The sequence below is a fragment of the Oryctolagus cuniculus genome, chromosome 13, assembly GCF_051225735.1.
Source record: "Oryctolagus cuniculus isolate XC-2025 breed Fujian yellow rabbit chromosome 13, ASM5122573v1, whole genome shotgun sequence".
In the NCBI taxonomy this organism is placed as follows: Eukaryota; Metazoa; Chordata; class Mammalia; order Lagomorpha; family Leporidae; genus Oryctolagus; species Oryctolagus cuniculus.
This window is the reverse complement of record NC_142879.1, coordinates 26,391,215-26,650,207: the sequence shown is the minus strand read 5'-3', so window position 1 is coordinate 26,650,207 and position 258,993 is coordinate 26,391,215. Positions and strand designations below refer to the sequence as shown.

The following is a 258,993-nucleotide window of genomic DNA, read 5'->3' as shown; positions in this document are numbered from 1 at the left end:
AGACTGAGTGCAGTCCTGGAAGCACGGACTCCACGGGCCCAGGACTGCCTGCGGTTTTGGAGCCCCGGCTGTGGCACCAGGCGGAGGTGGAAGCCGGCAGGGAATAAGCTGACGGCGCCTGGCTTTTGTTAGCTTTTGCACTTTCTCCAAGGGCTGTGTGCATGTGGGACACTCCTGAGTGTGAGTTTGGGGTGGCTTTTTAAAAAAAGAGATTTTTGCAATGCAGATTTTAAAAATATACACAAAATATGTTGGTTTCTGGGCCTTGTCCTTGGAAATTCTGTTGTGGTGAGTCTGAGGCGCCCTCAGAGGGCCATCTTTTGAAAGCTATCCCCGTGGCTCTAATGTGTATGTAGGAATTATAGGAAATGTGGCCTTCAAGCCCTGGGGTGGGGCAGACACTTGTCTTGAGATGCTTGAGTCCCTGGCATCGGCTCTGATACTGAGCTTGCCTCCACTCCTCTCTTGCCTACCTGGATGACTCCTGTGACTTGACTTCCTTCTCTGCCCAGTACAGGCAGACCCACAGGGCTGCTGTGAGGATCAAGTGAGCCAATGAGTGAAGAGTGCTGAGCATAGTGCTGGCACTTAGTAATCACTCAATAAAAATCTATTGTTAGCCTTATTATCTCAAGTTAAAATTATGTGATAAACTGGCATTGTCTGACTCCTTGGTCCATGCGATGGAGTAGGCCAGTCTTCTGTCACCACTAATCCTGGCGGCTCTTCTCCCCACCAAGCTGCTTGTTTGGCCCTCTTTGGTGCCACTCCGACTTTCTGGGATTTGCTGTCTGTTGTTCTGGCTGGATCCAGAGCAGGTGTAATCTCCTTTGTGTTTGTTTAGAAACACTCTTGACCAGCTGAGAGGAGTCGGGCCTTCCACTCATCGTGTTTTGGTGGTTTGCTTCCATTCCTTCATGGTTGTGTTTATGATTGTGGTTCAAGTACTTGGAACTGAAATGTAGTTTCTCTGGAGACAGGGTATTCTGTAGACACAGTGAAATTCCTCGGACTTGGAGGGTCCCCAGAATGTAATACAATCCCTTTACTGGGTTGAAAACAACGCTGAGTGGAGAGGTTTCCTGTTATAGCTGGAACTAGGGTAAGTGCTGGGTTTGCATACGCATTCAGCCTGTATCCACAAGCGTGTCTAACGCACCAGCTCTATACTAATCCTGGAGGGAATAAAACAGCCCCGAACATTGCGGCCCAGGTTTTCTCTGAGTGATCTGCGGTTCGTCTAGCACAGCACTGCCAGGTTAACCTTCACTCGTGGCTACTCGGTTATTGAACACTTCACCATGTGCTAGGTTACGAAGTTAGTGGGCTGGAGCCTGCGTCTCTCAGGGATTCAGTGTTTGGTAGTTAAGCAAGAGAGATCACCAAGCTGTCTTATGAGTGCTTCAAGTCCTATTTGGAAGGGGTGAAATACATTTCACTTAGCAAGGGCTCAGTACTAAAATAGAGCTGTAATTGAAATGAGTGCAGAGTACAAGAGCATAAGAATTAAATTTACTCCAAAGGAGTGATTCATTTAACAAACATTCACTGAGTGCCTACTACAAGTACACGCCTTGTCTTGGGCTTGGCAACACAGAAAAACTGCTTTAACTTTTTTTTTTTTTTTTTCCATTTGAAAGGCAGCGAGACAGAGACAGAGACAGATGGACAGATATCTTCCATCTGCTGGTTCATTTCTCAAATGCCCACAACAGCCAGGGACCAGGACTCAATCCAGATCTCCCATGTGGGAGGCATTGTCCAGGAGCCACTGGTAGAGCTGAATGCATTCTCACCACGGGAAACAACGTAGGCACCGAGGGCAAAGTACAGGAAGCTGCCTTTGGGAGAGCCTACTCCTCCTCTCCCACACGCACCCAAAGCACCATTCAATTCACCTCCCACTCACACACAGCTTCTTGAACCCACCTGGCCTTGGCCCTGGCCCTGACCCCTTTCTTGCTGGCCATGAAGCCACTTCCTTGTCGGCCTGCTGCCGACCTCCTGCCCCACACGGCTCACCAGACCCAGAGTCCCCTGGCTGCCTGGGGTCACACAGGAGCCATCCTGCTGCCTGCCCTCTGCCTCTCTCACCCTGACCCGTTGTCCCACGGTCATTGCTCTCTGCTCTTGTGCCCCAGGTGCAAGTCTGCTGCACCCTGACCCACTCAGTATACACCACCGAGTTCTGAGTGTGCCAGGCTCTGCACTAGGGTGCACGTGGCTGGATGGTGTGGTCCCTGCTCTGGAGGACCCTAACCACCGCCCCTGGGTTCAACGTCCTCAGGCTAAAAATGGTGTTGGCAGGAAAGGAGGTTACAGCTGGCGAGAGGACCGGATGGAGGAGGATGCCCTTGCCATTGCCACCATGACATTTTCTTGCCCACTTTATTTATTTTTTAAAGATTTATTTATTTGAATGGCAGAGTTACAGAGAGAGAGAGACAGAGAGACAGAGAGACAGAGATCCTCCATCTGCTGATTCCTCCCCACATAGCCACATTGCCCACAGCAGGGTCAGGCTCTTCATCCTGGTCTCCCATGTGACCCACAGGGGGCCCAAGTACTTGGGCCAGCTTCTGCTGCTCTCCCAGGAGCCTGAGCAGGAAGCTAGACAGGAAGTGGGGCACCTGGGACTCCAACTGGCAGCCATACGGGATGCCGGTGTTGCAAGTGGTGGCTTAGCCTGCTGCACCCCAACACCAGGCCCCTGGGCTAGTCCTCTTTACCTGACCTACAAGAATTTCACAGGCAAGAAGCCATTGACAGACAGTTAGCACCCATCAGGTTTCAGGGCCAGGGTACAATAGCAACAATGTATACTTTACTGTCTGGGTCCACAGTAGGTGGAGCTATGGCTCCCTTGTGTCTGTATCCTTATTCCTGGCTGCTGTGAATATGCAACCCAGCATGGCAGAAGGGAATTAAGGTTGCAGATACAAAGGAATGATATGAGAAAGTGATACGAGAGATTCGGTCAGCCACTGCTGGCTTTAAAGATGAAGGGACCAGGACTCAAAGATGCACGTAGACTCTGCAACCTGCGAGAGGCAAGAAGCAGATTGTCCCCTGTGAGCCTCTGGACACCTCAATTTTAGCCCAGGTTTGTACCCTGCAGAGCTGTAAAATCACAAGTGGAGGCTGTTTTCAGCCAGTATGTTTGTGGTTAGAGCAGCAGCAGGAAACTCACAGAGTCCAGCTGTGAAGATAAGTTCAAGAGGGGACTGCAGGCACTGGGGCGTGTGCAGCGATGCGAGAAGCAGCCAGGACTGGGGGCGGGGGTCCCCAGGAGGCACCCTGCCGCCAACCGGAGTGCGCTGTGGGCATGGAAGTCAGGCAGTGACTTCAAGAGGAAGAGGGCTTGGTACCCTCAAGAGAAGGGGCTGGGCAAGCACCTGCTATGTGAGGGGGCAGTAACTCGGTCCATCCAAGGTCCAGTGCAGAGGGCTGGGAGGGTGGGGCCTGCAGACAGCTCCCCAGCGGGCTCCTCCTTCTGCAGCCCCTCCATCTTGGAGAAGGGTTTGCTAGACTTCCAAATGTCAAAGGTGGACAAATAAGTATGACAGAGTCATACAATGGGACATTGGACCTCAACTAGAAAGTAAATAAGAAGGTTATTGTATAGGAGAAAAATGTAAAAGGCACGAACCCTTGACCCAGCAGTTTTCACGGCAAGGAATTTATCTCCACTTGTGCTTAGGGAGTTCAAAGATGAATGCAAGAGGAGCCTCCCCACTGAGCTGTTTCTGTTAGTTAAAGACCAGCCGTAACTTAAGAGCCTGCAGACAGGGGATTAGTTATGTTTGAGGTATCCATGGTGTGACATTCCATGATCCATTTTGCTTGATAAGTACAGGGATCTCCAAGGCCCTGTGAGAGTGTGAGTAGCTTCTGTGGGTGGCTATTCTGGGATGAAGGCTGAGACTCAGGACCGTCCCAGGAAATATGTAGGATCCTAGCCCCGACACAGTACGTCTCTAAAGATGACTCGTAGGTGAAAAAAGCAAGATGTATAACAATATGCGTGGTGTGATTTCAGATTTCTTTTTTCTTAAGAAAGGGTATGTTCTCATCATCACAGATACATGAGTATTTTTGTTGAAGATTGTGGAAGAAGCTGCTGTTTACTATATCATATCTGGGGAGGAAAAAAACTCCACAGCAGGAACTTACACATATTTTACACTCTGCACTGGGGACTGACATTGTCTTGATAATAAAATATGTATGAGTCAGCTCATTATACAACACTGCAGACTGGGTGGCTTAGGCAGTACTTTTTTCCTCGTAGTTTGGAGGTTGGAAATCTGAGAACATGGTGCCAGCATGGTTGATTTTTGGTGAGGGCTCTCTGGGGCACAGACAGCTACCTTTTTGCAATCTCTTCACATAGGAGAGAGAGATGGGAGGTGGGGCGGGGGGGAGAAAATGAATCAGTCTTCCTTGTTTTGTTAGGATCCTACCGTAATTACTTCATTTAACATTAATTACCTCCTAAAAGCTCTATCTGCAAATATCGACCCACTGGGAGTTAGAGCTTCAACACATGGAGTTGAGGTGGGGCAGGGTGCGGGATGGTGCACAGTGCTGCCCGAGCGTTTGCCCTAAGGAGGCCAATGGTGAAATTCCAATCCAAAGCTTGGCAGGCTCCAGACCCAAGAGCAGCTGGCCAGCGCCACGGCTCACTAGGCTAATCCTCCGCCTGCTGTGCTGGCACCCCAGGTTCTAGTCCCAGTTGGGGCGCCGATTCTGTCCCGGTTGCTCCTCTTCCAGTCCAGCTCTCTGCTGTGGCCAGGGAGGGCAGTGGAGGATGGCCCAAGTGCTTGGGCCCTGCACCCGCGTGGGAGACCAGGAGGAAGCACCTGGCTCCTGGCTTTGGATCAGCACAGCATGCTGGCCATAGCAGCCATTTGGGGGTGAACCAACAGAAGGAAGACCTTTCTCTCTCTCTCTCTCTCTCTCACTGTCTAACTCTGCCTGTCAAAAAAAAAAAAAAAAAAGAAAGAAAAAAGAGAGAGAGACAGAGAGAGAGCAGCTGATACTTCAGTTCAAGTCCAAAAGCAGGAAAAGACTGATGTCTCAGAGCAGGGAGACAAGAGGCATTCCCTCCAACTTGCAAGGTCGGGCTTTTTGTTCTGTTCAGGTCTTTACTTGATTGATAAGATCCATCTCTATAGGGAGGGCAGTCTGTTTTACTGAGTCTAGCAAGCCAGATGCTAATCTCATTCAGAAGCACCTTCACAAACAAACCCTGAATAGTGTCTGACCAAATACCTGGGCATCTCATGGCCCAGTCAAGTTGACACAGAAAATTAACCATCACAAGACACCAATTTTACCAGGTGCATATATTTCTTCTATGATAAAAATGCAAATTTAAATAAAGTCATGGGAAGCCAGTTGCATTTAGGAGTTTGTTCCTAATATCCTGCTATTGCAAAGTCAGCTCCCTTGCCAATCTTTTCTGTTAATCCCAGCCTCATCTCCTCACACACTACCAAGTCTGAATCTCAACAGTCACAACAGGAGGTGATGAGAAACAAAAAAGTAGGTCAACAGTGCATAAGAAAAATACTCCAGGTCCCCAACTGAGACAATGATAGAAGCAGAGGCCAAATTTTCCAGTGAAAAGCACCATTAAAGCTGCAAACCCTTCACTCAGATTGGAGGGGACATGTGCCCTTTTATAGAAAACAGTTTTTCTCTAGATTCTGAAAATTACTCAAGGCAGTCAATTTCCCCTCCTCCTTCTTTTTCATTCTGTGATGGCAAGGAGCACTTTGTAAAGTTTTCCTCTGTTAGCTGATAAGCTCCTTCCAAGAAGGGAAGGCTTAGACTTTTGGTCATTGGTTCCCCTGCTTCCTGAGAAGTTCTTGTTCTGGCCCCGCCTAGAGCAAAGTAGGGAGTGATGGGGCGTGGGGGTGGCAACTGTTGTTCTGCTTAGGGACTTGGATAGATCGCATTTGCAAGGTCTAGGCAGGCCTTGCGGCTCAGCAGGTTGAGCTGCCTCTTGCCACGTTGGAGTCCTTGCTGCTCTGCTTCCAATCCAGCTTCTTGCTAATATGCCTGGAGGGCAGTGGGAAATGGCCCACGTGCTTGAGCCCCGGTCATCTAGATGGGAGACTGGGGTGGAGCTCCTGGCTCCCGGCTTTCTGTAATGTGTCTGTTGTGGCCATTTGAGGAGTGAACCAGTGGATGGAAAATCTCTCTTTCTCCCTCCCTGCCACTCTTCCTTTCAAATAAATAGACAAATATTTTTTTAAAAAAAGGGAAAAAAGATAAATGGGTCAAATTTGTTGAAAGACTTGGTTGATCTTCATGGCTTTTTTTTTTTTGCCCTGATATTTCTATCTCTGGGAAAAGGAGAGGATAGAACCATGCATTTCAAAAGATTGAGAGGGAGGAAGTAGTTTGATTATTTTTAATCTGTATTTATTTTGTAAGGTTTGAAGAGCAAGACAAAGCTGAGACAGAACACGGACTCACAGCCAGAACAGGTTTGTTTGGAGAAAACCCAAGAGGGGCTCACTACCGGCGTGCACGCAGGGCAAATGCGTGGCAGAGAGCCTGGCTGTCTACAGCCTGAGGTTTATATAGTTAAGGCAGCTGGGGGTCGTGAGTGTGCAGGTGTTAGGCAGCACTCAGTGGGTTTGTCTGGGATTTTCAAACCTGATGGGCACAGGCTAATGGCTACTTTAAGGAAGAATGCAGGGCCTGAGAAGTCCTTTGGGGGTGGGGTCTGCTCTGTTATGCGGGCAAGAAGCTAAAGTTGGATCTTCTGTCCTTGCTGCATTTTATTTATTTATGTGAGATACAGACAGACATATAGAGCCCCTGGTTCATTCCCTGAGATGCCTACAAGAGCCAGGGCTGGGACAGGCTGAGGTGAGCAGCCAGGAAGCCAATCCAGCTTCCCATATGGGTGACAGAGACCAAGTGCTTGCCCCCCCCCCCCCCAGGGTGCACATTAGCAGGAATAGGATGTGGCAGGACTTGAACCTGGGCTCTGATATGGCCCAACACCTGCCCCTGGATAACTTTGTAAAGGGAAGAAGCCCTGTTGGACTCATCCTGTGCTTGGCCTTTCCCTACCCCTCGGGACCACTTAGCCTCTCTGGGGGAACAAGAACACTGGAGAGCAGCTGGCCAGGCTTTGAGAGGCCTGGGCACAGCTGACCTATCCCCAGTTCACCCCCTCTTCTCCTGATGGGAACTCAGTGCCCCCACCCGCAGGGCTTCATTCAGCCCCCAGGGACTCTCATTCCTCCCTCTGCACCCTGCCCCCTTCCAGATACCATCCGTCTCTCAAGGTCACTTTCCAGTCCTGTTTCTTTCATGAATACTCCCCAGAGAACCAATGCTATTTTGAAAAGACAGTGGACTTTAAAAATAATGCACCACACATTGCTGATAATAAAATAATTGACTTTGGCTGTGGCACACACAAGCTTCTGGCTGAGCAGGTGGCAGCCCACGGTGGAGACACTGGGTTCTCCCAGCTGCTTTGCTAAACTGTGACCCACAACAGCAGCAGGTGGGGGCTGGGAGCCTGGTGGGCCAAGGAGTTGTCACTCAAGGGGAAAGCTCAGCCAGCCAGAACCAGTCTGATAGCAGGAGGGACAGAGAGACAACAGGCCACAGTGTGCACAGCAAATCCTGAGCTGTTTTGCCACAAATACATCGGAGTCACTTCTAAAAGGAAGTCAGCTCCCCGCTCCCAGTGCCACGAGGACAACCCTGGTCTCTTTCTGAGAGTACAGCAGGGACCATGCGGTCTGAGGACAGAACCTGCACTGTTCTTTCCATCAGGGCGGGGTGTCCGGCGCTTGCCAGCCAGACCCAGAGGTTCTCACTTCCAGCTGCATCAGTAGAAAGAATCTGGGCACATCATCATGGAGTGTCATGAGGCAGAAGGCAGGCAGGGAGAAACCCAGCGCCTCCTGATGAGACGAGCAAGGCCCCGGAAGAGCTCAGGAGGGGCTGCCCGATGCCAGTCTTGACTTCTGACAGTCTTCTGAAAACAAGGCCAACATAGTGAGTTCTTAAAAATCAGTTCAATTCATCTAATAAGAAAGATGTGCCCTTTCTCCGATCCTGTGCTCTTGCTTTGAGTAGTATGAAGCCCTGGAACCTGCACTGTGCTGTAGTGGGTAAAGCTGCTGCCTGTGACACTGGCATCCCATATGGGCGCCGGTTCTAGTCTCCACTGTTCCACTTCCGATCCAGCTCTCTGCTATGGCCTGGGAAAGCAGTAGAAGACGGCCCAAGTGCTTAGGCTGCTACCTATGTGGGAGACCTGGAAGAAGCTCCCAACTCCCAACTTCAGCCCAGCCCATGCCCGGCTGTTGTCATCATCTGGGGAGTGCACCAGCAGATGGAAGCTCTGTCTTCCGCTCTGTAACTTTCAAATAAATAAATAAGTCTTCTTAAAAAACAACCCCGCTTTGTGAAGTGGTGTCAATAGCAGCAGGCAGTTGCGCGTCACTGCTCACTTCTAAGAGCTCCTGACTGCACATGAAATCCGAAGCGTGGCTAACTACAGGCTTAGCCGACTCCCTGAAGGCTCCCACACCAGTCAGGGGAATTCCTGTTACCAGACGTCGTCCTCATCTTCTTCACAGATTTATTTGTTAATATAAAGGCGGAATGACAGAGAGGGAGAGACAAGGGGAAAGAGAGATCTTTGATCTGCTGGTTCATTTCCCAAATGGCTACATTGGCTCTGGCTGGGTCAGGCAGAAGCCAGGAGCCTGGAACTCTGTCTGGCTCGCCCAGATGCATGGCAGGGGCCCAACCTCCTGGGCCATCTTTCTCCTCCTTCCCAGGCACTTCGACAGGGAGTTGGATCAGAAGCAGAGCAGCCGGGCCTCAAACTGGTGTCCATATGGGATGCCAGTGTTCCAGGCAGTGGCTTAGCCCCCTGCGCCATGATGCCAGCCCCTAGATGTTCTCTTTTAAGCCACAGAAGACATAAAGGTGTGACTTGGGGTAGGCGATTCTGCATCCCGAGCTTCAGATTTTCCATTTGTACAATGAAGAGTAAGAAACTCTGCCCTGTGTCACCCAGTCATCACGGGGCTTGAACGAGATCATGGAGAACATGGACGCGGGCTGCGTTCACCGTGCAGAGGGCGTGCTGTGACTGTTACACGCCAGACAACTGACTTTTGAGGTTCCCATGTGTGTGGACATTTTGCTCTGAAGACCATCTGTTTCCTAGATTCCCTGAACTAAATAGCACAAATCAGGTGGCTTAACCCATCAGAGACCTACTGTCTCTGGAGAGCGAGTGTACACAGGGCCACAGTTCTTTGAAACCTCGAGAAGAGGATTTTTCTCGCCACCCCAGCCTCGGGTGGCCCCAGGCCTCCCTCATTCTGATCTCTGCCTCTGTCTTCATATGGTCAGCTTCTCCCAGCGTGTCTGACTGTTCCCCTTGTAAGGACACCAGGCATATTGATCGGATGTCCAGCCCTACTCTAGGGTGACTGCATTTGACCAGATTTCACCCACAATGACCCTATTTCCCGACAAGGTCATGTTCTGAGGTCCTGGGGGGTGAGGGTTTCGGCATATGTGGCAGTGGAGGGGACACAATGGACTCATAACAAAGACAACCTAGGTAAGTTTTAAATTCGCGCTTGAAGATAAACAAAAGCAAATTTTTGTCTATCCTTCTTAGAAAGGGGAGTAAGGGTAGCACCCCGGAGGAAAACCAAAGCAGCCGCTTGATGAATAAACTGAAGTCCTCGGGTCCTGAGAGATGGAGGCTTGGAACCCGAGCGGCCAACCAGTAGTGACGGAATCCTGAAAGTCAACTCAGGCTGCGCGAGTTCCTTGGAGAGCTCTTAGCAGGAGTGGCGCTCCCCCGGGAGCAGCCTGCAAGGACGGGAAGCGTAGCAGCCACAGTTTCTAAAGTCAACACACTTGAGCCTGAAGCAGTACGCCATATCTATCCGTCGAGGGGCTGAGCGACTTCCGCTCTGCAGGAGCCCACACACTGGCGGCGAGGACAGTGCCGTGCAGGCCTTCCTGGCCAGGTGAACCGACCCCAGCACCCTTCCTTCCTGCCTGTCAGCCTCTCGCTGAGATCTTTGTTTTCATCCTGACTCAAAGGTTTAAGGCAGTCGCGTTCATAAGCACTGCAGGAATTCTACTCCGATCTTGGGGAAAACCCACTGTCCAGGCAGTTTGTGGACCCTGAAACCTATTCCTGGAGGAAAGTAGGGCTGCGAACGACTTCTAGCAGCCTTGCCTTTGTGGCTCCTGCCTCCTTTAAAAAATATTAAAAATTATACTTGATATAATTGGTACAAAGAGGCATATAATCTATGCTGGATTTATTATTACATATGCAATATTAGACTCTTTGTTTTGTCCTGAGTTAGAAAAATGAAAATGAAAACATTTTTGTTGGCCCCTAAAATATCAGGGACCCTCAACACTGTGCCTGCTTGCTAATGGGCTTATGAAGAAGCTGCCCCAGAAGAAAGTCAGAAAGAGAGAGCAAAGCAGATCTATGGGATAATGTAAAACTAACCCAGTGCAGTCACAATGAAATGATCAAGAGGACCTTTTGAGACCCATTTGGTTGAAAGAATAAGGTTGCAGGTACCAAGCTCTTTCCTTCCCAGCTACTGGTGGCCTTTTGTCCTATAGACCCAGACGTACAAGGACGTCCACATGAGAAGTGTGTTTGCCTCGTTGGTGGTTCCCTGTTGCCCCGCTGCAGTGTCAGGGTGCAACTGTAGGTGGGGGAGTGCCAACAGGGTGATGAATAGGGCACACAGACAGCTGTCGGGAGTCACCGGCACCACGGATCTTAGCAGAGCCCAACCTGCCACCACTGCTCGTCAATGCGTCCTTCCTTGCAGGGGGGCCCACAGCACATTTGGGAACCACAACTGCTCAGTTTTTAGCATCTTCCACCCAACCGTGCACTCATCTACTCCTTCACCAGGAAGATGGAATCAGTTCTGCCGAACCTGGGAGGCAGTCACTGGGTCACGTTAAACTAACCTAAGGGTTGACGCACCTTTGTTATAAAAGGCCAAATAGTGCATATTTTAGACTTTGCAGGTATTGTGGTGCAATTACTCAACTCTTCTGTTATAGTAGAAAAGCAGCCACACGCTATAAGCAAACAAATGGCTGCAGCTGTATTCCTATAAAACTTTATTTTAAAAACCAGAAGGAGAGCCCGATTTGGCTCATCATTTGTCCTTTGTTGATCACTGAACCAAATTTTCACTTTTTTTAAGCAGAAAGGATGGATTTGGCTTTTTATTATTATTATTATCTATATTTGAAAGGCAGAGAGAGGGGGAGGAGGGAGAGAGATCGTCTATTTACTGAATCATTCCCCAAATGCCCACAACAGCTAAGAACAGGCCAGCCCAGAGCCAGGAGCCCAGAACACAGTGCTGATCTCCCACGTGAGTCAAGGACACAGGTACTCAAGCTGCCATCTGCTGTCGCCCTGGTACGCACCAGCAGGAAGCCGTATGGGAAGCAGAGCAGCTGCGGTGTAAACCAGGCACGCGGGCACCACATGAAGGCAGACTCCCACGCAGACAACCGCTGCGCCACACGCCTGGCCCCTTTCAGTTTCTGATCCCAATCTCTCCCTTCTTCTCAGAGCACATTTTGAGTGTCTGTTGTGTGCTACGCATTACGTTAAGAATATCACCAGGCCTTGAGGTATTTCCGTTTTCCTTTATTTATTTCCGATTTCTTCAATGGCCTCCATGGCTCTGTTTATTTCCATATCCTCCATGAAGTGAACATAACATTGAACTGAGCATGCTCTGGTTTCTTAGGACATTTAGTTCTTCTGGTCTCTCTTTAAAGATTTATTTATTGAGGCCGGCGCCGCGGCTCACTAGGCTAATTCTCTGCCTAGCGGCGCCGGCATACCAGGTTCTAGTCCCGGTCGGGGCGCCGGATTCTGTCCCGGTTGCCCCTCTTCCAGGCCAGCCCTCTGCTGTGGCCAGGGAGTGCAGTGGAGGATGGCCCAGGTGCTTGGGCCCTGCACCCCATGGGAGACCAGGAAAAGCACCTGGCTCCTGGCTCCTGCCATCGGATCAGCGTGGTGCGCCGGCCGCAGCGCGCCGGCCATGGCGGCCATTGGAGGGTGAACCAACGGCAAAAGGAAGACCTTTCTCTCTGTCTCTCTCTCTCACTGTCCACTCTGCCTGTCAAAAAAATAAAAAATAAAAGAAAAATAAAAAAATTAAAAAAAAAAGATTTATTTATTGGGGAAAAAAAAAGATTTATTTACTGGGGCCGGTGCTGTGGCACAGTGGGTTAGAACCCTAGTCTGCAGTGCTGGCATCCCATATGGGCACTGGTTTGGGTCCCGGCTGCTCCACTTCTGATCCAGCTCTCTGCTAATGCACCTGGGAAAGCAGTAGAAGATGGTCTAAGTGCTTGGGCCCCTGCACCCATGTGGGAGACCTGGAAAAAGCTTCTGGCTTTGGATCGGCGCAGCTCCAGCCGTTGTGGCCACTTGGGGAGTGAACCAGTGGCTGGAAGACCTCTCTCTCTGTCTCTACCTCTGTCTGTAATGCTGCCTCTTAAATAAATAAATAAAGCTTTGAAAGACAGAGTCACAGAGAAAGATTGAGACAGAGAGGTCTTCCATCTGCTGCTTAACTCCGCAAATAGCCGCAGAAGCCAGGAGTTTCTTCCAGGTCTCCCACGCAGGTGCAGGGGCCCAAGCACTTGGGCCATCCTCCACTGCCTTCCCGGGTCACACCAGAGAGCTGGATCGGAAGAGGAGCAACCGAGTCACAAACCAGCGCCCCTATGGGATGCCAGTGCTGCAGGTGGAGGCTTAGCACACCAGGCCACAGTGCTGGCCCCAGTTCTTCTGGTCTTGAAGTTAGTGGGGAGGACCTTCAATTCACTAAAATCCCCCCAATTTTGGGTGTTCAACCACCTTTCCTCTCAGGCCTCTGCTTTCCTCAGGGAGCGACCTTCAGTTCTTGCCTACAAGATCGCTGTGCTCCGGCTGCCTCTCCTCACCACTGTCAGTCAACAAATACTTATCGAGTACCCACCGATATACTGTGGCAATGCCAATAACTGCGACTTTCAGAAACGTAGGCAGGGCAGTCTCTACACTGTGGTAAACACTGCTGTCCCACGGTAAACCCTATCTCCCGCTGGTCATAATTTTCTCGGGTCCCTTCCTATCCTGGCTCCGGGGTTTGTTAGGGGATAGTAACAGACATAAGGGGACTAGGTCAGTGCTTGCACATTGGGGCTCAACTTTTAAGATTTATTTTATTTATTTGAAAGAGATTTTCCACCTGCTGGTTCTCTCCCCAGTTGGCTGCAACAGCCAGGGCTGGGCCAGGCTGAAACCAGGAACTTCATCTAAGTCTCCCAGGTGGGTGCAGGGGTTCAAGGACTTGAGCCATCCTCTGCTGCTTTCCCAGGTACCTTAGCAGGGAGTTAGATCAGAAGTGGAGCAGCCAGGACTCAAACCCGTGCCCACGTGGGTTGCCGGCCCTCAGGTAGAGACCTAACCTGCTACACCACTGTGCCAGCCTGGGGACTCTACTCTCCTGGAATTCAGCTACCACGCTGGAAGGAAGTCCAGGCTAACATAATGGAGGGAGCAGCCACGCGGAGAGGCCCCAGAGGGCGAGACCCCAGATGCTGAGAGGGATTAACCAGTCCCTAGCTGCTCTATCCTCTTCTGCTGTGGTATCAGTGAAGCCTTCTTGCATCCTCTCATCCCAGCTGAGACCCCAGATCAAGTCCACTGGCAGAAGAACCACCCAACTGATCTTGGCTCATTCATGAGCCAACACACAGTTGTTTTAAGTCACTAAGGATGGTTTGTTATACAATAGATTATTGATAGACAAGCTAGAAAGACACACACACACACACACACACACACACACACAGAATCCAACCAAGAAGCCACACAGGTCCTAGCTGCAGCATCCACTGCTTTTACCAGCTATAACAAACCCAAAGAGTAGGTCCGAGCAGGCTGGAAGAAAACCGCGGAGGAGCTCTGGGCCCTGAATGGCGGCTGGGATTTAAATATGAGGAAAAGATCTAGTTAACCAGGATACAGCCAGAGCAAAACCTCCTCCCTCGGGACCAGGAGCCTGTAAATGGGGGTGCCTGCGGCCAAGAGAGTCCCCGCGGCATTTTCCTAGGTGGCTGCGCATGCCCTCTCTTCTTGGATTCCACTCACTCACGAGGCCAGCCCCCAGAAAGTTTCAAGACAAGTGCTAGGACTACCCCCTCAGGACCGTAGCAGGGGCTTCTTTCCCAGGACTAGCCAGGACCAGCTAGGTTTATCCCTCCGACCGAGACAGTGGCCAAATGCCAGGTCTCAGGCTCCCACCTTTGTCTATGCTTTGGTTTCCTGTTAGCTGCTCTTTGAAGGTGAATGGCTCCTCCTCCCACCTGGCGCCTTGGCTCCCTGAGGGCAAGGTCAGGAGCTGTGGGTACAGAGCTGGGCCGCACCTCACTTTATTGTATTTGCTGTGTAGCTCCCTTCAGACTCTTGAGGTTCCACACTTACAGAGCAGCCAGCCCACAGTAAGTGTTCCAGATATGTGTAAGGAGTGATTGGATTATGAAGGCACCCAGAACAAAGCACCACAGAACCTGGCAAAACTGGAGTGCAAGGCACAGTGGGTATCTGACATCATCACCCTGTACGGGTGCACTCTAAAGTTCCAGATTCTGCGATAAGTGCTTGGTCTCTCTGTTGGTTTAGCAAGGTTTGAGTTACATTTGGAGAGGTTAAGTTACTTATATAGAGATCCAAAGCCCCACAAGGCCCTTCTCTTCCCAAATCCATGGGGTGCATTTCAGGTCTCCTCCTGGATCCCGAGTGCTGCCCAAGGGCGCCTATGTAAGAGGTCTTGGAATATGGACAGGAGATGGAGGGGATATTGGCTGGGAAACCTTAGGGAATTTGCAAAGTTGTGCTTGGGCCTCAGGGAAGAACTTGACTCTGAGCTTGGGGGGGGGGGGGAGGGCGGCGGGATTAGGATGCAGAGAGAAGAGGCCCCTGGGGTGGATGCAGACCCTTTCACTGGCACAAGGAGGGAGGCCTTGGCACCCAGCCTGTGGTGGGAATAATAAGGACGAGTCTTTCCCAGGCTGCTTTTTTCTCCTTGGAACCGAGTTCCTGCTCTCTGGAAGGACCCACAGGCAGGAGGAGGAGGGCGGCTAGACCTGCCTGCTCATAGGGCGTGGCGTTACCAGTTAACCCCATTTCCCCAGAGTTTCGTGATTAAGACCTGGAGCTAGGGATTGGGCAGGGGCTTGGCACTGGGGACGAGGAAGACAGGGGGACGTGGGGCTCACCCAGGGCAGGGAGGAGCTGGGGTGACTCAGCAGGGAAGGACCCAGTGTGGGGCCGTCTTGGCAGGCAGGAGCAGGTCTGGGGCAAACGCTTAACGCACAGGGGTGCCTGCGACTCTGCAGGGCCCACACAGCGGTGCAGGCCAGCAATGCGCTCTGCCGGCCAAGGCTCAACTCTCAGCAGGGCCATTCCTGTCTCTGTGACCTGGCAAATTCATCTCCATTTCCCTGTTCACTACACGGGACCGGAAAGCTGGGTTAGGGGTGACGACTGAACGCCAGTCTCCCTCCAGCGTCCTGCCCCGACTGGCCGCACGGTCACTTTCCTGGATCCCTTTAGACTTCCTGGTTTGTTTTCTCCATTAAAAAAAAAAAAATAAAAGTACTAAAAAATTATGTTCTATGACTACATTCATATAAAGGTGAATAGAACCCAAGCTGGATTTATTATCAAGTATTTGTTATTATTATATTCATTTTTCTCCTGAGGCTAAAAGAAACTAAATGAACACATTTTTATGGGCCTGTAAAAGCACTGAGCTCTCAGTGCTAAGCCTGCTCAGGGTGGGCTGTGTGGGCTCAGAGTGCTGGGCCTCTGCTTGGGGCCTCCTATTGGAATACCTGGTTCCAGTCCTGGCTCTGCTCCCAATTCCAGATTCTCACTGATATACAACCTAGGAGGCATCCGGTGATGGCTCAACCACCTGTGTTAGGGACAGGGATGGAATTCCAGATTCTTGGCTTTTGCAGGCATTTGGGGGCTGAACCAGTGGGTAGGAATTCTGTGTCTCTTTGACTTTGAAATAAATACAGCTATGATTTTTTTTTTTCAAAATCTGCTCAGGTATCAGGACATGAACAATACCCACAGGCTCAGGTCTCACCCTCATTTCTGCATCTGGGTCCCATTGCAAGCAAGATGCTAAAGGAGAGTGAATTCACAGGTGAGGAGGTTTTGTTCCCCTGCGGGTTCAGGGTGTGGGGCCATTGCACATGGCTCTGGCGGTGCTGGGTTTCCTTCTCTATCTCTGGCTGTGTCTGCAATTGTCTCTGGAGGTAGCTCTTTTGGACTGTAGGAGGGAGGAATGAACGCCTATAGTATAAAGACCCTGGGAATTACATGCTTATTCATTTTTTTTGTTATAGATTGTGTATTTATCTATTTGAGAGGTAGAGTTACACAGAGAGAGAAGGAGAGACAAAGAGAAAAGTCTTCCATCTACTGGTTCACTCCCCAAAGGCCACAATGGCTGGAGCTAGGCTGATCTGAAGCCAGGAGCCAGGAGCTTCCTCCAGGTCTTCCATGCAGGTGCAGGGCCCAAGTACTTGGGCCATCCTCCACTGCCTTCCCAGGCCACAGCAGAGAGCTGGACTGGAAGAGGAACAACCAGGACCAGAACTGGTGCTCATTCAGGCACTGCAGGCGGAAGCTCAGCCTATTCCGCCACACCACCGGCTCCTCATTCAGCTGTTGTTGTTGTTACTATTATTATTCAGTATCTACTACATGCCAAACACTCATACGGGAACTGGAGATAAAGTGCGGGTCCCTGTCCTCAGGCAGCTTACAGTGGAGAGGGACAGACAACAAACCAAAAAACTGGGGCAGGTCTAAGTGCCACAGCAGAGCAAGTAGGGTGGAGACAATGGTGGGGATTGGATCAGAGTAGAATTTGCTCTCATAGAGGAGATGTTTGGGAAAAAGCTTTTGATAAGATACTATTTGTATAGAGCCCCAAGGAAAGTGAGGGCTGGAGCTGTGTGGCTTTCCAGGCAGAAAGGCAAGCAAGTGCAAAGATCCTGTGGCAGGAGCCAGCTTGGTACACAGGAGAAGCAGCACATAGGCCAGGGGCTGGAGCAGGAGCAGGGGGGCAAGGAATGGCCTGGGATGAGGTCAGACAGAGGCCCTGGACCGGATCATGGAGGGCCCTGTAGGGCTCTGTGAAGACTTCTGCTTTTGTCTGAGTGTGATGAGAAGCCACGGGAGGAACTTGGCCAAAGATTGCCCTGATTATACTTAATAGGATCGTTCCAGCTTCCTGCTGGGAGTAAGTTGGAGGGGGCAACTGTAGAAGCAGTGAGCATGTAGGCATTTGGGGTAGCGAGTAAGATACTGCCTTGGGCACCTGCGTTCACTAGCCAGAGTGCCTGGTTCAAGTCCCGGCCTTCCTCGGATAAACCAGCTTCCTGCTGGTGCACATCCTGGGAGGCAGCAGATGGTGGCTGAAGCACTTCGGTCCCTGGCACCCACGTATGGGACCTGGATTGAGTCCCCAGTTCTTAGCATCAGCCTAGCCCACCCTGGCTTTGTAGGCATTTGGGGGAGTGAACCAGCAGATGGAAGATTTCTATTTTTCTCTCTGTCTCTGGGTCTTTCAAATAAAATTTAAAAATTTTAGGGGCTGGCACTATGGTATAATGGGTTAAGACACCATCTATAATGCAGGCATCCATATGGGTGCTGGTTCGAGTCCCAGCTGCTCCACTTCTAATCCAGCTCCCTGCTAATGTGCCTGGGAAAGCAGCAGAGGATGGCCCAGGACTTGGCTTGGGTCCCTGCCACCCACATGGGAAACCTAGAAGATGATCCTGGCTCCTGGCTTCAGCTGGCCCAGCTCCAGCTGTTATGGTCATTTGGGGCAGAAACCAGCAGGTGGAAGATATGTTTTTCTGTCTCTCTCCCTCTCTCTATAATTCTGCATTTAAAATAAAATATTTTTAAAAATTTACAATTTTAAAAGAGGAGAGAGGGGCCACTTGGGAGGCGACACATTCTGTTCCAGGTGGGACTTTAAAGGGATTTGGGCCAGAGGGTGAGCAGGGGTGGGGCTGAGAAGTAGTCACATTGTAGATATGGAAGTCGAGTCAAAAAGACTTCCTGGTGTATTAGATGTGGGCACCAGATAATGGGGGGTGGGGAGGGGGGTTCAGAGGAGGCCAAGGTTTGGACTGGACCCCTGGAGGAATGGAACTGGCATTCACTAAAATGAGTTTAGGCTTAAAGAGGGCCTCAGTCTGGCTGTGAACAGGTCAACTCTGAGATAATTCTTAGATTGTCCCAAATGGAGGCCCTGGCCAGGCCGTTGGAGCCAGCCCCACAGAGACCAGTGTTTGGACGTGGGCTGCCCTTTGTGAGAGGTTTTAAGATTGTGCCAAGGAAGCAGCACCCAGGGAGGGACTCTGCTGTGAGCCGTTGATAACCACTGTTCCAGGGAGGTGAGAAAATGCGCATCTTCCTGCTGAATGGTGGCCTGGGTGGCCCACCAGCGTTCACTACAAACCACAATGCTCCCCCTACACCTTTCAGATCCACGGCTAAGTTCACTCTACCCAGAGCAGCTTCTTCAGGATTCTGCAACCAGAACCTGTTTTCTCAGGAGACTTAGACTGCTGTGGGGGCCTGCACTGTGGCGTAGCAGGTAAAGCCACTGCTTGCAGTGCCGGCATCCCTGTGGGCACTGGATCGAGTCCTGGCTGCTTTACTTCCCATCCAGCTCTCTGCTATGGCCTGGGAAAGCAGTAGAAGATGGCCCAAGTCCTTGGGTCCCTGCGCTCAAGTGGGAGACCACGAAGAAGCTCCTGGCTCCTGAGTTCGGATTGACTCATCTCTGGCTGTTGTGGCCAACTGGGGAGTGAACCAGCGGATGGAAGACCTCTCTCTCTGCCTCTGCCTCTCTGTAACTCTGCCTTTCAAATAAATAAATAAATCTTAAAAAAAAAAAAAAAAAAGATGGTTGGTGGGATGAACTAGGCCCTTCCCTTTGTCCCCACCATTGCTACTAGCCTCGAAGCCACGTCAGCACTCATCGCCTCCTGCTCTACCGCCCACTCTGCAGTCCTCTCCCCATTAGTCTGCACTTCTGTTCCAAATGCCTGACCTGATGCTCATGACCTAGACCTTCATCCCCCAGGGGGGCCGAGACATGAGTCACCACACACTTTTGAGATCAGAGCTGCTACCCTCTTCTGTTTGCTTTATAATTGCAAGGGTGAGTGTCACAGACGGCTTAGTTTGCTCTGCGAGCTCCAAGCATGCTCTTTCCTGCCTCCACAGTGCATCACCTCGAGATGATCAGGGCCCCTTCCCCAGCCTGGGCAGCAGCTCCCTTCCTTGTCTGCTGGTCTCTTAGCAAGAGGAGCTTCATGAACAAGTGACCAGGCAGTAGCCATAGTTTAAAATTTAGTGGAACTGCCAGCGCCGCGGCTTACTAGGCTAATCTTCCACCTAGCGGCGCCGGCACACCGGGTTCTAGTCCCGGTTGGGGCGCCGGATTCTGTCCCGGTTGCCCCTCTTCCAGGCAAGCTCTCTGCTGTGGCCAGGGAGTGCAGTGGAGGATGACCCAGGTGCTTGGGCCCTGCACCCCAAGGGAGACCAGGATAAGTACCTGGCTCCTGCCATTGGATCAGCGCGGTGCGCCGGCTGCAGCGCACCAGCCGTGGCGGCCATTGGAGAGTGAACCAACGGCAAAGGAAGACCTTTCTCTCTGTCTCTCTCTCTCACCGTCCACTCTGCCTGTCAAAAAAAAAAAAAAAATTGGTGGAACTGCTATACCTCCTGCTGGTGGACGCATTACCCTTTGGGGAACCAGAACTTCCAGGGCCACAGAGCCCACAGTTGCAGGGAAGGGAAGCACAAATTCCTCAAGGAGGTCACGGGAGCCGCGGTAAGTGAGCGCACTCCTTGGCGTCCAGACCCATCTATCTTGTCAGCCGAGGACACAGCGCCATGTAGAGGTTGTTGACTTGGGATGGTACCACATCCTGGAGGACAGCACCTCCACTCCGCAGGACATCAGTTCCAGGTTGGCTCCAAGGCTGCGTCTTTAAGCAGCCACTCCACCATCCCATCAGGCCAGCAGCTTTTAAATGATAGAGTCCGTGAGTGCCACGGTCACGTGCCCTGTTCTGCTCCTGCTTTGCTGAGAAGTCCGACTCCTGGTTCGGGACAAGGTCGTGCTTGCTCTCGTGTCAGTGGAGCGAGTGCTCTGCAACCCTTGGACGCTCGTGCTGTCTGAGGTTCTCCTGGCAAGAATGGCAGATCCAAATCTGGAACATCAACCCAGAATATGTTGTTTTTACATTAAACTTCTGCTGTTGCAGTAACTATAAAGGCATACACAATTGTATGAAATAATTCAGGATCACTTCCAAAAGTTAATAGAAAATGGAATTAGAAGATAAGTGTATTTGGGGGCAAATTTTTCTTTTTAAATCCATGCATGGGGGCAGCATTGTGGTATAGCAGATAAAGTCACTACCTGCATCCCAGGTGGACACCAGCTTGCATCTCGGGTGTTCTACTTCTAATCTGACTCTTTGCTGATGGTCTGGGAAAAGAAGCAGAGGACTATCCAAGTGCTTGGGGCCCTGCACCCTCGTGGGAGACCCAGAAGAAATTCCTGGCTGCTGGCTTCCACCTGGCCCATGCCAGGCTGTTGCAGCCATCTGGGGAGTGAACCAGCAGATGGAAGACCTCTCTGTCTCTATTTCTCTCTCCTCCTTCCTTCTCTCCCTCTCTAACTGTGACTTTTAAATAAATACATCAATGATATTGATCATCCCGTCCTATGCTTATCTGTTATTTACTCTTCAGCGAAATGCCTGCTGACATATTTTTCCCTTTTTCTTTATTAAAAATTTTTAAAATTTTTCTTAGAGAGCTCCCATCTACTAAATGCTCACAACAGCCAGGGGACTAAAGATGGGATCCAGGGACTCAATCCAGGTCTCCCATGTGGGTCAGCCAGGCCCCAACCACTTGAACCGTCACCTGAATTAGCAGGAAACTGGGATCAGGAGCTAGAACAGGAGTTCAAAAGCAGGCATCCTGATTGCAGTGTGGGTACCCTAACCAAGGTCTTCTGTACCAGGCCAAACTCCTGGTTCTGGGTTGTTTTTTTGTTTGTTCTTTGTTTTTGACTACTGACTTTTAAGAGTTCTTTGTATTTTTTAGTTAGTGTCTTTTGTCACGTTGTGTGAGCATGTTTTAAAATTTATTTATTTTAAAGACAGAGGTAGAGAAAGAGAGAGATCTATCCACTGGTCCTTTCTCCCCAAACAAATGCAACAGCCAGGGCTGGGCCATGCTGAAGCCAGGAACCTAGAACTCCCTCTGGGTCTCCCACATGGGTACAGGGGCCCAAGCACTTTGCCCATCTTCTGCTGCTTTTCCAAGTGCATTAGCAGGAAGCTGGATGGAAAGTGGAGCAGCCAAGACTTAAACCAGTGCTCATATGGGATACTAGTATTGCAGGCAGCAGCTTGACCTGCTGTGCCACAATGGGAGCCCCCAGCTGAGGGTTTACAGACATTTTTCTCCTGGTGGTAGCTCATCTTTTCACCCTTTACACAGATCAAGTATTTAATTTTGATGAAGTCAAACATCAAAATTTCCTTTTATGAATCATGTTTTTGGTGTCAAATCTAAGGACTCATCGTCTAGCCCTAAAATCAAAGACTTTCTCTTTGTTTTCTAAAAGTCTTACAACTTTTATATTTTACATGCAAGTCCATGATCCACTTTGGGCTCCTGGAACATGTTTTAATCTCAGTCAAGATGAAGTGGAATTTATCCCAGGGACGCAGAGATGGTTCAGTACATGCAAATCAATGATTGAACACATCACATCAAGAAAACAAAGGATAAAAATCGTTTGATAATCTCAATAGATGCAGAGAAAGCATTTGATAAAATACAACATGCATACATGATTAAAAAAAATCTTGTACAAATTAGATACAGATGGGATATACCTCAACCTAATACAGACTATATGTGACAAGTCCACAGTCAACATCATATTAAATGAGGAGAAGTGGTTGTACTTCCACTAAGATCAGGAACTAGACAAGGATGTCTCTCTCTCTCTCTCTCTCTCTCTCTCTCTCTTTTTTTTTTTAGATTTCTTTATTTGAAAGGCACAGAGAAGGAGAGGCACAGAGAGAGAGAGAGCGGAGAGAATCTTCCGCCTGCTGGTTCACTCCCCAAGTGGCCACAATGGTCAGGGCTGGGCCAGGCTGAAACCAGGAACCAGGAGATCCATCCAGGTCTCCCACATGGGTGTGAGGGCCCAAGCACTTGGGCCAGCTTTGGCTGCTTTGCCAGGCGCATTAGCAGTGAGCTGCATGGAAAGTGGAGCAGCTGGGACGCAAACTGGTGCCCTATGGGATGCCAGTGCTGCAGGAGGTGGCTTTACCTGCTATGCTGCAGCGCCAACCCCAAGGATCTCTACTCTTGCCACTGCTATTCGATATAGTTCCAGAAGTTTTAGCCAGAGTCATCAGACAAGAGAAATAACTAAGAGCATGCAAATAAAAAAGGAAGAAGTCAAATTATCTCTGTTTGGGGCCAATGCTGTGGCGTAGAAGGTTAAGAAATCCTCCACCTCCAAGTACCTGGGCCCCTCCACCCACGTGGGAGAGTGGGAAGCAGCTCCCGGCTCCTGGCTTCGGATCTGTTGTGGCCACTTGGAGTGAACCAGCAGATGGAAGACCTTTCTTTTTCCCTCTCTGTCTGTAACTCTACCTCTCAAATAAATAAATCTTAAAAAAAAAAAAAGGCAAAAACACCCATATAACTCAAAGCTATAGATGATTCAACATAATACCCTCAAAATACCAATGACACAGAATTAGAAAAAAATATTCCAATACTCGCATGGAAACACAAAAGATCCTGGTTAGCCAAACCAATCTTGAATGATGAAAGTAAAGCCAGAGGCATCACAATACCAGATTTCAAGAGATATTACAGGGCTATTATAAACAAAACAGCATGATACCAGCAAAAACACACACAGTCTAGCGGGGTTGGGGAATGTCCAGGGTACGGGCTGTATGTGGACTACCAAATCATTCTATCTGGCCCTGCCAAGCAACCACAGGCAGGGCTTGAAGTTCAAGAAATCTAGAGCAGGCTGATTTTTATGTTGATAATTTCGTATGGTCTGCAAATGATGCTATCAATATCCTAACGGCCCTTGGCAGAACAAGTCTCCCTATCCCTGTATGGAGCACGATAGAAACCCGAGAAACAAATCCATGCATCTCCAACCAACTGATATTTGACAAAGGTACTAAAAACACTCCCTAAAGAAAGAACAGTTTTGGGGCCGGCACTGTGGCATTGAAGGTAAAGACGCTGTCTGCAGTGCCAGCATCCCATATGGGCACTGGTTCTAGTTCCAGCTGCTCTACTTTAAATCCAGCTCTCTGCTATGGCCTGGGAAAGCAGTAGAGGATGGCCCAGATTCTTGAGCCCCCAGACCTGTGTGGGAGACCTGGAAGAAGCCCCTGGCTCCTGGCTTTGGATCTGCCTAGCTCTGGCTGTTGTGGCCATTTTGGGAGTGAACCAGCAGATGGAAGCTCGCTCGCTGGCTCTCTCTCTCTCTGCCTTTGCCTCTCTGAAACTCTGCCTTTCAAATAAATAAATAAATATTAAAAAGAAAGAAAGAACAGTTTATTCAATAAATAATTTTGAGAACATTGGCTTTCTAAATGCAGAAGTTTGAAACAAGACTCCTGTGTCACACCCTATACAAAAGCCAGCTCAAAATGAAACAAAGATCTAACTGTAAGACTAGAAACTATGAAACTGCTAGAGAAAAACAAAAAGAAAACACTCAAAGACATTGGCATAGGCAATGATTTTTTGGATAAGACCTCAAAAGCACAAGTAGTAATAGCAAAAATAAACAAATGGAATCATATCAAACTGAGAAGCTCTGCGCAGCAAAGGAAACAACCGACAGTGAAAATGCAGCTGACGACATGGGGGAAATACTTGCAAAGTACGCATTTGGAAAAGGGTTAGTATTGAGACTGTATAAGGAGCTCAAGTTTTCAACAGGGCCGGCGCTGTGTGTAGCGGGTGAAGCCGCTGCCTGTGGTGCTGGCTTCCCATATGGGTGCCGGTTCAAGTTCTGGCTGCTCTACTTCTGATCCAGCTCTCTGCTATGGCCTGGGAAAGCAGTGGAAAATGGCCCAAGTCCTCAGGCCCCTGCACCGGCATGGGAGACCTAGAAGAAGCTCCTGGCTCTTGGTTTCAGATCAGATCAGTTCAGCTCCGGCCATGAACCAGCAGATAGAAGACTCTCTCTGCCTCTGTGTAACTTTGCCTTTCAAATAAATAAATCTTTAAAAAATTCAACAATAATCCAGTTAAGAGATTGTCAAAGGATATGAATAGACACTTTTCAAAAGAAGAAAAACAAATGGCCAATAAACACGTTGAAAAAAAAAAAAGGCTCAGGATCCTAGCCATCAGAGAAATGCAAATTAAAACCACATGCTGTACAATGTCACTCCAGTTAGAATGGCTATTATCTGAAAACCAAAAAATAACAAATGCTGGTGAGGATGTGGAGGAAGTGGGATTGCAAATTAGGACAGTCATTATGGAAAACAGTTTGGAGAATCCTCAAGAAACTGAAAATAGATCTACCACCTGACCCAGCCATCTCTCTTCTGGGAATATATCTAAAGGAAACGAAGCCAGCACAGGAATGAGACGCCTGCACTCCCACGGCTCTACGGCACTGTTCACCATAGCAAATATATGGAATCAATCTAGATGTCCATCAGCAGATAAATAAATACATTTGTGGTACACATATAATGGAATATTAGCCACAGAAAAAGAATGCAATCATGACATTTGCATCAAAATGAATGAAATCGGAGACATTATTCTAAGTGAAATAAACCAGACATAAAGATAATTTATTGTCTCTTATATGTGTCAGAGGATGCAAAAATGTGTGGATGCCATATTATTTGGCGTATAAATATTTGTGAAAGTTGTCATCACTGAATTATAAAACTTTCACAATAGACTCTTCTTTCCTCATCTTATGATCATTGTCACAAATCCTACATCATGTGATATTATATGCACCCTTACTTTATTTTTTTTTATTTTTTATTTTTTTGACAGGCAGAGTGGACAGTGAGAGAGAGAGACAGAGAGAAAGGTCTTCCTTTGCCGTTGGTTCACCCTCCAATGGCCGCCGCTGCAGCCGGCGCACCGCGCTGATCCGATGGCAGGAGCCAGGAGCCAGGTGCTTTTCCTGGTCTCCCATGGGGTGCAGGGCCCAAGCACCTGGGCCATCCTCCACTGCACTCCCTGGCCATAGCAGAGAGCTGGCCTGGAAGAGGGGCAACCGGGACAGAATCCGGCGCCCCGACCGGGACTAGAACCCGGTGTGCCGGCGCCGCAAGGTGGAGGATTAGCCTATTGAGCCACGGCGCCGGCCCACCCTTACTTTAAAAAATAGTATGTATACATACATATTTACATGACACAAATAAGCTAAAATATTAAAAACTGTTAAATGTATGCATGCTTATAAACTCTTACATATACTTTTCTGTGTTGTTTGAAATATTTTAAAAATAAAGACAAAATATGTTAGGAAAAATAAATGGTTACTATGATCCCTGTCAAAAAAAAAAAAAAAAGAAACATTTCAGTCCAGGTAAACTATTATCTCTTCCAGGGTGAAAAAGGCCCAGTGTGATCAACTCGCCACCAAGGGGCTCGCTCCTCTCCTCAAAGGATGGTGCTACCTTGGGGCTGAGTAAAACAGTTTCTGTTTCTGGCAGGTTGGACACTGGCAGCAGCAACAGCCATCCCAGTGTTTGTGAGCGGGAGCCAGCGCTCAAGTGGCCAGTGACAGAGGCCATCTGATGTCAACCGGCTGAGTCATTCTGTCTGCTGGGCTGTTCTACAGCAGACACCTTCCTGTGGGCATTACCATGTGGCACAAAGCTCTTCATACTTCCCGTGTGTGTGTGCGCACACTTACACACACACACACACACACACACACACACACCTATCTCTCTTTTGGGCCTCCTTGTTCCTGATCTTCTAATCTCTCCCCTCCCAGCTTCCTGCCATCAATCAAGCCATTCATCACTGCCTTGGAATCCATTTCTTTTTCACCTCATGGGATTCTCTTTCTTCCACAATGAACGACAGATGCACAGAAGCTCTGTCTATTGGGAAGGTCTTCCCTCACTGCTTTCTGAGCTGCCCTGAAATGGGCCATAATGCAGCACCCATCCATTTGTGGCTCTACCCATCCATGAACTAAGCCTGTCTTCCTCTTCTACCCATATGACCGCAGGTATGAGTTGAACAAGACATAGTAGATGCTAAGGGTGTCTGGAAGCCTCATCGCCTTCTCCACTCTTATCCGCAAAGCCCACAAAGCATCCCTGCTGTATTTGGCTGTTAGATGCCGTCATGGGCCTTCCTAGATTAAAGGAGTGGAATCAGACCGCACCTCTTGAAGTGGGAATAGCAATGCCACAATGCAGTGGAGTACATTGGATCACACCTTCAAAGATGGCTCAGGAGCTCCTACCTGTCACCAGGCTCTCCACTCTGGCTTGCTGGAACTGGAATAATTCCCAGCCCTCCGTGAGTTCTAAGAATTTTATGGCTTCTAGCTCCTCAGTAACTGATCTTTCCCCAGCAGCTGTTCTTCACCTGGCCTCACAGAGTGTCACCCTGTGCTTGTACAGTCGGTGTTGCGAGACTCAACTTTATTCATGGAGCTCTTTCTCCAACTCGCTCTCTGGTCCTCGACATTTTATCTAGCTAACTCTAGTTCACTTGGCTTCCCCGAACTCTAGCCTGTCTCCTCAGTTCAGCCAGACAACTGGATTCCTGTCCTCCTTTCTGGCACTGCCACCTGAAAATGGCCACACACCTAGCGGCCAACCCCATTTGTTTCCTCCCCTGATGATCTCGGTCCCACACTGTCTCTTGTCCACTGTCTGCAAATGGTTGTTTCAAATATTTGATTCAATGTTTCAGTTGTTTATGGTAAATCCTATATCAGCTCCTCCTCTGTGGCTGGAAGCAGAGCCTGAGCATATTTTGAAGATGGAGTCAATAGGATTTGCTCATGAGTGGGATGTAGGTTGTGAGAAAAAGAGAGGTGTCAGGGAACACTGAGTTTACGAACTGAAACTTGGAGGGTAACATTGCCTGGGATGAGATTAGAATTGGGGGCAGAAGGCATTGGGGGGCAAGGTAAAATTTGGAGCTTAAACATGCTAAATTTATGCCTGTTAGAAATCCAAGTGCATATGCCAACATTTCTGTTGGATACCCAACCCAGGAGTTGAGGTTGGAAGTCAGGCTAGAAATATCATATCATGAATTGTTTGGGGGTAGGTGGTGTTTGAAGCCATGAGTCCAGACGAGACCACTAAGGAAGTGAGTATGGATAGGAAAGAGAGGAGCAAGGACTGGATCCCGGAGGACCCCAGTATTCGTTGCTCAGAGAGGTGCCATCTCCCTCCACTTAACTCTTCCTCCCGTGATGCACCCCATCTGTCTGCTTGGCTAGCCTGCCCTTGCCCCTTTTCTCGTGCTGAGCTGTTTTGACTGCGACCATCCAGGCCCAGGCTTGGTGGATCAGGTCAGGACTTGTCTTGGGCTTTGGAAATGCATCCAGCCAACCTGAGTCTTGGGAGTCTTTCGCCCTCACTCTATCAGGACTGACTCTCCTGACAGAGTAGAGAGTGGGAATAAGGCACATGGCCTGTGTGACTCCCAGAGTGAGCAGTGTCTGGGCCAGGACCCCTTGCCACTCTGTGCTGGCGTCTCCCATGCTGAGGACTCAGAGGAACACAGAGCATCAGCTACGTCACCCTACACCCAATGAGGGGTCCCTTTGCCTCCATTTTCCCTGGATGGTGTTGCCGTACAGTTGCTTAGTAGTTATACTCACGTTATCGATCTAAGAAGATGAAATGCACAATCCAAACATCCCCAGATTCCCTATAGTAAATCACTATTAACCAGATACTAGTAATTAATATCTGTATCATTCCATCAGCCACATATAGGAAGGATTGTATAAGGATGGTCATCATAGTACTATTTATAAAAGTAAAAATATTAGAAATATTCTAGTTAGAATGGCAAAAATATTAGAAACTAGTTACATGACAAACAGTAGAGGATCAGATAAATAAGTTACGCTACATTCACAAGAAAAATCCCTTCATATGCAGTCCTGGGGAAATGTTTGTAGTATAATGTTGACTTAAACACTTACTAGGGTAGAACAGCCTGGTATTTCAGGGGAATTCAGCATAAACAGACTTGAAAATTCCATGCCTCAAACTTTCACGGTTAATAAGTAAGTAAAGCAAGATAAACCGACAAGGAAACTGAACAAGTGTGGTCAGATAGAGAGGAATTAAACAAGAAGAAATGTTATTATCATAGAAAACAAGGGACCTTTTTTGTTCTTGTGTTTTTAAAGAAAGAGGGAATGGTCAATCCATCATCCAACAGTGCCAAATGCCAAGGTGCCAAGGTGAGAACTGGAAGGTGACCTTTGTATGAAAAAACACAGATATCACTGCAGACCAGTGCAAGAACTGTTTTGGTAGAGTAATGAGAGCCAAAGTCAGGTTGGAGTGGGCTGGGGTGGGAGGTGGATGAGAGTTGAGGAAGTGGAGCTAGGGAGCATAAACATACTTGGAGGGTTTCAAGTGTGTAGAGGGAGAAAGAAGGTGCTAGACAGTGGAACGTGTTTGCTCAAGGAGTCTTTTTTAAATTAGAGGTTATTAGCTTGCTTAATAAGCATAGGATGGACCCATTACAGAGGGAGTGAAAGAATATACAGGAGAGATTCTATAGAGACAAGGTTTATGAAAAAGTGGGAGATGGGATGGATTTTCCACTCCTACTATTAGAAACTACTAGAAAATCATAACTTCAGTTGTAACAAGAAGCAAGAAAGAAGGGTACAGGTGTGAGTAAGCTTAAACTCTTGGTCACACAAAGGAAGAACTCAAAGGTGATGGGATCTGTGGAGAGTGATGGGGGAGCGGGTCAGAGGTCTCAGGAGAGTGGAGAAGCTTTGAAAGAGTTGTTGACAGTTGGTGTGTGCAGTGGATTGGATGTGGTTTGAGTGAATCTCTTAGTAGTTCTTATGCTGGACGCGTGGTCCCCAGAGTAGCACCTTTATGACGGGAGTAGGGCTGGGAGGAAGAAATTAACACCCTCTCCCTTTCTCTAGCTCTGGTCTCACCACATGCTTTCTCTCACACGTGCACTCCTGCTATGATGCCAACCACCATGATGGGATGCAGCTTGGTGCCCTCACCAGAGCTCCTGCTATGCCTTTTGGACCTTCAGCTTCTGAAACTCTGAGCTAAATAAACCTCTTTTTGTTTTAAGATTTATTTTATTCATTTGGAAGGCAGAGTTATGGGGGTGGGGAGAGGAGAGAGCAAAAGCGGGGAGAGGTCTCATCCTCTGATTCACTCCCCAAATGGCCACAATGGCCAGAGCTGAGCTGATCCAAAGCAGGAGCCACGAGCTTTTTCTAGGTCTCCCATGTGGGTGCAGGTGCCCAAACACTTGGGCCATCCTCCACTGCTTTCCCAGGCACATTAGTAGAGAGCTGAATCGGAAGTGGAGCAGCTGGGACTCGAACCAGCACCCAAATGGGCAAGCAGCAGCTTTACCCACTATGCCATAGTGCCAGCCCCACCTCTTTTCTTTATAAAGTAGCCTATCTCAGACATTTCATTACAGTAACAGAGAACGGATCAGTACTGAGCATCGGCTGACAGGAGCCTCAGTCATGTTTTCAGCACCCTTTGGTCACACGTGGAGTTGGTGACCCCAAGGTACTTCATGGAGGAACCCATCTGTCTGATGGAGATACTTTCTCCAGAAGTGTTTGGTTGCCCGAGTGCAGGCGAGAGGGCAATAGACAGTGTATTTCATCTTGGGGGTGGAACTGAGCCAGACAAGAGGAACTTCTCCCCGCTGCTTGGAGGCCTGGGTAGACGGGAATGGGCCAGCTGCTTGCTCCTCTGTGGAGGCACAGACACAGGGCAGTGGGAGGAGAATGGTTGCTCTGGCCCCACTGAATAATTTTCCCTGCAGTCCACCTTCTAAACTTCCTGTCCCTGGGAGAGCGAGCCCTTTGTTAGCCCGGCAGCCTCATGTAGCACTCAGTGCCCATTGCTGTCTGCTGTTTCTGTAGCTTTCTCAGGAACCACCCTTCCCAGCCTACAGAGAGGTCTTTACTTTTTATGCGCTGCCTCTTGATCCCTACTGTGCTTGGAGTGCATGAGAGGGACAGGGGCTGACCGCCTGGGCAAGGTCACTTTCAAGGTCTGCGGAGGTCAAAATAGCCCCCTCCCGCGCCAATGCTGCCTGCAAAAAGCAGCTGGCCCTTGACTTCTGTGGGAAGCAAAATAGAATGACGACACTTCCCCAGGCTCGGCTCAGAGCCTCCTACCCCAGGAGGAGAAACAGGGCAGCCAAGTCATCATTTGTACACGTATGACACTCTTAAGCTAAAAAGGGAAGGGCAGGTGGAGGAGGATGGATGAGTGTGCCCTCAGCTGGGGCTGCCACCGCTCGGGGGACAGACGGAGGAGGCTGAACGCAGGGGCGAGTAGCTGACAGCTCTGATGAAGAGTGGACCCCGTGCCCTGAGCAGGCTGGCCTTGGTGACGGAGCCATTGCCCTGCTCCCACCCTGACTTACACACCCCAACCAAGGGAAGGGGGTCCACACTTCCTACACATCTCTGCTACCAGCTGACAAGGACTGGGCGGTGGCTTGCTGCCTCTGGCCTGGGAGTGGAACAGGAGGATTCCTAAGGCTCCCTCTGATAATCATTCTACGAGTGATCTAAAATACCACCAGATTTCCCTGGTTTCCCAACCACTGGACCCTGTGGTCCTCCTGCATGTTGGATGATACACAGAGTTCCACCACCGGTTTCAGACTGTGAGAGGAGGAAATATAGGGAGGGCTTGACCTTGATGGCTCCGAATCTACTTTCTTTTTTTTTTTATTTTTTTTTTATTTTTAATTTTTGCATTTATTAACAAACAGTAATTACACATATTTATGGGGTACAATATTTCAATACATGCATGAATTTTAATGATCATATTAGAATAATTAGTATCCATCGCTTCATATATTGAAAGTTTCTTTGTAGTGTAAACATTCAGAAATCTTTCTTACAGCTATTTAGAAAAAAAATACAGTATATTATGGTTAACTTTTATTACCCAGCTGTGCAATTGAACACCAACAGGATTTTTTTTAATAATTCTAATTCTTTTTTTTTTTAAATGCAAGTCTTTACTTTTTTTTGACAGGCAGAGTGGACAGTGTGAGAGAGAGACAGAGAGAAAGGTCTTTCTTTTCTATTGGTTCACCCCCCAGTGGCCACTGCGGCTGGCACACTGCGCTGATCCGAAGCCGGGAGCCAGGTGCTTCTCCTGGTCTCCCATGTGGGTGCAGGGCCCAAGCACTTAGGCCATCCTCCACTGCCTTCCTGAGCCACAGCAGAGAGCTGGACTGGAAGAGGAGCAACCGGGACAGAGTCTGGCACCCTGACTGGGACTAGAACCTGGTGTGCCAGCGCTGCACTTGGAGGATTAGCCTATTAAGCCACGCGCTGGCTTGTTTTTTACAGTAAGGAAACAAAGTACTTTTTATTCAATAAAAGTAAACCTTTCTGAGTTTTGATCTATCTATTTTTTTTTTTGAGTGTTAACTTTAGAGGTGAACCCAAGAATGGTGGGTCTTTTCCAGCACTTAGACATCTTATGAGACATAGATAATATCCTCCACTTAATACATTAAAACGAGGTAAATCTTTGCCATCAACTTTTAATATTAACTCTCATAATCCAACTCTTTGAGGACAGAGGTCCTGCATGGGAAGTTAGTGCACAGTGACTCCTGTTGTTAATTTAACAATTAACACTCTTATGTATGACATCAGTAATCACCGAGGCTCTTGACATGAGCTGCCTAGGCTATGGAAGCCTTTTGAATCCACTGACTCCTTCAGTATTTAGACAAGGCCATGAGCAAAGTGGAAGTTCTTTCCTCCCTTCAGAGTACATCCTTCTTCAATGACCACTTCTTTCTGTTGACAGGCAGAGTGGACAGTGAGAGAGAGAGACAGAGAGAAAGGTCTTCCTTTTGCCGTTGGTTCACCCTCCAATGGCCGCCGCGGCTGGCACGCTGCGGCCGGCGCACCGCGCTGATCCGATGGCAGGAGCCAGGAGCCAGGAGCCAGGTGCTTTTCCTGGTCTCCCATGGGGTGCAGGGCCCAAGCACCTGGGCCATCCTCCACTGCACTCCCTGGCCACAGCAGAGAGCTGGCCTGGAAGAGGGGCAACCGGGACAGAATCTGGCGCCCCGACCGGGACTAGAACCTGGTGTGCCGGCGCCGCTAGGCGGAGGATTAGCCTAGTGAGCCGCGGCGCCAGCGGTTCTGGTTTTCTACGTCCCAGTGGATGAACACTCACTGATCTAGTTGCCTGCCATGTGTGGAGTCAGTTCTTTAATGGAACATGGTCTCTGCTCTCATGGAGCGCACAATGGAGTTTTTAAAACAGTAACAAGCCACATCCACAGGAAAAAAATTGTAAAGCATTTACTACCACACTTGGCCACTTGGCCAATACACACACCACAGGGTCTCTCTCTGGGCAGGTCGCACAACGGAGGAAAACACGCAGGGGCCATGACTCGGGCTTATGCGCCCCAATGCCCCCTGCTACCTTGGCCCTCAGAAGGGGCACAATGAGGGCAGACTGCCCGGGTTCCACTCTGGCTTCACGGCTTGCAAGCTTTGGACAAGTTCAACCTCTTTTAAGCTCCAGTTTCTGCTCTTTAAGATGAAGTAATAGAAGCCTCTCTTTGTAGCATTATTGGAAAGATTAAATGAGATTATCCAGGGAAAGTGTTTAGCATAGTCCCCAACACTTGGAGCCCATAATGGTTCCTTTTCTGCCCCAGTCCCTAAGGAAGCCCAGCTGTGGGAACAAGACAAGTAAGGACTCAAAATAGCTGGCCTGGTCTGACATGAGCCTGGCTTAGTGTGAAATCCCAATTGTAAGCTGGTAAGTTCATGTTCAGGAACCCGTAGCCACAGGGTATGGCCTCCTGGTCTAAAGATGATCCCTCTTCACCCAGCAAGACTCGGGTGCAAGTGGACTTCCATCTGAACAAGAGAATGGCTACATGCACATCTCAGGATGTCAGGGGTCACGGGCAAGGACAGGAGAGAGAAGGTAGGGTGCACAGGCCTGGAGCTTGACCTGGGCACATGAGAAAATTATTTAGTGTGGGATCCAGGCTTCCTTGCCGAGTTTACTTGTTTAGTCCTAGTATTTATCCCAACTTCTAGAGTTGTCATATTCCAGAGACATGCCAACCCAAAATGAGTGTGGAATTGAACCAGTCATGGGCATTACAGGACCTTAAAATTGTCTTCCTCCAACTTAATTCATGACATGAAGAGAACTTGAGGCCATGGTCAGTGGGATCCCGGAATGTGGAAAGCCTATGAATTGATACACGTGTGTAAGGAAAGAAATATACAATGCCCTAAAGGGGATGCTGGAACCAAATTGTGTGTTAGTTGTTATGGCAACTAGTACCTTAGCACAGTACCTGGCACTTTGTGCATATTAAATGTTTTTGAATAAATGAATACGTAAACAAATGTGATAAGTAATCAATAAATATCGGCTGCCTATCTGGTTTTTTAAATGAGGATATGATAATCATGCACTTTCCCCTCTATATTAAGTTGATATTCCTGATTCACCATTAAAAACCATTCATTGGTGGGAGTTGTGGCATAGTGGTTAAGCTGCTGCCTTCACTTCCCATCCAACTTCCTGTTAATGTGCATCCTGGGGAGTAGCTGATGATGACTCAAGTATTTGGGTTCCTGGCATCCATGTGGGAGACCCAGGTGGAGTTCTAGGCTCCTGGCTTCAACCTGGGCCAGTCCTGGCTGTTATGAACATTTGGGGACTAAAACAGCATATAGACAATTCTCTGTCAGTCTTTCAAATAAATAAAAATTAACAAGTTTAAAAATAAATAAAGGACCACCCGCTTTGTATTATGTGATCTGACCTGGGGTGACCAGTCCTGGCCCTGCCACTAATCCCCCTTGTGGCTGACCTCATGTGAGTGACCGATTTCCCCTGTGCTGCTGCTTCTCTGATCTGTAAAAGGAAGAGACTGAACCAAGCACATGCTGAACCTCTTTCCAGACCTGAACTTTCGAGATTACGCTGTGGTTCTGAGATAAGTGCTCCTGTGTGCAAAGTTAAAGTCCCAGGAACCAAGCCCAGGACTCCAGCTCCACTGGCATTGTGCTCAAGCGGAACTGGCCCAGAGTGGCTTGGGGCCTCCTATAAGCAATGTTTTGTGACTGAGTGTCTTCTGAATTTTTCTGGGGTGTGTGTCTCTAGATTTCAGACTAAATAATGTGAGTTAACTCCCAAATAGTAAAAAAAAAAAAAAAAATCCTTGAGCTTTTCAGAGGACAAGCATAGAGCCCTATGCTTCCAACACTATAGCATTTAATCTGATAAATGAGTGAATTCAAGTCACAGCAAAAGAAAACTGCTGAAATTGAGAATAAGGGTTTGAGCATTTCTATGAATTAATGATGCAGAGATGTCCAACTATGGCAGAGGAGGGGTTCTTGCCTATAGCCATCAATGCATTGGGTCTTAGCCTGGCACAAATCAGAGGCAAGCAGCTAGGGGGTGGGCCAACTGCCAGAAGGCGGGACTCTGCTGGATTCTAATCACTGCTGGGCTGTGGAGTTCTTGGGACAGCTTAGTGTGAACCGCTCAGCACTGCGGGGTCCTGATTCCTTTATCTCATAGTCAATATGGGCCTGGCACAGTGGTGTAGTAAGCTAAGCCTCTGCCAGCTGCACTGGCATCTCATATGGGTGCTGGTTCATGTCCTGCCTTTTCTTCTTCTGATCCAGCTCTATACTATGGCCTGGGAAAGCGGTAAAGGATGGCCCAAGTCCTTGGGCCCCTGCACCCACGTGGGGGACTTGGAGGAAACGCCTGGTTCCTGTCTTTGGATCTGCCCAGCTCTGGCCATTGCAGCCGCTTAGGGAGTGAACAAATGGATGAAAGATCCCTTTCTGGGGCCGGCGCCGTGGCTCACTTGGTTAATCCTCCGCCTGCGGCACCGGCATCCCATATGAGCAGCTGGTTCTAGTCCCGGCTGTTCCTCTTCTAGTGGCCCGGGAGGCTCTGCTGTAGCCCGGGAGGGCAGTGGAGGATAGCCCAAGTGCTTGGGTGCCTGCACCCGTGTGGGAGACCAGGAAGAAGCACCTGGCTCCTGGCTTTGGATAGGTGTAGTTCTGGCCATGGCAGCCATTTTGGGAGGGTGAACCAACGGAAGAAAGACCTTTCTCTGTCTCTCTCACTGTCTAGCTCTATCTGTCAAAAAAAAAAAAAAAAAAATCCCTTCCTCTCTCACTCTGTCTATAACTATACCACTGAAATACATAAATAATATCTTAAAAAAATAGTAATGAGAAAGACATGTTGGTTTTCCAGAATGTCATATTCTCTAGGAATTATTAGAAGTTACTTTTAAAGAAACAGTGGAGGTGGGGGTACAAAGGAAGATATTAATGGGGCCTCACACAGAGTCCAAATTTGGGGGATCTTAATGGGTCTAAGGAGGACCAAAAGTGTAAGATAGTGTGACTGGGGCTGGTGCTGTGGTGCAGTTGGTTAAAGTCTCCATCTGCAGTGCTGGCATCCCCATGGACGCAAGTTTGAGTCCTGGCTGCTCCACTTCCCATCCAGCTCTCTGCTAATGTGCCTAGGAAAGCAGTGGAGGCTGACCCAAGACTTTGGGCCCCAGCACCCTTGTGGGAGACATGGAAGAAGCTCCTGGCTCTTGATTTCAGCCTGACCCAGCCCCAGTCATTGTGGACATTTGGGGAGTGAACAGTGGATAGAAGACCTCTGTCTCTCCTTCTCTCTCTGCAACTCTGCCTTTCAAAAATAAATAAAAGACAGCATGACCTACTCTCCAGGAGCCACAAGGATCCCACTCAGATCTCTCCATTCAGCAGAAATTCACCCTGAGGCTTGTCCCACGGGTTCTCAGAGTCAGTTAGCTTGAGTTTCCAAGCACTGTGCTCATGGGGGACACAGGTGTGACTTTGTGTGAATGTGACGACTGGTACCCCTGTTTAGATGAAGGCCTAGCACCAGCCAGCAGTCATACAAGTGCATCAGCAGGGACACTCAGGGGTGCGTGGCGTCCCTGCCTTGGGAAGTCTACCTTGACTCTGCAGCTTCCAATGTATTCCTCGTGTGTTCCCCATTTCATGGTAATTTTGAAGGAACACAGGAGCAGGGGCCGAAAGCCAGGCTTACTCCCCAGGTACTTCAGGCTGAGGCACCAGCCCAGCTGGGACGAGCACCTGGACAGGGTGAGGCTCCTTCAGTCCCTTGTGCTGGGGAAGCCACAAAGCTCCTGTTTGTCACAGGGGCTCCCTGGGAGCCCCAGCCAGAGCCTGCTCATCCGAGCTCATGGCGGGAGCTACTTCTCAGCGTCAGGACAGGAGGGCAGGGCCTTTGCTGACAGCTCCCAAAATAAAGTGCCAAGCCCTACTTCTCGTGTTCCCTTGCCCGCTGAACCACTGGCACTGCCTTTGGGGCCATCACTCAGCAGCCCGAGCGTGCAGAAGGTGCCCGCTGCACGGACTTGGGAGGCCTGGCTCTTTCCTCCTGCCGGGGCTGTCTGGGGACACGCGGGGCCTCCCACTCCCACGTGCTGGCGGGCCCAGAACCCTGCTGGCAGGATGGAGCTTCCCAGTGAGCCATCGCGGGGCTTGGCAGGAGCCTGCACCCAGGGCTTACAGTACCAGCTGTCAGGGGCACACCTCCTCCACTCTCTAACACAAGCTGCTTCCACCTCTTGCCCCACAGGAAAGCCTGGCCTGCCTTGCTCTCTCGACCTCCCCACGTCCTCGGGGCAGAGCAGGCTGGCATTGTCCGACCTGCTGCTGCTGCCCCAGGCCCCAGCGCCCCCATTCTTGTTGGGCAATCAGCCCCCTGTTGCGGCCCGCTCTGTCCTTTCACATGTCTGTTGGTCTCCAGGACACCCTCTCGCACTCCTCATCCACCTCCAGGACTGCCACCTGTCACCTGTTTTTGACCCTTCTGATACCCTAGTTATACTATTACTTCGTGAAAACTACAAATGACCTTAAATTCTAGCCAAGCTGTCCCTCCTTGCAACAAATACAGTCTGGACATGGACATCAGAATAGCCCCTGCGATCTCAGACGCTCACGCCCCCTCTCTAACTACAACCTACTCAACGCTTCCCTACCTGTGCACCTCAGGCATTTGTTGTTCACGTGCTCACCCTTCCCAGAGTCCCTTGCTGCCTCCACATCCAGCCTGGATCCCAGGCCCGCAATTTCTAAGGTGCCTGTGGGTCCCGCATGTCCTCCCTCCTCCCCGGGTCCTTCCTGGCTGATGGCCCACCTTGAGGGCTCTCTCCTACTCTTTACTTCAACTCTGCTTTCAGTTCGCAAGCTCTGTTGGAAATACGCATGCTCTGCAGGGTCTGCACCCTTGGCAACCCAGTCCGTCAAGTCCACGTGTGTCTGACCCTCTTCCTCACTGGTGACTCAAGGTGATGACTTCAGCACCCCAGAGCAATTACAAAGCGTTAACACTTAGTGCACGCCTGGCACCCGTTCATGCACTTTATGTATTGTTCTTCATGTAGTCCTCCGAAGAAATTGCTGTTACCACCTTTCCCATTTTTCCCATGAGGATTCTGGGACTCAGAGAGAGCCAAGAAGGCACATAAAGTCCCAGAACCTGCAGAAGGTGGAGCCAAGATTGTGGGAGTCACCTGGGACCTGTGGCGGCCTGGGCCCTTGGTCCTGGCTAACAGAAGTGGACTTCCTAGCTCTACCCAGAAAGGCAAATTAACTGACTGGGGAAACCTAGTGGGCCGAGCTATGCGGCTGCCCATCACACACAAACCTCTCAGATGGCAGCGCCTGCCCAGCAGTGTCTCGCTGTCCTGCCCGTGTATTTAATACGCCTAACCCTGCTCGCTCTGTCCAGCGGCTCCCGTGAATTCTCACTTCCTGTGGTGCTGGCTCCAACGGTCACTTCCCGTGACAGAGATTAGAGCATCAGGCGAGACCCTGTACTATGCCTCATCATAAGAGCGCCATGGGAGGTTTGTGGACTCGATCAGAGCTCCTGCTGCAGTTCCGCCATCTTTTAAATCAGCCCAGTTCAATTCTGATTATTATTTCTGGTCAGTTCAGACCAGAGAGCATCACTTCAGACGTGCCCCAGAAAGGGGGGGGGGGGGTATCGTGGCGCAGTGGATTAAGCTGCTTCTTGTGATGCCAGCATCCCATAGCGGAGTGCTGGTTCGAGGCCTGGCTGTTCTACTTCTGACCCATTTCCCTACTAATGTGCCCAGGTGGTGGCTGGTTGGGGTCTCGATCACCCACATGGGAGACCCAGATAGAGTTACTAACTCCTGGCTTTGACCTGACCCAGCCCCAGCCCCATTCAGGGAGAGAATCAGTGGATGGAAAATCCAGCCCCGCCCCATGCCCTGCCTTTCAAATGGAGGAGGGGTGAGGGAGAGGGGGAAGAGTCATGGTCCTGGTGGGCATCTGGATTCTCGGGGCTCCTTCCTCATGTCCTCAGGACCCTGCACCCCACAGCCCCAGATCCTCCAACTGCTTAGCTGGGCTGCAGTATCCCACTCCCCGTTTTCTAGGGTCAGGAGAAGACATTGTGGTTCTCAGGATGGTTATTCAATGTCATTTCCACATGAGCAGGCTTTGGAGGCTGGGATGTAAATCCATCCTTGACCACTTTCATGGGCAAATGATTTCAACTCCAAGAGGTTTAGTTTCTTTATCTGTAAAATGAGAACAAGAATCCCCGTGATAGAGTTGTATTTGTTAAAGAGCCAGAACAGAGCCTGGTACATCAGGTGTTTGGCCCCTTAACTATTGCTCCCTTCTCTTGTCCCAACACCCATCCCTGTCTCTTCATTCGCTGCAGATAACTTTCAAGGCCTTTTTCTTGGGTGAATTTCTTCAACTTTCCCTAGAGATGTCATTTATAGTACAGCTTTCTAAAAAAAAAAAAAATTAGTTGATACCTTTAGGGTAACAGTGTTCGTCAGGCCTCTTGTAGTAATTCCACTTCTAGGAATCTCCTAGGAAGTAGTTGGAAATGTGTGTATCCTATGTGTAATATTCTATAACACAATTATATGTTATATTTTTAAGTATATTCCTGGCGATGGTGTTATGGTGCAGTGGGTTAAAGACCTAGCCTGCAGCACCAGCACATAGGCACCAGTTCGAGATCTGGATGTTCCGATTCCAGTCCAGTTCCCTGCTAATGTGCCTGGGAAGGCAGTGAAGACAGCCCAAGTCCCGGGGCCCCTGTATGCATGTAGGGGACCCAGAAACTCCTGGCTCCTGGCTTCAGATCAGCTCAGTTCTGGCTGTTGTGGCCATTTGGGGGAGTGAACCACTGGATGGAAGACTTCTCTCTCTCTGCCTCTCTAACTCCTTCAAATAAATAAAATAAATCTTTAAAAAATTAATTCCCTGTGAGATAGTTGTATATTCTCCCTGTAAGGTGAAATATTCTCTATAATACAAATTAACATGTAGAGGGAATATATTCTCTATATTCTGTGTTTTTATACACACACTAAGATGTTTGCTGTGAAATTCTCCATCCTAGAATATAAAGATTTTTTGTCTCTTTGCCTTTCAAATAAATAAATTAAAAAAAAAAAAGAGCAGAGTTACAGAGAGGCAGAGGCAGAGAGAGAGGTCTTCCATCTGCTGGTTTACTCTCTACAACGGCTGGAGCTGAGCCCATCCAAAGTCAGGAGCTTCTTCCAGGTCTCCCATGTGGGTGCAGGTGCCCAAGGAATTGGGCCACCTTCTGCTGCTTCCCCAGGCCATAGCAGAGAGCTGGTGTGGAAGTGGAGCAGTCGGACTTGAACCGGCGCCCATATGGGATGCGGCACTGCAGGCGGCGGCTTTACCCGCTACGCCACAGTACCAGCCCCTTGCTCATTATTTCTTCCTTCTCTCCTGCTTTTGAGACGTAAATAACCCCTTATCGACTAAAACTCTTATGGATAGAAACCTTTTAAAAAATTAGAGAACTAATATATGCTCCTGATAGAGCACCTGGAAACACACAGACAAAAGAAAAAAGACACTTTCGATTCCTACTGACTACTACAGCACATCTCAATATACCTATTTGTCATCTGTATCTTTTAAAACAAAATTGGATGTTATGTCTGTTATCTTGTAACTTACACTGTTCTCTCCCTTTCAGATCATTACGGTAGTGTCATTTCTTGTACTAAATTTTAATTTACTTCAATATCCTGTGAATGAACATTGCAAACATGTGAGCTGTTTCTGCGTTTCCAAGGTTACACGCTGCACTGTGACGACCGCTGCCACCACATCACTGGGCACTTCCTGAATTATTTCCTCCCCATCTCTGCTCCTGCTGCCTGGCCTCCCGGCCTCCACTGCTGGGCCCCTAGCCACTGCTTCTCCAGCTCTCCCAGAGCACGGGCCCTGCCTCTGCCCAGGCTTCCTCTCTCGGCCTACAGTTATTAGCCTGCCTGCTCCAGGCATACACCTCCTACTCCTGCCCTTCCCCTCCTCGTCCTGCTTCTGCCTCCCACCCTCTCCTGCTCTGTATGCGCACTCCTTCCTGTCCCCAAGTCCTTTTCCCACGAGTGCCCTCCCCATGCCCCTCCGTGTCTACCCTTCCCCACTGCCCCTCTCTGGAAGGGCAAGCTGCACTTACCTCGGCCCGGCCCGTTGTCTCCCCAGTGTTGCCTCTGGCTCCTGTCTTAGGTCTAAAGTGCCGAACGCACACGTGACTCTGTTCTTCACCCTGTCTGACTTCACTCAAGTTCACTGCCCCCCCAACCCCCACCCCCCCGGGAAACTCTTTGTCCTGGACTTTCCCTTCCTAAACTGCCTCTTTTTCAGTCACTTCTGCCACCTCCTCTTTCTCCAGTCGCCCTAAAGCTGGCCTTGCTCAGTACCAAGAGTTCTGAAAATGTGCTTCCTAGACCAAGCAGGGCCTGGAGACTCGGGAGCAATGCAAATTCTCAGGCCTGACTCGTGAATGGGAACTGGGGGCTGCTTGCCCACGTTGGAGCCGCCATGCTCCTTCTTCTCCCCAGGCAGTGAGATCTCCCCTGGAAATTCCACAAAACCCTTCTGTTCACACCTCATGCTCCTAAAATTCTTTCTACTCTACACCACCCTCCTGAGCACCAACCCTACACGCAGGACCAAACAGGCCTTTCCCTGCTTCTCCCCGGGTCTGTGTGGGAAGACCCTCTCCCCCCTCAATACTGATGCTTCTGCTATATTCCACTTCCTCTCCCCAAGAGGACACTGGTCTGCTGCTCTAGGACTCCCTCACCACGCTGTGTGCACCAGGCCCATTTCCCCACTGCCCATCCAGCTCCCTGCTAATGCATCTAGGAAAGCAGCGGTGCATGGTCCAAGTGTTTGAGCCCCTGTACCCACATGGGAGACCCAGAAGAAGCTCCTGGCTCCAGATTGGCCCAGCTCTGGCCATTGCAGTCATTTGGGAGAGCAAACCACGGATGGAAGACCTCTCTGTTTCTCCACTCCTCTCTGTAACTCTGCCGGAGAGAGGAGAGCGGAGAGCGGAGAGGGGAAGAAAGAATGGACAGTGAGAGAGAGAGAGACAGAGAAAAAGGTCTTCCTTTTCTGTTGGTTCACCCCCCAATGGCCGCTGTGGCCGGCACACTGCAGCCGGCGCACCGTGCTGATCTGAAGCCAGGAGCCAGGTGCTTCTCCTGGTCTCTCATGGGGGTGCGGGGCACAAGGACTTGGGCCATCCTCCACTGCACTCCCGGGCCATAGCAGAGAGCTGGACTGGAAGAGGGGCAACCAGGACAGAATCCGGTGCCCCGACCGGGACTAGAACCCGGTGTGCCAGTGCCGCAAGACGGAGGATTAGCCTAGTGAGCCGCGGCGCCGGCCTGTAACTCTTTCAAACAAATAAAACAAATATTTTTTAAAAATGCCATCATCTCACATAGAGTGCTTGGGTTTAATTCTCAGCTCTTGTTTTTTTGAAGATTTATTTATTTGAAAAATCAGAGTTACACAGAGAGAAAGAGAATGAGAGAGAGAGGTCTTCCATCCACTGGTTCACGCCCCAGTTGGCCACAATGGCCAGAGCTGCTGCACTGATCCGAAATCAGGAGACAGGAGCTTCTTCTGGGTCTCCCACATGGATGCAGAGGCCCAAGGACTTGGGTCATCTTTTGCTTTCCCAGGCCACAGCAGAGATTGGAAGTGGAGCAGCCAGGACTCAAACTGACGCCCATATGGGATGCTGGAACTGCAGGCAGTGGCTTTACCTGATATGCCACAATGCCGGCCCCTCAGCTCCTGTTTCTGATTCTAGCTTCCAGCCAGTGCAGATCCTGGGAGGCAGTGGCAATAACTGAATTGATTGAGTATCTGTGACCCACATAGGAGATCAAGGTCATTTTCACAGTTCCTGGTCCTGGCCCCAGCCCAGCCCCAGATGTTATGGGCATTTGGAGAATGAGCCAGAAGATGGGAGTTCACTCTAATAGATTAAAACTGCCCGCTTTTTCATCCAGGAGTTACTAAACTGGATGTGGCAGCAATGTACCAGACCCCTGCTGGCCTCATCTGCTGTTCAGATTCTTTATGCTACAGTGGTGGCCCAGAGGAGGGAATCAAATTACTCAAAGTTCCCTGGACAGGCCACTCTTTCTCAGACCCTCAAACCTTTGTTCATGTTATTTTGCCATTTTCTTGGCTAGGATAAACCTTCACTTACCCATCTAGAAAACCTGTTCTTTTCTAGGGCTCAGTTCAGAGTCACTTCTGCAAGGAAAGTCCCCAGATGCCCAAATTCCCTGTGTTCTCCCACAGCCCCCAGGGCCTGTCTTCCGCAGAGCCCTCACCAGTGTGTTGGGTTCTCATGGCTGTCTGCCCTGTGGGTCTGGATGCAACCCGAGGATGGGGTCCATAAAAGGGGCCTTCAAAAGTTCCTGGAAAGTGTGCGGGGTGGGGCTGACCCTGTGGCACAGGGGGCTGAGCGGCCGCTGTGGATGCCCACGGCCCCATCAGAGTTGGAGTTCCTGCTACTCCCCTTCTGATGCTGCTCCCCAGCGATGTGCCTTGGGAGGAGCAGATGATGGCTTTTAGCTCCTGCCACCCAAGTGGGAGGCCTGGATGGAGTGCCTGGCTCCTGGCTTCGACCTGGCCCAGCCCTGGCTGTTGTGGGCGTTTGGGGAGTAAACCAGCAGAAGGGAGATCTCTGTGTCTCTCTACCTTTTAAATAAATTTTAAAAAGATAAGAATGTGCATGGATTAAGACTTTTTGCAGCAAACATCTTTTAATCCTATTTTTTCCATGAACTTTTGAAGTATGCTCATGTTTGTTTATTTTTAAAGATTCATTTATTTGAAAGTCAGAGTTACAGAGAGAGAGAGAGGGAGGGAGAGAGTAAGGGACAAATGTTCCATCTGCTGGTTCACTCCCCAGATGGCTGCAACAGCCAGGGCTGGGCCAGGCTGAAGCCAGGAGCCACAAGCTTCATCTGGGTCTCCTGCCTAGGTGGCAGGGGCCCAAGGACTTGGATCATCTTCCACTGCTTTTCTAGGGCATTAGCAGGGAGCTGGATAGGAAGTAGGGCAGCCGGGACTCGAACCAGCGACCATATGGGATGTCGACATTGCCCCTCTGCCTCTCTGTAATGCTGCCTTTCAAATAAATAAAACCATTAAAATTATTTATTAGAAAGGCAGAGCAAAAAAGGGAGGGAAAGAGTGCTCCCATTTTTGGGTTGATTTCCCAAATGCCTACAAGAGCAAGCACTAGCCAGGGAATCAGGAACTCAATCTAGGTCTTCCATGTGCGTGGCAGGGACTCAACTACTTGAGCCATCACCTGGTACCTCCCAGAATGGGCACCCTAAGGAAACAGGAATGAGCAGAACCAGGACTTGAACCCAGGTGCTCTGACTTGGGACGTGGAAGTCCCAATCAGCGTCTTAACTGCTGTGCCAAAAGCCCAGCTGAGGCTATTAACTTTTTAACCAACTCACAGCATTCTTGAATACAGAGCAGTTGGCCATCAGGAATATGAGCCAGCTCTGGCGCAACACTGGAGATGCAGAGAAGAATAAGACCTGTCTGATAGCAAGGAGTACGATCTAGTGGAGGGAAATGCAATAATTCTGAGACAAATGGGGCAAGCACCATTACAGTGTTTTAACAAGACACTATGGGGCTAAGGGGAAGGAATGCCGAATTAGGAAAAAAGTCTGTGAATGCTTCCCATAGGTAGGAGGGGAAGAGTTGAACTGATCTTAAAATTGAGGACTTCAAAGGCAGGCATAAGATAGCAAAATTATTCCTGGCAGAGCAAACACATTAAACAAAGGCAGGATAGTGAAGGTTTTAGGAGGAAGGCTAACAGATCAGAACTGGAATGCAAACAATGTGGGATACCAGAACAGATTCTACCAATAGCCATTTTGTGACCCCCAATAAAATCAGTTAATGTTCCCAAGTCACTTACTGCATCTTTAAGATAAGAATTTAGGGGTTGGTATTGTAGCATAGTGGATAAAGCCTCCACCTGTGATGCCAGCATCCCACATGCGTACCAGTGCCATGTTCTGGCTGCTCCACTTCTGATCCAGCTCTCTGCTGATAGCTTGGGAAAAGCAGTGGAAGACGGCTCAAGTGTTTGGGTCCCTGCCACCCATGTGAGAGACCTGGATGGAACTCCTGGCCTCAGCCTGACCCAGCCCTAGCCATTGTAGCCATTTGGGGAGTAAACCAGCAGATGGAAGATCTGTTTCTTTCTGTAGCTCTTTCATAAATAAATCTTAAAAAAAATTTGATTTTTATGGCCCAATTCTGCCTTCAGTTGATGGCTGGCCTTTTTTTTTTTTTTTTTAAAGATTTGTTTATTTGAAAGTCAGAGTTACACAGAAAGGAGAGGTAGAGAGAAAGGTCTTCCATCTGCTGGTTCACTCCCAATTGGCCACAACGGACAGAGTGGTGCCAATCCGAAGCCAGGAGCTTCTTCCAGGTCTCTCACGCAGGTGCATGGACCCAAGGACTTGGGCCATCTTCTACTGCTTTCCCAGGTCATAGCAGAGAGCCGGATTGGAAGTGGAGCAGCTGGGTCTTGGATTAGTGCCCATAAGGGATGCCGGCACTGCAGGCAGCAGCTTTACCTGCTATGCCGCGGCGCTGGTGCTGATGGTTGGCTTTGTAAAGAGAAACTAGAGCACAAAGGTGAAGAGAAGAAACACACAGGCCATGGAGCTTTGCAAGGCCCCCTGATGCTGCAGGTCCTCCCTGAGGACTTCCGGCTTAGTCCATTAGGAAAAATCCAAACCCCCTGTGCGAGTCACAGCAGGGTCTGCTGGAGGCATAGATCTTTCAACAGTGTGAACACGCAGAATTCTGACGGTGAATACAAAGCATCGTCCTGTCTTGAGGGAACAGAAGATCCTCCATCCTCCCGAGAAAGCGTCAAAGGCCCACAGGTTTATTCCCTTCGAATGACCGTAATAACTGAGTCTATGTAGAACTCCTCTCCACGCTCATCTCTTGCCAACCTATCTTCATTCCTTAAAAAACAAACAAACAAAAAACACAAAACCACAAACCTCTTCAAGCACCATGAAACATAAAGCTTATACAGAAAAATCCACAAAACGTGACAGCAAGATAGACTTACAGAGCAAACACTTCTGCAGTCACCAACCAGAGCATGAGACAGGGCCTTACCAGGACCCAGGAAGGGCTCCAGGTGCAAGTTCACAGGCACAACTCTCAAGACAGAACCACTGTTTTGCTTCAATGTAATAATCAAGTCTTTTTTTTTTTTTTTTTTTTTTTTTTTGCCTTTTACCACCTATGTACGTGTCCCTCAATCCTAGTCTAGCTTTGCCAGTCTCCTGACAACACTTAACCTGGATGACATCATACTGTATATATTCTCGGTTCTGCAAAATGTTCTAACATTCATTCACATTGTGGTGTGTAGCTGGTTCAGTCTTCTTTCCTCTCTGCTCTACACTGTCCTAAACTCACAGCTTATCCATTGCACTGAGTAGACAGGTGGGTTGTTAGACTGATGCTATGAAGACTCTGACTTGTATGTCCCATTGCGCATGAGCAAATGCTTGGGTCACAGGACATGTGCGGCTTCATCCTCATTCTCTGCCGTCATGTTTGTGGGGAAGCCTCGCTCTCCTTTTTCTTTCCTAAAGGAATTTGACTTCTGTGCTTCTGTTCTTTTTTCTTGCCTTCACTTGTCAGCCTTACATTCCTGTTATACGCTATCAGTACCGGCTTCCAGCCCTGCACACACTTTCTTCTGCACTCAAGGCTCCCTCTCCCGAGGGGTACTACCCCCCCCCCCATGTATTACTCAAGTAGGAAGTGCATTTGGAATATGCTGAGAGTTATTTTGAACATACACAAAACAAAGTACGAATTTGAGAGACAGGGCAGGAGCAGGCCTCTTTCTGGAAGGTGATACAGGATGAGAATTAGGATTATGGTTTTCTAAGCTACCACCTGCTGCACTTTGTCTTAGTTCCCTTATCTGTATGGAGCAGGGATAATAATTATACCCACTTACAGTGTTTCTGTGCGCTTTACATGAAACAATGTGTTACTTTGATTATAACAGGTTTATAAATTAGGGCTTCAGACAGGAAGAGGAAATAGGCAGCATTCAGAATGCCTTCAGGTTGCACAGAGGAAAATACACCATAATATGCACCCAATGTTTACACTGAGCTCAAACACTGTCTGCCCCACTCCTCCTGGTGGGGTGGTTGGATAGGGTAGTTATGTGGCCACAGAATACACAAAGTGAAATGTATTGGTCCATTTGGAAATCAAACCCACAACCCTGGCTTCATGCTCTACTCACCTGAGTTCAGTGGCCAAAACCACCATGGAGGAGGAGGAAGTAAATGGGCAGCAAGAGGACACCAGAGGCGAACTCTAACGAACAAGCTGCTCTGAATGGCATTCTCTCTCTGTACAATCTCACTGTACAGGAGAGCTGGCTGGAACAGAAATCGTTCCTAGTCAAAGAAACCACATCCTAATTTTCCTTATCCTATAGGCTCTCCACATGCAACTCCACACTTTGTCACTTAGTTGCTGGGTTTGAAGAGAGTTGTCCAAAGACAGATCCGTAAGTACAGGTGCAGCGTTTCAGGCACACCTCGTTACCTAGTTAGGGAGCTGAGAGCTTACAAGACAACTTCTCTAGAAAACCACTTATGAAGGCAGGCTTGTTTTGGCTCATGGTTTTGGCGGTTCTCAGCGCAGTCCTGGGCAGCCCCACTGCTCCAGCATCTGGCAGTTGAGTTCTCACTGGCCGAGTCCTTAGGTGGTATTCAGCGTCACACGGCAGTGTCCGTGGCCCTCCTTATAGGGCCACCATGATCCAGTCAGGAGCCCCACCCAATCTGATCACTTAAAGGTCCCAGCCCTGAGCACCGTAATTGGGTAGTCCCCCCCCACCCCGCCCCCTTCTTACCACCGTTAGCAGAAGACTTCAGGGAGCGAGCTTTTACCACACGGGCCTTTGAGGGAAAACCAAACTAAAATTCAAGCCACAGCAGAAGTGTTTATCATAATGGCTCTCAAGTTGGTAATGTTCGTTTCAACCTGTCTTCTAATCAACCTTTCTATGAAGATACTGACTTTGGACTCTTAAGTCTCTTACTCCCATACAAAGCTATTTAAATCCAAGAAGACTTTCGAGGAGGCAGCCTTTCCAATATGAAATTTATAGTTAGCCTGAATGTTGACCCTTTAAAGAGTTAATGACTCCTGGATTTTATTTTTTCAGTTCCGAGCCACTAAGTCACTTCACAGTTGAACAAATCCTCCTATTATGCTTCTCTTCAAATAATTCTTGGAAAATGGAGTTTGAGCATATTGTAGGGGATGGGAAAAGGTGGAAGGGAAATTAAGAGTGGTGCTGAACGATTACTGAGTGATGTGGAATGACAATATTTGCCAACTCCTTGTCAACATGGCAAGGCCAGATGGTTTCCTTACAATTTTTTTGTTTCACTAACATCTATCACCTGGCAATATATTGCTACAGGATTGGGCTGATCAATATAATTACTTTGAGACCCTGACTTTTTAAAAGTGAGCAAGGTTGTTCACAAGAAGAAACAATTCAGTCCTATCATTTTCATTTGAATCAGCAGGGTTGGCACAAACCTGGGTAGGGGATTGAAGGGGGCAGGAATGTTTGCAGAGGAGCTAGGTGCCGGCTCCTAGTAAGACGGCACATTCTGTAAGCTCCTGTAGACTGGGAATCATAGTCCCAAATAGCATCAATGGCAGTGAAGAGGAAATTAGGCTGGGACCAGAGATGAGAGAAAAATAAAGATCCCTAAGGAGTGCAGGTGTCCTAATCTTGGTTTTCTGTAAACCCTTGTTCAAGTTCCCTGTAAATGTGGTCTCAGGTTCCTCATGGGTGGTCCTGAATCAAACAGGCTGCAATCAAAACCCACCAATGTTTTAATGGTTAAGGCTTGATGCTGATGAAGTTATAGTCTAAGAAACCTACCCAGATTGGATATCAGTCTGGGGAAGCAATTCTCCTGGGCCTGTCGACGTTAATAAACTTCTGTCCCTCCACACAGCCTCTGACACCTGTTTGAACTAAGGGAACTTCCGCAATCCAGCTTGTGTAACTACAGCATAAATTTGCTGCTCAGAAGCCAACTGGAGCCCTCAAGTTGGGTTTGTCCACCACAATACCAGACATTGTTCTGGCTGGTAATTTTGGTACTGATGTGACAATGACAAGTGTTCTTGGTATCAAATAGAGAAGCCCAGGGAAGAATCTCAAGTGAGAGCAAACAACCTGGTACACAGAGCACTCCTTACCAAATGATCCAATCTTTTGTGGTCTACAGAATCAGCTTCATACAAGCAATGTGGCCTGTTTTGAGATTTACTTCCTATTTGTCTGTTCTCTGGACAGGGAGCCTAATAGTCTGAAAAGTGATTAAGAGTTGGCTCTGAAGACCAACAGCAGCTGCAGCTTCCTCTCCAAAGGTGATCACATCTTAATGTAGCAGAGCTGGGGGCAGCAGTCAGGAAATGGGAGGGAGGGCTTTGTCTGAGGCAAAGGCTTTGGCTTGCTCAGAGTCGCGGATACAGGCTTGCAAATTATAGCTTCTTTCAAACAGTGGCTGTAGGCCACAAATGAAATAATCTGTTAAGACTCATGTGCACCTGGTGGGACAGTCATGAATCTCAAACACCTGGGAGACAGGAGCTTTCTCCCCCCCTGCCACAGCTCTACCTACTCCTTTTGAAAAGTACTGGGATTGGAAGGCCCAGGAACATTTGGATTTAAAAACAAAACCTCCCCATGTGATCGTGATTTGGCTCCCATACCTTTTCAGACTCCAGTAGTGGAAAGAGAACAGGAATGAGTTATTTAAACCTTCAATGTCTACTTACCAAATACTTTCTACTTTATAATGGCTAAGGGGAATGCCAGGCCTCGCCCCAAGAGCTTTCTATGATTCTTACATAATCCCACTCCTCAGACAGGGAAGACTGATTCACAAAAAGTTAAGCAACTTGTCCAGCGACACACAACTAGGGCTTGGGTTTAAAGCTAGGTTCTTTGGCTCTAAAGTTCGTGTTTCCTACCATTATTTATAACACTGTAAAAGAAAGCAACATGTATTTTGAAATATTAAAGGTGCTCTAAGTAGCAACTGGGTTACACTCCTAGAGGGAAAAGTCCGCACCTATGTACTATTTACTATTCACAAACAACTTCACTAAAGGGGACTTAAAAATGGCTACAACTGCTAGGCCTGGTCTGGGCCAGTCTGAGGCCAGGAATCCGAAACTCCATCTGGGTCTCCCACGTGGCTACAGTGGCCCAACTATTTGGGCCATCTTCCGCTACTTTCCCAGGTGCATTAGCAGGGCGCTGGACTGGAGTAGAGCAGCCAGGACTCAAACTAGCACACATATGGGATAGCTGGTGTTACAAGAGGTGGCTTAACCCGTTGTATACAATGCCTGCACCAAAGTGACATTTTTGATGACCTGAAGAATTCTTTGCAGACCAGGTGCCTCACTCAGGCCTTGGCACCCAAGTGATGAACAAATAAATGTTGATTGAATCAAACACCTTGAAATCAAGTGCATTTTGAAATGTGCTAGTCATATTCCACAAAATGGCTTACATGAGTTTAGAATGTCAGAACAGAGAGTGGCTGGGTCAGGGAATGAAAAGAAATTTTGAATAGAACATTAAAACTTTGAGATGAGAACTAGTTATATATTCTTGAAATCCTCTTAGTTTAGCAGAGAAATGGGAGGAATGGCTATTCTTTAATATGCTCAGGTGGGGGTGGGTGTTATCGCAGATTAGGCCACACCTTGGGACACCTACATCCATTATGAGAGTTGCACCTGACACTGAGTACCACCTCCACCTCTGCTTTCAACTCAGCTTCCTGCTAATGTGCTTGGGAGGCAGCTCAAGTGCTGAGCCCTGCCACTCCTGTATTGAGACCAGTCCCAGCTGTTGTGGGCATCTGGGGAATGAGCCAGTGGATGAAACAACTCTAAGTGTCTCTCCCTCTGTCACTCTGCCTCCAAAATAAAAATGAATAAATGTTAAAACATTATGCTCAGGTGAATTTTTGAAAGACCAAATTTCCATTATTCCTTAACAACCCTTCAACCTGTTAGTGTGCAATCAAGAATGGCTCAGAAATAAGTTTTCCTGTTACCTTAGATAAAAGTTACTGTTATGACAAGTTAGTTTGTCTTCCTGGATTCAGATCTAGTAAAGCATTAAACTCACCTAAATTCAACAAAATGTTGGCTCAGCCTGCCTTTAACTTTCAACCAATATCTAAAGAGCTGATACACAATGAAGATTTCCCATGATCCCAAATAATTTAATGAGTAACTCGGTACTTAGGAACAAACATTTTGTTTAGTGCACAAGTAGAAGGTATTACTACTATTTTTTTTTGTAGACTGTTTCTAGATTAATGTAAAATGCTCAGAAAAGGACATCAAATAAGGTAAAAGACTTTATTATTATTCAGGATCAGCTCAAAGTCTGACACTGACACAAGCAGGGATAGTTATTATCTCATTACATTTGACCTTTGGCACCCATTTAAGTACTAGTTTTCCAAGTGGGACATGCTGCACCCACTAGACCCTGGGCACAGTTTCTGACAGTCACGTTTACCCCAATTTCACTCAGTAGTGCTCTTGGATACGCAGGGACAAAACCAACATCATCTATTTATATTGATCGTTTTCTTTTTCATGACATTTTTTTCCTTACTGGCTTTAAAAACAACAAAGTAGCATTATTGGCAGGTATCGATCACAAATAATACCTTCCCATAGCCCAACACTCAAAAACCAAACATCAAATGTAAGTTGAATTCCTAAATATTCAGTTAAGGCCACGGTGCACTTAGTTTTGAACACTGTAATTCTAAAACCTCTCTTTGTTTTCCCTCTTTGGATAAAGCCAGGGAAAATCTATGTTTAATTGACCTATGTGGCCCTGGTTGTTACAAGCTTTAATTTATAAGATCAAAGGAATTAAAGAGCTTCCATAAAAAAACAGGTTTTCAAATCATGACGAAATAGGAATAAAGTCTACACAGCCCTCAGAAATACGGATAAAATGAATCAAATGTTATGATTGCAAGTGGACCCCCTTCCAAGCACAGAGTACATGGAAAGTTCATAAGGCTTCTTTCTATGAAGTTACAAAAGGAAAAAAACCATAAAACAAGGGTTCATTTTGAGATGGTCAATAATACATAATTGTTGTTTAAGATGTCTTGCCCATTAGTTAATTTAGATTTAGTCTCTATATACTCTCTATTAAATATCTAGGGAAAGCACAATGCCTTTTTGTCTCAGGGCTATTCTAAAAGGCTACTGCTTTTTACGTACATGAAGAGAAAGCCAAGATTTATTTTTCAGGTGTGAATATTTAGTTCAGAGCCATCATCTTTTACAAAAAATACCAACAGGAAATCATTACTTTTCTTAAAGTCTGATGTCTTATTTTAAAACAAGTTGTAGTTCCTAGAGAACTGAAGAGTTCTCCAAAAGTCAAATTCCAGCTTCAGTGTGTATGACTGCTGATTTACAAAACCTTTCTCCAGTAAATGGCAAAATCATAACCTCCCATGCAAAAGCTTGTTAAGAAATACGAGAACCTTAAATCTCATATGGAAGGTACTCTGGGAGAAAGATGGATATAGCTTTCTATTGTTGTTCTCCTCATTTCTCCAAAGAGCTGACATTTATCACTGCATTTAAAATAAAGACTTTTAACTCAAGAGATTGTATTTTAACACTAAACCAATATAAATGTACTTATCTGAACATCACATTTTTATATACGCTTTACAAAGAAAACACAAAAGCATAGTGAAAAGATTATATATTTCAAATAAAATTATGCTTGTCTGAGGCAGAACCGATCTAGGGGTCTCCAGCAGATGCCTCAGGGAGGCCTTGCGCTGTGTCTTGCAGACATTTCCCTCTGTGTACAGTTTCATGGTAACAACACTCAGTTTCTTGCCTGCATAAGCTGAGGTGTCAATATTGTAAAGAAGTTGCATAATTTAAAAAGTGAAAATTATTCACTCAAAATGCTACAAAATGACAACTTTATGAAATTTAAACCCAGCATTCACTCTGAAAAACAAACACTGTGTATAACACAACCAGTAGAAAAACCAGATCAGGTGCATTTCAGAGTTGGAAAGATTTTATCTAAAAATGAAAAGATGGCAGCTTTCTTAAAAACCAGAGTTACAGAGTCACTCTGCTGCTGCTGTCATCTTGTTTTGGTGGACCAGGATTCTGTTGACTCACTCAGACTAGAACCTATAGCTCTGTTGAGTGCTCAGGACTACAGAAGTCATCTTGGGATTTTCTATGGAAGTATGTACAGATTTTCCTCATGGAGTTGGGAGTAATGGTGACCTGGAAGAACAAAGTTGAGATTTCAGAGATTTCCCAAGATAAAAATTTAGCTATTACCTCAACAATTAAAATTAAGGGGAACCTTAATTTAGGATGCCTAGAAATTTATTTTGTCAACCAGTTTTCAGTTGCAAATACTTCTGACGGCAGGGTCTCTTTTGGCTGATCTGCACAGGATATATAGTAAAAATTTTGTAGATGGTGTGCAAGGAAAGAAGGCTTAGGACTTTTAATGTAAACAGTTAAGTCTACCAATAAGAAACAAAGAGGTTACAATTATTATCCTCTTTTAAATAAATAAGTAAATCAGCTTCTCCAATTTATAAATAAGGTAGCTATTTAAGTGGTAGCAGTTACCTTTTTCTGAAGGTCTGCATTTTCATCACATAAAGAAACTTTAGCTTTAAAGAAACCATATGAATAGCACATTATTGTTTAAAGACTCTTTGATTTACGTATTAGTGAAAACAAGTCACTGAAATTAGTTATACTCCACATTGGTGAGATCAGTTCCCCTGAAAAAACAGGATTACTCATAATTTTGAGGAAGAAAAACTTTCTCTAAGCCCCTCCCCCCATTTTCTGTAGGAAAAGTCTTGGTTGGAGACTGCATACTAAGAAGCCTTTGAAATATTTCTCAATTATCTTCCCTGAAATTATAGGATGCATTTGATGAAAGCAGGTGGAGAACGTGAACCAAGCCTATGCTTATCCAGCTTCTGCCCTTAGAAAGAAAGATGTGTTCATCTTGCCTCCTGGATTAGATTTCAACCAGCCTATGGACTTCTCCTTAACACAGAACAAAGGCTACTACGAATTACAGTGGAAACTTCCTTGACCCACCTCTCCATAACCTGCAAACAAATGAGCAGAAGCATTCTATTCCCTCTGCTGCCCACAGGTCCCTCATGGCTACTTCTGTGACCATCATTATGCTTTTCAGGGTTCAAAAATCCATTTCTGCCAGTAATATCTATTATTGTTATTATATAACTTAAATGTCATATAAGCCAATGAAATAAGAAATCTACAGAAATAAGAGGAACTATGCTATTTTGTTATACTAAAAACATTGGTATGAGCAAGAGGACTAAAAATCAGGGAGAAGTCGTAAAAATCTAGAAGAATTCTGCACTTAAAATGCTTTGTAAGTATCCGAGTTTCACTGTATTTTAACTAATCACAAACTGCAATTACAAACTGGAAACCTACTTATGGATGTTGGCAACTTTTCCATGAACAACAGCTTTATCTATAAAAAGGATGGCATACTGTCTGACAGGAGAGGAGAGGTATTTTTGAACTGATATCCTGGAGCATGAGAAAGGCTTTAGGGAATCAGGCAACAGGGCTGAGGAGAATGGGCCTTGACGAGGGGATTTTAATGGGCGTAAACAGGGTTGCCAGATAAAATACAGCACACCCACTTACATCTGAATTTCAGACAACAATTTTTTTTACTATAAATGTTCCATGCAAAATTTATCCTGTATTTTTATGTGCTAAATTTGGCAACTCTAGGAATAAATATTTTCTTTTCTTGAGCATTCTGCCTCAAGAAGAGATCTGTGTCTGTCCTCCCTCAAGCCAGGAGATGTGCCTTCCTACCACGGTTGCCTTACCGGGCCTGGTGACGTCTTTCCACTTTGCCGTCTGGAATTGGGTGTCTGGGACGATGGACTTCGTGGGGATGAATTCTCCGCTTTCCGTTTGGCTGCCATGGCCAACAACCAGTTTTTATTTTCTGGGGAGCTATTCTCTTTGCCTACCACTTCAGACCCTTCTCCACAAGGTCTCAAAGGAAGAGGTAGTGTTCCACAGCTTTCTGAAACGTAAGGACTGACAGGAGAAGGAGGCTCTGAGATACTTGTGCTAGCTCCTTCAATCTTGCTTGATTTGGTAGGACCCAGAGTGTCTTTACTTAGGTCTTCCTGGTTACCAGCAAGGCAGCACAGATCCAAATGAAGATTTTCAACTTGGCCATCAAGCTCAGTCACACAGTTGCAACTCTTCACACACTTCTGTTTCACACTCTCTAGACAGCTCGAGTCTAGCCTCCGCTTTACTCTATTTCTAGATTCAGAACAAGTCTCTGCCTGGGATGACTTCTGGCTCACAGGAATCAGGGCCTTTCTTGGAGACATGATCTTGGTCTCAGAAGCAGGCGGAGTGATGGGAGGTGATGAGGAAGGTGTTCGAGTCACCCAGTTTCTAATAGACATCTTGAACGACGAAAGTGGCTTGGGAGAGACGGAGGAGACGGAGCCTCTTCTGTTGATGGGAGACCGGGCCTTGGCAGGTGGGGTTTTAATAGAGAATGTGGGAGTATTTGAAGGAAGAGGGAGGTCTCCAGCACAGCTTGGAGCACAAGCTGCAGATGATGGAGAGGAAACGGACGGACTGCTCTTCACCCTGGGAGCTTTGGCAGGAGTACTCTGGCTACTTGTTACTGTTGCTGAAAAAGAGAGGATCATGAAAACCAGAAATGAAAGCCATACAGAGTCCCTAAATTCTCATCAAGGAAAATGACAGCTGATCCAATCATCCAAAGGTTGGTTTACCAGTAAGTAGGTTATATATATGTGATTCCTGCCACATTGATTTTCTTTTCCCTAACTGCCAGCTTCCCAACATCTTATTGCAAAACAGACACCTATAAAAATCTAGAAAATACAGAAAAATTTCAGAGCACCCAGGTAAACCACTGTTAGTATTTTCCTGTATTTGTGCATATAATATATTATACATTTCACATTCATCAAACAAAGTATAATGTATATGCTATTTGGTAATCTTTTATCTGAGAAATTTATTTTTTAAGTTGTATCTACAGGGTGCAATGTGATGTCCTGATATATGAAAACAACGTGGATGACTATATCAAGCTAATTAACATGCCCATCCCCTCACATACTCATTCTTATGTGACAAAAACTTTACTATTATCTGCATTCACTGGGCTGTATCATAGACTCCAGAATTTATTCCACATATACAAACACTTATATGTTGACATAAGTGAAATTTTGTACCTTTTACCAGTATCTCTCCAGTTGCTCCCCTTGATATCAGCCCCCGGTAATCACTGCTTAGTTTCTATTTCTATGCATTGGACTTTTTTAGATTCTACATATAAGTGGGATCAGGTCATATTTGTCTTTCTGTGCCTGGTTTATTTCTCTTAACATAGCATCCTCCAGGTTACATGCATGCTGATGACAAGACTCCCACCGTTTTAGGCTGGAGAGTAGTCTACTATGTATACATATCATAGTTTCTTTATCCATTAGCCAACTGATGGACACTTACGCTGATTCTGTATCTTGACTCACAGTGAAAAATGCTAGAGTGAATGTGAGCATGCAGATTATCTCTTCCACATACTGCTATCACTTCTCGGGATACATATCCAGAAGTGGAACTGTGTGATCACATGGTAATTCTATTTTCAGTTTTTTGAGAAACCTCCATACTGATTTTACCAATACTCATTACCTTTTGTCTTTTTGATAAAAGCCATTCTAGCAGGTATGACGTGGTATCTCATTTTGGCTTTAATTTGCATTTCCCTGATGATTTTCTTGTACTTGTTGGCCTATGTTATGTATTCTTTTGAGAAGGTCCTACGTCCATTTTTATCCATCAACAAAGGATTCCAACAGTAAAGCTGTTAGGTTGTTGATGCTGGGCAAAGAAGCACTAACTGCACAAGGATTCTCAGAGAAGCACAGGTCTAAAACCTGGCGCATTCACTTACTATGTGACTTACGCCCAATTCTGCATCTCCTTGGACTGTTAACACATTCAGTGGAGATAGATTTTAACTAGATAAGGTGACTAGCCCTCATGTGGCTTCTCACCTTAGTTTACAAATGACTACTGGGGCTGGCATGGCGGTGTAGTGGGTAAAGCAGCTGCCTGTGATGTTGGCAACCTAACTGGGCACCAGTTTGAGTCCTGACTGCTCCACTTCTGGTACAGCTCTGCTCATGTGCTTAGGAAAGCAGTGAAAATGCCCCAAGTACTTGGGCCCCTGTACCCATGTGGGATACCTGGAAGAAGCTTCAGACTGGTCCAGCTCCAGCGGTTGCAGCTATTTGGGGAGTGAACCAACAGATGAAAATCTCTATGTAACTCTGCCTTTCAAATAAATAAAATTAAAAAAAAATTTTTTTATTTATTTGAGAGGTAGAGCTATAGACAGCGAGAGGGAGAGACAGAGAAAAAGTCTTCCATCTGCTGGTTCATTCCACAAATGGTTACAACGCTCAGAGCTGGGCCGATCCGAAGCCAGGAGCCAGGAGCTTCTTCTGGGTCTCCCACATGGGTGGAGGGGGCCAGGATGCTTGGGCCATCTTCCACTGCTTTCCCAGGTCACAGCAGAGAGCTGGATCAGAAGAGGAGCAGCTGGGACTAGAACTGGCACCCATATGGGATGGCAGCATCGCAAGTGGAGAATTAATCTACTGCACCACAGCATCAGCCCCAATAAGATAAAATCTTACACAACACAAGATCATATCCTACCCCTATGGAAAGGACTTAGTAAAGGATCCTGTCCACAGAGCTGCTCCTCCATGTTTCACAGCTTGACTGCTGTCATTACTTCAGAAGGAAAGAAGAGCTTTCATTTGCTGCACTCTCAAGAACAGTCACTGCACTGCTACCACAGACATTTGTTCCACTTAAGTGGGCTCAAGTGTACACTCAGGGTAGAAAGTTCTACTGTATATGCTGAGTCTAAGGCCAGGTCAAGAGGAGAAGGAAGAGCTGGGCTAGGGACAAACCAGGCACCAAAGTTTCTGATACTGCCATGGCACGGGTGGGAGGTATTTTTGAAAGGTCAGCAGGAAACAGATGTATCTGAAAGTTGGGGTATGTCCTCTTCCTTCTGGATGTTATGATGGTGGGGGTTAAAGCCAAGATTTTTGCTAACTTTGAAGATTAGAAAAACTCAGTCAAATTTCATTTACTTTCATTTTTCATTTATTTGAAAGTCAGAGAAACTGGTTCACTCCCCATATGTCTGCTAAAAGCTGTGGCTGGGATAGTCTGATGCCAGGGGCTGGAAACTCAATCTGGGTCTCCCACATGGGTGGTAAGGATTCACATACTTGAGCCATTATTTGTGGCCTCCCAGGAAGGTGTGTATTAACAAGATGCTAAATAGGAAGGGGAGCTGGGATTGAGCCTAGACACTCTGAAAAACGATGTGGATGTCCCAGACGGCAACTTAATGGGTTGTGCCCCTAATTTTTTTAAAATCAGTAACTAGGTAATAAAGTAATAAAAGTTCATTGTGAAGAAATTCAAGCAATACAAGGGGAAGAGGGTGAAAAGTAAAAACTCTTTATAACCCTTCATTTCACTCAGATTCTTGTGCATTTCACAATTTTCTGTGTTTATTACCACATACAAAAAGTATATGTTTATCGTACCTTAAAAAGGAAAGCAAAACTAACAGATTACCCTATTCCAATGTATTCGCAATGTTTTGCGATTTTGCTCTTTTATCTTTTTCTCTGTAAATCTTAACATGGGTGTATAGCATTCTTTTTAACAGCTGCAAAGTATGTCACTACACTGGCTTAAAATTTGACATGCCATTTTCTAGTTTACATACTTAGATCAATTCCTTATTGCCCTAAAGTAGTATATAAGATCTGATGACACCACAGCATAGACTGGGTTACTGTCCTAAAGGCTTCCTGACAGTCAGCTCCTTTCAGGAATTAGAGCTTCCTAATAATCCATTCGCAGCTTCTTTCTCTATGAAGGTTTGCCACCTGGCCTTTCACTCATCATGTGCACGCTCTGCTGCTTTAGGGTCTTGTTACAGGAGATACTTTCTGCTTCCTAAACACGCTGTGTACAGTCACATTTCTGTTTTTGTTCATGTGGTTTTCTTGCCAAGTCTTTCCCTTCTTTGTCAGGCAAAAGCTCTTCTCATGTTTCAAGGCTCTAGTGACAATGTTAACTGTACTGTGACACATTCCCAAACTTCTTTCCTCTTTTCCCATGGAGTTCCCAGAGCTCTTTGTTTATAGAGCAAGGAGAAATGTTTAAAATGTACCATAGTTTTTGCATCTGCCTTCTAGACTGTGAGTCTGGAGGGCAGGTGAGGCTGATTTACTCATCTGCAGATCTAGTGCAGATCTAGTGTCCCCCATAGTGCCTTGAAAGGAATTACTAAACACAGTTAAACTTGATGACTGTTAAAAGGGTGAAGTTCCAGGAAACAGAAAACTGACTGTAAATATCCTGCTGACTGTGAGACTGAAGCAGGCATCTGAGATGGAAGAGGTAAGACTTCTTTCTCTTTAAAGTAAGAATAATGATCTCTGTCATTCAATAATGCCTACACTAGAGGTTCTCTATCCTTGCTATACAACTTCCCTGGAACTTTATAAAAACACAGGTACTGGCCGGCGCCGTGGCTCACTAGGCTAATCCTCTGCCTTGCGGCGCTGGCACACCGGGTTCTAGTTCCGGTTGGGGCGCCGGATTCTGTCCTGGTTGCCCCTCTTCCAGGCCAGCTCTCTGCTGTGGCCAGGGAGTGCAGTGGAGGATGACCCAGGTGCTTGGGCCCTGCACCCCATGGGAGACCAGGATAAGTACCTGGCTCCTGCCATCGGATCAGCGTAGTGCGCCAGCCGCAGTGGCCATTGGAGGGTGAACCAACGGCAAAGGAAGACCTTTCTCTTTCTCTCTCTGTCCACTCTGTCAAAAACAAAAACAAAACAACAACAACAAAAAAAAACCACACAGGTACTTACTTTCAGAGGTATTGAATCAATCACTGGGGACACACCAACTTTAAAAAAGTTCCACAAGTGTTTGTGATGCAAAGCCAAAGAATAGTACTAGTGATAGAGCAGATGCTGGCTGGGAAAAGTAGGGCAGAGGGGAAAGAGGCTGTGCCTTGGCACATCAAGTCTTTCAGTTCTTTGTTAAAAAGGCCAGAAGAGAAGAAATGAAACCCAGGAGAGCAACGAAGGCTTGCAGAAGCAATCAGAAGCTTGGAAAAGCATAGATACATAATTCTCAAAATGGCAATAGGGATAGCAGCAGCCAATCTGTTGCTAGAAGTTTCCTAAGAGGGTCAAATGACCCAGGTATCAGCCTTTGGCACCTGAGTCAAGTTGTAGTGCTCTTCAGAGAATCCCTAGCATCATCCAGGAATGGAGGAATCAAGGCATAATTTGAACTTTAAATTTCAGTTTAGGTGTTAATGTGAACTTTGTTTTGTTGTGTTAAATTCAGGGAAAAAAACAACTTTTAGCAAAATATTGGAAATAAAACATGTAATGAATAGATTAGCTAGGTAAACTGTGGAACATTTACTCAATGACATATTTTAAATACTGTTGTAAAAAAGATAACTTATAGTGTTTCTAAAGACGTCATGTTCAGTAAAAAAATCCCCAAAAATCAAAATGTATATATAACCTAATTATGGTTATGTTAAAAAGGAATCTCTCACACAAAGGCGGAAAAAAAAAATCTCAAAAAGTAATTGAAATGTTAGTTAAAATTATGTGTAAACGACAGGAAGACTGATGGCCCTTTCCTCGTGACTCTTTCATTTCAGAGCATCTAAAATGAGGGAGAAAAATACAAGCGAAGATGGCAGAGGAAAAACCACCCAAGTTCACGGATCAAAAAACTTAAACTTAAGATGGCAATACGTCCAAAACTGATCTAGAGTCAATGCAATTCCTATCAAAATCCCAAGTGGCTGGGGTCGGTGTTGTGGCACAGTGGGTAAAGCTGCCACCTGCAGTGCTGGCATCCCATATGGGCATGGGTTCATGTCCTGGATACTCTACCTCCAATCCAGCTCCCTGTTAAAGGCCTGGAAAAAGCAGCAGATGGCCCAAGTGTTTGGGTCCCTGCCACCCACATGTGAGAGTAGAATGAAACTCCTGGCTCCTGGCTTTGGCCTGGCCCAGCCCTGGCCATTGCAGCTATCTAGGGAGTGAACCAGTGGATAGAGGATCTGTCTCTGTATCTCCCCCTTTCTCTGTAACTTTGACTTTCAAATAAAAAACAAAAACAGCTGGCTAATTTGCAGAAATTGAAACGCTCATCCTACAGCTTGTAAAAAAAAGATCCAGAATAGTCAAAACAGTCTTAAAAAAAAAAAAAAAAAACTATAAAGGACACAATTTCCAGATTTCAAAACCCACTGCAAAGCTACAGTAACCAGGCTAATGTGGTTCCAACATAAGCATATAAAAGGGTACTTTAAAAAGTCTGTAGAAAAATGAAATTAAAAAACAAATTGTTTTTGATGCAAAAAATTTTGAAAGCCACATTGGTCTTTCACAATATATGAGTTTCCATGAACATTTCAGACTCCTCTTATGCACTGATTTCAATTTTTTTGCATCAAAACAAACATGTCCTTTAATTCAATGGGATAAACAATAATCTTCTTAGAAAACGATGCCATCCACATGCAACAACATCTAATCAAACACAAAATAAATTGAAAATGGATCATCATAGACCATAAACCAAACATCCCCTACAAGAAAACTCAAGTTAGTCTTTGTGACCTTGGGATAGGCAATGGTTTCTTTGATATAACATTGAAAGCACAGGTGACAAAAGAAAAACATACATTGTAGTTAACCAAATTAGGTTTTCTTATTTGAAAGGCAGAGAAGGACATGATGGATAGTCACAGAAATCCTCCAACTGCTGTTTTTACTCTCCAAATGCTCACAATAGCTGAGGCTGGGCGAGGCTGAAGCCAGCAGTTTGGGACTCATTCTGGTTTCCTATGTGGGAGGCAGGAACACAACTATTTGAGCTATCACTTGCTGTCACCCAAGTGTACATTAGTGGGAAGCTGGACTTAGAAGCAAAAGCTATGACTTGAACTCAGACCCTTGATATGGGAAAACACTGAAAAGAGAAGGCCGAAAATTGCTAAAAATAAATAGAAACACACAATATTATTTAAATAGACACAGAAATCAAAAAATCAACTGAGAAATTTGAAAATATATACTACCTCTGGGAAAGGGAAACTATGGGGGGCAAAAGATCTGGTCTGGGGACTGTTCTTTGTCTTATTTATCCTGTAGAATTATGATTTATTAAATTGCTAACACTAATACAATTTCAAAAATTAAGACAGTAAAAAAACATAAATAAGACAGCATCAAAGACTTCTTAGAAATTAAATTTAGGGCAATGCAACCCCTCCTAAAGTCTAGTTGCAGCTCATAAAGTGAAAGAATAAATCCTTAAAGAAAATGAGTCTATATACTGCTGTCTCACCTTCTACTCCAACAATCCTTCCTCTTCAGGAGCCCTCAATCCATTGATAACACCTTTTTTACACCGTTCCCGACCACATCCTCACCACCCTCTGTAGCCAGATTAAATCTCAGCATCAGTCACTGTAATCATTCTCTTGCATTCATCTTTAACCTCTATGTTCTTCCTCAAAACCTGACTTGCTGAACCACATTGAGTACTCACTTTCAATGAATAGACTGCTGGCCTCAAGCTGACTCTTCATGCCCAATAATGCTAATTTCCTGGTCTATTTACTCTTCTATTCTGTCAGTGATCATTTTAGACTCTTGTGCCTTCTCAAATCCCCCAAATCTTTATTCTCCCCCCTAATCCTTATTCTTAGTTGATCATTTTGATTTGTATTTCACTGACAAAATAAAGCCATCAGATCAGAAGAAAGCTTTCATAAGTTTTGACCATCCTATCTCTCCACTTACTTCCATTGTGCCCACATACTTCTGTTCTGCCTTCTCTCTGGTTATCCACATTCCTTGCAATGGCATACTCTTCTACTTCTGTGTTACAGTATACTCTCATGTTTCCTCGAGGACATTGCTCCAGCACATTTCCTTGCATCAGTACTCCTCCTCCATATGAGATCTTTCCAATCACATAAAAAAATGCTAGTTTTTCTTTCTTAATACTAGAATAAAACACCCACCAAACTTCAACTCCTCCAGCTACCCATTCTAGCAAATTTCTTTGAAAGAGCTGTCTATGCTTGCAATCGCCAAGTTTTTTTCTCCCTTCATCCTGAAAGACACCCATCGGCCACTACCGCTTCACATTCTCATCAAGGTTTCCAAACCCTCCACCAATGCCAGACCTAAAGGTCAGATTTTAGGCTTCTGCTTTTTTCCCCCCTAATTTATTTGAAAGGCAGTGTTACAGAAAGAGGAGGGACACAGAGAGAGATTAATCTTCCATCCACTGGTTAACTTCCCAAATGGCCATGATGGCTGGGGCTGGATCAGATCGAAGCCAGAGCCAGCAGCTTCCTCCGGATCTTGTGGGTGCAGCAGCCACCCTCTGCTGCTTTCCCAGGTGTGTTAGTAGGGAGCTACACTGGGAAGTGCAGCAGGCCAGTCTTAAACTGGCACTCATATGGGATGTCAGTATCCTAGGCAGAGGCTTTAATCTGCCACACCAGAATGCCAGCCCTGTTCTTCCTTTCTTGTTTTCTTTTTCTAAGCAATTACTTTGATTTGACACAGTACATTTTTATTCTTTATCTTGCTTATCCCCTCTCATGCTATTTACATCTTTGAGATTTTTGATTCTTCTGTTCATTGTTGAATCCTTAGCCACTAAGAATGATGCCCAGCAGATAGCAGGTATCCAATAAATATTTGTTGAATAAATCTACTACTGTATTCCAGCGCTTTGTGTAGATGATAAACCTAGTAGTGCTCATAAAACATTTACTGAAAACAATGCTAAGAAAATAGTACTTTTCTTTAAAAACACAACAAAACAAGATCAAATCTAGCTTACCACTAGTCAAACCATAAAAAAACAGAAAATTCATGATATCCTTACCTAGTCCAGCTCTTGTCTCTTTTTTCTTCTGAGAGGCCCAACCTACTATGGAAAGTTTATCCCCTCCTGGTTTCTCCTCTAAGCCTCTATTTAAGCGCCAAATTTTGAGTGTATTGTCATCAGAGCAGGTAGCAATCTAAAAAGGAGAACCAGGAAGAAAGTTTAAAACTTGCGATCAAATATTCACAACAAAGTAAGAAACAGATGTATCCTAAGGACTCATGACTGGAAAATTATTTTGTCTGATATATACAGTGATATCTGAAAGATCATATAAATTCATTCCTTGTTTACAGGAATCTTCCCAAATTTCCAAAGAAGTTGATATTCTCTAGTTTTTGTCTTTATAAACATTCTGCCACTATGTTGTTTGTTACCAGTTATTTCTTACTTAACTTAAAGCTCTACTATAAAACCAGACTCATTTCATTTTGTTCTCTCAAGGAGCTGGGCAAGTCTTTATCATTCTATGTAAGAATGAAATATCAAGTTATATCCTTTTTATTCTTTCTGCTAAATGGTAAATTAATGTGTATTACCAATATTCTGTTTCTGCATCTTCTGATTGCTGCATGTTCTGATTTACTGTTAAAGTAATAGGATCATTTCCAAGATTGTACTTAGCTCATGACTTCAGTAAGCCATGACAAGTAGAATCAAACTGTTCCTTTGAGATTCTTTTTCAGATAGGTAAAGGAGCAATCTTGGAAAACAAGTTCACTAGGCTGAAAGAAGTTAAAAATAACCTTTGCCCCTTTAAAAAGATCTGGCTATTCCTGATCTTGGTCCCAAGCCTTTTATGGCAGAGAAAGTCCAGCTTGACGAGCTTGTGGCAAATGGCCACTGGTACCAGAGTTGTTCCCCAGCATTTGTTTATATAGTTTCTCTATTTCAGTCACTAAAGAGAGAGAAAAAAAGAACACACATTCTCTTAAGTCTTGGTCCCCAAGAGACTGGCAGCTTTTTCCTTTCCTTACTGGGAGGCCAAAGGAAGATACACATATTAACTGCTAAGCAAGAAACGCTTGGAATCTCAGAGTCACTAGATAGTCTATTAACAGTAGTTACTAACAGAGCACCTGTACTGCATCTGGCAGTTCCTATTTTTTCTACTATTTTATTCCTACAATATCAAATAATCTCATTTGGAAACCAGGAACAAAGTTATTTGCTCAAAGTCACCACAATTAAGTGGCAGAGCTAGAATTCAAACCTTAGTTTCTCTTATTCCAAAAGTCAAAACATTTTTTAAAAAAATAAACAAACCAACCAACCATGCTCTACCTCCCTAATCCTAGGCTTAGGACAAAATTATTTACAAAGGACTTAGATTAGTGTGGGTAAACAGCTCTGCCATTTACTTTGAGTTTTTTTTTTTCATAGAAAATGGGGTAATACCTGAGGACTGAAAAAAGTCAACAGTGAATATTCAAAAACCATTCATCTTAGAAAGTTCCATGAAGATGCAATATTCTACCTTAAAAGCAGAAATTTCACTGGAAGTTACATGGAATCTCAGTGGGATAATGCCGTTAGGATGTAATTATAGATGATTAAGGTAATAATTAAAAAAAAAAAAAAAAAAGGGAAGGTCTGCCATGAGGCTCACCACAGAAATGGTAACAGGGGTATGAAAATAAAGAGGAGCTGGTGCTGTGGCCAAGTGGGTGAAGCTGCTGCCTGCAATGCTGCTATCCCATATGGGCGCTGGTTCATGTTCCAGCTGCTCCTTTTCCAATCCAGCTCTCTGCTCCGGCCTGGGAAAGCAGAAGATGGCCCAAGTACTTGGGCCCTTGCACCCACATGGGGGACCTGGAAGAAGCTGCCGGCTCCTGCCTTTGGATGGGTGCAGCTCTGGTGTGGCGGCTAACTGGGGAGTGAACCTGTGAAGTCCTTCCTCTCTCTGCCTCTGCCTCTCTGTAACTCTGTCTTTCAAATAAATAAATAAATAAATAAGTAAATAAATAAATAAATAAAAAGAAAAGAAAAGAAAGAGAAATCCATAGTAGTACTGGAAAGCTAGCAGGGATACCATGAATAGTTTCTACAGGATAATAACAAATAAATAAGAAACAGATGGGAACAATAGATAACAAATCTCAAAACATTGTGCATGAAAGGGAGACCTCCACAGAAGTGAGATTTCTTGTAAAAAAGAACAACCCAAAGATTTGAGGCAATGGGGATTGGGACACCAGTTAGAACTTGGGCTACTATTATATGAAATCCTATATATACACAGAGTTGTTTGCTTCTGGCCTTTCAATATTGTAAGTTTTTCTGTTTCTTTTTCTATTTTCACTATTTAAAAATTTAAAAGTGGGCATATTTTCTTTATCTAGAATGTCTAAAACATTCCAGACCTACTTCTTTTTACAGTTTGGCTACAGATAACCCAACATATAAAAGACTTCTGGGCCAGTGCTGTGCTGCACCGGGATAAGCCGCTGCTTAAGACGCCAGCATTCCATACTGGAGCATCAGTTTAAGTCCCAGATGCTCTGCTTCTGATTCAGGTGCCTGGTAATGTGCCTGGGAGACAGTGGAAGATGGCAAGTACTTGGGCCCCAGGCCATTCATGTGGGAAACCTGTTGGAGCCTCAGCCATTGCAGTCGTCTTGGCAGTGAAGCAGGACAGATCTCTCTATCTGCCTTTAAAATAAACAAAATATAAACCTTAAAAAAAAAAAAATACAAAACCAGGGCCAGCACCGTGGCTCACTTGGTTAATCCTCCACCTGCAGCGCCACCATCCATATGGGCGCTGGGTTCTAGTCCCGATTGTTCCTCTTCCAGTCCAGCTCTCTGCTGTGGCTCAGGAAGGCAGTGGAGGATGGCCCAAGTGCTTGGGCCCTGCACCCACATGGGAGACCAGGAGGAAGCACCTGGCTCCTGGCTTTAGATCGGCATAGCTCTGGCTGTGGCGGCCATTTAAGGGGGGTGAACCAACGGAAGGAAGATCTTTCTGTCTCTCTCTCACTGTCTAACTCTATCTGTCAAAAACAAAACAAAACAAAACAAAAAAAGAAACAACACTTCACAATAATCATTATTTGTGAAAACCCAAACTGGACTGTGAAGAACAGCTAAGATGTTATTTATAACATCTCATTTTGGATAGTATGTAGAAAGTGAAAGACTAGGGGGCTGGAGCTGTGGTGAATAGGTAAAACCACACCTATAAGTGCCGGCGTCCCTTATGGGTGCCAGTTCAAGTCCTGGCTGCTCCACTTCTGATTCAGTTCTCAGCTACGGCCTGGGAAAGCAGTAGAAGATGGCCCAAGAGTTTGGGCCCCTGCACCTGCACTGGACACCTGGAGGAAGCTCCTGGCTTCGGATCAGCCCAGCTCTGGCCATTGCAGCCATCTGGGGAGTGAACCAGCAGGTGGAAGATCTTTCTCTCTCTCCCTACCTCTGCTTCTCTATAACTCTGCCTTTAAAATAATAAATCTTAAAAAAAAAAAAAAAAAGAATGTGAAAGACTAGTTCTCATCTTAGATTTTAAGATGAAATTTTAGTTAAGTAAAAAATGTAACTCTATACTTAAGAAAGCAACAACCCCAGTGAACCAGGAACTCATCCTTATTCCTCAGTTGATAAGCTCCTCAACAGGTACAGAAAAGCAGACTATATGAGTAATGTTGATATGGTTTCTGGATGACCTCTAGACCTTTCACATTTCCATTTAAATATTAAAATCTATCACCCTCTAGGCAAATGTGAGGAAAATCTGCAAATTGGTGATCTACTTTTAAAAAAAGATTTATTTTTATTTGTTTGAAAGGCTCAGGGAGGGAGAAAGAGATCTTCCAATCTCTGGTTCACTTTCCAAATGGCCACAACAGCTAGGGCTAGGTCTGACAGAAGCCAGGAACCATAAGCTTCCTGTGGATCTCCCATGTGAGTGCCGGGGACGAGGGATTTGGGCCATCCTTTGCTGCTTTCCCAGGCACATTAGCAGGGAGCTGGATGGGCAGTGAAGCACCTGGGACTCAAATGGGATGGGCATCAAATGGGATGCCAGTGTTGCAGGCTGGCTCCAGTGATCTATTTTTTAGTGACACAGACATGTTTACACACCTTTGTGAAGTCGGATGGACACCAGCATACAGATGTGACCTCTTGAAAATGACCTAGGAGTACAGTAGGAGGATGCCATGGCGTGGAGACCTAGCCCAAACAAAAAGAAACAAATCAGCATAGCAGTGTAAGGTCTCCCAGATATAGGCTTTGAATCTCCCTAATATGCCTTAGAGAGCTTCAAGGTTGTTACCTAAGGCCCTTACCACCTGTGGTTACAGTTCAGAAAAAAGAATTTCCAATGGATAATGAAGAATTTCTGTTAACAAAACTGAGACAACAATTAAAATAGACAAGATATGTTCTTAATATGAACTTAGATACCAGGAAAGTTTTTATTTCAAATCAAGACTACTTAGTTATATCTCTACTAAAATTCAAGACTGTTATTTTTCCCTTAGCCCTTAGCTGGTAACTTTCCTTCTGGAAGGATGAATCTCAATTGCTAGGTAGTATACTTCAAGTGGACAATTTAGTCCTGTTTTTATATATTTTTATATAGCCTACACATTTTCAGATCTTCTCATCAATCACTTTCAGAAATACTTAACTGTGAATGCTGAAGGTACCCGAAACATGTTACCTGCTCATTTAGGACAAGACACTTAAGACACTTTGAGCTGGACAATCTTCATTTTGAAGGGGCAAACACTTCATTTTACCAGGTACTTCACTGGTGTGTATGTATATATGTATACATACATATATATATATATATATATATATTTTTTTTTTTTTACAGGCAGCGTGGTCAGTGAGAGAGACAGAGAGAAAGGTCTTCCTTTCTGTTGGTTCACCCTCTCAATGGCTGCCGTGCTGCGGCCAGCACACCGCGCTGATCCAAAGGCAGGAGCCAGTTACTTATCCTGGTCTCCCATGGGGTGAAGGGCCCAAGCACTTGGGGCCATTCTCCACTGCCTTCCCTGGCCACAGCAGAGAGCTGGCCTGGAAGGGGGCAACCGGGACAGAATCCGGTGTGATGGCGCCACAGGCAGAGGATTAGCCTAGTGAGCCGTGGCGCCAGCTCAATATTTTGTGGAACATTTTTTTAAATTAATTTGCTTAAAAATTTTTAATTTTCAAGTTAAGTCTTACGATATTTTAATACAGTTTAATTCATAAAGAAGGGTCACATCATGCTGTCCTGTACATATGACTAAGAATGTGCCTTTCCCATCACCACATGACACCAGTAAAATGCATTTCACAGCGTTGTACAGCTGAGTCACCCTAGAGATGTCAATCCCCTTTGCAGGAATCAGCACAGTAAGAAGTACAACCTCAGCCAGCGCCGCAGCTCACTAGGCTAATCCTCCACCTTGCGGCGCCGGCACACCGGGTTCTAGTCCCAGTCGGGGTGCTGGATTCTGTCCCGGTTGCCCCTCTTCCAGGCCAGCTCTCTGCTGTAGCCAGGGAAGGCAGTGGAGGATGGCCCAAGTCCTTGGGCCCTGCACCCCATGGGAGACCAGGATAAATACCTGGCTCCTGCCATCGGATCAGCGCGGTGCACCGGCTGCATCGCGCCGACCAAGGCGGCCATTGGAGGGTGAACCAACGGCAAAGGAAGACCTTTCTCTCTGTCCCTCTCTCTCACTGTCCACTCTGCCTGTCAAAAAAAAAAAAAAAAGAAAAAAAAGAAAAAAGAAAGAAGTACAAGAAGTACTACCTCCCAAAACGATTAAGCTCCCTGCTTATGCTCTAGGGAAAGTAGTAGAAAATGGCCCAAGTCCTGGGCCACTGTACCAATGTGGGAGACCCAGAAGAAGCTCCTGGTTCCTGGGTTTGGACTTGCCCAGCTCTGGCTGTTGTGGCCGTTTGGGGAGTAAACCAGTGGGTAGACAATCTCTGTCTCTCCCTCCTTCTCTCTCTCTGTAACTCTGCTTTTCAAATACATTTAAAAATAAATAAATAAAATGTTTCAAGAAAAATCATATGTCCATCAACACAATCTATGAACAATTAATCCATAGGGATTTTAGAGAAAAAAGAAACACTTGGAAAATTTTTTTATAATTTGATAAGTTATTAATAATAATAATGAAAGCCAATTGTTGATTGAATATTACCAGCTGGGCAATTTACTCAGCCTTAAAAGTGACAGAGAAGGCTCCTAAAAAAGTTACACAGAATTAATTACTATACAGCCTAGCAATAGTACTGTTAGCTATATGTCCCCACGAAAACTGAAAACATGTCCATACAAAAAACTTATATACAAATGCTCACAGCACTTTTATTTATCAATTCAAAAAGTGGAAACAATTAAAATGTCCACCAACTGATGAACAGATACATAAAATGTGACCCATCTACACAATGGAATATTATTCAACCATAAAAAAGGAATGAAGTACTGATAACTCTGTAACATGGGTAAAACTTGGTAACATTATGCTAAGCAAAAGAGGTCAGAGACAAAATGCCACATATTTTATGATTCCATTTATATGAAATGTCTGCAACAGGCAAGATCAGAGATAGAATGTAGGTTAGCAGTTGTTGAGGGCAAGAGAATGGAGAGTCACTGTTAAAGGGAACGAGGTTTTTTTCTTGTGTGATAAATGTTGGAATCAGAGTGGTGATTGCTGCACTTGATGATTATACTTGATTATACTAAAAACGTCTGAATTGTCTGTTTTAAAATGAGTAGGCTGGCGAATCTGATGTTACATGAATTCTATATCAATAAGAAAAAAGTGGGGGAAGAACATTGTAGGTTGGCATGAAAAACCTATCTAGTAAGTTTTTATGAATTTTACTCATGGGCACTTTGATAGTTTAGGACTAACCTATGGTATAGCACTTCACGACTCCTTCAAAGATTAATTTCCTCTAATAAAAATCAGGTGGACTTTAAATCTTTTGTTTTCATTTGTTAAGTTTTCATTTACTGCCACTTTGTTATTATACATGATTTCATCTTTAAAGCCCGCCTTTCCTTAAGACGGAAGGAGACTATGAAGTCCCAGGAACTGACATCCATGTACTAGGAGGATGGAGAGGAAAAACTGTCCTTTTTTCACATATTCTACTTTTTATAGAACAAAAACCTCATGGCATAAGAAATCCCAAAGTTACAGCTATGAAGGTAGCTCTAGAGGTAAATGACTCTTAATGTACAGACCTCAAAAAAAAAAAAGACTTAAACATGTAGAAACGATCAGCACTTTTCCTCACAAAACCTCTTACTGTGCCCAGTTGGAAACCAAATCTAATCTTTATTTTTGCCATGAGATCATTTACACTTCCTAAAGTGTCAGGCTCAGTGTTTCGCCAGTCAGCGGTAGAATGACTGTGCCAAATCAGTTTATTTATAGCCACTTCAGTACTATTCATTGGCTACATTAGAAACAAACCAGGGAAAAGGGGGTGGGGTGTGGGACAATGGGTAGGAAATTAAAAAGCATATTAAATCTTTGTATTTTTAATATTGGGCCTTGGCACCTGAGAATGTAAATTTATTACATCTCCCCCTAGTGAAGTTGTAATAAGAATTAAAAGGCCATTCTTTCCTGTCCTAAGATACACGCCTTCCTTCTTTCACTTGTTTTCTTATGCCCATGGACTTGGTAGCACAGAAAAAATTCTAATGCTTAAAAGAATTTTAATTTCTTGAACATGCAGCAAAGTTGTAAGACAATCTAACAGCAAGGATCATCAGTTTGTATCAAATTGCTTATAATTTAAAACTCCTCTCCTCCCCCCTTTTAGCATGGAAAAGAAAAACTGAGCAACCTCACTAGGCAAATTCAATTTTAGGAGCAGTAAGCTTGCCAGGATCTCAAATATCAGGGCCTGTACACTGAGTTATGTGTGGACAGGCAGGAGAACATCATGTCTAACCACGTCATTCAGCTGTGACATGTGACCCAGCCTAGGAATTCAAACGGTCACTCATGTATATGGTGGCCACTGACTAAATGTTTGAATATGGGTTAGAAACAACAGCCAAATATCTTTTGTGAGTGTCTTCAAAGGGAAGAAGTATAGCTTCAACCCTCATTCCCTGAAACAAAATTTTAAAAAGGTTTTTATGCTAGAGAAATTTTAAGAATTGGGAAGAAAACTATACATATATGTATGTATTTATAATACACAACATATATATGAGGGTACTTTAAGAAGTTTGTGGAAAAATGGAATTAAAAGATAATGTGCATTTTCCATGAACATTCTGAACTACCCTTGTGTGTGCACAAAATATATATGTAATTATGTATATGTACAATTTTAAAAACTGATGTAACTTGATTTTATAGAATTACCAGTACATATGTATTTTCTACACAATCCCCTATTATGCTTTTTGGTATGTCTGAAATTCAAATTGTTTCAAAGAACAAGAAATTTCAAAAGATAAAGACTTGTAATAGGAATAAAATTCTCTAGTTAAGTTGGAAGCTAAAGTAAAGAATGGAATGTAGGTATGATAATGAGGGAAAGATAAAGGAAAAGCGAAAAATTAGCAAAATAAGAAGCATAAGACCAATTTGAAATTCAAAATTTAGTATAGAACTCAGAAGCATTAGTGCTAGTGACAAGCACTGTTAACAGGCAGGCCCAACATAAAAGCATCTAGGCTAGAACAATATCTCCACCTTGTGATCATTTAGGATATTGTCACTGAAAGAAAGCTTTTAATAAGGTCATGTTGCATTTTTGCAACTCTACGTATATAGAAACCACTTTCGTTTTTTTAAATATTTCCCCCAGGACATTTTCTCCCTAGGGCTTCAAACTGAAAGCTTTATATTTCTTAGTTCAGAGTTGTCACTTTAAGAGTTACAATTATTTTCCTGGTAACATGTAGAACAGAGAATATGGATTATCAATTTGGGATACACCTTGGCCATGAAAATGAAAGTATCATACAGTCTCTGAGAGAGTGACGTTTCAGCTATCAAGTAGCAATCCCTACATCTGATGTGGAAGAAGCTAATAGTACATATTTTACATTAAAAGTACCTTGTATCAGACAGCAGAAATGTTTCCAAGAACACTTCAGTTTTGCATTTGTAGGGGGAGTCTGGCAACTTACCTTCCAGATGTAGGCAGCTTCATCACTGGAGCCACTGAGTAGAAACTGGTCATCTGGACTGAGACTGGATTTTACATAAAAGGTAGAGTTTTGGTGTCCATTGAAAACAGCCACTGCAAGAGGATAAAAAAGTTATCTGGTTCTTTTATTCCTAGTGTTCAAACAAGTACATTATTTATAGTATATATATTCTAAAAAGTTTTATCACTATATTAACCATTGAAGCAGATGGTCAAATTTTACTCAACAAGGGAAATAAATGGATACTGGCAAAAATAATAGAAAGCAGCTTTATATTATACCCAGTGTTATAAACTCAACCTACATGCTTGATATGACTATACTAAGTGATGAAAAAATACTTAAAGAAAAAGAATGCACGCACTGTTCAATCTGTTTATAAAACAAAAATTAAACCCTTTCTTGCTACCCTAGGTAGGTATTTTCTATTGGACTGATATATTAAATTTGTTTCCCTTCAGATTTCAAGCTTCCTAAGTGTAAATTTCACATCTTGTTCTTTCCTCACTAGACCTATGGTGCTCTGAACACAGTAAATCCTCAAACGTTTGTTCCATTTGAGTAAGAGTTACAGTAGCTTTACTAAAATGGAGGGCTCTTATATCCAGCACTTAATGTAGACTGTATGATAGAATAGCTAGTTAAATAAATTATAAAACACAATGTTAGGTTAGCTTCAGGTTTAGACTTCCCACTCTCCATGGCAAAAGGGCAAGTAATAATAATCTATATAAAAATCTAGCACAATGCACTCCTGACAGGTTTTTCTATCCTAAGAAGTCAAAACCTGAGGCCTCTGCCTCAGGAAACATAAGAGAAAAATCTGTTATTGGAGAATTTAAGGATTTATTCAGGCAGGAAAAAAAAGTCACTCCAACTTTTAACAAGGAGAATGAATTGCTAAGGTTCTCTGCTTTCCATAAGTCCACAGACACCTTCCTTTTTCTAAAATAAAACTGAAAATTTTTGTATTTATAGCTTTCAAAGAAAATGCCTGCCTATTACATACTTTCCATATCAGACATTTTTACTATAAAAGTAAAGCAGCGTATGAATCAACAGACATACATAATATATATCTGCCATCATAAAAAATCCTCTGCAAAATAAGCAGTCTTCTTTATTTGGAACATTGTCCCAAAACTGCAATTGTTCATCTTCCTCAACACTAAACTATGAGTGGAACATTATAGACTGCATTTCTCACTAAACCTCTAAGTATTTATTGCCCTCTACTGGTCTAAGAAAGATTGGTATGAAGTACATCACACTTGGAAATGTTTCAAATCCTGGTAAAGAAATCCTCTTATGAACATCATTTACTGTAAAACGGTGAATAAGAAGTATCACATCCGGGACCTTTTCTGAAGTTTTGAAAAAGACAAGTAATTACTAGATGTTTTAGACATATAACCCCTCCACTCCATGCCCCGTCATTAAATTTCTAAAGAACAAATCTGTGTCTACCTATTCACCCACCTACTGCCAATCTGTGAGAGCAAATCAAATTGTTTTAGGAGCATAGAAAAGGTTACTAAAGTGTTAGGAATGTTTATTTCCATAGGGACAAACTAAACTCAAGGCCCCTTTAATGCCACACTGTAAGGAAAATTATATAGAAACCACTCTTGCACATCTGAAAACATGATCAAGATTAGACACTAGCTATGGGGAACAATTCGGAAAAATATTTCTTAGGACTAACAAAACGAGCAGATCTCACATTTTGATTTCATTAGGGAAAATAGCAAAATAAGTTACTAAAACCTTTTGACTTTTCTAAATATTCTTGCTCTTGTTTAGAGAACACTAGACCTAATCCAAAGCATCGGAAATGTCAACTGTGATGCTGCCACAGATAAGACCTGATAAGATTGCTTAGGGAAATCTCTGGAAAGTTCTGTAAAATCGTAACTAAAATAACCTAGGTTCTGTACTATTTTGAGATTTCTTATTTATCAGTGCATCATATTTTAGAGGGAACTAAGTGGCTCTGGGGACTGGTTATGGAATTCAAAGTGTTTTTGACTGCAAAAGAATCAAGCTATAATATTTTGCTTGCTTAAGTAATTGAAGATGTTCTTAAAAATATAACTCAAATAACCCTCCTTAAAAATGCTTCAGAAACTCGGGTTTTATTAGTTCTAAGTGTCAGGTTCTATTTTTATATTCTTGAGAGAGGGAAGAAGATGAATTTGGAACTATTTTAGGGGTCTGCAAAATTCAGCCTTCTGCTTTTAACTAACAGTTCTCAAAAGAGGACAAAAGCTGAGAACAGTTCTCAATCCCACAGCTTAGTAAATAAAAAATTAAGATAATTTAAATATAGGCCAAAAGGCATCATTTCAGGACAACAGATTCACTATAAATAAGTCCCATATAGAGCAGAGTTTTGTTTACTTCCGAAGGTATCACAAAGAAAGTACACCTATGAAAATACCAGGGAACCAAGCAAAGATGCCAAAGTCTTCAGGTGGCTTAATTATCTAGTTTAAGAAAAAACAAAAAAACATTAAATTAAATTATCATTAACAAAAGAGCCCATGTTAGTTTTCCAGTAAGAGAATCTGAATGATTAATATCTTACCCGGAGAAGTCTTTAATCCAGTCATATTGAACATGTAGATGTTGTCATCTGTGCAATTAGCAAATAAAGTAGAGCCAGTGGAATCCAAAATCAAACTTGAGTATCCTAGAAAAAACAATCTTCAGTTAGCATGTCCTGATTATGTATACATATGAGGCTAAAATGTAGAGGCAAAATTAGATCATTCCACAAGAGTCATCAGAATTCTTTGTCCTCTAAATATATAAACCAAAAATATGCTTGAGTTTTTATCCTTTGAAGTTTAAAAAGATGCAAACACACTTTATAAGTTCTCAAGCCTATGTTGCTAAAAAGTAGCCTAATTTATTTATTTTTTTTTGGATACTGTCTTTTAAAAATTTTAACAACTCAAATCTTCCCCCCAAAATTGCACAATCTAGGAAAAGGCTTACCTAGTTTTCGTGTGCTGCTGCCTGGGTACAGGAAAGACTTGGACGCTATTGGTTCTTGTCGATAAGCAGTATAATTCTTACGCAAATCCCATACCTTGATTATCCTAAAAAAGAAAAAACCAAGACAAATGTTTCTTTGCAGATCTTCTCCTAACTCCAAACAACTTCAATTACATGGAATGTGAAATGACTTTTAATCTAACTCCTCTGACACATTCACCAGGTACAGTGAGGACATCTCATTGGGAAACAAATTGAACTATCTCATACCGTCATCTCCAATGTTAGACTTACAGTTCTGACAGATCGGAAACAGATGTGATTTGACCCAGTGATGAGTTACCGGAGTTTACTCCAAGGGAACGGAAAAGGAAGCTGAAGGTAGAGTGCTGATAGTCACTGTTCCATTGTTTTTAGAAAAAACACTTCCTAAGCCTTTAATACTCTGCATATATCCTCTGACATCACAAGCAGCAAGCTCTGTCCTTATGGTTGTAATATTTCTTCACATAACTCTTTAAGTAACCTAAACAAATTTTCTTGTAAAATATAGAAAAACACTTTTTCATTTCATCTATTGATATAATTGTCTTAATCCTCTACTTGCACTTTGTGGACAACTTGAAAACACAAACTTGATATAAAATGGCAGTATGAAATATAAATATAAAGTGTAAAACAGCTCTCACAGATATTCACAAATATAACCCGTAACTTTTAGATTTTTCTATAATTGAAGCAGCAGGTAACACTGGTCCTATAAGTTTCACAGGTGTTATTACATTTAATTATTTGAGCAAAAGTTCTAACTCCATCTTTTCTAGTGTAACCTCTAGTTCTTCTTCTCAGCTGGGGTACTATGTCAAAAGTTAAAACCACACATTCATTTATAAAGAAACTAAGTGACTTCATCAAAAGAACCAAGAAATAAAGACTCTTACCCATCCACAGCTCCTGCAGAGACCAAAGTATTCTCATCTTGAAAAAGGACAACAGTAACACTCTGCTGGAAATCCTAACAGCACAAGAAAAAGAAAAGGAGGAAATTCTACCTTAGGCATTATAATCTTCACCATCAAAACAAAGTATCAGAATATGGCTCCCTCCCTCCCTCCTCCAAACTCTGAAGTAGATTAAAGCTTCTCTTTTCAATAATCCTAATTAGGTATACAAACACATTTCCAAAAGTTCTTGGAAAATGGAAATTTATTTTAGTGCACAAAATTTTTAAATCCACAGACAGCTGTTTCATAATACATATTTTCCAGGAATTTTCTGAAGACCCTTACGTAGATTCTGAAGAAAATGACCTAAATATCATTAAGTTATAGTACATAGTGTTAATACTTTAACTTGTACTCAAGAAACAAACTGGTGATTACAAGATTTTATTTCAAAAGAAAGTAAAAGAAAGAAAATAACTAACAAAAGTGGCTGGTCCTCATTCCATAAAGCCAGAACTTCTACTGGGTCTACTTAGAACAGCCAATCTAAACTGTGTCATCTTAGAAAACTGTACACATTTTTTCCCTATTCACGTTCCATTTACAAAATGTTGCTGTCTACCTATATTATTATATAGGAGTCTCTAAAGAATTATGGATCAAAGATTATATGCTCTGAAAAAGTTAAAAGAGACTTGTGAAATTTTTATTGCTATTACCTAAAAGATTCTCGAAGCTCAGAATCTGATTAAATGTCTGAAATTTTAAAACACTTTAACGTCATTTGGACTCCACAGACCACTGTTTTCACTCATTTCTGTATTCCATTCATGGACAGGAGATACAGTTTTAAGTCCTTTTGTTTTGGTAACCATACTTGCCCAAAAATACTTTGATCCCACAAGTCAAGTATATTTGAAAGTGAAACGCATTAAATTCACACTAACTTGTTTCGGGTCTGAACAGGACCTAGTTTGAGGGACTAAGAAGGGTAAGACACTAGTTTGAAAAGAAGCCCATCAGAGCAATATGAATTCTGCTAAAATTGAAGCAATTTTATGACGAGGCTTAAGAGAAAGAATGGAGCAATCATTAATGCTTTATGAAAAGTTTATAGGGAGCTTCCAAGATGGCAGAGTAGGGGAGCTTACTGCTCCAGTCTAGAAGTTAGTTTTAAAAAAGTGGAGAGTGCAGTCTCCAGCAAGAGGTAGGGAGAAAATGGCAGAGGAAACTCTAATCAAATTAGAGGGACATATGTAGAGGGTGTGGATGCCTGCAACTCAGGACCCCAGCAGCCGAGAGCCTATCCACCAGTGTTGGAGAGTGAGGTAAGACAAGACAGCAGCAGCCCAAGCCACTGGCGATAAAGCTGCAGGAAGAGTCTAGAGGGAACCTGGCTTGGAGCCCCATAAGGGACAGTGTACCTGTCAAATTAGAGAAGGAAAAAAGCAAAAACCCCTGATCACTTTACAATGGTGTCCTGTAACAGGCTGATAGAGGGGGCACCATTTTGGATGTACGTTAACAGCTACGCCAGCTTGTGTCTGTGCCTAGCAACCAGCTGGGTAGAGACTCCTGACTGGTGGGGAGAACTAACAGGGGGCTGGGTGCTTGTAACTATGGGAGGCTTGGGTACCAGGACTGTGAAAAAAACCGAGGCTGTGTGGGAGGATTCGTGGTGTGGCTGGGACTTTGGGCAGTCACTGTGGGAGACTCCACATGCTCAGGGCTTCCTGGTCACCTGGTGAAGGACACTGCTGAGGAATCTAAGCCTACACTGAGAACTGCACAGTTCCTTTGTGTGGTTCTTGGGCAGAGTGGGTGAATATTATACCCATTGGGGCTAGTGCTCAGGCTCTGGTCTCCATTGAGGAGAGGAGCTCAGCTGAGCAGAATAAACTTACCTTCTGATTAAAAAAAAGGTTTACCATGACAAACCTTGGTGTGTCACCTTAGACATGCCCTTCGTACTAGAGAACTGAAGAGCTTCCTGGCCAACCCACCACATGCTTCTAGATATTCACCGAAAGCAGACACTCCACTTATCTACAGAGGCATAGTACAAAGATAAAAGCCACTGCATTGAAAAAACAAAGAAACCAATGAGTATCTCCACAAATGCTGAATAACAAATGAACCAGTTCAAGAAAGAATAAGGAACAATATGACATTCCAAAAAGAACACATTTCAATACTAGACTGTGAAGATGATATTGAAGAAATGCCAGAAAATAGAATTCAAAAAATTGATAAGATTACATAGCAGTAATCAGAAGCAAATGCATAAACTACTGAAATCGACATGATATGAAAGAAAATTTCTCCCACAAAATTGAGATCTTAAAGAGAAATCAAAATCAAATGAAGAATTCAATAGAACAAATAAAAAAATGCAGTAGAAGCCAGCGCTGTGGCTCACTTGGCTAATCCTCTGCCTGTGGCGCCGGCACCCCAGGTTCTAGTCCCGGTCGGGGCACCGGATTCTGTCTTGGTTGCTCCTCTTCCAGTACAGCTCTCTGCTGTGGCCCGGGAAGGCAGTGGAGGATGGCCCAAGTGCTTGGGCCCTGCACCTGCATGGGAGATCAGGAGGAAGCACCTGGCTCCCGGCTTCAGATCTGCGTAGCACCCCGGCGGTAGCGGCCATTTGGGGGGTGAACCAACGGAAGGAAGACCTTTGTCTCTGTCTCTATCTAACTCTGCCTGTAAAAAAAAAAAATGCAGTAGAAAGCCTAAACAGAATTGGTGAAGCAGAAGGAAGAACATCCAACTTAAAAGACAAAGCACAGAAAATTATACAGTCAAAAAAAACAAGAAGAGGAAATTAGAAAACTAAAAACCACCACTGGGAATCTATAGGATACTATCAAAGGACCCAACCTAAGAGGTCTAGGAGTTCCTGAAGGCATGAAGAGAGGATTAGAAGGCCAAATAATAACAGAAAAGCTCCTTAATTTGGATAAAGAAAGGGACATCCAGTACAGGAAGTACATAGAACTCCTAATAGACATGATCAGAAAAGATCTTCACCACAAAATGCTGTATTCAAACTCACCACAGTAAACCATAAAGAAGAGATTCTAAAATGTGCACAAGAAAAACACAAGATTACCTTCAGAAGATCTCCAATTACACTCATAGTGGACTTTATATGGAAACTCTACAGACTAGTAGAGAATGGTGAAATATATTCTAAGTCTTAAAGAGAAAAAAACTGTCAACCCAGAATACTATAAACTGCAAAGTTCTCATTTATGAACGAAGGTGAAAAAAAGACCTTCCATAATAAAAGAAATTGAAATAATTTGTTATCACCCATCCAGCCCTACTCAAGATGCTTAAGGATGTGCTGCACACAGAAACACGGTCATCACTACAAAAGAAGGTAAAGGAGGAAAATCTCCCAGTAAAAATTCAAAGGAAATTCAAAGTAAAATACAGAAATATTTTCGGGAAAATGGTAGGGCCAAGTCGTTACTTAATTTGAATGTAAATGGCCTCAATTCTTCAGTTAAAAGACACAGACAACCGGCTGAATGAATTAAAAAACAAAACCCATCTACCTGCTGCCTACAAGAAACACATCTCACCAACAAAGATGCATGCAGACTGAAAATGAAAGGATGGAAAAAGATATTCCATGCCTACAGAAACCAAAGAAGAGCTGGTGTACACAAAAACTGTTAGAAAAAGAAGGGCACTATTTAATGATTAAGGGATCAATTCAACAGGAAGATGTCACTATTATAAACGTATATGCACCTAATTACAGGAAACCTGGATATTTAAGGGAACTAAAGGGAGCCAGACTCCAATACAATAGTAATGGGGGACTTCAATACCCCACTTTCAGCAATGGACATATCAACCAGACAGAAAATAGGCAAGGAAACAGCAGAGTTAATCCATACTTTAGATCAAATGGCTCTAACAGATATCCACAGAACTTTTCATCCTACAATTGCATAACATACATTCTTCTCACCAGTGCATAGAACTTCCTCTAGCATTGACCACATGCTAGGCCATAAAGCAAATCTCAGCAAATTCAAAAAAATCAAAATCATACCATGCATCTTCTCAGACCACAATGGAATGAAGCTGGAAATCATCAATTCAGGAATCTCTAGAATATATGCAAACACAAGGAGACTGAACAACATGCTCCTGAATGAATAGTGGTTCATAGAAGAAGTCAAAAGAGAAATCAAAACATTTCTGAAAACAAATGAAGGTGACAATACAACATATCAAAACTTACAGGATATAGTAAAAGCAGTGTTAAAAGGAAAGTTTGTAGCAATTGGTGCCTACATCAAGAAATTGGAAAGGCACCAAATAAATGAGCTATCAATGTATCTCAACGATCTAGAAAAACAACAGCAAATCAAACCCAAAACTTGTAAAAAAAGAAATAATTAAAATTAGAGAAGAAATCAACAAAATTGAATCCAAAAAACAATACAAAAGATTAGCAAAATGAAGAACTGGTTTTTTGAAAAAAGTAACAAAATTCATAAACCATTGGGCCAACTAACAAAAAAAGGAGAGAAAAGATCCAAATCAAAATTAGAGATGAAAAAGGAATCTAACAACAGACACCACAACAATAAGATTCATCATCAGAAATTACTACAAAGAGCTGTATGCCAGCAAACTGGGAAACCTAGAAGAAATGGACAGATTCCTAGACACATACAACCTACCTAAAATGAGCCATGAAGACACAGAAAATCTAAGCATGGAAGCTTATCTGGTATCTGGTACCCGATAAGGATGCCCAGTCTCACTACTGCTACTCAATATAGTCCTAGAAACTTTAGCCAGAGCCATTAGACAAGAAAAAGAAATCAAAAGGATACAAATTGGGAAGCAGGAAGTCAAACTATCCTTATTTGTAGAAGACATGATTCTATATATAGGGGATCCGAAAAAATCCACCAAGAGACTATTGGAACTCTTCTATCAGTTTGATAAAGTAGCAGGATATAAAATCAATTCACAAAGATCAACAGCCTTTATATATACAGACAATGCCAAGGCTAAGATTGAACTTCTAAGATCAATCCCATTCACAATAGCTACAAAAAAATCAAATACCTTTGAATACATTAAACCAAGGGTGTCAAAGATCTTTACAATGAGAATTACAAAACAAGAAAAAGTGATACAAAAAAATGGAAAAATTTTCCGTGTTCATGGATTGGAAGAATCAATATATCAAAATGTCCGTTCTTCTGAAAGTAGTTTACACATTCAATGCAGTACCAAACAATATACCAAAGACATGATGCTGAAATTCATATGGAGGCACAGGAGTGGAGGCACAGGAGACCTTGAATAGCTAAAGCGATTTTATACAACAAAACCAAAGCCAGAGGCATCACAATATCAAATTTCAAGACATACTACAAGGCAGTTATAATCAAAACATCCAGGTACTGCTACAAAAACAGATGGACAGACCAATGGAAAAGGATAGAAACACCAGAAATCACTTCAAGCATCTACAACCAACTTATATTTGACCAAAGAGCTAAAACCAATCCCTGGAGCAAGACAGTCTCTTCAATAAATGGTGCTGGGAATTTAATAAATGGTGTTGGATTTCCACATGCAGAAGTATGAAGCAAGACTTCCTACTTCACACCTCACACAAAAACCCACAGAACATGGATTAGAGATCTAAATCTATGACCCGACACCATCAAATTATTAAACAACACTGGGAAACCCTGCAAGACATTGGCACAGGCAAAGAGTTCTTGGAAAAGACCACAGAGGCAAAGGTAATCAAAACCAAAATTAACAAATGGGATTACATCAAACTGAGAAGTTTCTGTACTGCAAAAGAAACATCAGGAAAGTGAAGAGGCAACCAACAAAATGGGAGAAATTATTTGCAAACTATGCAATTGATAAAGGGGTTAATAACCAGAATCACAAAGAGTTCAAGAAACTCCACAACAAAACAACCCCATTACACAATGGGCAAAGGACTTAAACAGGCATTTTTCAAAAGAGGAAATCCAAATGCACAACAGACATGTGAAAAATTGCTCATGATCACCAGCAATCAGGGAAATACAAATCAAAACAATGAGGTTTCACCTCACCCCAGTTAGAATGGCTTTCATACAGAAAACAACAAACAATAAATTTGGCGAGGATGTGGGGAAAAAGGTACCCTAATCCATTGTTGGTGGGAATGTAAGCTGGTAAAGCCACTATGGAAGACAATATGGAGATACCTCAAAAATCAGAATACAGACCTACCATATGTCCCAGCCATCCCATTCCTGGGAATTTACCCAAGGGAAACGAAATCAGCAAATAAAAGATTTATCTGCACTCCCATGCTTATTGCAGCTCAATTTACAATAGCTAAGACATGGAATCAACCTAAATGTCCATCAACAGAAGACTGGATAAAAAAATTATGGGATATGTACACTATGGAATACTAAACAGCAGTTAAAAAAAAGTGAAATCTGGTCATTTGCAACAAAATGGATGAATCTGGAAAACATCATACTTAGTGAAATAAATCAGTTCCAAAGGGACAAATACCATATGCTCTCCCTGATCTGTGAGAACTAATAGAGCACCTAACACAAAATCTGTAGAAGTGAAATTGACTCTTTGAGAAGGAAAGACTTGAGCTCCCTTTGTCTTGACTGTCAAGGAACAGTTTCATTTTTTTTGTTTTCATACTATTTGTTGAACTCTCAACATAGTTAATCTATGTATATAAAGTCAATTGAAGATGAATCTCAGTAAAGAATAAGAATGGGAGTAAGAGAGGGAGGAAGAAGTTTGTGACTGTAAAGCTGTATAGTTCTGCATACATTCCTATTAACTTACTTCTAAGGGTACAGTTTAAAAACTTGTAATGGGAGCCGGCGCCGTGGCTTAATAGGCTAATCCTCCACCTAGCGGCGCCGGCACACCGGGTTCTAGTCCCAGTCGGGGCGCCAGATTCTGTCCTGGTTGCCCCCTTCCAGGCCAGCTCTCTGCTATGGCCCGGGAGTGCAGTGGAGGATGGTCCAAGTGCTTGGGCCCTGCACCCCATGGGAGACCAGGAGAAGCACCTGGCTCCTGCCATCAGATCAGCTGGCTATTGGAGGGTGAACCAACAGGAAAAGGAAGACCTTTCTCTGTCTCTCTCTCTCACTGCCCACTCTGCCTGTAAAAAACAAAAAACAAAAAAACTTGTAATGGGACCCCAAAGCCTATTCAGTCAGGTGGTAAAAATGCCATCTTAAGTGTTAAAGTGAACATATAGATAGGATTAAGTGTTAACATGATTATATAAATAGGATCAAGTGTCTGGTAATAATAACAGATAGAATTAAAAAGAAGAGCATGTTCTAACATGGGAAGCAGTCCACACAGCTGACTCATGGAATGACAATTGTGTTAAGTAACACTCTGACCTCAGAATCAGCTCTTAAGACTTCCTGGTCTGGCTGAAAAGTCCATGAAAGCATTTCAGGCATGGAAAGCCAAAGCACTGTGGCAAAAAACAGTCTACCTGAAGGATCTCTGTGATTGAAACCCCAGCAGAAAGAAGTGGCCATTAAAGAAGGAGGTACTTTTCTCTGAAGGGAAGAGAGAAATTCCATTTGCTTATGACTTTGTCTAAATACTGACCGAGTCTGTGGATTCAAAAGGCTTCCATAACCTAGGCAGCTCATGTCAAGGTGTTGTTTGTTAAATTACCAGGAGTCACTGTGCACACCCCATGCAGGACCTCTGTCCTCAATGAGTTGTATTATGAGACTTAATTGTAAAACTAGTTTTGTGTGCGTGTGCGTGTATACAGCTGGTCTTCTGTATAAAAAGTTAATTGAAAATGAATCTAAATGGAGAATGGGACTAGAAGGGGAGAGGGAAGAGTGGGAGTGTGTTGGGAGGGCAGGTATGGTAAAGAATCACTATATTCCTAAAGTTATACTTATGAAATTTGTTTTCCCTAAAAATTAATTAATTAAAAAAGTTTAAGGGACAATGTACCAGAGAAATCAGCAGTTTACAAATTATTATCATTTTAAGAAGGTACAAGATGTTGAGGATGAAGCCTATAGTGGCAGACCATCCACATTAATTCTCCAGAAAAGGGGCTGGTGTTGAGGTGAAATGGATAAATCCAGCCTTTCATACTGGGCACAGGTTCATGTCCCAGCTGATCCACTTCCGATCCAGCTGTCTGCTAATGCACCTGGGAAGGCAGCAGAAGATGGCACAAGTGCTTGAGCCTCTGCCACCAATGTGGGAGAGCTGGATGAAGCTCCTGGCTTTGGCCTGTCTCAGCCTTTGCCATTGTGGCCATTTGGGGGAATGAACCAGCAGATGGAAAATCTTTCACTCCCTGTAATTCTGCCTTTCAAATACATATATACATAGATTTTTAATAAAAAAATATTTCCAGAAAGAAATCTCATTTGTGCCCTGAGGAGCACCAATGGTTAACAGAAACAATAGCCAATACTTTCAATGAAAATTTTAAACAACTGTGGTGAAGATCCTAAAGCAGATTTTGAAAGAACTATAATATGTGATGAAACATGCCTTCACCAGTATGATCCCAAAAACAAAAAACAAAGCAAATGGCTACCAAGAGGCAAATGTGGTCCAGTAAAGCAAAACCAGCCCGGTGAAGAGCAACGGTTATGATGTTTTGTTGGGATACTCAAGGATTTTATTGACTTTATGGAGGGCCAAAAACCATCTGCTTAATATGACAGTGTTTTGAGAAAGTTAACCAAAGCATTAGCAGGAAAAGCTTCACCAGGCAGTCCTTGCCTACCATGACAATAGTCCTGTTCATTCTTCTCATCAAACATGGCTACTTTTTTGAGAATTCTGATGGGAAAACTTTTAAGCATCTACTTTTACAATTCTGATTCACTTCTTTCTGACTTCTGCCTCCTAATCTTAAAAAAAAATTCTTTAAAGGGCACCCATTTTCCTTCAATTAATGTAAAAAAGAATGCACTGACGTGGTTGAATTCCCAATACCTTCAGTTCTTTAAAGCTAGGCTAAATGCTGTTATCAGGCACTTACAAAAGTGTCTTGAACATGATGTAGTTTATGTTGAAAAAATAAAGTTTATGTATTGTTATCTTTTAATTCCATTTTCCCACAAACCTTTCAAGGTTTTATTATATATTTAATAATTTACTTGATATTTGAAAAGAATACAAAATTCACAGCTTCTCTGTAGTTTGTATTATGAAAACAGGGATTACTTTACCATATAATACTATATAATAGTACCTAACATTCTTTTTCAAACAACTCTCACCCCTTTTCCTAATGAATCACATTATACAAATACTGTAGTAAATATGTACAGAAATCGCTATAGAAGAGGGTCAGGAAATTGAATATTTAACATATTACCCAGGTAATTCTAATGCATGCTTAAGTTTGAAAACCACTATTGTAAGCGTTAAATAAGCAACAAATCGCTTATACTAAAAGGATATGAAGACTCTCATTCACCTAATCCAAAACTCCCATTTTCATGCCCAGAAATTCCCTAAAATGAGATTCTATCCTACTGTTAAGAACTATACATATGTATACATTACGAAATCTTACCACAGAAGGAGCAAGTCCTTTTGCATTCTGTTTCTTTTTGGGTTTTGAAGGGGTGTGTTTGTCTGAGGTATTGTGTGCTCCACTGATTTGATTCACTTGCCTATAAAAACCATCTGAAAGATATTCCAAGGAAATTGACTTGATTTTAAATGTTGATCTCACGCTGAATATCATGTAACATTTACATATAAGATCTTAAAATTAAGCAATTTCTGACAAGATTAGTGAAATCAGAGATTAGCAGAGTCAGCTGTGCTAGATCTCCTGTGGTGAGGTCATAATGTATATAAAAAAGAGTAAGCACAGAGATGTTTATATTAACTTTATTCGTAACTGCTAAAAATGGAAGCAACCAAGATTTCCCTCAAGAGGTGAATGGATAAAATGTTGTAAATCCAGACAATGTAATATTATTTAGCACAAATAAGAAATGAGCTTGGGGCTGGCACTATGGCACACAGGGTTAAGGTGCCAACATCTCATATGGGTTCTGGTCCGAACGAGTCCTGCTGCTCCAATTCTGATCCAGTTCCTTGCTAATGTGCCTGGGAAGGCAGTGGAGGATGGCCCAAGTCCTTGGACCCTTGTACCCACGTGGAAGACCTAGAAGAAGCTCCTGGCGTCAGATTGGCTCAGATATGGTCATTGGAGCCATTTGGGGAGTGAAAACAGCAGATGGAAGACCTCTCTCCCTCTGCCTCTACCTCTCTCTATAACTCTCTTTCAAATAAATAAATCTTTAAAAGGAAAAATGAACTTGATAAGGCCATAAACAAAAACTTAAATACATACTAAGTGAAAGAAGTCAATCTGAGATGTTTATGCACTCTACAATTCCAACTATATAACACTTTAGCAAATATAAAACCATGAAGACAGCATAAACATCAGTGGCTGCCAGGGCTTACTGGGGAGATAAGGATGTGTAAGTGGAGCACAGACTATTTTCAGGGCAGTGAAACTATTCTGTATATTACTACAATGGCAGATACATGTCATACATTTGTCACTATCTATACACTGTATAACATCAAAAGTGAACCCTATGGCATCCCATATGGGCTCCAGGTTCTAGTCCTGGTTGTTCCTCTTCCAGTCCAGCTCTCTGCTGTGGCCCAGGAAGGCAGTGGAGGATGGCCCAAGTACTTGGGCTCCTGCACCTACACGGGAGACCAGGAAGAAGCACCTGGCTCCTGGCTTCCGATCGGCGCAGCGCCAGCTGTAGTGGCCATTTGGGGAGTGAACCAACGGAAGGAAGACCTCTCTCTCTCTCTCTCTCTCTCTCTCTTTCTCTCACTGTCTAATTCTATCTGTCAAATTTAAAAAAAAAAAAAAAAAAAGTTAACCCTAATTTAATCCATGGACTTTGAATGAAAATGATGTGTCAATACAGGTTCACCTATTACAATGTATGTACCATTCACACAATATATTGGCAGTGGAGAAAGCTGTAGTGTGAGGGCAAGGGATGTATAGAAATAGTACTCCTCACTTCCCTAAAAAATAAATTAAAAAGATTATTAAAATGTTAATAAATTAAAAATAAGCCAGGGAACAATCACTCTCTTAATGGCATTATAGGGAAAAATAAGCTTTCATTTAACCTATTCGTTTAAAACAAAAATTTTCTACAAAAATAAAAGTATATTAGTGAACCTATGCATTAACAGTTTTAATTCCATCAATAATATAGGCAAATATCATTATAAGTCGGAAGGCAACCTGAGGCAAGTATGTGACCAATGATAGTAATTACAATCACTAGGAGCCTGAGAACTGGAACACTGAGCAGAAATGGGAGATTATGAACCCATGGGCCCCCTGGTGGTATTCAGATGAAATCACTAACACTTTCATTCAAAATTATTAAATATGATCCCACATCTATCAAGAGTAAAAAAGAACTAGACTACCTTTTTTGTTGCATCTGGTATCCCAAACCATAATGTTGCCATCTCTTCCACCTGTACAGAATACAGCTGTGGGGAAATAAATAGTTTATCAAGAGGTAAACAAAACCAGTCAATGGCACATGCATTTCAACTTATATTTCCTACAGCATTTTTAAAATTAATTAATTATTTTGAAAGGCAGAGTTACAGGGGGAGATGGAGAGACACATCTTCCATCTGCTGCTGATTCACTCCCCAAATGACCACAACTGGGCCAGGTCAAGGCCAGGAGCCTGGAACTCCATCTGGGTCTCTCACATGGGTGGCAGGAGCCCAAGTACTTGCACCATGTTCTGCTTTCCTAGGCATATGAGCAGGGAGCTAGATTAGAAATAGAGCAGCTGGGACTCAAACTGGCCCATATATGGGATGCTAGCATTGTAGGCGGCAGCTTAACCTTCTATACCACAAGGCCAACCCCAACCTAGAGTATCTATTTGTGCTATGTACAGTATTCAGTACTGCAGATTTAAAATCTTAAAAGTATGTGGCTCAACAACAAACAGAGAAAACTATGAAGAGAAAGGATTGCAAAGAGCTCAAGATGTTTATACGGAATAAAACTTCACAGAATAATCAAAGGGGCTGGTGTTGTGGTGCAGCAGGTAAATCCACTGGCATCCCATATAGGTGTGTGTTTCAAGACCTGGCTGTTCCACTTCCAATCCACCTCCCTGCTAAAGTGCCTGGGAAAGCAGCAGAAGACGGCTCAAGTTCCTGGGCCCCAACCACTCACGCAGGAGACCCAGATGAAGCACTTGGCTCTGGCCTGTCCAGCCCTGGCTATTGGAACTATCTGGGAAGTGAACCAGAGGACAGATGATCTTTTTCTGTCTCTCACCTTTCAAATAAATAAATAAATCTTAAAAAAAAAAACAAAAAAACAAAAAAACAAACTATGAATGACAACATACTAATTAGCCTAAGCACTATATATTTCTCCATAGACTTTACATAAATTGTCCCAATCCTTTCCACCAACCATATTAGGTATTATCCTCCTCATTTTATAGATGTGAAAACCAGGGCAGAGAGAGGAAAGGTAATTTGTAAAAGTATTATTGGCAGTATGAATCCAGGGCCTATACTCCAAACAAGCTATACCATCTTAGTATAAAAATATAGACCAGATCCATATGAACTTTGTAGAAAGGTACTGACTCTAAGATCGAAACAGGGCAATAGGCTTGAAGAAGAGAGTATTTATCTGTAATGTTTTATTCTTTAAAACTAAAACAAACGAACAAAAAAAAACAACCACTTCTCCCTGTATGAAAGGGTGAACACTTAACAAACCAACGTACTTGTATTAGCTGTAAACTAGACAAAACACAAAAAACTACCTGACAGCTCTGCAGGGACTGAAAAAAACATGCACATTTGGAGGGGAATCAACATCTGAAGCAAGTGATTGGCTGGTGCTAAATTATTTATTTTGTGGCTTTATTTTGAAAGCAGTCATAGCCTCAACATCAATATAAGGTATCTAAAATGTCAACAGAAAAAATTCATCTTGTGTTGAATTAGAGGAACCAGAAAAAAAGAGACTGAGGGCAACAAAAGCACTCAAGAGAGTGAAATCATTGGGACTGGCCCTGTGGCATAACTGGTAAAGCTGCTGCCTGAGGTGCTGGCATTCCACATGGGTGCCAGTTCATGTCCTGGCTTCCCCACTTCCAATCTAGCTCCCTGCTAAACAGCCTAGGAAAAACAATGGAAGATAGCTCAAGTATTTGGGCCCCTGCCACCCACATGGGTGACCCAGATGAAGCTCTTGGCACTTGGCTTGGTCCAGCCCTCGCCAATGCAGCCATCTAGAGGGTGAACCAGTAGATGGAAGATCTCTCTTTGGGAGGAGAAAAAGAAAAGAGATGTTGACGGGACCCTAAGAAGAGCAAGAAAAAGAGAACCCCTAATTCTGCATTTAAACTCAGTTCAAGCGTGTAGCTGTCCCTAAACAATATGTGCAAAGGGCCAACACTGTGGCAAAGCAGGTTAAACTGCTACCTTTAGCACCAGCATTCCGTATGGGCGCCAGTTTACATCTAGCCCACACCTCGCTGCTCCACTTCCGATCCAGCTCCCTGCTAACGCACCTGGGAAAGCAACGAAGGATGGCCCAAGCGCTTGGGTCCTCACACCCACGAAGGAGATCTGGGAGAAGCTGTTGGCTTTGGACTGGCCCAGCAGTGGCCGTTGTGGACATTTGGGGAGTTAACTAGTGGATGGATAATCTCACTTTCTTTGTCTCTCCCTCCCCATCTCTGCCTTCAGAATAAATAATAAATCTTAAAAAATTAATTAAATATGCAAGAGAAAATTGAAAGTCAGCCTTGAACAAAAAGATTGAATTGAGATATGATGCTCTCCTGCATACGTGACTGTCCATATCTGACTCTAAATGAATTGCTTATCAAACCAGAAACTCTTTTTTTAAACAATATAACTGACTCCAATATACCATTCACAATGTCCAGGATATTATTGTAAATTATTTGACATAAAAGAGGCAGGAAAATGGCCAGGTATTCTCAGGGGAAAGGAATCAACTCCAAAATAACTCAGATGATAATTTATCAGATGAAGTTGTAATGCAGACACAACTAAGTCAAATAAAACTTTGTAGTTGATGACAATGTGGTGAAACACAGTAGAGCATCAAATAAATAGTATTAAAAAAGAGGAAATTTGAGAACTTAAAAAAAATATCTGAAATGATAAAAGACTTGCAAGATAGGCTTAGAAAGAGACCTGAGAGTCAGTGAACTTGAAGACAAATAGAAATCACTGAATTTGAAAAAGAGGAGAAGGAGTGAACATTTTGCTAAGTGAAAGCAGCCAGTTACATTAGGCTACAATTGTATCTATTTATATTTATGTGTATTTAGAATCAAATGTATAGAAAGAAAGCAGTATAGTGGTTGCAGAGGTTGCGGTGAGGGGGCAGATGGAAAGTACTAACAGGTTTGAGTTTCTTTTTGGCTAATGAAAATATTCTAGTGCTAGCTGTACAACTCTGAGTAAACTGAAAACCATTAAAATGAATACTTTAAGTGGGTAAATTTTATGCTATGTGCTTCTGTTTGAATATAGTTTGCACCCTCTAAAACTCAATGTTGAAATCTGAAATTGTCACTGTGGTGGAATTGCTAGGCAGGGGTGATTGAGTCATGAGGCCTCTGCACTAATTAATGGATTAATTCCCTTATGGATTGATGGGTTATCATATGTGTGGGTCTGTTATAAAAGTGTGTTCTCAGAGCAGGCATTGCGGTATTTTTGATGCCTACATCCCAAACTGGAGGCCGGTTCAAGTTTTTGCTGCACCGCTTCCAATATAACTCCTTGCTCAGGTCCTGGGAAGGCAGCATATGATGATCCAAATATTTGAGGCCTGACAACCTGTAAGGGAGAACAGGATAGAGTTCCTGGCTCCTGGCTTCAGTCTGGCCCATCCTTGGCTTAGCCCTGGCTGTTCTGGCCATTTGGGGAGTTGAACAAGCTGATGGAAGACCTCCCTCTTGATCCCTCTCCCTGTTGCTCTGCCTTTCAAATAAGTAAATAAATGAAATTTGAAAAATGATTTTTCAGAGCAGACATTTGGCCTAGCAGTTAAAGCACTGCTTAGGATGCCCATATCCTGTATCAGAGTGCCTGGTCTTGAGTCCTGGCTCCACTCCCCAATTCTAGCTTCTTGCTCATGCACACCCTGGGAGGGGAACAGGTGATGGCTGCTGGGTTGCACCACACACATGTAGACCTGGACTAAGTTCCCGGCTCTTGACTTCAACCCCAGCCCAGCCCGAGCTGCTGTGAGCATTTAGGGAATAAACTAGCAGATGGTGTAGCAAGAAGGCCTTCATCAGATGCTAGGGACATCCTCTTGGACTTCCCAGCCTCAAAGTAATGAGCTAAGCAAATTTCTACTCTTTATAAATTACTCAATCTCAGGTATTTTGTTATTGCAACAGAAAAGAAAGAGTATGTTACTTACATATCACATTTCAGAAAACAGACAAACAATACAACCTTAAGGATTTATGAGACTATAATATATGGGGGTAATTGGAGTCAGAGAAGGAGGGAGAGAAAACAAGTGAAATAGGCACAAAAAATATTTCAGGAAATAATAGCAGAAAACTTCTCAATTCAATGAAACACAGGTTTACAAATTCAAAAAGTTCAGCAAAACCCAAATAGGGTAACTTTGAAGGGAATCATGACCAGTTACACCACAAACTCCTTAAAAACAAAGAGAAAATTTTCTAAGTGGTCAGGAAAAACACATACAGAGAAAGATTTCAATGATCACAGTTCTCAGTTATCATGGGATAAAACCATGGAAGACAGTGGAATAGTATCTTCAAGTAATTAAAAGGAAAAAAAAAAAACAAAACCTGTGAACACAGAATTTCGTCTTCAACAAAAGCACCCTTTAAGGATGAAGATGAAGGCCGGCGTCGCAGCTCACTAGGCTAATCCTCCGCCTGCGGCACCGGCACCCCAGGTTCTAGTTCCGGTTGGGGCACCGGATTCTGCCCCGGTTGATCCTCTTCCAGCCCAGCTCTCTGCTGTGGCCCAGGAAGGCAGTGGAGGATTGCCCAAGTGCTTGGGCCCCTGCACCCACATGGGAGACCTGGAAGAAGCTGCTGGCTTCAGCCTGGCTCAGCCCTGGCTGTTGTGGCCATTTGGGGAGTAAGCCAGCAGATGGAGAGCTCCCTTTCTCTCTAACTCTGACTTTCAAATAAATAAAACTTAAAAAAAAAAAAAAAAAAGAAAAGAAAAGAAAAGAAAAAGAGAGAACGCGATATCCAAGTAATTTTATAGGAGAGGAAATAAAAATTGATTTTATTGATCCACCAATTCTAATACCCTCTTTTCCGTCACACAACACATATATCTTTAATTCAATTTTTCTTGCTTGTAGGTCACAGATATTTAGGGAAGACTGTAAACTCCACACGGACATATGACTATGTCCAATTAGGATTATATGTATACTACCCATGCAGGGCTCAAAGAACAGAACCAGTGGTCTTTTTTCACCATACTACCTACAAAAAACCTACAAAACACTAAGCATTTATATAGTTCTCAATTTTTAAAAATGCATTCATATCTCATGCTTATGCTTACAGTATTTTTATGAGTTAAATAGAATACATATTAATCTTACCAAATGAGGAAGTGAAGAACCAAGAGAGAATAATGACTTTGCTCAACAGTTTAGAGGCAGAATTAAGACTAAAACACAGAGTTCCTACACATGGTCATAAAAGTGGTTCTACACAAGGGTATATGTCTGAAAGAGTGAGTGAGGCTAAAATCTAATCTGTTTCACCAACCAAATCATGGGGCTTTGTAGACCATTTTCCTTTTTCAGTATTATTATTATTATTTTGCAGGCAGAGTTAGACAGTGAGATAGAGAGAGACAGAGAGAAAGGTCTTCCTTCCGTTTGTTCACCCCCCAAATGGCTGCTACGGCCAGCACACTGTGCCGATCTGAAGCCAGGAGCCAGGTGCTTTCTCCTGGTCTCCCATGCAGGTGCAGGGCCCAAACACTTGGGCCATCCTCCAATGCCTTCCTGGGCCACAGCAGAGAGCTGGACTGGAAGAGGAGAAACCAAGACAGAATCCGGCGCCCCGACCGGGACTAGAACCTGGGGTGCCGGTGCCGCAGGCAGAGGATTAGCCTAGTGAGCCGCGATGCCGGCCTTTTAGTATTCTTAAAATTTTCATGACCTTAAATTACTTTTTTTTTTTTTTTTTTTTTTTTTACAGGCAGAGTGGACAGTGAGAGAGAGAGACAGAGAGAAAGGTCTTCCTTTGCCGTTGGTTCACCCTCCAATGGCCGCCGCGGCCGGCGCACTGCGGCCGGCGCACCGCGCTGATCCGATGGCAGGAGCCAGGAGCCAGGTGCTTTTCCTGGTCTCCCATGGGGTGCAGGGCCCAAGCACCTGGGCCATCCTCCACTGCACTCCTTGGCCACAGCAGAGGGCTGGCCTGGAAGAGGGGCAACCGGGACAGAATCCGGCGCCCCGACCGGGACTAGAACCCGGTGTGCCGGCGCCGCTAGGCGGAGGATTAGCCTAGTGAGCCGCGGCGCCGGCCACTTAAATTACTTTTATAAACTCAGTGTGAACTCTGACACAAGAATAAAACAAATTAGAACACAGGTATTAGGGAATGAACCAGGAGATGGAAGATCTCTCTTGAATAAAATGAAAAATAAATAAAAAAGCACAGTAACACAGAGAAATGGAGAGGAAGAGGGACCAAGACAGAGAGAGATCTTCCATTGGCTGGTTTACTCCCCCAAATACCTGCAACAGCTGGAGCTGGGCTGATCCTAAGACAGGAGCTTCTTCGGAGTCTCCCACCTGGGTGCAGGGGCCTAAGGACTTCGGCTATTTTCTGCTGCCCAGAAGTGGAGCAGCCTGGACTCAAATCCACACCCATATGGAATGCCAGTGCTGCAGGTGGTGGCTTTAATGACTATACCACAATGCTGGCCCCAAATAAAATGTTTTAAAAAGACTAAAAGCAAGAGAATTTGTCAAAGCCTCCCTAACCTTCAGTAACCATCACTCTGACCAGTCAATGGCCATCAACATGTAGACAAACCCTTCTACCAGGAAAAAGACTGACTTTCTCCCACCCAAACACCAACCAGGCCTGACCCTGCTTAACTCATGAGCTGGGGTGTATTCAGGGTGGTACGGCCATAGACAAAAAAGATTGACTTTCTACAGGTTCAGATGATAATTAGCATTTTCTTAAGCAATATGTAGTTTTTACTTACCCTGCAATATCTCCAAGGTATGCTTATAGAGTAAATTTTAACAGAGATTTTAATGTTTGTCTCTATTATACTGAGACTGGTTAATTCAGATACTTCTTTGAGATATAGTCAATGAAAACATACTAGGAAATTGGATCATTGTAAATTTTTAGGTAGAAAATCATGCCATTTTCCAGGTGTCTCACCCCAGCCTCACATTCCACCTAAACTTTACAAGTAAAGTTAAAGTAACTCTATTTTACAAAAAGAATGAACAAGTGGCGAATATAAGATTTGAATTCAATAAACAATGAAAATTAGGGCCAGCACTGTGGTACAACAGGTTAAGCCACTGCCTGCAGGTGCAGGCATTCCATATGTGTGCTAGTTCAAGTCCTGGCTGTTGCACTTCCTTTCCTGCTCCCTGTTAATGTGTCTGGGAAAACAGAGGAAGACAGCCCACGTATTTGGGCTCCTGTACCCACATGGGAGACTGGGAAGAAGCTCCTGGCTCCTGTCTTCAGCCTGATCCAGCCCTGGCTACTGCATTCATTTGGGGAGTGAACCAGCCAATGGAAGTTGTCTCTTCCTCTGTCTCTCTCTCTCTGTAACTCTGCCTTTCAAATAAATAAATATCTTTTTTTAAAAGATTGATTGATTGATTTCTGGGTCTCCCACATGGGTACAGGGACCCAAGCACTTAGGCCATCTTCCACTGCTTTCCCAGGCCATCAGCAGGGAGCTGGATCAGAAGTGGAGCAGCCAGGACTCAAACCAGTGCCCGTATAGGAAGATGGCGCCACAGGATTCTTAACCTACTATGCCACAGTGCCAGCCCAATAAATCTTTAAAACAAACAAAAACATCAAAATTCAACAAAAGTATTGTGACTATTTATAACTGCTAAGTTCTCCTGCAAGATTATAGAAAATAAATTATCTGAAGGCTCTTGGCTTTCAGGGACATGCTGGAGAAAATGTCCTTAAGAATGGGATTAAAACCAACTTAATTTCTTTTGTTTTTTTAAAAAAAATGAATTTATTGAGGGGCTGGCGCTTTGGCGTAGTGGGTAAAGCTGTCGCCTTCAGTGCCAGCATCCCAAATGGGCACTGGTTTGAGAACCAGCTGCTCTACTTCCAATCTAGCTCTCTGCTAATTGAGGCCCAGAGGAAAGTCTTTCAAAGGTAGTTACAGACAGAGAGAGGAGAGACAGATCTTCCATCTGTTGGTTCCCTCCTCAAATGGCTGCAACAGCCAGGGCTTGTGCCAGCTTGAAACCAGGAGCCAGGAGCTTCTTCCAGGTCTCCATGTGGGTGCAGGAGCCAAGGGACTTTGGCCATTATCCATTGCTTTCTCAGGCGCATTAGCAGGGAGCTAGATCAGAAGTGGAGCAGCCAAGTATCAAATCAGTGCCCATATGGGATGCTTGCACTGCAGGTCAAGGCCTTAATCCACTTCACCACAGTGTTGGCCCCAAAACAAACTTAATTTCATTAAGGTTTTCTATCATATTAGAATCTCAATTATCTATGTAGGCAAAGTAGCAACTCTGACAGGGGAAAGGGTAGTAACAATTACAACTTTTCATTTCCCCAAGGTTAAAAAGACAAAACAAGACAAGCACAAACCTACCTTTCTCAAACTTGGAAAATGCAACCGACTTTAGGCTACACTGATGACCTTTGCATGTTCCAAGCAGTTCACCAGCTTTTACATCCCAAAATTTGGCTGTCTGATCACCTGCTGCTGTAACCTTTCAAAAATAAGGTAGCACCATTTAATAAAGTAACTCTTTACCAATATTCACTCAGATTCCAAAAAAAAAAACTTAAGTCACTTACAAGTTTAAATTCACCAGGGACCCAGGCCAGGTCAAACACAGCATTCCAATGAGCCATCCATTCTAAACAAAGAAAATGGCAAGTGTGAAATGTGTATGCACTGTTCTGTAGCAGCCATATCAACAGCAGTTTAAGTGTCTTAAAAGTTGTCATGAAGCAACAGTAAGTCAGAAAGGATTTGTGGACTTGGAGACATTGCACATATCCATCATCACATGAGAATTATCATTTGATGTTAAATTCCTTTCCACGAGTTATCTAGTAATACATTCACTGACACGGCTTTCTAAAACATCCTCCAGTTCAACATTCTTCATTATGCTCTCTGAATGGAATTTAACTTTAGTCTGACATTCAAGGTCCTGCACAGTTTGGCTTTTATCTCTGTTACAAGGCTTATCTCTCACTTATTCTCCAGTTACTTATTCCATCCAAACTACAGAAGGTCTTGAAGGATGAGTAAATTTTCATTGAGTTTAGAGCCAGAGAGCAAGAAATTCAGGGAAGACAAAGTTTATTTTGCTGGGTCAGAGATATACAAAGTGAGCTATGGTCCTAAAAAGTAAGCCATCTTCACAGATCTGTTTTTATTACATTGCTATGTAGGTCAACAAATTTTAAATACATAAAGGCTGAGTATCCCTAATTCAAAAAGTGTGGGACCAGAAGTATATCATTTTCTTATTTCTTTATTGTATCATATGCTTTCTTATTTCCATGCTTTTGCTACTGTTTTTTTTTTTTATACCTAGAGTGCCTTTCTCCATCTCCACTGGTCTGGTCTTAAATAACACAGTTTAGCTCAAATATTACCCTTCTTTGTGAAGAAATTTCTTGGTCTTCTTTATCACATGAGAACTTTCTTTTTGATATCTGTCCTGTTTTTAATGTACTTCTATATCATTATAGTCTGTTTTATTTTAGCAATCTCAACACTTAACTCACTGGTTCCCAATTATCAGCTTCTTAAGATCAACGGAACTTTGCTTCATATATGGAAAATGCTCAATCAATATAAATATTTGAAAGCAAAGCTTCCCCAACCACATTAAGACACTTAACTTTCTTAAAGACTTTTTTTTTTTTAAATCCTAAAATGTATTTGCTTAACTTTCAGTAAAGGCACTGCCATTAACAATCATTGTCAGATAGGTAGTCCACCATTTACTTTCAGCCGGTTCCCTTGCCCATCCCTGGCTGTTACATGCATATGCATTTCGGGGAATGAACCAGCAAAAATGGAAGTTCTCTCTTTTCCTGTCTTTCAAATAAAATTTAAAGATAAATGAAAGCCTGTGCATAAACAAACCTAAGAAATTACAAATCTACACTTACCCTTGAAGCACTTCTTTTTCAAAGTTTGTGATTCTGTGTTGTACAATCTAACGAAGCCTTCTTCATTGGCAACTGCTAGTATGTGCTCCATATTGGGAGCTAAATAAGAGATCAAAAATTAAATATATAAAGAGCAACAAAAAATTTAGTATAAATAAACAAGAATGTATTAAATAACTCAAAATGACCAAAATTATCTTCAATTTCTTATTTAGAGAAGAGCTAAGTGGCAAATAAGGGGACATGATATAGGCCACCAGCAGGTTGAATCTATCGGTTTTAAATTTACAATATTTCACCTCTCTTTTCTTAAACATTTAAGGACGTCTGTTTTGTTTCATATAATCACTAATGAATCAGAGACATATGCAACAAGCTCCAAAGGGTAACTGCTGGGTAAATAGTTTTCATAGTAGCTGAATCTCTGCAACTCTTTCTGAATGTCAATCAAAAAATATGATGCTATAATAGCCCCATGCATTAGGAGAAATATACTTACGTCAATTATGTACAGAGATTAAGGAAATTCTATTACATAAACCAGGAAAGAACAGTTATTAGAAAAACTAACAGTTTATGTTTCTTTGAAAATACAACACTCCAGTATATGTTCCCTCTAAATACAATATAAGTCATTTCTTTTCAAGCCTAGCTTAAATGGTAATTCTCTTACCAGAAGAGAAAGTGCATCCAAAAGGAGGAACTGGGACTCCCGTTTCTCCATAAGAAGTGTGCTCATCATTACAAGTGCATTGATAACCAGTTAGAAGGGATTGTAGAGGGTACTGTGAAGACCATCCTAAAACAACACAATTCTTCATGTAATTCCAATAAAGCATCACATTTCAGAACTTTTAAATATACAGAAGTAAATATTTTTTCTTAAAAAGCTTTTACTCATACATTTAACATGGATCCACTATCTTTACAGTGTTTTACAACACAGTTGCTGGTATCTTCTTATGGGGTCCTATGGAAGAAATTAAGGAGCGCTCCCAACTTCTGGTGAGGTACAGCTCTAGATTTACCACCTTAAGTGGAGACTCTCATTAACAATGTTAATATAGGATTGGAAGAAACAAGTGTTCTTTGCACAGTAAAAAGATCTTACCCTTTCTTCTATCAAAGAGACAACCAAAAAAAGCATTGCCATTAAAAGCATTTCATTAAAAGTCTCTTCAATGAAAATTTTATTATTTTTTGCAGTCTCTAAATTAACAGTACTATAAACTCTACAGTACTACAATCACTAGCAACATAGTCCAATGCCCAGAGTTAAAGAAAACAACATACCACATGCCTGCTATGGCCCATCACATATATTACCAAGTAAACACAAATTTTACTTTCTTTTCTTTTACAATTTCTAAGTTTCTAAAATATTAAGAACAACAAATTATGGTAGATTAAAGCTTACTAGAGGGCCCAGCACTATGGCACAGTGGGTAAAGCCACTGCCTGAAGTGCCAGCATCCCATATGGGCACTGTTTCAAGTCCCAGCTGCTCCACTTCTGATCCAATTCTCCGCTATGGCTGGGAAAGCAGGAGATGATCGTCCAAGTGCTTGGGCCCCTGCTCCCGCATGGGAGACCCGGAAGAAGCTAGTGGCTTCGAATTGGCCCAGCTCTGACCATTGCAGCCATTTGGGGAGTGAACCAGCAGACGGAAGATCTCTCTCTCTCTCTGCCTCCCTGTAACTTTACCTTCCAAATAAATAAATCTTAAAAAAAAAAAAAAAAAAAAGCTTACTAGAGCAGTTTTAAAGTAAAGCATCATGTTCTTACTTCTAGAAGACATTCAGTTATCCCTGACAGTGGGGAAGGGGGGTGTCTTTAGAGGAGGTCTTGAGTTTAGAGCCAGAGAGCAAGAAATTCAGGGAAGACAAAGTTTATTCTGCTGGGTCAGAGATATGCAAAGTGAGCTATGGTCCTAAAAAAGTAAGCTTCACAGATCTGTTTTTATTACATTGCTATGTAGATCAACAAACTTTAAATACATACAGGCTGAGTAATTCATCTGTATAGCCTTCACTGGCTGAACATCTCCAAATCCAAAAATCTGAAATACAAAATGTTCCCAAACCCAAAACTTTCTCAGCATCATGTGGATTGTGGAACATTTCAGACTTTTGCATTAGGAATGCTATCTTGTAAAACATTCATTCAACCAATAATGACTGAAAACCAAATGCTCATCAAGCACCAGAAGAAAAAAAAATGAGTTTATAATCTACCGAGATCTTTTTAAACACTTTTTAAACATCTTTCTAACACTTTAGGGTACATTCTTTTTCATCAAAAGCACTGTTTGGAGAGGACAGTTTGACAAAACCTCTGAGACACCTAGTTTTAAATGTTCCTAGATAACCACAAGAATTAGTAGAAAGTAGGTAACAAAATGTGACCCAGGAGCTGGCTTTGTGGTGCAGTAGGTTAAGCCTCTGCCTGCAACACTGGCATTCCAAATGCGTGTTGGTTCAAGACCCAGCTGCTCCACTTCCCATCCAGCTCCTTGCTAATGCACCTGGGAAAGCAGCTCAAGCTGGCCCAAGTCTTTGGTTCCCTATACCCATGTGGGAAATCCAGAAGCAGCTTTCGGCTCCAGGCTTTGGCCAGGCCCAGCCCCAGTCATTGAAGCCACTTAGTGAGTGAACCAGCCAATGGAGGATACTCTCTCTCTCTCTCTTCTCCTTTCTCTGTAACTCTTTTAATTAAAAATAAATAAATCTTTAAAAAAAGTAATACAGGTTTAGCAATGAGGCATTACCTTGTTATTTCAGTGTCAGATATCACTGTCAATAAGCTGCTAAACACCACTAAACAAATGTAATGATTAGTTTTGTTGCATTCACAAATATCCACTTACAGAATAAATTTAAAAACAAAAGCCTCTGCCTAAGGTTATGTAAATACACACTTGTGGTTTGGGGTTAAAAAAAAAAAAAAACCCTAATGATGGAGACACATAAACTCAAAAGGATATCTTGCTGGAATTGAAGATAACATGTTCTGGAAAACCCAACTTTTTACAGTTAAACAATGACTCTAAAATTCTGCCTATTTGGATTAAAATCCAAACACTGAGAAACAACCTCAAGTGGCTTAGTGACAAGACTCTGCCTTTCACTCCACTTCCGTAATTCTCGTAACACACCTTTATTGATGGACCACCATAAGCTATTTTTGGATTTTTATTGTGCTATGAACATGAACTTGTAATACTTTCTCCCATAACATTCATTTGGAAAAGGCTTTTATTTATTCAATGTACAACTTAAGGCTGGGTCACATGTAACTTTACCAAGAAGCATACACAAGAGTTTTTGGAGAACTAATTTCCATATATACATACACACACACACACACACACACACATATATATACATACACACACACACATACATATATATGCATTTCTAAAACTGACCTGAGAGGGTGAGGTACATCTTTCTCTACCTTCATCATTTCCTTTAACAAAGAAAAAAAAAGGCATTCTCCATTTCCCAACTATATACCTTACACTGACTCAAGGTATAAAAACTCCTAGGTATCAATTAAATATTTTTAAGTAAAACCAAAAGCCTTCTGGTATCCCACCTGAGATAACTGGATCATTTATTTAAGAATAGCACCACAAACACCCAAATCCACCTTTAAAACATGTAATTTCAATAAAAGTTACTTTTTAATAATTATTCATCAAAACTGATCATATATTGTTTTTATCAATCACATACTAAAAACTGTAATGAAAATTAAACCCAGGAGAAACATTTAACATTAAAGCATTATGATAACAGAAAACAGCAATTTAAATGTACTTTTGGACACAGAAGGACAAGACAGGATTATCAGTAAAAGGACTTTTCAAGTATACAACAACTTATATTAGGTTAAGTTCTGTAGGAGAAATACAGTAGAAATAACTTCAAGAGAAAAAAGCAACTGCATAGAATATTCTGCAGTTAAGGAAGAGTTTATTCATATTTTTAAACAGATGATGTGATTATTAAATCAGTATTCATTCTACCAGATAAATTTAGAAGAGTTAGTATTTTTAAGATGTCAGTACTCACAATATAGCCACAAATCATGTTCTTAGCATCTATTTAAACTTGTGATAAAAATTCCAATTCCTCTTTTAAAACAATGGGGCTACTCCTGTAGGTCACACAGAAGGTTCAGAAGGCAAATTATGTTTGGTTTTGGGAATTTGCATTTCAGGTGCTCACAGGAGCCACAAAGTGGGGGGGCACAACCCATACAGCTTTTTTAGAAATGAATCTAAAATATAGGTAGGAGATTAAAGGTTATACGTACTAGTTTAAGAAGTCCTAGTTATGGCTGTGATTACCTATGGCAATAGGCAAAAGGGGCCAAGGATGGAACACTAACATTTAAGGATAAGGAGAAGGTAACTGAATATTTAAATGGGCAACACATAATGAGTGAATTTTAGTGCTTACCACATTAACAATGAATGAGTACTCGTGAATAGGAGAGGAAGGAGAAAAAGTAGACAGATGTATTGGAGAATTAGGAGAAAATCTGTCACAAAATAGAGGCTCAATAGTTTGCCCCAGGTCACACGAAAAGTAAGGAGTGGAGTTGTAATTAAAACCCAGGCAGTTAACTCCAAAGACAATCGCATTCTTAACCACCGTGCTGCACAGCCCTCCGAGACACAGAGGACAGAGAGGTGTTCAGCAAGTTCCTAGGAGAGACAGAGAGAGAAGGATTTAGAGTGCAACCACAAAGGTTAGCTCAGAGGCAAGAGGGAAAGCAGGATAGTTTTAGATCTGGAGCAGGAAGTGCAGGCAATCACTCTTCAGTCTTATCAACATCCATTTTGAGACCCATTCCTTAAATAAAAAGTTCCTTTCTCAGTCTTTCCTTTATCTTTGTCTTTTCCACATGGTTACCATGGGCAGGGGGACCTCTGGGTATTGCACACTTCTAAAAAAAATGAGATTTCATTTCCGTCCCGGGTTAGTCTATAGAGAGTTAACCCCTATTTCAGAAAAGTATCAAAAATTTCAGGTCGATGATACCCAAACCTAAGCTCAAATCTCCTTGTGCCAGTGATTTAACTCTTATAACCTAGAGAACTGCAGAAAATGAGCTGGATTTCTACAGGCGGACACGGGAATAGGGACAACTTAACGCTGCTAAAAAGAAAAACAAAACGTTTTGATTTCATTTCTGAAAATATTTCTTTCCGGACATCCAACAAATCTAGAATAATATACTTCAACCTATTAACCGCGGCCGTCCCCGGGGGACGTGGTTATGGGCATCTTGGACGCTACAGTTCGGAATTTTTATGGCTGTGTGGAAAGGGGGGGAGGTTGCATTTCGACCCGGCGGAGAGCAGATGTCCTGTCCTCTCTGCCCGATCGAGGTCCTCCGCAGCGCTCACGTCCGCTGCGATCACAAATAGTGGGGTTCTCTAGGGTTCTACCACGAACTAACGGGCTAACTAATGGATCCGAGCCTGGACGGTCTCACGGAGCTGCTGAGAGAACACATGGCATGCCTTTCCCAGTTAACGCGCAATATAGACGTAAGCCATAAGGGCCGGCCTCCGTCCCTCCTTCCCTCGGCCTACACCACGATGCAAAACGCCCGTTCGCGACCAAAAATGTCCTGCAGGAACGCACGCCCCGCTTTCTTCGGCACTCCTCGCGAACACCAACCCCGTCCCGCCGTGGGAGAACTCGGAAGCGGGGACCTAGGGCTGGAGTCGGCCCCGATCCAAGGCGGCGTGTGTTTGGGGGGAGGAATCCCGCCAGCGAGCAGCAGCGGTTGAAGACCGTTACTCACCATTCCTCAGAACGCCAAGCTGGGGCTGGCGGAGCACCGAATTGAAGAGCATGAGGGCCGAAGGAAGAGACTCAAGTGAGAGAAAAGCCGTGAAAACGCCCCCCCAAGCCCCGCAGAAGCCGTAGCTTGCGCCCCTCGCAACGCGACTCGTTTTTGCCTCCAACTCCCGCCACTGGGAGCCCCGGCCGCCAAACTCCGCGCCAAACTGACGTCACACGCTCTGATTGGCTCCCGGGGCGGCGTCCGGCCGTCTCAGAGTCACTTCCCCCTTGGAATCCCCGCCTCCTTTTCTCCCAGCCGCGGGAACCTAGGGTTCGGGAGCTCCCTGAGCGCCTGCGCGGGGGGCCGCAGAGGCGCCGGCGAACCGTGGGGTGACCGGGGCGCATGCGTGGCACGGCTTGACAGAGCGCGGAGGAAAAATCCGCGAGAAGGCGGCAGGAGAAGATGGCGGTGCTGGGGCAGAGTTTGTGATCTGTCTGACTGGGCTAGTCGAGTAACTATTCGAGTCATGGCGTCAAACTCAACTAAGTCATTCCTGGCAGATGCCGGCTATGGCGAACAGGAACTGGATGCTAACTCTGCTCTTATGGAATTGGACAAAGGTATTCGAAAGAGCGGGCTGAGCGGGGGACCGGGCGTGGGGGAAGTGGCGCCGCCAGGTGGTGGCAGCCTCTGGAGGGGCTGGGAAGGCGCATGCGCGCAGCCTCGCTGGGCGGGCGGCGCCTAAGCTTTTCTGGGGCCAGGGCTTTGGCCGTCTCCGGATCCTGCAGGAGAACTGCAGGGTCGCCTGATGGACTTTGCGTCCGCTGAACCAGCAGCGAGCTCTAGTGGGGGTCCCGTTTTGACCGCTTGAGGGCACAGTCCCCCGATTTTCCAAACAGCGAAAGTGGCTAGTTCCTAAAAACACCAGGTTGAAATTGTGAAAATATTCTTGAGTGCTTGCAGTTGCGACCAGGTCTTCATCACGACTTTGGCACTGACTTTGTAGCTCTTTGATTTCCGCAGCTCTGTGGCCTGCGGGTTACAAGATAGGTTAAAAATGACCAAGATCACCCGAAAAGCATGGCCTGTGCTCATTCCCTGGACACAAGTTGCATGAGTTCGGTTTCCTTACAGGGGGCAGCTTGGCGTAGTAGAAGGAACTTTGGGGTTCTACTGAGTTGAATTTCAGTTCTGCTCATTTTGGGATCTTGGACGAGTCACCTAACTGCACCTAGCCTCGACTTACTGTCTGCAAAGTGGGTCCAGTGCCACTGAGCTGGAGAGATTTGTAATTATTAAGTGATATAATTGTATGCAAAAGAAGCATTTATTAAATGCTGAAGAGGTACGCTTTTCTGTATAGATGTGAATATAGGAGGCAAGGCGAATGTTTGTTAGTGAAGAACTCGAGTATGAACATGGACCCTATGATTCAGTATACTTCAAGGACTTCTGTTGCATAGGGGAAGTATTTTATCAGCTGATGTACACTTAATATTGGATTATGTGTAGCCCGTGTATTATCATAGAACTGGACTGGAAGTCAGAAGGATCCTTTTTTTTTTCCCTAAGATTTATTTATTTAATTGAAAGAGTTACACAGAGAGAGGAGAGGCCAAGAGAGAGAAAAGTCTTCCATCCGATGGTTCACTCCCCAACTGGCCACAACGGGCAGAGCTGCACCACTCCGAAGCCAGGAGCCAGGAGCCTCTTCCGGGTGTTCTATGCGGATGCAGGGGCCCGAGGACTTGGGCCATCTTCTTACTGCTTTCCCAGGCCATAGCAGAGAGCTGGATGGGAAGAGGAGCAGCCGGGTCTCAAACCGGTGCCCATATGGGATGCCAGCGCTTCAGGCCAGAGCCTTAACCCTCTGCACCACAGCACTGGCCCCAGAAGGATCCCTTTAAGTCCATCTGAAGCCCCTTCCAAGCTCTCTTGATGGTTGCCTAGTGACTTTTTGAGGCCCCTCCCTTTTTTAAACTGAAGATGTTCTCTAGCACATCTGTCCAACTGGTCTACATCGCTGGCTCCTCTTTTTTTTTTTTTTTTTTTTTTTTTTTAATCCTTTTAAGACATCTTTCTCTCTCTCTTTTTTTTTTTTTTAAGATTTATTTATTTATTTGAAAGGCAGAGCTAACAGGCAGACGGACGGAAGGACAGAGGGAGGTCTTCCATCCACTAATTCACTCCCTAAATGGCTGCAACAACTGGGGCTGGACCAGGCCAAAGCCAGGAGCCCAGAGCTGCTTCTGGGCTTCCCATGTGGGAGCAGGGGCCTAAGGACTTGGGCCATCTTCTGTTTTCCTGGGCACATTAGCAGAGAGCTAGATCAGAAGTGGACTCAAACCAGTGCCATATGGGATGCCAGCACGGCAGGCGACAGCTTTATCCACTATGCCACAGTGCCCGTCCCACAAATTGTTTTTGATCTCTGTGGGACTAAATGGATGCTATTTTAAAGCTGACTTAATTTCATTCCTTCAGGATGTAGTTGGTAACACAGGAAAAGAATCATTCATGTAACAGCTTTTCTTTCATTCAACAAATATTTACTGACCACCTACATTGTGTTAGGCATTGTACTCAGAGTTTGGGCTGTATCAGTGCGCAAGACAACTTTAAGGAGCTCACATTTCAGGGCCGGTGTTGTGACGTGGCTGCTTGGGCCACTGCTTGCTGTTCTGGCGTTCCATATCTGGAGTACTGATTTGAGTCCCCCACTGCTCTGCTTCCAGTCCGTCTCCCTGCTGATGCACCTGAGAAGGCAGCCAGTGATGGCCCGAGTACTTAGGCCCCTGCTACCCACGTGGGAGACCCAGATGGAGTTCTAAGCTCCTGGCTTCAGCCTGACCCAGACCTGGTGTTATAACCATTTGGGGAGTAAACCTAGGAAGATCTGTCTCTTGCTCCTTCTCTGTCGCTCTACCTTTCAAATAAATAGCTCTTTAAAAAAAAAAAAAAAAAAAAAGGAACACAAATTCAAATGTGGGAGACAGAGCTAGATCAAACATGACCCTGGTCAGGACAAGAAGTGCAGTGGGAGGACATTGAAAATTACAAGCTGATAGCCTTGCCCACTAAACTTTGTGAAAACCAAGCATATAAGCAAACAACACTAGTATGATCAAATACAAGTTACATTTACCTGACACATTTCAGAATGGAGATAATTGTTGGTACCCACTGCAGGCATTATAAAGGACATGTCTCAAACTTTCTCACTAATGTAACTTTTTAGTCAAAGCATTTTTGTCCTGATTTGAGAAAACTTAGGCAAGATCTCTTTCACCCTGGGGAAGAGGAATCTCTGAAATGATATCACCCAGCTTATCTGCTTTCTGCAAGGGTTTCCTTGGAATGTTCAAGTGACCCCAATGGAGAAGAGAGTCGTGACTCTTACTGCCTTTATCGCAGCTGGTGCAGGGCCAGCAGAGTTGCCACTAGAGCTCCTGTCAAACTCAGTGCTCCATAGAAAGCTCAATGGTATGCTTATGGAAATTTTGAGATAGAAAGGTGATACAAGTCATTATGCCATCACCTCACCTGTTTTCTAGGACAGCTAAATTGTCTGTGCAGAAGACCACACATTGCTATTACAGTATCCACATTGGCAGAAATGCAGTTGGTTATGATAAACAAAGGTGGGGCTTTTCTGGAAGTATCACCATAAAACCTCTTGAAGAGAATGACCAATTCCATGCTGTGTAACGGATTCAGGAGTGGGCATTTGACACTCACTGAATCTAATTCTTTCTATTGAAAATCACTACTACCAAACCAAACTTAGTTCTTGACAGTGTTGAGAAGTAGCCCTGTAGAATAATGTAGAATTGAAGCCAAAGTCAGACTTTTTGCAATTTAAAGCTACATAAAAACTGTGTTAGAAAGAGCACCAAGTATGGTTGGTGATCTCTTTTTGGACCATGAACTGATCCAAAAATTCCCTGGCCTTTCTTCAGTCTTAGAAAACAGTACTTACTCTTATGTATGGCTAAGATCTACTATTGTAATTTATAAAGCAAGCCATTAAATATTCCTACAAGTTGGTATTCATAAACTAAAATCACTTGGTTTAGGATTCTAAATCAGTATTCTATCTGCCTACACATTGCATACAGTATTATGTGCCTCTTACCATGTATATTTACAGACAACTCCTGAAATTGGTAGGAAGGATGCCCTTTTATTAGTGCCTTATTAGTTGCTTTAACTGTCATTTTAGTTCCTATTTCTGCTCTTAAAGTATGAATTAAGGCTGTGCAATTACCAATTTTTAGGCAGTAGATAGTTACTTTATAATAATTTTGAGATTGTTTTGTGTGATTAAAACAAGGAGGTGATCAAAAAGTCTAATCGCTCACTTGGTAGGAAGCAGACCTCTATGTAGTCAAAGTTTGAGTTGTAACTGAGTGAGAGGTTCTTGGAGAGATGGTTTAATCAACATAGCAGAGATCCAGAGTGCTAACAGGCAGTGCCAGTGTTGGCTGGAGAGGATCCAGAGAATAGTTTGAAGGCTACCAGAGAGTAGCCATGCTGCAGCCTAAGCCCCTCAGTTTTGAAATCTTAGGATTATATGTTGTGTTTTGGAGCCCAGTAGTGGACCACATATACTTAATTACTGAGTTATAGAGTTTATTAAGTGGGTAGTCTTGCATCTGGCTTCTTTCACTCAGCATCATGATTTTGAGGTAGTTTTATGTGGTTAAAATAAGGAGAAAATCAATGTATGGTTTCACAAATCGCTAAATTGGACCTCACCACGTGTTCACTGTGAGATTTGTTCTCATATGCTCTCCATATGTAAACATTGTGGACAAGGAGGGAAAATTTCTTGATCCTCTTATTTTAACCACAGGTGTCATATTAAGTCATAGTTCTGATGAGGTATCGTGTAGCATTCTGGTGGCTGGGGATCACACTCCATGTTCTTACCTCACTCACAAAAAAATATGTAAATATTGGGATGATCAAAGTTACATCACAGGGAGCCACCTCTGTTGTCACATGAATCAGTATTGGTTTCCTTTTAATTGCTGAGTAGTGGTTCATTGTATGAATATATTACATTTTGTTTATCCATTCATGAATATGAACATTTGAGTTGTATCTAGTTTGGGTCTATTTTGAACAAAGCTGTCTGTGCATTGGCCTATAGGTCTTTAATGTATATTTACCTTTATTAAGAAAGAGCTAGAGTGTTTTTCCAAAGAACCATATAATTTTTGCATTCCCATCATGAGAATTATGTTGAGAGTTATTAAATATGAGAGTTATAGTTGCTCTGTAGCCTCATTATCACTTGATATTGTCAGTCTTTACAGTTTTTTATGCCAATCTAGTGGATGTGTAATGGTATTTTATTGCAATTTTAAATTTTCATTTCCTTATCTCCTCCCCCTTGTGGGCCCCTTGGTCTCCATTGTCCTTGTAAATTTGTCTAAGATCACATAGCTACGGTCCAGTTAATGGTGGTCCGACAACAATATGCCACTCTTCAAAAACCGAGTTATGCCGCTCTTTAAGCGCCAGATTGGGAACCCTATACATCCACCATGGCCACTGCCAAGATGTAGAGGTATAATACATCATACCCTGAGTTGCTGAGGTGGTAGCCAATGACGGGTAAGATCCCCCGGGGCAGCCCCTAACAGCTGGAGTAGTAGTCAAAGACTGGTAAGATCCCCAGCGGGGACAACCTAAGACAGACATGCTCCTTAAAGGGCTAATCCCAGTGAGAGGGGACAACCTAAGACAGGCACACTCTCCGCTCAGTTCCTCTTTCTCTCTTTAATAAAACAAAAAGGGGGATATGTTGGGCGTTGCATAAAACCTCCATTACAATATGGCGCTTGGCAGATGTTCGAGGGTCGTGCCTGCAGTTGCCACGGTTAAGCTACGTAAGATCAGACCACCGGCATGCATAGGTCCGCTTTAGTTCCAGACACGTGGACAGTGCGTGATCCCTATACTTTACTTAAGGTGCCCCTGTGCATGGTCCACCTGTGCCTGCGTCACCTTTTCTCTGATTGGCTCCCCTACTGTGCATGTCCTTCTTAAGCTTTATATGCCTGTACGCTTCCTCAATAAAGCAGTTCCTGCTTTGACAAAAAAAAAAATTTTTTTTTCATTTCCTTGATAATTAGCAGTGTTGAACATCCATTCATGTACTTATGTTTGCCATCTATATTTCTCCCTTATTGAAATTTTGCTTTAAATTGTGTACATTTAAAAAACTGCGTTGGCTTATTAAGTGTGTTCTAAAAACTATGATTGAAATTTTTTTTCTTAAAGATTTACTTATTTTACTTGAAAGAAAGGGTTACAGAGAGAGAGAGGCAGAGAGAGATCGTCCATCCACTGGTTCACTCCCCAAATGGCTATGATGGCTGGAGCTGGGCCAATCAGGAGCCAGGAGCTTCTTCTGGATCTCCCATGTGGGTACAGGGGCCCAAGGAGTTGGGCCATCCTCTGCTGCTTTCCCAGGCATATCAGAAGGGAGCTGGATTGGAAGTGGAGCAGCCTGGACTGAACCGTCCCCCATATGGGATGCCAGCACTGCAGGAGGCAGCTTAACCCGCTATGCCACAATGCTGGCCCCTGGATGAAATTCTTTATCATTTTTTAAAAGATTTAATTATTTATTTGAAGGCAGAATTACAGAGGTAGAGAGAGAGGGAGGGAAGGTGGGAGGGAGGGGTCAAGAGGTCTTCTGTCTACTGGTTCACTCTCCAGATGGCTGCAACGGCTGGAGCTGCACTGATCTGAAGCCAGGAGCCTCCTCTGGGACTCCCACATTGCTGCAGGGGCCCAAGGATTTGGACCATCTTCCACTGCTTTCCTAGGCCATAGCAGGGAGCTGGATCAGAAGTGGGACTTGAACTAGCGCCTGTGTGGGATGACAGCTCTGCAGGTGGCGGCTTTAGCTGCTCAGCTACAGCGCTGGCCCCTAAAATCTGTTTTGTAAACATTTTCTTTCAATGTATGGCTTCCCTTTTCTTCCTTTCTTCTTGCCCTCTATAGCCTGATCCCTGCTCATAGAATCTTCATTTTCCTTCTTTGTGAAAAACTTTCTTTCTTTTTGAAAAACTTTAATTTATTTGGAGGCAGAGAGAAAGACAGGTAGAGATAACTTCCATTCACTGGCTCACTCCCCAAATGCCACAACAGTCAAGGCTGGGCCAGACTGTAACATGGAGCTTAGAACTCAATCCAAGTCTCCCTGTCTGGGTGACACAGACCCAAGTACTTGAGCCATTGCTTACTGCCTCCCAGGTACACAATAGCAGGAAGTTGGATTGGAAGCAGAGCCAGGACTTGAACCCAAAACTCTGATACAGGATGCAGACATCCCATGTGGCATCTTAACCGCTGTGCCAATTGACTGTCCCCTTTTCATTTTTTTTAAGATTTATTTATTTATTTGAAAAGCAGATGGAGAAGAGAAACAGAGAGAGAGAAAGGGAGAGGTACTCCTTCTGCTGGTTCACTCCCTAGATAGTCTCAGTGAGCAGGGCAGGGCCAGACTGAAGCCAGGAGCTTTTTCCTGGTCTTCCACATGGATACAGGACCCAAGGACTTGGGCCATCCTCTGCTGCTTTCCTAGGCACAGCAGAGACCTGGATCTGAAGTGGAGCTTCTGGAGGCTGGAACTGGCACCCATAGGGGTGCAGGTGCTGCAGGCAATGGCTCTAACCCATTGTGCCACAGCGCTGCCCCCTCCCTTTTAATTTTTAAGATTTATTTATTAATGGTACCTTTTTTTTTTTTTTTTTTTGACAGGCAGAGTGGACAGTGAGAGAGAGAGACAGAGAGAAAGGTCTTCCTTTGCCGTTGGTTCACCCTCCAATGGCCGCCGCGGCTGGCGCGCTGCGGCCGGCGCACCGCGCTGATCCGATGGCAGGAGCCAGGAGCCAGGTGCTTCTCCTGGTCTCCCATGGGGTGCAGGGCCCAAGCACTTGGGCCATCCTCCACTGCACTCCCTGGCCACAGCAGAGAGCTGGCCTGGAAGAGGGGCAACCGGGACAGAATCCAGCGCCCGACCGGGACTAGAACCCGGTGTGCTGGCGCCGCTAGGCGGAGGATTAGCCTAGTGAGCCGCGGCGCCGGCCTATTAATGGTATCTTTTGAGGAGTGAGTTTTTAATTTTGATGGAGCTAAACTTAATACCTTTTTGTTTTATGGGTCATACTTTTTGTGTTTTATCTAAGAATTCTTTGCCTAACCCACACTCCTAAAGATTTTCCCTGTTTTCTTTTGCACAGTTTGTAATCTCAGTTCTTACATTTAAGCCTGTGGTTCATTCTGAGTTGATTCTTGTATGTGGTGCAAGTTAAAGATTGAGCTTCATTATTTTCTTTTTGGTGTGGGTATCCAGTATTTTCCAGAATCATGTATTAGAAGGTTATCTTTGCCACGTGCTAGATCACTTATTTGAGTTCTTCCTTTCTAGTATTCGGTGGTGTAAATGTTTCTTAAAGTTCTGCTTTGGCTGTGTCCCACGGATTGTGCTTTCATTTTCATTCTGTTTGAAATACTTTTCTAATTTTCCTTTTTTTAAAAAAAATATTTGTTTATTTATTTGAAAGTCAGAGTTACACAGAGAGAGAAGGAGAGGCAGAGAGAGAGAAAGAGGTTTTCCATCCCCTGGTTCACTCCCCAGTTGGCTGCAGTGGCCGGAGCTGCACCAATCTGAAGCCAGGAGCTTCTTCCGGATCTCCCATGCAGGTGCAGGGGCCCAAGTGCTTGGGCCAACTTCTACTGCTTTTCCAGGCCACAGCAGAGAGCTGGATAGGAAGTGGAGCAGCTGGGACACGAGCTGGCATCCATATGGATGCTGGCACTGCAGGCGGCGGCTTCACCAGCTATGCCATTGTGCCGGCCCCTCTAATTTTCCTTTGATTTCTTCTTTCACCAAGGGTTATTTAGAAGTATATTGTTTAATTTCCAAGTATTTGGGAATTTTCTCATTATTTTTCTCATTGATTTCTAATTTAATTCCATTATAGTCAAAGAACATACATGGTATGATTTTGATCCCTTTAACTTTTGAAATTTATTTTATGGCCCTGAATATTCTTCATCAACTGTTAGCCTTTAAAAAAATTGCTCGTCTTTCATTGGTATGTATCTAAAAGTGGCAACTTACCAAATTGCTAGTTTATTACTATTTTTATTGGTCAAAGGGTAATGAGGTACAGATGTATTTTACCTAATTAGTATGAATGATTAATTGTTATTTTCGTGTGTAATGAGTTGTTGTTTGCTATTTTTGTTTTGTGGACGCAAATTTGCAAGCTCTTCTCCCTTCTGTGTGCTTTTCATAGGCCTGAGATCTGGCAAACTTGGTGAGCAGTGTGAAGCTGTGGTTCGTTTTCCCAGACTGTTTCAGAAGTATCCATTCCCTATTCTCATCAATTCTGCATTCCTGAAGTTAGCTGATGTTTTCAGAGTTGGGTAAGTGTTTTTAAAGACTCCATGTCCTGAGGCACCTTGTTTGTATTTCTTTGTTTTGTGTTGTGGTCTTTTTCTTTTTGTCTTTTAGGACTTCCCCTTGGTTAGTTAGGACTTCAGTGGATGCACAAGGCAGTGTGCACACTTATATATGAGATTCAGTGACATTTTAGCAAAAATGAAGAGTATAACTCAATACTTTATTCTTTGTTGAGAAGGATAAATCAAATTAAGACAATTTGTATAGATAATTTTAAAAAGTTTCTGATTTTGTTTTGTAACTTACTTTATAACATAGATGCATATCAGAGAAGTGCCTAAAACACGTAAGTGCAGAATAAATACCTGTTTCCTTTTTTCTCTCCACACCATTTCCTCTCCCACTTCTTTCTATCCTCTCCATGGACTTGTGCGTATACCAGGTCAGACCTGAAGGAGAAAAAAGAAGGGTGGTTAGCTGGAGAGAGGAGGAGCTCCATCCACCTCCTGGGCTTGGGTGTACTGTGGTTGGGATATTGAGTTTGGCTCCAGGACTTCCCCTTGTGGCACTGCCATTTGGTGTCTCGCAGCAGGTCTGCAGGCAAAGCTAACTGCTGATGCTTAGTTTCCACCCAAGCTACAGGTTGAGGTAACGCTTTTCGTGGAGGGACGAATGATAAGGTTGAAAAACATTGCCTGTTGCTAAAACTTAATGTTGTTAATATTGCTTTCATCTCAGATGTTACGTTCCTGAAGTGGACTGATTTCTTTTCTTTCTGGTTTTCCTAGAAACAATTTCCTGAGGTTGTGTGTTCTTAAAGTCACTCAACAAAGCGAGAAGCATTTGGAGAAGATTCTAAATGTGGATGAATTTGTGAAGAGAATCTTCTCTGTGATTCACAGTAATGATCCTGTGGCGAGAGCCATCACACTCCGGTATACCATGTTGCTATGATGATTCCCACAAGATGTTTTTTTTTTTTTTTTTTTAACTTTTATTTAGTAAATATAAATTTCCAAAGTGCAGTTTATGGATTACAATGGCTTTCCCTCCCATAATTTCCCTCCCACTCACACCCCTCCCATCTCCCGCTCCCTCTCCCATTCCATTCACATTAAGATTCATTTTCAATTATCTTTATATACAGAAGATCGATTTAGTATATATTAAGTAAAGATTTCATCAGTTTGCACTCACACAGAAACACAAAGTGTAAAATACTGTTTCAGTACTAGTTATAGCATTATTTCACATTGGACAACACATTAAGGACAGATCCCACATGAGAAGTAAGTACACAGTGACTCCTGTTGTTGACTTAACAATTTGACACTCTTGTTTATGGCGTCAGTAATCTCCCTAGGCTCTAGTCATGAGTTGCCAAGGCTATGGAAGCCTTTTGAGTTCGCCGACTTCAATCTTATTCCGACAGGGTCATAGTCAAAGTGGAAGTTTGCTCCTCCCTTCAGAGAAAGGTACCTCCTTCTTTGATGGCCCTGTTCTTTCCACTGGGATCTCACTCACAGAGATCTTTCATTTAGGTCTTCTTTTTTTTTTTTTTCCCCCAGGGTGTCTTGGCTTTCCATGCCTAAAATACTCTCATGGGCTCTTCAGCCAGATCCGAATGCCTTAAGGGCTGATTCTGAGGCCAAGTGCTATTTAGAACATATGCCATTCTATGAGTCTGCTGTGTATCCTGCTTCCCATGTTGGATTGTTCTCACCCTTTTTGATTCTATCAGCTAGTATTAGCAGACACTAGTCTTGTTTGTGTGATCCCTTTGACTCTTAGACCTATCAGTGTGATCAATTGTGAACTGAAATTGATCACTTGGATTAGTGAGATGGCATTGGTACATGCCATCTTGATCCCACAAGATGTTTAAGTTGTGATTGTGTACCCAAATGGCAGTGTATTTACTTTCTTTGTGTTGAATATTAAGAATTTTTTTTTGACCGAGACTCATGCAAAAATATCTTTACCATCCCTGTCTCTGATACTATGTTGATCATAAATTGTTGCCTAACTTATGTGTAAAACATTTTTCTGTTTAGTTGGGTATTCTGATCAAATAACTCAGTGGATCTCAACATAGCCTAGCCTCGGCTCCTTTTGAACGTTTGCCTTCCTGACCTTGTTATTACTGTTCTGTCAGTTTTCTGCATTCATCCTTGGTTATATGCTCATTTTCACATGTGATAATTTATATCTGGACTCACTGGAGAGTACCAGATAAAAGCACTTCAGTTTCTTTAGCCTTTGCTTTTCTTCTTTCACACTTTTTTTTTTTTTTTTGGACAGGCAGAGTGGACAGTGAGAGAGAGAGACAGAGAGAAAGGTCTTCCTTTGCCATTGGTTCAGCCTCCAATGGCTGCCGCAGCCGGCGCACCACACTGATCCGATGGCAGGAGCCAGGTACTTCTGGTCTCCCATGGGGTGCAGGGCCCAAGGACTTGGGCCATCCTCCACTGCACTCCCAGGCCACAGCAGAGAGCTGGCCTGGAAGAGGGGCAACCAGGACAGAATCCGGCGCCCCGACCAGGACTAGAACCCGGTGTGCCGGCGCCGCAAGGCGGAGGATTAGCCTAGTGAGCTGCGGCGCCGGCCTTCTTTCACACTTTTTTGAAGATTTATTTATTTATTTGAAAGGCGGAGTAATGGGGTCAGGGCAGGGTGAGGAGGCATGCGAGAGGAGATCTTCCATCCACATGTTCACTTCCCAAATGTCCCCAACAACCAAGGCTGGCCAGGTCAAAGCCAGAGCGAGGAATTCTTTCTGGGTCTCCCACGCGGTTGGCCAGGGCCCAAGTACTCGGGATGTCATCTGCTGCTTCCCCAGTACATTGTCAGGGAGCTGGATCAGAAGTGGAGCTGCTGGGACTCAAATTGGCACACCAATATGGAACTCCAGGGTTGTAGGTAGTGGTGTAACCCACTATGCCATAATGTTAGCCCCTGGACTTTATTTTATGAGCTCAACTTTTGTCAGTTAATACTAATGTATTTATATAGGCTCAAAATAAAATCTGGAAGAACATATCCTGCTGAAGGATTATTTTGGTCAGGTGTAATTGGGTTATGGGTATGGTTTACAACAGACTTTTCTGTGTGGTTTTGTAATGTTTGAATTGTTTCCATAAGCAATGCATTTTTTTTTATTAGAAGACAATAAGAAGAGGAATTATATAATTTAACTGGCAGAATAAATTTAATAAAAAATTTAGAGCTAGTCTGAATGTTTTGAAAAGAATGTACATAGATTAATATTTTGTTGATTTTGTATGTTTGCCCTTCTCTAAGTTACAGCATTTGAGCTTTGTAACTCTCAGTTCTTCCCTTAAGAATTGTTATCGGCCAGTGCCACAGCTCACTAGGCTAATCTTCCACCTGCGGCGCCGGCACCCTGGGTTCTAGTCCCGGTCGGGGTGCCGGGTTCTGTCAAGGTTGCTCCTAATCCAGTCCAGCTCTCTGCTGTGGCCCGGGAGTGCAGTGGAGGATGGCCCAGGTGCTTGGGCTCTGCACCCCATGGGAGACCAGGAGAAGCACCTGGCTCCTGCCATCAGATCAGCGTGGTGCACCGGCCGCTGTGGCCATTGGAGGGTGAACCAACGGCAAAGGAAGACCTTTCTCTCTGTCTCTCTCTCTCACTGTCCACTCTGCCTGTCAAAAAAAAAAAAAATTGTTATCAGTAACACCAGTAATATCTAGACAGCTTCCAAAAAGATGAGATTGAAATTGGACTTTTCGGTAGTAACATTCAGTATAAAAAGTATTAAAGGCACAGAATATCAGCTCAGAACTGTATATGTGGTCCAGTGTCATTTGGAAGAGTAGTACAGTGCAGCAATGCAGACGTCTGCTGGGACATGGGCATCCCATGCTAGAGTGTTGAGTCCCAGCTCTGGCTCCTGACTCCAATTCCTGTAGTGTGCACCCTGGAAGTCAGCAGGTGATGGTAGTTGGGCCCCTGCCACCCACCTGAGGGCCTAGATTGTTCCTGGATCCTGGCTTCTGCTGGGTGACTGTTGTGGGCATTTGGAGCATGAACCAGTAAATGGGAGCTCTCTCTTTGTATCTGTCCCGGTATGGATCTATGTGTGTGTCTCTGTCTTTCTGCCTCTAAAATAAATCAAACAAACAAACACATAAGAGTAGTACAGTAAAAAGACAATTGGCCTCAGGAGATTTGCCATATTGGCACCTGTTTTGAAAACATTCTTGGAGAAGATGCTCAATTAGGAAGAAAAATAAGCTGCAAGATGTAGGACTGGAGTGATCAAATCATTTTATAAAGCTAAAATCAAAAAATAAAATGAAGGTATAGGTTTTTTTTTTTTTTTTAATTACAGGCAGAGTGGACAGTGAGAGAGGGATAGAGAGAAAAGTCTTCCTTTTCCGTTGGTTCACCCTCCAATGGCCACCGCGGCCAGCACACCGCACTGATCCGAAGGCAGGAGCCAGGTGCTTCTGTTGGTCTCCCATGGAGTGCAGGGCCCAAGCACCTGGGCCATCCTCCACTGCACTCCCAGGCCACAGCAGAGAGCTGGCCTGGAAGAGGGGCAACTGGGACAGAATCCGGCACCCCGACCGGGACTAGAACCCAGGGTGCCGGCACCGCAGGCAGAGGATTAGCCTATTGAGCCGTGGCGCCGGCCAGGTATAGTTCTAACAATCCCAAAGTAAATTCCAGACAGTAGCAGCACAACAAATATCCGAACCCTTTGACAAAAATAAAACATTTTTGAGTGGTCAGACCTTTATTTTCACAATTTCAATATTTTACATGACATAAATAAGGAAATTATTTAAGCTAAAAATAGTTTTTAAGTGTAGCATGTTAATTAACATTATAGCATTTTAAAAATATAGTCTTTAAAAAGGTTATAAACTTCTTCAAAGATTTTTGTTTCTACTTTAATTTTATTTCAAAGAGATCTTCCATCTGCTTATTCTGCAATAGCCAATGCTGATTTACAAAAGATTTACAACGCCTGCGATAGCCAAAGCTGGGCAGCAAAAGCCAGGAGCCATGGCTCAATCTAGGTTTCCCACTTGGGGATTAGGGATCCAAGTACTTGAGCGATCACCTGCTGCCTCCTAGGGTGCACATTAACAGGAAGCTGGATCAGAAGTAGAGGAGGGGCCGGCGCCTTGGCATAGTGGACTAAGCCTCCACCTGTGGTGCTGGCATCCCATATGGGGGTCAGTTCATGTCCTGGCTGCTGCTCTTCCAATCCAGCTCTCTGCTTGTAGCCTGAGAAAGCATTGGAAGATAGCTCACATCCTTGGGCCCTTGAGCCCATGTGGGGGACCCAAAAGGAGCCTGGCTCCTGGCTTCAGGTAGACTCAGCTCCAGCAGTTGTGGCCATTTAGGGAGTGAACCAGCGAATGGAAGATATCTCTCTGTGTCTCTCCCTCTCTCTTTCTGTACCTCTACCTCTCAGATAAATAAATAAATCTTTAAAAAAAAAAAAGCAGAGAAGCTGGGACGTGAACTAGGGACTCCAATGCAGGATGCAGGTTCCCTAAGAGGCATCTTAACTGCTGTGCTGAACACTCACCCCCAAATTTTCGTCTTTAGAGGAGTGACAGACACTATGTAATTTACCACGTAATGTAAGAAAAGATATGATATGCCAACAAACACATTTTTGAGTAGCATGTTTGGCTATGGCTAAGTATATTAAAATGTAAGTTAAAATTTTTTTCCAAGATTTTAATATGAAAAAATTTTAACAGAGCAAAGTTCAAAGTATTTTATAGTAGAGATGTAAATATTCATCACCTGGATTCAACCATTATTCTTATGCTAAACTTGCTTTATCACATATCTGCCCATCCCTACAGCTATTCATCAATCTAATTCACTTAATATATTTCGCAGTAAATGTCAAATAATGTCAGCGTGCCTAATGTTAACTAGAGTTCAGTTTGCTTATAAAGTTACTGGGTTTTTTTGTTTGTTTTTTGTTTTATGTGTATATATGTGGTGTGGTATGTTTTGTTTTGTTTAGCTTTTTGAACAAGAAACACTGGGTGGAGAAGAGACAGTACCGTTTGTTGGTTCACTGCCCTAATGGCCACAGTAGTCAGGGCTAGGTTGGGACCAGAGCCAGGAATGCGGTTCAGGTCTCCCACATGAGAGGCTGGAAACCCAGTTATTTAACCCATCATTGCTGCCCTCCACCCCGGCCCCAGGATCTGCATGGGTAGGAAACTGGAGTCTGGAGCCAAACTAGAACTGGTCATCAAACTCAGATACTCTGATGTGGGATGTGGGCATCTTCACTAGCCTAAATGCCCATTCCTTTTTAAACGTAAAGTTTACTTAAAAAGAAATGTAGAAGTTTTACATGCACATTCATTGCGTATTGTCAGATGTCTCTTGTAGCCTCTGTAAAGGTACTGCGCTTGCTGTCCGTTGCGCAGAGTTCACTTTTGCCCCTTCCTAGTTGGCTGTTGCATCTGCCTCCCAGAGACAATCACCGTTCTAATTTTTTCTCATTGTGGATAAATTTCTATGTTTTCCTGCAAAAGGCTTCTTTCACTCAACATGATGTTTTTAAGATTAACCCATGTTGTATATCTTTTATAATTTCTTTTTATTCTTGAATGGTTTTCTACTGTCTGATTACACTGTCGTTTATGTCTGTTCTCTTACTGCTGATTACCTGTTTCCAGTTTGGGGCTATTAGAATTAAAGCTGCCCTGAACATTTGTATACAAGATTTTTTGTGAGCATGCTTTCCTTTCTGGTGAATATATATCCAAAAATAAAATTGCTGGTTCACAGGATAACTGTATTTAATTTTACAAGTAACAGCCTGGCCTTTTTCTGAAGTGTTTTTACCATTTATGTCCCTATGAGTTGTGTGAGTTGTGCTTGCATCACACTTTTTACAACTTTTGGTGTTGTCAGCCCTTTGAGTTTTAGTCATTTTCATGGGTGCATAATGGTTTTGATTTGCATTTCCCTAATGGTAATGATCTTAAGCACATTTTTTGTGTGTCTTTTGGCCATTCATGTATCCTGTTTAGGAAAGCATCTATTAAAATTCCTTGCTCATTTTCTGTAGATTGTTTAGATTTCATTATGTCATGTCTTTTTATTATATAGCCATAGAAGATTTTGTTTGTTTTTATATTTAAATGTATCCTGGATGCTGGTTCTTTCTTTGATACGTGTTTTATAGATCCGATGAGTTGACAGAAACTTTCAGAGCCTGAAAGCCATGAACAGAATTTCCATTTTTATGCTCCTCATTGAGTTATATTTCAGCATCATTGTTCCTTATGTTTTTTGTCTTAACTGTAAATTAAATAATATATGCCTTGGGATAAAAACAGCTCCAAACTATACAACTGTGAAAACCACCCCAGATTCTGGCAGTAGGAAACTGAGGGATTGAGCCAAGAGTGAGCTTATAACTACCAACTGTTGCATATATGCCTTCAGTTTGTGCTATGAGGTTCTCAAAATATGCTGCCTTTAAAAAGGAAAAAATAGTTTAAGTAATAATTCTTTAAAATGTCAGTTTTTTGAACTCCTATTTGGAGAGCAGTGGTCTAGGTTACTACAGAGAAATTTGACCTTGTAGGAAGACTGACTTATAGTCTAATGAACTAGCATTCAGAAGATCACTTTCCTTGATGTAAAATGAGAAAAATAATACTTGCATTAACAGATTTCATTTATTCCCATATGATAAAATGCAAAAATATATTCCTTGGTTTTTAGAAATGTAGAGTATGGTTATAGAAATACATCTTTGATAAATTATTGGTTTGTAAGTTATTGTATTTTCATTCTGTTGTGAAATGCTTTGACTACAATAGTGTTTTTAAAAAAGAACATACGATACAGAGAGAATCTTAATTTTTCTAAGAATGTAACTTTCTTGGAGTATTGTGATACCACTAAGAAAGATTGCATTAAAGAGAAAAACAAATTCTACACAAAGCAAAGATAGAAGCTGATGAGTGATTAATTAATTTTTTTTAAAAATTATTTTATTTATTTGAAAGACAGAGTTACAGAGAGAGGTAGAGACAGAGAGAGAGGTCTTCCATCCTCTGGCCTACTCCCCAGATGACCGCAACAGCCAGAGCTGCGCCGACCCAAAGCCAGGAGCCAGGACCTTCCTCCGGGTGTTCCATGTGGGTGCAGGGGCCCAAGGACTTGGGCCATCCTCCACTGCTATCACAGGCCATAGTAGAGAGCTGGATCGGAAGAGGAGCAGCTGAAACTTGAACCGGCACCCATATGGGATGCCGGTGCTCCAGGCCAGGGCTTTAACCCGCTGCGCCACAGCGCTGGCCCAAGTGATTCATTAATGTTACGTACTCTAAGTACTGTTGAGTGGAAGGCTTCACAGAGTATGTTTAAAGAAGATCAAGACTGACATCAGGGAACTTGCTTTCTGGAAAAATGTGTTAATAAGTAGAAACTGATAAGGAAAGAAAGTAATGTCTTTAAAACCCTAATCAGTTTTTAGAGTCAGGATGGTTTAAACTTAAAAGGGGAAAATGGATAGAGAAGAAACATTTTAAAGATGTTCAGTATTTTTTTATTACTCTAAACTTGAAACAACAAAGCAGGAAACGAGTCATAGTATTTGAAATGTATTGCTGTGAATCATTTATAATATTTTCAGAAATACCTCTGGGAATATGTTTGTTACCCATTTCTGTTAAAGCAACAAACTTAATCAAGATGTGCCTAACCCTAAACCTAACCCTATTAACCTAGCTAGTCTTTCATGCTATTAAATATTAGATTAATAATTTATTTCACTTGAAAAACATGTAATTTACAAATTAGGAGCAGTCTATTTTAATTCCTTGTTCATGAGAACCTAATTAGTTATGCTGTAATTCAGTTGATTGTCATCTCCATATATGGTGATGGCATGTCAGACTGAAGGGTGAGTAACTTAGAATATTAACTTTGAAGAAGATTGTTATTTCAGAAACACTGTAGGTTTGTTTATCGCTATGTTTTGCAGCATTCTGAAACCCATGCCTTACTTCTTAAGGGATTTTTCAAACCAGACTTAATAATTTTATTTTAAAGAGGACTGTGTTTCTTCCCCATTGTTGTAGATCTGTGTGAGCCTCAGGGGGCATAGCTCCACCTGTGTTCTCTTGATGCTGGGGACAGATTTGAAAATCGTAATACCGATACTTACTGGTGTAGAGAAAAAGACTGGGGCATCTTACTTTGTTTACTTTGTGGATCTGCTTACTAGCAAAAAGCTTATACTCTTAATGTTTTGCTAAAATGGACTTCTTTATGCAACCTTGGAAAATTGACATTCTGATGCTTTAATAATTCAAAAGTTTCTTTTTATGGCGCCTGTTTGGTATCTGGGATGTACTTCAAGATTTTTTTTTTTTATATTTTTCTTATGTTAATGGAGCCATTTTGATTTTTTTTTTTTTAGAAATAATGTATAAAAAGGGTTTGACATTTGAGGCACTGCTTGATTTCTAAAGTTACAGTGTATTAACCTGAGATTTACGAATCCCCTTCAGACTGTATTTTTGGTAATCTGACTTTGCCTTGCGTTGTCTTTTCCTGACCTGCAGTTTACTTACTTCCACTCTTCTTGGGTTTCTGTTTCTGTAGGATGTTGGGAAGTCTGGCGTCAATTATTCCTGAAAGGAAGAATGCTCACCATAGTATCCGTCAGAGTCTGGACTCACACGATAATGTCGAAGTGGAAGCTGCTGTTTTCGCTGCTGCGAACTTCTCTGCACAGTCAAAGTAAGCAGCAGGCTTTTATTGATTTGGCTCCCAAGAAGAGTTTCTGAAGAAATAACTGACCAACACTAAGAGATACAGAAAAATGTAAATAACAATGTGATAATTTTCCAGGAGGGATTATGTCATGTTGGCTTGTTGGGAGAACAAGTCTTAAATGCATAAAATGGAAAACTTTGGTCAAAATGTTGGTTCCCAGAAGAACAGGTGAGCACAGGTCAGAGTTGTTAGGGAAGATTTCATAGAAAGCAGCAGCTTGGCTCACTTGGCTAATCCTCCGCTTGTGGCGCCGGCCCCCTGGGTTCTAGTCCCGGTTGTTCTTCTTCCAGTCCAGCTCTCTGCTGGAGGATGGCCCAAGTGCTTGGGCCCTGCACCCATATGGGAGACCAGGAGGAAGACCTGGCTCCTAGCTTTGGATTGGCGCAGTGCACTGGCCATAACAGTCATTTGAGGGGTGAACCATCGGAAGGAAGACCTTTCTGTCTCTCTCTCTCTGACTGTCTAACTCTGCCTGTAAAAAAAAAAAAAAAAAAAAAAGAAAGAAAGAAAGAAAGAAAGCAGTGAAAGCAGTGGCTTTGCTGAGGAGCCTTCCCCAAACATAGGCAGCATAACACTACATTACTACATTGCTGCTTTCTTACTCTCTGCTAATGTTCAACTGTTTTGCTTTGCAACCATGCAGTTTGGCAAAAAACACCAAATTGACTCAATAGAAAAACCTGATGGACCTATCTAAATGTTATTAGAATTTGAAACTAATAAAAACAAAAGTCTTTTGAGATCACTGTTGACCTCTTCCCTGAGAAATAATGACCTGGCTTGAGATCCCATAATCTCAACAATACTGATGGACTTTGTTGTAGTATCTGTATTTATCAATTTTGGATCTAGACAAATCAGAGTAACTGGCCAAATGAGACCTTGAGAATTTATTTAATCCTGTGCTTCTGTTGTCCACTACAATAACCATATCCAACTTGTTCTTGTTTGTTTTAAGCATTTCTTTAAGATTCATTATTTGAAAGGCAGAGTTTCAGACAGAGAGGGAGACTCTTCCATCTACTGGTTCACTCCCCAAATAGCTGCAATGGCTGGAGCTGGGCCAGATTCAACTTAGGAGCCTAAAACACCATCCTGGTCTTCCTTGTGGGGTGATAATACTTTCTCATGTGTCAGCAGGGAGCTGGATTGGAGGCAAAGCAGCCAGGACTGGAACCAGTGCCCATGTAAGATGCTGGCCTGTGGCTTAACCTAGTGCATCACAACACTGGCCCCTAGCTGTTCTTAAAAAGGTTAAGATTCATCCCTAGGTCACAAAGCAGGAGTTTCTAGGCTACCCAGCAACCCAGAAAGACATTGTCAGTGGGAATGGTGCCCTCTAGTGGTGACTGTGGTGAACTGACGAGCACTTACTCCAAAAGGGGCAGCTGCCTGCAGAGCCTTTGGTTGCAGCGCCCAGCATTGTGAGGTCTGATAAGCAGCAGGGAGTGGGAAGCTGGGAAGTCGTATTATTTTGTCTAGTCTCACCATATTTAAATGTTAACATTAAGAATTTTGAGCCAGTGCCGCGGCTCAATAGGGTAATCCTCTGCCTTGCGGCGCCGGCACACCGGGTTCTAGTCCCGGTCGGGTGCTGGATTCTGTCCCGGTTGCCCCTCTTCCAGGCCAGCTCTCTGCTGTGGCCAGGGAGTGCAGTGGAGGATGGCCCAAGTCCTTGGGCCCTGCACCCCATGGGAGACCAGGAGAAGCACCTGGCTCCTGCCATCGGATCAGCGCGGTGCGCCAGCCGCGGTGGCCATTGGAGGGTGAACCAACGGCAAAGGAAGACCTTTCTCTGTCTCTCTCTCTCACTGTCCACTCTGCCTGTCAAAAAAATAAATAAAAAAAAAAAAAAAGAAAGAAAAGAAAAAAAGAATTTTGAAAATATTAGAAAATCTGCAAGCTGCTAATACGCCATTTATTGGCTGTGAAGTCTTTTAGTAAAGTCTTCCATTTTGAGTTCTTACAAAGTTTTTGTAGTTACTGAAGAAATATTTATTGAATAGCCACCATGTCCAAACACTATTCTAAGCGGAAGGAACATAAGGGTGAAAAACATCAGGCCCTATTTTTATGTAAGCAAAATAATTCAGATGTTAGTATTTTTTCACCAACAGTCCAGTGTTTGTCAGCAGGGCCAAATCAGAAGGATGAGGATGAAGTCTGAGGATAAAAGCAAGAGGGCCGGCGCTGTGGCTCACTTGGCTAGTCTTCCGCCTGTGGCACCAGCACCCTAGATTCTAGTCCCGGTTGGGGCGCCGGTTCTATCCCGGTCGCTCCTCTTCCAGTCCAGCTCTCTGCTGTGGCCCGGGAAGGCAGTGGAGGATGGCCCAAGTGCTTGGGCCCTGCACCCCATGGGAGACCAGGAGAAGCACCTGGTTCCTGGCTTTGGATGGGCGTAGTTCTGGCAGTAGCGGCCATTTTGGGGGTGAACCAATGGAAGGAAGACCTTTCTCTCTGTCTCTCTCTCTCACTGTCTAACTCTGCCTGTCAAAAATAAAATAAAATAAAGCAAGAGAACATTTAATGTGCTGGTGGATGAGAAAGGCAGCAGACTCGGGTCCCGGAACTGCCTCCTCGGTGAGGGGCCTAGGCTCTGAAGAAGCGGGGAGGGAGGTTAGGCTGCTGAGGATGTGGCCGGTGACAGTCAGGAGTAGATCGTTGCCTGCTGAAGCTGGTTGCTGACCTGACAGTGGTATTTATCAGCCTTGCACATCACACAGGTCCTTAAGAAACTTGCCTGGTGGCTTTATTTTATCATGAGGGGCAAGCAGGATGTGTACACAACTAAAGCAGCAGCAAAATGTTATTTGGCTGGGATCTGAAAGAGGCTGTGTTGTGTTAAGGGACTCCAGAGTTTCCCTAACCAGGATGAGGGCCACGCAGCCTGGAGCTCGTGGTGCCCTTAGTTACGCGCACCATTCTACAGTGTGTTACTTTGCATCCCCTTTGGTCATGCTGACTGCAGAGGGCCAGCTGACTTTACCATTTCAGCTGACTTTCCCAGTGCCGGCTCCTGGAAGTCACAAGCAAGCATTATTTATCCGTTGAATTGAATAGACTCTCTAGTTAGTGGCAGGCTGAGTGGTTAGCTTTTGTTTATCAGAATGTGAAAAAGAAAGCTGTATTCAGTGTGGTTACATTATGAATGAATAAAAGGGGATTGTGGTAATGTCCTGAGTGAGCTGCTTTAGCTGTGGTCATCAGGGAAGGCTGCTCAGAAGATAGGAGCGAGACTGTGATGAAGAGGAGGCATCTGTGCGGAATTCTGGAATAATATTCCGGTCGGAAGGAGGAGGAAGTGCAGGAGCTCTCTGAGATGGGAACAAGGCATTATTTCTTGCCTTACACCTTAAAGACATTGGTCATTTTTCCTTATTTGAATGTGAGCCAATACCTTAGAGGAGTAACCTTCCAACTGTTCTTCCATGAGACTCCCTTTACACTCTTAACACATTACTGAGAGTGAAAGAAGTTTGTTTATGTTGATTATATTTTACTTATCATATTAGAAATTAAAGAGGCTAAATTTTAAAAATATTTATTCTTTTAAAATAAAAGATTCATAATTTTAACCTAAAAAGTCTTTATGAAGATAATTATTTTCTGAAACAAAAAACAAAAGTTAAAAAAAAGGAAACAAAAAACAGTTCTGTTGCAAGAGTGGCATTATTTTGTATAATTACAAATCTCTTTAATATCTGACTAGTTTCTTACATCTGCTTCTGCATGCTGCATATCTGTTGCAATGTGCTATTTTGAGCAAAGTATATGGTGTGTTCTTTATATATGATATATACATGGATATATAGTTGGAAAGGAGAAAAGTATTTTTAAAGCCTTCATGGTTATGGATCTTATTCTTTGATAATATTTCAAAACTATACAAGTGGTGATTTTTGAAAGGTTACTTGCATGGACTAGCATCATGGCATAGTGGGTAAAGCCACTGCCTGTGATGCCAGCATCCCATATGGGCTCTGGTTCATGTCCAGGCTGCTCCACTTCTGATCCAGCTCGCTGCTGATGGCCTGTGAAAGCAGCAGAAGATGGCCCAAGTGTTTGAGCCCCTGCCACCCACTTGGGAGACCCTGATGGAGCTCCTAGCTCCTGGCTTTGGCCTGGCCAGCCCTGGCTGTTGCAGCCATCTGGGGAGTATGACCAGAAAGATCAGTCTCTTTCTGTGTCTCTCCCTCTCTCTGCAACTCTTTCAAATAAATAAATTAATGCAAAAAGATTAGTTTAGTGTGAACTCTAAAATTGTATCAATAAACATTTTTTGTGTTGATTTAAATTGGAATCTTCTGCCTGTGTGTGATTTAGTAATGTATGTATTGGTCTTTTTTTTTTTTTTAAGATTTTAAAATTTATTTTCAAAGTCAGAGTTAGAGAGACACAGAGACAGAGACAGAGAGAGAGACAGAGAGACTTCTTCCATCCACTGGTTCACTCCTCAGATGGCCGCAACAGCTAGTTCTGGACCACGCAGGAGCTAGGAACTTTATCCAGGTTTCCCATATGGGTGGCAGGGGCCGAAACACTTGGGCCATCTTCCACTGCTTTTCCCAGTCTATTAGTAGGGAGCCTGATTGGGAATGAAGCAGCTGGAACATGAACTGACACCCATATAGGGTGCAAGCATTGCACTTTACTGCTATACCACAATGCCAGCCCTGGTGCTTTAGTCTTTTGGGAAATACCGATTCACAGTCTTAGGCAGGTCTTCCAAATTTTGATCCATTTCCTTGTATAATATCAAAGGATCACATTGTTAATGTCATCAGTTTTATTAAGAAAGGCTTTGAATATAAATGTTCAAGTTCATGGAAACACCTGTTTTCTGAAATTCTAATTTTGGCTTAAAATTTCAAATATTATGATTGACAACAAATATTCTCAGTTATCCACCTTCAAGTTCCACATTCATTTTATTCATCTTTCAACAAAAGGCCTGCCATATAGCCATATCTGAGTAAGCGTGACATCCTATGAGAAGATGACTAGTTAATGTTACTCCCTGAACAGTCGTCTCCTTTCTGTGGAAACAATACTGTTACTCCTTCTGTACTTCCCAGTCTGTCAGAGTTTATTAAATGGATGTGAATCCAAGGGTTGAGAGTTAATAAAACTACATTAATTAATTAGTAATTTTCACTGTTTTATTAACAGCATTACTGAGTACAACTGGCTTTCTTTTTTTTTTTTAAAGATTTATTTATTTATTCGAAAGTCAGAGTTACAGAGAGAGAGAGAGAGAGGTCTTCCATCTGCTGGTTCACTCCCCAATTGGCTGCAGTGGCTGGAGCTGCGCCGATCTGAAGCCAGGAGCTTCCTCTAGGTCTCCCAAGTGGGTCCGGGGGCCCGAGGACTTGGGCCCGAGGACTTATACTGCTTTCCCAGGCCATAGCAGAGAGCTGGATCAGAAGTGGAGCAGCCGGGTCTCAAACTGGTACCCAAATGGGATGCCACGCTTCAGGCAGTGGCCTTAACCTGCTGCACCACAGCGCCAGCCCTTTTTTTTTTTTTTAATATAAGTTTCTGGTGGAGAAGAACACTGTAATGACTAGCAGAGTTAGGTGCTGCTGCCTTGATTCTTGCCAAGGTGCAGATGAGCTATTAATTCATTCCTTATATTTGCAGCCAGATCTTTAATTGGACAGGTTGCTATGTTACTGCAAAGTGGTAGTGCCTTGCTGACTTTGTCCAACACACATTTAGCACTGTCGGCTGTGTAAGTCTCTACCATGTGCACTTTTCCAGCCAATGTGCTACTACAGTTAGTTACCTTGTTACCATTTCTATTTGAAAAGCTTTAATAAAAGTTAAAATCTTTTTTTTTTTTTTGGCTTTAAAGAGCACATTACATTTGTGTTTAAAATATACCTTGGGATGGGCATTGTGAACAGCGGGGTGAGCTGCTGCTTGAGATGCCTATCTGTCCCATATCAGAGTGTCTGGGATCCAGTCCTGCCTCGGATTCAAGCCAGCTCCCTGCTAATGCACACCGTGGGAAGCAGCAGATAACGGCTCAAGCACTTGAGTCCCCACCACCCGTTTGGGAGACCAAGATGGAGTTCCGGGCTTCTGACTTCAACCTGGCCCAGCCCTGGCTGTTGCTGGCATCTGGAGAGTGAACCAGCAGATGGATGATACTCACTTCATTCATGTCCCTCCCGCCCCCGGTCACTATGCCTTTCAAATAAATAAATGAACTGTAAAAAGTGTTCAGACATTCTACCTAAATTTTAAATTATTAGTCTCAAAATAAGCTGCAGCTTATTTGGCACTGTAATGTTTTGTGGCATAAGACATAGTGAGTTAGAGTATTAACATCTGAAAAGCCGGGGAATAGATTTAGTTGGTTTTTTTATTTTCTTATTTACAGGTTTGCCATTTTCTTTAGAATACATTCTTCTGTTCTATAAATCAGAGAACTGTCTGATATGATTCGTCTTTTTCATTGTCTCTGGACCTACATAATACAGTTGTGAGTTGAGAAAACGAGTTTTCTTATCTGTCTTTTTTTTTTTCGACAGGCAGAGTGGACAGTGAGAGAGAGAGACAGAGAGAAAGGTCCTCCTTTGCCATTGGTTCACCCTCCAATGGCCGCCGCGGCTGGCGTGCTGCGGCCGGCGCACCGCGCTGATCCGATGGCAGGAGCCAGGTGCTTCTCCTGGTCTCCCATGGGGTGCAGGGCCCAAGGCCTTGGGCCATTCTCCACTGCACTCCCTGGCTACAGCAGAGAGCTGGCCTGGAAGAGGAGCAACCGGGATAGAATCCAGCGCCCCGACTGGGACTAGAACCCGGTGTGCCGGCGCCACAGGCAGAGGATTAGCCTATTGAGCTGCGGCGCCGGCCTCTCCTCTGTCTTTCATGTCAGAATTTCACCATTAAGTATAAGAAGAATATTGTGCAGGTGAACTTTGTTTTTAGAAGCAATTTTAGAGAAATCTTTCAAAATTTTGCCACCAACCAAGACAAAGTATACTTGATAAGTTTGTGTGTAAGCACAAATGTCAGGATTTCAAAATAATGTACAAGTATTGGCTGATGGTGAGATTACAGACATTATTGTAAAGAGTGCAGTAACACTGAGAACAGACTGAATTAATCTTGGATTTCATGTTGACACACCAAACATACTACCTTAGAAAATTTTGGAAAACACTAGAGAGCACTAGCTCTTGCGAGATGATGTCATTCTATATCCTGTAGCCTCTGCAAAACTTCACTGTTTGCTTGTAAAAGAAGGAATTTTTTTTTTTTTTTTTTTTTTTGACAGGCAGAGTGGACAGTGAGAGAGAGAGACAGAGAGAAAGGTCTTCCTTTTGCCGTTGGTTCACCCTCCAATGGCCGCCGCTGCAGCCGGCGCACCGCGCTGATCCTGGCAGGAGCCAGGAGCCAGGTGCTTTTCCTGGTCTCCCATGGGGTGCAGGGCCCAAGCACCTGGGCCATCCTCCACTGCACTCCCTGGCCATAGCAGAGAGCTGGCCTGGAAGAGGGGCGACCGGGACAGAATCCGGCGCCCCAACTGGGACTAGAACCCGGTGTGCCGGCGCCGCAAGGTGGAGGATTAGCCTATTGAGCCACGGCGCCGGCCGTGTAAAAGAAGGAATTTGAAAATAACACATGATATGTTTTTTAAGATTTATTTTATTGCTTTGAAAGGCAAAGTTACAGAGAGAGAGACAGAAGCATCTTCCATCTGCTGGTTTACTTCCCAAATGGCTGCAACAGCTAGGGCCAGACCGGGCTAGAGCCAGGACTTCATCTGGGACTCCCACGTGGGTACACGTGGGTCAATTTCTGCTGCTTTCCCAAGCACATTAGCAGGGAGCTGGATCAGAAATGGAGCAGCCAGGACTCAGCTACTGCCCATATGGTATGCTGATGCTGCAGGCAGTGACTTAACCCACTATGCCACAATACCAGTGCCTACACATAGTATCTTTTTTTTTTTTTTTTTTAAGATTTTTTTTATTTGAGAGGTACAGTTACAGAGAAAGGGAGAGACCGAGAAAAAGGTCTTCCATCTTCTTGTTCACTCTCCAAATGGCCACAACGGCTAGAGCTGGGTTGATCTGAAACCAGGAGCCAGGAGCTTCTTCTGGGCCTCCCATGCGAGTGCAAGGGTCCAAGCACTTGGACCATCTCCTACTGCTTTCCCAAGCCATAGCAGAGAGCTGGATCAGAAGAGGAGCAGTTGAGACATGAACTGGCACCCATATGGAATGCTGGTGCTGCAGGCAGAGGCTTAGCCTGCTGTGTTACAGTGGCGGCCCCTATGCATATTATCTTAATAGCAGAAAATACTTTACCTGGATATCTATGAGCTGTAGAAGAAAGTATTTCATATCTCATGTATGCTTTATTATGACTAAATGAATCCATTTTCATTAACCTCTATTTCCTTACATGTTATATAATGTTTTATCTCAGTTATTCATGTTATTAATACTTTTTTCAACACAGTAATATTTCTGTTGTGATAAAATGAAAAACAGCACCTTGAGAAAATAAACACATGCATGATATTGAAAAATATGACTAAGTAGTTTGGTTTTAGTAAGATTTTCTCTGTATTTTCTACTGCATTTCTACTACTATGTACATGCTCTTTCTAAACTTCAAAATGTTAGGACCTAATTTGCTTATGTAATCAGTGCTTGTGTATTGGAACCTGTTTCTTTCCCTCCCTCCCTCCCTCCCTCCCTCGATCGATCGATCTGTCTATCTATCTATCTATCTAAAAGGCAGAGTTACAGAGAGTTACAGAGGTTCACTCCCCAAGTGGCCGGAGCTGGGCCAATCTGAAGCTAGGAGCCAGGAACCTCTTCCGGGTCTCCCACGTGGGTGCAGGGCCCAAGGACTTGGTCCATCCTCTGCTGTTCTCCCAGGCCACAGCAGAGAGCTGGGTCATAAGAGGATCAGCTGGGACTTGAACTGGCACTCATATGGGATGCCAGCACTGCAGGTGGCAGCTTTACCTGCTACGCCACAGCACTGGTCCCAGAACCTGTTTCTTAATATGAAGTATGTCCTAAAACATACTCTATGATACTGACCTTGATTCTTTCCGACAGCGTCACTAATGGATGCAAATTCCAACACCTCTCACAAATCAGGGGGTCTTTCCTTGAATATCATGTGAGACAAGTCTTGGCTTACACCGATTTGATGGTTAAGTTTTTGTTGGAATTGTGTTTCTTACCACTACCCCTTCCTCCACACTTGACCTTTTGAATATTAGTTAACGATTTATAGTATTGCATTTCTCCTATGATGTAACTCCTTGGAAAAGTTAACAAATTTAGTGTTTTGATTTTAAACTTTTTGCTGTTCTCTCTTTCCAAAGGGATTTTGCTGTAGGAATCTGTAACAAAATCAGTGAAATGATTCAAGGTATGTATGCTTCATTTACTATTGGGAAGTGACTTAATAGGATTTATATTAATAGTAGTTGCTAATATTTGTTAAGTACTTACTATATGCTGGTCATCATCTTCTATGTGCTAAAAGTGTTCTAGGTGCTTAGGATATAGAAAGGAACAAAACAAAGCCTTGGCTTCATGCAACCTAAGTTCTGGTCTAGAGTGGGACAATAGACAGATAAGATAGGACATACCAGATGCTCTGGAGGAAAAGTGAGTAAGAAGGGTAGAGTCCCAAGAGTAGGCGGAGGGAGAGGAGGGACCTCTTCCCTTTTACATACGTTGTCGATGAAGTGATACTTGTGTGAGAAGTGAAGTAGGGAGAGGAGCCAGCCCTGCACGTAGGCCAGGGAAGAATGCTTTGATCTGCAGGAATGCATTGTTACTAGGAGCTCTGGTTGCTTTCTACTCATGTCCCTCCAGTGTCTTCCAGTGGCAACTAGAATCGAATCCATATTCCTTTTGTGGCCTACAAACCCTTAGTTTTCTGACTTCACTTTCTAAACCCTGCTTCAGGTTTATTGAATATTTACTTCATTTATCTTCATAACATTTGTAAAAGGGAGCTCAGGCTACAGGATTCTAAAGAGCACCACTTTGTATTTGTATAAATGGCATTTCTCTGAATTGTGCAGCCGTGGATAGTAATACTCTTGGTTTACTAAAAATGAAAAGGTGCTGCAATAAGGCCAAGTGACCTGTCTATAGTTACACACCTGGTATAGCACAGTGAGGCTTTGAGGTCCATGCTTTTAACCACAGTGGTCCAGTGCTTTTCTGGAGTATGAAATTTCTTATGTTAGTTATATTTTACATACATTTGAATTGTCTTTTAGGTTTTTCTTTCCTAAAGGTTAATTTATTTTATTTGAAAATCAGAGTTACAAAAAGAGTGAGAGGGCGAGATCCTCCATCTACTGGCTCACTCCCCACATGGCCTCAAGAAACAGAGAAAGCCAGGAGTCAGGAGCTTAATCTGGGTCTCCCATGTGGGTGCAGGGGCCCAAGCACTTGGGCCGTTCCTCTGCTGCCTTCCCAGGGGCATCCTCAGGGAGCTGGATTGGAAGTGGAACAACCTGAACTGGAAGAGACATCAGTGCTCATATGGGATGTCAGCGTTGCAGGCAGTAGCTTAACCTGCTGCACTTCAGTGCTGGCCCTTGTCTTTTAAAGAGGTCTTGTTCACTTTACAATAATAATAATCACTCAAATACCAAAGTACAGTGATTGAGCTTTATCCTGTTCACCTTCATTTCTTTGTCTTTTTGTCCTCTAACAGGAAAGGGCTTTCCTGAACAAAGGGTTCATTGTCTTCATATCATTAAAGGGAAGCATCATTCATTGATTGAGCAAGGTTTTATTGAATATGTGCTATATTAGATAAGATCTCAGCAGGAAACAAGTGGCACACTTGCACTGGGTAAATTCAAAGCGCATCCAATAAACTGCAGGGAATAATGTAGTGCTGGAGCCTAGCAATAGCTTTTGTCACCCTTCCAGGGTCCAGGAGAAGGAGTGGTTACCAGAAACTTGGAGTCATGTCAAGAGGGCCTTTTTGTAAAACTGACTTTCAGCGACTTGAAGTGATTCTGCCGAGAGGGAACCAGAGAATAAATATAAATACTCTGACCTCATTCTTCTCCCTCCCTTCTCCTCCTGGGGCTCTCCATTACCTGAACACAAACAGAGGAGTAAAGGACAGATAGCAAGGGAGTTGGTGCAAGCTGTACAGGTGGGTCTTCTAGGGTGCTGGAGTGCTTATGTATCTGGGAGGTGGTTATATGGATATAAACATATATGGAAATTCATTAATCTGTATGCTTAAGATTCATTGCTTTATTATTCCTTAAGCTTTATCTTCAAAAATGAAACGTAGGAACAGGAATTAGGGATAGAGAGAGGGAGAGGAAAACTGGCACATGCGTGGGGGAAGATTGGAGGTCAAGATATAGAAATAGCAGAGGAATTTTGGGAACAGAATATCCTGATGTTTAATTTTAAGCTGCCTCATTTCTGCAAGCAAAGCCTTTCAAGTCCCCCTAAATCTTTAGTAAAGGTGTGTTTAAAAATAGATGAAGAATCTCTGACTGCTGGATTGAGAATAAACTCAGAGTGGAGAAGAGAGGGAAGTGAGCCAGGAGTCAGCCATGCAGAAAGGCCCAAGTAAAGAGAGTACATAAGGTCTTTTGCAGTAGTTCAGTCAAGAGGTGGTAGTGGAAATTGGCATTGCATTTGGCTTGCATTTTGAAGATAAAGCAAAGACTTGCTAATAAATTTGGAAAAGTGACGTGAGAGAAAGAAGGAAATTAAGACAGACTCCACAGTTTGAGGAGCTATAATGCTGGCATTGTCATTTCTTGAGATAGGGAAGGTTCTGCAGGCTCAATTTCAAGGTGAGATCAGAAGATGTCTTTAGGCCCTAGTAAGATATCCTAGAGGAGGTGGTCAGAGGTAACAGGATATATAAATGTGAAGTTCTGGGCTGGCTGATAGTGGACACCATGGGACTACTGTCAGTTCATGCAGAAAAAATACAAGAAAAGGTGAGAAGAGAATTTATTACTAACTCAGAGAAATACCAGAAGTTATAGAAGAAGAGACTACAGAGGAGACTAATGAATAACAGCCAGAGAAAGAGGGCAGAAACCAGTAGGAATGGAAAAGCAGAAGCTGGTTTGGGAAGTTTCCTAGATAGACTTGGCAGCACCATCAAATGCACTTTAAGGATCAGAAAAATAGCAGCATGGACTGCAGAGAGGAACAAAGGAAGAACTACTCTGACCCCTGTTCTCTACCCACCTCCGTCACCACCCCTACCCGTCTCCTGCCAGTGCTCTCTTGCTTTGGCCAAACCCAAAGTGAGACCAAATAGTAAAGGAGTTTGTTGATGTAAGTTACCATTGGATGGTGAGATGCTGTCTTATGTTCCTACTGACAGTGATTTCACAATGGGAAAACCGGTCATCTGCAGAGTACAAATTAGCTTTTGGTGTGATTTAGTACATTATGGTGGAGAAATTTTTCTTACTGCCACCAAGCCATGCTTTAGTAGAAGGGTAGAAAACCTTTTTTTCTGCCAGGGGCCATTTGAATATAACATCATTCGCACACCATACAAAATGATCAACTTGAAAGTTGTGGTGTAGATATATTGAATTTCGAGTCCCACCTGTGGTTGCCAACTCCAGTGATTTCACTGGCCTTACGTATGTTCCCTACTCCTGCTCTGGAGAAGCGTCTTGTTTGTTTCGCTCTAGGGTTGTCAGGAAAAGATGCACCAGGATTAGTCCTCGTGGAGTTCCAGCTGTATATACAGCAAAGAAAAGCTCTGCTATGCAAAGTTCAGAGAAGTCCAGAGCTATTCTACACACAGTGTATTCATATCCTGATAGAGTATGTGTGTGTTTATCTGTGTGTAATCATGTTAATATGTTGTAAGAAGAAATGGACAGCAAATACGGCTGCTTTTCTACTATACCTTTTAAAAGCATTTTCTGTTATTAGCAGATAGTTTTAGAATCATGAAAACTTAACGATAAGATAAATACTTTGGGAAAAAACTATTGAATTTATGGATTAGTTCTAGTATAATCTTTAATATTACAAATATAACTATTAGTATACTATTTGATTTTTTAAATGTACATTTTGCTAATTGAGTCAGGCCTTTTATTTCTAATTTATTTCCTTTTTTTTATTATTTGAAAGGGAGAGAGACAGACAGATCTTCCATCTTCTGGTTCACTCCTCCAAATGCCTGCAATAGCCAGGACTGGGCCAGGCCAAACCGGGAGATTAGAACTCAGTCCAGGTCTCCATGTGGGTGTCAGGGACCTCCATACTTGAACTTTGTCGTCTGGCACCTCCCAGAGTGTGCATTAACTGGAAGCTGGATTGGAAGCAGAGTACTCCTATATGGGATGCGTGTTCCCAGGCAGCAGTCTAACCATTGTACCTCCAGCCCAGCCCCCAGCCCTTTAAATAGGAACTAGTAAGGATGATGATTGGAAATCTCTGAATTCTTTTTGCATCTAGGTTTAGCTACACCAGTAGACTTGAAGCTGAAGCTGATCCCCATCCTGCAGCACATGCACCATGATGCGATCCTGGCTTCCAGTGCTCGTCAGCTTTTACAGCAGCTGGTTACATCCTATCCCTCCACCAAAATGGTGATTGTTTCTTTGCATACTTTTACTCTGCTTGCTGCTTCGTCTTTGGTTGATACACCAAAGCAGGTAATTTCAGTTTTCTTTAAACTGCCTGTTCTTCAGTAAACTTGCGTATTTAGTATATGATAAAGATAAGAAGTGAACTGCTGTGTTAAAAACATGAAGATCCCCTTTTTTTGATAAAGACCAGTTTAGTTTCTGTGTGCTTCTCTATATTCACCAATACTGATTCTTGGCTACCCTTGAGAAAATGGGGTGTCAGGAGGTACATGACAGGATGTGAAGCTGGCAGTAAAGAAAAGAAAGGATTGAGGGTCTGTTAAATGCCAAGTCCTATGCTAGAAGCTTACCAGTTAAATGATGGTATTTACCCACAAGGAAAGGGAAGCCCAAACATGAGCGCATAGCTCATAGGTGACAGGGCTGTGACTGAGGTGAGTCCTGACACAGTCTCAAAGATTCGCTAGACTATGCTGCATCACTAATGCTGATTTCAATGACCGTATTGTTCATGGAGTGACTAACTTCCCTTACAGATTCAGCTTCTGTTGCAGTATTTGAAGAATGACCCCAGGAAAGCAGTGAAGAGACTTGCTATTCAAGACCTGAAATTACTTGCCAATAAAACACCACATACGTGGAGTAGGGAGAACATTCAGGTATTTAGAACTTTGAACATAAAATAAACTGTTTAGCATTACATTTAATGTTGCCTTTATCATCTTCTGCATGGTTGAACATGAAAAGCTTCTACAAGTGTTGTTGATATTTGTGGCAGAAATTATTTTATAAGTAGCAAAATAAACAAGATTTCTGTCCTCAAAGTTTGTTTTAGTAAGTGAGAATTGCCTCTGTTTGTTGTAATTTTTCTGTAGCAACAGTGAAGCTAATTGAGAATCTCAATTAAATTACTTATTTTATTCCTGTCTTCTTCAGTCAGTTCAGGGAGAACAGTTTAGATGCTCACTATGATTTATTATAGAGAAGGTCCTGGCTGGGCATGTACGATGAACAAACTGTTTCCTCTGCTCTCACACCACAGTGAACACACAACTTCCATGACCTTGTTTAAGGTGCAGGTATTCTTCCAGCCAACCAGTAAGCAGTCAGTTCTGCAGCAGACACCAGCCAGGTGTCCCTCAGTTCAGTTCTGACACCATACAAGTATACTTAGAGATGGCATCGGATCTGATATTTTGAGGGCTCAGTACCCAAGACTCTGGCTTTCCACCTTAGGTAGCAGGTTGTTTGACCTGTGCTGACCTGCCAGCTATAAAGCAGGATTCCCATAACCTCCTTTTCATGTTTGGTTAACTTGCTCAAGCAGTTCACATGACTCAAGGAAACACTTAGACTTACTGGTTTACTATAAAGGATGTGGCAAAGGATGCAGATGCAGAGATGCACAGAGCAAAGCATGTGGGAAAGGGCTCAGAGCTTCTAAACCCTTTCTGGGTTCCCTCTGGGAACCTTCACATATTCCACCTTCCAGAAACTCTCCACACCTTGCCCTTTTGGGTTTTTATGGAGACTTCTTTGCCTAAGCATGAATGCCAGTAGAATGGATGGAGAAACCCAGCAAGGCCTGTCTGTCCAGATCTTTAGCCATCCTTCCTCACTGGGAAGGGGCAGGACCCCTCTGGAATGAGGAGGGTCTTATGACCTACTATTAGACAAGGGATGCTCACTGAATTCCTTTATGGCCAGCTAAAGACAGGGAAGATTAGTTTTCTTTCCGTTTCTTTTCTTTCTTCTTTTTTTAGATTTATTTTGTTTATTTGAAAGGCAAAGTTAAAGAGAGAACTTCCATCAGGTGGTTCACTCTTCAAATGGTTACAGCAGTTGAAGCTGGGTCAGGCTGAAGCCAGGAGCCTGGAACTCCATTCAGGACTCCCACTTGGGTGGCAGGAGCCCAAGCACTTGTGCCATCTTCTGCTGCTTCCCCAGACACATTAGCAGGAAAGTGGATTGAAAGTGGAGCAGCTGGGACTCGAACCAGTGATCTCATATGGGATGCCAGCTTTGCAGGTGACAGTTTAATCTGCCTCCCACAAAGCTGGCCATGATGATTAGGTTTCTAAGAAACACCTTGGGGGAGAAAAATTCTTTATTTTCTTTCTTTCTTCGTTTTTTTTTTTTTTTTTTTTTTTTTATATTTATTTATTTACTTATTTACTTGAAAGGCAGAGTAACAGAGTGAGCTATATCTTCCATCAGCTGTTCACTCCCCAATCTCTGCAGCAGCAGGAGTCAAGAACTCCATCTGGGTTTCCCATGTGGGTGGCAGGAACCCAGGAACTAGTGTAATCGTCTGCTGCCTTCCTAGTCCCAGTAGCAGGAAGAGCAGGAACCAGGAATCGAACTGGCACTCTAGTGTGGGATGCAGGTTCCAAAGTGGTGGCTTACCCTGTTGTGCTACAACACTTGCCCCAGAGAAACTGTAGTTTCTGTCGCCTGCCTTGAGGAGTAAGTCATGAGCCGAGAACTAAGGACAAAAACCAAAATATGTATATCATAATTCACAGTTGGTAACTTGGGAAAATATATTCTTCCTTTTCCCAGAGAGCGAAAGACAGACACTCTGAAGTTTCCTTTCTTAAGCATAAAGGGAACTCTCAGTGACATCTTTTGTACCATTTCTTAGGATAAATTTATTTATTTTTTCTCAAAATACAACCCTGTTTGTTTGCCTGTTACTGATAACATCCCATTTTCTAAATAATGCAAGTGAAAGTGAAGATTATTAGATTTTTTTTTTTTTTTTTTTTTGACAGGCAGAGTGGACAGTGAGAGAGAGAGACAGAGAGAAAGGTCTTCCTTTGCCGTTGGTTCACCCTCCAATGGCCTCCACGGTTGGCGCACTGTGGCCAGCGCACCGCACCTATCCAAAGGCAGGAGCCAGGTGCTTCTCCTGGTCTCCCATGGGGTGCAGGACCCAAGCACTTGGGCCATCCTTCACTGCCTTCCTGGGCCACAGCAGAGAGCTGGCCTGGAAGAGGGGCAACCGGGACAGAATCCGGCGCCCCGACCGGGACTAGAACCCGGTGTGCCGGCACCGCTAGGTGGAAGATTAGCCTATTGAGCCGCAGAGTCGGCCAGATTATTAGATATTGACCCTTTTTTTCATGGATTTTATTTTTATCTCTTGGAACATTGCAGCTTTAGTGTAACAAAAAACCTTTGAATTGTGGATTATAAAACTAAGTTGCTATGTTTAATTGTTTTTCTGTTAGTTTGCAATTAATATAGGATGACTCAATAGTCACAGATATCCCAAGAGGTTAGAGCAATTGTTAGTATTTGCATTTAATGGATAAGCAATTAGAGTTCAGAGATTTAATGTGCTTCAGAGAGCTTCTGAAGAGAACTTAATTAAGAATTTGATTAAGAGAGATTCTGTGCTCTGATCCTTTATCTGGTGTTTTTTTGACTAAACAATCCTGTCTTTCCAAATTGAGAATAGGCTCAGCTACTTGAGTCATTTGAGGGATTTGTGTAGATGACACCCAGTTATTTAGAAAGATCAGTGAGCAGCACTGTCTTCCGTTTCATGTTTTTATTGTTGTTGATGAGATAGATCACATATATAGAAAATGTTAATTGTATATGTAGTAACTTTAATAATAATTTAAAGTAAAAACCCACATAGCCACCATGTAGCTCTAAATAGAACATTGCAGATTTGTAGAACCCTGCCTGCTTTTTCATGGTCCTCCTGATCAGAACTTTACACCCACCCAAGTAAAGCTGCTCATCAATTTCCTCTTCTTTATGGTTTTACCCTTCCTGTCTGTCTCCCTGTATAATACTGTTTAGTTTTAGTTTGCTTTTGTTTTCCATTATACTGATGAGGCTCATCCATGTAGCTGTTTTTCTTCCCTTTAATTGCAACGCAGGAGCTTCAGAAAGTTGATGGTTTCAAATTTTTTTGTACTGGGTGAGCATTTGATGTAGCAGTTAAAACACTGGTTATCCCATCTCAGAGTACCTAAGTATTTTTCTGTCTTTCAAATAAATACAAATAATATTTTTTTGCTGTAAAGTAACCCTTCTTTATTCCATTTTGTGCGAACTTTATGAAATACCCTTATATATAGTATTCCATTATGTGGTTGTACCTGAGTCATTTTGCTCTTAATGGATTGTTTTCATCATGGGGCTCTTGTCAACAATGCTGCCTTGAGCATTCTTCTGTTTGTCTCCTGGTACATATGTGCAGGAGTTCCTTTAAAATGTATACTTAGGACTGAAATTCCTAACATATAAAATATGTGCATTGGCAGCTTTATCAGATAATGTCAAACTGTTCACCAAAATGATGAAACCAATTTCTGTTGCCTCTGTGTGTACCAGAGTGCCTGTTGATCCACATCCTTGCCAGCACATAGATTTAGCAAATTTTCCATTTTTAACTGATTTAGGAGTTAGTTTTTATTTGTAATTCGTTTATTACTAAATAAATTAAACACTTTTTTATTGATCATTTGCATTGTCTTTTTATAGCATAGCTATTCAAGCCTATTTTTCTGTTTATTTTTTAGCTATTCTTTATGTATTTTGGTTGTTCATACTTGTTGGTCCTTGGCAATTTTTTTTTTTTTTTTGAAAGAGAGTTATAGACAGAGACAAAGTTCTTCCTTCCGTTGGTTCACCCCCTAAATGGCCGCTATGGCCGGCAATGCGCCGATCCAAAGCCAGGTGCTTCTTCCTGGTCTCCCATGCGGGTACAGGAGCCCAAGCACTTGGGCCATCCTCCACTGCCTTCCCGGGCCACAGCAGAAAGCTGGACTGGAAGAGGAGCAACCAGGACCAGAACCCGGCACCCATTTGGGATGCCGGCGCTGCAGGCGGAGGATTAACCAAGTGAGCCACTGCGCCAGCTCTGGTCCTTGGCAATTCTATCTAAACTTTAGAATCAGCTGGTTGAAGTTAGCCCCCTCCCTCAAAAAGTTGACAGTTTGATTGAGATTGCATTGAATACAAATATCAGTTTGTAACAAATTAGTATCTTTATACTATATTAGGTTTTCCAGTGTATGAACGTGTTATTTTTCCACTTATTTAGGTCTTTTTAATGTGTCTCTTGGGTTGGTCTATTTCATATAATATTAACATAGCTACTTTGGTTTTCCCTTAGATGTATTTACATGGTAGATTGTTTATCCATCTTTTTACTTTATATCTTTATGTTTCATATATTTCTTGTAACACATAATTGGATTATTTTAATCCAGTCTGGTTGTCTTTGTCATTTTCAAATGGAGTATTTGGTTCGTGTACATTTACTGTGGTTTTTTTCCATGTTTGTATTAAAGTCTGCCATCTTATTTTGTGTTTTCTGTTTCTCCTGGGTCTTTTTTTTGGTCCCTTTTATGAGGGGGTTGCTGCTTTCTAGATTGATTTTTTAAAAAAATATGTTTTACCATTCTCGTTCCTTTGAATAGAAATTTACAGTCTTTTTATGTTATTTTAATTGTTATCCTAGAAATGAAAACATGCATAGTTCTTATCAAAGTCTGAAATTAATTCTACGAAGACTTCAGAACACATTTTAATTTCCTTCAAATCCCTCTAAATTTATAGATACTATTGTCATATATTTTAATTCTGTCTTTCCTTATTATGTGGCATTGTTACTATTTTATCAGTTCATTGTTAATTTGGACCTTCCAATGTCTTTCCTCCCTGTGAGGCTTTTCCCTTTGCCTTTGGAAAGTCCTTTTGTGAGTCAGCTTTTCTGAAGATGTCTGCATTCTGTCTTCAGTCTTCAAAGACACTTTCTCTGAGGATAGACTTCCCAGGGAACTGAGGATCCCTAGTATTCTTGCTGAGTTCCATTATCAACATGAAGTAGCAAAGGTCTTTTGAAGAATTTTTTTCGCCTGCTTAAAAAATGTTCTCTTTTCTTCAGTGTTCTGTGTTTTTACTATGAAATGTCTGATTTTGAGTTCCTTCTCCTTAAGCCATTGGGTTCTTAAATGAGAAGATTGATGTCTTTCAACAGATTTGGGAAATTGTCAGCTGTAAGTCCTTCAGATACTACCATTGTTTCTCCCTCTCTCCTTTTCTTCTGGAGCTCCCTGTTAACCCATCTCCATTAATCATCTGGGATCCTTATCTTACCTGCTTACCTCATTTGTTCTGTGTTTTGCATAATCTCTCCTGTGTTTTAGTTCAGCTTGTCTGAAGTCTTCGCAGATCTGTCTTCGCTCTCTATTTCTATTGCTTTTCCATCATAGTACACATTTTCCTTGTACAGCAGATTGTTTTTTACTTTTAACGTGCATTTTTCTTGGGAAAGTGTATGTGGGAATTCTTTGAGGCACAGAATGGAGATAGATTCTTCTAGAGAAGACTTACGTTTTCTTCTGCTTAAGAGAGGTCAGATGAAGTTAGGAACAAGTTGAGTGAGTGGAGGATGGAGGTTGCAGTTTTAAACAGGGTGGTCAGCTCCCTTAATAAGAAGCTGACATGCGAGCAAGGATCTGAAGGAGGAAACATCAATGTCATGGGCTTCTGAAGGCAGGGCATTGCTGGCAGAGAGAACAGCAGAAGTGCTCGTGAGTGTGACTGTGAATAATGAGATTAGTGGGAGATGCTGTATGACAGGTGCTTGGGAGTTGGGGGGGAGCATGTCATTGAGGACCACTGTGTCCTCTGGAAGGACATTAGCTTTTTACTCTGCATGAGATGGATTGCCGTTGGAACATTTTGAGCAGAGAACACTATCTGACTTAGTTTTAAAGGACTCCCTCTGGCTTAGCTATATTAAGACTGCATTGTAGGGGCACAAGGACAGAAGAAAGGAGAACATTTCGGAGGCAATTATAAATAATACAGTTAGAGAATACGTTGCCTGAACCAGGGTGGTGGTAGGGGCATACTAAGAAGTGGTCATATTGTAAGTCTGTTTAAAGACAGGACTGATGGGCTTGCAGATCGCAGTAAGGTTTTTTGCCTTCAACAAATGGAACTAACATTTTCTTAGAACAGACAAGACTCTGGGAGATTCACTTCCAGTCAGATAAACTTGAGGTATCTAATATCCACGTGGAGATGTCAAAGATACATGAATCTGGAGTCCGTGGGCAGATGTAGCAACATTATAAATATGAGAGTCATCAGCTTATAGGTGGTGCTTAAAGCCATGAGAATGGGTGACACAGCTAGGGAGAGAATACTGCTAGAGAAGATTTAGAGAAGGATGAAATAATGTCATTTGTTGGCCTGGGAGGAATACATGTTTTATGTTGGTGGAAATTACCTGATAAAGGAGGAAAAATTGTATGAGCAATATCCTTGGGTAGAGAAGACTGGAAAGGATCCAGTGGACGGGTAGAGACTTTATCTAGTTTATACAGGAACAGGAAGGAAGACAGTAGGAATGGGTACTGATGTACATGGGTGGGTCGGTGTTGGTAGACTTTATAGAAAATCTCTTATGCTTGTTTTTTGTGGTTGTTGTTGAAATAGGGTTGCTGAGTGTAGATAAGAATGGGGAAGGCAAAGACAGACGTTTAAAGAAACAATTGCAAATAGGAGACTGAGGTGGTTATATTTAAGCAGTGTGTGTTCTGGCACATACAAATAAATGCATTGTTTTCAGGGTAGCTCCAAAAATCTGGATTAAAGGTGAGATTTTTCTGTAGTTTTCATTTTCTTATACTTTGATAGAGAGTTGGAGTTATGCTGTCTTAATAAAATGAATTGAGAGCTTTGTCTTTCTGTAATCTAGAATGATTGAGAATTATAGCATAACTTTTATGTTTCCTGAAGGTGTAGCTTAAAAAATACCAGAGATCTTTCCAGATCTGGGACTTGTTCCAAGCATGGTGTTTTCAGAACATTTCCAGTTACTACGTGGTTATTGCCATAGAGTTCCCTACTCTTCCTTTCCACTTAATTTATTTCTCAACTTCATTATATTGATATAAAGAACTTTTTGATTTTTTATCTTTAATTTGTAATTTCTTAATATTGTACTTTTTTTAATACCCTTTCCTTAAGAATTGCTGGAAGGTTAGATTTTCTTTTTCGAATGCCTGATATGTTTATTTTTATTCTTCTTGTTTGATAATAAAAACACTTGAGGCTGTTAATTTTTCCCTTATCACAGATTGGCAACAGTCCATGAATGATGGCTTATAGTGTTTTCATTGATATTAGTTTGAAATGGATTTTTAAGAAGGTTTACTGTGGCATAATTGGTTTACGAAGCCATTTCAGGTGTACAGTTTAATTTTTACAAGTGTTTATAGTTGTGTAGCAGTGACCACGATTGAGATAAAGAACACTTTTCCTCACCCCAAAATTTCCTTCATACCGTGTGTATTCAGTAGTTCCCCTAACCTCTCACAACCACTGTTCTGATATCTGTAATTCTGCTTTTCCAAAATATACATAGAATACACATGTAATAAAGTAATGTGTAGTCTTTTGGATGTTGCTTTCATTTAGTTTATTTCTTTTTTTTTTTTTTTTTTTTTTTTTTTTTTTTTTTTTTTTTTTTTTTTTTTTTTTTTTTGACAGGCAGAGTGGACAGTGAGAGAGAGAGACAGAGAGAAAGGTCTTCCTTTGCCGTTGGTTCACCCTCCAATGGCCGCCGCGGCCGGCGCACCGCGCTGATCCGATGGCAGGAGCCAGGAGCCAGGTGCTTTTTTTCCTGGTCTCCCATGGGGTGCAGGGCCCAAGCACCTGGGCCATCCTCCACTGCACTCCCTGGCCACAGCAGAGGGCTGGCCTGGAAGAGGGGCAACCGGGACAGAATCTGGCGCCCCGACCGGGACTAGAACCCGGTGTGCCGGCGCCGCTAGGCGGAGGATTAGCCTAGTGAGCCGCGGCGCCGGCTACTTATTTATTTATTTTTAAAGATTTATTTATTTACTTGAGAGTAAGAGTTACACAGAGAGAGAAGCAGAGGCAGAGAGAGAGAGGGAGGTTTTCCATCCGCTGGTTCACTCCCCAGATGGCTGCAACAGCTGGAGCTGCGCTGATCTGAAGCCAGGAGCCAGGAGCTTCCTTTGGGTCTCCCACGTGAGTGCAGGGGCCCAAGGACTCAGGCCATCTTCCACTACTTTCCCAGGCTACAACAGAGAACTAGATCAGAAGTGGAGCAGCCTGGTCTCTAACCGGCACCCATATGCGATGCCGGCACTACAGGCAGCGGCTTTAACCACTACACCACAGAGCCGGCCCTGCTTTCACTTAGTTTAATACTTTGGATATTCCTCCGTATTGTAGCATGTAGCAGTAGTTCATTCCTTTTTGTTGCTGAGTGTTATTCCAGTGTGTAGACATCCAGCAGTTAGTCCATTCACAACTAGATGGGCCTTTGGATTCTTCCCAGTCTTTTTTTTTTTTTTTTTTTTTCACTATTACAAATAAAACTGTTGTCATACCCATTTGTCATCTTGGGTATAGAGTGGACCAGATGGGTTGGGTGGTAGATGTATATTAAACTTTATAGGAAACTACCTTAGTCCATTTTGTGCTGCCATAACAGAATCCACACACTAATTCATAAACAATAGAAATTTTTTATTTCTTCTGGTTTGAAGGTTGGGAACTCTGATCAAGGGGCTGGCATTTGGCATAGGCCTTTTTTTTTTTTTTTTTTTTTTTTTTTGACAGGCAGAGTGGATAGTGAGAGAGAGAGACAGAGAGAAAGGTCTTCCTTTGCCGTTGGTTCACCCTCCAATGGCCGCCGCGGCTGGCGCACTGCGCTGATCCGAAGGCAGGAGCCAGGTGCTTATCCTGGTCTCCCATGGGGTGTAGGGGCCAAGCACTTGGGCCATCCTCCGCTGCACTCCCTGGCCACAGCAGAGAGCTGGCCTGGAAGAGGGGCAATCAGGACAGAATCCGGCGCCCCGACCGGGACTAGAACCCAGTGTGCCGGCGCCGCAAGGCGGAGGATTAGCCTAGTGAGCCGCGGCACTGGCCATAGGCCTTCTTTTGAATCACCCAAGGCAGAAAAACAGAAAGAAGTAGAAGGATGCCAAATTTGTCCTGTATAAGGAATCCATTCCCAAAATAATGGCTTTAATCCATTCATGATGGCAGAGGCCCCATGACCTAATTACCTCTTACAGGCCCTGTCTCTTGGACCAGGCGTTTGGTAGTGGTTAGTATGCTACTCGGGACTCACTCATTCCATAGCATAGTGCTTGGGTTCTAGTCCTGGCTCTGCTTCCTGTCAGGTTCCTCCTATTGTGTACCCTGGGAACATCAGTTGGTGGCTCAAATACTTGGATCCCTGCCACCCATGGAAGAGACTCAGATTGAGTTTACAATTTTATAATGATATAGTCTTATTTAGAGAACATAGTTATTGGATTTATGGAACCTCTACTATAAAGCAGGTAATTTTTTGTTCTGGAAATTCTTGAAGACATCATTTTATTTTTGACATTACCTGTCCTGCTGTCCTGGGAATTTGCAACTTGTTCCTTACCTGAGAATAGAAAGAATTTGGTAAGCCAGTTGTTTCTTTTAATATTATTTTTCTTTGTAGTTATTACAAAGAAACTTTGGAGATATTATGTCTTCACCAAATACTTTCAAGCATAACTTTTTTTTTTTTTTACTTTAAAGATTATAAATTATTCTTTGTCACTTTTCTGGAACACATCCCCGGTGGCCAGTCCCATTCCAGGGTAAAGACACCCCTATTTAGGCTGACCCAGAAAACAGTAATTCAGGCCAGGACCTCTGGTTGAGCAATGAACTAAGCTAAGTAGACAACAGTGATGGCAGTGATGGTGAGTGAGAAAGAGGATTCCTTTTGTAAATATTTTTCTTTTTTGTAGATAGGAACAATTATCCTAGTAAGAATAATTTTATAATAGTTGATGTCTTTGAAACAGAATCTTGAGCTAGATTTCATCATAGCAATATGATGTACCATCCCTGGGAAATTTTGTGATTTGCTTTTAAGCTCACTAGTTGGGTCAGTGAGCCCTTAAATCAGCATATATTTACTAAGACCATTTTAGGTACCTAATAATGTACAAGATGACAGAATCATAATAGAGCATTATATAATTGAGCAAAGTATAATATAGCATTAATTTGAGAGGCAGAATGACTGGGGGTGCCCATACCCCAAAGTCAGGAATGCAGTCTAGGTTTTCCATGTGCATAACAGGGCCCTCATTACTTGAGTTATCTCTGTCTCCCAGGGTCTGCATTAGCAGGACCTGAAATTAGGAGCTGCAGCTGGGGATCAGGCACAGGAACTGATGCAGAACATTGACATTTTTTTTTTTAAGATTTATTTATTTATTTGGATTTATGAAGGATCTCTTTGAGTGAGACCTCAGTGGAAAAGAAGGGACCATCAAAAAAGGAAGCACTTTGAAGGTAGGAGGCCATGGCTTATGGCCGTGTCTACATACTGATGGAGTTTGTGGACTCAAGAGGCTTCCATAGCCTTGGCAGCTCATGTCAGGAGCCTCGGGTGATCACTGACATCATAAAGAAGAGTGTCAATTGTTAAATCAACAACAGGAGTCACTGTGCACTTACTCCCCATGTAGGACCTCTGTCCTTAATGAGTTGTACTATGAGAGTAAACTGTAAAACTTGTTTCCAAACAGTACTTTATGCTTTGTGTGTGTGTGTGTGCAAATTGTTGAGATCTTTCTTAATATAGAGTTGGTCTTCTGTATATAAAGTTAATTAAAAACAAATCTTAATGACGAATGGGATGGGAGAGGGAATAGGAGGTGGGATGAGAGTGGAGGTGGGAAGGTGGGTATGGGAGGAAGAACCACTATATTTCTAAAGCTGTACCTATGAAATTTGGATTCATTAAATAAAATCTTTCTTAAAAATAAGATTTATTTATTTATTTGAAAGGCAGAGTTACAAAGAGACAGAGGGTCTTCCATCCACTGGGTCACTCCCCAAATGGCCTCAACGGCCAGAGTTGTGCCGATCTGAAGCCAGATGTCAGGAGCTTTTTCTGGGTCTCCCACGTGGGTGTAGGGGCTCAAGTACTTGGGCCATCATCCACTGCTTTCTAAGGCCATAGCAGAGAGCTGGGTCAGAAGTGGAACAGCCATAATTCAAACTGGTGCCCAGATGAGATGCCATCACTGCAAGCTGCACCACAGCACCAGCCCCAGAACATTGACATCTTAACTGCAAGGCTGAATGCCCACTCCAACATTTAATTTTTTTTAAGATTTATTTATTTTATTTGAAAGGTAGAAAAACAGAGAGAGAGAGATATCTTCTATACACTGACTTACTCCCCAAATGTCTGCAACAGCTGGGGCTGTGCCATGCTGAAGCCAGGAGCCAGGCACTTCATCCTGGTCTCCCATATGGGTACAGGGGCCCAAGTACTTGGGCCATCTTACAATGCTTTCCCAGGAACATTAGCAGGGAGCTGGATCAGAAGTGGAGCAACTAGGACTAGAACTGGTACCCTGTACACCACAGGCAGAGGCCTTACCCACTAAGCCCCTAGGCTTTAAATTTTGCTCTGAAACTTTGGAATAATGGGCGTTTAATTTAATACGAGTTATTTGCCTGTGTTGCATGGAGTCCTGTGGTGCAGGAGGAGCAAGGCATCATCATACTGTGAGCACAGGTTCCTAGTTCACTGCTTTGCAGGAAACACTAGCATCTCGCTGTTGGTGATACTTTCAACTGCCTTTGGTAAGAGTAGAGTAAATGACCAGAAGTGGAGGAGTGTTATATTTTTGAAAATGCACACATATGAAATAATTCATGTATCATAGATCAAAGTCTGGTGAAGGCTTTAGAATAGTTTCACATGTACCAAAAAAATGGAAAAGACAGCACAGAGGGTTCCCGCACACCCCACCCTCGGTTTTCCCTGGTACTGACATTTTGCATCAGTATAGTACTTTTGTTATATATGAACCAGTACAGATACATTGTTGTTATTCACCAGCCTTTATTTTTATTTGGCTTTCTGTAGATTTTTTCCTAGTGCCCTTTTTCTGTTTCAGAATACCACATTACATTTAGTAACCACGTCTCCTTAGGCTCTTCTAAAGAATTTGGCAGTTTGACATGTTTTTTATCATGGGATAGAGACTACAATATATAATTTTTCTAAAAGCTAGAAAAATGTAGATGGAGCTGACAGTTTAAAAGTATTGATGTTTTAACGTCTGCTCATTTCTCTGCTTTTCAGGCACTCTGCGAATGTGCTCTCCAGACTCCCTATGACAGCTTAAAACTGGGGATGTTGTCTGTCCTTTCCACGCTATCAGGGACCATTGCCATCAAACATTACTTCAGTGCAGCACCGGGTGAGGGAGAGCAAGGAGCTACTGTATGCATAATATGCTGAGTTCTTTTCTCCGTGGTTATGTTTCAAGTTGTTTCTTCCATAAAGTTTTACAATCAGGGGAAGTTTCCATCTCCTGTGTTACTTGCTGGTAATGTCTTTGAAAATAATTTCTTAATTGATGTCCATGGTGATGAAACCTTGCATCCTTGATCTTGACTCAAGGATGTTATTTTTCTAAATGTGTCCTTTTTTGAATTATATGTGGATGAGATCTTTTTTTTTTTTTTTCAAATAATTTTTTTAAAGATTTATTTATTTGAAAGTCAGAGTTACACAGAGAGAGGAGAGGCAGAGAGAGAGAGAGGTCTTCCATCCAATGGTTCACTCCCCAATTGGCTGCAATGGCCAGAGCTATGCCGATCTGAAGCCAGGAGCTTCTTCCAGGTCTCCCATGTGGGTGCAGGGGCCCAAGGACTCGGGCCATCTTCCACTGCTTTCCCAGGCCACAGCAAAGAGCTGGATTGGAAGAGGAGCAGCAGGGACTAGAACCGGCACCCATATGGGATGCTGGCACTTCAGGCCAGGGGATTAACCTGCTGTGCCACCGTGCCGGCCCCAAGATAATGTTTTTAAGGATGCTTAATATAGCTATTTTTCTTTTGTAAGTTTCTCATTCACAGTGCCCTTTGAATTTAAATATATTTCAAAGACCAAGTGGTTGTAAATTTTAAAGCCAAATGTCATATGCTTCCTTTTAGGTGTATATTATCTCTCTGGGTTGTGATTAAAATGAAACTTTACCCCAGTTCAGTAGCACTTTTCTAGTTTCCTGTTAAGATATTCACTCCTGAATGCCTTCATTAATGCCCAAGGAGCTTACTTACCTAGTAAGCTTCAGACTCAGTTTGCTGTTGTTTGCTTCGAGGAATTGCATGGCTTTCTTTTCCAGTCCGTTACTTTGAGTTAAATTAATTAAAGAACAATAATAAAAAAGTACTTGTCTCTCTTTAGGGCTGAATAGAATATGAGCTAATTTACTGGGGTGACTAGCATTCCCTGAGAGGAAGTTAAACAGACCTGACACTCTGTTGGCACGACTGCCTTTCCAACTGGGGTACATACATGTGGCCCAGACTCAACTGACGATTTCCATGCCACAGACTGAACTGGCAACCAGTAAAAAGAAGTGGGTTTCCGGAGACCCATTCTGGTGCTGTAGCAGTGACCACAGCAACCTCCACTTTCCATACACTGTGACAGTAAATGTGTAGGACCCATGGCAGCATTGTAAGCCAGGACATCGAGTACTTGGTGACAATAGCCACAATATCTTCACTGGACTAACTGGGGCGTGGTTTCTTGGGCTGTCATCTCGGTTGCTCTCTGGCCTCACCTTTGTCCTGTGTATTTTCTGCCTTTAGTTTTCCCAGCCTCTCCAGTAACTCTGTGAGGTGCTCTGTGTCAGATATCTGTTGCCATGTAACAAACCTCCCCAGCACTTAATGGCTGAAAACCACGACCATTTTACTTGCTCTGTGTGAATCAGCCGTTTGGACCGGGCTCAGCTGGGCAGTTACACTTGTCTCACCCAATTGCTAGTGTGACTGCAGTCACCAAGAGCCTTGCCCAGGACTTGATGACCTAAGATCGTTTCATTCAGTCTGGAAGTTGGAAGGCTTTCCGCCGTGACTCCTTGTCGGTTCTCCATGTGACTCTCAGTGGGCTCACTTGGGCTTGTTTTGTCACGCCCTCAAGGTACTGGCCCCAGCCAAAAGAAAGCCCATCAGCACTAAGCACTTCGTAGCTGAAATCCTTTTGAACTCCCCAGAGTCTGTAGTTGTTCTGTCTGCACTTTTTCTATAGTCGATTTCTACTTTTATGGGAAAGTCTTACATTGATTTTAGCTCTTGGTCATTACAAAAATGTTGTCATGCACCTATTTTAAATATGACAGGAGAAAGAGAAATAGCGATATATATTGATGATAGGATCAAGATAGAAAATTTTGTTGAGGTTTATTGTTAAAGAATTTCTCATAAAGCTAAGAAAATTGAACCTCTAAGCTGGACTGCTTTTGAACTGTTTGAGTTACAATCTGCTGCTTTCTTCTGCTTGTTTAGGAAATGTCGGTTCTTCCCCCAGATCCTCTGATTTAGTCAAATTAGCCCAGGAGTGCTGTTACCATAATAACAGGGGCATTGCAGCCCATGGAGTGAGAGTCCTCACCAATATAACTGTCTCCTGTCAAGAAAAAGGTAAGTTTGGTCAGGGCTGATACTATGCAGGAACTTTGGCTTGTGTGTTTGGATGTTTAATCTCTGATTGTTTGTAGCCTGTTTGCATTGATCCACAAGATGCTTCTTTCCAAATGTTCCGAGAGCAGACTTTCTCAAGGCTACGTAATCCTTGTGAAAATAATTAAAGCACGAGGCCGTTGGAGTTGGGATTGTGGAATTGAGAGGCGTTCTGGAACACTGCCCGTTTGCTTCCCCTGCTTACCTCTGTGTGGTGCTGTGATGGGGACTGCTAGGACTGCACCCTGTACTGTGAGACAGTGTGCCCACTTGCACAACACCTGGAGAATTTACTTACCAAGGGACTTAAAAAACAAATAATTTAAACAAATAATTTCTCTTAGAGGCAAGTGAATTAACAGGGCAGTGCAATTAAGTTTTCACAGAAGTTGTCTCTAATATATGTAGCGTTAAACTGTTGTGTGTAATCAAGGAAGATGTGCCAAGAAAATAGTGTACATATTTTATTGTGTTCTTTTTTTTTTTTTTTTTTTTTTTTTGACAGGCAGAGTGGACAGTGAGAGAGAGAGAGACAGAGAGAAAGGTCTTCCTTTGCCATTGGTTCACCCTCCAATGGCCACCGCGGCCGGCGCACCGCGCTGATCCGATGGCAGGAACCAGGTGCTTCTCCTGGTCTCCCATGCGGGTGCAGGGCCCAAGCACTTGGGCCATCCTCCACTGCACTCCCTGGCCACAGCAGAGAGCTGGCCTGGAAGAGGGGCAACCAGAACAGAATCCGGCGCCCCGACCGGGACTAGAACCCGGTGTGCCAGTGCTGCAAGGCGGAAGATTAGCCTAGTGAGCCGTGGCACCGGCCTTAATGTGTTCCTAACATCTTCTGCCCTAAAGACTGAAATTTTTCATGCCCATGTTCAAAAGGAAATGCATTTTGGGAATTCCATCTGTTTCGGTTCTTTTTTAATCTGTATTAAGGACAGCAAGCTCAGCAGTCCCCCTTTCCCCACCAGCCTGCCCCATTGCTGGTTCCTAGTATCTGTGTTTTTCTAGCACCCTGACTTTCAACAGTCTTTACACTGTTTGCCAAGCTCTACACTCAGGAAACATTTCTTTAACTTGTTTGTTGATTCTGCTTTGAATAATTAAATTTGTTTTATTTTTGGTATAGTAAAGAGTATCTTCTTATCATTTAACAAAAAAACTGTATGTTCTAAAAGCTGGCATTGTCTAAAAAAAACTAATACATTAAGAACTTTCTAGAACCTTCAGAGAAATCTTAGTCTTATGAGCATGAAAAGATGCTGTGGTACTGCTAATATGTATGTGAGTTATCTAAGGGAGTTCATTCTTTGTGGTTGGACTTAAAACATTTGTAAGATTATATGAGGGTCTTCATTACTTTGTAAAAGTGGCTCAACTTTCATTAGAAGCTGAAAAGTATTACATTCCAGGTAAAAATGGCCTGTATAATTTATGTCTGATTAGGAGGATTAACACATACTGCACAGTTTGCTGTTAGTATTTTCCTTAGGTAAGCTAGAGACATTATTTCAATTTTGTTTTATTTATAGTCTTGTGACTTTAGCTGTTGATTTAATTGTGTATACTTTTAGAATCTTCAGTATGAGGTAGCACAAATAAAGAAGTCTGAAGATAGCCTTTACATTTCCTAAGTAATGCCACATGTACTTTTTTCGAGGAAGATTAGCTTTATTCATTTAACTGTTTCCTATATCTTGAGTTTCTTGATGTTTTTTCTTCTATGTATCTGTGTATTTTACCTCCCTCTACTTGACTACCAAAATCTTAGTATACTATTTTTTTTTTTCTAGATCTTTTGGCACTGGAGCAAGATGCTGTCTTTGGATTGGAATCACTTCTGGTACTTTGTAGTCAAGATGATAGTCCAGGTGCTCAAGCCACTTTAAAGGTGAAAATATGGCTTATTTTTATACAGTGATTATTTTTATGAGAGTATGTTTAAGGTGTTGATGGTGGTGCCTGGGTTCTAATAAAACTTTATTTGTAACAAACAGCCAGGGGCTAGATTTGGCTTACGACAAAACTCAAGTCAACTCCTGGCTTAAACAAACATCTACTCTTCATCTTCATTTTGAAAACTTGGTTTGTTCAATGGTCCCAAAAGGTAGACATGGTAGAATATGAGCTTTGGCTCATTTTACCATCAGCTGACAGCACACATTAAGTTGGATATGTACATTTGATGGTCATAGACAATATAAAACAGTTAAATTGCCAGAACTCCTGTCTTTGTAGAAACTGTAAAGTAACACTGGTAAAACCTGATGAAATCACTGCAGGTGGATACACGATGATATAAATGTTTATTAATTTCCTGAGTATAGAAGCCATAGTTCATAAGCCAACAAAGTATTAATGTAAAGAATTTTCACCTTCACTTAAATGCGGAAGTTATTTTTGAGATGCTCAAATGTGAAATGAGACTACTCTCATTAGACTGAAACATGAAATACAATTTGTGAAGGTGCAAAATTCTTAACAGAGTTAATAGAAGTAAAAGCTGTTTGAGAATGTAGGAATTTTGCTTGTGTCAAATGAGTTTGACTCATTTTAGCATATTAAAAAAGATGTGTGGTCTTGGTGATTAACAATAAAGATATTAAGTGTTGTTAACAAACCTTGTAATCAAAAGGTTGCAAAAGGGAATAGGCAACGTGTGTTTGTCAGCATGTTCTGAGGGGATCTCAGGGTCTTTTTGGGATCACAGTTCATTTGGATGTGTCAAAGTGAGGATTTCTGGATTTCTAGTTTGTAGACTTCAGTTGAGAAATGAGAGAAAATTAAAAGCGTTTCCCTCACTTCAATGTGCTTAGCTCAACTGGAATATCTTTTAAAACTAAATTTTCAGTAACTCCAAGACATGCATAAACACAAAGGTAATTCATTAAGTTTGGGACTGATGGATCCCAGGAATTTATATTTTTATTATCATCTAAAATGTTGTCAGTAGTAGTAGCGTTTAGTTTTACATGTATTTGCCTCTCAGCATTCCTCATGCTTTTCAATTTTTTAAATTGTCTTAGGTTGCAATATATGGTTGATGTTCAAGGGTACTTCAAAAATGTATAGAAAATGGAATTAAAAGATTGGGGCTGATGTTGAGGCACAGCAGGTTAAGCCATTGCCTGCAATGCCAGCCTCCTGTACAGGCATTGGTTCGAATCCCAGCTGCTGTGCTTCTGATGCAGCTCCCTGCTGTTGCACCTAGGAAAGCAGTGGAGGATGATCCAGAGCCCATCCCACCCACATGGGACACCCAGATGGAGTTTCAGACTCCTGACTTCTACCTGGCCCAGCCTTGGCCATTGCAGCCATTTGGGGAGTGAACCCGCAGATGGCAGATAGAAGAGATCTCCCTCTCTTTCTCTGTCTCTCTCCCTCTCTCTGCCTTTCAGATAAATAAATATGTATTTTTTTAAATGCTAAGTATATTTAGGAAGTAGCAGGTGATGGCTCAAGTATTTTGGAGACCCAGATTGACTTCCTGGGGGGTACTGGCTTTAGCCTGTCCCAGCATGAGTTGTTAGAGATATTTCAATAGTGAAATAACAGGTGAGAAATGTTTCTGTCTCTGTCTCTATTCTGTCTGTGTATCTGTCTCTATATCTCTCTTTTTCTTTCTGTCTCTCAAGTAGTTGTGTTGTTTTGTTTTGTTTTTAGAAGAGGTTTATTGGGGCCAATGCCGTGGTTTAGGGTAAGCCTCCGCCTTCAGTTCTGTCATCCCATATGGGTGCCATTTTGAATCCCGACTACTCCACTTCTGATCCAGCTTGCTTCTAATGCACCTGGGAAAGCAGTGAAAGATGGCCCAAGTGTTTTGGCCCCTGCATCTGTGTGGGAAACCTGGAAGAAATTCCTGACTCCTGGCTTTGGCCTGGCCCAGCCCTGGCCATTGCAGTCATTTGGGAGTGAATGAGCAGATGGAAGATTTCTCTCTGTTCTTCTCTATATATATCTCTGCCTTTCAAATAAATAAATCTTTTAAAAAATAAGTTTATTTTGATACAAAAAATATTTGAAATCCTTGCATAGTATTTTCATAAAATGCATTTTCCGTGAGCTTGAACAGATTTAAGATTTTTTAGCAGCTAAATAAATGTATTTGTTGATTCCATTTCCCTTGAACTTCATGAAGTACCTTCCTGCAGCCCTGACTTGTTTAATAGTCTTAGACTGAAATAAATGGTTATTGTACAGCCCTGATTTGTTTTAAGCACAGTATACCTCACAAATCCTAATTTGAGATTCAGTGCATCAGGTGTTTCTTCTGAAGAAAAATCTTATACCTAAGAAAAACCTTTCCATTGGTTTTTCTGAGTTAACGTGTATAAAGTTCTTTTCTTTACAGCTTCATTTAATGCCTTCACACTATAACTAGTCTCTTACTTTTATACAGATTGCTTTAAACTGTATGGTGAAGTTGGCCAGGGGCAGGCCCCATCTCAGCCAGTCAGTGGTTGAGACCTTGTTGACTCAGCTGCACAGTGCTCAGGATGCTGCCCGGATCCTGATGTGCCATTGCCTGGCAGCCATTGCCATGCAGCTGCCGGTGCTGGGCGACGGGATGCTCGGGGACCTCATGGAGCTCTACAAGGTGATCGGGCGATCGGCCACAGATAAGCAACAAGAGCTTCTGGTGAGGCGCCACTTTTAAAAACTTAACTGTGGTTGACTAGGATCTAGTCCAGAGGGAGTTACCTTAAGAAGTAAACACTACCGTTTGATTTTACTTAAAAAGTAAAATAGGGTGGGACATTGGGTACAGTAGTTACAGTGTTGTTTGGGACACCACATCTCACATTGGAGTCTTGGGTTCAAGGCCTGGCTCTGCGTCAGATTCCAGCTTCCTAGTTGTGTGTACCCTGGGAGGCAGCAGGGATGGCTCAAGTTCTTGGATCTCTACCGCCTACGTGGGAGACTGAGATGAATTTCTGGGCTTCTGACGTCAACCTGACCCTGCCTTGGCTGTTGTAGGCATTTGGGGAGTGAACCAAGAGATGGGAGATTTCTGTTTCTCTTTTTCTTTGCCTTTCAAAATTTTTTTCTTATACAAAGCAATTTAATTACTTGAGAAAATATGTTCAAAATTTAGCGCTAATAATGACCGTAAATTCCTATTTTTTGTTACAAGAGCTGTTGAGCTGTTTGCAACCGAATTTAGGCTCTTATAGACTATAGGGGTAGGAAAAGATAGGTGATTAGAAAGAAGCAGAAACTAGGCATTCTGTAAAATGATGTTTAGTAAAAAGTTCTCCAAAGCTGAGAGTAGACTGTATTCTTTTTTTTTTTTTTTTTTTTTACAGAGTGGACAGTGAGAGAGAGAAAGGTCTTCCTTTTGCTGTTGGTTCACCCTCCAGTGGCCGCCGCGGCTGGCACACCGCGCTGAGGAGCCAGGTACTTATCCTGGTCTCCCATGGGATGCAGGGCCCAAGGACTTCAGCCATCCTCCACTGCACTCCCTGGCCACAGCAGAGAGCTGGCCTGGAAGAGGGGCAACCAGAACAGAATCCGGCGCCCCGACCGGGACTAGAACCCGGTGTGCTGGCGCCGCAAGGCAGAGGATTAGCCTAGTGAGCCGCAGCGCCGGCTAGACTGTATTCTAAACAGTTGTGAGACAGATGAAAGCTATGAAGTGGCCGTCCCATATTACTTCTATTCATTTGAATTTAGGGCCTGGGAAGAAGCTTAATGAAATTATTCAGGCAAGCATTCAGCATAGCAGGTAAATCACCATTTGAGATGGCTGTGTCTGTATAGGAGTGCCTGATTTTGTGCCCTGCCTCCACTCCCATTTCCTGTTAATGCACACTCTGGGTGGCGGCAGGAAATGGCTCAAGTACTTGGAGTCCTGCCTTCCATGTGGGAGACTTATATTGTGTTCTGGATTCCTGGCTTTGCGTTGGCTCTTGTGGACATTTTGGGAAGCAAACCAGCAGATGGAAGATCTCTCTTTGTCTTTGCCTTTCTAATAAATAAATATAAAATTTTTTTAAAGAAGTTATACATTCAAGGCTGCTCTATATTTAATCCTCCAGATTAAATAAAAATTGTAAAAAAAAATTGACCCATGCTATCAGAAAAGATTACTCTGATGAGCAAATGGCAACATTCTTAGTAATGATCTCATGTGGTTATCAACAACATGGATGAATCTTTGTATGTATCAGCTTTGGAATATTAACAGGCAGTTAGCCAAGTTTATTTTTATTGAAGTGGCATTTTGAATTAATGTCCTTTTCTCACCTTTTTTGTTAGTACTACCTTAAGGAAAATTTTAATTAAGAAACACAGTGTTCAAAAAAAATACAAGGAACAATATAGTGAGAACTCTTGCATTCATCATGTAACTTAAGAAGAAAGTGTTAGGCCGGTGCTGCAGCTCACTAGGCTAATCCTCCGCCTGTGGCGCCAGCACCCCGGGTTCTAGTCCCGGTCAGGGCGCCGGATTCTGTCCCTGTTGCTCCTCTTCCAGTCCAGCTCTTTGCTGTGGCCCAGGAGTGCAGTGGAGGATGGCTCAGGTCCTTGGGCCCTGCACCCGCATGGGAGACCAGGAGAAAGCACGTAGCAGCCATTTGGGGGGTGAACCAACCGAAAGGAAGACCTCTCTCTCTGTCTCTCTCTCACTGTCTAAATCTGCCTGTCAAAAAAAAAAAAAAAAAAATGAAGAAAGTGTTGCTAATACAATTGAAACCCACTGTGTCCCTCCCTGTTAGCATCTTCTCCCTTCTTTGAGAAGTAACCCCATTCTAAATTTGGAATTATTCCCTTATGTTGTATACTTTTATTATCCATGTATATGTAGAATTATTTTACATATTTTTAACTTTATGTAAATGTTATACTATATGTAATCTTTTGCATTTTGCCTGTTGTTGTAAGTATATCTCTCATTTATTCTTATATCAGTAGAAAACAAATTTTGTTATTTTTAAATGAGTTCGAATTAATTTTTCTCCCTTTGGGTAGGTTACCTGTGACGTTGAATACACTTACGTAATTCTCTTGGCTTTCTTACTTCTTGCCCGCTGTTAGGTGAGTTTGGCTACTGTAATTTTTGTTGCCAGTCAGAAAGCATTGTCTGCTGAAGTAAAGGCAGTGATTAAGCAGCAGCTTGAAAGTGTCTCCAATGGCTGGACTGTGTACCGGATTGCCAGACAGGCTTCCCGAATGGTATGTACTCCCTTCAACATGAACTGGGGTGGTGGGCGTGGCAGGTCATGCTCTTAGATCATAGTCACATCTGAAAATAGGAAGTACTTTTTAGTCAAGGATTTAAACGATGAGAGAAATGATTTTTAAAATCATTTTTAAAATGATGGTGTATGTATTGCTGGCATATGTCAGTGTTAGGAAGAAGTTAAGACCCAAGCTCTTTCTGACCATAGATTATTAGTGTCACTTTGATTTTGCCTTGTACTGTCACAACCAAGGCCTCCTCCCACCATCCATCTTTATCCATGAGTACATTTCATTTTCTTCCTTTTCTCTTCCCCACCTATTGTTCTTAAGTGGAATAAAGTTCCAATGTGTTGTACTCTTCTCAGCCATATGGCAAGTCCAACAATTTTTATTAATTTAATTTGAGAAGAAATACAGAGTTTTTAACACAGAAATACTCAGGGCTAAGTCAAGAGAACAAAATGTTATAAGGATTACTCTAGGTGATTGAAGCGCATCTTCTGAATTTTACATTATTTCTCAAATGGAGAGAGCAGTGCTGTTGACAAGTCTTTCATTACCCCAAACGGTCCCACGCATCCAAGCATTGCAGGGCATTGGGCATCCCTGGCCTCCAGGAATTAGATAGCATTCACGTTTCCTCCTGGGGTTCCCTTCACCCCACAAAATAGCTTACCCAGAATGAAGTACAGGAAGTATACTGCCTATATTTTGGACTGAAATTCTAGATGTGAGTTGTAGTGAATTCCATCTGTTTTCTCCTTGGAACGGTTCGAGTAGAGAACCTCAGGCGTTGTGTTACATAAGAGCAGCTCAGCATATTTTCTGAGAAGAAATACTGAGAGTGAGACTCACAGGATTACATAATGTGAAGATGAGGTTTGGGTGTGTTTTTTTTAGCTGCTGCATCAGCTCTTTCAAATATGAGACCCTCACCATGTGCCCCGTCTTCTTTTTTTTTAGGGTAATCACGATATGGCCAGAGAGCTTTATCAGAGTTTGCTGACTCAGGTCGCCTCAGAACACTTCTACTTTTGGCTGAATAGTTTGAAGGAGTTCTCACATGCAGAACAGTGTCTCACTGGGTTGGAAGAGGAGAATTATAGCTCAGCACTTTCTTGCATTGCTGAGTCTTTAAAATTCTACCACAAAGGGATTGCTTCCTTAACAGTAAGTCCTCTGAATTCTCCGTTGGTGATGAGACGTGCGCGAGCATTCTCTCCCTTCTCTTTTTGGATTGTCCTATTTTTAACTACCTTGAGAATTACCTGCTGATATCAAAATAATGAATAGTAATGAATAGGAAAGCAAGCCTTAGTTCTCCCCTCTTTTTAACATTCATAGATTGATGAAAGTCTATCATTCTGTTTTTTATAACACACTGGGGACCACATGGAAAGAGGATTGCTGAATCTGTGCAGAAAGGATAAGTGTGAGGAAATCAGATCCCACCTCTCCAAATCTTAGTGAGATCCTAGCCGGGGTCAATGTCACCATCACACAGAAACCCTGCCCTTATCTCATGCTGGCATTTACTCAAATAGAGTCAAGGATTACTTCTGAGATTGGATGTATACTTTTTACCCCCCTGAGGTAGACTATTCCAAATTAACCATTGGCCACATACAGTTGTTATTTTCTCTGCCAAAAAAGTAAAAGGTTGTAAAGAGGACAGACCTTTTAACATTTTGTATGTTTCTTTGAAATTCAACTCCTAAGTAAAAACCCATCATCTAAAAATGAGCATTTTCTGTATCAGTACAAGGGTTTTTTGACCCTTAAAAGTAAAGAGGTTTTATATAATCAACAGTAAACATTTTTTAAGTATAGTTAAAGTATACTTAAACATTTTTAAGTGTAGTCACACAGCTTTAAAAATTGTATGTATCGAGATGGAGCCAAAACAGATGTCACAAAAGAGACAATATTAGAATGCTGTGATTTGCATATTTGTTGAAATGTGATTTGTTTGCTAGGATTGATTGGTAACTGTCTAAAACAGGAGTACAGACAGGCTCTTCTCCACTTTAAAGGGTAGCATTGTCTGTCTTGATTCTTTCCTCTTGATTATTCCGGGAAGAGATTGTTGCTGCCGATATCAGGCTGATAAATAGCTCAGAAAATTAAAGATGCAATTATTGGTTGGTTCAAATCAATGAAGTAATTTCATTTTCTAGTTTATGGGGAGCAGAAAATTATTAATCATTCAGTACAGTGAATAGTAAGAACTGTGGAATAGGCACACAAGTGAGATAGTTGGAGTTCAGTTTCTGAAAAACTCTTGAATATCTAATACCTTCCTAATGATTTGTGTGATAGTGTGTATTTAATGAGGCTTGAAAGTGATTAAGGACTGAATTCTGACATACGAAGAAAGCACTTGATTAACAGACAGGAAACCTTGGCCTTAGTCTCTTTCCTGCTTGATAACACCATATGACCCTAGGTAGATCATTGGGCCTTAGATTTTCTCCTTTTGAAATGACATTTTTTTTTCTTAAATCAGCAGATTGTATGCACTTGCTGTGTGCAAACACTGGGCTTTGAGAACAAGAGTAGGGAAAAAGATAGGAAGTGGTTCTCCACTTGAGAGTAACCTAGAAAGGGCAGGCCATAAGATCCTCATGGTCATTGGGATCTGCCCGCAGTTCTGAGTATGTTGTCAGTTTATTGAGGATTTTTTTTTCTCTTTTTAAAGATTTATTTATTTATTTGAAAGGCAGAGTTACAAAGAGAGAGAGGGAGAGAGGTATTCTGTCCACTGGTTTACTCCCCAAGTGGCCACAACAGCCAGGACTAGGCCAGACTGAAGCCAAGAGCTAGGAGCCTCTTCCAGGTCTCCCATGTGGGTGCAGGGGCTCAAGGACTTGGACCATCCTCCTCTGCCTTCCCAGGTGCATTAGCAGGGAGCTGGAACAGAAGTGGAGCAGCTGAGACTGGAACCAGCACCCATATAGGATGCTGGCACTGTAAGCCATGGCTTCAGCCCACTAAGCCACAGTGCCAGCCCCTGAGAATTCTTTAAAAATCTGTTCACTTGGGGCTGGCGCTATGGCTCAGTAGGTTAAAGCGCTGGCCTGAAGTGCTGGGATCCCATACAGGCGCCGGTTCTAGTCCCAGCTGCTCCTCTTCCGATCCAGCTCTCTACTATGGCCTGGGAAAGCAGTAGAAGATGCCCCTAGCCCTTGGACCCCTGCACACCCACGTGGGAGACCCGGAAGAAGCTCTTGGCTCCTGACTTCAGATCAGTGCAGCTCCAGCCGTTGCCGTTGCAGCCATCTGGGAAGTGAACCAGTGGATAGAAGACCTCTCTCTCTCTGCCTCTCTCTGTAACTCTGTCTTTCAAATAAATAAAATAAATCTAGAAAAAAAAAAAAACTGTTCATTTGACAGATATGGATCTGACAGTTGCTGAGTGGATATGCTCATGAGCTGTTAGTTTTTGGCATGAATGATTCACACCTTAGATTGTATGAAGGTCATGCCTTTTACCCGCATCAGCCAAACTAAACAAGAGAAATAGAACACTCTGTGCTTATGGAGACCCTATAGCAACATTAGATGTTTGATTTCCTACAGTGATGAGTTGCCTTGCTTCCTAAGAATAAAAAGTATGTTTGTATTAGCTTTCTGTGCTGTACAATGAATTACTACAAATGTAATATCTTAAACAATACTCATTTATTATTTCAGTGTCTGTGGCTCAGAAATCCAGACACGGCTCAATTGAGTCCTCTGTTCATGGTGTCACAAGGCTGCATTCAGGGTGTATGCCAGGGTCAGTCCTAGCTATCACTAGGACTCAGGATCCTCTTCTAAGCTTGTGCCTGTTGGTAGAACTTAACCTAAATTATGTTACTACGATTTATCTTTTTTTTAAAAAAATAGGTATTTTATTTATTTGAAAGGCAGCATTACAAAAAGAGGGGGAGAGACACAGAGAGAGATATCTTCCATCTGCTGATTTACCCCTGAATGACCACAACAGCTGGGGCTGGATCAGGCTGAAGCCAGGAGCCGCATCTGGGTCTCCCATATGGGTGGCAGGGGCTCAGGGACTTGGGCCATCTTCTGCTGCTTCCCCAGGCCATTTGTCTTTTTAAAGATTTATTTACTTATTTGAAAGTAAGAGTTACAGAGAGAGGTGGGAAGAGAGAGAGAAAGTGAAGTCTTTTATCTGCTGGTTCACTCCCCAGGTGGCCACAGTGGCCAAGCCTGAGCCAAGCTGAAGCCAGGAGCCAGGAGCCTCTTCCAGGTCTTCCACATGAGTGGCAGAGACCCAAGCACTTGGGCCATCTTCTGCTGAATGGGATGTTGGCAGCCTGGGTGATGGCTTTACCGTGCTACACCACAACACCGGCCCCAAGACTTGTTGTGTAGAACTGTGGGTCAGTTTCCCTGCTATATACTTTTGCATCATATGAATATATATCAGTTTATTTTCACATTCCAGTGTTAAACACTTTGATTTTTCCATGCGTTTTGCTGTTATTTATGGTACTAGTCTAAATGTTCCTCCAGATATCTTTTGATACACTTATGCAAAAGTTTTATATTTGACAATGTCTGGAGCCTGTTGTGGTTATCACACCTTGAGAAGGTGTTGCTGGTTTTTAGTACACAAAAGCCAGCAGTGCTGCTAAGCATGCTATAATGTCCAGAACCAGCTCCCCTCCACAAAGAATTATTCCATGGAAAATGTCAATAGTGCTGACCTCCATCAGAGTTGTGTATCTGCCCCTTGCTTCAATTTGGAAGTGTATAGGGATATTACTGTATACAGTGATAGACGTTTAGGAAGTACAGTTGTCCATCTATTAGTGGTAGATTCTGTTCTGGGAACTTCATCATTATGCAATTTCATTGTGGGAACATCTCAGGGTGTACTCACACAAACTAAGCTGGTTATGATGTCATCTGGGTGATGTAGTCCAGTGGGACCCCTATCGCATATGTGGTCTGCCATTGATGGAAACATGTGGAAACTTCATTATGCAACATGTGGCTGTGTTGCTGCTGGCTGTAATGGTCAGCGGCCAGAGATGCTGAACCCCTGAATTGCTAAGAGCATACCTGCCCCTGTTCAAAGATGCCTCTGAGATATGACCTAAAAGTAGAATTGCATGGATTATGTGCATCTTCAAATTAACTAGCTAATATCAGGATATTTTCCTAAGTTGTTTTATAAATTTGTAATCATCCCAACAGTTTGTCAGGGTTTCTGTTGCTCTGCATTTCCCCCCTTATCTAGAGTTTGATTGGCTTTTTCCCAGATTACTAATATGATTAATTGGTTTCATTTTGGCCATGTATGTTTCTTGTTTTTGTTTTTGTTTTTTTTTTGTAAAATTTCTGCCGAGGATTTTTGTTTATTTTCCTCTGAGTTTGTCTTTTATTTCTGATTTGTAAGAGTTCTTTATATAATCTGAATACTAATCTTTTGTGAGTTAAATGAGATGCAAATTCTAATAAATGGGTTTTTTCTTGTTTTTTAAAAATGGTTGCTGAATAGCAATTCTTAATTGTAACATAGTATATGACATTGATCTTCATTATTTATGGTTTCAAGACATTTTGTAGTTTTATTCTGATTCTGGCTTTGGTCAGCATTATGTTTGTATGATTCATATATGTTTTTCTTTTATACTGTAGCCATTTGTTCATTTTCCTTGCTGTATGGTATTCCATTAGATGATGGCTACAAATCCGGTTTTTTGGTTTTTTTTTTTAAGATTTTATTTATTTATTTTGAGTTGTAGAGTTACAGGGATAGAAAGGGAGAGACAGAGAGAAAGGTCTTCAGTCCGCTGGTTCACTCCTGAAATGACCACAATGGCTGGAGCTGGGCCTATCCAAAGCCAGGAGCTAGGAGCTTCTTCCAAGTCTCCCACATGGGTGCAGGAGTCCAAGGACTTGGGCCGTCTTCCTCTGCATTCCCAGACCGTAGTAGAGAGCTGGACTGGAAGAGAAGCAGCTGGGACATGAACCAGTGCCCATATGGGATGCCGGTGCCGCTGGTGTTAGGCTTAGCCTACTAGGCCATAGCACTAGCCCCAGATCTGTTCTTTATTTATTGTTGAACATTTGGATTATTTCCACTTTATTAAGAATACTTCCATTAAGAACATTGTTACACACATCTTTGGGTATCAGTGGTGTGCATTTATTCTGGAATATAATAATTTTTCATAGGTCATGCTTAGGTTCAACTTTAGTAAGTTCTGCCAGTCAGTTGCCCATGATGGGTTCCAATTAATTCAAACTATCACCAGTAGTATGTGTAAATAGTTTTTTATTTTTTTACTTGAGGGGAGGAGTTCTTTTGTTCCTTGCATCATAAGTTGATGACTTACCAGTTTTGGAACATTTGGCTCTTATCTCTTCTTTTGTCCCTTTTTCATGTTGATCAAATACACCCATGTTAATCATTTGTACTACATCTCATATATTTCACATTTTTTTCTACATTTTCCAACTTTTTCTCTCTCCAGACTTCGTTCTGTTTTCTTCTGACTTGTCTTCTAGTTCAGTAATTCTCTCTTCCAGTGTGTTTAGTCTCTAGCCAAACACACTCGTTGTGCTCTTAAATTCATTTGTTATGTTTTTTTTGTTCAGGAATTTCCATTTGGTTATTTTATATATTTTCCAGTTCTTAGCCAGGTTTCTCTGTCTTGTCATTTAATATCTTTAGCATATTAATCATAGTTATTTTAAAATTCCTCTCTGTTATCCGGATCTATTGTGGTTTATGACTGACCTTTGTTCCCTCTTGGTTTGGGGAGTTTTCTTTTTGTATGCTTTTTCTTGTTTTGTGTTAAGATTTCTGGACAGTATATATGGGAAATGTTGGTGATTGCATCACCTGCAGCCTTCAATTGTCTGTCTTTACTTTGAAATGTTTATTTATTTATTCATTCTATTTGAGAAGTGGAGAGACAGAGTGAGCTCCCCAGTGCCTGATCAGCTGGCCTAAATCAGGCCAAAGCTGGGAGCCTAAATTCAATCCAGGTCTCCCATGCAGGTGACGGGGACCCAAGTACTTGAGCCATCATCGACTGCCTCCCAGGTTGTGCATTAGTAATAGTGCTGGAATTGGGGGTGGAGCCAGAGTTTGAGCCCAGATATGGCAATATGGAATGCAGGTGTCCCAACCAAGTGTCTTGACTGCTAGGACAAATGCCCGCCGCGTCTCTGCTTTTGAAAGACAAGCACTTAGGTCAAGAATGGATCACTTAACCCTGACAAAGACTGAGCTGATTGGAACCCAGGCTTCTGTCATGGTGAAGGCCAGTGTAATCTGGAGTTTTTTTTAACTCCTAGGCTGTAGCCCTTTGGGATTACAACAGGAAGTCTTAGATGCTGTCCATAGCTCTTCCTCTAGTCTTAGGAGACGTGGAAGGCTGCTCAGCTTTTGAGCCAGCCAGCAGCAGTTTTCAAATTAACATATGTCAAGCAGGGAAGTGTCACCAGATGTCAGTCTTACCTCCTTGGATTTTCTTTCTCTTCATGATTTTGTCTCCAGGAAAACTTGCTGCCCTAGTGTATTTCAAATAGATTTTTTTTTTTAACATTCTGTTCTGTTTTCCTAGTTGCTCTTAGCAGGAGAGCTGGTTTAATCTAGTTCACATTGCCTTAATCTTGGCTAAGGAGACAGGTTCATAGAAACAGGATAGAGTGGTGGTCACGATGGGGTGGTTGGTTTATGAGTGTAGATTCAGTTCTACCGGATGACAGCGTTTTGGAAAGCTCTTAAAGCAGTGTGAGTCGTCGAGGTACGGCTAAACGTACACTTGAAGTTGGTGAAGATGGTGTGTGCATTCACTGGGTAGTTACAGATAGGTTTTAACCAAGTTTATCAAGTGGATTTCTTCACAAGGATTTCTTTAACTAGCTCCATTTAGAAAGTAGGGTATGTACTACAAATCACAATTCAGTGATGTTCTGCTATATATATATGTCTAACACACATTTAGCTATATATCTCTAGCCAAAAAAACACATGAAGAAAAAAGTAATTTAATAACTGGGAAGGGAAGTAACAATTTAAATAGAGGGGCATCCTGCCAGCCACTCCTCAGTTATATTATTCCCAGAATGGATATTAGGTGAGAACTCAGAGCTTGCTCTTCCTTCATCTGGCTGTGTTGAACTAACAGGAAGTCTTCTGAGGAATTTTTGGGTCATTTTGGTTATACACGATACTTGGTGTATCTGCTGATCTTCAAACTCAGCCTCTGTTTAAGCTTTAGTCACTGTGTAAAAAATAGTAAATTTTATACCTGTTGTTTCTCCTTGACACTATTCATACTTGCATGGTCTACATTTTATTTCCTATACATCTCCCATTTTTTTTGGACAATGTTGCCTTTTAAAGTCTTTGCCCTTTATGACAGAGCTATCTTCTCTGTATCCTTTTTGAACATGCGTGTATATCTAACATTGCTTACCTCTAATATAATAAGCTCCAAATGGCATAAACACTTTAAGTTTCTCTTAGATCATTGATCTAATGTTTCTTGGTAGTCAGAAATCAGTCCAGAGTAGTGGCAAATCTCCCTCATTACAACCACATCTTGCTTCTCTTTCAGTTTTTTTGGTTGTTGTTGTTGTTGTTGTTTTTGGATAGGTATAGAGTTAGACAGTGAGAGAGAGAGAAGGGTCTTCCTTCTGTGGGTTCACCCCTCAAATGGCTGCTACAGTCGGCACTGTGCCGATCCGAAGCCAGGAGCCAGGTGATTCCTCCTGGTCTCCCATGCAGGTGCAGGGGCCCAAGCACTTGGGCCATCTTCCTCTGCCTCCTGGGCCACAGCAGAGAGCTGGACTGGAAGAGGAGCAACCGGGACTAGAACCCAGCACCCATATGGGATGCCAGTGCCGCAGGCAGAGGATTAGCCAAGTGAGCCATGGCGCCAGCTCCTGCCTTTCTGTTTTATAATGCAGTTCGGAACACTAATGCCAATGTTTTTTGTCTGGTAAGATGGTCTCTACTTTATTTAAATATCATTATCATATAAACTTACTTGTACCCTGTTCCGTCTTCAGTTGCTGACAAGCAGTCAGTTAAAGATAGCAGATAGGAGCTCAAAGGGCAAAGGAGGTAGGTGGGATTTATTTTCCTGTAAGAGCAACCAAATATTATCTAAGAAATTTAAAACAGCTGAAATAATCTTTTAATATCTTAAGCTGTACTCTTTCATAATAAGAGCAAAATATCCCAAAGGTTGGGCACCACACAATTAAATATATTGAGTGTAATTATTACCCCTACTTATATAAAACCTTTCAAAAGCTTTTTGACATTAAGGCAAGTGTCCATTCTTTTTTTTAAAAAGATTTATTTATTTATTTGAAAGAGTTACACGAGAGAGGAGAGGCAGAGAAAGAGAAAGGTCTTCTATCCTTTGGTTCACTCTCCGATTGGCCACAACAGCCAGAGCTGAGCCAATCTGAAGCGAGGAGCCAGGAGCTTCTTCCAGGTCTCCCACACGGGTGCAGGGGCCCAAGGACTTGGGCCATCTTCCACTGCTTTCCCAGGCCATAGCAGAGTGCTGGATCAGAAATGGAGCAGAGGGACTTGAACTTGTGCTCATATGGGATGCCAGCACAGCAGGCGGCGGCTTTACCCACTACACTGCAGTGCCTGCCTCGAGTGTCCATTCTTACAAAGGATGCAAGGAGTGGCCTATTTTGTACAGGAAAATATGAATGTTACCAAATAATAAAACTATTGGACACTTACTAATAGAAACAACTACACTGAAGTCAGTATATGGTACTTGGCCAAATGGATAATATTGTAATTTACCCCTGGGACCCCAGAATCACATTCTTGACAAGTGCTAAAGGAATGGTGTGAGATACAGCATCAGCAAGTTTTAAGCAGATCGTGTCATAGAGGAAAATTAACTTCACCGTGCCTCCATTTATTGTTAAATTAACATTTTTAGTATGTACTTTTTTTCTCCACTAGGTCAGTGCTAAAGAGTGGAATGTTTTTTGGTTTTTTTTTTTTTTAAGATATATTTTATTTATTTGAAAGGCAGAGTTACAGAGAGAGGTAGAGCCAGAGAGAGAGAGGTCTTCCATCCGCTGGTTCACTCCCCAAATGACTGCAACGGCCAGAGCTGAGCTGATCCGGAACCAGGAGCTTCTTCTGGGTCTCCCACATGGGTTCAGGGGCTCACGGACTTGGGCCATCTTCTACTGCTTTCCCAGGCCATAGCAGAGAAGTGGAGTGGAAGTGGAGCAGCCGGGACATGAGCTGGCACCCATATGGGATGCCAGTGCTGCAGGCCATGGCTTTAACCCACTGTGCCACAGCGCCAGCCCCGTGAGTGGAAGGTTTTAGTCCTCTGCACCTGATGGCTTGCCTGCTTCCTTGTCTCTGCCAAGCTAATGCTGCTCTTTGCCATCCAAGACGTACTCCTAACTCACCTCTGTCCTCAGTGAAGCTTATTTCTATGTTAAGACCCATTCTTGCATGGTGGCCTCTCTGTGCTTTCTAAAGCAGTGAAAGAAGGTAGCTTTAAGGCAATATGCTTTTTAAACAATGGTTGAATCCATGTATGCAGAATACAGAGGGTCAGTTGTGCGTGACGCCTCCCTGTCGTCTTCTTATGTGTACTTGTTCTTAAGTTTTTTCTCTTTTCCTTCTTCAGGCTGCTAGTACACCACTGAATCCTTTAAGTTTTCAGTGCGAATTTGTGAAAGTCAGGATTGACCTTCTGCAAGCCTTCTCCCAACTCATCTGTACTTGCAATAGCCTGAAGACAAGTCCTCCACCTGCAATCGCCACAACAATTGCCGTGACCTTAGGAAATGACCTTCAGAGGTGTGGTCGAATCTCCAATCAGGCATGTCTTCATTTTATTTTTAGTAGAATTCTTATTTATACTTTAGAAGCTTTTGGAGTCCATTGTGAAATTAAAAGTTCAGAGATTTAAAATCAGTGGTTTGACTTAGACACTAAGTGTCAAATGCTTAACTCAAAAATAGGCTGTTATTATAGCAACAAAGTTGTTGATATCTCAGGGTTGTTACATATTTGTGTATACTAAGGACATTTTAAAGAAAGTTGGGCGTGGTTATAGCATATGAATTATTTAGAAGAACTTGTAAGTTCTTAAAAATAAAATAAAATATAAGCCATCTGCTATCCTTGTTGGTCTTAACAAAGTTGATGAAAATGGAATGACAATGAAGAGTTCAATTTTTTTATTGTTTGGGAATGGGTTTTTTTTGTGTTCTGATTTTTGGGGTTGTTTAGACAGTAACAGTAATGTTTGCTGTAATTGGTGTTTTTCCATGCTTTATAGATGAAACAGTCCATGGAAGAATTTCGAAGCCTTGCTTCCCGATATGGGGATCTGTATCAGGCCTCTTTTGATGCTGACTCGGCAACTTTGCGGAATGTGGAACTGTATCCTAAGCAGTGTGTTCCCTTCTTTCCTTTTCTTTTTTCCCCTTGGGTGTATTTCTGAAAATGCTTTGGAAGTATTCGTTTAGATGTAGATGAAATACTTCAAATACGCTTAACTGTAAAATATACGTGAGGTAACCCAACAGATTTCTTACAATTAGTAATTCTCCCTTTGAAATTTAGTATTAGCAGAATGATTTTGCTTTTTAAAATTTCACCAGGCTTTAAGAACATAGTGACTCAATGGTGGGCTTTCTCCACCTCCACGAGCCTGCATCCTCCCATTGTCGCCCCCCTCTTGCTCTCATAAGCTGCCCTGGATGGCACTACTGTACGTCTCCCCACCAGAGAACATTTTGTGTGTCCCAGCCAGTCCTTCTTCATGGCTGACGGGCCTCGTCAGCATCACCTTTACCAGTCATCGGTTCAGTTTGTCCCCTAAACTTTTTTCTAAGTTCTCCATATTTTCTTCTTAGCAACTGCAGATCATTTTTGAGCAAAGAAAAAGGATTAAGACCCTCTGCCCTACAGATTGCATTCACATATGTACACACATCCGAAGTCTGTGTATAATCTCAGGAGGTTTGGCAGACCCCAAACCCTGGGATAAAGGCCTTTTTTTTTTTTTTTTTTTTTTTTAATTTTTACCAATGAAGCCTTTCTTACTTGCTTGGATGTTTCTTATGAAGTATACGTAAGACAGATAAAAGTGGAATTTCTGTGATGGCATCATGGTCCCTGTGCCACATTATGCATCCTCTGAAGTGTACCTTTCCTGGAATATCACATACAATATGTACAAAGGAAAAACAGAGCCCCAGACTTTTTGAGCTGATAATGTTATGATTGCTTTCACTAGAAGTGTGATCCTCATCTAGGCGCATTTAATATTTAGATAACGAAACAACTATAATGGATTTCTTAACCTGAACATTAATCCAGACAGCAACAGAGCTGTTTACTGATATCTCACGCAATAGAAGCCCTGATTTTGGATCCAGAGTCAGCAAGGTAATTCTTCGAATGCTGTACATTATAAAACACTTTCAGGGCAGGCGTTTGGCACAGCTGAAACACAGTTAAGATGCAGTTTGGGAAGCCACAGGCCATATTAGAATACCTGGCTGAGTTTGAGTCCCAGCACTGTGTCCGATTCTGGCTTCCTGCTGATATATATCCTGGGAGGCATCAGGTAGTGGTGTTTTTTTGCTTTTTGTTTTTTTGATCATGGTGGCTGGTGTTGTGACACCGTGGGTTAAACCTCCACCTGCAACAATACCAGCATTTCATATGAACGCTTGTTTGAGTCTTGGCTGCTGCACCTCTGATACAGCTCCCTGTTAATACACCTGGGAAAACAGTGGAGGATGGTCCGGGTACTTGGGCTGTTGCCACCCACGTAGGAGACCTGGACAGATTTCCAGGCTCCTGGCTATTGCTGGCCATGTGATGGAATCTGTCTATCCATATCTCTCTCTCCCTCTCTCTCTCTCTGCTTGCAAAGTAAATAAATAAATCTTTTAAAAATTATTTATTTATTTACTTATTAGGCAGATGCAGAGAGAGAGAGAGAGAGAGAGAGAGAGAGAAACATCTTCCACTTACTGATTTACTCTCTAAATGCCCTCACAGCTGAAGCTGGGCCAGCCACAGCCAGGAGCCAGGAACTCAGTTTAGGTCTCCAATGTGGGTGGCAGGGACCCAAGTACTTGAGCCATCACCTGCTGCCTCACAAGGGGCACATTAGCAGGAAATTGGAATTAGAAGCTGCAACTTGAACCCAAACTCTCCAGTTTGAGTTGTGGGTGTCCCAAGCTTTTTGCTCTGCTGAAAAAAAAAATCTACCAAGGGGCTCAAGTACCATGACAAATGCCTGGCCGGCTGTTTAGCAGAGAAGTAAGCACACTGTCAGGTGTGGAATGTAGGGGACTGTCAGCTGACACATGCTCTCTCCTTCTCTATTAACCTCTCCACTTCCTAACACCCTTTCCACGTTTCTGCATCCCCAAAACCCATTCCCAACCTCTGTTCTTTGTAGAGATAACAAATTGGGAAAGAAACTTGTACCTTGAATGAGAGTGCTTTGAGTCTCTTTAGTGTATAACTGGAAGCGGCATATTCCTTCCGAATCTTCTGCTCTAGATGTTGTGTGCTTCTGTGCCTTCCAAATGAAGGACCTAAAACAACAATTCAGGAGGATGAGGCATGTCCAGAATTGTTCCGTGGAGGTATAGCTATGTTGACTCTTCTACTATAGTTTTTATAAAAATCTATCTTTCGTAACCTAGAAGGTTTTGCGAAAGGTACCTTGTCTTACTCAACTTTACATATCTGGGAACTAATATAGTGCCCAAGCCAGTATGTTTAGTAAATACAGGCTAAGAAAGTTACAGAAATTGTTATCTACCGCATACCTACTTTTTGTGTGATTATCCAGAAAATATAGTTTGAAATGCTTGATGATTATTTTCTTTTATTCTGGCTTCTTTTTTTTTTTTTTTTTTTAAGATTTATTTATTTATTTGAAAGAGTTACACCAAGAGAGGAGAGGCAGAAAGAGAGAGAAGGAGGTCTTCCATCCGATGGTTCACTCCCCAATTGGCCGCAATGGCCAGAGCTGTGCTGATCTGAAGCCAGGAGCCAGGAGCTTCCTCCAGGTCTCCCACGCGGGTGCAGGGGCCCAAGGACTTGGGCCATCCTCCACTGCCCTCCCAGGCCATAGCAAAGAGCTGGACCAGATGTGGAGCAGCCGGGACTAGAACCGGTGCTCATATGGGATGTCGGTGCTTCAAGCCAGGGCGTTAACCCACTGCGCCACAGCGCCGGCCTCTCTGGCTTCTTAATCTCACTGTCATGATACCTTTGCACTTAACCTTTATTTTTGTTGCCTAATAAAATAAGGAGATGGCTTCTTGCCATAATAAGTAAGCAACATTGGACTTTCCCCTCAACATAAATAACTAGAAACATGGATGCAATATGTGAATCAAGTGTTTCTAGATACTGGGCAACAGGCAGTTCAAGAATGTAATCCCTGAGGGAAGGGACACAGATTAGGTAAACTCGATAACAGTCCTTGCATTCCTCTACACTGCAGCACTGCTTCACTGCCTCTCAGCAAGGAGAAACCAGAGCAGAACATGGAGGTCTTGCTCAGTGAAATCAGGGGTCAGAGAACGTGAAAAAGCTGGAATTTCCAGGACAGAATACAGGAAGGGAGGAGTCTTTCCAGAGAGTGAGCTCCAGACACCTGCATAGGCTGTCTTTTGACTGAATACTACGCTACTCATATGTAAGGTGAAACCCCACAAGGCTGCGCAAAAAAGCAACAAAAAATAATTACCAAGAAGTTATAAACAGAACAATTAACAGCACTTACTCAGACTAAGAAATGTTTGAAATTCAAGCCGAATTGGAGCAACCTTATTGAACACCCAGTATATTCAGGAGGGACAGCAGAAGTGTCACACGGCTTTAGTAGTAGAGCTGAGCTAAAGACTGCTCTAAATCTGTGCTAACAGAGCTTAAGTCAGCCTCAAAAGAATCAGGAATATGCACAGGTCACTTGACTGTCTACCAAAACGAAATTTAACATCTTTAAATACAGTGAATCCAGGAACTTAACAATGTCAGATCCACAGTTGTGGCCTTCAACCAGAAATTCCTAGACAGGTAAAGAACCAGGAAAGCAAAGACAGATAACCGAGAGAACACTCAGTAAGTTAGAAAAGAGACTCAAAATAGATTTAGGTGTTGGAACTAACAGACTGGAATTTTAAAACAGCTATTGTTAATATATCAAAGACTTAAAGATAAACTGTAACATAATGAGAAGGAAAGGTAAAGAAGCAACTTTACAACTTGATAAAGAACTGAAGAGACGGTGTCTGATTTTGCCTCTGTTTCAGAAGGATAATTTTCATGGATATAGAATTTGAGATTGATTAGACTGGGCTTAACAGTAAATTAAACACTACTAAAGAAAAGATCAGTGGACTTGAAGACAGCAATACCAACTACCCCCTCTAAAAATTTAGAGCCGGTGTTGTGGTACAGCCGGTTAAGCTTCTGCTCGTGATGCCAGCATCCCATATCACAGTGCTGGACTGAGTCCCAGATGCTCGCTCCTTATCCTGTTTCCTGCTAATATACCTGGGAAGGCAGCAGGTGGTAGTTCAGGGACGGCCCCTCCTACTCACCTAGGAGACCTAGATGGAGTTCCTGGTTCCTAGCTTCAGCCTGGACCAGATCTGACTGTTGGGGCCATTTGGAGAGCGAACTGGCTGATATAAGATATTCATTCTCTCTTTCTCCCTGCTCCCCCCCCCAACTCTCCCACTCTCCAAATAAATTAAATAAATAAATCTTTTAAAGACAAAAAACAGAAAAGCTTGCTAAATTGGATTTAAAATTTTAAACTTCTGCCATTAAGAAAATGAAAAGAGTCTATAGCCTGTGCTACCCTGAATGTGCCCGATCTCATCTGATCTCGGAAGCTAAGCAAGTTCAGGCCTGGTTAGTACTTGGGTGGGAGAAAAATATTGTTAAACATACTTTATTTTTTTACATAAAAGTATGTTTTATTTAATGCAAAAAAAAAAAAAAATGAAAACCAGGACCTGGTACAGTGGGTTATGCCACAGCCTGCGACGCTGGCATCCCATATGAACACTGGTTTAAGTTTCAGCTGCTCCATTTATTTTTTTTAATAGAAAACTTTTATTTAATAAATACAAATTTCAAAAGTACAACTTTTGGATTATAGCAGTTCTTCCCCCCATAACCACCCTCCCAACCACAAACCATCCCATCTCCTATTCCCTCTCCCATCCCATTCTTCATTAAGATTTATTTTTAATTATCTTTATATACAGAAGATCAACTCTATACTAAGTAGATTTCAATAGTTTGCACACACACAGACACACGAAGTATAAAGTACCGTTTGAAGACCAATTTTACTGTTAATTCTCATAGTACAACACATTAAGGACAGAGGTCCTACATGGGGAGCAAGTGCACAGTGACTCCTGTTGTTGATTTAACAATTGACACTCTTTATGATATCAGTAATCACCCGAGGCTCTTGTCAAGAGCTGCCAAAGCTATGGAAGTGTTAAACATACTTTATCAACTTAGATATATCCAGAATATATAAAAAATCATACAATTCCAGACAACTCTTTTTTTAAAATTGATAAGCAATCTGAACAGACACGTCACAAAAGAAGATGTGCTTATATCTAACAAGCACATTAAAAGATGCTTAACTCATTAGTCATGGGAGAAATAATAATTAAAATCACATGAGATATCACTAACACCCACTAGAACTACTAAAATTAAGAAGACCTCCAGTATCAAATGTTAGTGAGGATGTGGACGAGCTTGAACTCTTACATTGTTGGGAATGCAGAGCAGCACAGCCGCTTTGGAAACTGTTTGACATAATGTCTTTTTATAAAGTGGAACAGAAAACCATACAACCACCAGTTCTACTCCTCTTCACTTACCCAAGAAAAATTAAACCACTTCCATGAAGACATATACGGATGTTCATAGCAGCTTTATTTAAAATAACCAAAACTGGAAAAATCCAAAATCCTCTCTACAAGTGAATGGATAAACAAATTGTAGTGTATTCATATAATGGACTGGTATTCAGCAATAAAGATGATGACTTACTGGTACATGTAAAAATCATGGTTGCCTCTCAAAAACCTGCTATGCAAGAAACCAGTATAGAAAATTATTGAAACTAAAGCTGATTATTTGAAAACATCAATAAAGTTGATGAAATAGCTAGTCTGGATAAGAAGCAAAAGAATACAAATTACCAATATTAAAAATAAAGATATCGGGCAGGCACTGTGGCGTAATGGGTAAAGCTGCCGCCCACAGTGTCAGCATCCCATATGGGAGCTCATTCAGGTCATAGCTGCTCCACTTCCAATCCATATCTCTGCTATGGCCTGGGAAAGGAGTAGAACATGGCCCAGGTTCTTGGGCTCCTGCACCCTCGTGGGAGACCCAGAAGAAGCTCCTAGCTCCTGGCTTTGTATCAGCACAGCTCCAGCCGTTGCAGCCAATTGGGGAGTAAACCAGTGGATGGAAGACCTCTCTCCCTTTCTTCTCTCTATCTCTCCACCTCTCCTTCTCTCTCTGTGTAACTCTGACTTTCAAGTAAATAAATAAATAAATAAAGCACCAGGCAAAATGATTCAAAATAAATAAAGAAAGATATCAACACAAATACCTGTAGATATTAAAAACATGAGAGAATAATGCCTTTGTGGAAATAAATTTGCTAGCCCAAATGAACAGGACAAGAATTGTTCATGAAGCTTGATGTAAAAATCTTAATAAAGAACAAATATGAATAATGCATAAAAAGATAGACTAAGTAGGATTTTTTCCAAGATTTCGAAGTTGGTTTAACATTAGAAAATCGATTCATGTAATTTATCATCTTAGCAAATAAATGCACAAAACTAAATTGGAAGGACCCAACTACTGATTTGACGACTGTTACAGAGTTACAGTAATTTAACCATTATGACTGGATGAGGGTAGTTGGGAGGTACTGAAGGTAGTCATGTGGTTGATTGATTTTGTATAAAGATTCCAAGATAATTTCGTGGAGAAGGAATAGTCTTTTCAATAGATTATACAGAACTAAATATATAGAAAAAGAGAACAAGTTTTTTAAGTGTGTTTATTTGAAAGGCAGAATGACAGGGAAAGAGAGAGAAGTGAGAGATCTTCTGTGTGCTGGTTCATTTCCCAAATGCCCGCGATAGCCAGGGCTTGTCCGGGTCAAAGCCAGGAGCTGGGAACTATATGCAGATGTCCATGAGGGTAACAAGGACACAGGTATTTGAGCCGTCATCTGCTGCCTCCCAGGGTACACATTAGCAGAATGCTGGATTAGAAGCAGAGGTGGGACTTAATCCCAGGCATTTCAATATAGGATGCAGGTGTCTCAAGTAGCAACTTTACCCATGTACCACAACCCCCCTCTCGGAAAAATGACTTAACCTCACACCATACACAAAGAGTATACATTGTATAGATCTATATGAAAGGCCAGGAAGCATAAATCTCATAAAGACAAAAAGGCAAATCTGTGGTTTCCAAAAGCCACTAATGGGATTGTCTTATTAGCAAATCGCTTTGTAAAAGTCTTCAGCTTTTTATGTATTATTTATGTAGTTTAGTTGTCCTTAAACTCTATCATATAAATGAAGTTCTTTTCTTAATAGGATTTAAAATATAGTACATAGCAGGGAACAGAGCTTTGAAACTGGACAGATTGAATTACGCATAGCTCTGTGCATACTTTAATCTCACTGAGCTGCTTATGCATACACTATAGTTACATAATGATGCCTGTTTCTCAGAGTGGTTGGGGAGATTAAATGAAATAACTTATTTAGAATGTCCAGCTAAAGTACCTTGCACACAGTAGGCCTGAAAAACATACTAAAGTAGGGGGAGGTTGTGTTGTGGTATAGCAAGTTAAACCACTACTTGGGATGAGGGATATGGTATCCTGTATTGGAGTGCCTGGTGCAAGTACTGGCCACTCAGCTTTTCTAATCCAGCTTCCTGCTAATGTGCCTGGGCGGTAGCAGGTGATGTCCCAATGCTGGGATTGCTGCCACCATGTGGGAGACCCTAGTGGAGTTCCTGGCTTCTAGCGTTAGCCTGTTTTAGCCCTGGATGTTGCAGGCATTTGGGATGTAAACCAGAAGATGGAAGACCTACCTCTCCTCTCACTTTCTCTCCTTCTCATCCTCTTCCCTCTTCCATCTTTCAAATACATAAATCTTTTTTTTAAAAAAGGATAATAAGAGAGTAATAACTGTTACACCCTGCATATTTAAATGACATACATTGCATTTTCAAATATGCCTCATCTAGTTTAGTTAGAATGCAAAAGTTTTGCCTTCTTTTCTCACTTAGAAATATTTTCAGAAATGTTGTGGGTTTGAAGCAGTAGGAAAAAAGGGAAGAAATGTAGATTAAACTTTCCCAGCCTGCTCTGCACACCTGCTGTCCTCTGCACACTCATGAGCACTGCACCCTCGGGCTTTATACTCTGGCCATTTCCCCAGCCATCCGCGCCCAGTGCTTCCCATCTCTCCCAGTCTTATTCAGCCTGTTTACCCAGTGATTTGCATGTCCTTACTGGTAATCTGCTGGCTTTATGGATAGTCCGCTTTTCAAATGTCACATATCCCTTTGACCTCATGGCAGCAACAATTTCAAGCACTCTCATCTACCTAGCAACCAAAGGGATTCAGAATTATATCTTTTGAAGTCAGATCCAAGTCTGAATCCTGGCTTGCCACTTACTCCTTATGGGCAAAGCACTTAGCCTCTCCAAGCCTCAGTTTCCATGTATGTTAATGGAAATAACTCCATCATTTGAAAATTAAGCAATAATTTAGGAAAGCGCCTGACATTGAGGCAACAAAATATTACTATTTTAGTTGATTAATTAATATCTGATTTTTACTTCAGTTTCCAGGAATATGGATCTACTGGCACAGCCCCTGCTGACAGTGAGTACGAGAGAAGAATGATGTCTGTGTACAATCACGTCTTGGAAGAGGTGGAGTCGCTCAATCGGAAATATACTCCTGTTTCTTACATGGCAAGTGGCATTGTCTTGCTGGATTTTTATTATGTGGTAGTGGTTTTTTCATTCATCTCTGGCACTTGAAACTGTGTATGAGTTCAGCAAATTAACCTCTCTTAAGTTTCCTGATCTATAAAATGGTTATTATAGTATATGCGTCATAGCATTGCTGTGAGGACTAAATGAGACAATCCATTAAAGCACTTAGCACATCTCCAGCTGCCCTTAGTCACATTAACACGCAGTATCTCCTGCACTAGGAGGGGGCAAGCCTTTTTTGTTCCTGGGTTGGGCTTTTTGCCTAGGGGTTAAGAAGTCCACGACTGACATCAGAATCCCTGGGTTTGATTCCCAGCTCCCGCTCTGGATTTCAGCCTCCTGCCAGGACAGATCCCAGGAGGCAGTAGTGACAGTAGTGACCTAGAAACTGGGTTCCTGCCGTCTGCATGGAAGAGCTGAATTGAGTTCCCAGCTTCCAGCTGTGGCCTTCCTCCAGCCCTGACCTTTCTGGGCTTGGGTAGCAGACCAGCAGATGGGAGCTTGCTCACACTCTCTCTGCTTCTTAAATAAATAATAAAAATTAAAAAGCCAAATTTTTTTAACTTTTACTTTGTTTTTTAACAGTTTAACTGAAGTTGTAGTAGTTCTCAACCCTACACATTAGAATCATTTTGGAAGCTTTTTTTAGCGTTATTTTAAAATTTATTTATTTGAGAGGTTCCCTCCTTAAATGCCCAAAATGGCCAGGGCTGGGCCAGGGCTGAAGTTGGGAGTCTGGACCATAATCAGGGTCTCCCATTCAGATGGCAGGAATCCCAACCACTTGAGCTATCACCATGCCTTTCAAAAAGGGCTTGCATTAACAGGAAGCTGGAGTTAGAAACTGGAGCCAGAAATCAAACCCAAGAGCTCCAATTTGGGATGTGGATGTCTTAACTGCTAGGTTAAATACCCACTCATCACTTTGAGAGCATTGAAAAATCGATTTTGAGGCCTCATCCCAGATCAGTTAACTCTGAATCTGAAATTGAGGGCCAGGCAGTAGTACAGACAGCCCTCAACTTAACTCATGGTTCAAGTTGAGGATTTTCAGCTTTGTGATAGTGCAGAAGTGATATCTACTCATTAGAATGAAAACTCACTTTTACTACAATATTGAATGAATTATATGACATATTCAACACTTCATTATAGAACAGACTTTGTATCAGATGACATTGCTCAACTGTAGGTGAATATTAGTGTTGAGAGCACATTTAAGGTGGGTGAGACCAAGTTATATTAGTAGGGTAGGTGTATTAAATGCATTCTTGATTTATGATTATTTTCAAGGATAATTTTATCATAATATAACACCATCATAAGTCAAGGGGCATCTGTGTTTTTAAAATTCCCAGGTGATTTCTGTCATGCTGTCAGAGTTGAGATCCAAAAGCCAGTTGAAACAAAAAACTGGGTTTGTTTCTCACTGGCAATTAATGATGTTGCTACTGTCTTTAGTATACTTTTCAACCTTTAGTCTATTGAATCTTTTTAGCAAGGAACTGAATCCAAAGTAGAACAGTGGGGGCCAGTGCCCATGTAAGATTCCATAGTCACCAGCAGTGGCTTAACCGATTGCACCACAGGGCCAGCCCCTAGTCTGTTGACTATGGCCTGTGGCACTGTTGAGCATACGCTCCTCATTAAATCTCCCCTGACTCTCCAGCCATAGGACAGACTGACACACTGTCACCTAGATTTTCTCCTCTCTGACCATTCCCCTATGTTCAGCTCTATGATGACAGAATATGGTACAGTGGATGGGCGGTTCAAGCAGCAGGCATCTGTTTTTCACATGGAGGCAGGGAAGTCCCAGAGCAGGGTGTCAGCCAGTTCAGTTCCTCATGAGGGCCCTGTTCCTGGCTTGCCAACAGCTGCCGTCCACCTCTGACTTCTCAAGGCAGGAAGACAGGGAACACTTGCACTTTAGTGGCTTTTCTTCTTTAAGGAGACCAGTCCTATCATGGGGGTGGGAAGTCCCATCTGCAAACACCATCACACTGGGGGTTAGGGCCTTCACGTAGGAATTGGGTGAGGGACCACAAGGACACAAGCATGCGGCCCATAATACCCAGCCTTTGAACTTGACAGTGTAGTGAGTTCTCTTTCCTGCCACACATTAGCTGTTGGTATTCCTTCTCTCTCCTGGCTTCTTGCTGTTCTCACTCTGTTGTCTCACTCTTTATCAGTGTTTTAGAAGAAATTGGCAGGATGTGTCATTAGATTTAGATTAAAAGATGGGTGCTTTTCCCGAACACACTGCTTTCCACATAAAACTGACAATACTATTCATTGAATTGACACAAGGGAGATTGTAAAGATATTTTTGAAGAAAATACAATCAGTGACGTTGTTTGGAAGGAGTTGAGTGCACTAAATGTAACGGAGAGAATGGGAAGCTTCTACCCAAGTGGAGGCACAGTGCAGAGAGGAGCCGAGCTTCATTCTGAACTGGGCTCAGACTGCCTCTCGGCAGCTCTGTGACTTGGAAAAGTCACTCAGCATCTTTTTGTATGAAACGGAAAGAATGCCTGCCTCCTAGGAGTACTGGGAAGTGTAAGTGAATTCATGCATATCGTCTAGCATAGTACCTGGCATATAAGGATTAGTTAGTGAATGTTAATTCCATTTTCTCCCTTTCCAAATTACTTCATAGATTTGATACTTATTCAGCCTACCAAGTATTTATTGGATCCTAAGAATAGAAAAATGATAAAGACACAGGCTTTTCCCTCAAGTTATCCATAAGCTAAGAAAGAAAAATTTTATAAACATCATACAGTGTACTTGCAGTCACAGAGCTCTGCACGAGGCAGAGATGTAGCCAGAAGGATGAAGTAACTCATGCTAAAGGGTAGGGAGAACGGAGAGGAGGACTTCCGAGAGCGACAGCAGCTTTCGGGACAGGAGTGGTGGGGAGTCTCGGGCAGCAAACAGCGGACAGCAGAGGCTGGCCATGGCCTGGTGTCTTCTGGGAGCAGTGTGTTGTTGCTGCAGCATGATGTAAGGCCAGGGGAGGGGGAGCTTGCACTTAATGTGGTGGGAACTGGGGAGCTTTTGAGGTATTTTAAATAGCTGTGGGAGACAAGTGGCTGAGACTCACTTTCTTACTCTTTCTTGCTCTTTAAAATGAAAATAAATAAAAATATGGCTAATATGTCTGATAGTTCTAAACTCTAAAGAAATGTGAATTTTTGCCTTATGTGTGGCCTTAAGGAATCTCATTCTCCTGTCGTTCTTTTTCTATTGAATATACTTCAAAATAAAGGAAAAATCTGCAATGTAACTCAAAAGTCTGTTTAACTCCTTGAAATGAATGCTTTAGTAGCAGTACACAATTCCTGGAGACTGTACCGATTTCTTTGTTGGTATCTACTTTTTAAATAATCTGTAAGTGTTTGCAGTTTTAAACTTTTTGAATGTACCACATTTGTTGATGACAGTTGAAAATGTATTCACATGTGATCCCATTTCTTTTCCCCCCAGCACACAGCCTGCCTGTGCAATGCCATCATTGCTTTGCTGAAAGTTCCCCTTTCATTTCAGAGATACTTTTTCCAGAAACTGCAGTCTACCAGCATCAAGGTACTATCTCCAGAACAGTAGGGTTAATGCAGGTGAAAAGCCAGCTCTCCTGTGAGGTCTGAGTAGGACGTAGGTGTAGTTCAGTGCCTTACCTTTGGCTTTAGGAAAACACAGCCTTCAGCTGTAAGCCTGTCCTCCCATTATCCAGTGATTTGGTGAAGGGAATGGGGTTTCAAAGGTAAACCCTCTTCCTTTGTAACTGCCAGCGCCAAGTGCAGTGAAATGGGCCTCTGGGTAATTGGAGCTCTGTTCCTTGTCTTCTGTAGCAAGGAATAAAGTAATGGTTGGGTTTTTTGGTTTTTGGTTTTTGGTATTTTTTTTGAAGATTTATTTATTTGAAACTCAGAGAGAGAGAGAGAGAGAGAGGTCTTCCATCCACTGGTTCACTCTTCAATTGGCTGCAATGGCCAGAGCTGCACCAATCCAAAGCCAGGAGCCAGGAGCTTCTTCCAGGTCTCCCACATGGGTGCAGAGGCCCAAGGACTTGGACCATCTTCTGCTGCTTTGCCAGGCCGTAGCAGAGAGCTAGCTCACAAATGGTGCAGCCATGACCTGAACCGGCTCCCAGGTGAGATTCTGGCACTGCAGGTGGTGACTTAACCCACTGCACCACAGTGCAAGCTCCAAGTTAATGGTTTTTATCAAAGTACCCTTCAGAAATCCTGAGCTGAGTCTATGTCTATATCAGGCCATTAAGACCCAACCTGAAATAAATCAGATGGTCCAGTCAACATCACCAGTCCTAACTCCAAAAAAAGCATTTTTGCCTTTGAATAGTTTTAAATGCTAGCCAATGAGTAGAGTTAGCATTTTGAAATATTTACACAAAATATAAATGCTAAATTCAAAATCTGTTTTTCATTCAGAGAATAAAATTGTTGGGAAAGGGGGAGAATTTGTCTTCTAATTGTCCTTGTTTGTTAATGTCTTCAGCAAACTTTCAGATTCATTAGAATGCTTTGGATTGCAAATAACAGAGTAGTCTATTTCAAAATGCCCTGAATAATGAGATATCTGCAGATAGGAGGCCTCTAAGGCAGGGGTGTCCAGGGTGGGTTATACAGTGGCTCGGCAGCATTATCAGTGACTCAAGTTTCTCCCATCTCTTCATTCAGCAAGACTTGAGCTGTCTGTAATTGAAGTGTATTTGGGACTTTAATACATTTTTCAAGCAAAACTACTCTAATAAGTTAAAAATGTCCTTTGGCTCATGTTTGAAAATTGACTTTTTTTGTAAAAACCATGATGATTTAATTATGTAAGCGGCCCTAGAATTTTAAGTTCTTTTGCATTTGGATTTGTGTATTTCAAATTACCTAAAACCAAACAGAAAGCTGGATGAAAATTTACATGGTGTATTTGCCTACTGGAAGTGGCTCATTTTCACAAAAATGCCCCCCCACAAACGGTGGGGTATGGCCCCATTTCTGTTCTCTAATCCTGTCACCCCCAAACACAGCAGTTTGGGATGAAAAACACAATTGTGTTAAAAAGGAGGCAGTGGGGATTGGCTTTAAAGGTACATCTACCTGCTGTCCCAGCACAGGCAGACCATCAGGGGAGGGTCAAGGGCGCCAGGATGTTAATCTGTAACCAGTGGTTACCACAGAGATGCTTGTTGGGAGGAAGCTTGCTCTTGGTTGTTGGCATTTATTTTAATGTTGATATTCCAGCTTGCTCTGTCGCCATCGCCCCGGAACCCTGCGGAGCCCATTGCTGTCCATAACAACCAGCAGCTGGCACTAAAGGTGGAGGGAGTGGTTCAGCACGGATCTAAACCAGGACTCTTCCGCAAAATTCAGTCTGTCTGTCTGAATGTTTCCTCCACGCTACAGAGTAAATCCGGACAAGACTACAAGGTAACTCAGAAAAGCCGCAGTCGCGCTGCAGATGTTTCAGCTCATTGATGGACATTTCCCTCTGTTTTCCCTGGTTACGCAGATTGCGCCTCAGAAGGGATGAGGTAGACAGAAACGTCAGGCCTTGAGGAGGCTGATCAGCAGCAGCACTTCTCTTTTCCCTTGCCAGGCCAGTGGATAGACACAAAGCATCCAGGCCAACAAACATCAAAATACAAGTTTTTTACCGTTAGAACTGGAGCCTGGCAGCAAGGGCTTCCTTGTGCCTGTGAGGTCAGTACGTGAAAGCCCCCCCCCCCAAAAAAAAAAAAACCTACGGCCCGGCCTGGGGGAGTATCCTGCTGCCCCGAGGAGTTGCTTGAGGTTCACTGGCCCCATGCCTCCAGAGGCTGGTACTGTTAATCTCATGGAGGGTCCCTCCACAGGAATGAAGAATGAATGGCTCCTAGCCCACTTTCCCTTTTTTGGAATTTTACACTTGCATAGATAGGTCAGATGACTCATTAGGATACAGAGATCAAATAAGGTGAGATCTTAAAGGTATAACCCGTCACCCTAGGAATACGCTGCTTTGAGAAGTCGTGATGTCGTGAGGCAGGTTAAGTACTAGCCAGAATCAGGTGGTTACACCAGAGCCGTGGAAATACCAGTGGCCCAAATATCGAATGTTCCTTTCTTGAGACATTTCTTTCCAGTTCCTCGGTGACTTATCCACAGTAAATGAGCAGGGAACAGACACAGTTAATTCAGATGCTCAGGTTGGCTGTGTCCAGGTTTACGGTGGCGTGTCTGACTGGGGTCCCCAGCAAGGAACGGGTTCTGGGGAAGAGAAAAGGAAAGCATTTCCTTGCGTGGTGGTCGCCGGCTTCAAAAGCGAAGGGAAGCTCTGGCTTAGTCCATCGCTTTATTGACTTTGGTAGCTGCCCCTTTGCCTGGTCTCTGATAAACTTCGGCCTTAGAGCTCTTCCTCTTTGCCTAGACCTTAGATAGCCACCAGCAAATATTTGGTGAATGATGGAAAAACCACTTACTGTATGAAGATTACCACTGTTATGGTTGGGTAATCTCGGCTCTCACAGGAGGTTGCAGAGATAATTTATACATTTAATTTATCCCTTCTGCAGCTCTCTCCTCGCTTTGAATTTGAAACAGCAGTAACCAGGATTCTCTTTCTTCCTTGTACGCAGTAATTTTTTACTGTTAAGGAAAGATTTAGACCTAGAAGCACTGATCTGTTGTTGACTCACCTCTCAGAGGCACTGATTAAGTAAGGAAGCTGGTAGAGTCGGCCATGCGGTGCGTGATTACTGGGCCATGGTAATTGTCCTGAGTTTATAATTTAAAATGCAGCCATCCATTCAAGTGATCAGGTTGCTTGGGCCTGCTTGGTTTTTGGTTTTTTTTTTTTTCCTTTGTTTATTTGTTTTTATTCAAGAGAGTGGACCCCTAGGCCCTGGTTCATTCCCCATATACATGAATGGCCAGCCCTGCCTGAGCCAGGAGCCAGAACTCAATCCAGGTCTCCCATGTGGGTGCCAGGGACTCAGCTACCTGAGCCCTCAGCTGCTGCCTCCCAGGGTCTTTACACTGGCAGGAGGCTGGAATCGGGATCTAGACCCAGGTCTCTAGGCCAGGCACTCTGTGCGGGGCCTGGGCACCTTACCCACGAGCCCGAGCACTCACCCAGCTGGGACTACTTCCAGTGCTTTGGAGGAAATGATTCTCTAGTAGGCATATGTTGTAAGGAAATAAAAGCTACAAAAACTGAATGCGGGGGAAGGGAGAGTACTTAGATTATACATAATACTAAGATCTTGAATTGGTTGACTTCAGTTCATTTTTTTTTAATGATTTATTTATTTATTTGAAAGAGTTACAGAGAGAAGGAGAGGCAGAGAGAGAGAGAGAGAGAGAGAGAGGTCTTCCATCCGCCGGTTCACTCCCCACAATTGACCACAGTGGTCCGAGCTGCACCATACCAAAGCCAGGAGCCTGGAGCTTCTTCCAGGTCTCCCACGCGGGTGCAGGGGCCCAAGGACTTGAGTCATCTTCTACTGCTTTCCCAGGCCACAGCAGAGAACTGGAACGGAAGTGGAATAGCTGGGACTCCAACCAGCTCCCATATGGGATGCTGGCACTGCAGGTGGTGGCTTTACCCGCTACACCACCGTGCCGGCCCCAGACTTCAGTTCATTAATGTTACATATAAATGTCCCTGGAAAACTGATCATATGATAACTGCTCATTGAGACATAAAATTGCAGGGCACATTTGTCAAATGACACTACAGAAAATTACACATAAAGAGAGAAATCTAGCCGGCACCGCGGCTCAATAGGCTAATCCTCCACCTAGCGGCGCCGGCACACCAGGTTCTAGTCCCGGTCAGGGCGCCGGATTCTTTCCCGGTTGCCCCTCTTCCAGGCCAGCTCTCTGCTGTGGCCCGGGAAGGCAGTGGAGGATGGCCCAAGTGCTTGGGCCCTGCACCCCATGGGAGACCAGGAGAAGCACCTGGCTCCTGCCTTCGGATCAGCGCGGTGCGCCGGCTGCAGTGCACCAGCCGTGGCAGCCATTGGAGGGTGAACCAACGGCAAAAAGGAAGACCTTTCTCTCTGTCTCTCTCTCTCACTGTCCACTCTGCCTGTCAAAAAAAAAAAAAAAAAGAGAGAGAGAGAAATCTAGTCAAATATCCATTAAGGTTACCTTCATGTGTATCCTCAGAATAAGTCTGCCTCATAGATACAGATAAAGAGACACGAGCAAGTTTCCTTCTGTTCTTTGAAGGACAGAGGCATTTGAGTGTCTGGCTAAATAAATGAATGAGCTCATAAGCCTGTATTTTATAACGTATCACACGGCTGATCTGAGTGGGATACTGATTGTTAAGTTAGCAGTGTGCAGTTGTAAAGCTGACTTGTCAGAGGAGTCAGGAATCAGCACTACTTAAATAACGTAAAAGCAGACTGGGGGAAAACCTAACTTAAAATTACTTCGTGCTATGTTCTTCTTCAGTCTCTTAGATTTTAAGTTCCCTGAAACAAGTGATTACATCCTGTTTCTTCAGAAAATCTCTTCACAGACTAAGATAGTGGGGAGTCGACCGTAGGGCTGAGTAAGCAAGGGAAAAAGGCCAGCATATGGAAGGGTTGCAGGGGCTCTGGGAGCGCGTTCTACCCACGGCTGGTGAGGGGCCAGATCGCTGAATCGGTAAGAGCGTGGGCTCTGGAGTTCAGATTCCAACTCTGCCACTCATTAACCATGTGACCTTGGAGAAGTTGCCTGACCTCTCTGCTTCCATCTCTTCAGCTGAGAAGCAGGGGTGATAATGGTACCTCTCTCTTGCTTATTTGCAAAAACTAAATCCCCACTTCGAATAGGGCCTGGCTCCTATAAGCACTGCCGAGACATAACCAATTCTTTCATTTCAGATACCTCTTGACAACATGACCAATGAGATGGAGCAGAGGGTCGAGCCCCACAATGATTACTTCAGTACTCAGTTTCTGTTGAACTTTGCTATCCTTGGAACACACAATATCACAGTGGAATCTTCAGTGAAGGACGCCAATGGTATCGTGTGGAAGACCGGTCCCAGAACGACCATATTTGTAAAGTCCCTGGAAGACCCTTATTCTCAGCAAATTCGCCTGCAGCAGCAGCAAGCCCAGCAACCGCTGCAGCAGCAGCAGCAGCGAAATGCCTACACGCGCTTCTGACGCGGCGCGGCCCAGTCTCGGCGGGGTTGCTCAGGCTGGAGAAAGAGTCTGCTTTTTCATTAACTACAAAAGGTACAATGTAGCGTCCACGTAGTCATTGATTTCTATACAGTAATATTCCGGAAAAATTTTTTTCCTAAAAAATTTAATTGAGAAATAATTGGGTTCCTAACCAGAAAGATTTTTTTCCTCATTCCTTCTTAAACCAAGTCCTTTATCTTGTATTTAACATTTTCATTATTTTGTTACTGTTACTTCCATTGTTAGGCTTTTTCTTTTGAGAATAGTCATATATTGAGATCACCATATTAGAAAATTGACTAAATTGACTGCTTCTCTACCAAAATATATCGTTTCCTACCTGACCCAGACCTGGAGTACTGAGGTAGGCACTGAGACGCTCTGACCATCTGGTGCACTGGTTCTCTATGGCAGTGACAACTGAGTCCTCGAATCAAGGGACTGGAAAGTCCCCCCTTCTCTCCCCCCATGCAGCTGGAGTCAAAGAGCCTGGCGAAGCTGAAACATCCAGCTGTGTCATTTCAGCCATTTAGGTGTCTCTTCCTGTGCTAAAGCAATCTTAATTTATTATTTTAGTATTTAATTGACCCAGAGAGCAGCTAGCAATTAATATAGAAAAACTGGAAGTTAATAACTTGTTATTTCTAATATGTATGTGACTGTGTAGAATTCAGACTTACCACATTATTTCTAGAAGTGAAAAAAATCACTCATTTAGTACCTTAATGCTTCAAGTTAGAAGGAGCAGGTCTTTCGTTTGGATTGGTTTGGTTCTAGAGTTACGTAATGCTAGACTTGATTGTCGAGAAAGAGCAGTCTCTTTATAACACAACCTCAGTTAGTTGGGATGCTCAGGGAATAGTTTTCTGATAAACCAGGAAACCCCTTTTTTCTATTTCAATGCTGGTTGAGAACCGTTCTGAGTTATAACAACACACACTGCTGTTCTAACACAGCATAGCAGGTCTAATTCACTGTTGACTTGGGATCATCGGGCATCTTGGGGTTATGCATATCGATGGTCTGAGCGGCTGGGCTGGGTGCAGCTCCTCAGAGGAGGCAGGCACGTGCCCTGGAACTCCTTTTTCAATAAATCTTTCCATTTCCTTGCTTGTGTCTGGCCTTTTCTCTTCAAAGTCAACATTGATTCGAGGAGGGAGGAGATGGAGGTAAAAAAAAAAAAAAAACAAAAAAAACATGTCCTTTCTCCTGAGGCTTCTAGGAGTGGAAACTGATGGGCGATCCAGGCCCCTCCAGCATCGCTTGGCTTCATGAGCTGTTGCCACAGCACATTCCACTGCCAACAGCCAGAACACTGCCATAAAACGTGTGGAAGTCCACTGCAGCCAGTGCGAGGGACACCCTCTAGATGTGGCCCAGTCGTGGCCAGGGCGCCATCTGGGGACATGGTGATGGCCTGAGCCATGTGGAGGGCTCGTGCAGAACCTTTTGTCCATTTCCCCAGATGTGGAAAGAGCTGAAAGCCTGGTTCCACCTGGCTGTGATGAATCAGCCATGATCTAGGGCAAGTCATTCACTCTCCAGAACTTAAATTTCTTTGTAAAATGAATTGATTGGATTCCTTAACCCTAGAGTTTTATCCGATGACTGAAAGATAAGTGGTTACTTCAGGATAAAATTCTGTAATGTGGATTTTAGATTTTTAGTACTGTCTCAAGGTAGAATTCTCAAAATGAAACTCATACACTACCAGTTCCCTTTGAGACCTTTTCAAATTTTTAAAATTTAATAGTTGTAATTATGACCTTTTTGACTTGTTGTACTAGGCCTCTGGCACAAACTTGGAAGAGAATCACTAAAATAAAAATAAATGCAGATAGTTCAGAGTGTGAAAATAACTCTATGAAGCACAAAGACTGTTTTCTTTCAGTGTGTCTGTTAGATCCATGATTGGAGCTCTGGGTTTATGTTTGGTATAATATCTACTGCATTTTTGGCCTCAAGTGTTAAACAGTTACTTGCTATGGGGAAAACTGGTTATAATTTCAACACTGTAGTAATGAATGAAAAAAAATACTCAAGGAATGGTTCAGAAAAGAAAGCTCTACATGCTAGCTAATGAATTTAGAAATACAGATAGTGAAGGGTGCTGGCTGGTTGAATCTTGGAAGAGAGGACTCGTTTTGCTCATTGCTTGTGACCTGCAGAATTGTCCGGTGGCTGAGAGCACAGCCTTTGGAACCACACTGCCCAGGTTCAAAGCTTAGCTCTTCCTAGTTTTGTGACCTTGGACAGCCTACTTAATCTCTCTATGCGTCAGGTTCCTCATTCCTGAAACAGAAACATGGAGCTGGTGGTTGTGGTGTAGCAGGTAAAGTCGCCACCTGCAATGCCAGCATCCCATAATGGGTGCCGGTTTGTGTCCCGGCTGCTCTGCTTCCCACCCAGCTCCCTGCCCCTGCTACCCATCGGGGAGACCTGGAGGAAGCTCCTGGCTTCAACCTGCCCCAGCCCTGGCTATTGCAGCCATCTGGAGAGTGAACCAGCAGAAGGAAGGTCTCTGTCTCCCTCTCTCTAACTCTGACTTTCAAATAAATAAATAAAATCTTTTAAAAAGGTAATAAAACACCAGAAGCATGATAATACTTCACTGGGTAGGTGTGGGGATTAAATGAGTTAATATAGAATGAATTTGTAAAGTATTTAGAACATGTTTGGAACATAGTACACAGATACATCAGTGCTTGCTGTTACTACTGTTCTCCCTGGTAGTATTTTTCAGTGTTAGATCAGTTAAAAAAAAAAAAAAAAAGATTTATTTTTATTTATTTGAAAGGCAGAGTTACATAGAGGCAGAAAGAGAGGTCCTCCATCCGCTGGTTCACTCTGCAGATGGCCACAATGTCTGGAGCTGTGCCAATCCAAAGCCAGGAGCCAGGAGCTTCCTCTGGGTCTCCCACATGGATGCAGGGGCCCAAGGACTTGGGCCATCCTCCACAGCTTTCCCAGGCCATAGTAGAGAGCTGGATTGGAAGTGGAGCAGCCAGGATTTGAACTGGCACCCATATGGGATGCCGGTGCTGCAGACTGGGGCTTTTACCCACTGTGCCACAGCGCCAGCCCCAAGATCAGTTCTTAATCTTACCATTTTCTTTAAAATTACCTTTCCTCTGCACCTGAACACACATTCAAGCTACTATTCCTCATATTCAATTTGGGTACTTTGAGTAATAGTTTAAATGTTGACCTAAACAGAAAAAGTTCTGTCTGATGCTGTAAGTTATTTAGTTAAAATACTGAAAGACAAAGTTTTGTGAAATATTTTCTATTGATTGCCCAGGTGGTGACAGCAATATGTGCTGACTATCAGCAGCACTGGCCAGCAGAACTTTCTGATGGAAATGTTCTAAACCTGCACTGCCCAGTGTGGCCACAAGCCACAGGTAACTGTTAGGGACTTAAAACATGACTCGTGTGATTGGGGAACTGAATAATTCAGAGATTTAAGTAGCTTCATGCTGCTACTATGTATAGAATTATTGAAGCAAATGAGAAATGAGGCTTCATGACCTTAAAACCCAGGTAAAACTCAACATAGACTTCAGGATGAAAGGGTCTCCATCAGAATTATTTGACCCACTAAAGGTTTCACACGCAAGGGTGTAGGGATGACAGAATATTTGGCATTTGTGTATTTGCTTTACGTCTGGTAATACAACACTCTTGCTAACCAAACCCTGTCCTGTTCGCGTGCCACCTAGCCTTATCAGTCACTAAACCTTAAAAATGTGATGAGATGTATTGAGAAGTCACAATGTCTAGTGAATTGGCTTGCATTTCCTCTCAACAGGGTTCCAACAGAGGACTGTGACTTCCTTTCCATTTCTTGTCCAAGGGCACAGACCTTTAACACCAGGGGCTGTATTTTATTGGCACTACTGGAGCCAGTCCATTATCCTGGGGTATCTCTCAGTCTAAACTATGACCAATTTAATTTTGACTTGTAGTAGGGATTTAAACATGGCAAGTCACGTTTTTCTCTTCTTAAATAACATACTAAGACCTGAAACTGTTATTTCCACATCCTGAAAATGATAATGTTGTAAATTTACTTTTAAAAGTCTACAGCAGTTACACACCATTTTTCAGTCTATTCTTTATCTTCCTACTTGCTTGCTAAATCTCTTCCAGAGCAGTTCTCTCCTACACAGTCAAGTTGTACAAGAAGTAATTGTCCTCTTTGTTTATTGTGCAGGCCTGGTTGAAGACTGAAACTTGGTGAAATAAGTTTGGGGCATGTCTTCGGCATGTCTTCCTTGCAGATCCTATCTGCTGGTCTAGCTTTTGTATAAAGATCCCCAGCTGGAAAATGAGTCTGAAAACATTTTTACTGTTGTTTCCAAATGCTTTTTTTTTTTTTTTTTTTCAGTAAAATTAGGATAGGTTAACACCAGATACATTAGAACAGTCAGGAAAACTAGTACCTGCCAAGCAGCCACAGAGGTCATGATATTTTCAAGAAAATCTGGTGATAGGTAGAGAAATATTCCCCACCTCCACTTTCTTTGGGTTTTTTTGGAGATTTCTTTAGTGGGTTTTGATGAAGTGTATTTGTGATAGTGAGCCAGAAGCGTTTAAAATTAGACTGGAGTTAGGGAGAAGACACCAGTGTCTGGTTGTTTCCAAGACCATGCAAGGTGAACAGACGCTGCGCTGCCTCCAGTCTCTCCCAGCCCTGCTGGAAGCAGTGGAGCAAACGATGCTTTCTGTTTGCATCACCTCTTCCTGTGGCACAGGGTGGGTGCGTGAGAGGAGCACAGTGATGATGAACTGTTAACACCATGTCCCCGCGCCCAGCCGAGGCAGCCACCATGTGATCCGGAGGGTCACAGGGTGACGGTAGAAAGGCAGATGGGGACAAGGGCTGCCCTGGTGTGGACCCCACACATTGCTAGGCCTGAGCCAGGGATGGGAGCTTCAAAAATAAACCGGCAAGGCAGGGCCTGCAAGCAACTTGGGGTCTCACTCGACGGGAAAATGCCCCTGTTTTTAGAGAATATGGAGAAGGCTTTATAAAAGCAATTGGCGAAGCACAAAAGTCCTTACTGGTAACCCTTTGTAGCATAGGCCCCTAGAACTCTGGACATCGTTTGGCGTTTTCTTTCCTTCTCAGCCTCTGCTTGACATAATCAGAGACAGTTGGGTACTTCCTGCTTGCAAGCTGGCGGGCGTCAGAAGAGCATTTGGAAAACAGGTGGGTCCCTAAAGTGTAAATACTTAGCCTTGAAGAGGTAGGTAATTAAAAACTGCGGTGCAGGGACTGCTGCTGCTGGCCATGAACCCCTCAAGGTCGCATCCGAGGAACCAGGGCATTAGGGAGAAGTAGCTGTAATTAGGGAATCACTTAAGCATCATCAGATCCATCCTTCTCAGTGGTTACCGGGTCCCTAGGGATGCTCACAAGCCTTTTAGCTCTGGCTGGACCTGTTCACGGGGAGTGAGCGCACCTGGCATGTCTCCTTGAGGGCCCTTGACACCGGCCTGAGCACCACTTGCCCTTCCCCCGCGCCCTGTGGCTGGCCAGGAGTCGCTGACAGCAAGCACTTTGTCCTGGTCACAGCAGGTGACTCAGCTGACATCACAGGGCCCTGCAGCTCCGTCAGCATACATTTGTCCAGCAGAAGTCGGCAAACTCGGATAAATTTCCCAGATGTGTGCCAAAGGCCCTGGCAACTGGGCCACAATTTTGCAAACAGGTAGTCTGATTCATTCATCAAGTATTCATCGGACACATCCAGTACACTGGGCGCTGGGAGCGATGGATGAGTTCCTTGGACTCCCAGCCACACACTCTGCCCTTTGCAGAGACTAGGGAAGGCAGGGCACAGAGAAACCCACTCTGACTCCCCGTGCAGGGCGAGTCTCACCTGATCATTCTTGCCGGTGGCAGAGGAGAATGGGTTCGGATGAGACCATCCAGGTCAGTGTCGCTCCTGTTCCCGTGCAGCCCATCGAGAGAACTCACTCAGTTTGTGTGCCCTTCTTTGGCACTTACCTATTCATAGCCAACCTAAACCACTCACTGCAATCTTAAACCTGCTTTGGTTCCTTGTGTTTGGGGGAGATGGAAATCTTGGTCAGAGGGAAATGGCCTCTGTCAGAAAGCTGTCTCCCCAGATCCCAGCTATTTCCCAGCTGTGACACTGGCATTCCATAGGAGCTGGTTTGAGTCCTGGTTGCTCCACTTCTGATCCAGTTCCCTGCTAATGTGCCTGGGGAAGCAGCAGAAGATGGCCTGGCCTAAGTATTTGGACCCCTGCTACCTACAGGAGAGCCAGATGGAGTTCCTGGCTCCCACCCATTTGGGGAGTGAACCAGCAGAGGGAAGATTCTCTTTCTCCCCCCTAATTCTGCCTTTTTTTTTTTTTTTAAAAAAGACTTTATTTATTTATTTGAGAGGCAGAGTCATAGAGAGAGGGAGACAGAGAAAGGCCTTCCATCCACTGGTTCACTCCCCAAATGGCCACAATGACCAGAGCTGGGTTGATCCAAAACCAGGAGCCAGAAGCTTCCTCCAGGTCTCCCACGAGAGTGCAGGGTCCCAAGCATTTGGGCCATCTTCCACCACTTTCCCAGGCCATAAGCAGAGAGCTGGACTGGAAGAGGAGCAGCCAGGACACGAACCGGCACCCATATTGGGATGCCAGCACCTAGCCCGCTATGCCAGAGCACCAGCCCCCTAACCGTCCTTCAAATAAAATAAATCTGAAGAGAAGAAAAATGCAGCTGCCCCTCTAGGCCCTGCAGAAACACCCTCACCCTGGCTCCCCGAACAAAATGCACCTCTTACATCCCTCTGCGTCCAGCACCATGTCCCGTACTGTGCAGCCAGTGGCCCGAACCTCAGGGTTGGCTTAAATGAGGGCAAATGGCCTGAACCTCAGGGTTGGCTTAAATGAGGGCAAATGGCAGGTACAGTCACCATGTCCTGTTGATGGGAACAAATCGTCCCCTCCGGTGTTCCCCAGCCCACATCAGCCCCCTGGCTATTCTCTGAGCCTTGGCTCCTTGGCTTGGAGTGCAGTGGACAGTGCCCTGCTGAAGTGGTACAGTGCCCAAAGCCTGGGACCTGGCCGGTGCCCAGCACACGCTCAGAGCCAGAGGGGGCAGCATGGCCTAGAGCTGCAGGGAGTAGCTGGGAAAGTTTCGGCAGCTCGACAAAACTGGCATTTCAACTCAGCTTCGACTCACCTGCTTCAGAGCACGGTGAGGGGCCAGGTCATCTGGGGACCCAGATGGGACTGAAAGTTCTCCGACTCATGAGGAAGTCCTCCATTTCTCACTTTGCTTCGCAGCACCAGCCTTGAGCCCTGAGTCAGGGCTGGGGCTGGGGGCTGGGAGGCAATGGGAGAAGTGGCGCCTGCACAGGGAGCCAGCCCAGGTTCCTCTGCATTCTTTCTAGAACTTGCAAGAGCAATGGGCGTATATCCAAAGTGAGTTGGTGACATCGTGTCCATCAGGCAAAAGCCTGGTGAGTCACTGGTGGTGTCATAACGAGGTGGGCGGGACTTCCCCACTGACAAGGTCTGGGGGACTTTGCCACGCCCCAGACACAGAACAGGAAGCAAGGAGACCTCCAAGGCTGGCAAGAGGTGCAGTTCAGGTATCAGGAAGCAGCCGGCAAACTGGGGATACTGACGCACTGAAGGCGCCCCATTCCATCAGCAGGATCTCCTGGAGGTGCAGCTGCGGGCTCCGCGCTGGGAGGTGGGGTGTGCCCCTGCTCCCCACCCAGCACACTTGCCCTCCACCATCAGCCAGCAGTCAGCTGCAGATATATAAATAACCCGCATGTGACTGTCCTCAGAGCCATGCCTCCAGCCATTTCCCGTTATGGGATGGAGGGAACAGGAGAGGAGCTGGTGGGGGTGGGGGTGGCAGGGGGCAGGGACAGGGTTGACAGCAGAGAGAGTGGCAGGCGGAGGCTGTGTGCCATGCTTGTTTCCCTGAGGGTTGGGGGAAGGAGGGGTGTCCCCTCTTCTGTTCCGCTGCCATCACCCTGCTTCACAAGCTCACTATGTTTCCCCGAATACTACCTTCGCTTCCTGTTTCCCGTCTCTAGTTTCGGTCCCTTCCGAGCAAACTTCACTTAGTGCTTCCCAGTTTACTCCCCTGATTACAAACCGGAAACCGTTCCCCAGCCGGGTTCACAGCACAGCCCAATCCTCTGGAAGCCCCTCCGCAGTTAGCCGGCAGCCCGGCTCCCCGCACTGCTCAGGGCCACCCCTCTGCGTGCACCGCACACGGCAGCCCGGCTGGCATCCAGGGCATTCCGTGAGCCGGGTGGTTCACACGCAGCCTCGCGGCTTTGCTCGCCTCCATCCCTGCAAGCCCGTCCCGCCCTCCACAGGCCCAGCAGCACCCTGGGGTTTCATGTGAAGCGGTGAGGCTGTGGGGTGAGCATCTGTGTGGCCAAATGGTGGCTAATGTCACCACGACTGTGGATGGCAGCCAACAGCTCCCGCCACTGTCCCACGCCCCCCACGCCCCATCAGCCTGGCTACTCCCTGGCTTCTCCCTGGCTTGCAGCCCTGCCTCTCTGCCTGGAGCAGTCCCCACTGAGCTGCCCGCTGGCCACGCCCAGTGCTCACCTTGGCCACACAGCAGAGTGAGGCGGCCTTGCCGGGAGCGCCAAGCGCGATCAGCATTGCATGTCACCCAGGCCTCTCCGTGTTCAGGAACTGCCTGCCTGCCTCTTACGCGAGGCCCCCGTGTGCGCCTGTGGCTCTCAGGGACACCTCCCGTGTCTCTCAGAGGCCAGAGTGACCGCGCATGTGTGGGTCCAGGGTGCCAAGGGCCTGCAAGAGGTGGGGGTGGTGGAATGGAGGCCACGCATGTTTTCCCCGACTGCAGGTGTGTGAAGCGCTGCCCGGAAGTCCCTGGGAGAGGCAGAGTGGACAACAGAAGGGGGCCCCAGGAGGAGACGAATTGAGGAAGGCGGAAGCGGCCTCCGGGCTCTCACACCCCAGCCGCCGGGCAGATCCCAAGGTGCAAATCTGAGGTTTCGCTCCTGTTGCCTCCTAGGCTGCTTGCCCGCTCGCACCCCTGGCCCCCGTCTGCTTCATCCACAGCGACTGCCGTGAGCTCCAGGTGGCTGCGCCTGTGACGGGTAAGCTCGGGAGCCCGTCCCAGGCCAGGGTTTCTGAGGATGGCCCAGCTTCCTGGCCAGGGTCCTGCCCTGTACTGCTGTGAAATGTTCCTCCTGGCGCTTGCCTTCTGGGCGTGTGTCCTGCTTCGGGATGGATCGGAGGACAGTGGCAGGGAGAGCAATAAGGCAAACACAGGAAGACAAGGGGCCTTTTCACACCCGAAGCAAGTTGTTGAGAATAGAAGGGATAGATTGTGCCTCTAAAAATAGATGGAGCGAGAAAGGCAGGATGACCGCAGCCAGTTGATGGGGGTTGATTTTCTCACTGGTCCCTGACCCCTAGTCCGTCCCACACCTCTGGGCTGTGCGTGCTCCTGGCTCCCAGCTTGCAGTGTGCCCCGCCCCCTAGCTCTGCCCAGCCAACTCCAGCTCGTCTCTCAATATTTACCCAGGTCAAAGGTCCTCTCCAGGAGGCACTCCCCATGGGGCTTCTGTGCTACTCTCTATTAAAGCGCTCAGCCTCCAGCCCCCTGCTCACTCATCTGTCACCTCTCATAGACTGTCGCCATCTGAATGGAGGGCTCGGGAGTGCATCTTCGAATTCCTGGTGTCCAGTACAGTGCCCGGCGAGAAGGTGGTCAGTAAAGTGTAGTTGCTGAATGCAGGGTTCAGTTTCACATGACCTAGCCTTGACATGGTGTCTGGTCCTTGGAGCTGCCAAGAACCTATGGTAAACCCAAGAGCCATTGCCCAACCAGCACCTGGGCGTTGCTACTGCTCAGTCCTCAACCCAGTACCAGGAGACCCTGAGCAGGGCCTGGTATTTCCTGCCATGCACCCCAAGGGCCTGGAAATTCTACCATCGCAACCAAATAAGCAGTGGAGCTGGGGCCCTGTGGCCTCCAGGCAGGAGCCAGACCTGAACTTGGCTCCTCTGTGACCAAGGTGAAGCTTCGTCATCCCTATCTCTGGACTTTGGTTTTTCCATCTGTCGAGAGTCCTAATTAGAAAGCTCTTAGAGATTCCTGAAAGCACTGTTACTGTTCCGCAGTCCAAAGGTTAGTGTGTCACGATGGTATCAGCAAGGCAATTAATGTGGCCTAGGAAATAATAAGGGCACTTATTCCCAGAAGCACATTGATTAAAACCACAGAAGTTCCTTGGAACTGGGCTGCAGGACTGTAAAAGCCTGAGCAGACAAGCAGGCCCTGTGGGAGCGGAGCCTCTGCCAGGCCGGGGCTGCCGAGTTCATTCGGTGGCTCTTGGCGGCTGTGCAGGCCCTCAGGTGGCCCTGCTGCAATGAACGCAGCCTCCTGCTGGCTTCTGGGGGAGGATTCACCGTCTGGTCCCATCCTTTGCCTAAAAAGCGAAGAAGAGGCCTTAGCACAGCTCAGTTTGCTTTTCAGGTCTCCAGCCAAGGGAAACGCATCATCGCTTCTGCTTCTAAACATCTGCGAAGCAGAAGTGTGATCCGGGTCACGCGTTGACCCAGCTCCCTCTGGACAACAAGAAGTCACCTGAATGGCCGGGGGCGGGGAAGTGTGGTTCCGCGCGGCTCTGACAGCAGAAAGGGTAGAAGCTGCCGAGGGAGGGGGTGGCTCCGCAGAAACGTGAAACCGCCGAGTGGCAAAGAGGTCCATAAATCAAACCATCAAAAGAACAGACTGTGGCAGCAGTTTGTAAGTCATCACAAATAAGAGTAATATCCTTGTTTTCATAAGATTTATCTTGTTTATTTGAAAGGCAGAGTTACAGAGAGAGAGAGAGAGAGAGAGATAGAGAGAATGAGAGATTCCATCATTGGTTCACTCCCCAAATGGCCACAATGGCCAGCGCTGGGCCAGGCCAAAGCCAGGAGCCCAGAATTCCATCCAGGTCTCCCACAGTTGTGGCAGGGACGTAAGCACTTGGGCCATCTTCTGCTGCTTTCCCAGGCACATTAGTGGAGAGCTGGTTTGGAAGTGGAACAGCTGGGACTCATATGGGATGCTGGCATCACAGGTAGAGGGTTAACCCACTGTGCCACAGCGCCAGCCCCAAGAGTAATACCCTTAATATACTTTTGTAAAGGTCTTTAAAAGTCATTAAGACAAAGAACAGCAACCAACAGAAAGATGGGCTGGAGACACTGAGAACTCACAAAAGACAAAAACAGAAATGGGCAGTGAACAGCCAAACAGGAATGCAACAAAAAAATGAAGGGCCGGCATTGTGGCACAGTGGATAAGAGACTGAGTATAAGTTGGTAGAATTTTTCTAGCTGCAAGAGAAAAATGATGTGAATGTTGCTTTTCTAAGAAATTTTCCTAAAACAATGATCAGACAAGAGAGCAGAGATGTTTATAAAAGGACATTTCTCAAACGTGGCTTATTAAGACCAAATTGGAAACAATTTAAATTTTTTAAAAATTAATTTATTTGAAAGGCAGAATTACAGAGAGAGAGAGAGAGAGAGAGAGAGAGAGAGCTCTTCCATCTGCTGTTCACTACCCAAATGGCCACAACCACTGGAGCTGGGCTAGGAGCCAGGAGCTTCTTTCAGGTCTCCCACATGGGTGGAGGGACCGAAGCACTTGGGCCATCTACTATTGCTTTCCCAGGCCATAGCAGAGAGCTGGATCAGAAGTGGAGCAGCCAGGACTAAAACAGGCACCCTCATAGGATGCCCGCACCGCAGGCGGCAGCTCTACCTGCTATGCCACAGCACCGGCCCCAGCGATCTAAAGTTTTAACAATAGAAATTGATCAAATAAATTACCCTTACTCCCGAAAATAGAATACTATGTAACTATTAAGATTGATGATGAAGATGATGATGTAGGCAATTGTTTAGCTATGATACAATCTTACATTGTTAAATATGTGTTTTCATGTATAGGTACATGAGAGTCTTGGAGGTCTGCCAAAATAATAAGATGGCTCTTGGTCTATTTGTGTTCCTTTAACAGAAAACTGTAGAAAAGTGTAATTTATGAATAATAGGCATTTGCTTGGCTCATCACTCTGGGCACTGGGAAGTCCGAGGTTGAGAGGTCACAACTAGAGAGGGTCTTCATACCGCATCATGTCATGGCAGAGGGCAGGAAGGCAAAAGAGCAGGCACCTAAGACGGCCAGAGATCACACTTGCGGGCTCCAGCATTTTGTAACTGTGTCAATCTGTTGTTGAGGGTAGAGCCCTGTGGTCAAGTCACCTCTCAAATACCCCACTTCTCAACACTCTTGCTTTGGAGATGAAGCTTCCAACACATACTTTGGGCTAGGGGACTTTTCAAAACACAACAGTAGAGGACAGAATTGTGGGGGAACGGGTGGAGCTGCCGCCTGCAATGCCAGTTTCCCATATGACCTGGCTGCTCCACTTCCAATTCAGCTCCTTGCTAATGGCCTGGGACAGCAGCGAAAGAAGGCCCAAGTGCTTGGGCCCCTGCACCGGCGTGGGAGACCTGGATGAAGCTTCTGGCTTTGGTCTGGCCCAGTGCTGGCTGTTGCAGCCATTTGGGGAGTGAACCAGTGGATGGAAGATCTCTCTCTGTACCTGAAATAAATAAACTTTCAAATAAATAAATAAATCTTTTTTTTTAAATCAGTATCTCTTTCTAAATGGTACATGTATTACTTAAGTAAAAAAAACATAAATCAAAAAGTTTGTTTTAATTTTTTTTAAACAGACCTTCAGTATAAAGAAAAACTCACCTCTACTGCCTATTTTCCTAGATGTTATAGACGTGGGGAAGAATGTAAGAATGCATTTTCTTATCACTAAAACGCTGAAGCATGGATGGACAGCGCTGAGAGTGCAAGGCCAGCTTACATTACATAGAACATGCATAGGCAGATGGAGGTTTGCCAGACCGTCAGAGTCTGCCTGGGGCCATCGCCCTCCCCTCTGTCCAGCCTCGCTCTGAGCCGAGGCTAGCGGGGAGGCCCTTGAATGTGGATGGCTTCAGCAGCACCCAGAGCCCCATCTGTCAACCTTCCACAGCTGTTTGCTGGGGCGAGGCAGCCAAGAGGGCATGAGAGGAGGCCCTGGCCAAGGACACCCTGCGTGGAGAGCCCAGCCCTGACACTCTGAGCCTGCTGGCCTTCACTTTGAACCTCTCCCTGCCTCATCAAGGCCATCAGTCAGGCCTTTATGCCATGTGTGTAGGTGGCCCATACAGTGATTCATAGATCACTGGGAAAAGCACACCCGACAGGGAGGAGGCTCAACCCCAAACAGTCACCAAGCAACTTTAATTAAGGTCTCTTTGGGGTACCTCCTCCAAGCTCACCACCTTATATCTAGGTCTTCAGCCCCAGCTGGTTCATGGCTCTTCCTCAAGCCTCCCCACTCTCCAATGACTGCCCAGGGCCTGGTGCGAGTCTGCTCAGTGATGGATCCAGAGGGCCCCAGACTGCCCTCTCCATCTTCCCAACTGCATCTGAAGACACGACTCAGTGTGTGCTGGGGGCACTCCTGGAGAGGCCACCGACCTGGAGCTGGGGACCGTGGGGAGTGAGGGAAGCTGGGGGCAGAGAAAGGGCACTGGAGAGGGCCATGGAGACAAGACAGAAGTGGGAATATGCCACAGGAATTCCATTCCCATCTTCTCCCACCCTTTAAAAAAAAAAAAAAAAGACATTTACCTAATGGTTGCCTCTTTCCCACATCATAACATAATATCAGGATACAAAGAATAGGTGATTAAATTGGAGCATAGTTTTAATACGATCTATCCGGGAACAAGCAAATCCACTATTTTTGTCAATCTATTTAATCAAACTGAAAACTCCACAGCAATCAGTAGTCGTTGCACTTGTAGGGGCACCCCTTGAGAAGGAGCTGACAGTCTCAGGGAAGAGGTGGAAACATGGATGGGTGGCCCCTAAATTTCCACATAGAAAGGACTCAAGGGCCTCATTTGGTGGGAAAGAGGCACAACTGGGACCCCAGCCTGCTGTGTCCACACAGAATTTTGCCTGAACTAGGAACACCAGCGGTTTGTGACAAACAAGAGGGCTCATGCATCTGGGGATGGTGGTGCTGAAGGAGAGAGAGAGAGGAGGTGGTTAAAGCCCCAACCCTGCTCTTGAAATCAGCAGTAGACATAAGTAAAAAACACACCTTCCACATAGGAAAGACTCATTTAAACATCCACACGGAGTCAAGGAGTTTGGCAGTGGGTATCAGCATTGACTGGAGTCTTGTAGTCCTCTCTGGGCTGCAGAAGGGGCCCTGCTGGCCTGCCCCGGGCTCCAGGAGGCTATGAGGACACATGAGAGGCTGGTGGAAGTGCAACAGAACCAAATAAACCTCATTAAACCAATCTCAGGCAGGGGCTGCTGCTCACTGGGTTTACCTGGTCAGGACACGGCCTTGATTGCCATAACTCGACAGAATCTCCCCAGCCCAGATGCCCAGAGGGGTTCTCCTACACCTGGGGCATGCACAAAGACAGCGAGAGGAAGCAACAAGAATAAATTTGTGGCCGGCGCTGTGGCATAGCCGGTAAAGCCGACATCTGCAGTGCTGGCATCCCATATGGGCACCAGTTCAAGTCCCGGCTGCTCCACTTCCGATCCAGCTCTGTGCTATGGCCTGGGAAAGCCGTAGAAGATGGCTCAAGTCCTTGGGCCCCTGAACCCATGTGGGAAACCTGCAGGAAGCTCCTGGCTCCCGGCTTCAGATCGGCGCAGCTCCGGCTGTTGCAGCCATCTGGGGAGTGAACCAGCAGATGGAAGACCTTTCTCTGTCTCTCTCTCTCTCTCTCTCTCTCTCTGTCACTCTTTCAAATAAATAAATACATCTTTTTAAAAAAAAAAAAAGAATAAATTTTCTTGACTGAAAGAGAACTGCACTATTTAACCATAAATTTACCCAAGTCACCCCGTGTGACACGCTGTGGGTGAAATGAGTTATTGGCTTCCAGTTCCCTTCTTATAATATAGAAAAGATTTCTTTAAAAAAATAGTTTGAAAGGCAGAGTTACGGAGAGGGAGAGACAGAGACAGGGATCTTCCATCAGCCTGGCTCTCTCCCCAGATGGCTGCAAAGGCCAGCGCTGGGCCAAGCAGAAGCCAGGCAGCAGGAACTCCATCTGGGTCTCCTGCATGGGTGGCGGGGGCCCGAGCGCCTGGGCCATCTTCTGCTGCTGCTTCCAGGTGCACTACAGGGAGCTGGGTTGGAAGTGCAGCAGCGGGGCTTACATCTGTGCCCAAGTGGGATGCCGGCATCACAGGCAGGGGCTTTACCTGTGACACCACTGCGCCAGTTCCTTAAAAGATTCTTAATCAAGCATAACTGAGATGAGGGCATAGGGGGGCAGGGTTGTTTGTGCATGGAGAAGAAATAGAGGCTAGGGTCACTCCAGAGTGTCTGGCGCCCAGATCTGCATTGTTACTGAGACCACTGGACTTCAGTTCCCTTATTGGTAAATCAGAGGTAGCCTCAGCATGGTTGTGAGGATTACATATTAATGCACAAAGTGCAGCACACACCGGATGTCTAACAGTAACTACCTGCTTCATTCTTGTTTGTAACATTGCAATGTATTACTCTTCCTCCTGCATGTTCCAGCTTCTCCCAGTTCCCACCTGGCTGTACTTTGCTATTCATGTCCCCCATGTCAAGATGAGAAACAACTTTTTTTTTTTTTGACAGGCTGAGTTAGACAGTGAGATAGAGAGAGACAGAGAGAAAGGTCTTCCTTCCATTGGTTCACTCCCCAAATGGCCACTACGGCCGGCATGCTACACCAATCTGAAGCCAGGAGCCAGGTGCTTCTCCTGGTCTCCCATGCGGGTGCAGGGCCCAAGGACCTGGGCCCTCCTCCATTGCACTCCCGGGCCACAGCAGAGAGCTGGCCTGGAAGAGGAGCAACCAGGACAGAATCCGGCGCCCCGACCGGGACTAGAACCCGATGCCGGCACTGCAGGTGGAGGATTAGCCTAGTGAGCCGCGGCGCTGGCTGTTGGTTTGTTTTAAAACGTATTTACTTATTTACTGTCATTCAACATTTGGAAGCAGAAAGACAGAGACAGAGATCCTCCATGCACTGATTTATTCTAAAATGCCTACAGCAGCCAGTGTGAGGCTATGCTAAACAATGTCCTTTTTAAGATTTAGGGTGCCGGGGCTGGTGCTCTGGCACAGCGGGTTAAAGCCCTGGCCTGCCGTGCCAGCATTCCATATGGGCACCAGTTCAAGTCCCGGCTGCTCTTCTGATCCAGCTCCCTGCTAATGCTCCTGGGAAAGCAGCAGATGCTTGGGCCCCTGCACCCACGTGGGAGACCCCGAAGAAGATCCTTCCTTCGGTCTAGCCCAGCCCTGGTCATTTTGGCCATTTGGGGAGTGAATCAGCAGACAGAAGACCTTTCTCTCTCTCTCTGTGTCTCTACCTCTCTGTGTAACTCTACCTTTCAAATAAACAAAATAAATCTTAAAAAGAAAAAAAAAAGAATAAATTCCCAACTTTGACACATCTGTCCTTAGAATTATTAAAAAATAAAATCTTTTAAAAAAAGATTTAGGGTGTCTAATTCTATATGAAGAAAACCCTGCTGTTAGACACTTGTCCCAGTTACTAGGCAGAGGCCTAGGCAACCAACCCCAGGATCTGCCTGCAGAGATGGGAGAGTGGAATGTGGCCACAGGGTCCCAGCTCAGTGATGGGTGAAGGGAAGCCAGAGCGAAAGGATGGAGACCAGGTCAGCAGCCTGCATTAGGAGATAACCTGCGTGGTTGCCTCCATGCCTGAGATTCCAAGACTTCAAAGTCCGTCTCTGTTTACTCCCCTGATCCAGCTAGATCAGCCCAAGCCCAGCTGACTCAACCAGCTACTCACACTGAGCAGTGGCTGGGTTGCGATGAGCATCTCTGGCCTCTGAGCTGTCATCACGAAGCTGGAAGAGACCTGGAACCCATCAAGAACAGAGCCAGCTCCCAGTGGAAATATCAAACCCAGTGTGCAGCATTCAATGGGCCAACAAAACACTAGGTTGATTTTTAGAATACAACATTCCATCATCATTTGCAACTCAACTAGTTTTCACCATGTTAATTCATGTTGTGTTTCTAGGCAACACGCAGTGCCCATTTGCTTCCTTCCCTAATGATGTTTCTTAACTGGAAATCGTGAGTGGGAAGCTCCAGGCAGGGCGTCCCAGCATTTGCCTTAGCTGAGTGCCAGTCTACGGCAAATCTTCAGGCTGCCTGCCAGACCCAGACTTGTGATTCGAAGCGGAGAGCAGGGGAAAGATTGACAGTGACCCAGGCACTGGAGACTGCATCTAGCATAGCAATAAAGTGAGCAGGGGCAGGATCAGGCTTTCCCACTTACACACACACAGGAGGAGATGAGAAAAGATGGTGGAGATGACCAGAGAGGAGGGGACAGTGGAGGTAGGAGTGGGTGTCAGCTAGGGAGCGAGGAAAGGAAACAGGAAGTTCCTTTGTAGGGGCCCACCCAATATCATTTGCATTCGTCAGAATAGAACCAGCAAAGCAGAAGTACTGCAAGTATGAGGGGGTGAGGCACTTATTGCAAGCATCAGATCTTACACAGCCCAGAGGGGAGCCGCGGAAGTAGAGGTCTGAAAAGCAGAATTGCAGGGTCACAGCCAGATCACTGACCAGCCCCGGGAGTGGGTGGACAAGGCAAGTCTAGCTACTGGCATGGAAGGATGTGGACTCACTGTGGCTGCTGGCTCCGGGAATCCACAGCAGAGCGTCTGGAGGTGGCGTGGGGTCACAGAAAGGGACGGTGAGGACAGCCAGGAGCTGCCTACACCTCTGCCTGTCTCTCACCACCTCCAACCAACCATGACCTTCCCAGTTCAATGGGAGCTCTTTCTCTGCAGACTCCCACCTCTCACGCAGCTCCCATCCGGCTGACTCTAGCCCAGAGCCACACAGTGACGGAGGTTCTGGGAGATGCACTTCCCAGCATAAGCCGGGTGACAAGAGCCATGCCAACACTCCCGACCAAAGGAAGACAGGGACAGACTCGGTTTTCAGATACACAGAGCCTCGAATGTTTGACAACTTGTTTTAAACTGTATGATAGAGAGGGAAGCTGTCAGAGTGTTCTGGTCGTTAAGAATCTGGGTTGCAAGCAGTTGAGATTCTAGAACAAACTGGCTTAAGCTAAAAAAGACTTTGGGGGAAATATAGCTCAAGGAATCAAAACAGCAGCTGCCGGTGAATGCCAGGACAGTCAGCCCTGGGAACTTGACCCCACAGGAGCACACCCTCACCTTGTTTCCATCTCTCTCTCACTGTCTCATTTCTTCCTAACTCTGAGTGTAGCCTCATTCTCCCAGGTTCCTCATATGGCAGCTCTGAGGTCACAGTCATAGAGTTCCTGGCCAGAAAGAAGGGCCTCTTCCATGAACTTTATTTTAAAAAAAATCCATGATTGTTTTGTTTTGTGTTTTTTGGATTGATCCTCGGATGAATTCCCAGACAATCACTGTGGCCAGGTGAATAGGACATCACTGTGGTTAAGACATGGTCACGTGGCCATAGTGTGGCCTAAGAAGCAAGGGCGATAGGGCTGGTGCTATGACGCAGTGGGTTAAGTCGCCACCTGCAGTGCCAGGATCTCATATGGGAGCCGGTTCGGGTCCTGGCTGCTCCACTTCGCATCCAGCTCCCTGCTCATACACCTGGGAAAGCAGCAGAATATGGCCCAAGTCCCTGGGCCCCAGAACCCACGTGGGAGACCCAGATGAAGCTCATGGCTCCTGGCTCCACCCCAGATGTTGCAGCCATTTGGGGAGTGAGCCAGCAGATGGAAGATCTGTGTGTGTGTGTGTGACTCTGACTTCAAATAAACAAAGCTTAAAAAAGAAAAAAGAAGTCATACACCAGGCCCCACTCTCTCCCCACCTTCCATCCATTTCCAGCTCCATGGAAGAGTCGAGCACACAGGGGGGACGATGACTCCCTGGGCTGCAAAATGCTTGTTGGCTCTGAGGTTTTGTGTGTCTTCGTTTGCCTGATGACCCCCAGCTTGTGGGAACAAGGTCAGACTGGGAAAATAAGGATACAGCAGTTAAATGGTATTCCTCAGGGCAGGGGCCCTAGAACCTAGGGGCTCCTTCACTCCTTATCTAATCAAAGGCATGGAAGGCTTGAACTTGACCCACTGGCAGAGCAGTAGGAACAAATCCCCTTTTGTAAGTGGTCAAAGCAAGACTTTTAGGCAGCATCCAGAAATTAGCACCTCCCATCTGTGCCCTCTTTGCTTGTTCCTGTTTAGGCGATTATTGCTGTGTGACCTCTGAGCAAGTTGCTAGACACCACTGCTCCTTGGCTTGCTCGTGTACGCGGTGAGAGTGCTGGACTTGGGTCTTTTCTGCTTTTGTGCTAGATTGTCGTGTCTGTCTAATGACAAACCCTTGGATATGATGTGATTCTAGAAGGTCAACAAAAAGCCTTCTGGTTTCTTAGTGTCTGCCAATGCCTTGTCCATTGGACAAAGCCTTTCGTGTTGCAAGGTGGTCTGAGAAAAGCTTAAAATGTGACGATTCCCGGAAAATGAGCTTATGACTCAATCTCATTCAAGTAAAAGTGAAAATGATTGATAGCAAAGGGAAGAGGAAGTGTGCGGAAAAAGAAGCAGGAAGACTGCAGACCCACGAAGGGGAGTGGGGAGATGGGGCTGCCGAAAGCCCTCAGGGACTGGACTTGACGAGAGAGGGTGGCAGCAGCCAATGGGGCTGACTTATTTCAACTTTGTCTAGGTAGGCAGGCCCTAGATAGATCAATGGGTGAAAACTTGACTCTGAATCTTGATTTCCATCCCAGACTGTCTGGGAGACTCTGAGATCCTTTTCCCCAGATTTCCTACTATCCCTAGTCTGGTGACCGTGAAATAGACACTCGTGTCCTAAAGGATGAAGCACTGCTGTTGGCCCTTGTCCAACTTGACTACAAGAACTAGAAGGAGGAACCCAGAAGCTAAGAAAGGAATACAAAAAGAGACACAGCCCCTAAGAATGGTGTCAGGAAGGGTTAAGCCCCCAGTGAGAGGGGCCTGGCAGACCCTGACCAGAGCAATCAGGAGGTCATGTTCAGGGCACGAAGATGAGCTAGTCCCACAGCTTGGGGAACAGCACAGTGTTAACAAATGACAAAGAGACAGAGGAGCCATTCAGCTTCAAAGTACTTGCTTTCTTTCCACTGTAAGAGCCATGGGCACGCTTCTCAATGCCTGGGCTGAGCTCAGGACCTGACACGTAGTAGGAGCACAATAAATGTTTGTTCAGTGAATGAAGAGTGATTGTGAGAGGGATGAAGAGGAGAGCAGAGATCCCAAGATGGTTGAAAAGATCCTAAGAGGAGACTCTATGCTTCAGGAGCAGAAGGTCATGGTGGTGGTTGGTTCCCTAGGCAACAGACTTGGAGAGAGACTGCGTGCAGGAAGTTCACTGAGACATGTCCTTGAGACCCACACTTGCAAAAAAGTGAAGGGAGTAGAAATGGGCAGAGGGATGAATTAGACTGTGATGCAGATGCAACCAGGGTCTGATGGCCCTTCAGGACAGACCCACCTGAGCTGGGGGGCTGGGTCTTCGCATTTTCTCATCAACTATACCCTGGATAAAGGCTACACCCCTGGAGAAGACATAATGTGAACCACGTGTGAGCTGTCAGCAGCCGACACTTGCAGCACTTTGGGGAATGCGTGACTCAACCTGGAGAAGGCATGTGTGTGCATACCGCAGCACCACAGCCTCCTCCACAATGCTTCAGCCAGCCTCCTCCTGTTGAAGGTGAACAGAGCCCAGACGTTAAATCACCCGGCTGACTAAGAGCAGAGCCTGGACACCTTTCACGTGATTGCCAAGGGTTTCCATAGCTTTAATGTGCTTGGGATCTTGTATTGGATGTGATGGAGCCATTGGCACAGATGAGGAGAACTGGAGATTCCATCACTGGTTCCCAAGCTTCTCTGACAACAGAGGCATTTGGACAACTGTTGGAATACAGATTTCTGGGCCCCACTTCCAGTGATTCTACTCCTGCAGGGTCTGAGGCAAATTCTGAGGATCTGCGTTATTTTTAAACATGTACCCAAGTGATTCTTAGGTGGTTTGTCTCAGCATGCACTCGGGGAAGCAGTGGCTGGGGTAATGGAACACTAGGAAGGTTCCAGACTTTTAAACACTCTAAGCTTAAAGAGAATTGACAAATGGTCTTGCTATGGAAGGAAGTCACAGGTGGGTCCAACGGGACTCCCTGATGAGAAGGGATCACTAATACTTTGGATGCCCAAATCAAGATTTCAACGTGTATGCTGAAGTATTATGGCATAAATGGACACTTAGTGATGCCAGAAATTGCTCTTGAGAGAACAGTGGGAAAAGGCAGTAGAGAAGCAAGGAGGTCTGACGGTGTAGAGCACAGACTCTGAGTGCTAATGGACTGCCTGGGTTCGAATCCCAGCCTCATCACTTGCATGCTGTGCGTCCCTGGGAAAGTTCCTTACTTCCCTCTGTCTTAGGAGACCTAGAAGGGACAGGACCCTCACTCCGTGTGCAAGAAGGGCAGCTGTGGGGAGGAAGCATTCATTCTGGTCCTGCAGAACTAGGATCTATTCTTCTCAGATCTGTAACAGAAAGAAGCCGAGTGAACCTCCTCGGAAGGTCACAAGCTCCTTGGTCAGCTGGAGACAGAGGCCCTTGTGTCAGGGGCCGGCAGGGGGTACAGAGCCCCACCTTGGGAGGCACCTGGCCTAAGATGACCTACCAAGTCCTTTCCACACCCAGGCGGTCTGACTGTAGGCTGAGGTGAGAGCAGAAACACACCCCATGGCCATCTGTTTTGGAAGTTTTTAACATTATCCTGGCTAAAGGCAGTGGCCTAAGGTAAATGAGTTCCTTTTTTATGAATCAGTAAACAGATAGCTTCCTTCCTGTGAGAACACAGTGACTCGACACACCTGGTCAGGTGAACGCAGGTGCACAGCCCCGTCATGGCTGTCGAGAACAGCCTCGTGGCTCACATGGGAGGACAGACTTACAAACGCTACATTCCTAAGTAGCATCATGGCAGATGGGTGCCTGCAGGGGTGACAAGGGCCCAGAGGAAGCCATAGGTTTGGCCCAGCAAAGAATGCTTGCAGGAATGTGGCCTGGGGCGCTCTGAATTAAAAGTGGGAGACAACAGATGAGGGAGCTGGGGCTGAGACAGAGGAGGAGAGGCCTTGGCCACATCCCTGTGTCAGGTAGTCAGCTTGGCTGGAGGAAGGAAGGATGCGTGCTGGTCTGCCAGGCTGGGCTTCCTAAAAACCGATCACCCTGCAACGTGATCTGATTGACCACAGTCACCTCCCCATCAGAGCGCCTGCTTGATGGTAGTTGCGTTATGTGTGCTAGCTCATCAGATCAGTGCTATAATTAGGTAGAGCAATGGCTGTTATCTCCAGGGAGCAGGGTCCAGAGGAATGAATAGCTACGGCCGACGGCAGCTACTTGGCTCCCTCATAGGAGCTCACTTCCTGCCCCTTGGCCCACGGTGGCAGCTCCCAGCAGCCACCTGTTCAGCACGAACCCTGCTCTCTTGTCCTCAGCTGAGTCAGAGTCCCACCCCTAGAGGGGCCCTCAAGGAACTGGATCCTAAGAGAGATCCAGGCTGTCCATGGGCTGGCAGCTGTGATATGGAAACAGGCACTGTGGGTGGCTGCATATTGCTTCCTTGAGACAGAGAGAGACAGGGAGACAGAGGGGCAGAGGGAGCAGATGCCCAGGCAGAAGCAGAGCCAAGGAGACGCCCCACTTGGTTCCTGCTGGGTGGCTGCCCACATCCCTCGTTCCAAGAATGCTCACCCTGAGCTGTTCCAGGAGAAAGAACTCAACTATCTTTCTTTATTTCTTTTATTTATTTATTTATTTTTTTTTTGGACAGGCAGAGTGGACAGTGAGAGAGAGAGACAGAGAGAAAGATCTTCCTTTGCCGTTGGTTCACCCTCCAATGGCCGCCGCCGCCGGCGCACTGCACTGATCCGATGGCAGGGGCCAGGTGCTTCTGGTCTCCCATGGGGTGCAGGGCCCAAGCACTTGGGCCATCCTCCACTGCACTCCTGGGCCACAGTAGAGAGCTGGCCTGGAAGAGGGGCAACCGGGACAGAATCCAGTGCCCTGACCGGGACTAGAACCCGGTGTGCCGGCGCTGCAAGGTGGAGGATTAGCCTAGTGAGCCACGGCGCCGGCCTCAACTATCTTTCTTTAAAGAAAAGATTTATTTATTAGAAAGGCAGAGTTATAAAGAGGCAGAAGGAGAGAGAGAGGGAGAGAGAGAGAGAGAGAGAAAGAGAAAGAGAGGTCTTCTATCCACTGGTTCACTCCTCAATTGGCTGCAATGGCTGGAGCTGCACTGATCCAAAACCAGGAGCCAGGAGGTTCTTCTGGGTCTCCCACATGGGTATAGGAGCCCAAGGACTTGGGCCATGTTCTACTGCTTTCCCAGGCCATGGCAGAGAGCTGGATTGGAAATGGAGCAGCTGGGACTTGAATTGGCACCCATATGGGATGCCGGCACTGCAAGCAGTGGCTTTACCTGTTATGCCACCATGCTGGCCCCCTAAGCTATCATTTTTAAGTCATGCAATTACCAGTGGATGCCTTCATCAGTGCAATCTAACTTACCCTAACGAATACAGTGATCAGTACCAAGATGGTATCTCTGTTTCCAAGACCTGAGGTACGTGCCATTGTTGCAGCAGCTGGAAGATGAGAAAATTGAGACTGTGCTGGACAGCTGGCATCGTTGGTGAGCTGAAGCAAAAAAATACCTGACAGGAGCAACCTTCTGCAAGAGTGTGAGCGACAGCCCACGTGCCACAGAGTCCCTGCTCCGGAGGAAGCGGTTGCGTAGTCACGTTGTTAGTGGGTGCGGGTTGCTCCTTTCTGCCTTTCTGCAAGGTATCACAAGAACAAGCGCAGGCGCAAATTGGTCACACTGCAGACAGTGTCCAGAAAGCGGAAATGTGGATCTTTGAAATGTGGATCTTTTTAAAAATCAATTGTTTCTGTACCAAAGCAAGAAGAGATCAACTATAGCTGCTCAAAGCACTTTTCAAAGACCCATTGAAACTTCTCAGCCAAACCAGGAGCCAGGCTTATGGCAAAGAGGAGACTAAGGGTTTAAGGACTTGCATGAAAAGCCGATTATTTCAGATTGACTCAAGGTAGCCACCACTATAATGAGACAGAGAAACAATGATTTATCATGAAAACCAAATAACAAAGCGGATTTAAGAAGTATATCCAGGGGGCTGGTACTGTGGTGCAGTGGGCTAAGCCACCTCTTGTGGTGCCAGCTTCCCATATCAGCACCAGTTGAAGTCCTGACTCTTTACTTCCAATCCCGCTCCCTGCTAATGTGCCTGAGAAGGAAGGTGATGATGGACGAAGTGGATGAAGGATACACACTTTGGGAGGTAACAAGTGATGGTGCAAGTACTTGGGTGCTTGCCATCAAGGATAAAAGTTTCTGGCTCCTGGGTTCAGCCTGGCTTAACCCAGGCTGTCCTGGCCATTAGGGAAGTGAACCAGAGGATGGAAGATTCATATTCTCTTTCTCTCTCTCTCTCTCTCTTGCTTTGCCTTGGAAATAAATAAAGAAATATTTAAAAGAGCAACAACAACAAAGAACTGTATCCAGGAAAGAACCTCAGGGAACTGGCTCATGGTATTGTCTGAAGCTTTCTTAGGTTTCAAGGGAATTATATTGACAAAGAACTAACAGCCTTAGCAAAAAAAAAGCATCTGTAAGTGTTTAAACCTTAAAACAGCCAGTGAGCTCCCACCTGCACAACAGGATGAAGGCTGTGAAATCTACATGCATCAAAGAAGGTTTAATCCAAAGCTCACTTCAAATCTCTCAAGAAAGGTGATGGATGAAGAACCTCCCAGAAGGCAAAGCCACTTGGCCATGAAGGATGATGGATAGACCACTTCCAAACACTTTTGTTAAAGTTTTGTCTATTTTTTTTATTTGAAAGGCAAAATGACACAGAGAGATAGAGACAGAGAGACAGAAAGATTTTTCTGTTTGCTGGTTCATTCCCCAAATGCCCACAACAGCCAGGGTTGGATCAAGCTAAAGCCGGGAGCCAGAAACTCCATCTGGATCTCCCATGTGGATTGCAGGGACACAAGCATTTACACCGTCGCAAGCTGAACCGCAAGGTGTGCATTAGCAGGAAGTTGAATTGGAAGCAGAGGCACTCAGATTGTGGAGGTGGGCATCCCACACAGTGGTTTAACACCACAACTCCCACCCTTCGCTTCCATCCTCTTTTACTACTTCCTGCCCACATGGAATAATCACACCATTGTCTCATGTGGCTGTTGTTCATTCATTTTCACTGCTCAATAGTGTTCAGTTTAAGAATGTATCACAATTTATTTATCTAGTCTGTCATTGATAAGTTGTTTCTGATTTTTTTGGGTTTTTTTTGTTTTTTTTTTTTTGCTATTATGATATGAACATTCTTGTACATACATGTCTCAGTGCACATGTGCACATATTTCTCTTGATTTGTTCTTAGGAGTACAGTGGTGACTCTTGAGTGCTTAGCTCAAAATGCCAAACTCAAAGTAGTCGTAGCAGTTACACATCTTCATTTTCTGTCCTTGTTTTCCCTGTGTTTCATAGCTCTGTCTGCGTTTATCTTCAGATGTTTTAATATTGCCAAACCTGTGGATGTATTGGGTGCATAGCTGAGTTTTCATTTATAATTTCCAATAACTAATGAAACTAAGTATCTTTTCATATCATTTATCCAACACTTGGATTTTCTTTAGGTACCTATTGAAAACTTTTGGATAGAGCTATTGAGTTGCTGTTTTCTTTACATTAATTTGTAGGAATTCTTTTGTATAATGATGGATCATCTACATAATATTGTATATGTTTTCTCTCCCTTTGGGGCTTATTTTTTCATTCTCTTATCTTTTGATAACAGAATACTTAAATTTAATGTGGGGCTGGCGCCGCAGCTCACTAAGCTAATCTTCCACCTGCGGTGCCGGCACACCTGGTTCTAGTCTTGGTCGGGGCGTCAGATTCTGTCCCAGTTGCTCCTCTTCCAGTCCAGCTCTCTGCTGTGACCTGGGAGTGCAGTGGAGGATGGCCCAAGTGCTTGGGCCCCGCACCCACATGGGAGACCAGGAGAAGCACCTAGCTCCTGCCTTCGGATCGGCGCAGTGCACCGGCCACAACGCGCTGGCTGTAGCGGCCACTTGAGGGGTGAACCAACGGCAAAAGGAAGACCTTTCTCTCTGTCTCTCTCTCTCACTGTCCACTCTGCCTGTCAAAAAAAAAAAAAAAAGAAAGAAAGAAAAGAAAAGAAAAAAAAATTAATGTGGTTGAAATTATTCACCTTTTTATTACTCAGTCTGTATTCCTTCCTATATGATTCACAGTCAGAATCCCTTTAAGTTGACCTATTTGGTTGCCCAGGCACAGTAACACAATGTGGTTGGGTGACAATCTTGTGCCAGACCATCTGCTGGGTCCTAGGCCACCTATGGATGTCTGCCTTAGGGTCAGTACCCATCTCTGGCCCTATTAGCTGTGCCCAAGATAAGGAGTTCCATTTAAAAGAATACATGATGGGAGTAGGAGGAAATTAGAGCCAGCATATGATAGCCAAGTTTAGAAGTATGATTCTTGGATAAAGAAAATACGGTATATACACACAATGTAACAATATCCAATCTTATATATTTGAAAAAGAAAGCTTTGAGAGGGAGAGAGAGAGGAAGAGACAGAGACAGAAAGACCTAAGGAGATGCCGGGGTCAGTGTTGGGGGGCAGCATGTTCAGCCGCTACTTCTAACACTGGCGTCCCGTATCAGAGTGCTGGTTTGCATCCTGGCTGCTCTGCACTTCTGATCCAGCTCCCTGCTGATCTGTCTTAAAGGCTGTGGATGATGGTCCAAGGGTTTGGGTTTCTGCCTCTCAAGTGAGTGACTTGGATGGAGTTCCAGCCCTGGCACTTGTAGTCATTTAAGGAGTAAAGAAGCAAATGGAAGATTTCTCTCTCTCCCTTCCTCTCCCTCCTCTCTGTGTCTCTCTGCCTTTCAAATAAAACAAATAAGTATTAAAAAAAAAAAGAAAAAGGAAACAGAAGGAGCTGACTCTTCCCTTCACATGCCTGCAATAGTCATGACTGGGCTGGACTAAAGCTGGGAGCCAGGAACCCAGTCCAGGTCTCCCTTGTGAGTGGCAGCGACACCACTACTCAGGCTATCACCTGCTTTCTCCTAGGGTGCGCTCCGACAGGAAGCTGGAATCAGAGCCTGAGCCAGGAATAGAACCCAGGAACTCTGATGTGAGGTCAGGCCTCTCTCCCACATGGGATGTGGATGTCTTCACCAGTGTCCCAACTCCCAGTTCCATGAGTGCCCACCCTCCCCCCCTTTAAAAGAAGGAACTCCTGCAGGTGAGCACTGTGGTTCAGTGAGATCAACTGCTGCTTGAGATGCCAGTATTCTATATCTGAGTGCCTGGGTTCGAATCCTGGCTTCCCCTCTTCGCTCATGTATGCTCTGGGGGTGATGGCTCAAGAAGGTGGGTCCCTGCTACTCACATGTGAGATCTGGATGAAGTCCCTGACCCTTGCATTTGGCCTTGCCCACCCCTGGATTTGGACAATGAACCAGTGGATGGAAGACCTCTTTCTCCCCCTTACAAGTGATTACAAGTAGATACTTTTTGTTTTAAACTAAAAGAAAGAAATCTTGTCAATTTCAACAACATAGATGAAGCTGGAGGACATTATGTTGGGTGAAATAAGTCAGGCCCAAAGGGACAAACACTGCATGAACTCACTTAGGGAGAGAGTGCGTAAAAGACCTCACAGGAATAAAGTAAAACAGTGGTTACCAGGAGTTAGAGGTAGGGAGATTGGAGCGACGTTGACCAAGGCCATGCATTTCAGTCAGGCAGGAGGAATAAGTTCAAGAAATCTATTTGTGCACCATGAGACTACAGTTAACAACAACACATTGTATACTTGAAAACTGCAAAAAAGGAAAGAAATATGACTAATTGACAATAAAGCTCTTAATAATCCCAATCCAGCAATAACGAAAATGATGAACAAGAAACTTGTTAGAAGTTGTTTTATTCCATGGTATGGAATGTGCAGTTCAAATATTTGGTGATTGAATGCTCAACAACACTGACACAGCCTCCAATAAAATATGTAGACAGTTTATTGATTACCCTAGGTGATTCCAAAGTTATCACCAGGAGGTAATAAGCTTCAAACTCCATGACAATATGTTGAAATTATAACCACAATTGCAATCCAAAAGGTCACAGTCCAAAGTCTTGAGAAAGGAGATTTGGTTAAGATTTCCAGTGCTCATCAAGGAATTCCCGAGACAGAGCTGGGCTGGCAAGACATGAACATTCCTGTTATTTCAGGAAGCTGAAAATGAGAACCTCCTCCTACCAGAAGCCTCAAACTCAAGTGAGGTGGGGCTGGTGGGAACTGTGCAGGGCAGGTCCAAAGAAAAGGAACCGAATGGAATCATGGGCTCATCCAACCCATCGTGCATGCGTGGAATGCCTGTCCTGCATGCGTGGAATGCAGGTCCTGGGGTGGATACAAAGCTGAAGACAGGATGCCTGTATGGGATGGGATGCATTGGGTTGCAAGTGTGAGAGAACTGGACAGGACAAGCGTCAGGGTTACCTCAGGCGGCTCCTGAGTCATCTCCCCTCTGTAAACTGGTCCCATCCTCAGATTGGCTTCCCTCGTTGTGCCAAAACAGCCCTAACAAACACCAGAATTTGCAAAAGACAGGAATCTTCAGTGGAGTCTCTCTTTTGAAAGCAAAGGCATGGGGCTGGTGCTGTAGCAAAGAAGGTAAAGCCACTGCTTGCAGTGCTGGCACCCTGGCTGCCCCACTTCTGATCCAGCTCTCTGCTATGGCCTGGGAAAGCAATGGAGGATGGCCCACGTCCTTGGGCCCCTGCACTCACATGAGAGACCCAGAAGAAGCTCCTGGCTCCTGGCTTCGGGCCAGCCCAATTCTGGTCATTGCAGCCATCTGGAGAGTGAACCAGTGGATGGAAGACCCCTCTCTCTCTCTCTGCTTCAGCCCAGCCTCCCAGTAACTCTGCCTTTCAAATAAAATAAATAAATCTTTAAAAAAAAAAAAAAAAGGCAAGGGCATTTTTTCCACTGAGAAACATGAAGCAAAGATTCCCTTACTTTTAATTTTAATTGGTTCAAACTGGGTCACATGATCCCTCCAAAACCAATCCATGTGTCCAGAGAAATGCCATGCGTAGATTGGGTCAAAAAGCCCCAAGCTGAAGTCTAGAGCTTTGGCAGGAAGTGTTTATCTCTAGACAATAAAAACCCGTCCCTGGGTAGACTCTGACTTTCAAATAAATAAATCAATCTTAGAAATAAAAAGGAGAAAATGAATACCTGAGTGACAACAGGGACTTATTAGCGGGAAGCATACTGTGCCATCTTTCAGTAAGTGTCCATTACAGACTCGGGCTGCAAGGAGTTTGCAGTTTGGAGGGGGAAGACACAGGTATAATTGACTCATAGTGGAAATATGGCATGAGAAATGGAAAACGCTGTGGGAGACTAAAAGACCCTTTATAGCACCTGAGGGGCAAGGAGCTGAGGGGTCAAGGAGCTGAGCCCCAACAGATGCATTTTGGAAAGCTGCAGAAGTTGAAGTCCCTGCTAAGGCGAGGGAACAACATGAACCTTCCCTGCAATCCAGAGCATGGGGGGTGGGGGTGGGGAGAGAGGAGGTGAGAGCAGCTGCTTAGGGGAAGCAAGGAAGAAATTAGATTTATAGTAACATTGAAACCTCCAAGGGCAAATATCTGGACCAGATGGGACTACAGAGGTCATATTGGAAGCCAATAAATGACCATTTCTTACACACTGTATATATTCCAGATTGTTCTATGCATTTTATTCATATTACTTTGGTCAATGATTGTTCTACGCATTTTATTCATATTATTTTTGGTCAATTCTGACCATCCAGTACAGACCTCTTACGTCAGTTCTATTAGAAGGGAAATTGACATTCAGAGCACTGACTTAGCAAGGCCATCCAGCTGGTCAGTGGGTGGATAGGGTTCAAACAGGTACATGAGAGCTGGAGCTGAGGCACGGAAGGAATCGTGTTTCAGTCTTTTTCTCCGCAAGGCAGTGGGCCTCAATTCATGTGAATGCTTCAAATCTTTACTAACATGTTGCTCAAAATTCTTATTTTGTTTACAGTGAGTTTTTTCCCCTTTATTACTCAGGCTCCTTTGGGCTATAAGTAATTGGAAACCCTGACCCAGCGAGCCAAAGCTGGAAGGAAAAAGATCACTTCATTTAACAAGAAGCCCCAGTGGGGGTTGCTCCAGGGTTCATGAAATCAGCGAAGCAGTGTCACGGAGAAACCTCGTTATTCGCATCCACTCTGCACTCTTGGCATGTCAGCGAGGTCCTTGGAGCACCTCTCTGAGGGACAACAGAGCTGCCAGAGTTCAAGTCCACACAAGACCTGACAACGTCCACGGGGAAAAGGTTAGGTCATTTCCTGAGGCTCCGTTTTCCTTCATGAAGCAATGACCAGGCAGACATGCTCTCATGTCTGCTTGCCCACTCGCTCCTCATCCACAGTTAGTGGGCTTGGCGAAGTGCATGACCACGTGAGAAACAGTGGCTCAGAGTTCTCTTAGAAGGCAGAAAGCAGGGGGCGCAGACTTGGGGCATGGGTTGGGTAGGGTAGGAGTCAGGGAACTGAAGGATTCAGCTGCAGGGGCATTGGGTGGACAATCGACACGTCTTACCTAAGTCACACGTTCTCAGTGGCAGTGATGTTCCCCCAAGAGGGGAAAAATGATTGGAGAAGGATTTTATTCTTTCTATGTGTAAAGCACAAATATGCATAGAGTACAAGAACAGATAGACAGCCTATCAATGACATTAGCATTTCATAGGGAAAGCGATTAATGTCTAAAAAGGCTCCTAGAGTGAGGGTGATAATGTTAAAAAGAAGAGTGAGGAGCACTGATCAGCCTCAATGTGCCTTTATCCAGAAGTGAGCCTCCTGGAGAAAATGGGTTGTGGTATAGTGGGTAAAGCCTCTGCTTGCGATGCCAGCATCCTATATGGGCACTGGTTCGGGTCCCAGCTGCTCCACTTCTGATCCAGCTCCCTGCTAATGCACCTGGGAAAGTAGCAGAGGATGGCCCAAGGGTTTAGGCCTTGCATGGAGACCTGGATGAAACTCCTAGCTCTTGGCTTGGCCTGGCCCAACCCTGGCCATTGTGGCCATTTGGGGAGTGAACCAGTGGGTGGAAGAGATCTCTCATCTCTCTCTCTCTCTCTCTCTCTCTTTCTCTGCCTCCCTCCACCCCAGTAACTCTAACTGCCAAATAAATCAATCAATCTTAAAAAAAAAAAAAAAAAAAAGAGTGCTGCCTTTTTTGGTAAAACACTTTCCCAGAGGCATTTGAACCATGCTTGCTTTTCATTGTTTAATGTCTAATAAAGAGTGAGCATTTTCCCCACGCCTGGGCTGTCACAGCCCCAAATTTGGATCAGCTGCCAACATCGGCCCCTCTGTGCTTTCAGTGTTGTGAAAGATCTCCGAGCCCTTTCAGGTGAAGTTTTCGCTCCGTGTCGCCTCCTCTGGGACGCCGCCACTCGTTTCATCAGAGCCACTTTCCCATTGCTGCCGACGCTGTGCCGCCTTCACCGCGTGCCTCTGGCCGCACTCCGCAGGACATCCCCACGGGCAGCTGCTTATTCTAGAATTCCATGTACGTTTGGCTCACATACCACTTTCAGTGATTTTTCACTTTCTTTGGTACATTTTCATTTTGGGAGAACCAATGCCCTCTTCTGATAACCCATGTTTGTAAAATGTCACATGGGTGCCTCACGAGGAGGCAAGGATTCGGCCAAATACACGCTTCCTGCCAGCGTGAGGACTGAACAGGTGGGAAGCGGCCAATCCCGAGCTGGCGGACTGAAATGATGAGGCTGAACAACCAGCATGATGTGCATCTGTTATTGACACAGTAATCCGAGGACTGAAGAGTTAGCAGCAACGTGTGTGCAATTACCCACAGATACTATTACCATGGTAACTGAAATTTGAGCTGTGTCGTAGGATGAATGGTATTATTTAACTAAACCATGGTAACGGAAATCCATGCATATTGGAACCATGCAAACTGAGGGCTGACTGTGCCTACAAAATAGAGAGGTCAGTGCAACCCCCACATATCCAACATCCATTGTCACCTGATGGCCAATCTTGCTTCTGCAACATTCCTGCCATTGTCCCCTTCCTGTGTCATTTTGAATGAATCCCTGACACCTTGTTATTTCATCCATAAATATCTCCCCTCACAATTCCGAATGGGGATTTGAGCCCCACTTTGTCAAATCACACCGTGTGAGCTCCTAACAGTTACCCTCGCCAGCTTGCCAGGGAAGGTGGGAGACCTGGAGAAATGGAATGGCTCATCGACAGGCTTTGCTTCTCTCATGCTGACATCAACCCGGGGAGGAGTTCCTGTCTTCGCTTCGAGGCACAGAGAAGCTAAGTGAGCTGTCCAAGACCACACAGTGAATGAGTAGTTGAGTCAGACTTTCAATTCAAACTCAGATCCCCTGCTTCCACATCCTGTACATACCAGCTGCACTCAGAGGGGTCCTTAACCACCACTGCCTTTTTGTGACTCCAACCTCCTTACCAGCTAGCCCTCGGTGAGGACCCAAATCTTAGGGAATTGTCTGTTACTTCCATCTTTGCCCCTCTATCCTGACTAGAATATACTTTTTTTTTTTTTTTTTGGACAGGCAGAGTGGACAGTGAGAGAGAGAGAGAGAGAGAGAGAGAGAGAAAGGTCTTCCTTTTGCCGTTGGTTCACCCTCCAATGGCCGCCGCGGCTGGCGCTCTGCAGCCGGCACATCGCGCTGATCCGAAGGCAGGAGCCAGGTGCTTCTCCTGGTCTCCCATGGGGTGCAGGGCCCAAGGACTTGGGCCATCCTGCACTGCCTTCCCGGGCCACAGCAGAGAGCTGGCCTGGAAGAGGGGCAACCGGGACAGAATCCGGCGCCCCAACCGGAACTAGAACCTGGTGTGCCGGCGCCGCAAGGCGGAGGATTAGCCTAGTGAGCCATGGTGCCGGCCGAATATACTTTCAATGGGAAAACAAAACAATCAAACAAACAAACAAAAACCACAAAAATCAAGAGCTCAGCACAAATCCTTACCCAGGCGTTGACTTCTCCCATTCCTGAATCCATTGCCAGCGCCACACCAGGGCAGCTGAAGGGCTCGGGAGAACCTTGGTCCTCTCTGCCACCCACTCAGAGACAACCTCGTGGAACAGGAAACCAGGTTGAAACCCGGTAACCCGCACCCTGGGTTAATGACCTCCTGCCTCTGCCTCAGATGCCTCAGCTCAGGTCTCCTGGTGCTGAACCTCTGGCCTGGGAAGGCGTTTGCCAGGGATCTGATACTGATGCTGTGACAGCAGCTGTGGGGGAAGGGGGAAAAGAGAGTGGACAAAGAAGAAGGGTCCAGGACAGAAATGGGAAAGAAATCCTGCTCATCTCTTCAAGTACCTCTCTGAGATACTTTTTAAAAAAGGTTTATTTGTGTGCTTGTTTATTTATTTGAAAGAGCAACAGAGAGAAAGAGAGGGAAAGACAGAGAGAGAGAGAATCTTCCATCCACTGCTGCACTCCCCAAATAGCCATCACCAACTGGGCTGGGCCAGGCTGAAGCCAGGGGTCTAGAACTCCATCCGGGTCTCCCACGTGGATAACAGAGCCCAAGTATCCGGGCTGGCCATCTTTCGCTGCCTTCCCAAGTGCGTTAGCAGGAGGATGGACCAGAAGTGAAGCAGCCAGCACTCTGATACAGGATGCCTGTCACAAGCAGCAGCTTGACCCACGGACCCACAACACTGCCCCGGGGCTGCCACTAATTCTAATGGGACTCGCTGTGGCCCAGCTGGTAATTCTTCAAGCAGTAAGCGAATAGGCCTCATAAGAACCTCTTCGTAGTCTCCGTCCTTTCTTTTCTCCTCCAGCTTTCTGATTTCCCTGTGATTTTTCTCCTGTGCCAGCTCTAAGGCACTCCTCTCCCTCTCCTGGAGGGAGTCAAGAGAGACCTCCTTCGGCAGGAGTTCCACAGCAGTCTCAGAAGGGACTCAGGGTGTGGCTGGGAGAAAGATATGAAAGGAAGGAGGTAGGAGGAGCACAAAGGTGTTGGGGGTTTCCCAGAGATGAGAGAAACAGGAGGCTCCGTCTCAGGCATGGTGGTCTCAGGTAAGGCATCCTGTCCATTGAAGCCGACGCACCTTTGTCTGCCAAATACACCAGCCAAGTCCTTATTTTTGCTAACTCAATTTACACATACCCTTTACCAGTTGAATTTCTTCTCCCCACTCCAAAGGATTCCTGTGAGACTGTGAATCACAAAACCCGTCTCCCTTATAGGGCAAGGCACACAGCCCAGGTCTGGCCAATCAGAGCCCTCCTTTAGGACTTGTATATATGGATCCTGGGAAGGAGAAGCCTTCTTTCTATGTGGGGCTGCTAAGCAGAAATTAGATAAAATAAAAATTACATAAAAATGAAACTGCAACATTGCATTCGAAGCTTATTTGTAATAAGAGAAAATTAGGGCGACTCCGAGAAGAGCAGGTTTGACTGTGTGTGTGTGTGTTGGAGCCAAGGTGGGGTGGAGATAGACACACACACACACACACACACACAGAGGGAGACTGAGATATATCTGTCTGGACCCGACAACTTAATTTTAGTCTCTGTTTCCATTGTGATGTAAACCAGCAGTCCCTCTGTGGACCATTTTTGGGGGTTCGGTTTTTAATACAGTGAGTCCCATAGCTGTGGGTTCTGAATCCACGAATTCAACCTGCGGAGAACTGAAAATATTTGAAAAAGATAACTACGTCTGCATATATACACAATTTTTTTTCTTGCCATTATTCCCTAGACAATGCAATAGAACAACTATTTATATATCATTTACATTGTATTAGGTATTATAAATAATATAGAGATGATTTAAAGTATATAGGAGGGAGCAGGTACGGTAGACCATTTGGGTTAAGCTACTGCTTGGGACACCTGCATCCCATACCAGAGTGCCTAGGGTGGAGTCTTGCCTCTGCTTCTGACCCATCTTTCTGCTAATGTGCCAAGGAGGCAACAGATGAGAGCTCAGGTGCTTGTCCCTCCCACCCATGTGGGAGACCTGGATGGAGCTCCTGGCTCCTGGTTTCAGCCTGGCTATTGTGGGCATTATTGCGGGAGTGAACCAGCAGATAGAAGATATCTCTCTCTCTGTCTCTCTCTGTCTCTGTCTCTCTCTCTGTTGCCCTGCCTTTCAAATAAATAAAAATGAATAAATAAACATTTAAAAAGATATAAAGTATAAAGGGGAATGTGCATAGGTTATATGGAAATGTTCCATTTTATAAAAGGGACCTGAGTGTCCACAGATTTTGGTACCTGTGAGGGATTATGGGGTAGTGAGTGCTGGAGCCAATCCCCTCCCTCTCAGCTCCGGAGGACAGCTGTATTTAAAACGACTGACTCCTAACAGACCCCTCCAGTCCTCACAGCACTCCTAAGAAGCAGGCGCGGCTCAGGGAAGTACCTTGTCCAAGAGTAAGAGAGGCAGCAGCGGGGAGCCCCAGTTCACAGCAGTCTTCCTGGCCCCCAGCTCTGCAGCTGGTGCTCTGCCGTGCCCTCTCTCGAAGCGGAGTTAAACTTGGTCCTGATTCAAAGAAACAAAGACTGACAGGAAAGTTAGACCTTTCTACACCATGAAGGTAGACAGAGCGTAATGCAATAACAGTGATTTAAAGAAATTTCATTGGGGATCCCAGAGAAGACAATATTTGAGACCAAACTGTGCCTCAAGTGAGCCCCGGCCCGGCTTTGGGGAGTTCCTGACTACTTGGGTGACCTAAGAAACCCCAAGGTTACCAGCGTCTCCAAGTCGTTTTGGGCTTTCATGGGCCCTGGCCAATTACTGATGTGGGATCGGCAGTTTCCAAAACCCTGAACAGACACTTCACGCTCTGAGCTGTGGCTGCTATTCGCAGAGCTCGGCGTGGTGGCCCTACCACTCGTATACATGGTTCCGCTGAAACCTTTGCCCTGTGGAGTCCCGCCTCCACTTTGTCCCTGCTCACAGCTGGGCTGCTGATCAGCTGGCCTCCAGTGCTTCCTGCTATCGCCACAATGAGCCTGCAGCTGAGCAGGGGCTGGAAAAAGGTTGGGTATTTACTTCTCAGGCACCTATTACAGAAATGAATTTGCACATGCCATTTGCAAGCTATTTGCACAGTGTGCAATCCAGTCCGTTGTTTACTCCTCGAGTCTAAAAAGGTGGTTTTCAGCCTTTTCTTTGTCCAACTCTAGACCATGTTAAGCCTGGCAAAATAAGCCGTAGTCAACCTACCCCATCCTATCTCATGCACAAATGGAAAAATGACTTCAGGACAGTATTGAGGGCCAATGTAAAGTATATTTGGGAGGACAGGGTATAAACTTGCCTTCACAATCAAGGCCTACATGATTCATATTTAAATTGCAATGCATCGGGCCAGCTTGTGGTGCAGGGGTTTAAGCCGTCACGTGTAGTGCTGTCATCCCATATCAGAGTGTTGGTTTGAGTTCCAGCTGCTCTGCTTCCAATCCAGTGCCCCCCTAATACACCTGGGAAAGCAGCAGAAGGTGGCCAGAGTACTTGGGCCCCTGCCACCCACGTGGGAAACCCAGATGGAGTTCCTGGCTCAGCCCTGGCTTCTGTGGCTTTTTGGGGAGTAAGCCAGTGGATGGAGGTTCTCTCTCTCTCTCTCTCTGTGTCACTCTGCTTTTTGAATAAATAATCTTTTAAAAAATTGCAATGCATGACTGTCTTCATATATAATTATTGGAAAGTTAAGACCAAAACTACAGTTAAAGCAAATACAAGGGTACTTCAAAAGCTCACGTAAAACAGAATTAAATAGGCTTCTTTTGGTGTAGGAAATGTTTGAAATCCATGCCTACAGCATATATCACATTCATTCACCCCAACTCCCTTGATAAATAGTAAATGAACAGTAAATCATAATTAAAAGCTAGACTGGCAGCAAATGAAGACCTCAACCCACCTGTGACATTGATAATAGACTATGCCAGAGCACACACCCAAACAATGTCAGGAATAGACAAGGCGTCATTGTTCTGTGTCAGGCCACAATTTCCCCAGAAGTCAGACTTCTAGGTGGAATCCTAGATTATAATCCTCAATAAAGTTTGATAGCTCATTGACTTTTGATTATGAGTTCCAAATTGGATTGAGCTGTGATAATTCACTTGGTAAGCTGGTAGTGAGTATGTATGTCTTAGAGGTACATAAAAACAAGAGTATATGGATTTGGAAATAGCTCATCCCAAGGGAAAAAGGGAAGCCCTGCTTTCACGGAGGCTTTGGACGGCACTTAAGAACAACTGGCTGAAGGGCGGGCAGGTTAATTCGCTCCTGGGATGCCCACATCCCTTATGGGAATGCCCAGTTTGAGTTCCACCCAGCTCCCTGCTAACACACACCCGGGGAGGCAGCAGATGATAGCTCAACTAGTTGGGTCCCGGCCACCCACAAAGGAGACCCAGAACGAGTTCCCAGCTTCTGATTTAGGCCTGGCTCAGCCCTGTTTGTTGGGGCATTTGGGGAGTGAACCAATGGATAGAAGATATCTTTCTGTCTGTCTCTCCGCCTTTCAAATAAAGTGGAGAGAAAAAAAAAAAAAAGACTCATGTCGCTCCCCCTCTTCGTGGAGGAGCGACACTGAACCCTGCGCTGTTCTTTTGTCTGCTCGGCCCTTCCCGGGTTTGCTGCTGGTTCTTCCCGGGTTGGCTACTATCCCTTCCACCTCCGTGGAAGGGCAGTTCCCCCTGGCCACATTCCCCACTTCCGCAGGGGAGCGGCACACCGCCGGCCGGCTTTCTCGGGGGCTGCACGGGTGTTCCTTCAGCTAGATGTTCCCCTTAGATGTTCCCCATGCATGCCGTCTCTCTCCTCCTTTATAGTCCTCTTCCACCAATCCCAACTCTGCTACCCATACGCCGAGTACGCTACTCTCCTCCAATCAGGAGCAGGTCCTACAGTTTATTGGTTGAACTGGAGGCAGCTGTGTAGAAGCTGTTTCCTCTTCTCCCAGCGCCATATTGTGGGAGAGCAGATGCATAGAATAAGTCTTAATTCTAGTAACAGTCTAGTCCGAGTTGCTCCCAGTTGCTCCCCACAGACTCACTGGTTGGAAGGCAGAGGGTGGCCGAGCTACTATTTGAGAGGGTCTTAGACCGGGGGCCATGAGGGCTGAGACCAGAGATGCTGAGTTTCACCTTCCGGATTCCTATGCTAAAAGTATGTCAGGACCTCCAGCAAAATTGAAACTCCCAGACCTGACACTCTCAGTTAGGTCGGCACAAAGGTCAAGGTTTTCACCCTTGCTAATTATTCAAGAAGCAACTTCCTCAAAGCAATAAAGATGGATGTTGGCAGGTCACAGAGGAGTTACGGTGTAGTCTTGGTGGCTCAAAAACTGGATGAAAGTCTAGAAAGAAGTCTGCCGGAAAGTGTGGCAGTGCAGTTTCCAAAGGGTATGATGCTTGGAGAGTTCTATCTTAGAAAACGACACCTGGGGCCGGCGCTGTGGCGTAGCGGGTAAAAGCCGCTGCCTGCAGTGCCAGCATCCCATATGGGCACAGGTTCAAGTCCTGGCTGCTCTACTTCTGATCCAGCTCTCTGCTGTGGCCTGGGAAAGCAGTGGAAGATGGCCAAAAAGTCCTTGGGCTCCTGCACCCTCGTGGGAGACTGGGAAGAAGCTCCTGGCTCCTGGCTTCCAATCGGCGCAGCTCTGGCCATTGCGGCCAACTGGGGAATGAACCAGCGGATAGAAGACCTCTCTCTCTCTCTCTCTCTCTCTCTCTGTAACTCTGACTTTCAAACAAATAAATAAATCTTGAAAAAAGAAAAGAAAAGATAACGACACCCAACAAACTCTTAACACAAGTAACCCCTCCGCACATATTGGAATGGAGTACTACAGTCTCCAGGGGCGGGGGGAATTTTTTGAAGTGGTCTGAGGCAGCTTGGAGCTTCCTGGCATCTTTATTCTTTCCCTCTTCCTCATTCCTCTCGTTCCTTCTCCTCGGGGCCAGTCTCCTCCTAACTTTGTCCTTTCTCTCTTGTTTCTGTCCGGTTTCCCGGCTCCTGCTCTCTCACAGCTTGCTTGAGCCTTGCCCATCCCTGAATGACCCTGCAGGACTTTTCAGGGTTACTGAGAGTTCAAGAGGTAACTGATTCTGGAATCAAAATTGAATTGAGCCTAGATTTGTTGAGTCCTTTTTATTATTAATTTTTATTTATTTGAAAGGCAGAGAGACAGAGAGTTCCCCCATCACTGGTTCACTCCCCCAAATGTCACAACAACTAGGGTCGAGCCAGGCCAAAGCTAAATGCTAGAATGCAATCCAGTTCTCTCACAGGAGTGGCAGGGGTCCAAGCACTTGCCCCATCACCTGCTGCCTCCCAAAATGTGCAGCAGCAGGAAGCTGGAATCTGAAGCATAGCTGGGGCTCAAACCCAGGCCCTCTGGTATGGGATGTGGGATTTATTTATTTATTTGAAAGGCAGAGTTACAGAGAGAGAAGCAGGGGAGAGAGAGAGAGGGGGTGGGGGGGGAGAATCTTCCACCTGCTGGTTCACTCCCCAAGTGGTAGGAACCACCTAGGCGGGGCCAGGCCAAAGCCAGGAGCCAGGAGCTCCTTCTTTGTCTCCTACAAGGGTGGTAGGGGCCCAGGTACTTGGGTCATCTTCCACTGCTTTCCCAGGTGCATTAGCAGGGAGCTGGATCGGAAGCAGAGCAGCTGGGACTGAAACCGGCACGCAAACGGGATGCTGGCACTGCAAGCAGCGCTTAACCTGCTGAGCCACAGCACCGGCTCCCCAGGCAGCGTCTTAACTGCTGTTATGCCAGATGCCTGCCTCAATATTTGGTTTTTCAAATGAGGTAGGAACTCCATGTAACACCTCTTCATTCCTAGATAAATTATTAAAGGTAAGCAATTTTGTGCACTGAGCGTCAGCTTCAATATAGGTCATCTCACGGAATCAGCCAGTACAAGCTGTGAAACCTGAAGTTCAAAGTGTCGTGGATTGAATTTTGTGTCTACTCCATCTTCCCAAATTCTTCTTTTTTTAAAAGACTCATTTATTTATTTGAAAGGCAGAATGACAGAGAGGAAGGGACACACACACACACACACACACGGGGGCGAGGAGAGCTTCCATTCACTGGTTCACTTCCCAAATGGCTACAATAGCCAGGTCTAGGCCAGCTGAAACCAGGAGCCAGAAATTTCATCTTGGTCTCTTAGCCAAGTGAGCCATGGCGCCAGCCGGGAATCAAGTTAAAACAAGGTCATGGGGTGGGTGTTAACCCAATATGGCTCATGTTCTTACAAGAAGAGGAGAATTGGATACAGACACACATAGGAGTAGGGCTATGGGAGGACCCAGCCAAAGACAGCCATACATGGGGGGCCTTCAAAGGTTAGTGGAAACCTATCTTTCAATGCCACTTTTCCTTGAATTTTTTTATTTTTTTTTTTTAGTAAATATAAATTTCCAAAGTACAGTTTATGGATTACAATGCCCCCCCCATAATTTCCCTCCACTCTTACCCCTCCCATTTCCCGCTCCCTCTCCCATTCCATTCACATCAAGATTCATTTTCAATTATCTTTAATACAGAAGATCGATTTAGTATATTTTCCTTGAATTTTTGAAGCACCCTCGTACAAGCTGAGGAGGGAGGCCTGGAAGAGAGCCTTCCCTAACAGCCCTCAGAAGAGTTAAATAAAATTTTGTGAAATGCCATAAATTTGTACCGGGCACCTGCACTGAGCCCAACAGACAAACCAAAATAGAGTTAATCCCGTAACTATGGTTGGTTGGTTGCAGGAGGCCCTGTAGCCAATTAACTGGTTAAGCTGTAACCAGTTACTTGGCTGATTAACTAGGCTGTAGGCGATTTAGTTTGAATTTTTGCTTTTCTACAAATGCTGTCTAAGGGTGTTGTTGGTTGGCTCTGGTTGTCAGAGCTGCTCAACTCATGAATCCTTTTTGTTTTTTATTCAACTTTACAGAGTTTAATTGGTCTAAGGAATTTTCTTTTTTAAAAAAATATTTATTTGCAATATAGAGTTAGGGAGAGAAAGAGAGAGGTCTTCCCTCTGCTGATTCACTCCCCAGATGGCTGCAATAGCCAAGGCTAGGCCAGGCTAGGTTAAAAAAGTGGGACTTGAGCTGTTGCCCTTATGGGACCTGGTGTTGCAGGCAGCTGCTTTACCTGCTACGCTGCAATGTCGCCTCTCTGTCTCCCACTTCCAACCTCTGTGACAGGATAAGCATTGGCCTGGTGATGGCTTCCTCCAGGGAAACACTTCCTGTCTGCCTGTGCTCCGATCCTGCACTGGGACCACAAACCCAGGTATGGGTATGGGGGGAAGAATCACTATATTCCTAAAGTTGTACTTACGAAATTTGTACTCATTAAATAAAAGGTTTCTTTGGAAACAAAAAATAAGGCAGCTATAGCCTTATAAAATGTCTTCCTTAAATAATAACGTCTGAAAGTTGTAATTACTCCTTGGTCCATAGACTGCAGAATGGATGTTTTGTTAGCAGAAGTGAAGACAACACAAGTCTTGTGGCCCATCTCTATCAGAGCACGCGGGTGAACAGGTGCACTATCAAAGTATTGAATCTTTATTCTGGGAAGTAGGTCTCGATAGTGGGCTCAAAATATGCAATAAACCATGTTATAAACAGATATGCTATTGTTGTTTTCATTTATAGAGTGTGGGCAGATTAGATTTAGTATCATCGTTAAGGGTCCTAGGATTTTTCTGAATAATAAATACGCATTGGCTTCAACTTAAAATCACAAGCTGTAGTAGCCACTAAGAGGAGCCAGCCAGTTCTGTGACACTTTGCAGCCAGGCTGTTGTAGCCATGTAGGGAGTGAACCAGTGAAGGGAAGATCGATCTCTCTCTCTCTCTCTCTCTCTCTCTGTCTCCCTGTCTGTCTCTCTGCACCTCCCACTCTCTTTGTCACTGTTTCAAATAAATAAATAAATCTTAAAATATTTTTAAAAACCAGAAATGTAACAATTAATAAATGTGACACAGACATAAAGGGAGTGTGCACTGTTGCATAAGTGGCATCAATACATTGCATGACCCAGAATTGTCACAAACCTTCAATCTGTGTAAAGTGCAGTATCTGTGAAGTGCAACAAAGTGAGATATGCCTGTATTGTGACATTCCTCCAACTCTGCCTATGCTGTTTTCTCACCTGTAACATCCTCCTTACCCTACCTTAGTTTCTCCTTCAGATGTTCTCTAGCTTACACTTCAAGCCATGTCCCGCATGAACATATACAAATGTTCTGACCAAAATTTTAGCAAATCAAACTCAACATAGGATAATATACTGAGATCAAACCAGGATCATCCCAGGACTATAAGGCTGGTTTCATGTTTGAAAGTCGATCACCTCCCTCCCCCCTTTCTTAAATTATTTGAAAGGCAGAGAGAGAGAGAGAGAGATCTTTCATCTCTGCTGGTTCAATCCCCAAATGTCCACAATAGCTGAGGCTGGCCAGGATGAAGACAGGAACCGGGAATTCAATCTGGGTCTCCCATATGGGTGTCAGGAACCCAAGTACTTGAGTCATCATCACCTGCTGACCCCATGGTGCATGTTGGCAGGAAGTTGGATTAGAAGCTGAGCCAGGACTCAAACCCTGGGCCTCTGATAGGGGATGTATCTGCTCCCAGGTACATTTTCTTTGCTGCATAAAAAATGATCGCAAACTTAGCAGCTCAAAACAGCACAAATATATTATTTCACAGCTTCTGTAGATCAGAGTCCAAGCAAGTAGGACTAGACTCTCTGCTTAGGGCTCACAGGGCTGAAATCAGAGTTGACCACAGCTGTGGTTCTGATGTGGCGCTCACACAAGATTCTCTTCCACAGCCCTTTATTATTATACATTTTTTTTTGACAGGCAGAGTGGACAGTGAGAGAGAGAGAGACAGAGAGAAAGGTCTTCCTTTGCTGTTAGTTCACCCTCCAATGGCCGCTGCGGCTGGCGCGCTGCGGCTGGCGCACCGCGCTGATCCAAAGGCAGGAGCCAGGTGCTTCTCCTGGTCTCCCATGGGGTGCAGGGCCCAAGCACCTGGGCCATCCTCCACTGCACTCCCTGGCCACAGCAGAGAGCTGGCCTGGAAGAGGGGCAACCGGGACAGAATCCAGCGCCCCGACAGGGACTAGAATCCGGTGTGCGCTGCAAGGCGGAGGATTAGCCTAGTGAGCCGCAGCGCCGGCTATTATACTTCTTTGCATAGCTTGTGTCTTATCCCTACCACCTTCCTTGCCTTGAAGACAAAAAACTGTGTCTTCCTCCTTCTCGGTTTTGTGGAATTGAACCAAGAAGCCCAAGTGTGCTGGTACATTTTCTGCTTGAGCATTTTTTTTTTTAGCAGTGAATAAAGAGAGAGTCAAATTAGGTTATATATTTCCACCATTTTTGCCAGTCCTTGCCTGCATTCCTCCCATTTGGCAGTGCTTTCCCCGGGCTGGAAGTCAGCATTGCTGATGGCTGCTTGGCGTGGCTTTCCGTTAGAGACAGCCATCTGTAAAGTGCTCTGCCACACAGCCCGTTACCACTGCGGGCCTGGGCATGGCAACAGCAATGACTAATAGTTGTTCACAGTCTAATGGATCAAAGTATTTGTTTTTTAAGAACTCTCACCCAAACGTGGATCTACCATTTCTAGATAAAAGTTTCATTTTAAGAATCTGCATCTAGCAAACGAACCTGACAAAGACATATATGTGAGCTTGAGGCAAATACCCCTATACCCAGCGAGGGGGCTCCAAGGGCTCCAGGGACTCTCCCTCCCTTCTCCCTCGGAGCTCTCTGGTTGGGGAAGGAGGTTCAGATGTGCAATACCAGTGAACAGCTCAGGCTTTAGAGCTGAATTGTGTGAGTTTGATTCTCTGAGATCGAATCCCAAGACATATTTGTTAATCTCTTGTGCCTCAGTTTATTTATCTATAAAATGGGAACAGTAACTGTACTTAGCTCCTAACTTATTCTAAAGACTAAATGAGTCAATCCACTTAAAACAGTGACAGGCACAAAGTAGGCACTCGCAGTAAAGTGAGCTATCATTACCTGTAGAACTCTTGTTCTCTGCTGGGGCTGTATATTCAACTTGATCGGCAAGGTTTTGAAAAATGCTAAGAGTCAGAGCCCGGGCCTGGATCAGGGTTTCTCAGCTGTGGCATAACTGACAGTCTGAGCCCCAGAGATCTCCTTACTGTGGAGCACGTTCCTGTGCATTGTAAGGCGCTTAGCAGCATTCCTGGCTAATTTACGGGATAGATGCCAATAGTAGCCCCGCTCCTGCCCGTGTTTGCTGTCATTGCCGAATACCTAGCTCCGCAGGAAAACACTGGCAGAGAGCCGCTGCCCCGGATCGTGTCAGTGATCACCTCTGGAGAGGAAGGCCTTGGGCGGATACAGGCTGTGGGGTCCGGCTTTAAGAAGAAGAAGAATACAGAGTATGCACAGACATTCAGGTATGGATGTGGACTTTCATTCGGAGCGAGTGGGAAAAGGACAACAGAACACTCAAGCCTGGGGCATTTGTTTGCCTTCCTTTTGAGATCACTGTAGGCCAGTGACCAGCAGAAAGGCTTTCTGATCACAACCTGGCTTCTCGACCTGGCCCAGGACTCCTGGCCTGGCTCAGTGCTCACTGAAGCCCAGGCGAAATAGGGACCTTGGAATGCAAGCATCCTGAGCAAACTTTCATGCTGCAACCACTTCTGAGTTTCCCCTGCTGTGAGGCACAAGCTAAGGACGGAGGCTCAGCCCAGAAAGCAGGTACAAGGTCCAGAGTCCCAGCCACCTGAATCGCGATTTCAACAAACCTGGCACTGGGAAGTAGGTTGAAGACTGGCAGGGAGCCCTGCAAGAGGGGACTGACGTTGCAGCCAAAATGCGAAGTCTGGAGAACCATAATTCTGAACTAGAAGCAGAAGTCTCAGCAACTGTGCTGAGCTTTGCTGTTTCGCCTCAGCACAGAGATTTTGGGCCAAGTAGCTGGTCAGTACTTTCGTGGGGGCCAGGCATCCAGGACAGCTGTGCTTCATGGGTCAACACGATCCCCCTCTATGTATTCTTCAGGAACACGGAGTTCTAGGTTGGCCAAGAAATCAAAGGAGCCAGACAATGAGTGGGCAACCCACACAGGCGCCCAGAAGCCATAACTTGGGAGATAGACTCTAGGTCTCATCTTTGAGAGTGGACTTGAGTTTTAAGCTCTGTGAGATGAGGTTGTGGGGAGAGACCAAGACTACAATCTGACCTCCCTGCCTCAGTCAGGATGGGCTCAAGAACTGGGTATGTTTGGAAGGTGAAGTTTATCAAGAACTGGGTATGTTTGGAAGGTGAAGTTTATCAAGTTCCCATGCCTTTGTGCCCTCTTATCTGTGTACCTCTATGGCAACCGATGTGGTAACAGACAGGCCCACCCACTTGGCTAGCTGCCCACAGCTCTGTCATGTAACTGTTTGGCTCTGGGCCACTTTCGCCCTTAAGCCCATAGAAGCCACCATGGGGCATAGGTAGATGCGGCTGTGTGTGGTTGTTTGTGGCTGTTGGTGGAAGTGCATACATGACTGTTTGCAAGTGACATGTAGACATGAGGAGGCAGATGTGTGGACGTATGCAGATATCTGTGTGTGTGTATGTCCAACTACTGCCACAGAGACAGAAACGGCTATCCCCTGTGGCTGGATTGCTATTGCGGGCTAGTGGGTGGTGGTTGTGTACTTCTCACTGCTACTATGAATAAAAAAGGTAGAGACCTACAAACAACTCTGTTGTTCTCTGACTTGTTGGAATCCAATTCTGCTTGTCTGGGAGCCAGCATACAGAATGGAAGGAAGAATGGCTGGGACTGGGTAAAAGGGCAGCAGTAGATCCAGTTGGGAACTACAGAGGAAGAGAGAACGAGGCTGAGGCTGACACAGGATGGGGTCCACTACAGAGAGGCTCTCTTGAACTGCAGGTGGGGCCTGGAGTTAAGCAGACCTACAAGCCTTTCACAGCATCAGCAGGGGTTGCCCATAAAGCATCATGCAAACTGTTGAGATAGACAGTGAATCTCTAAACCTATGAAACCAAGAGTCACCTGTAGTCGCCCCTCCACAAGTAGAGTTGGCTAGATGCTCATTTTTTCAGAACGGGAAACGAGGATTGCTTGACTATGAACTTTATTGTTCGAGGTTAGAAGGACTCACCAAAGGTCTTGTGGCCTAGTTCCACTGATTGCCATCTTTAGCACACTAAACTGAGAGTATCTGTATTATCCACAGTGTTGCTGCTGTTGTTTCAGCAGCCAACGTTTCTGACAAGTGCTGTGCCTGCCTTCTAACAAGAACACACTGCTTTCCCTTACCAGTTAGGTGAATCGTCAAGGAGACTATGTGATGGAATCAGGCACAAGGCAGAGAGGGGATTTTCCAGTCTACTCCTCTGGATAACTGTACTCGTCTCTTCATGTCTATGTTCCAGGCATCTTTGAATATGGCTCAGGTGCTCTAATCTTTGTGTTACAAACCTTCAGGGAAGAGACAAACTGTAAAGTAACAAGGTGCGCACAGCCAGTAGTTTAGTTTAAAAAGTCACACCAGTGAGCCAACAGAATCCCTATCCTGTCTCCAAGTGTCTTCCTAATCATGGGTGTGTGAGTCACTCAGGTAGCCTAGAAAATGAATTTTAACCTGTGATGTTTAATCTCTTTACTGTACCTTTATCAAAATTTCATCAGGTGGCCAGCGCCGCGGCTCAATAGGCTAATCCTCCACCTAGCGGCGCCGGCACACCGGGTTCTAGTCCCGGTCGGGGCGCCGGATTCTGTCCCGGTTGCCCCTCTTCCAGGCCAGCTCTCTGCTGTGGCCAGGGAGTGCAGTGGAGGATGGCCCAAGTGCTTGGGCCCTGCACCCCATGGGAGACCAGGAGAAGCATCTGGCTCCTGCCATCGGATCAGCGCGGTGCTCCAGCCACAGCGCGCCAGCCGTGGCGGCCATTGGAGGGTGAACCAACGGCAAAGGAAGACCTTTCTCTCTGTCTCTCTCTCTCTCACTGTCCACTCTGCCTGTCAAAAAAAAAAAAAAAAAAAAAAAAAAAAAAAAAAAGAAAGAAAGAAAGAAAATTCATCAGGACATGAAATCTTCTTCTTTTCCACCCTCTGGGAATCCTGCAAATGGAAGTTAAAGAGATCAAATAAGGCAATGATCAGAGGAAAAGCAGCAATTTTGGGTAATTTTCCAACTAGAACTTCAAACCATCCTTTACACAATGAGGACAAGTTGCATGACAATTGAAGCACATCTTATGTTTTCCCCTCAAATAACCAAAGTCTCCCCTGTCATCTTCCATAATTCTAGGAACTCGTGCCTCCCATAGAAAGTTGCTATCTTATTCTAGGTATTCAGGTTTGGTATTTGTGAAGAACAATATTCAGCTCCTTCTTTAAGTTATGTTAATTCTCTAGCACCACCTCTGTCTCTGCTTTCTCTTTTAACTTCTCCAGTACATTTTAGAAGGAGACTTTCAGCCCACACCCCCAACAATAAGCTTCTATGTCTAGAACACACTAAAGGCACCCTACAGAGGAGCTGAAGAATTGGTTGTGTCCCTCCTAAGAAGACCTCTTTCATTGCTATTATCCCAACTGTGTTGGAATCTGATTCCTAGTTGGTCAGAGCCAGGCCTGTCTGGCTTTGATGTCCACACTCTATCCACTCTTCCCTGCTACCCGTTCTCACAAGAGGAGGAGTAGGAGGAGCAACAGAAAGGCTGAAGATGGTTTGCTATTGAGGGAATTCAATATCAGCTTCTCATACTTTTGACTGCAACTCTCCATCTAGATATTATTAATAATTAAGAAGGTAATATTCTATAAATATCTGTAACAGCTATCACAGAGTTGCAATGAGGAATAAAGATAATACATATGAAGTGCCTGACAGCCTGACGCTCAGTGATGTTTATGAAATAGTAATGATTGTTGATACTACGAACTTGCTCCAACTCTGGAGTCACACAAAGCTGGGTTTGAGTCCTAGACTTGGTTGGGTGATATTAAGAAAGTTATTTAAAAGTCACAATCATATAAATGTCAGGAAATAGTTTCTACCTACTTCATAGTATTCTTGTGACGATTAACTGTGACAATGCTATGAAAAAGAATTTAGCATTGTGCCTGTCACGAAGTAAATGATGAACAAACTTATTATAAAAACATTATTTTGAACCCCTTATTCTGTTTTTGGTTGGTTTGTCCCTGATGACCTCAGACATACAATTCCCTTATTAATGAATCCATATGCTTTGTTCCCCTTTTGAAATGCCTATGCTTTGAAATTCTGAAATGTTCTTGGAAGAATTCCATTGGATTCTTTCCCTCTAATCCTTACTGAGTCTACTTGGATTGCTTTTCATTTCCCTTGAATTCTCTAGGTCCTCTTTCTTGGCCATTAGTACTTTAATTTAGGATCCTCTTGATGCACAGTCCATGATTCAGTTCCAGCACATCCTGAGACTTGGAAGCTCTGTTGGATAAGAGTGATGCCCTTGATTATAGCCATGGCACTGGATTTACATCTGCAGTTGTTCTCTCCAATCTTCCACTTGCCTGCCCCTGAGCCTGCATTAGCATGAGTGAGAATCCATCATTATTTTTTGCATTACCTTAGCAGTGTCTTTCTCTAGGTCCTTGGATGCCCTCCTCTCACCTGGGCTCATCCTTCTACTTTGTAAGTAAACTTTTACCTTAAATATTCTGGGAGACTTTACTATTTCCCACAGTAAATCTCTTAGTAAAGCGGATAATTACACACTAATTTATGTTGTACATAACAATATGGGAATGCTGGTATTGTGGCAGACTCATAATTCAATTGAGATACTGACTCCAGGAAGGGTTTGGGAAGGTCACAGATATCAGAACCACTTAAAAGTTGAGAGAGACCCAACAATTTCTAGCTGTTTTGGTCACTTGGCCATAATTTTTTTTTCAAACTTTTTTTTTTTATTTGAGAAGCAGAAAAACACAGAGAAAGGCAGACACAAAGAAAGCTTCCATCTACCGGTTCCCTCCCCAGTTGTTTGCAATAGCTGAGGCAAGGTCAGGCTGAAGCCAGGAGCCTGGAATTCAATCCAGGCCTCCCATGTAGTTTGTAGAGAACCAACTACTTGAGCTGTTACCTGCTTTCTCCCAGAAAGCAGAAGCAGAGCTGGGACTGAAACCCAGGCATTCTGAGTTGGGATGTGGGCACCCCACATAGTGTTTTATCCACCTAGCCAAATGCCTGCCCCAGTTTACTCTTTTATAACAAACCTTACTAAGAACTAACCAGGCTCCTGCAAGAATTACATTAGGGGCTGGAGTTGTGGTAAAGCAGGTTATGCAACTGCCAGCAACACCATCTGAGTGCTGGTTTGAGTCTAGGTTTTTCTGCTTCTAATCCAGCTTCCTCCTAATGCACATGGGAAGGCAGCAGAAGATGGCCCAAGTACTTGGGTCCCTGCACCCATGTGGGAAACCAGGATGGAGTTCCAGGCTCTTGGCTTCAGCCTGGCCCAGACTTGGCTGTTGTGGCCATCTGGGGAGTGAACCAGTGGATGGAAGATATCTCTCTTTTTCTATCTTTCTCTTTCTCTCTTTCTTTGTCTTTCCCTCTCTCTGTAACTCTGCCTTTCAACTAAATACAATAAACTTAAAAAAAAAAAAACTACATTAATTCTTTCTGAGGGCAGCACTGCCAATAATCCTAAATCTAAAAAATCTCAATGAAGATACTAGGATTTTTTTGGAGGGGGGCCAGGGTGGGGAATGGCCGATGTCAATTCTGGAGAAGATTAACAAAATGAGCCTAAACATATCAGATAGCAGGAGGCCACTAAAGGTTAATGAATCACATCAAGAAGACTTGAAAGCCACCTGCAAGAAGTTCTGTCTCATTCGCCTAAGGTCAGATGATTAGAACTTAACTTTTTTAAGTGTCTTTTTTTTTTAAAGATTTATTTATTTATTTGAAAGTCAGAGTTACACAGAGAGAGAAGGAGAGGCAGAGAGAGAGGTATTCCATCCAGTGGTTCACTTCACAGTTGGCCACAATGGTTGGAGCTGGGCCAACCCAAAGCCAGGAGTCAGGAGCTTCTTTCAGGTCCCCGATGCATGTGCAGGAGCCCAAGGACTTGGGTCATCTTCTACTGCTTTCTCAGGCCATAGCAGAGAGCTGGGTCAGAAGTGGAGCAGCCAGGTCTCAAATCGGCACCCATATGGGATGCCAGCACTGCAGGTGGTGGCTTAACCTGTTATGCCACAATGCCAGCCCTTTAAGTTTCTTTTTAAAAATATTTATTTATTTGAAAGGCAGAGTTAAAGAGAGGAAGAGAGAGACAGAGACAGAGAGTGAGAATGCAAACAAGCAGGCTTGGCTGTGCCAGACCAAAGTCCAGTCTCCCTCGTGGATGGCAGGGACCCAAGTACTTGAACCATCGCTTGCTGTCTCCCAGGGCGCACATTAGCAGAAAGCTGGATTGGAAGCAGAGCCAGGACTTGAACCCAGGGACTCTGATGCAGAATGTCAGTATCCCAGGGAGTATCTTTTTTTTATTTTTTTTTTATTTTATTTTTTTTATTTTTGACAGGCAGAGTGGACAGTGAGAGAGAGAGACAGAGAGAAAGGTCTTCCTTTTTGCCGTTGGTTCACCCAGGGAGTATCTTAACCATTGTGCTAAATGCCCACCCCTGGGATTGGAGCTTTAAATTTTGTAATATAGGCTGGGGGCAAGTCTGTGGCATAGCAGGTGGAGCCGCTCCCTGCAGTGCCAGCATCCCATGTGGGTACTGGTTTGGGTCTGGGCTGCTCCGCTTCCGATCTGGCTCTCTGTGTGACCTGGGAAAGCAGTGGAGGACGGCTTGTGTCCTTGGGCCCCTATGCCTGCATGGGAGACTGAGAGGAGGCTCCTGGGCTCCTAGCTTCGGATCAGTGCAGCTCTGGCCGTTGCGGCCAATTGGGGAGTGGACCAGTGGATGGAAGACCCCTCTCTCTGCCTCTCCTCTCTCTGTGTAACTCTGACTTTCAAATAAATGAATAAGTCTAAAATATATATATATATATATTTTAAAAAATGGTAATATAGGTACTTCCAGTCTGATTTATAAGGAGCTTAGAAGTCTCTACTCTGTCCTAACAACAAGTGAAATGCTGAACAAGTTAATAAATCAACAACTCTTCTTAGATCCACTGGAGAAATCAAGTCACAGGGCAAACTCTGCCCTTTAAGATTGAAGACACTAACAAGTGGATACAGAAAATCACAAGAGATTCATGAGCAGAAACCACCACGGGAACCTGGGTAGGGGAACCTGAGCTAAAATCAATGAACAGTTGGAGGCTCAGGGTGGACAAGAGGGAGATAAAAACCCCAGGGGCCCTAGTAACCAAATAGGGGAGCACAATATTATGAGCGCTACCTCCTAGAGCTCTACTAGCTTCTCACAGCAGCATCTGAGAAAGTCCCCTGTGCTCCTGCCAGTGAACCATCATAAAATATGCCAGAATGTTCTGTTCTTAACAAAGGCTGCTCTCAGGAGAAACTAATTTATCTGAGCCTACCCTTCTGGGGTTTTGTCAGAGACTAACTTATCTGGAGAAAAGGAGAAACCCAACTACGGGAGCCACTGACCTTCCATGCAGAGAGAGGGAAGGGCCCGACACTAGCCCCTCTAGCCATCCTGTCCCATCAAAGGGCAGAAGACAAAAAATCAAGAAGCACTTGGGAAGGTAGCAGCCTAGGAACAGAGGCTCACCAAAAGACTGAGACTTAATCATAAGACTACAGAACATTCCTCCCTTACATTACCCCTACACTTTCTACCTATTGCAGTTCCTTATGCTAGAATAACCGGACAGCCACAGGCAAAAAGGCAATAATAATAATAATAATAAAGCTAGAACACAAATCTTAACCTGTTCACAAGAATTAACTCAAAATGGATCAGAGACCTAAAAGCAAAAGTATTAAACTTCCAGAAAATAACATAAGAGAAAAATCTACATGGCTTTGGGTTTGATGATGACTTCTTAGATCCAATACCAAAGGTATGATCTGTGAAAGAAATAATTGGTAAACTGGGCTTCAATAAAATTAAAAACTTCTGCTTTCCTAAAGATGCTATCAATAAATGAGAAGAAAAACAACACAGAGGGAGAAAGTAGTTGCGAAAGACATATCTGATAATTTTGTCTTAACAATAAGAAAATAAGCAACTTGATTAAAAAATGGGCAAATGACCTGATTAGACACCTTACCAATGAAGATATACAGATGGCAAGAAGGTATATGAAAAGGTGTTCATATCATTCACCATTAGGGCATTGCAAATTAAAACATTGGTGAGATATCACTATACTAATATTGGAATGGCCAAAATCCCAGACACTGACAACACCAAATGCTGGCGAGAACGTGGAGCAATAAGAATTCTCTCTCATTCACTGCTGGTAGGAATGCAAATGGAATAGCTACTTTGGAAAACAATTTGACAACTTCTTACAAAATAAAACATAGTCTTACCACACCAAAACCACACTTTAAAACTTTAGAGAAAATTGGATATACAAGCTAATTTTATCTTGGTGCAAAAATTTTTGAAATCCATGCATATGAATACAACCAAACAAATGTGCTCCTTGGTACTTACTTAAATTAATCAAAAACTTAGCTCACACAAACACTTGCACACAGATGTTAATAGCAGCTTTATTAATAATTGTCAAAACTTGGAATCAATCTAAATATCCTCAGTAAGTGAATAAATAAATAAAAGGGGGTACATTCAGACAATGGAATGTTGTTCAGCACTAAAAAGAAATGAACTGTCAAGCCATGAAACCAATGTGGAATAAACTGAAAAGCATGCTAGCAGATGAAAAATACAAATTGAAAAGACTACATTGCACGATTCCAACTATTTTACATCCTGGAAAAGAAAAAAACTATAGAGACAGTGAAGAAATTAATGGTCACCAGGGGTTGGGGTGGGAGGGAGGGTGGGAAGGAAGGGGTGAATAGGCAGAGCACCGATTTTCAGGGCAGTGGAAGGATTCTATACGGTACCATTAATGATGCCTCCAGACCACACATGTCTGTCCAAACTTCAGAATATACCTTTAACACACTAAGAATGAACCCTAATGTAAACTATGGACTTTGGAAGATGATGTGACCATGTAGGTTCAGTGATTGTAACAAATGCCCCACTTTGGAGCACGATGTTGATAAGAGGGGAATTTCTGAGTATTGGAGACTTGCCGGTATAGGGCATCCTTCTACATCCTGCTTAATTTTGCTCTGACACTAAACCTGTTCTAAAATATAAGGTTTTTTTAAATAAACAAATGAGGATAATGTGTACTTATGAGTACATTAGTCTTTAATATACCTTTATAATATATCTATTTTTCTTTAATTTTCATTTCTTTTATTATTTGAAAGGCAGACACACAGAGAGATGTTAATAGCAGCTTTATTAATAATTGCCAAAACTTGGAATCAATCAAACTCTCCTTCAGTGAGTGAATAAATAAACAAGCTAATACATAAATAAACATCCAGACAATGGGGAGAGGAGAAAAAATCTCCCATCCGCAACAGCTTCTCAAATACCCACAACAGGAACTCAGCCCAGGACTCCCGTGTGAGTGGCAGGGACTGATTGTCAAACTGTCGCTGGCTGCCTTCCAGGGTGTACATTAACAGGAAGCTGGAATCGGGAGCAGAGATGAAACCTGAGCACAGGCATTCTGATACGGTTTGCAGGCATCCCAAGTGGGGTCTTAATCCCTAGGCCAAACACCCACTCTTCTGTTTTCTAATGTGTACTTATTGTTTAAAATCTAGGCACTTTAGAAAGTGTAGAAATAGGCTCTAATTTTGAAACCCATTTTGACATCTGAAGGCTCAAGCTAAAAGATCTTCCTAAAATCAAATGCGAATTCTAAGCCCCTTTACCCTGTCCAACTTTTGAGGGTTTGTTCATAAAGCTAATCTCAAAAGCTAAAGGTATCTTCCAATCAATCCTAGTTATCCTAAAAACACACCATAAACTCAACCATTTTTCATTTGCGGAATAAACTGTGGAAATTTATACCACTTGGCACATTCCTACCATACAATCATGAAAACAAATGCAATTGAAGTATGTATATTAAATGATTACAGTTCAGATTGCAAAGTCTTGAAAACAGTTAGCAACATCAAGCTACCCAGTGTTATTACATATTACAAACTCTTTTGTCTTTATTTATATTTTTAATGATGATATTTGTGCAAAGTATAAAAATAATAGCAAACTGAGGAGAAGGAAGGTTAAGGAGAGATGGGATGGTAGAGGGAGTATAAGGATTTCAACTTTATTTTCAAAACACTGTATTATGAAATCTTCCATTTTTCTCATAACACTTCCTGAGGAATAAAGCTTCCTTAAATACCCTGGCTGTTTGTAAAGCAGTGCTTTCATTTGGCCTTAAGTTACACTTTCAGTTTTGAATGGCATGCCCTAAATCTGGTGTACTAAAATTTATGAATCTGATTTTTTTTAACTCTGTCCTCATGATTGTAATTTTATAGGTGTTCTCAGAAAAAGTTTTTTTAAAAGTTAATCATACATAGAGTTAAATCCTAGTTCTGGCACTTGTTAGTTGCTTGGTTTCAAGCAACTAATTTAATTCGGTTTCCTTGTCTGTAAAATGGCAATAACAGAAACATTCCTCTCTGGTTGTTGTAAGGAAATAATTGTATATGTAATAGTGGCAGGCATTAAGCTGCTACTCAATAAATGCTAGCTTTTTTGAATACTGAAATCACAGTCTTTTTAAATCTTTAAGCATTTTTTGAATGAATGAATAAATGCCAGAATTTTACAATCTGAAATGTAGAAGATACACCAAGATAGCAGGCTAGAGATGTTATATGGAAATATAGGTAACAAGGTAAAGTGTCAATTACAGTTCATGGTTAAGTATATTTTAGAGAGAAGCACAAATAAGTAGATATTTTCAAGAACATTATTGAAGAGGAAGTTCATACGTCATTGTAAAATGTGAGATGCAAGAAATTAGTTGTCTCTACTACCCTGAAAATATTATCAACAGTGCCAGTGTTATGGTGTAGTGGGTTAAGCCACTGCCTGTAACGCCAGTATACCATGTAGGCACTAGCTCCAGCCCTGGCTTCTCTACCTGTGATCCAGCTCCCTACTAACACACCTGGGAACGCGGGGGAGAATGGCCTAAGTGCTTGGTCCCTGCATCCACATGGGAGACCCAGAAGTTCCTGGCTCCTGGCTTCAGCCTGGCCCAGCCCTGTCTGTTGTGGTCATTTGAGGAGTGAACCAGCAGATTGAGGATTCTCTCTCTCTCTCTCTCTCTCTCTCTTTTTCTTTCTCTGTAACTCTACCTTTTAAATAAATAAATCTTTTTAAAAATCATCAACAGCATGGATGGATTTATACGTTGCATAGATTACCTGCATTAACTCCAAAATTAAAGTCATGATCTAGAGTTACTAAGAGTGAAATGGGGAGGTTAAGGGAGGAATTGTAAAAGTTAAAAAAGGAAGGAATGTTGAGGCCTTTAATGTAAAGCTCAATATGTGGCTGTGGTTAATATGAGATAATCTTCTAAAAGAGATCATAGATAAGCCCCTTAACAGATCAATAAGTAATATAAAATTCAGAATAGTAAGATTCTTGTTTCTTTTTTTGACCACTTCAGGTTCTAAGGTCTCTTATAACAAAAAACGGCGCATCCAATATTTCTTAAAGTAGTCAATATTTCTTAAAGAGTGGTCCATCTTGCCAATAAGAAGCAAGTAGATATCCTGTGTCTTCAGAGATGAGATTCTGAAAAGATATATCATTTATGTAGGAGTCCAGCCAAAAAAAAAAAAAAAAGCAAACTAAATCTAATCACTGGACAACACCAGCCAAACCCGCAATAAGGGATGATCTATAAAAGAACTGGCTTGTATTCTTTTAAAAATGTCAATGTCATAAAAAAAAAAAAAAAAGATAGGCTGAGGCACTGTTCCAGATTGAAGGAAACAAAAGGGATGTCACTCTAAATGTAATATGTGATCCTGGATTGGATCCTGCATGGGAGGAAGAAGTTGCTATAGCAGACATTATTGAGATAAATGGCAAAATTAGAATATGTATTGTACATTAGATAAAAGTATTTTATCATGTTAATCTTACTGCACTTAATAACTGAACCATGATGATTTAGAGAATATCCTTATTTTTAGGAAATATACAATGAAGTGTTGAGGTATAGAGATATAATAAACAGCCTATTACTAACTTAGAAGGAGTTTATTAGAGACTAATAGAGATTGAGGTAAGTATAGTAAAATACCAAAAATGAATTAACCTTAGTCAAGCATATAGAAAAGTTTTATGTGCTATTTTTGCAGCTTTTCTGTATGGAAATGGGAGCAGAGAGGTTACCTAAATAGCCAAGGTAAGATAGCTATTAAAGCATGGAGTCAGGATTTGAATCTGACTCTAGGCCACACTCCTGCACTACTATTGAGTCTAGCTAGGAAACCACGTGTTAAGATTATTGGCTTTAGCTATCATAAAACTGATATGTCGCTTATCTCTTATAAAATCAGCCTTTAACCACATATTAAGGAAGGAAGTGGTGGTACAGCTAATGCAATGAGCATTATGAGAAGACATGGAATTACCACTGCTAATCTTCCATCCTGGTGACAAAGCCTTGAGTCTGTGACTAAGATAAGGCTACAACTTGCTTTTTTCCTGCCTCGGCGCTACTGTGATTCTCCCATCAGGTCCCTTAGATCTTTAGCCTGTAGATTGGGAGGCATGTGGGTCTACGATCACCAAAGATAGAGCCACCCTAGTGGGGAGGGTTTCCTTAATGAGGTGGAAGGTCATGACCATTTTAAACAAGGGTAAGGATTATTCCTTATGAAACCAAGAGATGACCTGGCTAGCATGAAAAGAAGTAGGCAGATAGCCAGTGCTGCCACCAGTATGAGGCCCAGTCCTCTGCAGAAGAAACAGCCAGTCTATAGGAGGAAGCCTGGGCTGGTGCTGTCGTATAGCAGATTAAGCCGCTGCCTGCAGCACCGGCATCCCATATGGTACTGATTTGAGTCTCAGCTGCTCCACTTCCCATCCAGCTCCCTGCTAATGTGTCTGGGAAAGCAGCAGAAGATGACCGAAGTGGTTGGGCTTCTGCTACCCCATGGGAGATCCAGAAAAAGCTCCTGGCTCCGGGCTTCAGCCTGGCCCAGCCCTGGCTGTTGTGGCCATTAGGGAATGAACCAGTGGATGGAAAATCTCTTTCTGTCTCTCTGCCTCTGCCTCTCTCTCTCTGCAACTCTGCCTTTCAAACAGATAAATAAATCTTAAAAAACAAATAAACAACTTACTACAAAGCCACAGTAATTTGGTGCAGTGTTGAAGACACTTAAAAATAGCTTAGAACAACTTCATCTCTTATCAGCTCCCTGCTAATGTGCCTGGGAAAGCAGCAGATGGCCCAAGTACTTGGTCCCCTGCACCCATGTGGGAGACCTGGATAGAGTTCCATTCCAGGCACCTGGCTTTGGCCCAGCTGTCGCAGCCATTTGGGGAGTGAACCATTGAGTGGAAGATCTCTGTGTCTCCCTCTCTCTGTAACTCTGCCTTTCAAATAAATATTCTTTAAAAAATAAAAAAATATATAAACATACCCACCTCTGCCACACCTGTATCGGACCCCCCAAATTACCTATACTGATCCTGGTCACAGTCAGAAAACTTCCAGAATTATTTCATTGCCATCATTTTTAGTGCATTTTATAATTAAGTCAATTAATTCAATTTAAAATCACTAGAGTCTCCAGGATATAACTGGACTCTTTTAGGGCAAAATTGAATAATATTAAGAGATTCCGGTCAGTGCTGTGGCACAGTGGGTAAAGCTGCCACCTGCAGTGCCAGCATCCCATATGGGTGCCAGTTCGAGTCCTGTCTACTCCACTTCCAACCCAAGTGCTTGGGCCCCTGTACCCATGTGGGAGAACTAGAGGAAGCTCCTGGTTCCTGACTTCAGACTGGCCTAGCCCCAGCTGTCATGGTCATTTGGGGAGTGAGATAGCTGATTGAAGATCTCTCTCTCTCTCTCTCTCTCTCTTCTTCTCTATCTCTCTCTCTGCGTAACTTTGCCTTTCAAGTAAATAAATCTTTAAAAATAATATTAAGAGATGCTGATTATTATTTTGCAAAGAAAGCATATGCATATTTTATTGATGTGAAAAAACGAACAAAGAAGTTCCTGCAGGTTCATTAGCAACTTTAGATTAAACATGAACGGAGAACAAAGCAGAATGTCAGTTTTGGTCCTATAACGCCAGATTCTTCTTGTCCTTGCTTGCTTGGCTCAAAACCCTCAGCTCTTATTTCCAAAGCCACCAATTAGTGTTGTGGTGCAAAAAAAGAAAAGAGTGCTGCAATTAAAAGGTATATATGTACTATTTTGGTCCGTTTACTAAAAGGTGGGACATTTTGTCAAGAGCATTAAAATTATCTCAAACCGCAATGACAATCGTAAGTAAACAACAATTTCCTTAACTGTCTTCTGCACCAGAGTTTAGACACATGCCAGAGACTGGTGATTATTTAGAGGTACTGCTAGAGGCACAGGTCTCCTATCAGTAAAAGAGCAGAATGAACTTCTGAGGCACTTCCCAGAGGGAGGAAAATCATTCTAGGGCACAGCCAGGCGAGAGTTCTTGGCTTCGTTTACTGCGAATCTGCTCGGGCTTACATGTGGCTGCTAAGCTGCAATGAAGGACCCTTTCCTTTTGGAACACGCTGCTCTGAGGTGGTTTAATTGGCTTTGCCTAAAGGCTGCAAGTTAAAGGGCCATGATCCTCTCTTTACAGCCTTTGATTCTCAAAACTAAGGCCCAGGCCGGACAGTTCATACTGTGGCTGAGGCAATATCCTCTGGTGTTTCAATGCTGAAAAAATAGACACTAGACTAGGCCTAGGCGGGACCAAGTCCAGATTCCAGTTAGGCTTGCCTGAAGCCATGGTTTGGATGTGGTTTGTACTAGCCTCCTGACGGTTCCTGTGCTAGAGGCTGGGTCCCCAGTGTGGCGGTGATGAGGTGGGGGAACCTTTAAGAGGTGAGACCTCCCAGAAGGTGATCAGGTCACTGGGGGTGCAGCCTTCAGAAGAGATGAATTCGATTCTCCTGCACGGTTCCGTCTGACATCTCAGCAGGCTGTCAGGAAGCAAGGCCGCTCGTGCTGGTTCCCTTTCTGCTTCTCTGTCATGTTGTGTCCCAGCCTGGGGAGCCACCCTAAGATACCAGCACCATGCTTTTGGACCTCCAGAACTGTGGGCTGAATGAGCCTCTTTGTAAAGTGTCTAGCTCCAGGTATTTTGTTAGAGCAACAGAGCATGGACCAAGACTCATGTGGCCTTTGAAGCAGTAGTTCCACCTGCTCAAGATATTCTGCCAGTTTTACCCCCTGAATTTCTCTCCAATCCACCTACTTCTCCTCAGCTCTCCCTGGACTCAAACTACCACCCTCTGTCACTTGGATATCCCAGCAATCTCTTCTCTGGTCTGATCGATTGTACTCCTGCCTTACCACAGTTAGTCTTTTTTTTTTTTTTTTTAAATCAGATCGTCTAATTTCTAGGTCTTTCGGCTTGCCTGGGACCATCCCAGTTTTGCCACTGAGAGTACCACCTCCCTCAGTCCCAGGAAAACTGGGGTGATGGGTCCCTTCGGATTCTGTTCCAGGCTGCCAGCAGCTCCCAGTCATTCTCAACATGAAACCTTTATGATGGTCTTCAAGGTCCCATGTCCTATGTCTCACCTGTCTGCAGCTCAGCTCACACCGGCTCCCCTGGGCTCACCACTCAGGGGATGCTGCTTTTGTTTTCATTTTGAACAAACATTGCACTCTTTTTCAGCACAGGGTCATGACCCTTCACATCCCTTTGATATGGGAGGAAGAGGCAGAAGGACTAGGTAGGAATAGGTGAGCCAGAAGTTGTTCCTAATGATTTCCACATAACCCTGCATTCTAACTCCATCCCCTTACCTGTGCAGTAAGCCCATTTTCCCATGGTGCACCTGTGTCTCATCCAGGACCATGATGGAGGAGACGCCATGATGGCCACGTGGAAGTTAAGCTCCTTGTGGAGGCACCAGGAAGCCTCATGTACACTAAACTCCAGCTTATTTGTATATTCTATTAGGGTACCACGCCCCACCTCATAAAAGGGACTGATACACATGGCAGTGCTGTTTTTGCTTTTTGGCTTCAGGACCTGGTAACGGGCCCTTCTCTGGCCTCCTTTCACGCTTGTCTCCTCACAAGCAGCTCTCTGGCCCAGTCACGATGGGTATCTCTCCGTGTGGCCCAGCCCACTTCTCCCGTGAATGTATATTCACTCTCTTTTTAAAATAAATTCTGCTCTTGCTTGTGCACTCTATGTATGCCTCTGCTTCGAATTCTTATCTCCGTGTGGGCAAGAACTTAGAATAAAAATTGAGATACTTATGCCTATAACACCTTCAGGGAATGCACTTTCTCCCTCTGTTCACCCATTCAAGCCGAGCTTACCCTGCTTCACTGTGTTAGATTCCTCTAACACAAGCGCCCAGAACGTTCTGCCCCTTTCCTTCGGGCACTCACCGTAGTCTGTCATTACGTAATTGCTCATTAGTAGTTTAATATTTGACTCCCATACCAGGATGTAAACTCTATTAGTGTAAGAAGCATTTGTGTTTTGGTTTCTCATTGTGGCTTGAATGCCTAGAATGTGCCTTGCACAAAAAAGGGGCTCATTAAACATCCACTTCAGTTCACTACTAATGCCATCAGTCAGTGTTGTGATCTTGGAAGCATTTGCTGGCTTCTACCCCAAACCTTGCTGTCCACATTGCCTTGCTAATCTGGATACGGATGCCTTCTCCATTCAACAGCTGTGAGCGTGCCCATATCGGTCTGCTGATCTACCCCTGTGTATTCCTAGCAAAGGTGCATTTATTAGGAATGCACCATGCCCCAGCACTGTGCTAGACACTTTCTATATATGTTTCTCACAATGGCCCTTGAGGAATGTTCTCCCCATTTTACGTGCGAGGAGACGAAGGTTTAGAGAGGGGGTAATTCTTCTATTAGGGTCATGGAACTTGCAAGAGACAGAACCATGGTGGTGCCTGATGCATAAACTTTCAATTATACATTTTATTAGTTAGAATTGGCTTAGGCTGCACATGACCAAAAAAGGGCAATAATAGTGGCTTGAGCAAGACAGAAAATTATGTCTGCCTCATGTGAAAGACCACAGGGAAGCGGTCCACGGTTAGCACAGCTCGATTATCAGGGACTTGGACTTGTGTTGCTTTGCTCACCTGGCCTGTGATTTCCACCTTCAAGAATAAATGAACCCCTGCACCCGAGTTGTCCCCATTCCTGTTTGGATGTCAGGAAGGAGCAAGAGGTAAAAAGCGGGTGCCCCCAGCCTTTAAAGGGAAGTCACAGCTGCCACTGCTGTTTCTGTCTCAGGGGCTAGAGTGGAGGAGTCACACAACCACACCTCACGGCAAAGGAGGCTGGGACATGAAGGCTAGGATTTTTGTCACCTTCGGGCTCAACTTTTAAAAGTGCCTTTCACAAGTAGGGAACAAAGAATGGATACTGGGGGAAATAATCAGCATCTGCTAAATACATGCTTAGCAATTTCTATTCCTGACTTGCAAGGTTATCTCTAATCTCATTTCTTTCAACAGCAACTTCTACTTTCCCATTTCTCAGACCTCATTTCATTTCAGACCTCTGCCACAATGGGGTCATTCACCTCTGTGTCTGCCAGACCAAATCAGCTCATTTTCAGCATAACTCTCTGGGCTTTCTCCTCTCCGTGGGAAGGGTTCCTGCCAACCCACACATATCCCACCCACATCTTACCAACTTGCTTACCTCCCTCCTTCTCCATTGTCACAGGGTGAAGCTCACTCGCTTGCTTCTTTAAAAATTTATTTATTTAAAAGGCAGAGAGGTAGGGAGAGGGAGAGAGAAAAGATCTCCAATCTGTTGGTTCATGCCCCAAATGCCTGCAATAGTCAGGCTCAAGCCAGGAGCCAAGAATTCCGTCCAGGTCTCCCATGGGGATGGCAGGAACTCATACTTGAGCCATCATACACTTCTCCACAGGCACGTTAATAGGGAGCTGCATGGGAAGCAGAGTGGCTGGGACTAGAACTGGAGCTCCTATGTGTGGTTGATGGACTCAAACCAGTGCTCTGATACATGATATGGGTTTCCCAAGGTGCAGCTTAACTCTCTGAGCCACGATGCTGGCCCCAGAAGGATGCTTTTTTCAGTGGGCCTTAATTCAGACCCACTGAAATACAACCTCTCTGATGGGGCCTCAGAATCAGCATTTTAACAAGCTCCTCAAGAGATTTGCATATATACTAAACTCTAAGTTTAAAAAGAACCTAGGAGCCAGCGTTGTGGTATAGCAGGTTAAGCTGCTGTCTGCAATGCTGACACCCCATGTGGATGCTGGTTTGAGTTCTGGCTGTTCCACTTCCAATCCAGTTCCCTGGTGATGCGCCTGGGAAGGCAGCAGATGGCCCAAGTGCTTGGGCTCCTGAACCTACATGGGAGACCAGGATGGAGTTCCAGACTCCCGGCTTTGGCCTGGCCCAACCCCAACTGTTGCAGCCATCTGGGGTGTGAACAAGCAGACAGAATCTCTCTCTCCCTCCCCGCCTCTGTAATCCTGCCTTTCAGATAAATCTGTTAAGAAATTAAAAAAACAAAAAACAAAAAAGAACCACAGGGGTAGGTCTTGTGGTAGCAGGTTACGCTGCTGCTTGAGTCCCTGATCCATACTGGGAGTGCCTGGCCTTTAGTCCCATCCCAGCTTCCCATAGAGCTCCCTGCTAATGCACACTCTGGGGGGCAGCAGACGATGGCTCACATGTACTTGGGTCCCTGCCACTAACGTGGAAGACCCGAATGGACTTCTGGGGTCCTGTTTTTGCCTTGGTTCTCTCTCTCTCTCTCTCTTTCTCTGTGTGTGTGTTCTGCCTTTCAAATTAATAAACAAGTGAAAAAAGAGATAATGACTAGCTATTTAAAAAAGTAGCAAAACCCCAGGTGATTCCTATGAGTAGGCATGTTTAAAAACCAATTGAATAGAATAGGTAGCTTTTTGGAAGAGCGTCATTCAGTTCAGCATAACATTGAATAAGTAAAACTACTAAAACAATATGAGAACTTAAACTATGTATTAACATAACTTGAATTGTTCTAAACTTTAAAAAATCCCATAAATCAAGAGCTAGCATTTTAGCATCACTCTTTTAACCATAGTATGTTTAAGTCACAGCACTTAAGGCAGGAGTTGGTCTAGGACAGCAGACTCATGTGGGGATTGAAGTCTATATGGTTACCAGTAACTGATTCCAATTAATTTAGATCTCCAATTTAGTTTATGGGTTGAAGAGAAAGTTTAAGGAAAACAGAGGATTCATTTTGCTTTTGTTTTTAAAATCTATGTATTCATTTAATTTACTTGAAAGACAGAGACAGGCAGAGAGAGAGAGAGACAGACAGACAGACAGACAGACAGAGATCTTCTAACCACGGTTTACTCCCCAGATGCTTGAAACAGCCAGGATTGCTCCAGGCCAAATCCAGGAGCTGGGAACTTATTCCAGGTCTCCCATGTAGGTAGCAGGAATCCAAGTACTTGGGACATCAGCTGTGGCTTCCAAGGATGCACAATAGCAGGAAGCTGGAAGTGGAAGTGGAGATGAGAACCAGGGCACTCTAATATGGGTTGCAGGTATCCCAAGGGGCATCAAATTCTCATCCCAAAACAAAGGGTTTTAAAGCATGTTTTACAACATGTTTCTTGAAGACATTTCAAGAGAAAATCATTTGTAAAGAAATTCTCTTTCCTTACCTTTTTTCTTACTTCTCTCAACCAATAAATACCTGCCTACTCCATGAGGGTATTGTTTGCATCCAACAAGACAGTGTGTGCGTGTGTGAGTGAATGAAAGAGCACTGTTGATTGCTGAGTGCTGAAGAAAGGAAGGTGACACGACTTTCATTACTACAGAGTCTCAACCAACCAGTTCTGTCTCCCAAGTGATAAATTAATCTTAAACCCCATTGGAGTAGGAGCACAGCAAAGAGTTCTGCTCAAACTCCTAATGATTTAAGTTGATGAGAACCACAGAAAGACAAGCTGCACAGGTAAGGACAGGTAACATGCTGCAGAGAAAACACCATTATCCTCTTTGAATGGTTTGCTAAACTTGACGGATCACATCCTGGGGAAGGGGGCAGGAAACCTGGGCTTCTGTAGAATCATCTAAAGGATTGCACGGAGGACCAGGAGGCAGGGGACCACATAGAATCACATCCATTTTCCAGAACTCAGGAGTTTCCCAGGATGTGAGACTTCCAGTTCTCAAATAGTGAACATACTGGGTAAACCAAGATGAGTCAGTCACCTTAAGGTCACATCAACTCTGGGGCCAATGCTGCAGCATAGGTGCCGGTATCCCATATGGGTGCCGGTTGGAGTCCTGGCTGCTCCACTTCTGATCCAGCTCCCTGCTAATGTGCCTGGGAAAGCAGCAGAGGATGGCTCAAGTACTTGGGCCCCTGCACCAATGTGGGAGACCCTAAAGAATCTCCTGGTTCCTGGCTTCAGATTGGCCCGTTGTGACCATTTGGGGAGTGAACCAGTGGATGGAAGAGCTCTCTCTTTCTCAATCTCTAACTCTGCCTTTCAAATAAATAAATAAATCTTTTAAAGAAGACCACATCGCCTCAATCTCTAATACAGCCTATGATGAACAAGCCACACAATTTCTTTATACCTTGTTTTCCCCATACATAAGTGGAATCCTGCAACCTTTGCTACAGGAGAATTCCTCTCTCTCATCAAATATCACTAAATGCCACCACCCCAACACCAGAACAAAGATGTTCTAACATTGCTTTTTTTTTTTTTCAAATTTGTGAGAAGACCCGGAAACATAAGGTTTTGTGAGATAAGAGATCCAGAAGTCAGGAGCTGGTTGTCAATTGCAGGACTTGGAGTTATGCAAGAAAGCTGCAGATTCATTGGTTTTCTGTGGATGAAAGTGAGGGCAGAGGACAGAGGGTAGAAGCCAGTTCAAAGCAGCTCATCATTATCATGTTTCCAGAAAGAAGTCCTGGGAAGTTCTGTGGACAGAGTCCAGGGACATTGCCACGCTGGAATTCAGGTGACTGTGAGGAGAGCAGTTTTGGCTGGAAACTGATGGGAACTCAAGGCCTTGAGAAGACTGAGCTTCCCAAGGGCTAGAGACACTAAGACAGATTTGGCTTAAAACCAGCAGCTGGAGCGTGGAAGGACAGGGTGGTTGAAAGGATCAGGCCATTGAGGAAGCAGCAGATAAAGAGGTAAGATGGGAACTTAGAACTAGGGAACCGTGCACGTGGAGCTTCTCAAATGTGTGTGGTAGTACCGAGATCTTCTTGAGCTGCAGGTTCAAAGGTGAGCAGTTAATTGCGGTTCTACGCTACAACAGCTTGTTGCTGGAATGTGTGACAGTGAAGACCTAAGTCTAGTGTGGTGTTCTCTATAAAAGTAGTCGTTACTCAGAGACAACTCTGAAGTCCTGGACAAAGAGACAGGCTTCAGTTGGTAGTTAAGATGGTCAGGAAGAAAGCATGAAGGTGTTCCAGGTAGGAGGAATCAACCAAGAGAAGTTATAGGAATGTGCTTGTTTAAAACTAGAGGAGGCAATGAGAATTGAACATCGAGAATTTGACAATGTTTTCCACTTCATGTTGCTCGTTGAAAACGGTACCAGCAGTATGATGTAATCAGAGGCTGCTAGCTTGCTGCCTAGCAGTGCTAGGCTCAACCACCTAAGCCTCACTGAAGCGTATGGCCCGTTGATTGGTAAGTTCTAGAATAATGAGTGAAGAATCCAGTAGAGAAGATCCTAGAGTAAGCCAGATAGAGACATCAGACTTGCTTAGGTAGACATAGAAACGCAATGTCAAAACTTAAGACATCAAAACAAAAAGTTACATACTATGACCACATTATCTGAGATGGGAATAGGTAATAGCTTAAGGGAGGAGGAACTTTAATAATAAAAGGGATATTTGTGTAGTTGGTGATTCAGCTGAGGCGGGTCTAGTCACTGAACATTACTAAAACAATCATTTTGAAAAGGTGGAAATAAATTAGTAAATGAAGTATTAGCAATGTTATTTCTTTGGCCATGGTTTGAATGATAATGATGATGTCATTGTTCAAATTATCCTAGTGTTTAAAAAGTGAAAAGCAGGGGCCAGAGCTGTGGCTCAGCAGGTATAGCCCACCCCCAACCTGACTGCTGTGCTGGCATCCCATATGGATGCTGGTTCGAGTCCTGCTTCTCCACTTCCAATCCAGCTCTTTGCTGTGGCCTGAGAAAGCGGTAGAGGGTGGCCCAAGTCCTTGGTCCCCTGCACTGGCATGGGAGACCTGGAAGAAGCTCCTGGCTCCTGGTTTCGGATTAGCAAAGCTCTGACCATTGTAGTTATCTGGGAAGTGAACCAGCGGATGGAAGACCTCTCTCTCTCTGACTCTGCCTCTCTGTAACTCTGCTTTCAAATAAATAAATAATAAAAAAGTGAAAAGCAATCAGAGTAAAGAAAACAAACACTGCATCCAAAAGTATGTTTCCTATCACATATGAGGCACTAAGCTAGATGCTGGGAAAACAATAATGAAAAAGTAGATGGTATGAAAGCCCCAGTCTCTCTCCACAGAGTGCCTGGATCTAAAACATACAGGCTTGTCAGAGTGCATAAGCACTCCAACAGAAGCCTAGGCCCAGAGGAAGACACAGCAAGTCCTAAAGAAGAGGTAGGAGTGGAAGTACAGACCCTCTCATATTTCAGCTGGACCTGAGATCAGACAGACACAGAAGGGAAACCCATGAGCCAAAGGCCCCCATGAGCTTGCACGTGCAAAGCCGTGTAACACATCCTCTTTCCAGATGGTAAGTACTCTAAGTGTGGCTCATGCAACATGGCGAGGGGTCAGCAGTAGAGGAGGGGAGAGGAGGCAGCAACAGGGCTGCGGCTGGACACGAGGAGCATCCTCTGAATCTTCCCGTCCCTCCTGGTGGGGAAGAGCTTCTCTGCTCGTGGTTGCTGGAGCCAGCCGTCTGCAGCTCTGTAGCCCGGCATCTGGAAACGGAGTCTCTTCTCTGCCTCTGAGACACCCAGGACAAACGGCTTCATCTCTCCATTTGTAAAAGGTGAGCAAACAATGATGTAGTCCTTACAAAGTCATGCACATAAAACTCTGAGAACATGTCTTGAAATATTGAAAATGATCCATAAGTACCCGTGATTGTTAGTATTTTGACATAATCAACAACATGTTATTACTTTGTTTCTTGGGTTAGAAAAGTACTATTTGAGATCTGAGCTTGTCTTTTTTATGTGACTTTGTAGGTTCTGTGAGTGGAGGAACATGCTGAAATATTCTTCTAAATATCTCACAAGTATATTTATCCACTGCAGTACTGAGACTCCACCAGCAGAAGTGTGCAAAGGCTTTGGGATTTTAAGAATTCCTTTATGAAACGTTAACACTTTAGGAAGTGAGAACACCATTTATAGCCATAAGCACGTCTGCATGGATTAGTTTTACTAATACCAGAGAGGCCGGCACCGCGGCTCACTAGGCTAATCCTCCACCTGTGGCGCTGGCACACCAGGTTCTAGTTCCGGTCGGGGCGCCGGATTCTGTCCCGGTTGCCCCTCTTCCAGTCCAGCTCTCTGCTGTGGCCCGGGAGTGCAGTGGAGGATGGCCCAAGTGCTTGGGCCCTGCACCCGCATGGGAAACCAGGAGGAAGCACCTGGCTCCTGGCTTCGGATCAGCGTGGTGAGCCGGCGCCGGCCTCAGCGGCCATTGGAGGGTGAACCAATGGCAAAAGGAAGACCTTTCTCTCTGTCTCTCTCTCTCTCTCACTGTCCACTCTGCCTGTCCAAAAAAAAAAAAAAAAAAAAAAATACTAGGCTAGAGAGATAGAGCTAAGCCAAAGAAATGCAATAGTGGACGTGTGAGAAAGAAGATCCTAACCGTTAGTGTTGTCTGTCGAGGATGGGAAAAGGAGCCTTAAGGCCCTTTAGCAACAGGGCTTATTTTATTTTATCTTAAATATTTACTTATTTTTATTTGAAAGGCAGAGTGACACACAAAGAGAGGGAGAGGGAGAGACAGAGGCCTCAGCGAGAGAGAGAGAGAGAGAGAGAGAGAGAGAGAGAGAGAGAACAGTCTCCCATCCACTGGTTTATGCCCCAAATGCCCCCAACAACTGTGGCTAAGCCAGGCTGAAGTCAGGAACCAGGAACTCCATTTTGGTTTCCCATGTAGGTGGCAGGACTCCAAGTACTTGGGCCATCATCTGCTGTCTCCCAGGTGCATAGGCAGCAAGCCGATCTGAAGCATGCAGTAGCCAACACTCTAATATGGGATGTTGTCCCAGCTGTGGTTTAACCAGCTCATCACAACGCCATCCTTCCCCTGCTCTGAAATAATTTTAGTTTTAAAAGGGAAAAGGAAAATGAGCTGAACTGGAGAGGCACATGGAGAGGATGGGCTTATTTACCCTATAATATTGTTTAGGGCCAATTCTGTTAAGAAAAGTTGCTAAATGCCTTAAAGAAAGTTGCAGTCAAGTTTTTGATGATTTGACTGACCTTGTCTAAAAAAATTTTAAGGTTATAAGCCTAGTACATTTTATGTAAAATGGTTACTTATATGAATATAGAAGAAAACATCCATATATACGTATTTCTCCCTTTTGTTTGAAGCTAAGCTAACAAAGGCCTTGCTCTACTGGGCTGCTGATTCCTAGCTTGGCCCTGTTTCCCAGGGACAGGGGGCTGGGGATGGGCCTGTGCCAAGTCATTGCACATCTGCAATGCTGCTGGTGGGGTTTCCCCTCGAGAGGAAATAGTTCATTGGAGCCTTAGTGCAGAAACCAGCCCAGGTAGGTGAAATGTTTTTATAATTGCCACTAGGAAAAGGAGAGGGCCCAAGGGGTATGT

At 44.2% G+C, this 258,993-nt stretch overlaps 2 protein-coding genes and 1 long non-coding RNA gene across 8 annotated transcripts; 1 reads left to right on the top strand and 2 right to left on the bottom strand.

The window, feature by feature from the left end:
• Positions 1-51,405: 51,405 nt before the first annotated feature.
• On the bottom strand, positions 51,406-104,761 carry DTL (denticleless E3 ubiquitin protein ligase adapter). Of its 3 annotated transcripts, XM_070055255.2 has the most exons (16): positions 104,624-104,761; positions 102,228-102,268; positions 99,474-99,599; positions 98,801-98,899; positions 97,466-97,527; positions 97,257-97,377; positions 88,803-88,868; positions 86,890-87,002; positions 77,283-77,356; positions 76,342-76,445; positions 75,929-76,033; positions 73,321-73,433; positions 68,283-68,372; positions 64,203-64,338; positions 54,974-55,806; positions 51,406-53,351 (listed from the first exon to the last, which is right to left on the bottom strand). In XM_070055255.2, exons 2-16 carry the CDS (start codon positions 102,244-102,246, stop codon positions 53,253-53,255), a joined length of 2,160 nt encoding a protein of 719 aa, XP_069911356.1. In that variant the 5' UTR covers positions 102,247-102,268; positions 104,624-104,761; the 3' UTR covers positions 51,406-53,252. The 3 variants fall into 3 exon arrangements, 2 of the variants coding, with proteins under 2 accessions (XP_069911356.1, XP_002717574.1); XM_002717528.6 differs by lacking the exon at positions 102,228-102,268 and having other exon boundaries at positions 104,624-104,756; XR_016219606.1 differs by lacking the exons at positions 51,406-53,351; positions 102,228-102,268 and adding an exon at positions 63,101-63,263 and having other exon boundaries at positions 55,676-55,806; positions 104,624-104,756.
• A 139-nt stretch (positions 104,762-104,900) lies between these two features.
• INTS7 (integrator complex subunit 7) lies at positions 104,901-190,569 on the top strand. 3 transcript variants are annotated; one of them, XM_002717529.6, is made up of 20 exons: positions 104,965-105,225; positions 113,929-114,058; positions 114,824-114,970; positions 123,664-123,801; positions 133,193-133,239; positions 137,304-137,503; positions 137,974-138,096; positions 150,606-150,723; positions 152,825-152,959; positions 154,789-154,886; positions 157,395-157,634; positions 160,031-160,168; positions 161,141-161,347; positions 170,836-171,030; positions 171,493-171,596; positions 172,539-172,607; positions 180,123-180,255; positions 183,769-183,867; positions 185,541-185,726; positions 189,155-190,569. In XM_002717529.6, the coding sequence occupies exons 1-20, from the start codon at positions 105,132-105,134 to the stop codon at positions 189,440-189,442; spliced, it is 2,889 nt and encodes a 962-aa protein (XP_002717575.1). In that variant the 5' UTR covers positions 104,965-105,131; the 3' UTR covers positions 189,443-190,569. The 3 variants fall into 3 exon arrangements, with proteins under 3 accessions (XP_017203290.1, XP_089168276.1, XP_002717575.1); XM_017347801.4 differs by lacking the exons at positions 160,031-160,168; positions 161,141-161,347 and having other exon boundaries at positions 104,901-105,225; XM_089312150.1 differs by lacking the exons at positions 160,031-160,168; positions 161,141-161,347; positions 170,836-171,030; ... (4 more) ...; positions 185,541-185,726; positions 189,155-190,569 and adding an exon at positions 158,302-158,401 and having other exon boundaries at positions 104,901-105,225.
• On the bottom strand, positions 169,497-198,226 carry LOC149122525 (uncharacterized). Of its 2 annotated transcripts, none has more exons than XR_016219608.1 (3): positions 198,076-198,226; positions 173,664-173,773; positions 169,497-169,859 (listed from the first exon to the last, which is right to left on the bottom strand). It is a non-coding gene; the product is annotated as an uncharacterized LOC149122525 (long non-coding RNA). The 2 variants fall into 2 exon arrangements; XR_016219607.1 differs by lacking the exon at positions 198,076-198,226 and adding an exon at positions 196,676-196,812.
• Positions 198,227-258,993: the final 60,767 nt, after the last annotated feature.

Bases quoted from the DNA above. Each gene is read 5' to 3' on its own strand.
- DTL (XM_002717528.6), bottom strand. From the start codon at position 104,675: ATGCTCTTCAATTCGGTGCTCCGCCAGCCCCAGCTTGGCGTTCTGAGG. The intron at 97,528-98,800 runs GTAAGTGTAGAT...TTCTTTGTTTAG, and splicing joins GAAAAAGAAGTGCTTCAAGG to AATGGATGGCTCATTGGAAT. The intron at 55,807-64,202 runs GTAAGGATATCA...TCTCTTTTTCAG, and splicing joins AGAGACAAGAGCTGGACTAG to CAACAGTAACAAGTAGCCAG.
- INTS7 (XM_002717529.6), top strand. From the start codon at position 105,132: ATGGCGTCAAACTCAACTAAGTCATTCCTGGCAGATGCCGGCTATGGC. The intron at 150,724-152,824 runs GTGAGGGAGAGC...CTGCTTGTTTAG, and splicing joins TTACTTCAGTGCAGCACCGG to GAAATGTCGGTTCTTCCCCC. The intron at 160,169-161,140 runs GTATGTACTCCC...CTTTTTTTTTAG, and splicing joins CCAGACAGGCTTCCCGAATG to GGTAATCACGATATGGCCAG.